Source organism: Diadema setosum, chromosome 12, assembly GCF_964275005.1.
Source record: "Diadema setosum chromosome 12, eeDiaSeto1, whole genome shotgun sequence".
In the NCBI taxonomy this organism is placed as follows: domain Eukaryota; kingdom Metazoa; phylum Echinodermata; class Echinoidea; order Diadematoida; family Diadematidae; genus Diadema; species Diadema setosum.
This window is the reverse complement of record NC_092696.1, coordinates 10,659,342-10,947,699: the sequence shown is the minus strand read 5'-3', so window position 1 is coordinate 10,947,699 and position 288,358 is coordinate 10,659,342. Positions and strand designations below refer to the sequence as shown.

Below are 288,358 nucleotides of genomic sequence, written 5' to 3'. Positions count from 1 at the left end.
CTAAATGTAAGGGTATCATTTCTTTGGAATTGCTGAGACAATATCTTGGCACGAGGGCTTCCACTTCTAATAACTGATCCCTTTGAAGATGTGTAGGTCACGGGTGATCGTCATGATTCATCTTTCACGTAGAAGCTTCCGTTCCACACTCTTCGTTCGAGAAGACTTACCATCATACTTCAAATTGTGATTAAAGGTAAAGACTCAAAATCAGACAAGTTGACGTGTTATGTCTATGGGAGGTGATTTTTTTTTAACCATGCATTGACTTGACAACGTTTAAGCACCTTTATCTCAGCTGATTTTGCTCCATTTCCTCTGAAACTTATGTATGTGGTAGCTGAGACAATAAGCTGCAGTGATCATGCATTTTATTTTTTTCAAATCTCCTCGTCAGGTTGATAATTTTGCAGCTAAAAACTGAAAATGAGAATGGAATGTGGACCAAACGATTCCTGAATCATCTATCACATATAAGCTTACGTTCCTCATATTTCTCGTCAAGACGTTCATGGCCGAGAGGATAAAGGCGACGTCACAAGAGACGTGAGGTTGCACACGTACGGGTTCGAACCCCATAAGAGCACGAAACAAAATACGTATATCTTTTTTTTTTATGGAGTATTCACCTTCGTCCATGTAGAAAGCACGTTTTCATGTAAACGTACACACACACACAGGCACACACACACACACACACACACACACAATATCCCTTTGTTTTGTGTTGGAGACCACATTGCTTTGACTGGCAACTTGGACTTGAAATTACAAAGTGAAGATGACTCTTAAAAGACAGCATGGCCATGCTTGATTTTTTTTTAACAATATGAAGACCTATTGGTAAATATTCATTCACATATCCTTTCCAATCAACTTACTTGGACACGGTGACACCACACGAAATTTTCAATAGGTTGCATGACAGAAACAATTTCATCTGAATTATGTAGGACTGTATAAAGAATTGGACTTCACGAATATTTCTCAATATTACTTCAAGTCGCAACTTAACATTATTTTCGTTGTCGATCACTGAAAATGAGAATGGAATCTGGTCGAAACGATTCCCGATTTATCTTTGCAACTGTATATTGATCGAATCCTCGCGGCCACTCGTGGGAAGTTGAATAGCGCTATCAGTCACTTTACGTATATCGCCAAAAAACTGAATATCAATGTAAATTTGTGTTGTGTATAGCATACATAGATAGATTTAAGTTTCGAACAGGATCTTCGGATCTTCCGTGTGGCAGAATCGCTTAGCACGCTGCGTGTTTATAATGCCCGACCGGAAGGAGAGAAGTTAATCGAGTCCCGCAGGACTTTTTCCTTTTATTTCTTTTTTCTTTTTTTTCAGCAGTTCAGCTTCACACTGATGTCATGAACACAGCTACTCTATTTCCCTTGTTTTGTATTGGAGTTTGGAGGTTGGGTTTGCTTCATTAATTTTGTCACACGTAATGTTGTAAATTGCCCCTTGAAACAGTGCCCCGCTTGCCACCATTCGTTTTCTCTTTCCTTTTCTCTTCATTTGTTCTTGTTATACTGTGGCAGGATATTTAGGAACGTGTACGTTTACATAACTAACAGGAATGGGAACTGAATTAATTAACTCTAGTCCAGGTGCATGGCGTCTCGCTGATCTCTTTGGAATTCCAGGTTGTTATTGTTTGACCAAATAACGGAGTTAAAGACAGGCAGGGAAGGAAGTGACTTGATATTGCTTCATAATGAGGAATTTTGGGCAACACCTTTCCAAGCGTAGTGATTATGACGGGGTTCTCTGTCGTTTATTTTCGTCATGGCTGTTTCACTAGTTTAGCCATAGGTGACATATGTTGTTGGCATTTGGGAGAATAGAACAGATCAGTACCAAACTGGAATAGCCCTATAAGTAATGTGGTAAGCGTTCAATTTTTTTGCATTATCTTTCTTCTTCAAAGTCAGTCACTACTGATCGAAATACACAATAATATGACACGTTCCATTGGTAGTTTAGGAAAAGGGAGTTAATGCACGATGCAATGATAAATGTGCTACCATTGATTTTAGAGACGTCGTTGTGGTGTGGTACTGGTGATGGTAAGGGAACCATAGATTGCTTTTAAAGTAATGAGACAATCATTGGACCTTTGCATCAAGACCGTATTCCCATCTAGAATATAATGCATGTTCGTGCGGAGTTTTTTTTTTTTTTTTTTAATCCTGACGTGGACATTTTCTTTTCCTTGTTTTTAATTTAAGAATGTTATATCTTATCTAAATTTGTTTCTTTCCCCTAACATTTTTTTTTTGTTGGATATAAAGTTGGACGTTCCGTGACCGAGTAAAAGAGCAGCGATTTAGTTACAGTTTCAATGCATCTTGTTTACCATCTTCTCTGACATTAAATTGATTGTTTTTAAATTTGACATTGTCTGTCTATAAAGCAATTTGCCTGTTTATGCTCATAAAACACTGCTATAACAACTAATACATTTGCTTCACTTGTCACACGCAATGATGTGGATTGCAGTTGTGCATGCATTTTTTCTTTTGCCACCTCTCGTTTTTCTCTCCCCTTTTCCCTCATTTTGGTTTTGTTATACTGCAGATGGGAATGATTACAATGACATAACCCAACTTGAAGTAGGAATGAGAACTGAATAAATTAACTCTAGGCCAGGTGTATATAGCGTCTCGCTCATCTCTTTGAAATTTCAGGTTGTCATTGTTCGATCAACGGAGTTGAAGACAGGCTTTATGTTGCTATAGAGGTATCTCGCTCCACATGAATGGAATGCATACGCTGTTTAGTATTAGTAATGAACTTTTTCATGTCCATCCCTGCCAATAAAAGTGTGTTTGATGGGGTTTTGTGTCATTGTGCCTATGAGAAAGCAAAGTTTTATTTTCGCCATGGCTGTTTTTTTATGCGTAGCCGTGGGTGATGGGTGTTGTTGGCATCTGGCCAGTAAAGAACCGAGTATTATGCTATAATACCCCCCTCCCCCGGTTAGGTTCTAAGCGTTCAATACGGTGATATATCTTTCTTCTTTATTATGTCAATCACTGCTGATGGAATTACAGAATTATGTTATGACACGTTTCACTCAAAGCTTAAAAAACAAAGTATATGCACGATACAAGTAATGGTGCATGAGTCCTATAGGCCATTGATTTTAGATGAGAAATTATGACATGCCTATAGTAGGATTGTCATTGATTAGGAATTAATGAAACGATTAAGCACACCTTCCACTTCTAACTGTCCCCTATGAATGTGTGTCGATCATGTGAGATCGTCATAAATTATCATTCACGTATAAGCTTACGTTCGAAGTGTACTCTTAGTTGGAGGAGACCTATAGTTACATGGTTAAAGGCGATGTCTCTTTCGCTGGAGCCGTACGTTTGGCCCGTTTTTCTTTTGCCCTTTTCTCTTTAATTGAGATATCACTTTCGTCCAGGTATAAATCACATTCTCATGTAAACAGACTCACTTGCTCTATATCCCTTGTTTTGTATCGGAGGCTTCATTGGATTTACTGCTTGTAAATCTCACAGGCTTGTATAAAGCTGTAAGAGCTTTTTGAACTGATCACTATGATAGCAAGATTAGAGGGAGTCATATTGGTTATGTAAATAATGGTCAAAGGTCATATTTTAAAAGGCCACTGTTAAAGCCAGGATGGTTATAAACACTTAATTGTCATGTTTTATTTGTACGTGCCGAGGATCACTTGGATCCCGTTTACAGTGCGAGGTTCGGCCGCGGCTCGGCCGCGCCGAGACCGCCTTCATTTCGGTGTAAACGCGCAAAAGGCCAAATGCGGGGCCAAAATGGCCTCGCATTAGGCCACGCTAATGTGGTCTCGGCCGCGGCTGAGCCGCGGTCGCGCCCGGCCTTTTTCTCAGTGTAAACGCAAACTGGGCTAAATGCGCGGCCAATTTTATTGTGGCTTCCAAACACTCGCCTGTACTATTTCGCTATTCAGGATATTAACCACTTCAACGTCGAAAACTAGTATAGTTTAAGGTGGTTTTGTCCTGCAAAGGATTTTCTCCTTCGGCAAAGGCCTTTGCCCGAACGGCGACTTCGTCGCCACGGAATTCAGTTGCCAAAGGATCTGAAAACCAGACAATACCAAATTGCGTTTGTTTACAAGTAGAGCGCCACTTCGACAAAATATTGAAAGGTTTGAATCAAAAGCGCGGCCGAGCCCGGCAGTGTAAATGGACTAAATTGCGGGGCTCGGCCGCGCAATTGAGGTTGGCCGCGGCCGCGGCTCGGCCGCGGCTCGGCCCAGCCCCGCACCGTAAACAGGGTCTAAGTTTATCCACTGTACGTACTCAAAAAGTCCGTAAATTGACTTAGTCGTACACGCACAGAATTTCCACATAGTTTGTGTGACAGAAAAACAAATGTGATCTGAATAATAAATGTAGGCCCCCCAAAAAGTTCAACTAAGTATCTCATTATAACTTCAAGGTGCTATATTACATTCTTTTCTTTGTCGATTACGGATGACCGACATCTGATGACCCCAAGCGTATCACCTAACTCGTCTTCAGTGTGACGAGTTTCATATCTCGTTTTTTATTCTTCTTTCTTTCTGGACAATTTTGTGTCGTCAATATCTCAACAATGACATTACGAAACAACATGACATTTTCAGCCAACATGTCTCATGACAAAATCTAGCCACAATAAGGTTTTCATGACAGTAACATATCTATGACGTCATCTAGGCGCCATTTTGTGATTTTCGGACCTTGTCACATGATCGATCATAACTTCATAACTAGATGTCATTTCTGTATCATTTTCGGTGGACATGAAGTTCAGGTCACGCTCTATCTTACTTTTTAACGCTAGTTACACAGGTTATCATTACGCGCGCGTAAGCGCGCGTCAAAATTTTAAAAGACTCAAAACGACTTCCCAATGGGAAATCTCGAAGTTTCAGACAATTTTAAGCGTTTCAAACATTTTCTCGCGTGCGCGTCCGTCCGCGCAATTTCGCGCGCAGAGCCCGTAAGCAACACGAAAATGCATTTTTTTTTACTGATTTGGATTCCTGATACTTTGAGTAACAATATCCATTGATTTCCGATCGATTTCAACCTATAACAAAGGAATGCACTGGCGTCAAAGTTGAAATTCCGCGTGCGCGTCTTTCTGCAAATATAGTGAAAAAACATGTCTTTGTTTATTTCGCCATAGCTTTTTAAATCGTCCGTTGACCCTATATTTCTATTGCATATTACAAAAGTATATGAATTGTAAATAACATTCCAAGTATCAATATTGCCAGGAAAACGCGATGACGTCATCATATCGTCATTTTGAATAAAAAAAGTGGAATTGATTTTTTTGAGGTACTGTTTCTGACATTCATTTGCTCGTATCTCTGTTGTTGAAGCTCAATATTATCCCAAATTCAGATATGTTGTACTTTGAACATTTGCCTCTCAAGTCCATGTGATGGTTTTGAAATATGATGACGTCATCATACTAGAAATTGTGATTAAAGGTAAAGACTCAAAATCAGACAAGTTTACGTGTTATGTCTATGGGAGGTGATTTTTTTTTAAACCATGCACTGACTTGACAACGTTTAAGCACCTTTACCTCATCTGATTTTGCTCCATTTCCTCTGAAACATACGTATGTTGTAGCTGAGACAATAAGCTTTAGTAATCATGCATTTTATGTTTTCAAATCTCCTCATCAGGTTGATAATTGTGTAGTTTAAAACTGAAAATGAGAATGCAATCTGTACAGAACGATTCCCAATTTTTCTTTGCAACTGTATATTGATCGAATCCACGCTGCCACTTGTGAGAAGTTGAATAGCGCCATCACAAGTCAACATATTCAAGACAGTATTTAGATTTCAGTTTCGCACTCAATCTTCAGGACAGCCGTGTGGCATAATCGCTTAGCGCGCTGGGTGCTCATAACGCCTTACCGGAAGGTGAGAAGTTCGACTCCGGCAGGACTTTTTTTTCCGTTTTTTCTTTTTCTCTTTTTTTTTTTTTTTTTTTTTTGGCAGTTCAGCTTTACTCCGATGTCATTTTTCGTATTATTTCATCAAGTTTACGTAACTCGTGAACACGGCTGCTCTATTTCCCTTGTTTTGTATTGGAGTTTGGAGTTTGGGTTTGCTTCATTAATTTTGTCACACTCAATGTTGTAAATTGCCCCTTGTTACAGTGTCCCGCTTGCCACATTTGGTTTGCTCTTTCCTTTTCTCTTCATTGGTTATTGTTATACTGTAACAGGTTAGGTAGGAACATGTACGTTTAAATAACTTGCAGGAATGGGAGCTGAAATGAATAACTCTAGTCCAGGTGTATGGCGTCTCGCTCATCTCTTTGAAATTCCAGGTTGTTAATGTTTGAGCCAATAACGAAGTTGTAGACAGATTTTATGTTGCTATAGAGGTATCTTGTGCCACATGAGTGGAGGGCATCACTGTTTAGTAGTAGTAATGAACTTTTTCATGTAATAAATGGTATAAAGATATAAATTTCACACCCAATCTTCGGGACAGCCGTGTGGCTTTATAGTCGCTTAGCGCGCTGCATGGTCATTATGCACTACCTTAGGACGAGATGTTCGAGACCCGCAGGACGCTATCATTTTTTCTCTCTCTCTTTCTTTGTTTTTCTTTTGGCAGTTCAGCTTTATTCCGATCGGCGATGTCATTTATCGTATTATCTTATCAAGTATACTACCCCACGACACACAGTCACTCAAGTTCCCTTTTTTTTTTGTCGGAGGCTGGAGGTTGGATTTGCTTCATTTATCATACGTATTGTTTAAATTGCCCTTGGTGCAGTGCCCCGCTTGCCACCTTTCCTTTTCTCTACGTTTGTTCCTGTTACACTGTCACAAGACAGGTCGGAAAATAACTTACATAACTCAACTGGAGCAGGAATGGCAACTGAATGAATTAACTCTAGGCCAGGTGTATGGCGTCTCGCTCATCTCTTTGAAATTCCAGGTTGTTATTGTTTGACCCAATAACGGAGTTGTAGACAGGTTTTATGTTGCCATAGAGGTATCTTGTGCCACATGAGTAGAAGGCATCACTGTTTAGTAGTAGTAATGAACTTTTTCATGTCCCTCCATGTCAATTATAGTGTGTTTAAAGGGGTTGTGTGTCTATCTGCCAAAGAAAAGGAAAAACTTTTATTTTCGTCATGGCTGTTTCTCTATACGTAGCCGTAGGTGATGAGTGTTGTTGGTATCTGAGCAGTGAAGAACAGAGCATCAGGCTAAAATCCCCCTTAGTTATACGCGCTAAGCGTTCAATTTGATATAATCTTTATTTATGTAGTCAGTCACTGCTAATGGAGTCACAGAATTATGTTATGACACGTTTCACTGAAAGTTTGTAAAGCAAAGTTTATGGACAAGGCAAGCAATTGTACATGAATAATACCATTGATTTCAGAGGGAAATTATGCTTTGCCTAAATGTAAGGGTATCATTGCTTTGGAATTGCTGAGACTATATGCTTGGCACGAGGGCTTCCACTTCTAATAACTGATCCCTTTGAAGATGTGTCGGTCACTGGTGATCGTCATGATTCATCTTTCACGTAGAAGCTTACGTTCCACACTCTTAGTTCGAGAAGACTTACCATCATACTTCAAATTGTGATTAAAGGATTAAAGACTCAAAATCAGACAAGTTGACGTGTTATGTCTATGGGAGGTGATTTTTTTAAAACCATGCATTGACTTGACAACGTTTAAGCACCTTTTTCTCAGCTGATTTTGCTCCATTTCCTCTGTAACTTAAGTATGTGGTAACTGAGACAATAAGCTGCAGTAATCATGCATTTTATTTTTTTCAAATCTCCTCATCAGGTTGATAATTTTGCAGCTAAAAACTGAAAATGAGAATGGAATGTGGACCAAACGATTCTTGAATCATCTTTCACATATAAGCTCACGTTCCTCATATTTTCTCGTCAAGACGTACATGGCCGAGAGTATAAAGGCGACGTCACCAGAGACGTGAGGTTGCACACGTACGGGTTCGAACCCCATAAGAGCACGAAACAAAATACTTATATCTTTAACTTTTTTTCTATATCTTTTCACTCCGTTTGTTTTTGTTATACTGCAGATGGGAATGATAACATTAGCATAATCCAACTTCAAGTAGGAATGAAAATTGAATTAATTAACTCTAGGCCAGGTGTATAGCGTCTCGCTCATCTCTTTGAAATTTTAGGTTGTCATTGTTCGACCAACGGAGTTGTAGACAGGCTTTATGTTGCTATAGGGTATCTCGCGCCATATGAGTGGAATGCATATGCTGCTTAGTATTAGTAATGAACTTTTTCTTGTCACTCCCTGCCAATATTATAGTGTGTTTGAAGGGGTTGTGTGTCGTTCTGCCAAAGAAAAGGCAAAACTTTTATTTTCAGCATGGCTGTTTCTCTATACGTAGCCGTAGGTGATGAATGCTGTTGGCATCTGGGCAGTGAAGAACAGAATATCAGGCTAAAAGCTCCCTGGGTTATACGTGCTAAACGTTCAATTTGATATATCTTTCTTTACGTAGTCAATCACTGCAAACGGAGTTGCAGAATAATTTTTTGAATCGTCTCACTGAAAGTTTGTAAAGCAAAATTTATGGAATATGAAGCAATGGTGCATGATTAATACCATTGATTTCAGAGGCGATATTATGATATGCCTCAGGGGCTAATCCAGGTAAGACCGCAACCGGCGCACGCCCCCCCCCCCCCTTTATTTTTTGTTGAAACAAAAGAAATGAAAAGGAAAAAATGGGGGAGGGGTGCGTGCGCCCCCCTTTCATTTTGTAAACGCGCCCCCTCTTTACGGAATTCCTGGATCCGCCCCTGTGCCTAAATGTAAGGGTGACATTGCTTTCGAATTGCTGAGACAATGTGCTTGGCACTCCTTCCACTTCTAATTATCCCTTTTGAAGATGTGTCGGTCACGGTTGATCGTCATGATTCATCATTTACGTAGAAGCGTGCGTTCCACAATCTTGGTTCGAGGAGACTTACCGTTTAGTTACGTGGTTAGAAGCGATGTCTCTTTCTTTATTTTGATAGAGGTAATACCGCTTTCGTCAAGGTACAATTCACATTGTCATGTAAACAAACACACACTCTACTTATTTTTGTTTTGTATTGGACGCTTCATCGCTTTTACTGCTGGAAAATTTCACAGGCTTGTCGTTGTAAGGGCTTTCATTATATTTCTTTTTTCTTAGGCAGTTCAGCTTCACTCCGATGTCATTTATTTTACTATTTCATCAAGTATACACACCCCACCAACATAAACACGCAATTTCCCTTGTTTTGTATCAGAGGTTAGAGTGTTTCTATTGCTCATGGGAATTTTTGGCTATCGCCAAATAATAATTCATTTAGCTGAACATAGATACTCAAGCAGCAGAGCCCTTAAAATGGGTCAGTAAGTAGTTACAATATGTATAGCACCATATTTCGTCCCAACCTCATTGTCATGTAAAGACACACATACTGTACTGTAATATGATGTAACAGGATAGGTAGGAATGAGGACGTTTACATAACTAGCAGGAATCGGTACTGAATTGTTGAACTCTATAGTTCAGGTGTATGGCGTCTCGCTCATGTCTTTGAAATTCCAAGTTGTTATTGTTTGACATAATAACGGAGTTGTAGACAGGTAGGAAAGGAATGGGCTTTAGGTTATGGCTTCAGTACGAGGTATTTCGTGCTACAAGTACAATATACCAAGTTTGGTGCTTATGACGGGGTTCTATGTCCTTTGTTTTCGTCATGGCTCTTTCATTAGTATCCGTAGGTGATAATTATGTATTGTTGGCATCTGGGGCAGTAGAACAGATCAGCATCAAACTGGAATCACCCTGAGTAATGAGGTAAGCATTCAATTTGATACATTATAATTTCTTCTTTAAAGTCAATCACTATTGATCGAAATACACAATATTATGATATGGCACGTTCGACTGGTAGTTTAGGAAAACGGAAGTCAATGCACCATGAAATCACATGTGCATGAGCGCTGCCATTGATTTCAGAGACGTCATTGTTGCGTGGTAATGGTGGTGGTGGTAAAGGAATCATTGCTTTTAAATCAATGAGACAATCATCAATACCATGCGTGTTCTTGCGGACACGTTTGTTATCCCGATGCGAACATTTTTCCTTTTTCTTTTCCTTTTATCGAAAAATGGTTATATCTAAAGTTGTTTCTTTCCCTTAACATGTGTGTGTGTGTGTGTGTGTGTGTGTCTGTGTGTGTTGTGCGTGTGTTTGTGTGGCTGTTCCTAGGCAGAGTGGTAGACCAGCGATTTACGCTACGGTTTACTGCATTTTTAATTGTAAGTTAGTTTCTTCTCTGACATTAAGTTGATGGTTTTTAAATTAGACATTGCCTATTTGTCAGTCTATGCTTAAGACTATGCTATGACATCTGAAACATTTCCTTCACTTGTATCATGCAAGGATATAAATTGCAGTTGCGCAGTTTTGCTCTTCCCACTTCTTTTTTCCCTTTCCTCTACTTTTGTTTAAGTTATACTGCAGATGTGAATGTTTCTACTAACATAATCCAACTTGAGTATTTGGAATGAAAACTGAATTAATTAACTCTAGGCCAGGTGTATAGCGTCTCGCTCATCTCTTTGAAATTTCAGGTTGTTATTGCTCGTCTATCGGAGTTGTAGACTGGCTATCTGTTGCTGTATTAGAGGCATCTCGTGCCACATGAGTGGAAGGTATACACTGTTTAGTATTAGTTAAGAGCTCTTTCATGACACACACAGCCAAGTACAATGTGTTTGAAGGGGTTGTGTGTCATTCTGCCTATAAAAAAGCAAATCTTTATTTTCACCATGGCTGCTTCTCTATTCGTAGCCATGGGTGATGGGTGTTGTTGGCATCTTGGCAGTAAAGAATCGAGTATAATGCTATAATCCCCCTGGTTAGGTTCTAGGCGTTCAATTTGATATATCTTTCTTCTTTACTATGTTAATCACTGCTGATGGTATTACAGAATTATGTTACGACACGTTTTACTCATAGCTTACAAAGCAAAGTTTATGCACTATACAAGTAATGGTGCATGAGTCCTATACCGTTGATTTTAGATGCGAAATTATGGTATGCCTGTCTGTAGGGGTGTCATTGATTAGGAATTAATGAGACGATTAAGCACTCCTTCCACTTCTAATTGTCCCCTTTGAATGTGTGTCTATCACGTGGGATCGTCAAATAAATTATCATTAACGTATGAGCTTACGTTCACTACTCTTGGTTGGAGGAGACCTACAGTTACATGGTTAAAGACGCCGTCTCTTTCGCAGGAGCCGTACGTTTTGGCACGTGAAATTTTAGAATAACCTTATAGGATGATAAGCAAGAATAGTTGAAGAGTTTGTTTGCAAAAACCGATAAGACCATATTTGCCAAATGGAGATATTTGCGATTAAAGGTAAAGAAAAATAAGGAGGATAATAAAGTTTTTACTTCTTCTGACCATTACTTCAAAAATGTACCTTTACTATGTAGTGACCAATATATCATTTAAAAGGTATTATTTTGTACTCTATTACAGAGACCGTACTTCAAAGTCGTCAAAAATAGACTTATCGTTTTTTTTTTTCAGTTTTTCTTTTGCCCTTATTTCTTCAATTGAGGTAATGCCATTTGATATTCGTCCAGGTATAAATCACATTCTCATGTAAACAGACACACTTGCTCTATATGCCTTTGTTTTGTATGGGAGGCTTCAATGCTTGTACTGCTGGTAAATCTCACAGGCTTGTATATAGCTGTAAGAGCTCTCTGAACTGACCAATTATGTTAACAAGATTAGAGGGAATCATATTGGTTATGTGAATAAGTGTCAAAGGTGATGTTTTAAAAGGCCAATGTTAATACCAAGATGATTATTAAAACACTCGTCATGTTTAATTTGTTCGTGTCGAGGATCACTGGGTGAATACACTGTAGCCCTATGTACTCAAAAGCCTGTAAATCGACTTCGTCGCACACGCACAGAATTTCCACTTAGTTTGTGTGACAGAAAAAAAAATGATCTGAATAATGTAGGTCCAAAAAAAGTTCAACTAAATATCTCAATATAACTTCAAGGTGCTATATCACATTCTTTTCTTTGTCGATCACAGATGACCGACATCTGATGACCCCAGCGTATCACCTAACTCGTCCTCACGGTGACGAGTTTCATATCTCGTTTATTTTGACTTTGATGTTATTGCAATCGTGGTTGCTCTGTGAAGTATGCTGATTAATTTCTGCTTGCAATTAACTAATAATTCATCAGTGCATGATAGCCGTGTCTTGTCCTTCCTATAGTACGGTCGGTCTCTACACCATTTGCGGATATCCGATCACCTGTAACACTCTAACGCTGCACCTTACTGATATCAAGTTTGGATAAGATACTCAGTAAATATCTTCGGAGTTGTCAGAATTTTAAGTTTTTGCGCGTGTTTCAAAGTTCTGGCGACTATCCAATATCTTTAAAACGTTGCGCAATTGCCTTTATGATAATTAATATCCTTGATATTATTGACATCATTGTTGTAAGTATTGTTATTATTATTATCATTAGTAGTAGTAGTAGTAGTAGTAGCAGCAGCAGTAGTCATAAGAAATAATATGATATAGGCAAACTCGATCGAAAGTCCAAAATCTAATTTTCTGAAGTATGCTGATTCTATGTCTGATTGGAATCATTGGTGCATGATGGTCGTGTCCATGAAAAATATATAGATGAATTGATAACAACACTCCTGTGTCCACTTCGCTACAATGGCTATCAATAGCCCGCCAGTATTTGCCTTCACGTACTCTTATTTTGACTACAGTGTATTGCAACTCACTTTTGTTTTGATTTTTTCCCGTATGCTGATTCTACCTCTGTTTGCAATTACTTTATAAAACGCACCGATGCATGTTTGCCGTTTCCATGTCACGTTGTTAGTATAATAGGTAAAGTAATAACAACACTCCAAGTCCACTTCGACACATTGCTCAACAATAGCCCGCAAGCTCTAACAAAGTACTAAATACACAGGCACACACACCACATTAAACCACATTACTATAATTAATCAATTGGATTCCACTGCAACTATTATTTTTGTCCTCTCTACCCTGCTTGTTAAACGACCTTGGGCGTGGCTTGTCTTTCCAGATGCATCTTTTACGAGTATGTATAATTATCCAGATTTGAACCCAACGAATATCTCCTGCGATAGCCTTTGGCTGCTGGTTTTTCAAGTTCCGGCGACAAGACTGAATCTTAGCTATCCTCGGTCATCAGGTGCATGATATGACAAAGGCAACTTAAGGACTGAAAGCCAAAATGGTAAGTAAAATGCATATTAAATGGTATGCATGTTTATGCCTCCGCCTGAAGGGTGCCGGAGCAGGGACGGATCCAGAAATTCCGTCAAGGGGAGGCGTCTTCGCAAAATTATAGGAGGGGAGGGGTGCACACACCCTCCCCTATTTTTTCTCATTTCTTTTGTTTTAGCTAAAAATGAAGAGGGGCGGGCGCCCTCTCGATCCACCACTGTCGGAAGATGGATGAAGCAAATTTTTGCAAGACTTGGTCCAAGGGTGACGTTTGATGGGGCAATTTATCGAGTATTTTTTGAGTTAAATCGGCAAGAGGTCAATGATCAAAAGGTCAAGGTCAAAGGCTCAAAATTTCACTATTTTCCACACATCTATGCAAAGCCTTTTGGTACTTTCTCGAAAAGTATTGTATACGTGTACTACTAAATAAAAGTTCTCCAGAGAGAAATTCAGGTCATCAGGTCGAATGGCAAACGTCAGGTGAAAATGCTAAAATTTATTTTTCCTTCATATCTCGCAAATGGTTCAAGGTATCTTCAATTTGGTACTGATAGACAGGAATTTTCAAGGTAACGTAGGGACCAAGGGTCAAAGGTCAAATGTCAAGGTAAAGTCCTTAAAATCGTCCCTCGTGACTATGTAATGCTTGGAGGATTTTTCTTAAAACTTTATGAATACATGTATTACCTATAATGGGAATTCTCTGGGAAACTTTATGCGTAAATATCAAAGGTCAAAATGTCAAAGTTCAAGTGAAAGTTCTAAATGTCGTTTTTTCCTCCATATCCTGAAAGTGACTCAACATATCATGAAGCGTAGTAGATATCTATGCATGACCGTGACTCTCTTTGGAATTGTAGTGTCATAGGACCAAAGGCCAAGGGACAAAGGCCAGGCTAAAACTGCATTTTTTTTTTTATTACTGAAATTCCACTTTCTCTTCATACCTTTTCAATGCATAAACTAATAAAAGGGTCAAGAATCAAGGAAAAATATTCAAGTACCCCAAAGGCATGTACCTATACTTACGCCCTTAAACAATATACCAACCCTAGTTAGGCAGGTGAACAATTATCACATTTGTGACAAACCTGTCATTTCATTATGTCATGTTATGTAAAACTGTCATCACACATACGTGTCAAGACATTTTACTGTAGACCTATTACGAGAACCACGCATTATGGCGAAGGCACACCTGTCGCCATAGCGACATTTCTAGTCTATTTCTACAAAATATTTAAAGAAGGAGACTATCATGTGTGCGCAACTTCAGTGTAACTCTTTGGTAATTGATATATTATACAATTAACACCTTTGTTATCGTAATATCTTTTCTGTACGTAAGACTTTCATGGAAATGAAATAAGCTATATCCTAGGTCCTTGCTGTGATAGTCATATTTTGATGCACCATTGACAGGGAATGCATTACATTCATCTCAAAAAGAACTTAATGTAAATGTCTTTGTAATCGCATGTACCTTGTCAAAGACATTAAAGCACAGGAAAAAGGAACGTCAGCTATTTCTAAAAAAGTAAAGACAGATTTAGAGGGTGTACCCGCAAAGTTCCCTTCATTCAAGGGCATTCCTTCTAGTTACCTCCGAAAGTCTTGAGAAAGAGTCGTAAAAGATTGTAAAAGAGTGACTATTGAGAACGAGTAGTAATATTTAGTGTTCGATTTCGATCTTCATCTGGTGATCTTTATCTGGAACAGTAAGATAGTCTATTTAGGTTATTGCCATCATCACTGTTATTCTTTTCGTCGGGATTACCCTAGATTTTTTAGTTCTTGATTTGTTTATTGGATAAGAGATGCATCGGATTACAAGAACTTCTCTTTCCACAGACCAAGCCGCAGCTTTATCCGTGTCATCTCGGTTCGTCGAAGACGATCATACATGCAACACTACTGATGTTTACAGGCAAGGGAATAATTCTATTCATCCTGAATAATCTGCATACACCGTGTTCAAACTCTTTTTTCTTGTGTCTTCTCGTAATTGTCATTAAATGCATATTTTGCGGAGGGGAAAAAAAAAACATAAATTGAGAGCGATTTCATGGTGATCCATGAAAAAAGATAATAACGTTTCCTTCTGGTGCCCAACACCTTCAAAAAGTAGTAGTGGTTATGTTAATGATATCAATAATCAGTAAACTACTACTCATTCTTGCATTACCAGGATACCTCGAGTAGGCCCTTCGTAAAATGTTTCTTACAGTATCAAAATTTGAAGGGAGTTGATTGAGGAAAGGTTGGCCACATTTCATTCATCTCCATTCCTTGACAAGGGGGCTGCATTTTATAATGAAACGACACGTACACCGAATTACATTAATATACACTAGTATTTCTCAGAGCAAATGTATTGATTATTATGTATTCCACTCCACGCATATAGGTATTATGAAGATGCTACAACGCATTCAACGGCCAATCTATTTACTTTCACTATCCTTTACCCCGATGTTTCTAACGGCATTCATTTGAAAGTAGATGAATCACATATTTCTGCAAAGGTTTTCTTCTCATTGCTCAGTTCTGTAAATCCATTTAGTTTATTTGGGTTTATTATGTGCGAGTAAGAGTTGTACTTAGAACATTCGAATGTTTAGTGACAAATTCATTCAACACGTTTATTGCAACGTTGCCTTTAATTTTCAATAGCGCATAAAAAACAACCCAGAACTGTGGACTGAATTTCTTATTGCAGTCTAATCTCATACTAACTGTCTCTCGATTTCTCTGAAGCTTATTTATCCTTAGTGGTTCACACTCTGCTAAACCTTATCATCCTTGTGACCACTGACATCAGGCATGATTTTGGGAAACTCATCGGCCACTGCACGGCCTCGCCAGGAGAAACCAGTCCCGATATCAGACGTCCTGGATTTCGGCATCAAGAACCCTTGTCGGGATGTGATTGGACAGAAAAGAGAGATCATAGAAACCTTTCCATACGAGATTACTCTACCCGTAAAACTTCCCGTTATGCATCGACATACCGCATGTTTTCCTAAAGATTTCGATGGTAAGTGAAAAAAAAGAAAGAACATTAACATGTCGTTGCCTAGTATGTCTTCGAGGGATTGGGTAATATCAGTAAATGATGCACTTTAAAATTGTGTAAAAGTGCATTGACATATCTTTTTAATTCAGTTTATTTTGGGCACACAAAAAGTCTCATATTATGCAAATACCCCCCCCCCAAAAAAAAAAAAAATAATAATAAATCACAATTAACGTCTCTCCTGTGTAGCAGTATTGTTCCCTTAAATTATTGGGTTAACTAGACATTACTTGCGGTCATCAAGTGTAGGTTTTCTTATTCTTTTATTGGTTGAGACAGCGACCAAGAGCAACCATTATTGAAGCATTTTGTTTTTTTTTTCAATATTGATATTCGCGTCAGAATTTAGTAAATCTTGATCTTTCCACACCTGGCCTACCACAATATCAATTGGCATTAAAATCGCAGAATCGCATTCTACTCATCAGTTTTAGATAGTTTATGTCCTGAAAATATTTGGTATTACCAAAGCCCAGGATGTTTGTTTTATGTATTTGTTTGAGAAATAATATGCTGCCACGCTCTTTATACTCTGATTTCCATCCAACAAAAAACAAACAAACAAACAAACAAACAAAAAATGAAATGAAACAAAACACAACACACACACACACACACACACAAATGATGTAAATACATGCTGTACAAGCCAGGCAAAAGATTAAAATGTACCCATATTTCAGGACTGTAAGGTATTTCGGCCCTAAGATGTGGAATTTGTGCTTCTATGTCCTCATTCAAAAGAAAACTTCAAGAGTTCATTGTTATTGTTTATGTTTTATAGAAGTGCCCTCCTGCAAAAAACACATTTTTTTTTTTAATGGCACTATAATTATTATTATTTGTTGTTTTGATTTCGTTTCGATGTGCTTTCTTTTATTTTGTTTTTTTTTTCTGTTTCTTATTGTTTTGTCTTGGTGTTGATTATAATCGTTATTTTTCACCAGTCAATGTCCTTTGCCTCTTTTTTCCACACTCTGATATGTATGTAGGCCTTTTTCATAAGGTTGCCATGCTATTTTTGTGCTTTTCTTTCTCTTTTAAATCGACCTTTTCAAGTTGTAGAAATAAAAGAAATGACGTATGAAATGAAATGAAGTACCCGAATGAGAACCTAAGTCTTCGAAGGGCAAGAAGTGAAGGAAAACTACAAGAGAAGAAGAATTGAAGCACTAAATCAGTATATTGTTTGCGAAGACTTTCAGGGCTCTTTGAACCTTTCATCAATTGTGTGTATTAAAGATTGCTCTTAGAAAAATTAAACATTCGAAGACAGATTTTTGCGGATCATCTTATTATCTAAAATCAAAATTTTCCCGCTGCTTCCCAGAAAATGTTCATCGCCACCAACAACGGGCATATTCTGACAGCAGAACTTGACACGCTCAAATTTACGGTGTTTTGGACTTTGGTGGAAATTCCGCAAGACGTAGCGTATGACATGAAGGCGAGGAAGCTGTATTGGTCCACCTACGAGTCGGGCGTTTGGCGCTCCGATCTTCTGCACAAGGTTCCGGAACAAGTTACCACTACTGGCAGTAAGCAGATTACCACCCTGTATCCGCTCAAATGCATACACATACAAACGGAAAGAACGTTCCTGAAAATGAGTCTTTTTTCTTTTGCAGAATAACGAACCTTTTTATAAACGACCTGTAGCTGTAATTGTAATTGTAGCTGGATGATGGATGAACATTTTTTGGGGGTATTCTTTCTATTTTTTCCTTGTGGACATGGGAAAAGGAACTGTATTTGATTTGTACCATTTTATCTCATTGAAGAAAAAATTTTTTCATTATTTTCAAATATTAGAAATATTTTGAAAATCATTTTGCATAGAGTGAAAAAAAATGGTATCTCCATTTAAAAGAACATGACACATATGTTGAAATAATAATGATTTTATTATAATTATATGATTTCTGCTTACCCTCTTTACTTCTAGTCCCCCAAGCAATTGCTATAGCGCAGTTACCAAGGGCACTTTACGTGATGTATGACAAAAAGCTCACCAACATGTCAATTGACCCGGACGGGGAGGAGACGGACGTAGTTGACATCTCGTATGGTGGCCTTGCATTCGTACTTTACAACGGGTGAGATATGGTTACCATAAAAAAAAAAATAACTCTATGTTACCACTAATGAACAACTAAGAATATTCCCATCTAACGAACAAGTCCAAAGGACTGTCCAAATTTCACATCATGTTGCAAATAATTCGACTATTCTAAATTAATATATGGATTAATGTAGTCATTTAACCGGGAAATCAATACTCTGAGAATACAGTAGACACTCTCAGATTTCAGAAACGTAGCAATATAAGTCCATCACAATACGACTTAATTAAAAAGTTCACATGCTTAGAATTTTCTTTCCTTTTCTTTTGGTCTGTCTTTTTTCACCCCTATGCATGCAATATTACGGCGAAACTGCAATGTCAGTATGTTCGTTTATAGTGAATTGTTCTAACTTTTGAAAACACTCTCATTCCTCTTCCCAATCACTATAAATTTTGAAACTCTGTACAAAGTGATATCGATTTAAGATGTTTGTTATGTCAGAAAATCACCGGGAGGTCTCCTTTAATGCAGTTTAAGCAGAAGAATGTGGCATCGCATACATATTCAATAATGATCTTAACTTACATATTGCGGATCATTTGACGACGCCGTTCTTGTCCAAAATTTAAGTTTTGAATGCTACGCATGCTAAATCTGTCATTTGCTATCATACATTGACTGTTTACTTCGGTGTACTTGGCTGAGTAATGGCTATTCCGTAAAAGGGACGCTACTTCAGTTTGGGTATTGACGTATAAAAGAAAGTAGGAGCTATTACCACTCTGCATAGACAGATATTATCAAATGTGTTATATGGTCTGCAGGAGTGCGTGACATGCATGTGAGCATGAAAAAAAATGGTAAGCGTCACGTTATTTGAAAATAAATGCATGAAGAATATGCCATATGCACACAAGAACAAAAAAGTGTGGAAAATGCTCCTTAATTGCTGCCATCTTTCAATCAGATCATACACAGGTTGAATACACACCCTACCTGCAAACACACACAAAACACACACACACACACACAAATGTATCATTCTTGCTTATTATTACCTTTATACGGTATAGTGCATGCTATTTCTCCTCTTCCTCTTTCTCATTCTCTTCTCTTGTTGCGTGTGTGTGTGTGTGTGTGTGTGTGTGAGTGCTGTGTCGAGTTTCTCTCGTGGAACCTACTCCTACAAGCATCTGCTTCTATGTAGGTTCCCTCCACACAAAATTTTAATTATCCGGTATGAATGTACCCTTGAGAATAATTTCAATTGATTTTGTACTATGTGAGTGATTTTGTATAATACCGAACTTATGATTTTATGTGTCACTTACAACAACATAATTCCACGTTGCTTTTTTGATAGTAATGTCTACTTCACGAGAGGTTTTGGAGAGGGCATATACTGTAAAAGTCTCCAAGACGGAGGTGATTGTGGAACATTCAGCACGGATAAGTTCAACCATATATTCGGCTTGACTGTAGACACAAATTGTGAGTAAGATATAAAACTGATTATATTTGTCATGTTGATATAAACAGAAATTACCCATTAATATATACATATTAACTATAATTATTACTTTTTTCTTTAATTGGGATACACAAATAATAGAAACGTACTTTTTAACGTACTTTTGCAACAAATACTGCACTAAATACGCTGTAGTCATAAAGGCCACAGTAGGTGATTATAATTCTAAACCCAAGCTCCGCCTTTTGAGAAATAACTGATAAAAATGATAATAATAATGGTTATGCTTAAAAGTAATAATTATAACCATAATGATAATGGTTAAAATAATAATATTTATAATACTACTACTATTACCACTACTCCTGATAATCATAATAACAATCTGAAACTGGTAAACAGGAGCAACCCTAATCGGTAAGAGATTTTTCCTTTTTTTGTCAATTGTCTGGATTAAGGCGTTTTCCCATCGATATTATATATCAAACATTTTTTTTTTTTCATAGCGCAGCTTACCTATTATGCATGGTACTAAGATAATGCTCACATGGACGTGGCTATGCTAACGTTCCTGGACATAATCCTGACAATAATAATAGTAAAATAACTAAATAATAATAGTTATAATTGTCATTATCATTATTAATGTTATTATTTAATTACGAAAGAAATATGGCTGTTGGGTGCCGAATGTTAGAGGCGGTTTCCGATTTTGGTTCTGAATCTCAATTTGGCTAAATTCTTGCATCATTTAGAAGGCTTTCAGATATTCAAGATGGCAACGATTTTGGCCGCCAGAAACTGATACTTCTTGTTATTTCCTCATAAACTGGGAAAACTGAAAATAGAAAATATGATTTTATTTTATTTTAAGGATGCTTAATATGACATGGCTGATTATAGCTTTTGCGTCCCTTTGCGTTTGGAGATATTGAAGATGAAAAAAAAAAAAAAATCTCACACATCTCCTTATAAACTGTTAAATGATACCAGATTTGACACTAGTACTTCCTATTTCGAGGATGCCGGATCCGAATGTGGGTGCTGCAACTATTACACTCCTGTTGGTTTTGAGGAAAAAAGATAGGAATGAAATTTTATTCCCTCAATAATGATACAAATTTTAAGACAAATTGATGGACTTGTCGTACGTCGAAGGATGCTGAATATGGATCTGGTTGAACCCTTCGAATCTCGAGGGTTTAACGTTATCCAAGATGACAGCTAAAATTTGAAATGCGCTAAAGTATAAACGTTCTAATATTATGAATAAATCATAGTTCAATTCAATTTCATTGAATTTCCAAATTAATGTTTGCTATATGTTTCAACCATACGAAATTTGATATGCGGGTTGTTGAGCATGTACACAGCGAGGAATAACATGTTCATGTCTATATGGTCAGTACAATACAAACATACAATCGTGTTATTTCATGCACTCTACCAAATAAAAAAAAAACAAACAAACCAAAAAACGTGGAGGTCAAAAGTCTGTGCTTGTATTATACATGTACCTCAATGGGAGGGTGGAAAGAGAGGTTCCTATTGGTATCGCGTCTATTAGTCTGACCAGCTTAGTCTAAGCTCAAAAGGGTTCACATACAATTGTCGGTTACTACGTAATAGGCGGTCTAATTTATAGAAATTTACACGAAGAGGAAAATGTGAAAGTTTGTACCCTTCAATGTGTTTTGTGGCAAAAACCGATAAGTCCACTTCTCGTTTTGTTGCAAAAGCCTATAAGCCCACAGAGTTCGGTATAAAATCGGTGCATTGTGCAATGCTCTTGAAGTATAGGACACACATACTGGTTTTTGAACGAAGTTAAACAAGACATTTTATTTTTTTCGAATGTATTGGTAACTGTGTTGCCATGGTGACAGCATATTAAAGCCATAAATCACGGAATTGCTATTGGTAATTTGAGTCGAGGTACTTCCGCATTTTTGAGCAGTGATCATGATGCATCTAAGATATTAAGAATCGAAAAAGTTCCTCATTTTTCAAGCAAAATACTTACGAAGCTTGACACACACATACTACCACGATTAGTGTCGGGTGAAGTGCGCAAGACATTTTTCGAATGTTTTCGAAACTGCGTTGCCATTGTAACAATTCATTACGGTAACATGTAAACAGCATAGCATTATGGCAATAAATCGGGAAAATATTGTAGCTCGCAGAATTTCCTCATTCTTTGTTTTCCAAGCAAAATTGCCACGAACAATAGTACACACATATTGGTGTGGTGGTGAAGACTTTTTTTGTGTGTGTTGGAAACTGCTTTGCTATGGTAACCACATATCATGAAAACAAATCAGAGCAAAATATTTGGATCAAACTACTTCCTCATGTTTTGAAGAGAGTTTCATGCAATTCGGCACATATGCTCTTCTTTGGAACAAGGGAAGCAGTACTCACGCTTCGAATGTGTGAAAACTGCGCTGCCATAGTAACTGTATCTATTATTTCTTGCGCTCCCGTTTTCGTCCCGGTTGGACGAAAGCTGGCAAGCCTCTATAGAAGATCACTGTCATACACCATTATTTCGATCTTCACGCTGTAGTTGCGACGCTGGCGCTGCAGCAGCCTGCAATGGCCTTATAGCGAAGTCCGTATCGCGTTACTAGTCTTTCATATTTACTTTGTAGCATGCATTTAACACAGCGAAATCAATGAAGTCACCTGACGCATATACGACATGCTATTTGGTTAATGTGGACTTATCGGCCTTTGCAACAAAATGATAATTTCCTTAAATCACAGTATATGTCGATTGATTTTCATATAAAAAAAGACTTATCGGTTTTTGCGAACAAACTCTTAAGAAACGGTCCATAGGGGAATATAGGCCTGCATCTAAAAAATTAGGTATCTTATTAAAGCGGAATTCCCTGCAAAGGGGAAATTTTTGATTCTCCTTAGTTTTGAAAATGATTTTCAATGCATTATCAGTGATCTTTGGCATAGGCACTACTCCACACTAGGTCACAGATATATATGTATATATATATATATATATATATATATATATATATATATGTGTGTGTGTGTGTGTGTGTGTGTGTGTGTGTGTGTGTGTGTGACCCTGCACCATAGCTTGTTTCATTAAAAAGTATGTACTCATTTGAAATGGGAATTTCCTCGAAAAAAATAAAGAGAACGTCAAATTATATGAACGTAATTTTGAAAATACACTTTCCATAAACAACTATATAAGAATAATCACAGTTTCACAAAACGTTTTATTATTTTATCTCTCTCTCACAGCTGACCGACTGCTCTATTGTTTCTTTCGTGAAACAGAACCGACTTTCTATACCAATCTACCTCCAGGTAGCCCAGAGCAGACTAAGATAAGCGGAGTAGACATACAAAGTGGAGCCAGTTTCAGAAAGTTGAGAGATGTGGTTAAATTCAGAGATACCGTGTACTGGCTGCGGGAGGACGGTCTGGTGATCACCAGGGACTACGCTTCGGACAATCCAACTTCCGTGATGGCTATTACATGGGATGAAATTGGTTATACACACCTTAAAGCTAATAGTATGGTTGTTGCTTATGATGAAACCATATAAACCCACATGCTCTTCATGTCAAAGATAACCTGTGTTAATGCTGTGTAATAGGTGACGATTTCATTTTGTGTGTTGTTTTCAGCTAAAGTCTAGAAAGAAAATGATCATACTAAAAAGGATGCAAATAAATCCGAGGATGTTTTGATATAATATTGTAAATGTAATACCAAAAGAAGGACCCGCGAGATATTAATTATGAGTCTTTTTAGATTCGAAGGGCATTTACAGGTATATTTATAATTTCATAGCTTTTCCGCGGTATTTCATGACAAAAAGGAAAAATGAGATTAATGGACAAGTTCACCTTCATAGACATGTGGTTTGAGTCAATGCAGCAATTAGTAGAAAACATCAGTGAGAGTTTAAGGAACATCGGACAATCCGTTCAAACGTTATGAATGTTTGAAGTTTCTGCTCAGTCACGGCTGGATGAAAAGACTAAGTAAGCTTGTGATGTCACATGAATACAACGATATAAAGAAAGAATCAAGAAAATTCAACATATTTCCATTTTTCTCGCATAATAAAAGAACACTCGACTTCTCTCTTTCAGAAGGCAGGGAGGAATAATATTACCCTTGACATACGTCAGGTAGCAAGTCGAAGAAATGTGCACTTTATTCAAAAAGTAAAGTTTTGCGAAATTCTCTTTTTATTTTCCTTATATGTTTGCACGCATGTGACATCATACACTGTAGTAGTCTTCTCATCCAGCAGTGACTGCGCAGATACTTAAAATATTCATAACTTTTGAACGGATTGTCCGATTTTCCTCAACTTTTCACTGATGTGTTCTACCAATATTGATGCATTCTCTCAATCCTAGTGTATATGAAGGTGGGCTTGTCCTTTAAACACCTTATCAAACATAATCTTATGAATCTTATAAAACACATTATCAATACACTTGTATTCAACTATAACTATTAACTACATTAATTGTAGATATGATATCATGTAATTATTTTTTCTCACTTGCATTAATTCTGCTCTTTTTAATATGAGAGAAAAAAAGTAGACAGTCGCACGATTCGATGTTATCTGCTGACAATCTCCAAGGTTCCCTGAACACTGCGTAATACATTATTTCCTGTCAATAGATATAAGTGTGTATTCGACTTATCGGCACAAAGAAATTAATGAATTAATTAGACTATGTTTCCTCGATTCAAATCAATCGCTAAACACACACACACACAAAAAAAAAACAACTTTGAGCCCAAGCCACTGGCACAGTTATTTATTTTCGAATTCAAATATGATGTGCTCTAGAATAATATTTCTGTAAATATATTTAATGTTAGAAAATATTAGTTAATATTAGATGGCTTAGACAATTTCTAGTATGTGATTGGTCGAGAGCTCGTCACATGATACTGTTTGCGAGGATCGCAAATGTTATATTTTCCCAGCTTGTTATATGGCACCAACTGGTCAAATGAATGTATTTTTCCATGTGTGTCGCCCTCTTAAGGTTGAAATACGAACAATTACACCAATATAAGTGTGTGGGACTACATCGGTAACTGGGAGGAGCAAACGATTACTATCGATAACTGCAGTCTGGATCGATATAATCTGTTCCCACCCCCACCCAACGATCCGCGATACGTGAGAGAGTAGACGGCACGGCGCGGCGCGGATCATGCGCTAGGCCTGCCTGGGTGGAATTCGGGTAGCTAAACGTTATCGTACAGATTCTAACTCCACTAAACATGTCCTAAAACAAGCGAGTTAATAGTCCATTGACTAGAGACATTTTGTTTGGTTCAGTTCTTAGAACGAGGGCAATTCATTCATCTCCAATGTACATTGACGTAACTTAGACTGGTTTAGATCTAATGATACATTGAACAATTTGAGGACTACGACACCGAGCAGACTGGTTTGCAAATGTGTTTGTGAATAGTTTCTACAAAGTACAATATTCATCTCTGCAAAAGAGGGAAAAGAAGACTGATTTTGAAATTGCTGCAGATTCCTGACGACAGAAGGTACGTCTATAACTGTCCTGGCACAAGACAAATTGACTAAAAATCACAGGGTAGAAAACGATGATGCACTGGGGAGTCAATTTGGACGTCGGATGCACGTGATGTAGACACTAACTTAGGTCCTACGTAACGTTAGACCGTGTAGATTCTAGATCTAGAGTTACCAGCTCTAGGCCTAACGGTTAGGCCCTACTATAAAAGCTGATTCTACTTCGAAACAAATGTCAAATGATGATAATTGCTCGGTGTAACGTTAGGCCATAACGTTAGGCCTAAGACTCGGGTAAGAGTAAAGTTAGAATTGTTTTGTGAGTAGACCCTATAACATCTGCTGATCTTTTGGACCTGAGCCTAATTTAACTTTAAAGCGTCGTTACCGGTACTGGACTTGAGCCTAACGTTAGTAGGCCTACTGTCGTTAGAGGACATGAGCCTAATTAACTAACGTTACTCAGCCCAGTCTAACTTTAGTCGCAGTACAAAATCGCGACAGCGCGCACACAGCGTCTGGTGTATGGTCGGGCTAACATGAGCGTATAAACGGTTATGCATCGTTAATGTAGGCCTAACAGTAGGCCTATTTATTATACGGTACTCTTTTGTAAAGCGTAATCAAGGGCAAGGCCATCTAATATAACAAATATTGCCTGGCAGGGGTTGGAATGTAACAATCTTTGGACCACCAGGGAGTTACATTTTCCCTCGTGATCATAATTATTAGATATAATCCCTTGGGAAATGTAACTCCCTGGCGGTCCAACGTATGTTATATTCCACCCCTACCAGTCAATATCTGTATACTGCTTGAGGTGGTAGACAGTTCCATATACGAATGGCTCGAGGATAAAAAGAAAACTTGTAGGGGTCTATGGTGGCCACAGGTACTGTAAGCTTGAGGCTGTGGTAGGTTCTGCTGGTGTGTGGGGCAGGTGTTCTGAAAGCTGGGAAGGAGATATTTACTAGTTGCCATATTTTGAAGAACATTGTGGATTGTGCAAGGAGGCGACGTATGTACAGATTGAAGATCCCATCTAAGCTGTCTTACGAGACTCGAGGATGATGTGGTTGTTCGGTAGTCCCGGGTGACAAAACGTACTTGTCAGCTGCTGTCTGGATTCATTTACAAAGTTTATCTACACACTGTGAGGTTTTAGGGATTCCAAGCTTCTGAGCTGTATTCACGTTTGGGCTTTGTGGGCAATTTCATTCTTTTACCATCTTTGGACATGGTGCATTACTTCTGCGCAGTAGGCCAAGCGTCTTGCTGGCATTATTGGCCTTTCACTGGCAGTGTTCATTTCATCGGAGGTCTTTGATGACTGTAATTCCAAGGAAGCTGTAGCTGTCAAACCTAGAAATGGATTGATTGCAGAGGGTATAGTTGTACAATTGGGTCTACGTTTTTGAAATGGTAAGCACTGCACATTTCTTCACATGGAAAAACTTTGGCCAAACTTTGGACAAGGTGGATAAGACCTCAAGATCACGTTAAAGGGAGTTGTCATCTTCTGAGTTGATGTCCCTATATTGTTGTGTAATGATACAGTAAGTTATCACTTCCCCTTCCCATTCCACAATGATGACTGGATACTAAGTATACCAGTTCACCTTCTCCAGTCAATGACCCCTACCAATACTCTCCACCTCATCCAGTGAGTAATCGACCTTCATCATCCCTCGAGTATCCATTGTACACCTAGCCCCATCTAATTTACGACCAGGTTCAGTCAAACCCAAACATTCTGCCCTTCCCCCATTCCCCCACTTAGAATTGTTGTTATATCCAAATCCAAGAATACTACTTCCTTCATAAAACTAGTCCCGCCTTTGTTCCTGTAACAACTGAAGTTTTGTCCAATTAAAACCTCTCTTTTGGAACATGAAGACTCCACCCAAATTCATCCATTCATAGTATGTTACAACCGTGTAACCAATGTGTATGATTGAATGTATGAAGAGAATTATAACATGCAGAGAAGAAGACTTGCATTCTGAAGCTCGAAGAGAGAAGATCGCTCCCAAACACCTCTCGAATAAAGTGCTCGCCAAAATATACTCAACTGTGAGCCACGATACCTCATTGAACGTACCTCTTGCTCTTTCAGAATCTGCCCTTAACTAAAAATCCTCGTCTGGCGACTTTTTGTTGGTTTTGTGATGCAGGGTCACATATTCTATAAAAATGGATTTTAATGGATAAGTTTACTATCAATATTGATATCAACGAACCGCCTGAAAACTCATTCATCGCTGTTGCTGTTTTAGTTTTGTATAGGATCATTAGTTTGCAGTGTGACTGTGGTCGTACCAGTTACAACTTGTGCGAAGATTTAGGGTTTTTCTTCTATCTCCTCGTGTTTTCTATTTTTTCCCTAAAGGGAATAAGATTGGTTATTCCAAAACACACCAATTCAATGTACATAGATGTCACAACATATTAGATAAATCGTTGTACTGTTTTAGACTATAAGATTATTTCGAAGTACACTAATGTAAAATCGTCAAATTGATTGATACGAGAAGAGATAATACATAAACCTTTCATAGCAAAGAGGGATAGTGAAACACAGCCGATTTTCAATGGATGGACTTTAAGTTTCTCTCCTATTTCTCATCTCACAATTAAGTCATGTGAAACATCCTACAAATATGTTATGATACACTTTCTGCAATCTCTCCCCCCCCCCCCGATTTTGAAAGCGATAATGATGGCGGTAACTGTACTCCCGATGTATGTTTTGTGTTTGAACGGGTGTTCAATTGTGTGTGGGGGGGGGGGGGTCGAGGGGGGAGGGCTGAGGTTTGATATGGGGGGATGGATAGACTGTTGTTGTTTTTTTAGGGGGGGGGGATGAAGAGGGGGAAAGGAATAACGGAAGGATTGGGAAATTGGTGAGTCATGGGAGCATAGAAAAAGGAGTGTAATGAAGGGGCGTACAGTAATAGTCCGGCAGCCAAACCCTGATTTGGGGGCTAAGGTTGCATTGGAATGTTATAGTTTGGTTTTTTTTAAGTGATATTGAATGTTTAGACCTTCTATTTTATCAATCCACATGCTGGAGCTCTGTCAGCATTGAGCAATTTGAGATATACGCGGAAATCCAAAATGGCCGCCGGCGGCCATCTTGAAAATGCTATTTACTTACTTTTAACCCCCCTAGCACATCCAAAATGGGCATTAAAGGTTTTTAGGGATGGAGAATTCAAATCTGAGGTTAGTTTCAGGATATTACTATGTTTTGATGTCTTAAAATAAAATGGCGTCCATTTTTCAAGATGGCCGCCATCAACATGCTGTAGTGTAGACTTTATATGTAGAATCGCGCAAAGACCTGACTTATCATTTAAGTTTTCCCCTTTTTTGGACAAGGGAGGTGCATAATGTAAAAAAAAAAATATGAAGATTAAGGCCTAAAGCTTAGATTCATTGATAAAAACAATACAGGTTAATCCTGTTATAACATATTCGCTTATAACGAATGACCGCTTACAACGAAGCAATGCTAGCTGAGTCCCGATTCTCTGTAAATACAACCGATTCGCATACAATGAAATTCGCTTATATCGAAGTATTTTATGTGATCCCAAGCATTTCGTTATAACAGGATTCGACTGTAGTATTATCAGAAGTATTTCAAAATAGTCATGTTGCTTTTCTGTATACATTGGTATACACATAATTTCAAGGTATCTTTTTGATATGATTTTTTTGAATACTTCTGCTCTGTAACGGCTCATTATTCTTGTCACAATGACCAAACGAGAGAGACAAGAGATATTACCAGCCATCCAGAAGAAACAGATGAAATAGATGCATAAACAATATCTTCAGGAAAAAGACTGATATTCAGGAACATGATCCATACATCTGAACCAAATAAAGTAGTAGACAAACTTAAATATTTGGTTCTTGCTAGAACAGAAGATCTGTTTTATCACCTCTGCCTGTAGCAGTATAACCAATGGTGACACTACAAGTTAACAAGCACTTCATTCAGGTAGGATTGTTGAATTGTTTCACACTACTCTTCAGCAAGGACAGATCCTCCAACAGCAGGGTGATGTAAAAAAAAAAAAAAAATCTTCAACCGTCATTAGGGTTCCAGTTTGATCATTATATTGTATCACTCAAAAGAGATCACTTTCAAAACAATCAAAAAGTATTTAAAAAAATCATATCAAAAAGATACCTTGAGAACGTTTTCCAGTTTGGGGGGGGGGGGGCTGTATTATGAGGGAGCGAAGCGACCGAGCCGAGCGAGCCGAGCGAAAAGAGGGGGGAGGGTGTGTCCCCCTCCCAGGGTGAGAAATTTTTGCATTTTTATGTTGTAAATGGCACAATTTGATGCGTGTTTTTGCGCGTCTTATGGACTTGAAACGGCCACACTTGTTTAATTAAGGTAGCAGGATATGTAGATGTCGATTATTATTGAACAACTTGCCTATAAAGACATTAGTGGTAGCATTTGAATAAACTTCTTGTATTAATTAATGAATTTCATGAACGCTGTCTCTTGTAAAGCAATCAAACAGAAAGGCATGCACACGTCGAGGGTGTACATAAGGGATATTTCTCCTTCCACACTGCTAGGTGATTTTACATTTTCAGACCTGAAATTCAGCGATCTGGTGCAAACTTTTGTTGCAATACTTGGAGTTTTTTCTAGCTCCCCCCCCCCAAAAAAAAAAATAATGGAAACAATTAGGGCTTTTTTCAGGGAAGTGTTAATAGCAAAATCACGGGATTTAGCTATTATTCCGCATGTGCATCACCTGTGTGTATGTACAAAGTCTAGAGGGGGAGGGTGTGGGAAGGGGATGCCCCCTCCCACTCGACGGAGCTATTGAGTTTTTAAAACTGAATTAACGCGATCTGAAGCACACTTTTTGTGGGAAATTCGGAAATTGCCATTCCCCAAAGTGTACTTAGTCTATAAAGGGGACCAATCAACGGGAGGGTGGCAAGATACCTCTCCCATATTCGAGGGAGGTTTTGTTTGTTTTTTTATTTTTTATTTTTAGAACTGAAATTCAACAATCTGGCACACACTTCTGTTGGGATATATGAAAATTTGTCAAATAGAGAAGTGCAAGTCTGCAGAAGGACGTTTTTGTGTACACATTTTGTGGTACACGTATATGTTTGGAAAACTCGAAGTGTAGCCATAGTCTACTTGTTTGCACGGGAGGGGGGGGGGGGGGGAGATGGGGAGAAAGCGTGGGAGAGTGCTATCCTCATCCTCCCCGTACAGGGAGCTTTTGCCTTTTTAAAATTGAAATTGAGATCTATATTTCGTATACGCATATGATGGAATATTTGGGAAAGTATTTAAAAAAAAATCATCGGGGGAACCGAGAGAGGAAAGGGTTGATTAAAAGGGGATATTCCCCTTGTACATGACGGAACTTTTGATTTTCTTCGGAATGTAAGTGATAAGTCTTGTGCACTCAGAATCATTCAGAATCTTAAGGGGGGCGACTGCCACATCCCCCCCCCCCATCCCCCTCCCCCTGCTTTTGCTATGCTGGTGCTTAGACGGGAACTTTATGTAAGGGCGGAAAGTTGGGATATTCATATTCATGGGTATTTTGATTTTTCCCCGATTTTTTTTCTTTTTTTTTTCACGAACCAAAAGTATGTGTGTGTGTGTGTGGGGGGGGGGGGAGGGCTGCAGCCCCCCCCCCCCCGCGGTTCCGCGGCCCCTGTAATACTACAGTCGAATCCTGTTACAAGAAAATGCTTGGGATCACATAAAATACTTCGTTATAAGCGAATTTCGTTGTATGCGAATCGCTGTGCTATAGGTTTGTATGTACAGAGAATCGGGACTTCAGCTAGCATTGCTTTGTTGTAAGCGGTCATTCGTTATAAGCGACTTCGTTATAACAGGTAACCTGTATCATTTTTATCAATGAATCTAAGCTTTACAGGCCTTAATCTTCATAAATTTGTTACATTATGCACCTCCCTTGTCCAAAAAAAAAAAGAAAAAGGGAAAACTTAAGTGATAAGTCAGGTCTTTGCGCGATTCTACGTAGTCTACATTACAGTATGTTTATATGGCAGCCATCTTGAAAAATGGCCGCCATTTTATTTCAAGACATCAAAACATAGTAATATCCTGAAACTAACCTCAGATTTGAATTCTCCATCCCTAAAAACCTTTAATGCCCATTTTGGATGTGCTAGGGGGGTTAAAAGTAAGTAAATAGCATTTTCAAGATGGCCGCCGGCGGCCATTTTGGATTTCCGCGTATATCTCAAATTGCTCAATGCTGACAGAGCTCCAGCATGTGGATTATTAAAAGAGAAGGTCTTAACATTCAATATCAATTAAAAAAAAACTATAACATTCCAATGCAACCTTACCCCCTTGGCTGCCGGACTATAAAGGTAGATTGATTAATCAATGGTAAGGAGAGAGAGTTTTGTACGTATTATGGTGGTTGGGAAATTGGGGATTTATTTATTTTTGTTCTTTTCAGGAGATTTCACTTTTTATGTTCCTTGTGTACTTATAGGGTGGAGATTTTGTGTTTTGTGCACTTGGACACTTAAAGCTACTGTGACAGGAGGTATTATAATGTGTATACACTGTATGTATTATATGTATTATATATGTTATATGTATACAGCTTTATATATATCTTAACATGTAACATCTATACATATAAATGTATGAAACTGTCAATATATGAAGAGTTTGTTTGCAAAAACCGATAAGTCCATATTTGTCAAATGGAGATATTTGCGATTAAAGGTCAAGAAAAATAAAGAGAATAATAAGAAATTTTTTGCTTCTTTTGACCATAACTTCAAAAATGTACCTTTATATGTGGTGACCAATATATCATTTTAAAGGTATTATTTTGTACTTTTTGATAGAGACCCTACTTCAAAATCTTCAAAAATGGACTTATCTGTTTTTGCAAACAAACTCTTCATATACATGTACATCGAATTTTGAAGTATGATAGATGTATGTTGATATATATTTAATGTAAATATGTGCATGTGTTATTGAATAGTTACTAAAGTAAATGTTGGTGTATGTATACATATACAGCGTGTCCCAGAAAAAAACGAAACCGAGTTTCATTGCAATTCTTTGCGATCATAATCATATATTTGCTATATGAGATGTACATGAATTGAAAGATACACTTCTCTTCTTTCATTTGATGCACAGCACGTTGTTCATAATTCATGCATGACTGAGTTAGAACAATAGACAGTGGTGCTACTAAATTTTCATTTGCACGGACAAATGGGGACTTTGAATGACTTTTTTAAGCTTGTTTCAGCAATTGTTTGCAAAAATAAAATCATAGGTTTAATATCCATCCTTTTTCCTTTCATATGATATCCCATGCGTAAAAAATGATCAACGTCTGCTCGAGAAAACTTAATTTGAAAATATCCTTACATTTTACCCAGATAGATAGATAGTAAAAAAGGAACAGCTAGCTTTCTCGACGCCTGCCCGACTTGGCAAATAACAATGGCCTTCATGCTTCAATGAATTTACACAAACATGAAGGGAGGGGTATAAGGGAATGTTACAGACGGTTCGGTTGTGAATAGGGTCGTAAATTAGCACGTGATTATGAGCTTGCCTGACCATGCAGCTAACTACAGAGCAAAGGGTGTTCATCAGCGGAATGTTTGGGAAGGTGGGGTGGGAGTAAAGGACCGAAAAAAAAAAACCTTCCGAGCCCCCTCCCCCCCCCCCCAAAAAAAAGAGACGAATTTCTGCCCTGCAATTGCACCTTTGAAATGGTAGAAGCGCAAGTTCAGTGATAAATAAAGTGATGTACCCTCTCTTTCTGCTTCGCCTCCCCCTTCAAAAACTTTAAAACCCTGTCAGTGATGAAGGATGAACCACGCGTGAGGGAAATGTAGAGAGGAATAAAAACAGTGAAATAAATTTGAGGTATAAAAATCATCAAAATGTGTATCATTGTTGTATGTTGATTTCCCGTAGCCATTGGACTGCGTGCAGCCTGAGAATACTCACGATATTAATCTTCAATTATTGGTTATGTCTCATAGCTTATTCTAAATAAATGACAACAAAGGGCTGTCCGCCTCATACAGCATTCTCTGTAAATAGGCCTAACCCCCCCCCCCCCCCCAACAACATTCACTGTAGCACTGCGGTTGTTTTGTGTGAATTCAATGGTGCAGATGAGCCCATTGTCTCATGCTAAGTCGGGAGAGCTGAATGCTTGTTTTCTTCGACTATCCGTAGAATTGGTAGAAATGAAGCATGCTTTCATACAAATTTTTCTCAAGCATGCGTTATTCATATTTGACGCGTAAGGTCTCATATGAAAGAAGAAAATATGAATATTTGGGTTATGAACTTTGTTTTTCGAAAACGTAATGTTAAAAGTCTGAAAAATTAACTTAAAGTCACCATTTGCGCGTTCAAATGAAAATTTGGTAGCACCACTTTCCATTGTTCTAACTCAGTCATGCATGAACAATGAACATTAAGTTGTACATCAAATGAAAGAAGAAAAGTTTATCTTTCCATTGATGTATATCTCATAAAGAAAATATATGATTTTGATAGTAAAAAGTTGCATGGCAACCCGGTTTCGTTTTTTTCTGGGACACGCTGTATAGGCATGTGAGCAAATAAAAATATGCATGTGTATAGTGTACACGGAAGTGATGTGTAAAAATACGTATAACAGGAAATGTGTTAATTTGTAGTTATCATAAAAAAAAAATGTTTTATGTCGTTGGATTTCTAAATAGTTGAATATTTGTAATTTGTAGTAGTTTAATACTTTAAGCCCGAAAGCTTAATAAAGGGGTTGCAACTCGTATATCGCAGCCAAGTCCCTGGTGCAAGATGTTGTTGTCTATATAGTTATATACAAACGCAATTATTTATATAAATTTGTCACATTTTTAATGTCATACTCATGAATTTATTTCAAGGTATTTTATAAAAATTATTTGAAATAAACTTTCACTAACAGAGTGGAAAATCAATGTGACGTTAATTATCTTTTTGACAAATTATTGTTCATACCCTTAATTATGATGTTCTTAGCTGTTTCTCCCTGTTTTTTTTTTCTCGATATATCAAATGAAATAAAGTCCCTCGAAGGAAGATAAAGAAATACAAGAAGAAGAAGAAGAAGAAGATAATTATGTATATAAATGTACATATTTGTAAACAGTATGTCCATATTGACGTGTACATGCGTTCTACCTGGGCCCCGTTTTATCAAGAATTATAATTGATTATAAATGTCCTTACCACACAGGCTGCCATAGACGTACCAAAGAAATCAATTATGACTCTTCGTAAAATAGGGCCCTGAACATTCAAGTAGAATTATTCAGGAGGGGGGGGGAGGCAGTTTGCCTCAATAATCCATGATTAACGCCAGCCAGATTTGAAAATATCGCCCAGCGCGGGTTGCGGGAAGATGTGCGCTTTGACTTTTTCCATCGACTGGGGGAAGGGGACTGTGCCGATTCCCCTCCCCTCCCTCTCCCCTCCCTCTCCCCTCCCTACCCCTAAGTCATCCCAAAAACAGATAAATAAAACAAAAATTTATCAGCATTATACCTTTACAGAGATAATCAGAAATTGTATCTAATCTTCTCTGTTCAGAATAAACTGATGCATTGCAATTTACAGTCTGAGAAATTCCGGTTCCGAAAACTATGACACACCGTTTCGGTCCCGGAAGGAACTACATCCAGATGAATAAATAATTGATAAACTGGTTGTAAATAAATCTTTGAACCTAGATTTTTCTTTTTAAGAGCGGTCTTACGTTTTATCATACGGGGGAACAATCAGTGAAAGGGTCCTTCCAAACTGACGTCGCTATCTATGCTAATATACCAAAAAGGACGTATTCTAAGAAAATATGTGACCGTGCATCACAAAAGCACCTCAGTTACACGGCCTGATTTTATGTTAGGACTCAAAATAGGTGCAACGGGTCAAACCTGTATTCAATCTGGAGGTGTTCATATTTTCTTATAAAGAGCAATTCTTCTTCTAAATCACCTACTGTTTATTGCTCAATCTCAACATTGCGTATTTCAGTGACATTCCTTCGTTGAAACATTGCGCTATCAATAGAAGAATTGTTGCCAATTTGACTTTTGATCTGTCCCCATACTCGGCTGTATTACACATACTAGCAGAATTAACCAATCATAGCAAGTAAGGTGTCATTAAAAAAACGATCAATCGGGCTTTCTTATGATGTCATTTTTCTTTTTTATTTTAATGAATATGATGCCGATACAAGAGGAATATGATGTGTCAAATCATTTATTGCAGAACTTATTTTGAGGGGAATACATATCATTATTATCCTGAAGACAATATTTGTCGCACGATGCCCGCAAATAGTCTAGAAGCTTTCTACCAGAGGTCTTCCTCAGCTTTTAATAGGGAGCTTTAGATTTTAGACGCGCGGACGTTCAAAGGGGAAAAAACATGGTCTGAGCGTGCGCAGTAGCGCACGTCAAGTTACTGCGCACGCTCAGACCATGTTTTTTTTTCCCTTTGAACGTCCGCGCGTCTAAAATCTAAAGCTCCCTATTGTCTGTTTATACGAACTTTGGATGGACGTGTCAACCATAACAAACTATAAGTTGGAGTAATGAAATAATAAATTGAGTGTGATTCAATTATGTTCATTGTCACGATTCGGACAGCAAAAGATGACAAAAGCCTTTACAAGCAAGATATTTGATTATATACACATATGTATATATATGTGTGTGTGTGTGTTTAATTGTATATATATATATATATATATATATATATATATATATATATACATATATATATATGATATAGTATATTATATATATATATATATATATATATATATAAACATTCAAATTCAAATTGAAATTCAAGATTAATTTTCACTCTTTTTTTCCCAACAGAATGTACAAGAAACAATATTATAGATTTGACTTGCGAGTAATAAAATATACATAACCAGACAGGATTAACAACATGTTCATGTCTACATGATCAGTACAAAAAAGATACATACACTCTATATACACTCTGCGAGAAAAAAAAAAGTGGAGGTACCTACTCAAAAGACTATGCTTGTATCATGTGGATACCTCTGAGGGAAAGGGGGAAATAAGGGGGGGTGAAAAGTTTACAACTATAAGAGTGCGTTAAAGTGGGAAAGTCGGGAATAGAAAAAAGAAAGAAGCAAAAATGTGAAAAAGGGGAACAAAAAACAGGGAAAAGAAGAAGAGAGAGAGAGAAAAAAAAGCCTAATTATCCTGATGTAATCACCAAGGGCGAAAGCCCATAGAGACAATTACTAAAGTAGTCACGCGACTTCGAAAGTGGAGGATTGTCGAGCTGCTTTCCAGCGAGAGAGATTGTAACTGTGAGTACGAGAGCACGTATGGAATACTAGCACGCAGTAAAAATCATCGATGCCTCAAGAGAACGCAGCCTATAGTGAAAGAAGAGGAGAAGATGTCGTGCTTACGAAATACCTTATAAAATTAAATTCATTCAGTTACATTATAATAGTTCAAAAGAAACATTTTCAATCTCTTTTTAAAAGAATTCAATGAAGGTGCAATTTTTATATCCATAGGAAGGGAGTAAGTTGTCCACGTGTTGGTGTAATAAAAACATCAAAAATAAAACTGAAACTCTTAAGAAAGATCGAATCGCTCGAAAAATCGTGTGCTGAAATTAACCATTTGAGATTACACGATAAACCTGGTTCCAGTTTTATTTTTGATGTTGTATAATACGTAATATATATATATATATATATATATATATATATATATATATATATATATGTGCGTGTGTAATACATACATACACAAAACCAACAAAAATTCACACGCCTAAATTTTACGTGAGGACTTAAATTAAGTGCAAGGGCTGAACCTTGTCAATCTTGATTTGTCATTTTTTCTGAACGAGCAATACAATTCTTCTTTGACGTTATACATGTATAGGTCTACTAAAGTTTGGGATCATAAAACATATCGGAAATCGCACGTGATCAGCACTTTTTTCTGAAACACTTTTTTTTTTCGTTGTACCATGTGATTAGGTATACTAGAGGGCCTGTCTATTTCTTACAAATCCTATCAACACTCTTTGCTTTCCACTCATAATTCAACTTTTGAACGGATGATGACAATGCTTTGAAAGTTTATAGTAATATTCACTGATAGAGACTGTTAACGAAGAATGTATAATTTCAGCTTACTCCAATAGTATTCCTTCATTTTGGTTGCTATGGTGATTTATATACCTTTTTTATGTCCTATCCCTTGCACAGCTAGTATGATTCTGTAAGATTAAACGCTTGAATAGACCATCTTTTTCGAAGACCATCTTTTTCGAAGTGTCTTATCAGTATAGGTTTTATATAATTATATATATATATTCACATATATATACATATATATACATATATATACATATATATATATACATATATATATACATATATATATATATATACATATATATATACATATATATATTATATACAATATTACAATAACTGTTAGTACATACATATATCATATATATTCATACATACATTTTCATATATACATTTTGTGTGTATGTTATGTGCGCTTGAATTCATGTATATTACACCCTTAAAAGATTTTAACGTGCCATGATACTTTTAAAGGCTTGAAAATTAATAAGAAATTACAAAAAAAAAACATACACACACAAAGTCCTTTAACATGTTATCTAAATCTAGTATGATGACAATTTGTGTAGATTACTTGGAACTCCACACGCTCTCTTTTTGTCTGGCGTATACTCCGGTATAATACAGCATATCATCATCTATAAGTGTGAATGGACTGTTATAATACAAACCTTGTGATGGTTGCTATCTGCTGACGTAAGTGGGTTTTTCTTTTCAGTTTTGATTTATTGAGCCATCTGCCATTAAAAAGGGGAGGGGGAGGAGGGGCGATAAAAGGAAAAAAAAAAACATGGTCTATTTGTCACCTTCCCTGACGGACAATTTGATTATTGGAAAGCCATTACATTATACCAATCACCTGGTTTTTTAGTATGCTGTACCCAATTTCAAGTGGTGTTTTCTTCATTAAATCAATTTCATTACCATGGCAACCAAAGTCAATTAATTCAAGTCTATGTATTTTTCATGTTTTAAGCTATATTTAAGTTGCCCAACTAAGCCGCTCTGAACCTTTCATTTATCCGCAGTTTGTAATGCCTCTTCAGGATAATGAGGATAATCATGATATTGGCTTCTGCATTTAGAAGTGCCTATTAAGTAAATGAGGTCAGATGCTTTCGAAGCAGAAAACCCATGAAACAGATAACTTTCAACGTCATTTCAATCGAGTTCGATACCTATTACTTTCCCATCTGCTACCCCCCCCCCCCCCCCATCGCCCCAATGCACAGTTGTTGCTTCTGTGTGAAAATAACGTCAGAAATAAACAAAGGACATGGGATCAAAATATATAGTAAGTGTACGTAAATACACACACCACTATTTTTTTCCTACTCTATAGGTTTTCAAAGGTTCCCATCAGGTGAACATAGTAGGCATTTTTTTTTTTTGGTAATCTTTTTAAAGCTTGAGCCCTCTTAGAGACTTATATTGCAGGGCTGCCAACACTGGAAACTAGTTGAGTGTGAGACTCCTATAGGCCAATGCTATAATTTAGGAGTCAAAATGTGTGAGATCAATAGAAATGCATGCAAATGAAATAAAGTTTTAGAATAAGAAAGGACCAAAATGAGTGAGTCTCCCTCTCAATGAGTGGGCGCTGGCAGCCCTGATATTGGGTGGAGGTATGAACATCAGTTGGAGTATTGTGCACTTGATGTAGACGCGACTTCACTCACGTCATCTTTCATTGCACTGGTATGAGCATCCTTAACTTCGAAATAACTGGTAACTCGCTCCCAATCACTTTAAACATTTCCAAAGTACAACATAAGCTAAACAGATCCTTTAACCATGCATACTTAATGTTCCTAAAGTATATCAAATGGTCCTCTTAAGTTAACAACAGAAGAAATATCCAATGTATAAAAACTGGCGAAGGTGTAAAATGGTATATACCAAGGTATACTATGAAAGGTGGTTACAAAATTGGTACATATAAACACACACAATCACACACACACACACACACACACAAACTCATATATATATAAATATATATATATGAAGAGCTTGCAACCAAAAGGCGCTAAATCCATTGAAAAATGGTGGATTTAGCGCCTTTTGGAAGCAAGCTCTTCATTCATATATATATATGAAGAGTTTGTTTGCAAAAACCGATAAGTCCATTTTTGAAGATTTTGAAGTACGGTCCCTGCCATAAAGTACAAAATAATACCTTTTAAATGATATATTGGTCACTATATATAAAGGTACATTTTTGAAGTTATGATCAAAAGAAGCAAACATTTTCTTATTATTCTTTTTATTTTTCTTGACCTTTAATCACAAATATCTCCATTTGGCAAATATGGACTTATCGGTTTTTACGATCAAACTCTTCATATATGTACATATATATATATATATATATATATATATATATATATATATATATAATATATCATCAAGGTCAAGTAGTATACTAAAAGTTATATTTTGGCAAGGAAATTTCGGCCCTTTTTGTATAAAGTTGGATCTACCTTCTTTTCCCCGCTCATATTACACATGTCCTTCGAAGCGACCATTATGCTATATAAACTTTGCCACTCCTTGACATCTTCCAACATGTTTATTTATTTTGACTTTGATGTTATTGCAATCGTGGTTACTCTGTGAAGTATGCTGATTAATTTCTGTTTGCAATTAACTAATAAATCATCAGTGCATGATAGCCGTGTCTTTGTCCTTCCTAGAGTACGGTCGATCTCTACACCATTTACGGATATCCGATCATCTGTAACACTCTAACGCTGCACCTTACGGATATCAGGTTTGGATTAGATACTCAGTAGATATCTTCGGAGTTGTCAGAATTTTAAGTTTTTGCGTGTGTTTCAAAATTCTGGTGACTATTTGATATCTTTAAAACGTTGCGCAATTGCCTTTATGATTATTAATGTCCTTGATAATATTGTCATCATTATTGTAAGTAGTATAATTAGTAGTAGTAGTAGCAGCAGCAGTCGTAATTAGAAATAATATGATAGAGGCAAAATCGATCGAAAGTCCAAAATGTAAATTTTTTAAGTATGCTAATTATATATCTCTTTGGAATCATTGGTGCATGATGGTCGTGTCCATGAAAAATATAGATGAATTGATAACGACACTTCTGTGTCCACTTCGCTAAATTGGCCATCAATAGCCCGCCAGTATTTGCCTTCACCTACGCTTATTTTGACTACAGTATATTGCAACTCACTTTTGTTTTGATTTTTTCCCGTATGCTGATTCTACCTCTGTTTGCAATCACTTTATAAAAAGCATCGATGCATGTTCACCGTTTCCAGGAGTAAAATAGATAAAGTAATAACAACACTCCAAGTCCACTTCGACACATTGCTCAACAATAGCCCGAAAGCTCTAATAAAGTATTAGATACACAGGCACACACACTACTTTACTATAACTAATCAATTGGATTCCACTGCAACTATTATTTTTGTCCTCTCTACCCTGCTTGTTAAACGCCCTTGGCCGTGGCTTGTCCTTCCAGGTGCATCTTTTACGAGTATGTATTATCCAGATTTGAACCTAACGAATATCTCCTGCGATAGCCTTTGGCTGCTGGTGTTTCAAGTTCCGGCGACAAGACTGAATCTTAGCTATCCTCGGTCATCAGGTGCATGATATGACAAAGGCAACTTAAAGACTGAAAGGCAAAATGGTAAGTAAAATGCATATTCCGTGGTATGCATGTTTATGCCTCCGCCTGAAGGGTGCCGGAGCAGGGACGGATCCAGGAATTCCGTCAAGGGGAGGCGTCTTTGCAAAATTACAGGAGGGGAGGGGTGCACACACCCTCCCCTATTTTTTCTCATTTCTTTTGTGTTAGCTAAAAATGAAGAGGGGCGCGCGCCCTCTCGATCCGCCAATGTCGGAAGATGGATGAAGCAAATTTTTGCAAGACTTGGTCCAAGGATGACGTTTGATGGGGCAATTCATCGAGTATTTTTTGAGTTAAATCGGCAAGAGGTCAATGATCAAAAGGTCAAGGTCAAAGGCTCAAAATTTCACTTTTTTCCCCATATCTATGCAAAGCCTTTGTACTTTCTCGAAAAGTATTGTATACGTGTACTACTTAATAAAAGAGTTCTCCAGAGAGAAATTGAGGTCATGAGGTCGAATGGCAAAGGTCAGGTGAAAATGCTAAAATTTCTTTTTTCTTCATATCTCGCAAATGGTTCAAGGTATCTTCAATTTGGTACTGATAGGCAGGAATTATCTAGGTAATGTACGGGCCAAGGGTCAAAGGTCAAATGTCAAGGTAAACTCCTTAGAATTTCACTCTTTCCCTCATGACTATGTAATGCTTGGAGGATTTTTCTTGAAACTTTATGAATACATGTATTATCTATAATGGGAATTCTCTGGGAAACTTTATGCTTAAATATCAAAGATCAAAATGTCAAAGCTCAAGTGAAAGTTCTAAATGTCGTTTTTTTCCTCCATATCCTGAAAGTGACTCAACATAAGACATGAAGCGTAGTAGATATCTATGCATGACCGTGACTTTCTTTGGAATTGTATGGTCATAGGACCACAGGCCAAGGGACAAAGACCATGCTAAAACTGCATTTTTTCTGTTTATTACTGAAATTCCACTTTCTCTTCATACCTATTCAATGCATAAACTTATGAAATAACAAGATGGCGTCTCGTCATTGGTAGACACGCGAATCGTCCTCTCCACTTTTAGATTCCATTTCCTGGATTTAGCCTAATTTCTCGGAATACTTACCTGGATTTATTATCATATCATCATTTGCTAATTCCACCATGAGCAAGGACGGACGCAAAAGGTATCCAAAACGTGGGAAACTGCTGGATTTGGAAGATGGCGGCACCTGTAGCGACGACAGTTCGTCTGGGACAGGATTTGGCGCCACTGCTGTCGGGGAAGCTGCCCGTTCTGACGTTGATGAGATCCCCGATACGCCTGAACAGCAGAAAGCACCTGAACTCTCTACACAGTCTATTAACGACTACTTTAAAGCTGCAACCGCCGATTTCGAACGAATGATCAAGAGAGCGGTCGACTCACTCATTGATCGCATACAGAATGTGGAAAAGGCTGTGGAATATCAGAGTGCTAGAGCCGACGAACTGGAAAAGAGAAACAAACACCTGGAGGAAAGGGTAGCAGCAATGGAAAAGGAAGTTTCATCCATGAAGGATCAGCTCAGCCGCCATGCAGTTGAAGTAAACAAGGCCGAACGCTTCTCTAGGAGGAACAACCTCCGCATCGTCGGCGTCCCTGAAGCCAAGGATAACGCCCGGGAGGATTGCCCTAAGATTGTGGAGAAAATCATGAAGGAGAAGTTTGGCATGGATACGAAAGTTGAGCGAGCTCATCGCGACGGCAGGAAAGCTAATGATCGACCAAGGCACATCCTGGTGAAAATGTTGTCGTATCGTGAGAAAGTTGAGATCATGAAAAATGCACGGAAAAATCTCGCAAGGGAGTCGTTTTACGTCATCGACGATCTCACGAAGCCTGACCTGGAGGAGAAGAAAAAGTGGGGGAGAGAAGTGAAGGAGTTGTACGCGAAAGGGACCAAATTACGTTTCTTTGCAGGGAAATGGCGCACCTACAACGGTATCCCCTATGACTTTTGACTCATTAGTGCAATGTAGCTTTAAGCCACCTCAATTTCCCAATGCTTTTGTTATGCATTATTGAGTAGAACGTAAATTCCTTCATAACATCTGTATGCTTGTCTGCCCTCCTTTGCCTGTGTCTTGCATTACACACTGTTGCTCTTCTCAGCCCCTTTGCATTCTTTGTACGCTTTACTCTGAATTGCTTCTATTCTGCATAACCCAACATGGAGTAGCCACACAGTCCTTGTACTTGTCTTTACGCTGTTTCTGTACAAAGTGGAGAGGAACAATTCATTCTATCATACTTTATAACTACATGTTGACGATATATTCTGTTTCTATTTGTATTGTAAGTCTAGTTCATGTGCCTTGTGATGCATCCTTCTCCTATCCCTCTTACTTCCTCCTCGTTCGATTCTCTGTAGCAAAGCCATGCTTTCGTTACATCTGTACTTCGATAACTGATAAGTCATTGATATCCCATGTTCACTATGTTTAATGATAACACAAATGATCAACAATTTGATATAGATGGCAACTGCAAATATTTTCTACCACACGAATTTTATCATCAAATGTCAGATTATAGTGTATCTGCCGATTTAAGCTTATTACATGTTAATACTCGTAGCATAGTAAAAAACTTTGATGATTTTTCTCATTTTCTGTCCTCCATACAGTTAAATTTTTCTATCATTGGGGTAACAGAAACGTGGTTGAATGATACATCTCCTGATCTTGTAAACCTTGATGGTTATAAATTTATTCGTGCTGACAGGAAATGTGGTAGAGGTGGAGGTGTTGGTTTTTATGTTACCCATTCATTGGTCCCCAAAATTAGAAATGATTTGACATTTTCTTTATCCAGTGCTGAAATACTCTCTATTCAAGTTGATGTAACACCTGGTAACTCTTTTATCATATGTGTAATTTACAGACCCCAAATACAAACCTGGAATTATTTTTTGAGGACTTAGAAACCCTGCTTAGGAAAATTAACTCTTCCAATAAGATGTGCTGTTTAATGGGTGATTTCAATATTGATCTTGCAACTGAAAATGACTCAACTTCAACCTTTCTTAATATTTTATTATCACATTCATTTTATAATACAATTGATAAACCGACAAGAATTACATCTCAGTCAGCTTCTCTGATAGACAACATTTTTATTAATATGCAACGAGATACTTTAAAGTCAGGTATATTTTATGCTGATATATCTGATCATCTTCCAATCTTTTTGATCTTTACCAATTTGATTTCAAAAAGATTTTCTCAGTCTGCCAAATATGTTAAACGTAAAATAACTTGTGATTCAATTAATAGATTGAAAAATGATTTGGCAGTAGAAACTTGGAGAGACGTTTTTGTATGCGAGGAAGTTAATTCTGCCTATGATTGTTTTCTGAATAAATTTGTATATTATTTTGATAAGAATAGGCCTTTAAAAGAAATGAATGTTAAACAGAAGAAAAAACACCCGTGGATCACGAATGGTATTCTGAGGTCAATTAAGAGACGGAATATGTTATATAAATTGCATATAGATAATAGATTTGATTTAGAATGTTTTGATAGATATAAGAAATATAGAAATAAATTGACAGAAATAATAAGGGCATCTCGCAAATCATATTTTCATAATAGACTTGTAAAAGTTAGAAATAATTGTGATTCTACTTGGAAAGTAATCAAAGAAATTTTGAATAAAGGTCGTGTTAATAAGATTGATACGTTATTTTTTGAAGAAGTGTCATATGACACACCATTAACAATTGCAAATAAATTTAATGAGTATTTTACCGGAATTGGTCAAAATCAAGCTAAGAAAATTGATAGGAATGGAATTGATTTTCGAGATTTTTTGAATAGAAGTTTTTACAAAACGTTATTTTTTTATCCTGTAAGTGATAGTGAGATATTAGAAATCACTAAATCATTGAAAAATAGTTATGCAACTGGTCATGATGAAATCAGCTCATATTTATTGAAGAAAATAATACGATATGTTTTGACGCCACTGGTATATATTTTCAACCTTTCATTATCTACAGGTGTATATCCACAGTCATTTAAAGTAGCTAAGGTGGTACCAATCCATAAAAAGGATGATCCTTCAAATATATCGAATTACCGCCCCATTTCTATTCTGCCTGCTTTTTCAAAGATTCTTGAAAAAATTGTGTATAACAGAGTAGATAATTTTATCACACGCAATAATTTGCTTAATCCTGATCAGTATGGTTTCCGTAAAGCCCATTCCACTGATGCTGCACTCTTGAAACTATACGACAGAGTATCGAGCGCCTTGGCGGACCATAAGCACGTGATAGGCGTGTTTATGGACCTCAGCAAGGCGTTCGATACTCTAGATCATGGTATCTTACTTTCCAAATTGCAGTATTATGGTGTACGGGGCGTCGCCCTTGATTGGTTTCTTAGTTACTTATCAAATAGATATCAATATACTGTTCATGATTCTCATTCATCTACTTTGCTTCCGTTAACATGTGGTGTCCCCCAAGGATCCATTTTAGGTCCGCTTTTATTCCTGATATATGTAAATGATTTGGTTAATGTGTCAGATTCATTGCAATATATTCTCTTTGCCGATGATACCAACGTATTCTTTTCCCATGCTGATTACAATAGTCTTATTTCGAAACTGAATACTGAACTACCGAAATTGTCACGTTGGTTCCGGAGCAACGTGTTATCTCTCAACTTGTCGAAAACGAGTTTTATTCATTTTAAAGGTTATAGAAGAACAAATCATGATCCAGAAAATAATGTGTTACTCATAGATGATATTGCAATTGAACAAAAATCATGTATAAAATTTTTGGGTGTTGTTATTAATGAATATTTAAATTGGTCTGATCATGTCAGACATATATCAAATCCTATTGCACGCAATATTGGTGTTCTACGTACATTACGGTATTTTCTTCCGGTAGAAACTCTTTTTGTATTGTATAACTCACTCGTTTTGCCATATATAAATTATTGCAACATTGTCTGGGCAACTTCATACAGTAGTACAAATTCAATATTTTTGCTCCAAAAGAAAGCCATGCGTATTTGTGCTGGGACTGATTATAGAGCTCACACAGACCCAATATTTCAAAAGCATAAAATTCTGAAAATTGATGACATTAATTTTTTACAGACTGCTACCTTCATGTTTCGCTACAACATTCAGTGTTACCTTCTTATTTCATGAATATTTTCCAACTCAATAAACAAATCCACTCCTACCCTACAAGAAATGCCTCCAATATTCATCTTATAAATCCCAGAACTTGTTTAGCTAAAAAATCAATCCGGCACACTGGCCCAGACGTATGGAATTCTTTACCATCTCAGTCCCGTGCAATTCGCACGATTGGTTCCTTTAAAAGATGTGTTAAACATATGCTTGTTGCTAAATATCAGTGACTTAATTAACATATCCAGAACATGAATTTCTTTTGTTACTTGAAGCATCTTCATTCTATGTTGTACTCTGCCTTCTGTTGCAGGCATGTCATGGAATGTTTCTCTATTTTTATATACAGATGTAACTGGTCCGTACGTTGCTACACCCAGCCGTTACCTGGCAACAGGGTGTATGCACCTGCAATAGTGTTGTATTTGCACAGTGTGTTATTGTACAGTGAACGAGGAGTCTTTCTATTTCTCTCTCTCTCTCTCTCTCTCCTGTTCTTTCTCACCATCTTTCATTATCGCTGTCCCCTTCTTCTTTGTTTTTCTTTCTTAGCATCACCTGCGTACATGTCCGTGTATGTTTTGTTGTGTAACTGTTTTTGTTGTGTAAAACTAGTTTGTCTTGTTGTAGTTAAGTAAACCGACAGCTGGTTGAAACTGTTTATTCATTTATCTGTGTATGAGGCCCCAATATCAAGCTCGGCTTACTGGGGATCCTCCTGTATGGTACCTTGACTTTTTGTTTATTATCATTATGTCTTCGCTCTTTGTCACTAAGATCTAATTACCTGTCATGTGCAAAATCAGCCATGAATTATTATGAATCATATGTTTATTTCTGAAAGTGATCAGAGTTGATTATATTGTGCCATACAGAAACAATAAAAATGAAAAATGAAAGGGTCAAGAATCAAGTAAAAATACTCAAGTACCCCAAAGGCATGTACCTATACTTACGCCCTTAAACAATATACCAACCCTAGTTAGGCAGGTGAACATTTATCACATTTGTGACAAACCTGTAATTTCTTTATGTCATGTTATGTAAAACTGTCATCACACATTGTCAAGACATTTTACTACAGACCTATTACGAGAACCACGCATTATGGCGAAGGCACACCTGTCGTCATAGCGACATTTCTAGTCTATTCCTACAAAATATTTAAAGAAGGAGACTATCATGTGTGCGCAACTTCAGTGTAACTCTTTGGTAATTGATATATTATACAGTTAACACCTTTGTTATCGTTATATCTTTTCTGTACTTAAGACTTTCATGAAAATGAAATAAGCTATATTCTAAGTCCTTGTTGTTAGTCATATTTTGATGCACCATTGACAGGGAATGTATTCCATGCATCTCAAAAAGAACTTAATGTAAATGTCTTTGTAATCGCATTTACCTTGTCAAAGACATTAAAGCACAGGAAAAAGGAACGTCAGCTATTTAAAAAGTAAAGACAGATTTAGAGGGTGTACCCGCAAAGTTCCCTTCGTTCAAGGGTATTCCTTCTAGTTACCTCCGAAAGTCTTGAAAAATAGTCGTAAAAGAGTGTAAAAGAGTGACTATTGAGAACGAGTAGTAATATTTAGTGTTCGATTTCGATCTTCGTCTGGTGATCTTTATCTGGAACAGTAAGATAGTCTATTTAGGTTATTGCCATCATCACTATTATTCTCTTCTTCAGGATTACCCTAGATGTTTGAGTTGTTGATTTTTTTATTGGACAAGAGATGCATTGGATTACAAAGATCTTCTCTTTCCACAGACCAAGCCGCAGCTTTATACGTGTCATCTCGGTTCGTCGAAGACGATCATACATGTAACACTACTGATATTTACAGGCAAGGGAATAATTATATTCATCCTGAATAATCTGCATACACCGTGTTCAAAACTGTTTTCCTTGTGTCTTCTCGTATTTGTCATTAAATGCATATTCTGCGGGGGAGGGGGGAAATCATATGACGTTATTGAGAGCGATTTCATGGTCATCCATGAAAAAAAAAATAACAATAACGTATCCTTACTGGTGCCCAACACCTTCAAAAAGTAGTAGTGGTTATGTTAATGATATCAGTAATCAGTAAACTACTACTCATTCTTGCATTACCAGGATACATCGAGTAGGCCCTTCGTAAAATGTTTCTTACAGTATCAAAATTTGAAGGGAGTTGATTGAGGAAAGGTTGGCCACATTTCATTGATCTCCATTCCTTGACAAGGGGGCTGCATTCTATAATGAAACGACACGTACACCGAATTACAATATAATATACTATTTCTCAGAGCAATTGTATTAATTATTATGTATTCCACTCCACTCATATAATATTATAAAGATGCTACAACGCATTCAACGACTAATCTATTTACCTTTACTATCCTTTACCCCGACGTTTCTAACGGCATTCATTTGGACCTTTTGATAAGAAAGTAGATGAATCACATATTTCTGCAAAGGTTTTCATCTCATTGCTCAGTTCTGTAAATCCATTTGATTTATTTGGGTTTATTATGTGCGAGTAAGAGTTGTACTTAGAACATTCGAATGTTTAATGACAAATTCATTCAACACGTAATTGCAACCATTGCTTTTAATTTTCAATAGCGCATAAAAAACAATCCAGAATTTCTTATTGCAGTCTAATCTCATTCTAACTGTCTCTCGATTTCTCTGAAGCTTTTATTTATCCTTAGTGGTTCACACTCTGCTAAACCTTATTATCCTTGTGACCACTGACATTAGGCATGATTTTGGGAAACTCATCGGCCACTGCACGGCCTCGCCAGGAGAAACTAGTCCCGATATCAGACGTCCTGGATTTCGGCATCAAGAACCCTTGTCGGGATGTGATTGGACAGAATGGAGAGATCATAGAAACCTATCCATACGAGATTACTCTACCCGTAAAACTTCCCGTTATGCATCGACATACCGCATGTTTTCCTAAAGATTCCGATGGTAAGTGAAAAAAAAAAACATTAACATGTCTTTGCCTAGTATGTCTTCGAGGGATTGGGTAATATCAGTAAATGATGCACTTTAAAATTGTGTAAAAGTGCACTGACATATCTTTTTAATTCAGTATATTTTGAGCACACAAAAAGTCTCATATTATGCAAATACCCCCACACACACACAAAAAAAAAGAATAAATCACGATTAACGTCTCTCCTGTGTAGCAGTATTGTTCCCTTAAATTATTTGGTTAACTAAACATTACTTGCGGTCATTGAGTGTAGGTTTTCTTATTCTTTTTGTTGTTGAGACAGCGACCAAGAGCAACCATTATTGAAGTATTTTTTTTTTTTTTCAATATTGATGTTCGCGTCAGAATTGAGTAAATCTTGATCTTGCCACACCTGGCCTACCACAATATCAATTGGCATTACATTCGCATAATCGCATTCTACTCACCAGTTTAAATAGTTTATGTCCTGAAAATATTTGATATTATCAAAGCCCAGGATGTTTATTTCATGTATTTGTTTGAGAAATAATATGCTGCCACGCTCTTTATACTCCGATATCCATCCAAGAAAAAACAAACAAACAAACAAACAAAACAAAATGATATGAAACAAAACACAACACAACACACAACCACACACACACACACACACACACACACACACACACACACACACACAAATGATGTAAATACATGCTGTACAAGCCAGGCAAAAGATTAAAATGTACCCATATTTCAGGACTGTAAGGTATTTCGGCCCTAAGATGTGGAATTTGTGCTTCTATGTCCTCATTCAAAGGAAAACTTTAAGAGTTCATTGTAAATTGTTTATGTAGAAGTGCCCTCCTGCAAAAGACACATTTTTTTTTAATGGCACTATAATTATTATTATTTGTTGTTTTGATTTCGTTTCGATGTGCTTTCTTTTATTTTGTTTTGTTTTTTCTGTTTCTTATTGTTTTGTCTTTGTGTTGATTATAATCGTTATTTTTCACCAGTCAATGTCCTTTGCCTCTCTTTACCACACTCTGATATGTATGTAGGCCTTTTTCATAAGGTTGCCATGCTATTTTTGTGCTTTTCTTTCTCTTTTAAATCGACCTTTTCAAGTTGTAGAAATAAAAGAAATGACGTATGAAATGAAATGAAATACCCGAATGAGAACCTAAGTCTTCGAAGGGCAAGAAGTGAAGGAAAACTACAAGAGAAGAAGAATTGAAGCACTAATCAGTACATTGTTTGCGAAGACTTTCAGGGCTCTTTGAACCTTTCATCAGTTGTGTGTATTAAAGCTTGCTCTTAGAAAAATTAAACATTCGAAGACAGATTTTTTTGCGGATCATCTTAATATCTAAAATCAAAATTTTCCCAGCTGCTTCCCAGAAAATGTTCATCGCCACCAACAACGGGCATATTCTGACGGCAGACCTTGACACGCTCAAATTTACGGTGTTTTGGACTTTGGTGGAAATTCCGCAAGACGTAGCGTATGACATGAAGGCGAGGAAACTGTATTGGTCAACCTACGAGTCGGGCGTTTGGCGCTCCAATCTTCTGCACAAGGTTCCGGAACAAGTTACAACTACTGGCAGTAAGCAGATTACCACCCTGTATTCGCTCAAATGCATACACATACAAACGGAAAGAACGTTCCTAAAAATGAGTCTTTTTTTTCTTTTGCAGAATAACGAACCTTTTTATAAACGATCTGTAGCTGTAATTGTAATTGTAGCTGGATGATGGATGAACATTTTTCGGGGTATTCTTTCTTTTTTTTCCCTTGTGAACATGGGAAAAGGAACTGTATTTGATTTGTACCATTTTATCTCATTGAAGAAAAACATTTTTCATTATTATCAAATATTAGAAATATTTTGAAAATCATTTTGCATAGAGTGAAAGAATGGTATCTCCATTTAAAAGAACCATGACACTTATGTTGAAATAATAATGATTTTATTATAATTATATGATTTCTGCTTACCCTCTTTACTTCTAGTCCCCCAAGCAATTGCTATAGCGCAGTTACCAAGGGCACTTTACGTGATGTATGACAACAAGCTCACCAACATGTCAATTGACCCGGACGGGGAGGAGACGGACGTAGTTGACATCTCGTATGGTGGCCTTGCATTCGTACTTTACAACGGGTGAAATATGGTTACCATAAAAACTTTTAACTCTATGTTACCATTAATGAAACAGCTAAGAATATTCCCATCTAACGAACAAGTCCAAAGGACTGTCCAAATTTCACATCATGTTGCAAATAATTCGACTATTCTAAATTAGTATATGGATTAATGTAGTCATTCAGCCGGGAAATAAATACTCTGAGAATACAGTAGACACTCTCATATTTCAGAAACGTAGCAATATAAGTCCATCACAATACGACTTAATTAAAAAGTTCACATGTTTAGAATTTTCTTTCCTTTTCTTTTGGTCTGTCTGTTTTCATCCCCATGCATGCAATATTACGGCAAAACTGCAATGTCAATATGTTCGTTTATAGTGAATTGTTCTAACTTTTGAAAACACTCTCATTCCTCTTCCCGATCACTATAAATTTTGAAACTCTGTACAAAGTGATATCGATTTAAGATGTTTGTTATGTCAGAAAATCACCGGGAGGTCTCCTTTAATGCAGTTTAAGCAGTGGAATGTGGCATCGCATACATATTCAATAATGATCTTAACTTACATATTGCGGATCATTTGACGACGCCGTTCTTGTCCAAAATTAAAGTTTTGAATGCTACGCATGCTAAATCTGTCATTTGCTATCATACATTGACTGTTTACTTCGATGTACTTGGCTGAGTAATGGCTATTCCGTAAAAGGGACGCTACTTCAGTTTGGGTATTGACGTATAAAAGAAAGTAGGAGCTATTACCACTCTGCATAGACAGATATTATCAAATGTGTTATATGGTCTGCAGGAGTGCGTGACATGCATGTGAGCATGAAAAAAAAATGGTAAGCGTCAACGTTATTTGAAAATAAATGCATGAAGAATATGTCATATGCACACAAGAACAAAAAAGTGTGGAAAATGCTCCTTAATTGCTGCCATCTTTCAATCAGATCATACACAGGTTGAATACACACCCTACCTGCAAACACACACAAAAAACACACACACACACAAATGTATCATTCTTGCTTATTATTACCTTTATACGGTATAGTGCATGCTATTTCTCCTCTTCCTCTTTCTCATTCTCTTCTCTTGTTGCGTGCGTGTGTGTGTGTGTGTGTGTGTGTGTGTGTGTGTGTGAGTGCTGTGTCGAGTTTCTCTCGAGGAACCTACTCCTACAAGCATCTGCTTCTATGTAGGTTCCCTCCACACAAAATTTTAATTATCCGGTATGAATGTACCCTTGAGAATAATTTCAATTGATTTTGTACTATGTGAGTGATTTTGTATAATACCGAACTTTTATTATGATTTATGTGTCACTTACAACAACATAATTCCACGTTGCTTTTTTGATAGTAATGTCTACTTCACGAGAGGTTTTGGAGAGGGCATATACTGTAAAAGTCTCCAAGACGGAGGTGATTGTGGAACATTCAGCACGGATAAGTTCAACCATATATTCGGCTTGACTGTAGACACAAATTGTGAGTAAGATATAAAACTGATTATATTTGTCATGTTGATATAAACAGAAATTACCCATTAATATATACATATTAACTATAATTATTACTTTTTTCTTTAATTGGGATACACAAATAATAGAAACGTACTTCTTAACGTACTTTTGCAACAAATACTGCACTAAATACGCTGTAGTCATAAAGGCCACAGTGGGTGATTATAATTCTAAACCCAAGCTCCGCCTTTTGAGAAATAACTGATAAAAATGATAATAATAATGGTTATGCTTAAAAGTAATAATTATAACCATAATGATAATGGTTAAAATAATAATATCTATAATACTACTACTATTACCACTACTCCTGATAATCATAATAACAATCTGAAACTGGTAAACAGGAGCAACCCTAATCGGTAAGAGATTTTTCCTTTTTTTTTTTGTCAATTGTCTGGATTAAGGCGTTTTCCCATCGATATTATATATCAAACATCTTTTTTTTTTTCATAGCGCAGCTTACCTATTATGAATGGTACTAAGATAATGCTCACATGGACGTTGCTATGCTAACGTTCCTGATAATAATAATAATCCTGACAATATTAATAAAAAAATAATTAAATAATAATAGTTATAATTATCATTATCATTATTAATGTTATTATTGTAATTACGAAAGAAATATGGCAGTTGGGTGCCGAATGTTAGAGGCGGTTTCCGATTTTGGTTCTGAATCTCAATTTGGCTAAATTCTTGCATCATTTAGAAGGCTTTCAGATATTCAAGATGGCAACGATTTTGGCCGCCAGAAACTGATACTTCTTGTTATTTCCTCATAAACTGGGAAAACTGAAAAGAGAAAATATGATTTTATTCTATTTTAAGGATGCTTAATATGACATGGCTGATTATAGCTTTTGTGTCCCTTTGCGTTTGGAGATATTGAAGATGAAAAAAAAAAAATCTCACACATCTCCTTATAAACTGTTAAATAATACCAGATTTGACACTAGTACTTCCTATTTCGAGGATGCCGGATCCGAATGTGGGTGCTGCAACTATTACACTCCTGTTGGTTTTGAGGAAAAAAGATAGGAATGAAATTTTAATGTATTCCCTCAATAATGATACAAATTTTAAGACAAATTGATGGACTTGTCGTACGTCAAGGATGCTGAATATGGATCTGGTTGAAGAAACCCTTCGAATCTCGAGGGTCTAACGTTATCCAAGATGACAGCTAAAATTTGAAATGCGCTAAAGCATAAACGTTCTAACATTATAAATAAATCATAGTTCAATTCAATTTCATTCAATTTCCAAATTAATGTTTGCTATATGTTTCAACCATACGAAATTTGATATGCGGGTTGTTGAACATGTACACAGCGAGGAATAACATGTTCATGTCTAAATGGTCAGTACAATACAAACATACAATCGTGTTATTTCATGCATTCTACCAAAAACAAAACAAAACGTGGAGGTCAAAAGTCTGTGCTTGTATTATACATGTACCTCAATGGGAGGGTGGAAAGAGAGGTTCCTATTGGTATCGCGTCTATTAGTCTGACCAGCTTAGTCTGAGCTCAAAAGGGATCACATATAATTGTCGGTTACTACGTAATAGGCGGTCTAATTTATAGAAATTTACACGAAGAGGAAAATGTGAAATTTTGTACCCTTCAATGTGTTTTGTGGCAAAAACCGATAAGTCCACTTCTCGTTTTGTTGCAAAAGCCTATAAGACCACAGAGTTCGGTATAAAATCGATGCGTTGTGCAATGCTCTTGAAGTATAGGACACACATACTGGTTTTTGAACGAAGTTAAACACGACATTTTATTTTTTTCGAATGTATTGGTAACTGCGTTGCCATAGTGACAGCATATTAAAGCCATAAATCACGGAATTGCTATTGGTAATTTGAGTCGAGGTACTTCCGCATTTTTGAGCAGTGATCATGATGCATCTAAGATATTAAGAATCGAAAAAGTTCCTCATTTTTCAAGCAAAATACTTACGAAGCTTGACACACACATACTACCACGATTAGTGTCGGGTGAAGTGCGCAAGACATTTTTCGAATGTTTTCGAAACTGCGTTGCCATTGTAACAATTCATTACGGTAACATGTAAACAGCATAGCATTATGGCAATAAATCGGGAAATATTATAGATCGCATAATTTCCTCATTCTTTGTTTTTCTAGCAAAATTGCCACGAACAATAGTACACACATATTGGTGTGGTGATGAAGACTTTTTTGTGTGTGTTGGAAACTGCTTTGCTATGGTAACCACATATCATGAAAACAAATCAGGGCAAAATATTTGGATCAAACTACTTCCTCATGTTTTGTAGAGAGTTTCATGCAATTCGGCACATATGCTCTTCTTTGGAACAATGGAAGCAGGACTCACGCTTCGAATGTGTGAAAACTGCGCTGCCATAGTAACTGTATCTATTATTTCTTGCGCTCCCGTTTTCGTCCCGGTTGGACGAAAGCTGGCAAGCCTCTATAGAAGATCACTGTCATACACAATTATTTCGATCTGCACGCAGTAGTCGCGACACTGGCGCTGCAGCAGCCTGCAAATGCCTTATAGCGAAGTCCGTATCGCGTTACTAGTCTTTCATATTTACTTTGTAGCATGCATTTAACACAGCGAAATCAATGAAGTCACCTGACGCATATACGACATGCTATTTGGTTAATGTGGACTTATTGGCCTTTGCAACAAAATGAGAAATTCCTTAAATCACAGTATATGTCGATTGATTTTCATGTAAAAAAAAAAAGGCTTATCGGTTTTTGCGAACAAACTCTTAAGAAACGGTCCATAGGGGAATATAGGCCTGCGTCTAAAAATTAGGTATCTTATTAAAGCGGAATTCCCTGCAAAGGGGAAATTTTTGATTCTCCTTAGTTTTGAAAATGATTTTCAATGCATTATCAGTGATCTTGGGCATAGGCACTACTCCACACTAGGTCACAGATATATATATATATATATATATATATATATATATATATATATATGTGTGTGTGTGTGTGTGTGTGTGTGTGTGTGTGTGTGTGTGTGACCCTGCACCATAGCTTGTTTCATTAAAAAGTGTGTACTCATTTGAAATGGGAATTTCCTCGAAAAAAAAAATAAAGAGAACGTCAAATTATATGAACGTAATTTTGAAAATACACTTTCCATAAACAACTATGTAAGAATAATCACAGTTTCACAAAACGTTTTATTATTTTATCTCTCTCTCACAGCTGACCGACTGCTCTATTGTTTCTTTCGTGAAACAGAACCGACTTTCTATACCAATCTACCTCCAGGGAGCCCAGAGCAGACTAAGATAAGCGGAGTAGACATACAAAGTGGAGCCAGTTTCAGAAAGTTGAGAGATGTGGTTAAATTCAAAGATACAGTGTACGGGCTGCGGGAGGACGGTCTGGTGATCACCAGGGACTACGCTTCGGACAATCCAACTTCCGTGATGGCTATTACATGGGGATGAAATTGGTTATACACATCTTAAAGCTAATAGTATGGTTGTTGCTTATGATGAAACCATATAAACCCACATTCTCTTCATGTCAAAGATAACCTGTGTTAATGCTGTGTAATAGGTGACGATTTCATTTTGTGTGTTGTTTTCACCTAAAGTCTAGAAAGAAAATGATCATACTAAAAAGGATGCAAATAAATCCGAGGATGTTTTGATATAATATTGTAAATGTAATACCAAAAGACGGACCCGCGAGATATTAATTATGAGGGCTTTTAGATTCGAAGGGCATTTACAGGTATATTTATAATTTCATAGCTTTTCCGCGATATTTCATGACAAAAAGGAAAAATGAGATTAATGTACAAGTTCACCTTCATAGACATGTGGTTTGAGTGAATGCAGCAATTAGTAGAAAACATCAGTGAGAGTTTAAGGAACATCGGACAATCCGTTCAAACGTTATGAATGTTTGAAGTTTCTGCTCAGTCACGGCTGGATGAAAAGACTGAGTGAGCTTGTGATGTCACATGAATACAACGATATAAAGAAAGAATAAGGAAAATTCAACATATTTCCATTTTTCTCGCATAATAAAAGAACACTCGACTTCTCTCTTTCAGAAGGCAGGGGGCAATAATATTAACCTTGACATACGTCAGGTAGCAAGTCGAAGAAATGTGCACTTTATTCAAAAAGTAAAGTTTTGCGAAATTCTCTTTTTATTTTCCTTATATGTTTGCACGCATGTGACATCATACACTGTAGTAGTCTTCTCATCCAGCAGTGACTGCGCAGATACTTAAAATATTCATAACTTTTAAACGGATTGTCCGATTTTCCTCAACTTTTCACTAATGTGTTCTACCAATATTGATGCATTATCTCAATCCTAGTGTATATGAAGGTGGGCTTGTCCTTTAAACACCTTATCAAACATAATCTTATGAATCTTATAAAACACATTATCAATACACTTGTATTCAACTATAACTATTAACTACATTAATTGTAGATATGATATCATGTAATTATTTTTTCTCACTTGCATTAATTCTGCTCTTTCTAATATGAGAGAAAAAAAAAGTAGACAGTCGCACGATTCGATGTTCTTTGCTGACAATCTCCAAGGTTCCCTGAACACTGCGTAATACATTATTTCCTGTTAATAGACATAACTGTGTATTCGACTTATCGGCACAAAGAAATTAATGAATTAATTAGACTATGTTTCCTCGATTCAAATCAATCGCTAAACACACACACACACACACAAAAAAAAAAAAAACTTTGAGCCCAAGCCATGGGCACAGTTATTTATTTTCCAATTCAAATATGATGTGCTCTAGAATAATATTTCTGTAAATATATTTTATGTTAAAAAATATTAGTTAATATTAGATGGCTTAGACAATTTCTAGTATGTGATTGGTCGAGAGCTCGTCACATGATACTGTTTGCGAGGATCGCAAATGTTATATTTTCCCAGCTTGTTATATTGCACCAACTGGTCAAATGAATGTATTTTTCCATGTGTGTCGCCCTCTTAAGGTTGAAATACGAACAATTACACCAATATAAGTGTGTGGGACTACGTCGGTAACTGGGAGGAGCAAACGATTACTATCGATAACTGCAGTCTGGATCGATATAATCTGTTCCCACCCCCCCCCCCCCCCACCCACCCAACGATCCGCGATACGTGAGAGAGTAGACGGCACGGCGCGGCGCGGATCATGCGCTAGGCCTGCCTGGGTGGAATTCGGGTAGCTAAACGTTATCGTACAGATTCTAACTCCACTAAACATGTCCTAAAACAAGCGAGTTAATAGTCCATTGACTAGAGACATTTTGTTTGGTTCAGTTCTTAGAACGAGGGCAATTCATTCATCTCCAATGTACACTGACGTAACTTAGACTGGTTTAGATCTAATGATACATTGAACAATTTGAGGACTACAACACCAAGCAGACTGGTTTGCAAATGTGTTTGTGAATAGTTTCTACAACGTACAATATTCATCTATGCAACAGAGGGAAAAGAAGACTGATTTTGAAATTGCTGCAGATTCCTGACGACAGAAGGTACGTCTATACCTGTCCTGGCACAAGACAAATTCACTAAAAATCACAGGGTAGAAAACGATGATGCACTGGGGAGTCAATTTGGACGTCGGACGCACGTGATGTAGACACTAACTTAGGTCCTACGTAACGTTAGACCGTGTAGATTCTAGATCTAGAGTTACCAGCTCTAGGCCTAATGGTTAGGCCCTACTATAAAAGCAGATTCTACTACGAAACAAATGTCAAATGATGAAAATTGCCCGGTGTAACGTTAGGCCATAACGTTGGGCCTAAGACTCGGGTAAGAGTAAAGTTACAATTGTTTTGTGAGTAGACCCTAGAACATCTGCTGATCTTTTGGACCTGAGCCTAATTTAAGTTTAAAGCGTCGTTACCGGTACTGGACTTGAGCCTAACGTTAGTAGGCCTACTGTCGTTAGAGGACATGAGCCTAATTAACTAACGTTACACAGCCCAGTCTAACTTTAGTCGCAGTACAAAATCGCGACAGCGCGCACACAGCGTCTGGTATATGGTCGGGCTAACATGAGCGTATAAACGATTATGCATCGTTAATGTAGGCCTAACAGTAGGCCTGTTTATTATACGGTACTCTTTTGAAAAGCGTAATCAAGGGCAAGGCCATCTAATATAACAAATATTGACTGGCAGGGGTTGGAATGTAACAATCTTTGGACCACCAGGGAGTTATATTTTCCCTCGTGATCATAATTATTAGATATAATCCCTTGGGAAATGTAACTCCCTGGCGGTCCAACGTATGTTATATTCCACCCCTACCAGTCAATATCTGTATACTGCTTGAGGTGGTAGACAGTTCCATATACGAATGGCTCGAGGATAAAAAGAAAACTTGTAGGGGTCTATGGTGGCCACAGGTACTGTAAGCTTGAGGCTGTGGTAGGTTCTGGTGGTGTGTGGGGCAGGTGTTCTGAAAGCTGGGAAGGAGATATTTACTAGTTGCCATATTTTGAAGAACATTGTGGATTGTGCAAGGAGGTGACGTATGTACAGATTGAAGATCCCATCTAAGCTGTCTTACGAGACTTGAGGATGATGTGGTTGTTCGGTAGTCCCGGGTGATAAAACGTACTTGTTAGCTGCTGTCTGGATTCATTTACAAAGTTTATCTACACACTGTGAGGTTTTAGGGATTCCAAGCTTCTGAGCTGTATTCACGTTTGGGCTTTGTGGGCAATTTCATTCTTTTACCATCTTTGGACACGGTGCATTACTTCTGCGCAGTAGGCCAAGCGTCTTGCTGGCATTATTGGCCTTTCACTGGCAGTGTTCATTTCATCGGAGGTCTTTGATGACTGTAATTCCAAGGAAGCTGTAGCTGTCAAACCTAGAAGTGGATTGATTGCAGAGGGTATAGTTGTACAATTGGGTCTACGTTTTTGAAATGGTAAGCACTGCACATTTCTTCACATGGAAAAACTTTGGCCAAACTTTGGACAAAGTGGATAAGACCTCAAGATCACGTTAAAGGGAGTTGCTATCTTCTGAGTTGATGTCCCTATATTGTTGTGTAATGATACAGTAAGTTATCACTTCCCCTTCCCATTCCACAATGATGACTGGATACTAAGTACACCAGTTCACCTTCTCCAGTCAATGACCCCTACCAATACTCTCCACCTCATCCAGTGAGTAATCGACCTTCATCGTCCCTCGAGTATCCATTGTACACCTAGCCCCATCTATACGACCAGGTTCAGTCAAACCCAAACATCCTGCCCTTCCCCCATTGATTACTTAGAATTGTTGTTATATCCAAATCCAAGAATACTACTTCCTTTATAAAACTAGTCCCGCCTTTGTTCCTGTAACAACTGAAGTTTTGTCCAATTAAAACCTCTCTTTTGGAACATGAAGACTCCACCAAAATTCATTCATTCATAGTATGTTACAACCGTGTAACCAATGTGTATGATTGAATGTGTGAAGAGAATTATAACATGCAGAGAAGAAGACTTGCATTCTGAAGCTCGAAGAGAGAATATCGCTCCCAAACACCTCTCGAATAAAGTGCTCGCCGAAATATACTCAACCGTGAGCCACGATACCTCATTGAACGTACCTCTTGCTCTTTCAGAATCTGCCCTTAACTAAAAATCCTCGTCTGGCGACTTTTTGTTGGTTTTGTGATGCAGGGTCACATATTCTATTAAAATAGATTTTAATGGATAAGTTTACTATCAATATTGATATCAACGAACCGCCTGAACACTCATTCATCGCTGTTGCTGTTTTAGTTTTGTATAGGATCATTTGTTTGCAGTGTGACTGTGGTCGTACCAGTTACAACTTGTGCGAAGATTTAGGGTTTTTCTTCTATCTCCTCGTGTTTTCTATTTTTTCCCTAAAGGGAATAAGATTGGTTATTCCAAAACACACCAATTCAATGTACATAGATGTCACAACATATTAGATAAATCGTTGTACTGTTTTAGACTATAAGATTATTTCGAAGTACACTAATGTAAGATCGTCAAATTGATTGATACGAGAAGAGATAATACATAAACCTTTCATAGCAAAGAGGGATAGTGAAACACAGCCGATTTTCAATGGATGGACTTTAAGTTTCTCTCCTATTTCTCATCTCACAATTAAGTCATGTGAAACATCCTACAAATGTTATAATACACTTTCTGCAATCTCCCCCCCCCCCCCCGATTTTGAAAGCGATAATGATGGCGGTAACTGTACTCCCGATGTATGTTGTGTGTTTGAACTGGTGTTCAATTGTGTGTGTGGGGGGGGGGGAGGGGGGGGGGCTGAGGTTTGATATGGGGGGATGGATAGACTGTTGTGTGCGTGTGTAACTGCACGGGTCGAGGGTTGTTGGTTTTTTTTTTTTTTCTCTCTCTCTTTTTTTGAGGGGGGGGGGATGAAGAGGGGGAAAGGAATAACGGAAGGATTGGGAAATTGGTGAGTCATGGGAGCATAGAATAAAGAGTGTAATGAAGGGGCGTACAGTAAAGGTAGACTGATTAATCAATGGTAAGGAGAGAGAGTTTTGTACGTATTATGGTGGTTGGGAAATTGGGGATTTATTTATTTTTGTTCTTTTCAGGAGATTTCACTCTTTATATTCCTTGTGTACTTATAGGGTGGAGATTTTGTGTTTTTTGCACTTGGACATTTAAAGCTACTGTGACAGGAGGTATTATAATGTGTATATACTGTATGTATTATATGTATTATATATATATTATATGTATACAGCTTTATATATATTTTAACATGTAACATCTATACATATAAATGTATGAAACTATATATACATCGAATTTTGAAGTATGATAGATGTATGTTGATATATTTGTAATGTAAATATGTGCATGTGTTATTGAATAGCTACTAAAGTAAATGTTGGTGTATGTATGTAGGCATGTGAGCAAATAAAAATATGCATGTGTATAGTGTACACGGAAGTGATGTGTAAAAATACGTATAACAGGAAATGTGTTAATTTGTAGTTATCATTAAAAAAAAATTGTTTTATGTCGTTGGATTTCTAAATAGTTGAATATTTGTAATTTGTAGTAGTTTAAGACTTTAAGCCCGAAAGCTTAATAAAGGGGTTGCAACTCGTATATCGCAGCTAAGTCCCTGGTGCAAGATGTTGTTGTCTATAGTTATATACAAACGCAATTATCTATATAAATTTGTCACATTTTTAATGTCATACTCATGAATTGATTTCAAGGTATTTTATAGAAATTATTTGAAATAAACTTTCACTAACAGAGTGGAAAATCAATGTCACGATAATTATCTTTTTGACAAATAATTGTTCATACCCTTAATTATGATGTTCTTAGCTGTTTCTCCCTGTTTTTTTTTTCTCGATATATCAAATGAAATAAAGTCCCTCGAAGGAAGATAAAGAAATACAAGAAGAAGAAGAAGAAGAAGAAGATAATAATGTGTATAAATGTACATATTTGTAAACAGTATGTCCTTATTGACTTGTACATGCGTTCTACCTGGGCCCCGTTTTATCAAAAATTATAATTGATTATAAATGTCCTTACCACACAGGCTGCCATAGACATACCAAAGAAATCAATTATGACTCTTCGTAAAACAGGGTCCTGAACATTCAAGTAGAATTATTCAGGAGGGGGGGGGGGGGCAATTTGCCTCAATAATCCATGATTATAACGCCAGCCAGCCTTGAAAATCTCGCCCAGCGCGGGTTGCGGGGAGATGTGCGCTTTGACTTTTTCCATCGACTGGGGGAAGGGGACTGTGCCGATTCCCCTCCCCTCCCTCTCCCCTCCCTACCCCTAAGTCATCCCAAAAACAGATACTAAGTAAATAAAACAAAAATTTATCAGCATTATACCTTTACAGAGATAATCAGAAATTGTATCTAATCTTCTCTGTTCAGAATAAACTGATGCATTGCAATTTACAGTCTGAGAAATTCCGGTTCCGAAAACTATGACACACCGTTTCGGTCCCGGAAGGAACTACATCCAGATGAATAAATAATTGATAAACTGGTTGAAAATAAATCTTTGAACCTAGATTTTTCTTTTTAAGAGCGGTCTTACGTTTTATCATACGGGGGAACAATCAGTGAAAGGGTCCTTCCAAACTGACGTCGCTATCTAATATGCTAATATACCAAAAAGGACGTATTCTAAGAAAATAGGGAGTTTTCGATTGGGTGAACGAGAAGGACGTGCCGCCGAGCGCAACCGTACGTCAAGGCGTCACGTCTGTACGTTGACCCGCTGCTAAAACACGTTTCGATTTCGGGCGCCGGCGTCACGTCTCGTGGCGTGTGCTGGCCCTGTGCCTTGCGTGCATATAAGCGGAATTTGTGACTCGTTTCTGTACTTGTCATATTTATTTTGTCTTTGACTAGATGCGTATCCTGGGAGGAATTATGTGGATTTTAAAACATAATGCATGGTAAGACTACTAGGCAAATGCACTGCTGCACTAGCTAGGCCAAGCACCAAAATCTGTTTGCGTACAGCATTACGTGTAAATGCATGTGTGGGACTACGGTAGGCAGTTGCACAGAGCGAAACAGTGAAAACGGGCAAATAAAGTAGGTACCAGAGGCTGTAGTTTGTATGTCAGCGCTGCTGCTGTGACGTATCAAGATCATAAGCTTTCATGCAATTAGAATATAAATATTCTCTCGAAAGAAAAAGGAAAACAGGTGAACTGAGCACGGATTTCCCGAGAGTCATCGTGCTCTTTCGCACCAACCCGAGAGGAGTGTGACGTCATAGCAAAGGTGGGTTGAGGGCGGCGCAACCGATTTGGGTGGACGGTGATAACCGGGGTTAACGCGTTCGAAATTTGTGCGATGAGCCGAGGGTCGACACTCGCGCATGCGCAGTACGTAAAAACTACGTCATAACAGGGTGACGCCTGGCTCAACGTGCAAATCGAAAAGTCCCTAATATGTGACCGTGCATCACAAAAGCACCTCAGTTACACGGCCTGATTTTATGTTAGGACTCAAAATAGGTGCAACGGGTCAAACCTGTATTCAATCTGGAAGTGTTCATATTTTCTTATAAAGAGCAATTCTTCTTCTAAATCACCTACTGTTTATTGCTCAATCTCAACATTGCGTATTTCAGTGACATTCCTTCGTTGAAACAGTGCGCTATCAATAGAAGAATTGTTGCCAATTTGACTTTTGATCTGTCCCCATACTCGGCTGTATTACACATAGTAGCAGAATTAACCAATCATTGCAAGTAAGGTGTCATTAAAAAAACGATCAATCGGGCTTTCTTATGATGTCATTTTTCTTTTTTATTTAATGAATATGATGCCGATACAAGAGGAATATGATGTGTCAAATCATTTATTGCAGAACTTATTTTGAGGGGAATACATATCATTATGCTTCTTCCCTTTCCCCTTTTCCACTTTTTTTTTTTCATCCCGCACATATGTAGTTAAGTTTTCACTTTTTTTTTTCCTCCTGTGAGGTGCCCACGTTGTACAAGCATAGTCTTTTGAGTGGGTACCTCCACTTTTTTTCGCAGAATGTATGTCTGTATGAAAGATACCTAACTTTGTAATGATTATTGACAAATGTTATTCTTTGCTATGTATCATTCCTTATCAAACGCATATCGAATCTATATTTTTTGTACATTCTGTTGAAAGAAGTGAAAATAAAACCTTTGAATTTGAATTTGAATTATTATCCTGAAGACAATATTTGTCGCACGATGCCCGCAAATAGTCTAGAAGCTTTCTACCAGAGGTCTTCCTCAGCTTTTAATAGGGAGCTTTAGATTTTAGACGCGCGGACGTTCAAAGGGGGAAAAAACATGGTCTGAGCGTGCGCAGTAGCGCACGTCAAGTTACTGCGCACGCTCAGACCATGATTTTTTTTCCCTTTGAACGTCCGCGCGTCTAAAATCTAAAGCTCCCTATTGTCTGTTTATACGAACTTTGGATGGACGTGTCAACCATAACAAACTATAAGTTGGAGTAATGAAATAATAAATTGAGTGTGATTCAATTATGTTCATTGTCACGATTCGGACAGCAAAAGATGACAAAAGCCTTTACAAGCAAGATATATATATACACATATGTGTATATATGTGTGTGTGTGTGTTTAATTGTATATATATATATATATATATATATATATATATATATACATATATATATATATGATATAGTATATTATATATATATATATATGAATATATATATATATATATATATATATATATATATATATATATATAAAAACATTCAAATTCAAATTGAAATTCAAGATTAATTTTCACTTTTTTTTCCCAACAGAATGTACAAGAAACAATATTATAGATTTGACTTGCGAGTAATAAAATATACATAACCAGACAGGATTAACAACATGTTCATGTCTACATGATTAGTACAAAAAAGATACATACACTCTATATACACTCTGCGAGAAAAAAAAAAGTGGAGGTACCTACTCAAAAGACTATGCTTGTATCATGTGGGTACCTCTGAGGGAAAGGGGGAAATAAGGGGGGTGAAAAGCTTACAACTATAAGAGTGCGGGAAAGTGGGAAAGTCGGGAATAGAAAAAAGAAAGAAAGCAAAAGTGTGAAAAAGGGAACAAAAAACGGAAAAGAAGAAGAGAGAGAGAAAAAAAAAAAGCCTAATCATCCTGATGTAATCACCAAGGGCGAAAGCCCATAGAGACAATTACTAAAGTAGTCACGCGACTTCGAAAGTGGAGGATTGTCGAGCTGCTTTCCAGCGAGAGAGATTGTAACTGTGAGTACGAGAGCACGTATGGAATACTAGCACGCAGTAAAAATCATCGATGCCTCAAGAGAACGCAGCCTATAGTGAAAGAAGAGGAGAAGATGTCGTGCTAACGAAATACCTTACAAAATTAAATTCATTCAGTTACATTATAATAGTTCAAAAGAAACATTTTCAATCTCTTTTTAAAAGAATTCAATGAAGGTGCATTTTTTATATCCATAGGAAGGGAGTAAGTTGTCCACGTGTTGGTGTAATAAAAACATCAAAAATAAAACTGAAACTCTTAAGAAAGATCGAATCGCTCGAAAAATCGTGTGCTGAAATTAACCATTTGAGATTACACGATAAACCTGGTTCCAGTTTTATTTTTGATGTTGTATAATACGTAATATATATATATATGTGTGTGTGTAATACACACATACACAAAACCAACAAAAATTCACACGCCTAAAGTTTACGTGAGGACTTAGATTAAGTGCAAGGGCTGATCCTTGTCAATCTTGATTTTTCATTTTTTCTGAACGAGCAATACAATTCTTCTTTGACGTTATACATGTATAGGTCTACTAAAGTTTGGGATCATAAAACATATCGGAAATCGCACGTGATCAGCACTTTTTTCTGAAACACTTTTTTTTCGTTGTACCATGTGATTAGGTATACTAGAGGGCCTGTCTATTTCTTACAAATCCTATCAACACTCTTTGCTTTCCACTCATAATTCAACTTTTGAACGGATGATGACAATGCTTTGAAAGTTAGTAATATTCACTGATAGAGACTGTTAACGAAGAATGTATAATTTCAGCTTACTCCAATAGTATTCCTTCATTTTGGTTGCTATGGTGATTTATATACTTTTTTTTATGTCCAATCCCTTGCACAGCTAGTATGATTCTGTAAGATTAAACGCTTGAATAGACCATCTTTTTCGAAGACCATCTTTTTCGAAGTGTCTTATCAGTAAAGGTTTTATATAATTATATATATATATATATTCACATATATATATACATATATATATATACATATATATACATATATATATATTATATACAATATTACAATAACTGTTAGTACATGCATATATCATATATATTCACACATACATTTTGATATATACATTTTGTGTACGTGTGTATGTTATGTGCGCTTGAATTCATGTATATTACACCCTTAAAAGATTACTAGTATAACGTGCCGTGATACTTTTAAAGGCGTGAAAATTAATAAGAAATTACAAAAAAAAAAAAACATACACACACAAAGTCCTTTAACATGTTATCTAAATCTAGTATGATGACAATTTGTGTAGATTACTTGGAACTCCACATGCTCTCTTTTTGTCTGGCGTATACTCCGATATAATACAATACAGTATATGTATATCATCATCTGTAAGTGTGAATGGACTGTTATAATACAAACCTTGTGATGGTTGCTATCTGCTGACGTGAGTGGGTTTTTCTTTTCAGTTTTGATTTATTGAGCCATCTGCCATTAAAAAGGGAAGGGGGAGGAGGGGCGATAAAAGGAAAAAAAGCATGGTCTATTTGTCACCTTCCCTGACAGACAATTTGATGATTGGAAAGCCATTACATTATACCAATCACCTTGTTTTTTTAGTATGCTGTACCCAATTTCAAGTGGTGTTTTCTTGATTAAATCAATTTCATTACCATGGCAACCAAAGTCAATTAATTCAAGTCTATGTATTTTTCATGTTTTAAGCTACATTTAAGTTGCCCAAGTGAGCCGCTCTGAACCTTTCATTTATCCGCAGTTTGTAATGCCTCTTCAGGATAATCAGGATAGTCATGATATTGGCTTCTACATTTAGAAGTGCCTATTAAGTAAATGAGGTCAGATGCTTTCGAAGCAGAAAACCCATGAAATAGATAACTTTCAACGTCGTTTTAATCGAGTACGATACCTATTACTTTCCCATCTGCTACCTCCCCCCCCCCCCCATCGCCCCAACGCACAGTTGTTGCTTCTGTGTGAAAATAACGCCAGAAATATACAAAGGACATGGGATCAAAATATATAGTAAGTGTACGCAAATACACACACCACTATTTTTTTCCTACTCTATAGGTTTTCAAAGGTTCCCATCAGGTGAACATGGTAGGCATTTTTTTTTTTTGTAATCTTTTTGAAGCTTGAGCCCTCTTAGAGACTTATATTGCAGGGCTGCCAACACTGGAAACTAGTTGAGAGTGAGACTCCCATAGGCCAATGATATAATTTAGGAGTCAAAATGTGTGAGATCAGTAAAAATGCATGCAAATGAAATAAAGTTTTAGAATAAGAAAGGATCAAAATGAGTGAGTCTCCCTCTCAATGAGTGAGAGTTGGCAGCCCTGATATTGGGTGGAGGTATGAACATCAGTTGGAGTATTGTGCACTTGATGTAGACGCGACTTCATTCACGTCATCTTTCATTGCACTGGTATGAGCATCTGAACTTCGAAATAACTGGTAACTCGCTCCCAATCACTTTAAAAATTTCCAATGTACAACATAAGCTAAACAGATCCTTTAACCATGCATACTTAATGTTCCTAAAGTATATCAAATGGTCCCCTTAAGTTAACAACAGAAGAAATATCCAGTGTATAAAAACTGGCGAAGGTGAAAATGGTATATACCAAGGTATACTATGTAAGGTGGTTACAAAATTGGTACATATAAACACACACAATCACACACACATACAAACTCATATATATAAAAATATATGTATATGAAGAGCTTGCAACCAAAAGGCGCTAAATCCATTGAAAAATGGTGGATTTAGCGCCTTTTGGAAGCAAACTCTTCATTCATATATATATATATATATATATATACGTAACAAAGCTGCAACAAAGTTCATGCTGTATTCACCAACGGTTTATTTCTTCACACAAATTTTCGAGCGTCTCGCCGCCCTTTCTCAAGTGTTGATACTGAGAGAACTGAGAGAACTGTTCTCTCAGTATCAACACTTGAGAAAAGGCGGCGAGACGCTCGAAAATTTGTGTGAAGAAATAAACCGTTGGTGAATACAGCATGAACTTTGTTGCAGCTTTGTTACTTATCTTTTCATCTTGCCAACACGTGGACTACCTTATCAACACACACATATATATATATATATCATCAGGGTCAAGTAGTATACTAAAAGTTATATTTTGGCAAGGAAATTTGGGCCCTTTTTGTATAAAGTTGGATCTACCTTCTTTTCCCCGCTCATGTATATTACACATGTCCTTCGAAGCGACCATTATGCTATATAAACTTTGCCATTCCTTGACATCTTCCAACATGTTTATTTATTTTGATTTTCATGTTATTGCAATCGTGGTTACTCTGTGAAGTATGCTGATTAATTTCTGTTTGCAATTAACTAATAAATCATCAGTGCATGATAGCCGTGTCTTTGTCCTTCCTAGAGTACGGTCGATCTCTACACCATTTACGGATATCCGATCATCTGTAACACTCTAACGCTGCACCTTACGGATATCAGGTTTGTCAGAATTTTAAGTTTTTGCGTGTGTTTCAAAATTCTGGCGACTATTTGATATCTTTAAAACGTTGCGCAATTGCCTTTATGATTATTAATGTCCTTGATACTATTGTCATCATGATTGTAAGTAGTATAATTATTATTAGTAGTAGCAGCAGCAGTCGTAATTAGAAATGATATGATAGAGGCAAAATCGATCGAAAGTCCAAAATGTAATTTTCTGAAGTATGCTGATTATATATCTCTTTGGAATCATTGGTGCATGATGGTCGTGTCCATGAAAAATATAGATGAATTGATAACAACACTCCTGTGTCCACTTCGCTACATTGGCTGTCAATAGCCCGCCAGTATTTGCCTTCACCTACGCTTATTTTGACTACAGTATATTGCAACTCACTTTTGTTTTGATTTTTTTTTCCCGTATGCTGATTCTACCTCTGTTTGCAATCACTTTATGAAAAGCATCGATGCACGTTCGCCGTTTCCATGAGTAAAATAGATAAAGTAATAACAACACTCCAAGTCCACTTCGACACACTGCTCAACAATAGCCCGAAAGCTCTAATAAAGTATTAGATACACAGCCACACACATTACTTTACTATAATTAATCAATTGGATTCCACTGCAACTATTATTTTTGTCCTCTCTACCCTGCTTGTTAAACGCCCTTGGCCGTGGCTTGTCCTTCCAGGTGCATCTTTTACGAGTATGTATTATCCAGATTTGAACCTAACGAATATCTCCTGCGATATCCTTTGGCTGCTGGTGTTTCAAGTTCCGGCGACAAGACTGAATCTTAGCTATCCTCGGTCATCAGGTGCATGATATGACAAAGGCAACTTAAAGACTGAAAGGCAGAATGGTAAGTAAAATGCATATTCCATGGTATGCATGTTTATGCCTCCGCCTGAAGGGTGCCGGAGCAGGGACGGATCCAGGAATTCCGTCAAGGGGAGGCGTCTTTGCAAAATTACAGGAGGGGAGGGGTGCACACACCCTCCCCTATTTTTTCTCATTTCTTTTGTGTTAGCTAAAAATGAAGAGGGGCTCGATCCGCCAATGTGGGAAGATGGATGAAGCAAATTTTTGCAAGACTTGGTCAAAGGATGACGTTTGATGGGGCAATTTATCGAGTATTTTTTGAGTTAAATCGACAAGAGGTCAATGATCAAAAGGTCAAGGTCAAAGGCTCAAAATTTCACTATTTTCCCCATATCTATGCAAAGCCATTGTACTTTCTCGAAAAGTATTGTATACGTGTACTACTATAAATAAAAGAGTTCTCCAGAGAGAAATTGAGGTCATGAGGTCGAATGGCAAAGGTTAGGTGAAAATGCTAAAATTTCTTTTTTTCTTCATATCTCGCAAATGGTTCAAGGTATCTTCAATTTGGTACTGATAGGCAGGAATTATCTAGGTAATGTACGGGCCAAGGATCAAAGGTCAAATGTCAAGGTAACTCCTTAAAATGTCACTCTTTCCCTCGTGACTATGTAATGCTTGGAGGATTTTTCTTGAAACTTTATGAATACATGTATTATCTATAATGGGAATTCTCTTGGAAACTTTATGCTTAAATATCAAAGATCAAAATGTCAAAGCTCACGTGAAAGTTCTAAATATCGTTTTTTCCTCCATATCCTGAAAGTGACTCAACATAAGACATGAAGCGTAGTAGATATCTATGCATGACCGTGACTTTCTTTGGAATTGTAGGGTCATAGGACCAAAGGCCAAGGGACAAAGGCCAGGCTAAAACTGCATTTTTTCTGTTTATTACTAAAATTTCACTTTCTCTTCATACCTATTCAATGCATAAACTTAGAAAAGGGTCAAGAATCAAGTAAAAATACTCAAGTACCCCAAAGGCATGTACCTATACTTACGCCCTTAAACAATATACCAACCCTAGTTAGGCAGGTGAACATTTATCACATTTGTGACAAACCTGTAATTTCTTTGTGTCATGTTATGTAAAACTGTCATCACACATTGTCAAGACATTTTACTATAGACTTATTACGAGAACCACGCATTATGGCAAAGGTACACCTGTCGCCATAGCGACATTTCTAGTCTATTCCTACAAAATATTTAAAGAAGGAGACTGTCATGTGTGCGCAACTTCAGTGTAACTCTTTGGTAATTGATATATTATACAGTTAACACCTTTGTTATCGTTATATCTTTTCTTTACGTAAGACTTTCATGAAAAATAAAATAAGCTATATTCTAAGTCCTTGTTGCTAGCCATATTTTGATGCACCATTGACAGGGAATGTATTCCATGCATCTCAAAAAGAACTTAATGTAAATGTCTTTGTAATCGCATTTACCTTGTCAAAGACATTAAAGCACAGGAAAAAGGAACGTCAGCTATTTCTAAAAAAGTAAAGACAGATTTAGAGGGTGTATCCGCAAAGTTTCCTTCGTTCAAGGGTATTCCTTCTAGTTGCCTCCGAAAGTCTTGAAAAATAGTCGTAAAAGAGTGTAAAAGAGTGACTATTGAGAACAAGTAGTAATATTTAGTGTTCGATTTCGATCTTCGTCTGGTGATCTTTATCTGGAACAGTAAGATAGTCTATTTAGGTTATTGCCATCATCACTGTTATTCTCTTCTTCAGGATTACCCTAGATGTTTGAGTTCTTGATTTGTTTACTGGACAAGAGATGCATTGGATTACAAAGATCTTCTCTTTCCACAGACCAAGCCGCAGCTTTATACGTGTCATATCGGTTCGTCGAAGACGATCATACATGTAACACTACTGATATTTACAGGCAAGGGAATAATTCTATTCATCCTGAATAATCAGCATACACCGTGTTCAAAACTGTTTTCCTTGTGTCTTCTCGTATTTGTCATTAAGTGCATATTCTGCCGGAGGAAAATCATATGACGTTATTGAGAGCGATTACATGGTCATCCATGAAAAAAAAAAATAATAACGTATCCTTACTGGTGCCCAACACCTTCAAAAAGTAGTAGTGGTTATGTTAATGATATCAGTAATCACTAAACTACTACTCATTCTTGCATTACCAGGATACCTCGAGTAGGCCCTTCGTAAAATGTTTCTTACAGTATCAAAATTCGAAGGGAGTTGATTGAGGAAAGGTTACCCACATTTCATTGATCTCCATTCCTTGACAAGGGGGCTGCATTCTATAATGAAACGACACGTACACCGAATTACAATATAATATACTATTTCTCAGAGCAATTGTATTAATTATTATGTATTCCACTCCACTCATATATTATAAAGATGCTACAACGCATTCAACGACTAATCTATTTACCTTTACTATTCTTTACCCCGTCGTTTCTAACGGCATTCATTTGGACCTTTTGATAAGAAAGTAGATAAATCACATATTTCTGCAAAGGTTTTCATCTCATTGCTCAGTTCTGTAAATCCATTTAATTTATTTGGGTTTATTATGTGCGAGTAAGAGTTGTACTTAGAACATTCGAATGTTTAATGACAAATTCATTCAACACGTAATTGCAACGTTGCTTTTAATTTTCAATAGCGCATAAAAAACAATCCAGAATTTCTTATTGTAGTCTAATCTCATTCTAACTGTCTCTCGATTTCTCTGAAGCTTTTATTTATCCTTAGTGGTTCACACTCTGCTAAACCTTATTATCCTTGTGACCACTGACATTAGGCATGATTTTGGGAAACTCATCGGCCACTGCACGGCTTCGCCAGGAGAAACTAGTCCCGATATCAGACGTCCTGGATTTCGGCATCAGGAACCCTTGTCGGAATGTGATTGGACAGGATGAGGAGATCATAGAAACCTTTCGATACGAGATTACTCTACCCGTAAAACTTCCCGGTATGCATCGACATACCGCGTGTTTTCCTAAAGATTCCGATGGTAAGTGAAAAAAAAAAACGAAAGAACATTACCATGTCTTTGCCTAGTATGTCTTCGAGGGATTGGGTTATGTCAGTAAATGATGCACTTTAAAATTGTGTAAAAGTGCATTGACATATCAGTTTATTTTGGGCACGCAGAAAAGTCTCATATTATGCAAATACCCCCCCCCCCCCAAAAAAAAAAAAAAATAATAATAATAAATCACAATTAACGTCTCTCCTGTGTAGCAGTATTGTTCCCTTAAATTATTGGGTTAACTAGACATTACTTGCGGTCATCAAGTGTAGGTTTTCTTATTCTTTTGGTGGTTGAGACAGCGACCAAGAGCAACCATTATTGCAGCATTTTTTTCAATATTGATATTCGCGTCAGAATTTAGTAAATCTTGATCTTTCCACACCTGTCCTACCACAATATCAATTGGCATTAAAATCGCATAATCGCATTCTACTCATTAGTTTTAAATAGTTTATGTCCTGAAAATATTTGGTATTACCAAAGCCCAGGATGTTTGTTTTATGTATTTGTTTGAGAAATAATATGCTGCCACGCTCTTTATACTCCGATTTCCATCCAACAAAGAACAAACAAACAAACAAACAAAAAATGAAATGAAACAAAACACAACACAACACACGCACACACACACACACACACACACACACACACACAAATTATGTAAATACATGCTGTACAAGCCAGGCAAAAGATTAAAATGTACCCATATTTCAGGACTGTAAGGTATTTCGGCCCTAAGATGTGGAATTTGTGCTTCTATCAAAAGACACATTTTTTTTTTATGGCAGTATAATTATTATTATTTGTTGTTTTGATTTCGTTTCGATGTGCTTTCTTTTATTTTGTTTTGTTTTGTTCTGTTTCTTATTGTTTTGTCTTGGTGTTGATTATAATCGTTATTTTTCACTAGTCAATGTTTGCCTCTTTTTTCCACACTCTGATATTTAAGTATGCCTTTTTTATAAAGTGGCCATGCTGTTGTTTGTGTTTTTCATTCTCTTTTAACTCGAACTTTTTTCAAGTTGTAGAAATAAAAGAAATGATGTTTGAAATGACATGAAATGAGGTAGCCAATTGAGAACTCAAGTCTTCAAAGGGGGGGGGGGCAAGAAATGAAGGAAAAAGTACGAGAGAAGAAGAATTGAAGTACTAATCAGTCGATTGTTTGCAATGATTTTCAGGGCTCTTTGAACCACGCATTAATTTTGTTTAAAAAATGTCACATAACTTTATACCTCTATGTATAAGAGCTTGCTCTTAGAAAAATTGAACATTTCGAAGACAGTGTTTGCGGATCATCTTAATAAATCAAAATTTTCCCAGCTACTTCCCAGAAAATATTCGTCACCACGAACAACAAGCAAATTCTGACGGCAGACCTTGAGACGCTCAAATTTACGGTGTTTATTACTTTGGCGGAAAATCCGCAAGACGTAGCGTATGACATGAAGGCGATGAAGCTGTATTGGTCCACCTACGAGTCGGGCGTTTGGCGCTCCGATCTTCTGCACAGGGATCCGGAACAAGTTATCACTTCTGTTTCTATCAGCTGTAAGCAGATTACCACCCTGTATTCGCTCTAATGCATACACAAACAAACGAATTAGATGAACCTCCGGGAAAACAAGTGTTTTCCTTTTCTTTTCTTTTCTTGTTTTTATTTTTTTTTGAAATAACAAACCCTTTGAAAGAGGATCTGTAGCTGTAACTGTCATTGTGTATGGCTCATGGATAAACAAAATATACATTTTTTTTTTGGGGGGGGGGGGGGTATTCTTTCGTATTTTTTTTCCTTGTAAACATGAAAAAGGGACTATATTAGATATAAGTACCATTTTATCTCATTGCAGAAAATATTCATTTATTTATTATTTTCGAATATGAGAAATATTTTGAAAACCATTGGCAAAAAAGAACGATTTTGCATAGAATGAAGACAATTTGTTATTGTCATGTAAAAGAACCCTGATATGTTGAAATTATGATGATATTATAATTTTTTGCTCACCCTACTTTACTTCTAGACATCAGAGCAATTGCTATAATGCAGTTACCAAGCGCACTTTACGTGATGTATGACAACAAGCTCACCAACATGTCAATTAACCCGGATGGGGAGGAGACGGACGTATTGGACATCCCGTATACTGGCCTTGCATTCGTACTTTACAACGGGTAAGACATGGTTACCATAGATATGTTTAACCCTATGTTACCACTAATGAAACAACTAAGAATATTCCCATCTAACGAACAAGTCCAAAGGACTTACAAAATTTCACATCATGTTGCAAATAATTAGACTATTCTAAATTAATTAATGAATTAATGTATAGTGATTGAGCACGGAAATCAATACTCTGAGAATACAATAGACAGTCGTAGATTTCAAAAACGTCGCAATGTAATTCTATCACAATACGACTTAATTAAAAAGTTCACATGTTTAGAATTTGTTCATTCTTACCTTTTCTTTTGGTCGTCTTTTTCACCCCTATGCATGGAATCTTATGGCGAAACTGCAAATGTCAATATGTTCGTTCATAGTGAATTGTTCTAATTTTTGAAAACACTCTCATTCCTCATCCCAATCACTATAAATTTTGAAACTCTGTACAAAGTGATATCGATTTAAGATGTTTGTTTTGTCAGAAAAATCACCGGGAGGTCTCCTTCAATGCAGTTTAAGCAGCAGAATGTGGCATCGGATACATATTCAATAATGATCTTAACTTACATACCACAGATCACTTGACGACGCGTTCTTTGAATGCGGTTTTGAATGCTTGTACTTGAGAAATCCGTAATCCATGCGAAGAGATGCTTTCTTAAATTCAAGGCAAACTATGCGTGCAAGATCCGTCATTTGCTATCATACATTGACTATTTACTTCGGTGTACTTTGCTAAGTAATGGCTATTCCGTAAAAGGGACGCTACTTCAGTTTGGGTATAAAAGAAAGTAGGAGCTATTACCACTCTGCATAGACAGATATTATCAAATGTGTTATATGGTCTGCAGAAATGCGTAACATGCATGTGAGTATGAAAAAAAAAAATGGTAAGCATGCACGTTATCTGAAAATAAGTGCATGAAGAATATGCCATATGCACACAAGAACAAAAAAGTGTGGAAAATGCTCCTTAATTACTGCCATCTTTCAATCAGATCATACACTGGTTGAATACACACCCTACCTGCAAACACACACAAAAACACACACACACACAAATGTATCATTCTTGCTTATTATTACCTTTATACGGTATAGTGCATGCTATTTCTCCTCTTCCTCTTTCTCATTCTCTTCTCTTGTTGCGTGTGTGTGTGTGTGTGTGTGTATGTGTGTGAGTGCTGTGTCGAGTTTCTCTCGGGGAACCTACTCCTATAAGCATCTGCTTCTATGTAGGTTCCCTCCACACACAATTTTAATTATCCGGCATGAATATACCCTTGAGAATAATTTCAATTGATTTTGTACTATGTGAATGATTTTGTATAATACCGAACTTATGATTTATGTGTCACTTACAACATAATTCCACGTTGCTTTTTTGATAGTAATGTCTACTTCACGAGAAATTTCGGAGAGGGCATATACTGTAAAAGTCTCCAAGACGGAGGTGATTGTGGAACATTCAGCACGAGTCGTTACAGCGATATATTCGGCTTGACTGTAGACACAAAGTGTGAGTAAGATATAAAATTGATTATATTTGTCATATTGATATAAACAGAAATTAACCATTACTATACATATTAACAATAATTATTACTTTTGTCTTTAATTGGGATACACAAATAATAGAGACGTACTTTTTAACATACCTTTGCAACAAATACTGCACTAAATACGCTGTAGTCATAAAGGCCACAGTGGGTGATTATAATTCTAAACCCAAACTCTCTCTTTTGAGAAATAACTGATAAAATGATAATAGTAATGGTTATGCTTAAAAGTAATAATGATAACCATAATGATAATGGTTAAAATAATAATATTTATAATACTACTACTATTACCACTACTCCTGATAATCATAATAACAATCTGAAACTGGTAAACAGGAGCAATCCTAATCGGTAAGAGATTTTTTTTTTTTTTTTTTTGGTCAATTGTCTGGATTACGGTGTTTTCCCATCGATACAATCAAACATCTTTTTTTTTTCATAGCGCAGCTTACCTATTATGCATGGTACTAAGATAATGCTCACATGGACGTGGCTATGCTAACGTTCCTGAACATTATCCTGACAATAATACTTGTAAAATGACTAAATGATAATAGTTATAATTACCATTATCATTATTAATGTTATTATTGTAATTACGAAAGAAATATGGCAGTTGGGTGCAGAATGTTAGAGGCGGTTTCCCATTTTGGTTCTGAATCTCAATTTGGCTAAACTGATGAAATTCTTGCTGAAACTGATACTTCTTGTTATTTCCTCATAAACTGGGAAAATTGAAAGAGAAAATAAGATTTTGTTCTGTTTTGAGGATGCTTAATATGACATGGCGGATTATAGCTTTTGCGTCCATTTGCGTTTCGAGATATTGAAGATGAAAAAAAAAAAAAAAAATCTCACACATTTCCTTATAAACTGTTAAATAATACCAGATTTGACACTAGTACTTCCTATTTCGAGGATGCCGGATCCGAATGTGGGTGCTGCAACTATTACACTCCTGTTGGTTTTGAGGGAAAAAAAAATTTTAATGTATTCCCTCAATAATGATACAAATTTTAAGACAAATTGATGGACTTGTCGTACGTTAAGGATGCCGAATATGGATGACAGCTAAAATTTGAAATGCGTTAAAGTATAAACGTTCTAATATTATAAATAAATCTATAGTTCAATTCAATTTAATTCAATTTCTAACTTAATATTTGCTTTATGTTTCAACCATGCGAAATTTGATATGCGGGTTTTTGAACATGTACAAAGCGAGGAATAACATGTTCATGTCTACATGGTCAGTACAATAAAACAACCATACAATCGTGTTATTGCATGCATTCTACAAAAGAAACTAGAAATGTCGCTTTGGCGACTGGTATGCCTCCGCCAGAATGCATGATTTTCCCAATAGGTCTAGATAGTACATGTGGACAATGTGTGATTACATTTTCACAAAATTGGCAAAATATTGAAATGACAAGTTTGTCACAAATGTGTTGAATGTTCACCTTCCTTGACCTAGGTTTAATTGTATGAATAGGAGAGCATGTACAATCTAGGGATTTAAGGACTTTAACTCGACTTTGACCCATTCATACATTTAGGCATTGAGTAATTTTCAAGGTACAGGTGTGGAGAAAAAGTGCAATTTCTGAATTGAATAGTAAATTGTTACCGTTTTCATCTGGCCCTTGACCCTAAAATTCATAAGATAATCACTTTCAGGTAGAACATGCATAATATGGACTAAGTTTCAAGATAACTTGAGCCACTTCCGAGATATGGGGGAAAAAGTTAGTTCAGCACTTTCACTTGATCTTTGACCTTTTGACCTTTGAGGCAAAAAAAGAAGAAAAAAAAAACTTTCCAGAGAATTGCTATTAGGTTACACATGTATGCATACACCAAGTGTAAACAAAAAAAAAAAATAACCCTGCTGGCATTGCATGATAGGAGGGAAATAGTAAAATTTTGAAGTGTTGCACTTGACCTTTGACCCCCTGACCTTTGACCCCATGAACCCTACATTCTCTAGATAATGACTTCCAGTCAGTATATGTATATACTATGTTCCATGAAGATACCTTGAACAATTCTCCAAGGTATGGAGAAAAAAAAGAAGTTTTAATATTTTTACTTGACCTTTTGACCTTTGACCTTTGACCTCATGACCCAAACTTCCACCAGAGAATCTTAATTGGGTAATACATATATACACTAATTTTCAAGAAAATATCTTTAGGCATTCAATAGATATGGTGGAAATAGTGAAATTTTATGTATTTGACCTTGACCTTTTGACCTTTGACCTTGAGCATGTGCACCCAAAAGTTGATAGGCACAACTTCACCCCCTAATACACATACATGCCAAGTTTCATTAGGATACCTCAACAGGTTTTGATAGTTACCTTGTCCACAAAATTCATTACGGACGGACGGAAGGACGGACGGACGAACGGACGGACGGACGGACAACCCCATAACATAATGCCTCCGGCACCACTTCATGGCGGAGGCATAAAAAACGAAAAAAAAAAAAAAAACCGTGGAGGTCAACAGACTGTGCTTGTATTATACATGTACCTCTTAAGGGAAGGTTGAAAGAGAGGTTCCTATTGGTATCGCGTCTATTAGTCTGACCAGCTTTGTCTGAGCTAAAAAGGGATCACATATATTGTCGGTTACTACGTAATAGGCGGACTAATTTATAGAAATTTACACAAAGAGGAAAATGTTAAATTTTGTACCCTTCAATGTGTTTTGTGGCAAAAACCGATAAGTCCACTTCTCGTTTTGTTGCAAAAGCCTATAAGCCCACAGAGTTCGGTATATAATCGGTGTGATGTGCAATGCTCTTGAAGTATAGGACACACATACTGGTTTTTTAATGAAGTTGAACAAGACATTGTATTTTTTTTTTTCGAATGTATTGGTAACTGCGTTGCCATGGTGACATCATATTAAAGCCATAAATCACGGAATCGCTTTTGGTAATTTGAGTCGAGGTACTTCCGCATTTTTACGCAGTGATCACGATGCATCTAAGATATTAAGAATCGAAAAAGTTCCTCATTTTTCAAGCAAACCATTTACGAAGCTTGACACACGCATATTACCACGATTAGTGTCGGGTGAAGTGCGCAAGACATTTTTCGAATGTTTTCGAAACTGCGTTGCCATTGTAACAATTCATTACGGTAACATGTAAACAGCATAGCATTATGGCAATAAATCGGAAAAATATTGTGATCGCAGAATTTCCTCATTCTTTTTTTTTTTTTCAAGCAAAATTGCCACGAACATTAGAACACACATATTGGTGTTGTGGTGAAGACTTTTTTTTTTCTTAATCTGTTGGAAACTGCTCTGCTATGGTAACCAAATATCATGAAAACAAATCAGGGCAAAATATTTGGATCAAACTACTTCCTCATGTTTTGAAGAGCGTTTCAGGCAATTCTTTGGAACAATGGAAGCAGGACTCACCCTTCGAATGTGTGAAAACTGCGCTGCCATTGTAACTGTATCTATTATTTCTTGCGCTCCCGTTTTCGTCCCGGTTGGACGAAAGCTGGCAAGCCTCTATAGAAGATCACTGTCATACACAATTATTTCGATCTGCACGCAGTAGTCGCGACGCTGGCGCTGCAGCAGCCTACAAATGCCGTATAGCGAAGTCCGTATCGCGTTACTAGTCTTTCATATTTACTTTGTAGCATGCATTTAACAGAGCGAAATCAATGAAGTCTCCTGACGCATATACGACATGCTATTTGGTTAATGAGGACTTATCGGCTTTTGCAACAAAATGAGAAATTCCTTAAATCACTGTATATGTCGATTGATTTTCATATAAAAAAAAAGACTTATCGGTTTTTGCGAACAAACTCTATAGAAACGGTCCATAGGGGAATATAGGCCTACGTTTAAAAATTGGGTATCTTAAGCGGAATTCCCTGCAAAGGGGAAATTTTTTATTCCCCTTATTAGTTTTGAAAATGATTTTCAATGCATTATCAGTGATCTTGGGCATAGGCACTACTTCACACTAGGCCATATATATATATATATATATATATATATATATATATATATATATATATATATGTGTGTGTGTGTGTGTGTGTGTGTGTGACCTTGCACCATTCATAGTTTGTTTCATTAAAAATTATGTACTTATTTGAAATGGGAATTTCCTCGAAAAAAAATAAAGAGAACGTCAAATTATATGAACATAATTTTGAAAATACACTTTTCATAAACAACTATGTAAGAATAATCACAGTTTCACAAAACGTTTTATTTTTTTCTCTCTCACACAGCTGACCGACTGCTCTATTGTTTCTTTCGTGGAACAGAACCGACTTTCTATACTAATCTACCTCCAGGGAGCTCAGAGCAGACTAAGATAACCGGAGTAGACATACAAAGTGGAGCCAGTTTCAGAGGGTTCAGAGATGTGGTTAAATTCAAAGATACAGTGTACTGGCTGCGGGAGGACGGTCTGGTGATCACCAGGGACTACGCTTCGGACAATCCAACTTCCGTGATGGCTATTACATGGGATGAAATTGGTTATACACACCTTAAAGCTAATAGTATGGTTGTTGTTTATGATAAAACCATATAAACCCACATTCTCTTCATGTCAAAGATAACCTGTGTTAATGCTGTGTAATAGGTGACGATTTCATTTTGTGTGTTGTTTTCAGCTAAAGTCTAGAAAGAAAATGATCATACTAAAAAGGATGCAAATAAATCCGAGGATGTTTTGATATAATATTGTAAATGTAATACCAAAAGACGGACCCGCGAGATATTAATTATGAGTCTTTTTAGATTCGAAGGGCATTTACAGGTATATTTATAATTTCATAGCTTTTCCGCGATATTTCATGACAAAAAGGAAAAATGAGATTAATGGACAAGTTCACCTTCATAGACATGTGGTTTGAGTGAATGCAGCAATTAGTAGAAAACATCAGTGAGAGTTTAAGGAACATCGGACAATCCGTTCAAACGTTATGAATGTTTGAAGTTTCTGCTCAGTCACGGCTGGATGAAAAGACTAAGTAAGCTTGTGATGTCACATGAATACAACGATATAAAGAAAGAATCAAGAAAATTCAACATATTTCCATTTTTCTCGCATAATAAAAGAACACTCGACTTCTCTCTTTCAGAAGGCAGGGGGGAATAATATTACCCTTGACATACGTCAGGTAGCAAGTCGAAGAAATGTGCACTTTATTCAAAAAGTAAAGTTTTGCGAAATTCTCTTTTTATTTTCCTTATATGTTAGCACGCATGTGACATCATACACTGTAGTAGTCTTCTCATCCAGCAGTGACTACGCAGATACTTAAAATATTCATAACTTTTGAACGGATTGTCCGATTTTCCTCAACTTTTCACTGATGTGTTCTACCAATATTGATGCATTATCTCAATCCTAGTGTATATGAAGGTGGGCTTGTCCTTTAAACACCTTATCAAACATAATCTTATGAATCTTATAAAACACATAATCAATACACTTGTATTCAACTATAACTATTAACTACATTAATTGTAGATATGATATCATGTAATTATTTTTTCTCACTTGCATTAATTCTGCTCTTTCTAATATGAGAGAAAAAAAAAGTAGACAGTCGCACGATTCGATGTTATTTGCTGACAATCTCCAAGGTTCCCTGAACACTGCGTAATACATTATTTCCTGTCAATAGACATAAGGTATTCGACTTATCGGCACAAAGAAATTAATGAATTAATTAGACTATGTTTCCTCGATTCAAATCAATCGCAAAACACACACACACAAAAAAAAAAAAACAAACTTTGAGCCCTAGCCATGGGCACGGTTATTTATTTTCCAATTCAAATATGATGTGCTCTAGAATAATATTTCTGTAAATATATTTTATGTTAGAAAATATAAGTTAATATTAGATGGCTTAGACAATTTCTAGTATGTGATTGGTCGAGAGCTCGTCACATGATACTGTTTGCGAGGATCGCAAATGTTATATTTTCCCAGCTTGTTATATTGCACCAACTGGTCAAATGAATGTATTTTTCCATGTGTGTCGCCCTCTTAAGGTTGAAATACGAACAATTACACCAATATAAATGTGTGGGACTACGTCGGTAACTGGGAGGAGCAAACGATTACTATCGATAACTGCAGTCTGGATCGATATAATCTGTTCCCATCCCCCCCCCCCCCCCCCCCCACCCAACGATCCGCGATACGTGAGAGAGTAGACGGCACGGCGCGGCGCGGATCATGCGCTAGGCCTGCCTGGGTGGAATTCGGGTAGCTAAACGTTATCGTACAGATTCTAACTCCACTAAACATGTCCTAAAACAAGCGAGTTAATAGTCCATTGACTAGAGACATTTTGTTTGGTTCAGTTCTTAGAACGAGGGCAATTCATTCATCTCCAATGTACATTGACGTAACTTAGACTGGTTTAGATCTAATGATACATTGAACAATTTGAGGACTACGACACCGAGCAGACTGGTTTGCAAATGTGTTTGTGAATATTTTCTACAAAGTACAATATTCATCTCTGCAACAGAGGGAAAAGAAGACTGATTTTGAAATTGCTGCAGATTCCTGACGACAGAAGGTACGTCTATACCTGTCCTGGCACAAGACAAATTGACTAAAAATCACAGGGTAGAAAACAATGATGCACTGGGGAGTCAATTTGGACGTCGGACGCACGTGATGTAGACACTAACTTAGGTTCTACGTAACGTTAGACCGTGTAGATTCTAGATCTAGAGTTACCAGCTCTAGGCCTAACGGTTAGGCCCTACTATAAAAGCAGATTCTACTTCGAAACAAATGTCAAATGATGAAAATTGCCCGGTGTAACGTTAGGCCATAACGTTAGGCCTAAGACTCGGGTAAGAGTAAAGTTAGAATTGTTTTGTGAGTAGACCCTAGAACATCTGCTGATCTTTTGGACCTGAGCCTAATTTAACTTTAAAGCGTCGTTACCGGTACTGGACTTGAGCCTAAAGTTAGTAGGCCTACTGTCATTAGAGGACATGAGCCTAATTAACTAACGTTACACAGCCCAGTCTAACTTTAGTCGCAGTACAAAATCGCGACAGCGCGCATACAGCGTCTGGTATATGGTCGGGCTAACATGAGCGTATAAACAGTTATGCATCGTTAATATACATTGTTGGCCTAACAGTAGGCCTATTTATTATACGGTACTCTTTTGTAAAGCGTAATCAAGGGCAAGGCCATCTAATATAACAAATATTGACTAGCAGGGGTTGGAATGTAACAATCTTTGGACCACCAGGGAGTTATATTTTCCCTCGTGATCATAATTATTAGATATAATCCCTTGGGAAATGTAACTCCCTGGCGGTCCAACGTATGTTATATTCCACCCATACCAGTCAATATCTGTATACTGCTTGAGGTGGTAGACAGTTCTATATACGAATGGCTCGAGGATAAAGAGAAAACTTGTAGGGGTCTATGGTGGCCACAGGTACTGTAAGCTTGAGGCTGTGGTAGGTTCTGCTGGTGTGTGGGGCAGGTGTTCTGAAAGCTGGGAAGGAGATATTTTTTTTTACTAGTTGCCATATTTTGAAGAACATTGTGGATTGTGCAAGGAGGCGACGTATGTACAGATTGAAGATCCCATCTAAGCTGTCTTACGAGACTCGAGGATGATGTGGTTGTTCGGTAGTCCCGGGTGACAAAACGTACTTGTCAGCTGCTGTCTGGATTCATTTACAAAGTTTATCTACACACTGTGAGGTTTTAGGGATTCCAAGCTTCTGAGCTGTATTCACGCTTGGGTTTTATGGGCAATTTCATTCTTTTACCATCTTTGGACATGGTGCATTACTTGTGCGCAGTAGGCCAAGCGTCTTGCTGGCATTATTGGCCTTTCACTGGCAGTGTTCATTTCATCGGAGGTCTTTGATGACTGTAATTCCAAGGAAGCTGGAGTTATAGCTGTCAAACCTAGAAATGGATTGATTGCAGAGGGTATAGTTGTACAATTGGGTCTACGTTTTTGAAATGGTAAGCACTGCACATTTCTTCACATGGAAAAACTTTGGCCAAACTTTGGACAAGGTGGATAAGACCTCAAGATCACGTTAAAGGGAGTTGTCATCTTCTGAGTTGATGTCCCTATATTGTGTAATGATACAGTAAGTTATCACTTCCCCTTCCCATTCCACAATGATGACTGGATACTAAGTATAGGCCTACCAGTTCACCTTCTCCAGTCAATGACCCCTACCAATACTCTCCACCTCATCCAGTGAGTCATCGACTATCATCATCACTCGAGTATCCATTGTACACCTAGCCCCATCTAATTTACGACCAGGTTCAGTCAAACCCAAACATCCTGCCCTTCCCCCATTGATTACTTAGTATTGTTGTTATATCCAAATCCAAGAATACTACTTCCTTTATAAAACTAGTCCCGCCTTTGTTCCTGTAACAACTAAAGTTTTGTACAATTAAAACCTCTCTTTTTGAACATGAAGACTCCACCCAAATTCATCCATTCATAGTATGTTACAACCGTGTAACCAATGTGTATGATTGAATGTATGAAGAGAACTATAACATGCAGAGAAGAAGACTTGCATTCTGAAGCTCGAAGAGAGAAGATCGCTCCCAAACACCTCTCGAATAAAGTGCTCGCCAAAATATACTCAACTGTGAGCCACGATACCTCATTGAACGTACCTCTTGCTCTTTCAGAATCTGCCCTTAACTAAAAATCCTCGTCTGGCGACTTTTTGTTGGTTTTGTGATGCAGGGTCACATATTCTATAAAAATAGATTTTAATGGATAAGTTTACTATCAATATTGATATTAACGAACCGCCTGAACACTCATTCATCGCTGTTGCTGTTTTAGTTTTGTATAGGATCATTAGTTTGCAGTGTGACTGTGGTCGTACCAGTTACAACTTGTGCGAAGATTTAGGGTTTTTCTTCTATCTCCTCGTGTTTTCTACTTTTCCCCTAAAGGGAATAAGATTGGTTATTCCGAAACACACCAATTCAATGTACATAGATGTCACAACATATTAGATTAATCGTTGTACTGTTTTAGACTATAAGATTATTTCGAAGTATACTAATGTAAAATCGTCAAATCGATTGATACGAGAAGAGATAATACATAAACCTTTCATAGCAAAGATGGCTAGTGAAACACAGCCGATTTTCAATGGATAGACTTTAAGTTTCTCTCCTATTTCTCATCTCACAATTCGTGTGAAACATCTTACAAATATGTTATACTACACTTCATTCCATCTCCCCCCCCCCCCGATTTTGAAAGCGATAATGATGGCGGTAACTGTATTCCCGATGTATGTTGTGTGTTTGAACGGGTGTTCGATTGTGTGTATGTGTGTGGGGGGGGGGGAGGGGAGGGCTGAGGTTTGATATGGGGGATGGATGGACTGTTGTGTGCATGTGTAACTGCACGGGTCGAGGGTTGTTGTTGTTGTTGTTTTCTCTTTTTTTTTTGGGGGGGGAGGGGGAATGAAGAGGGGGAAAGTAATAACGGTAGGATTGGGAAATTGGTGAGTCATGGGAGGATAGGCTAAGGAGTGTTATGAAGGGGCGTACAGTAAAGGTATACAGATTGATTAATCAATGGTAAGGAGAGAGAATTTTGTATGTATTATGGTTGATGGGATTTTGGGGATTTATTAATTTTTGTTCTTTTCGGGAGATTTCATTCTTTATGTTTCTTGGGTACTTGTAGGGTGGAGATTTTGTGTTTTGTGCACCTGGAAATTTAAAGCTACTGTGACAGGAGGTATCATGTTGTGGATATACTGTATGTAGGATATGTATTATATATATTATGTGGGTACAGCTTTATTATATTTTAATGTGTAACATCTATACATATAAATGTATGGAGCTTATTTGTATGTATGTATATGTATATATATATATATATATATATATATATATTATATATTTGAAGAGTTTGTTTGAAAAAAACGATAAGTCCATTTTTGAAGATTTTGAAGTACGGTCTTTGTCATAAAGTACAAAATAATACCTTTTAAATGATATATTGGTCACTACATAATAAAGGTACATTTTTGAAGTTATGGTAAAAAGAAGCAAACATTTTCTTATTATTCTCTTTATCTTTCTTGACCTTTAATCGCAAATATCTCCATTTGGCAAATATGGACTTATCGGTTTTTGAAAACAAACTCTTCAATATATCGAATTTTGAAGTATGATAGATGTATGTTGATGTATATGTAATTTAAATATGTGTATGTGTTATTGAATATTTGCTGAAGTAAATGTTGGTGTATGTATACAAAAATAGGCATGTGAGCAAATGAAAATATGCATGTGTATAGTGTACACGGAAGTGATGTGTAAACATACGTATAACAGGAAATGTGTTAATTTGTAGATATCATTTAAAAAATTGTTTTATGTCGTTGGATTTCTAAATAGTTGAATATTTGTAATTTGTAGTAGTTTAATACTTTAAGCCCGAAAGCTTAATAAAGAGGTTGCAACTCGAATATCGCAGCTAAGTCCCTGGTGCAAGATATGTTGTTGTCAATATAATTATATACAAACAGATATTTATATGAATTTGTCACATTATGTATGTGACACTCGTGAATTGATTTCATGGTATTTTGTAGAAATTATTAGTAATAAACTTTCACTAACAGAGTGGAAAATTAATGTCATGATAATTATCATATTTGTATACAGTATGTCCATATTGATTTGTACATGCGTTCTACCTAAACATTAAAGTAGAATTATTTATGGGGGGGGGGGGGACAATTTGCCTCAATAGTTCATGAAAATCTCGCCCAGCGCGGGTTGCGGGGAAATGTGCGCTTTGACTTTTTCCACCGACTGGGGAAAGGGGACTGTGCCGATTCCCCTCCCCTCCCTCTCCCCTCCCTCTCCCCTCCCTACCCCTAAGTCATCCCCAAAACGGATAAATAAAACAAACATTTATCAGCATTATACCTTTACAAAGATAATCAGAAATTGTATCTAATCTTCTCTGAACACTATCAGAATAAACTGATGCATTGTAATATACAGTCTGAGAAATTGCGATTCCGAAAAGTATGACACACCGTTTCGGTTCCGGAAGGTACTACATCCAGATGAATAAATAATTGATTAAAGGGACATTCCAGGCGATTTTCATAATTTCACATCATGTAGTACATAAATCGACAACTCAATGTATAGATTTGTGGAATTTACTGTGGTTCTTGAGCAGAGAAACAATACTTTGAAAAACCTTAAACAAATTACACTGAACAAGGATGATGACATAGGAGGTTCACATATTTCAGACATGTAGCAGTGTAATTCCATTACAATACCGCTTGCTTGCGAGTTCACCTTTGTATAATCTATGCATGCCTTCTTCTTTTGCTTTGCTTCCTTGAGCCCCAACTCATGCATTCTTATGGTGACTCTGCCATGTCATCATCCTTGTTCATTGCAATTTATTCTAAATTTTGAAAATATTCTTATTCTTCAATCCAATCATTACAAATTCTGAAACTCTGTCCTCAGTATAACTAATTTATAGTTCAAATGTAAAAATCTGAAAATCATCCGGAGGTCTCCTTTAACTGGTTGTAAATAAATTTTTGAACCTAGATTTTCCTTTTTAAGAGCGGTCTTACGTTTTATCATACGGGGGAACAATCAGTGAGAGGGTCCTTCCAAAATGACGTCGCTATCTATGCTAATATACCAAAAAGGACGTATTCTAAGAAACTATGTGACCGTGTATCACAAAAGCACCTCAGTCATACCGCCTGATATTATGTTAGGACTCAAAATAGGTGAAACGGGTCAAACCTTTATTCAATCTGGAGGTGTTCATATTTTCTTATAAAGAGCAATTCTTCTTCTAAATCACCTACTGTTTATTGCTCAATCTCAACGTTGCATTTTTCAGTGACATTCCTTTGTTGAAACAGTACGTTTTCAATAGAAGAATAGTTGCGAATTTGACTTTTGATCTGTCCCCATACTCGGCTGTATTGCACATACCAGCAGAATCAACCAATCATAGCAAGTAAGGTGTCATTAAAAAGACGATCAATCGGGCTTTCTTATGATGTCATTTTTCTTTTTTATTCAATGAATATCATGCCGATACAAGAGGAATATGATGTGTCAAATCATTTATTGCAGAACTTATGTTGAGGGGAATACATATCATTATTATCCTGAAGACAATATTTGTCGCACGATGCCCGAAAATAGCCTAGAAGCTTTCTGCCAGAGGTCTTCCTCAGCTTTTATTGTCTGTTTATACGAACTTTGGATGGACGTGTCAACCATAACAAACTATAAGTTGGAGTAATGAAATAATAAATTGAGTGTGATTCAATTATGTTCATTACTCCATTATCATGAATATTTGATATGGCACCGTGTGACACCTATTATCTTCATTGTCACGATTCGGACAGCAAAAGATACAAAAGCCTTTACAAGCAAGATATATATATATATATATATATATATATATATATATATATATATATATATATATAAGCATTCAAATTCAAATTGAAATTCAAGATTCATTTTCACTTTTTTTTCCAACAGAATGTACAAGAAACAATATTATAGATTTGACTTGCGAGTAATAAAATATACATAACATGTCTACATGCCTACATGATCAGTACAAAAAAAAAAAAAAGATACATACACTCTATATACACTCTGCGAGAAAAAAAAAGTGGAGGTACCCACTCAAAAGACTATGCTTGTATCATGTGGGTACCTCTGAGGGAAAGGGGGAAATAAGGGGGGTAAAAGCTTACAACTATAAGAGTGCGGGAAAGTGGGAAAGTCGGGAATAGAAAAAAGAAAGAAAGCAAAAGTGTGAAAAAGGGGAACAAAAAACGGGGAAAAGAAGAAGAGAGAGAGAAATAAAAAAGCCTAATTATTTTGATGTAATCACCAAGGGCGAAAGCCCATAGAGACAATTACTAAAGTAGTCACGGGTCTTCGAAAGTAGAGGATTGTCGAGCTGCTTTCCAGCGAGAGAGATTGTAACTGTGAGTACGAGAGCACGTATGGAATACTAGCACGCAGTAAAAATCACCGATGCCTCAAGAGAACTCAGCCTATAGTGAAAGAAGAGGAGAAGATGTCGTGCTTACGAAATACCTTACAAAGTTAAATTCATTCAGTGACATTATTATAGTTCAAAAGAAACATTTTCAATCTCTTTTTAAAAGAATTCAATGAAGGTGCAATTTTTATATCCATATGAAGGGAGTAAGTTGTCCACGTGTTGGTGTAATAAAAACATCAAAAATAAAACTGAAACTCTTAAGAAAGATCGAATCCCTCGAAAAATCGTGTGCTGAAATTAACCATTTGAGATTAAACGATAAACTTGGTTCCAGTTTTATTTTTGATGTTGTATAATACGTACAGTGTAATATAATTGTGTGTGTGTGATACACACATACACAAAACCAACAAAAATTCACACGCCTAAGTTTTACGTGAGGACTTAAATTAAGTGCAAGGGCTGAACCTTGTCAATCTTGATTTTTCATTTTTTTTTTCTGAACGAGCAATACAATTCTTCTTTGACGTTATACATGTATAGGTCTACTAAAGTTTGGGATCACAAAACATATCGGAAATCGCACGTGATCAGCACTTTTTTTTCTGAAACACTTTTTTTTTTCGTTGTACCATGTGATAAGGTATACTAGAGGGCCTGTCTATTTCTTACAAATCCTATCAACACTCTTTGCTTTCCACTCATAATTCAACTTTTGAACGGATGATGACAATGCTTTGAAAGTTAGTAATATTCACTGATAGAGACTGTTAACGAAGAATGTATAATTTCAGCTTACTCCAATAGTATTCCTTCATTTTGGTTGCTATGTGATTTATATACCTTTTTTATGTCCAATCCCTTGCACAGCTAGTATGATTCTGTAAGATTAAACGCTTGAATAGACCATCTTTTTCGAAGACCATCTTTTTCGAAGTGTCTTATCAGTAAAGGTTGTACATAATTATATATATATATATATATATATATATATATATATATATATATATATATATATATATTCACATATATATATATTCATATATATCCATATATATATATATATTATATACAATATTACAATGTCTGTTAGTACATACATATGTCATATATATTCATACATACATTTTCATATACATTTTGTGTGCGTGTGTATGTTATGTGCGCTTGAATTCATGTATATTACACCCTTAAAAGATTATAACGTGCCGTGATACTGTTAAAGGCGTGAAAATTAATAAGAAATTACAAAAAAAAAAAACATACACACACAAAGTCCTTTAACATGTTATCTAAATCTAGTATGATGACAATTTGTGTAGATTACTTGGAACTCCACACGCTCTCTTTTTGTCTGGCGTATACTCCGGTATAATACAATATATCATCATCTATAAGTGTGAATGGACTATTATAATACAAACCTTGTGATGGCTGCTATCTGCTGACATGAGTGGGTTTTTCTTTTCAGTTTTGATTTATTGAGCCATCTGCCATTAAAAAAGGGGAGGGGGAGGAGGGGTGATAAAAGGAAAAAAAGCATGGTCTATTTGTCACCTTCCCTGAGAGACAATTTGATGATTGGAGAGCCATTACATTATACCAATCACCTTGTTTTTTAGTATGCTGTACCCAATTTCAAGTGGTGTTTTCTTGATTAAATCAATTTCATTACCATGGCAACCAAAGTCAATTAATTCAAGTCTATGTATTTTTCATGTTTTAAGCTACATTTAAGTTGCCCAATTGAGCCGCTCTGAACCTTTCATTTCTCCGCAGTTTGTAATGCCTCTTCAGGATAATCAGGATAATCATGATATTGGCTTCTGCATTTAGAAGTGCCTATTAAGTAAATGAGGTCAGATGCTTTCGAAGCAGAAAACCCATGAAATAGACAACTTCCAACGACATTTTAATCGAGTACGATACCTATTACTTTTTCATCTGCTACCTCCCCCCCCCCCATCGCCCCAATGCACAGTTGTTGCTTCTGTGTGAAAATAACGCCAGAAATATACAAAGGACATGTTATCAAAATATATAGTAAGTGTACGTAAATACACACACCACTATTTTTTTCCTACTCTATAGGTTTTCAAAGGTTCCCATCAGGTGAACATGGTAGGCATTTTTTTTTTTTTTTTATTGCAGGGCTGTCAACACTGGAAACTAGTTGAGAGTGAGACTCCCATAGGCCAATGCTATAATTTAGGAGTCAAAATGTGTGAGATCAGTAGAAATGCATGCAAATGAAATAAAGTTTTAGAATAAGAAAGGACAAAAATGAGTGAGTCTCCCTCTCAATGAGTGAGAGTTGGCAGCCCTGATATTGGGTGGAGGTATGAACATCAGTTGGAGTATTGTGCACTTGATGTAGACGCGACTTCATTCACGTCATCTTTCATTGCACTGGTATGAGCATCTGAACTTCGAAATAACTGGTAACTCGCTCCCAATCACTTTAAAAAGATTCCAAAGTACAACATAAGCTAAACAGATCTTTTAACCATGCATGCTTAATTTTCCTAAAGTATATCAAATGGTCCTCTTAAGTTAACAACAGAAGAAATATCCAGTGTATAAAACTGGCGAAGGTGAAAAAGGGTATATACTATGAAAGACGGTTACAAAATTGATACATATAAACACACACAAACACACACACACTCACACACACACAAATAACTCATATATATATGTACATTTGTATATATATATATATATATATATATATATATATATATATATATCATATCATATCATCATCATCAAGGTCAAGTAGTATACAGTAACTAAAAGTTATATTTTGGCAAGGAAATTTTGGCCCTTTTTGAATAAAGTCGGATCTACCTTCTTCTCCCCCCCCCCCCTCATGTATATTACAGATGTCCTTCGAAGCGATCATTATGCTGTATAAATTTTGCCACTCCTTGACATCTTCCATCATGTTTATTTATTTTGACTTTGATGTTATTGCAATCGTGGTTACTCTGTGATGTATGCTGATTAATTTCTGTTTCCAGTTAACTAATAAATCATCAGTGCATGATAGCCGTGTCTTGTCCTTCGTATAGTACGGTCGGTCTCTACACCATTTACGGATATCCGATCATCTGTAACACTCTAACGCTGCACCTTACGGATATCAGGTTTGGATAAGATACTCAGTAGATATCTTCGGAGTTGTCAGAAATTTAAGTTTTTGCGTGTGTTTCAAAATTCTGGCGACTATCTGATATTTTTAAAACATTGCGCAATTGTCTTTATGATTATTAATGTCCTTGATATTATTGACATCATTATTGTAAGTATTTTCATTATTATTATCATTAGTAGTAGTGTAGTAATTAGAAATAATATGATAGGGGCAAACTCGATCGAAAGTCCAAAATGTAATTTTCTGAAGTATACTGATTATATGTCTGCTTGGAATCATTGGTGCATGATGGTCGTGTCCATGAAAAACATAAATGAATTGATAACAACAGTCCTGTGTCCACTTCGCTACATTGGCCATCAATAGCCCGCCAGTATTTGCCTTAACATACGCTTATTTTGACTACAGTGTATTGCAACTCACTTTTGTTTTGAATTTTTTCCCGTATGCTGATTCTACCTCTGTTTGCAATTACTTTATAAAACGCATCGATGCATGTTTGCCTTTTCCATGAGTATAATAGGTAAAGGAATAACAACACACCAAGTCCACTTCGACACATTGCTCAACAATAGCCCGCAAGCTGTAACAAAGTATTAAATACACAGGCACACACACCACATTACTATAATTAATCAATTGGATTCCACTGCAACTATTATTTTTGTCCTCTCTACCCTGCTTGTTAAACGCCCTTGGGCGTGGCTTGTCCTTCCAGATGCATCTTTTACGAGTATGTATTATCCAGATTTAAACCTAACGAATATCTCCTGCGATAGCCTTTGGCTGCTGGTGTTTCAAGTTCCGGCGACAAGACTGAATCTTAGCTATCCTCGGTCATCAGGTGCATGATATGAGAAAGGCAACTTAAAGACTGAAAGCCAAAATGGTAAGTAGAATGCATATTATAAAATGGTATGCATGTTTATGCCTCCGCCTGAAGGGTGCCGGAGCAGGGACGGATCCAGAAATTCCGTCAAGGGGAGGCGTCTTTGCAAAATTATAGGAGGGGAAGGATGCACACACCCTCCCCTATTTTTTTTCATTTCTTTTGTTTTAGCTGAAAATGAAGAGGGACGAGCGCCCTCTCGATCCGTCACTGTCGGAAGATGGATGAAGCAAATTTTTGCAAAACTTGTTCCAAGGATGACGTTTGATGGGGCAATTTATCGAGTATTTTTTTAGTTAAATCGGCAAATCTTCAAATGTTCTTTCTTTTATATTATTTGCAGATGATTCTAATCTTTTCTTTTCTCATTCAAATCCTCATACATTAGTTGATGTCATGAATATAGAATTGAACAAGATAATGCAATGGCTAAGAGCAAATAGATTATCGCTTAATTTGCAGAAAACAGATGTGATGTTGTTTAGTAATACCATTGATAAATTGCCACATGATATAATTTTTGAAAATGAAGTGATAAAACAGGTTTATTCTGTCAGATTTCTTGGTGTAACTGTAGACAGTAAGCTTTCTTGGAAACAGCATATAGATTGTATATGCCGCACTATTTCCAGTAACATAGGTGTAATTAATAAAGTAAAGTTTTGTTTTTCTGTTAAAAAGTTGCTAATGTTATGTTCAACGTTAATTTTACCTTATTTAACGTGTCGAATTATAATATGGGGAAATACACATTCAACTTATTTGGATAGATTATTTTTGTTACAAAAAAAAAAAGCACTTCGAGTAATATGTAATACCTCTAAATATTCCCATACTGATGGATTATTTGTGGAGAATAAGGTTTTAAAAGTAAGGGATTTGTATTATTATTACCTTGGTCAATTTATGTACAGTTTGTATAATAAGTCACTTCCTTCAGTTTTTGAAAATATGTTTAATAAGAATAAAAATATTCATAAATACCCCACTCGTCAAACAGATGAATATCATTTGCCCCTTACCCAAACTCTATTTACAAAATCCACGTTTATCTACAGTGGCCCAAAATTTTGGAATTCCCTTGAGAAAAATATAAAAGATTCCATTAGTTTGAAATCATTCTCTAGTAGTTTAAAGAAATATTTGATTAGCTCATATGTACCCCATGATTAGTTTGACTGTTTGGAATTGTTGTTCTTTTTTCTTCACCCTGGGAATCGAGAATGTTGACCTGCCCTTCGCTCTCTCTACTCCCCCTCTCCCCCTCCCGCCCTCTCTTTCCCTACTCTCTTCTGTGTGTGCACAATGTATGTGGATGCATACATGTGTGTGTACGTGCGTGTGTGTGCTTATGTGTATGTGGGTACGTGTGTGTGCTTGTGTGTATGTGTATGTGTATGTCTATGTGTATGTGTGTATGTGTATGTCTATGTCTATGTGTATGTGTATGTGTATGTCTATGTCTATGTGTATGTGTATACATGTGAAAGCGTATACACTGTACTTCATGTAACCATCCGATTTGATTGAATGAAAACTGTATACTTTCAATGATTAGCTTGTACGGTACATGTATCGTTGTATTGTGTTATAAAGTCATATACAAAGTGTATAATTAATGTATTGTAGTAATGTAACGTAAGTGAGGGGACTGCAATCTACAAGTTCGCTTTTTAGCAGCCCCTCAATTTCCATTTCCATGAAGTTCTTTTAAGAACCAATATGTATTAATATATGTTCCAATATATGTAATCATGTCAAAGTGTATTACTTATGTTTGATTGGAAATGAAAATAAAAAAACATGCATGTGAACATACATGTGTGAAATGAAAAAAAAAGAGGTCAATCATCAAAAGGTCAAGGACAAAGGCTCAAAATTTCACTATTTTCCCCACATCTATGCAAAGCTTTTAGGTACTTTCTTGCAAAGTATTGTATACGTGTAATACTAAATAAAAGTTCTCCAGAGAGAAATTCAGGTCATGAGGTCGAATGGCAAAGGTCAGGTGAAAATGCTAAAATGTCTTTTTCCTTCATATCTCGCAAATGGTTCAAGGTATCTTCAATTTGGTACTGATAGACAGGAATTATCTAGGTAATGTAGGGGCCAAGGGTCAAAGGTCAAATGTCAAGGTAAAGTCCTTAAGATCTCACTCTTTCCCTCGTGACTATGTAATGCTTGGAAGAATTTTCTTGAAACTTTATGAACACATGTATTACCTATAATGGGAATTCTCTGGGAAACTTTATGCTTAAATATCAAAGGTCAAATTTGTCAAAGTTCAAGTGAAAGTTCTAAATGTCGTGTGTTTTTTTTTTCCATATCCTGAAAGTGACTCAACATATCATGAAGCGAGATCAGAAGAGATCAGACTGAAAGAACACAAAACATGCTACAGACGTTCGGAATGGGAAAAGTCAGCCATCGTGAAACACGCTCAACAGTCGGAACATCGCATCAACTGGGAAGACAGCAAACTCATCACATCCATCAAAAACTGGAACACACGACGCATCAGAGAAGCCATAGAAATTCACACACACGACACTGTTACACAGGATACTGGACTCCAAATCAACAACATCTGGCTTCCTCTCATCAACAAACAATCAAACAGCAACAATGACAACAACAACACACTCTCTCCACAGCACATTCCCCCTTCTACTTCTTCCTCTCATATCTCTTCCCCCACCTTTTCACAACAGCGCCCACGACGTCAACCGCGCCTTCCACTCACGACCACACCCATCGCTGGTTCCAGAAGGCGCCCTCACCGACACAATTCATCCACACCACCGGCTCCCACCCCATCTACTAACCCGGACTCCAATCTCCAGCCACGACCTACTAACAGCCAAGTTCGCCCTCACAGATGTACTCCGCCATCAACACACTCCAAGAACAATAGAACGCATCAACGACCGCAACACTCCACCAACAGCCGACGCTCAGCCCGCCTGCGAGCCCGCCTCGACCGACCTCTTCCATCTAGGTCCGCATTCTCCATACATAGCCCGCCTCTTCTCCGATCACGCCTCACTTCTGACGAAGGACAGTCAACCTGCCCGAAACGTCAAGTTCCTCGGTTCTCCTAGTTATTCTTATAACTAGACTTCTTGCTCTACTATTACTAGCGCCTTTACTCATTGTTTCATTTCTCTTTCCTCTCTCTCTCTCTCTTACACTTTTGTCTGTTTCTACACTACTTATCTTTTCTTTTCTGTTCTCTTCTTTTTTCTTCTTTTCTTTTTATTTCTTCCTTCCATACAACCCAACGGTCCTTTTCAGGACCACTAGTTTTAATTTACACATTTCTTTACAGGTTATTTCTCTTGCCTTCTCTCCTCAGGTCTACACTTTAACTTTATTTTAATTTCTTATTTTTGCATTTCTCCCACAGGAACCTTTTCAGGATTTAACTGTCATCGATTTCGTCTCCAATTTTTTTTTTCTTCTCCTCCGCAGCATTTAATTCTAGGATCCACACTAGCTGTTCGCCGACTTCGTTCTCCTCTTGGTTTCATAAATCTTCACTGCTCTCCCCTATCTCCATGATTCTCCAGCATTCAACTCCTTCCTCTTCCTCTTCCCCTCTATCTCATCTTTCCTCTTCTAACGATGTCCGAACATCTTACTTGATTCTCACACTATTCTTCCTTACCACTCTCTGTGTTCCTTTCTCTACTGTCTCCACTAGTGCAACTTCAACTTCTAGCCCATTACTGTCTCCCACTCTTCACTTTTTGCCCTCCTCACAACCCCCATATGTCGCTTCCCTCTTCGTTTCTCCTCTTTCTAGGCTCTTCTGCCAAATAACGATCCGGTTAAGGACTACATACACATGGTGTCACCGCAAATCTTTCTTCCTAATATCATGAAGCGTAGTAGATATCTATGCATGACCGTGACTCTCTTTGGAATTGTAGGGTCATAGGACCAAAGGCCAAGGGACAAGGCCAGGCTAAAACTGCATTTTTTTCTGTTTATTACTGAAATTCCACTTTCTCTTCATACATATTCAATGCATAAACTAATAAAAGGGTCAAGAATCAAGTAAAAATACTCAAGTACCCCAAAGGCATGTACCTATACTTACGCCCTTAAACAATATACCAACCCTAGTTAGGCAGGTGAACAATTATCACATTTGTGACAAACCTGTCATTTCATTATGTCATGTTATGTAAAACTGTAATCACACATACGTGTCAACACATTTTACTGTAGACCTACTACGAGAACAACGCATTATGGCGAAGGCACACCTGTTGCTATAGCGACATTTCAAGTCTATTTCTACAAAATATTTAAAGAAGGAGACTATCATGTGTGCGCAACTTCAGTGTAACTGTTTGGTAATTAATATATTATACAGTTAACACCTTTGTTATCGTTATATCTTTTCTGTACGTAAGACTTTCATGGAAATGAAATAAGCTATATTCTAAGTCCTTGCTGTGATAGTCATATTTTGATGCACCATTGACAGGGAATGCATTACATCCGTCTCAAAAAGAACTTAATGTAAATGTCTGTGTAAATGTCTATTGACCTTGTCAAAGACATTAAAGCACAGGAAAAAGGAACGTCAGCTATTTCTACACTCTTAAAACATCCGAGTCAGAACTGACCCGGAACTGGGTCCGTTGGGGTCATACACCGTTCCGGGTCAGAAATGACAAGTTGCGTGGTCAAATATGACCCATTCAGAGTCATGAATCGGGTAAGGATGACCCCATTCGGGGTATTTATGACCAAATTCCAAGTCATTTCTGACCCGGAACGGTGTATGACCCCAACGGACCCAGTTCCGGGTCAGTTCTGACTCGGGTCTTTTTAGAGTGTAAAGAAGTAAAGACAGATTTAGAGGGTGTACCCGCAAAGTTCCCTTCGTTCAAGGGTATTCCTTCTCGTTACCTCCGAAAGTCTTGAAAAATAGTCGTAAAAGAGTGTAAAAGAGTGACTTTTGGAACGAGTAGTAATATTTAGTGTTCGATTTTGATCTTCATCTGGTGATCTTTATCTGGAAAAGTAAGATAGTCTATTTAGGTTATTGCCATCATCACTGTTATTCTCTTCGTCAGGATTACCCTAGATGTTTTAGTTCTTGATTTGTTTATTGGATAAGAGATGCATTGGATTACAAAGATCTTCTCTTTCCACAGACCAAGCCGCAGCTTTATAAGTGTCATCTCGGTTCGTCGAAGACGATCATACATGTAACACTACTGATATTTACAGGCAAGGGAATAATTCTATTCATCCTGAATAATCAGCATACACCGTGTTCAAAACTGTTTTCCTTGTGTCTTCTCGTATTTGTCATTAAGTGCATATTCTGCCGGGGGAAAATCATATGACGTTATTGAGAGCGATTTCATGGTCATCCATGAAAAAAATAATAATAACGTATCCTTACTGGTGCCCAACACCTTCAAAAAGTAGTAGTGGTTATGTTAATGATATCAGTAATCACTAAACTACTACTCATTCTTGCATTACCAGGATACCTCGAGTAGGCCCTTCGTAAAATGTTTCTTACAGTATCAAAATTTGAAGGGAGTTGATTGAGGAAAGGTTGGCCACATTTCATTGATCTCCATTCCTTGACAAGGGGGCTGCATTCTATAATGAAACGACACGTACACCGAATAACAATATAATATACTATTTCTCAGAGCAATTGTATTAATTATTATGTATTCCACTCCACTCATATATTATAAAGATGCTACAACGCATTCAACGACTAATCTATTTACCTTTACTATCCTTTACCCCGTCGTTTCTAACGGCATTCATTTGGACCTTTTGATAAGAAAGTAGATAAATCACATATTTCTGCAAAGGTTTTCATCTCATTGCTCAGTTCTGTAAATCCATTTAATTATTTGGGTTTATTATGTGCGAGTAAGAGTTGTACTTAAAACATTCAAATGTTTAATGACAAATTCATTCAACACGTAATTGCAACGTTGCTTTTAATTTTCAATAGCGCATAAAAAAAATCCAGAATTTCTTATTGCAGTCTAATCTCATTCTAACTGTCTCTCGATTTCTCTGAAGCTTTTATTTATCCTTAGTGGTTCACACTCTGCTAAACCTTATTATCCTTGCGACCACTGACATCAGGCATGATTTTGGGAAACTCATCGGCCACTGCACTGCCTCGCCAGGAGAAACTAGTCCCGATATCAGACGTCCTGGATTTCGGCATCAAGAACACTTGTCGGAATGTGATTGGACAGGATGAAGAGATCATAGAAACCTTTCGATACGAGATTACTCTACCCGTAAAACTTCCCGGTATGCATCGACATACCGCGTGTTTTCCTAAAGATTCCGATGGTAAGTGAAAAAAAAAGAAGAAAGAACATTAACATGTCTTTGCCTAGTGTGTCTTCGAGGGATTGGGTAATGTCAGTAAATGATGCACTTTAAAATTGTATAAAAGTGCATTGACATATCAGTTTATTTTGAGCACACAAAAAAGTCTCATATTATGCAAATCCCCCCCCCCCAAAAAAAAAAAAAAATAATAATAAATCACAATTAACGTCTCTCCTGTGTAGCAGTATTGTTCCCTTAAATTATTGGGTTAACTAGACATTACTTGCGGTCATCAAGTGTAGGTTTTCTTATTCTTTTAGTGGTTGAGACAGCGACCAAGAGCAACCATTATTGAAGCACTTTTTTGTTTCAATATTGATATTCGCGTCAGAATTTAGTAAATCTTGATCTTTCCACACCTGGCCTACCACAATATCAATTGGCATTAAAATCGCATAATCGCATTCTACTCATCAGTTTTAGATAGTTATGTCCTGAAAATATTTGGTATTACCAAAGCCCAGGATGTTTGCTTTATGTATTTGTTTGAGAAATAATATGCTGCCACGCTCTTTATACTCCGATTTCCATCCAACAAAAAACAAACAAACAAACAAACAAACAAAAAATGAAATGAAACAAAACACAACACAACACACACACACACACACACACACATAAATGATATAAATACATGCTGTACAAGCCAGGCAAAAGATTAAAATGTACCCATATTTCAGGACTGTAAGGTATTTCGGCCCTAAGATGTGGAATATGTGCTTATATGTCCTCATTCAAAGGAAAACTTCAAGAGTTCACTGTAAATTGTTTATGTAGTAGTGCCCTCCTGCAAAAGACACATTTTTTTTTTTTGATGGCAGTATAATCATTACTACTTATTGTTTTGGTTCGTTTCGATGTGCTTTCTTTCATTTTGTTTTATTTTGTTCTGTTTCTTATTGTTTTGTCTTTACCTATAATTATAATCGTTAACTTTCACCAGTCCTTTGTCCTCTTTTTTCCACACTCTGATATGTAAGTATGCCTTTTTTTATAAGGTGGCCATGCTGTCGTTTGTGTTTTTCATTCTCTTTTAACTCGAACTTTTCAAGTTGTAGAAATAAAAGAAATGATGTATGAAATGAAATTAAATGAAGTACCCAATTGAGAACCTAAGTCTTCAAAGGGCAAGAAATGAAGGAAAAATACGAGAAAAGAAGAATTGAAGTACTAATCAGTCGATTGTTTGCAATGATTTTCAGGGCTCTTTGAACCACTCATTAATTTTGTGTAAAAAATGTCACATAACTTTATACCTCTATGTATAAGAGCTTGCTCTTAGAAAAATTGAACATTTCGAAGACAGTGTTTGCGGATCATCTTAAGAAATCAAAATTTTCCCAGCTGCTTCCCAGAAAATATTCGTCACCACGAACAACAAGCAAATTCTGACAGCAGACCTTGAGACGCTCAAATTTACGGTGTTTATGACTTTGGCGGAAAACCCGGTTGACGTAGCGTATGACATGAAGGCGAGGAAGCTGTATTGGTCCACCTACGAGTCGGGCGTTTGGCGCTCCGATCTTCTGCACAGGGATCCGGAACAAGTTATCACTTCTGTTTCTATCAGCTGTAAGCAGATTACCACCCTGTATTCGCTCTAATGCATACACAAACAAACGAATTAAATGAACCTCCGGGAAAACAAGTGTTTTCCTTTTCTTTTTTTGAAATAACAAACCCTTTGAAAGAGGATCTGTAGCTGTAATTGTCATTGTGTGTGGCTCATGGATAAACAGAATATACATCATTTTTTGGTGTTCTTTCGTATTTTTTCCTTGTAAACATGGAAAAGGGACTATATTAGATAGAAGTACCATTTTATGTCATTGCAGAAATTTATCATGTATTTATTATTTTCGAATATGAGAAATGTTTTGAAAACCATTGGCAAAAAAAGGAACGATATTGCATAGAATGAAGACAATTTGTTATTGTCATGTAAAAGAACCCTGATATGTTGAAATTATGATGATGTTATCATTTTTTGCTCACCCTACTTTACTTCTAGACATCAGAGCAATTGCTATAATGCAGTTACCAAGCGCACTTTACATGATGTATGACACCAAGCTCACCAACATGTCAGTTAACCCGGATGGGGAGGAGACAGACGTATTGGACATCTCGTATACCGGGAATATTGGCCTTGAATTCGCACTTTACAACGGGTAAGATATGGTTACCATTTTAATCATAGGCGCCGGGAGTGGGGGGGCGGCCGCCCCCCCCCCCCTTTTCCGGCGCCTATGATTAGACTGCCCCCCCCCCCCCTCCAAAAAGGGGGGGGGGGCAAAAAGCATTTTTGCCCCCCCCCCCCAAAAAAAAGGAAAGAAACGAAAAATAAATTAATTAATAGAGAGAAATGAATAAAATAAAACAAATATATCATATGAATGAAATACAAACAGGGAAATTTATTAGCTAAGACTAGTAATTCTAACTCTTATAAATGTTTAGACATTCATTTTTCGTTGCGTGTGTGCAGATTATCTCAACCGCATATATATGTATATATATATGTGTGTGTGTGTGCGTGTGTGTGTTTGTGTGTGTATGTGTGTGTATGTGTGTTTATGTGTATATTGTGTAACATACATTGTATGTATGGTCTATCGTGAGCCCCCTCCAATATTTGTCCCCCCCCCCCCCCATCCAAAACTGCTTCCGGCGCGCCTGATTTTAATGTTATGTTACCACTAATGAAACAACTATTCCAGTATACCCTTCTAACGGACAAGGCCAAAAGATTTTCAAATTGTCACATCATGTTGCAAATTAATCCACTATTCCATGTAATCATGGATTAATGTAGTTATTGAGCAGAGAAATCAATACTCTGAGAATACAATAGAGGCTCTCATATTTCACATGTTTAGAAATTTGTCATTCTTTCTTTTTCTTTTGATGTGTATTTTTTTTTTACCCCCACGCATGTAATCTTACGTTGAAACTGCAATGTCATTATGTTTGTAAAATTAATTGTGAATTGTTCTAACTTTTGAAAACACTCCAATCCCTGATCCCAATCACCATAAATTTTGAAACTCTGTACAAAGTAATTTCGATTTAATATGTTTAATATGTCAGAAAATCACCGGGAGGTCTCCTTTAATGCAGTTTAAGCTGCAGAATGTGGAATTGCATACATATTCAATAACGGTGTTACGACACAAATTGTCACCTGCCGACAATTTGTGCTGATTGTGCAGTTCCTCATTTTTGACACAATTTGTGCTGGCAAAATGAAACGAAGCTGGACAATCGGCCGTGCACTGAATTGTGTGGTTGGGGTAGTTGCTCCGGTGTTATGCTTTGTGGGGTGGGTATGACTAGTAAGTTATTCGTATGTGTGTGTGTGGAGGGGGGGGGGCGGTATGTGCCGTGTATGATTTGTAGGTGCGTATCATGTGACTTGTGTATGCTGTTCATAGCTCATAGCTGTTTGTGTGTGTGTGTGTGTGCGTGTGTGTTTGGATTATAATAATAAAATAATAATAATAATATAATAAAAATGGAAACTGTGCATTTCAGGGCTGACAACATTGGAAACTAGTTGAGAGTGAGACTCCCATTAGCCAATGCTATAATTTAGGAGTCAAAATGAGTGAGATCAATAGAAATGCATGCAAATGAAATAAAGTTTTATACTGAGAAAGGACCAAAATGAGTGAGTCTCACTCTCAGTGAGTGAGAGTTGGCAGCCCTGGCATCTGTGGTGTTTGTATAGTGGTAGTGGGTTGTTTATCTGTGAGTGTACGTGCGCCGGTGTGCGTACGTGTGTCTGTTTTTGTTTGTGTTTTTTTATGTTTGTCCGAACGAACTTTTTAGGACTTTTTTAGATTTCAAAATAGTATGGGTATGTCAATTTCAGCGGTGAGGCGGGCCAGGAGAGAGAGAGAGGCACCCTCACTAATTGTATCCCCCGGACAAAGTTTGGAGGATATTATAGATTTGGCCTCGTCGCGCCGCGTCCGCCGCCGCCGCCGCCGCCGCCGCCGCAGAGATTTCCTTGTGAGCGCTCTACCTACTGCGTTTCTTCTCCGATCATCTTCAAATTTGGCATGAATGTGTATTATGGTCAGACAAAGACGCCTATTGTTTTTGGTGATGGCGCACTCGCTTGTTCCGTCTTTATACATGATAAGGTAAATTCAATAGGGTCTGCTAGTGAGCGCTCTACTGGCTGCAGTTCTTCTTCGATCATCTTCAAATTTGGCATAAAGGTGTATTATGGTTAGACAAAGACGCCTATTGTTTTTGGTGACGGCGCCCTCGCTTGTTCCGTCTTTATACATGAAAAGGTAATATAGGGTCTGCTTGTGAGTGCTCTACTGGCTGCAGTTCTTCTTCGATCATCTTCAAATTTGGCATGAAGATGTGTATTATGATAAGATGAAGAGGCCTATTGTTTTTGGTGATGGCGCCCTCGCTTGTTCCGTCTTTATACATGAAAAGGTAAATTCAATGGGGTCTGCTTGTGAGCGCTCTACTGGCTGCAGTTTTTCTTCGATCATCTTCAAATTTGGCATGAAGGTGTATTTTGGTAAGACAAAGACACTTATTGTTTTTGGTGACGGCGCCCTCGCTTGTTCCATCTTTATACATGAAGAGGTAAATTCTAAAGGGTCTGCTTGTGTGTGTGACGCTGGCCTTGTTTCTCGAGCAATCTTTTTTCTTTTTTTTTTTTAATTTGGTATGTTGATATATCATAGTCAAATCTATACCCCTATACGTAAATTCAATATGGTCTGCTTGTGAGCGCTCTACTGGCTGCAGTTTTTCTTCGATCATCTTCAAATATGGCATGAATGTATATTATGATAAGATGAAGAGGCCTATTGTTTTTGGTGATGGCGCCCTCACTTGTTCCATCTTTATACATGAAAAGGTAAATTCAATAGGGTCTGCTTGTGAGCATTCTACTGGCTGCAGTTTTTCTTCGATCATCTTCAAATTTGGCATAAATGTGTATTATGGTAAGACAAAGACGCCTATTGTTTGTGATGATGGCGCACTCGCTTTTTCCGTCTTTATACATGAAAAGGTAAATTTAATAGGGTCTACTTGTGAGCACTCTACTGGCTGCAGTTCTTCTTCGATCGTCTTCAAATTTGGCAATAAGGTGTATTATAATAAGATGAAGAGGCCTATTTTTTTTTGGTGATGGCGCCCTCGCTTGTTCCGTCTTTACACATGAAAAGGTAAATTCAATAGGGTCTGCTTGTGAGCGCTCTACTGGCTGCAGTTCTTCTTCGATCATCTTCAAATTTGGCATGAAGGTGTATTTTGGTAAGACAAAGACACTTATTGTTTTTGGTGACGGCGCCCTCGCTTGTTCCATCTTTATACATGAAGAGGTAAATTCTAAAGGGTCTGCTTGTGTGTGACGCTGGCCTTGTTTCTCGGCCAATCTTTTTTTTTTTTTTAATTTGGTATGTTGATATATCATAGTCAAATCTATACCCCTATACCTATTGATAATGCTGCCCTCACTATTCCACCTTTTACATGGTCAAAGGTCACCTTGATCATGTCAAAACTTGCAAAAGTGCTTGTTTATATAATAATTTGATTGATACTCAACAGATTTTATTCAGACTTGCTAGGGAAGAGAGTGGGTGATCATTCTACATGAAGGACACAACAGTTTGTGGTGACGGCGCCCTCAGTGTTCCGACTTTGGATGCAAATGCACATTTCTTGTGTGTGTTCCATCAGCCACATTTGATTAGATTTTCTTCAAATTTGGAAAAAAAAGGTGCATTATAGTGAAATGAAGATGCCCATATTGTTTTGGGTGGTGGCGCCCTCGCTTGTTCCGTCTTTATACATGAAAAGGTAAATTTTACGGGGTCTGCTTGTGTGTGCGACGCTGCCTTGTTTCTTGACAGATTTTTTTTTTTTTCGAATTTGGTATGTAAATGTATCATAGTCAAATCTATACACCTACACCTATTTGGATGTTATCGTATCCTGCAACATTTGCCATATCCAATACAAAATTCTGGCCTAAAAAGTAATCCAGATGGAGTATGGGAGACGGGTTCGGGATACATGTGCTCGATTGCGAGTGCTCTAGTTGTTATCTGTCTTTGTTCCTTTTTGTCACTACATTCATATTCTTCCATCAGTCCTAACGTCAACTTCCATATCACTGTTCTTCGTCCCGGAAAAAGTTTGGCATGCCTTATGCATGAGCGAATAGTTTCGACACGCTGTAAATAATTTCTCAATCGTTAGTTGATTTTGGCACATATGAAGTGCCATATACACACCGCAAATACATACGTATTTATAAACAAACACTCAAACAAATCCTCTTGATGCATACAAACCACCTCAACACACTTTCTTCCATAATATGCAATAACAAACACACACACACACACACACACACACACACACACACACACACACACGCAAGAACGGACACTCAATTATCATGTGCGCGCGCACATACACACTGCCTTGAAACCTCACCGTAACTTTTTACATGGCTTGTTTTCATGGATGTAGCCATGTAAGTTATGTGTTCGTATCACAATAAATATGCAAAGAATGATATTCCCCCCCCCCAAAAAAAAAAAAAAAAAAAAAAAAAATGTGCTTCGAGGACGGGCGACAATTTGTGCCGTCATATCCTGCACAAATGCACTTATTGATAACATTTTTTTTTTTTTTTTGTAAATGCTTCATTTTCTTACATCACATCTGGCATAATAGTTTCTGACGTCACTGATCTTTTTCCAATCTATGCCCTCGTGTCCAATGTTATTATTGCTCATATTTTTCACACCCACAATCCTGGCATTCGTGTAATATATGAATCTAACCTTAATAAACTTAGGAAGAAATTAAGTTCCGAAGATTGGTCCGCGGTATACAGTCAAAGCCATATTGATTTATCCTTGGAAAGTTTCATGAATATTTTAGTTACTAATTATGATTCTAGTGTTCCTCTCCAAAGACCTCGCCATTCTAATTATGAAAAAATACCACAACAACCATGGGTTACAAATTTTCTTCTCAGGTCTATTCACCGCAAGAACAATATTTGAATATCGCAAAGACCCATGTCCTTTAAACAGATTAAGATATACTCGTTATTGGAACATATTGACATCCTTAATACGTGTAGCCAAGCGAAATTATTTTTCGCGGCAGTTTGCGTAATATCAATCTGATGTGAAGAGTACGTAGAAGGTGATTGACGAGGCGCTCAAACACACACACACAAAAAAAAAATAATGCCGATCCTCCAAAAAAATATTTTAGCGGACGGCCGCCAGATTGACGACCAGGTCATTATGGTGGAATCTTTTAATGATTAGTTTGCAAGTCTTGGTCCACATATTGCCAGTGAAATCCCCAAACCACCAACTGAATATCATGGATATTTAAATAATAGGAATCCTCATTCAATATTTTTTGACGCTATTGTTGAAAAACAAATTGTAGATGTCAAGAATTCGAATGATAAAAAAAAAAAGTTCAGGAGGATTTATTTCGATGGATTTACAAATTTTCTTTTGAAAAATGTATTAAATGAAATCACTTTTCCTTTTACATGCAATCTTAATCAATCTTTATCTAATGGTAAGGTCCCCAATAAGATGAAAGTTGCAAAAGTTGTCCCTATCTTTACGAAGGAACAGAAAGATTTGGTAAAATAACTATCGACCAATTTCTTTATTGACTTCAATCTCTAAAATCCTTGAAAGGTAAGTTTACACGCAATTACTAAAATTTCTCACATATCACAACATTTTATCAGATTTTCAGTTGGGTTTCAGAAAACATCACAATACGACCCATGCTTTACTTACTTTTGTAGACAAGGTAGCTCATGCTATATATAATTTTGAGCATAATTGGAGTTTTTCTTGACTTTTCTAAAGCCTTCGATACGATAGATCACGAAATTTTATGTTACAAACTGTGTCATTATGGAATCCGCGGGACGCCTTTAGAATGGTTTTAGAGTTATTTAACAGATAGAAAGCAATTTGTTAACATTAATGGCTGTGATTCGAAGTTAAAACCTATTTCACATGGAGACCCACAGGGCTCCCTCTATGGCCCAATTTTATTTATCTTATACACAAATGATGTTCAAAAATCATCGCAAGTTTTATCTTTCATTTGTTTTGCAGATGACACGAGTTTGTTTTATCCACATCGAGACCATTATACATTAATCAATATGATGAATACTGAGCTCAGGTCTGTGCCATTCTGGATCTATGCGAACAAATTATCCCTGAATATGGAAAAGACTCATTATATGGTATTTAGTAATTCTTTGAATGTTGTCTCCACATGATATCAAAATAAAGGATAGTGTGTTTAACGTAGGTTAATAAAACAACGTTTTTAGGGCTTTGGATTTACCGAGAATTATCCTGGAAAAATCGTATTAGTTTTGTAAGTAAAATTTTGTCAATTAGATTTGGGAATAAATTAGCTTAAGCATTACTGTTTATATTTTGCAAAGCATATATTCTTCTTTAATATCTCCACATTTTATGTATGGAATTTTGGCGTGGGGAAATGCAATTAATTCATTTTTAGAATCTGATTCTCTTTTTCGTATTCAAAAGCGTGCAATGAGAATCATAAACCATGCCGGATATTTTGCTCATACCAACTGCTTTTTTCACCAAAACTGAATTCTGAAAATTCCAGACATATTTCATAAGTTTTCCCTTCCATTTTCGCACTTTTGTCATTCATTTTCAAAGATTTGTTATTCAATTTCGTCCCGAGAAGCACGTGGAACACAAATTTTAACTTCAATTTCGTCCATCGTTATTGTAATTCATTTTTTCGTCAAACATTTTCGAAGATAGCATTCAGAATCGTCAATTGTCATTCAAATTCATCCCTCCCGCTGACGGATCGCAGAATGTGAAGATCAAATTCGTCTTTGTTCACACAATTTCATGAATTTTTCATTCAAATTAGTCAGATGTTGTCGATTCTTTATTTTGATGGTGAACCAACTTTAAGCCAACATATTTTTACTTCAAATTCATGAAATTCTTCCGTCGAGATGTTTTCATTGCAACTGATTGACAAATTGCCCTACATCGACGTAAATAAGCACTGAATTGATCAGTGTTTTAGTAGTAGCCATGATAAAAAATCATGGGCGTACATACTCGAGCAGGATTCGAACCTACGACCTCCTGATCACCGGACAGGCGTCATCTCCACTAGACCACCGAGCTTTCGCCCGACAGCAAGTGTTGGTTCTAATCCTTATAGCATGCAGCGGGTACTGCTTTGTTATTCAAATTCATGAAATTCTTCCGTCGAGATGTTTTCATTGCAACTGATTGACAAATTGCCCTACATCGACGTAAATAAGCACTGAATTGATCAGTGTTTTAGTAGTAGCCATGACGTCGATTATTTACGTCGATGTAGGGCAATTTGTCAATCAGTTACAATGAAAACATCTCGACGGAAGAATTTCATGAATTTGAATAACAAAGCAGTACCCGCTGCGTGCTATAAGGATTAGAACCAACACTTGCTGTCGGGCGAAAGCTCGGTGGTCTAGTGGAGATGACGCCTGTCCGGTGATCAGGAGGTCGTAGGTTCGAATCCTGCTCGAGTATGTACGCCCATGATTTTTTATCATGGCTACTACTAAAACACTGATCAATTCAGTGCTTATTTACGTCGATGTAGGGCAATTTGTCAATCAGTTGCAATGAAAACATCTCGACGGAAGAATTTCATGAATTTGAATAACAAAGCAGTACCCGCTGCATGCTATAAGGATTAGAACCAACACTTGCTGTCGGGCGAAAGCTCGGTGGTCTAGTGGAGATGACGCCTGTCCGGTGATCAGGAGGTCGTAGGTTCGAATCCTGCTCGAGTATGTACGCCCATGATTTTTTATCATGGCTACTACTAAAACACTGATCAATTCAGTACTTATTTACGTCGATGTAGGGCAATTTGGCAATCAGTTGCAATGAAAACATCTCGACGGAAGAATTTCATGAATTTGAATAACAAAGCAGTACCCGCTGCATGCTATAAGGATTAGAACCAACACTTGCTGTCGGGCGAAAGCTCGGTGGTCTAGTGGAGATGACGCCTGTCCGGTGATCAGGAGGTCGTAGGTTCGAATCCTGCTCGAGTATGTACGCCCATGATTTTTTATCATGGCTACTACTAAAACACTGATCAATTCAGTACTTATTTACGTCGATGTAGGGCAATTTGGCAATCAGTTGCAATGAAAACATCTCGACGGAAGAATTTCATGAATTTGAATAACAAAGCAGTACCCGCTGCATGCTATAAGGATTAGAACCAACACTTGCTGTCGGGCGAAAGCTCGGTGGTCTAGTGGAGATGACGCCTGTCCGGTGATCAGGAGGTCGTAGGTTCGAATCCTGCTCGAGTATGTACGCCCATGATTTTTTATCATGGCTACTACTAAAACACTGATCAATTCAGTGCTTATTTACGTCGATGTAGGGCAATTTGTCAATCAGTTGCAATGAAAACATCTCGACGGAAGAATTTCATGAATTTGAATAACAAAGCAGTACCCGCTGCATGCTATAAGGATTAGAACCAACACTTGCTGTCGGGCGAAAGCTCGGTGGTCTAGTGGAGATGACGCCTGTCCGGTGATCAGGAGGTCGTAGGTTCGAATCCTGCTCGAGTATGTACGCCCATGATTTTTTATCATGGCTACTACTAAAACACTGATCAATTCAGTGCTTATTTACGTCGATGTAGGGCAATTTGTCAATCAGTTGCAATGAAAACATCTCGACGGAAGAATTTCATGAATTTGAATAACAAAGCAGTACCCGCTGCATGCTATAGGGATTAGAACCAACACTTGCTGTCGGGCGAAAGCTCGGTGGTCTAGTGGAGATGACGCCTGTCCGGTGATCAGGAGGTCGTAGGTTCGAATCCTGCTCGAGTATGTACGCCCATGATTTTTTATCATGGCTACTACTAAAACACTGATCAATTCAGTACTTATTTACGTCGATGTAGGGCAATTTGTCAATCAGTTGCAATGTTTTTACTTTCTCTCGTAAATTGTATCGTTACGCATTATTCCCTTACCATTTGCTTAGACAAAACACACGAAAAACATAACTGCCAACCAAATTGATTGAAGGATAAACGCCAGTCAAAAGACATAACTCAGGACAGTATGTCAGTGTTACCTTTTAAACTTTTAGTCGTAAAGTTCAGGTTTTGCATCATAATGCATGTAGCAAACTTAAATTTTTGTACCCTCGAAAGCAGTAAACATAATTATGTTATCCATTCTTTGACATTAAACGGGCTACAATTCTACACTTAAATTTTGTATTTGATCATGTTTGCCTAGAAATCGTTTGTCAGTGTTTTCGTTTGCGAGACGGTACGTCTGTTTGTATCAGTGTGTACTCGGATTGCTTGTGTGTGTGTGTCTGTATCTGTGGTTCTGTGTGTGTGTTGGGGGGGCACTTGTGTGTATGTTAACTCCTGAATGTAAAATATGAACGGTTACAGAAAAAAAAAATCATGAATGACTGGAAAATCACACCGGATAGAGATATTAGACGAATATGAATGAAAATTTAACGAAAATGATTGACAAAAGACGAAATCGATCCTGCAGTTTTGAGTGCTGCGATTGAGACTGACGAATTTGAACTGTAAATGACGAAAATGTATGCCAAATAACTAAATTGAATGGACTTTATTTGAAAATGAACGACGAAAGACGAATTTGAGAGTAAGATTGGCCTATTCTCGACATCCTGCGACGAAATGGAAGTAAAAATTTGTGAAATTGAATGAAAAAAGTTTGAAAATGAATGGGAAATTAACCTATATTATAATCTCGGAATGTTCATGTGTAAACTAACAAATAATGAATTACCATCTGTTTTTATCCACATGTTTAAAAGAAATCGCCTTTCCATTGTTATCCCACTCGACAGAGTGACGCCCATCACCTTCCAAATACTCGCATTATTTTTTAAAAGAAAACAATTATATTTACTAGACCCAGATATTGGAAGGAGCTCCCTCAAGATATTATTTCCTCCTTAACCCTATTCACCTTCAAACGCAAATTAAAATAGCTGTTACTTATTAGATACACTCTACCAGGCTTTTAGCAACTTTTTTTAATACGCTTATATGCAGTCTTTTGTTATTTATTATGTTATATTATATTATATCTATATTATTAAGTTATTTAATGGTACCGTTATATTACATCTATAGCACTCTTTTCCAAACACGGCGTGATTTGCACAGTCTGGTTTGCGCATTGGGGGGGGGGGGGGGCAGCAATATTCATGTGGTTCATTAGTTCATTCTTCATATTGATTTTTGTACTGGCACAATTTTAGTTGGTCAAGATAACAAAGTAAAAATATCCGTTCAATTTCCGTGTAATTTAACGCCTATGAATTCGGGAACCCTAAAAATACTATGGAAGAAGAAGAATTTGAGAGAAGCATGAAATGTTAAAAGTGTTTTATTTTTTGATCAATTTATTAAAACGTCTCTGATTTATTCAATCCTGTATATTCATCATTGCCTGTCCGCATGTCCCCCATGCTCTGCACATTTTCATCATAATAGACACGTAGACCATCATAACAGAAATCCATGTTGTTGTTTTTTTTTATAGTAATGTCTACTTCACGAAAACATTTCAAGCGGGCATACACTGTAAAAGTCTTCAAGACGGAGTTGATTGCGGAATATTCAACACTGCTGGTATCAACGGCATATTGGGCTTGACTGTAGACACAAATTGTGAGTAAGATTTACAATTGATTATATATAAAGAGGGATTCGCCCTGTTATCTCGTCTGATTATCTGAAGAGCTTTATCTGAGCTCAAAAGGGATCACATGTGCATGTCTGTAACCTACGTAATAGGAGGTTGAATTTATGGAAATCTACACTGAGAGGAAAATATGAAATTTAGTACCTTCCGATGTGTTTTCGGTTAAAACCGAAAGTCCACTTCTGGTTTTGTTGCAAGAGCCTATAATGTAATAGCCCACTGCGCGCGGTATAAAATCGGGGCGTTGTATGTCTTCTCAAGTTCTTAGCGATGCTCATGAAGTTTAGGACACACACATTGGTTTTGCGATGAAATTGTTAAAGACATTTTATTTTTTTTTTTCGAATGTATTCTAAATTGCGGTGTCATAGTGACGGCATATTATGGCCATAAATCACAACATCGCTTTTGTCAATTCAAGTCGAGGTACTTCCTCATTTTTGGAGCAAAGATCATGATGGATCTAAAATACTAGGGATCTAAAAAGTTCATCAGTTTTCAACCAAACTGATTACGAAGCTTGGCACACACATATTAGTGTCCGGAAGAAGATGTCCAAAACATTCTTGTAGTAGCACATTATGGTACTAATGTAAACAGAATACCATTATGGCAATAAATCGGGAAAATATGGTGGATTGCAGAATTGCCTCATTTTTTTTTCAAGCAAAATGCCCACGGACATTCGTACACACATTCGTGTAGTGGTGGTGACATTCTTTTAAGGTGTTGGAAACTTCTCTGCTATCGTAACCACATATCCTGAAAACAAATCAGGACAAAACATTTGGATCTAACTACTTCTTCATGTTTTAAAGCAATGTTCGGCACACACGCCTTTTTTTTTTTCTCATGCTTCGAATGTGTGAAAACTGCGCCGCCATAGTAACGTATTTCGTGCGCAGCTTCCGTTTTCGTTCCGGGTATGACGAAAGCTGGTAAGCCTCTGTAGAAGATCACTGTCATAACACAATTATTTACATCAGCATGCAGTAGTCGCGACGGTGGCGCTGTATGCTTATAGCGAAGTCCGTATCGCGTTACTAGTTTTACATAAAATTACTGTCCAGCATGCATTGAACACAGCCTAGTCAATGAAGTCACCTGACACATATACGACATGCTGTTTGGTTAACGTGGACCTATCAGCTTTTGAAACCATTAGATGAGAAATTCCTTAAATTACAGTATACGTCGATTGATTTTCATTAAATAAAGGACTTATCGGTTTTTGCGAACAAACTTTTCATAAGTGGTCCATAGGGCGAATATACGTCTAAAAATTAGGTATATTAAGGGGTATTGAGGGGAATTCCCTGCAAAGGGGAACATTTTGATTCACCTTATTAGTTCTGAAAATGATTTTCAATGCATTATCAGTGATCTTGGAAGGAAGTACTCCACGGTAGGCCACAGATGGCGTAGTGTTAAATGTTATATATATATATATATATATATATATATATATATATATATATATTTATTTATTTATTTATTTATATATATAATACATATAACATTTAGTACTGTGTGGTAGAAAACACCTGCACCAACACAAGAACCAAACTTCAAAATTTGAAGTTAGACGATTTAATCGTCTGTCGCCTCTCTTCTTTGTCGCAGTATGTTCTTCTCTGAAACATGGAATTTTGTTTTGTTTCATAGTTTGTTTCATTAAAAAATATGTACTTATTTAGATATGAAATGGGAATGTCCTCGAAAAAAACGAACAAAAGAACGTCAAATTATTAGAACATACTTTTGAAAATTCACTTTTCATAAACAAATATGTAAGAATAATCACATTTTCACAAAACGTTTTATTTTGTTTTCTCTCTCACAGCTGACTGACTGCTCTATTGTTTCTTTCGTGGAACCGACACGGCTTTCTACACTAACCTACCTCCAGGGAGCCCAGGGCAGACTGTTATAACAGGAGTTGACAGACAAAGCGGAGCCAGTTCCAGAAATTTGAGAGATGTGGCTATATTCAAAGATATAGTGTACTGGCTACGGGAGGACGGTGTGGTGATCACCACGGACTACGCCTCGGACAATCCGAATTCCGTGATGGCTATTACATGGGATGAAATAGGTTATACGTACCTTGACGTTAATCGTATAGCTATTGCTTATGATGAAAAGATATAAACCCGCAATCTCTTCATGTCAAAGATTACTTGTATTATTGCTGTTGAATAGATGACGGTTTTCTTTTTGTGTGTTATATGATGATCCTACTAAAACGAATGTAAACAAATCGGAGGACGGTTTAATGTATGTAACTGATACACCAAAAGACGGACACAGAAGATATTGATTGTGATTCATATTAGATTCGAAGGGCATTTACATGCATATTTATAATTTCATAGTTTTTCTTCGATATTTAATAACAAAAAAGTGAGATTAAACGCCTCATTATCAACACAATTGCATTCAGTCATATAATTTTGTATCGTTATTAGGAAAAGCTATTATTAATATTCACTACAATTTGTTTATTTTGTCATTCCTATATATTCGTATGCCACGTTATAAATATGTTCCTTACGTTGTAGTTATGATATCATACAATTATGACTTCTCACTTGCCTTCATTCTACTCTTTCTAATATGAGAGAATTAAGTAGATATTCGAACACTTCGATGTTTTCTGCTGACGATCTCCAAGGTTCCCTGAACACTGTGTAATACATTATTTCCTGTCCATAGACATAATAAGTGTGAAATTCGACTTATCGGCACAAAGAATTTAACGCCAACCTTTTGACTACGTTTCATTACTTCAAATCAAACGGTAAAGACATAGAACTTTGAGCCTTAGCCATGGGTACAGTCATTCATTTTCCAATTCGAATGTGCTGTGCTCTAGAATAATGTTGTAAATATATTCTTTGTCATGACATATTAGTTCAAGCTCAATCACTGTTAATCAAATGTTAAAAAATGTGTTCCTTATGATTAATCCTGAGATGTGTGTCGAAAAGGTCTTGAGTCTTGATGAAATAATCCCTATAGCAGCTTCAACTCAACTAGACTGGGATGGGTTGGTGCAGTGGCAGGATGTGTTAGGGCACGTGTTTATACCAAGACATGTACAATTAAAACTTGATGCATGTGCAAGTAAAATATAATTCTGGATTACAGCATCCTGCCACCAACGGGAGGTTTCATCCTTCTAATGGCTAGAAGGGCAGCCTTCTGGAAAGCAGCAAGGGATACTGTCGTTACTGCTTGAGGTGGTAGACAGTTCCATATACGGATGGCTCGGGGATAAAAAAAGAAACCTTGTAGGGATCTATGGTGGCCACAGGTACTGTAACCTTGAGACTGTGGTAGGTTCTGCTGATGTATGGGACTGGTGTTCCGAAAGCTGGGAGGGAGATATAAAAATTACAAGTTGTTGCCGTATTTTGAAGAACATTGTGGATTGCGCAAGGAGGCGACGTGTGTGCAAAAGATCCCATCTATAACAGGGCCGGCGCAGAGGTTTCTTCAGCTGACAAGCAAAAAGAAAAAGAAAAACAAAAACAAAACAAAACAAACAAACAAACAAACAAACAAACAAGGGGGGGGGGTCTTCATCGAAGAAAAAAAAACACAACCTAACCGCTCTCATACTTTAAGATCTCTATCTAATTCTTTTTAGTGCCACTTACGTACTTCCGGGTTTAAAAAAAAAGTTGGGGGGGGGGGAGCAAAGTGATGACACCTTATGAATTCCTATGTATGGTGCACAAAAAGTGGGGACCAGGGGGCATGAGCCCCCCTGGCCGGTTCCTTCGGCCATGTATAAAAAAGATGTCTCACGAGACTAGAGGATAATGTGGTTGTTCGGTAGTACCCGGAAAAAAAAGCATGCATCTGCTCTATGGATTCATTCAAGGTTATCTATACACTGTGATGTGTTGGGATTCCAAGCTTCTGAGGTGTATTCAAGTTTGGGGAGAACAAGGGGTTTGTATGCAATTTCTTTTACGGTCTTTGGACATCACCATGATGGTGCATGAGTACGTTCTGCGCAGCAGGCCAAGAGTCGTGTTGGCATTGTTGGTCTTTCACTGGCAGTGTCTATTCCCTCGGTGGTCTTTGGTGACTGTAATTCCTATGTATTTGTAGCTGCCAACCACAGGAATGGATTCATTGCACGGTGAATAGAAGCACAAGACACTTCTTCATGCAAAAGGTGGATGAGACCTCAGGATCACGTTAAAACAAGATATGTTGTCTTCTTGTGAGTGGATGTCCATATAGATAACACTATTATCAGCAAAAAGGAGCATAGAAGACCGAATGTTAATGGCAATGTCGTAAATGTACAGCAAGGAAAGAGCTGGTCCTATTACGGATCCCTAGGGCACTCCTTATGTCACTGGCAGCCATATGACCTGGAGCCGTTGACAATTACTGCCTGTTGCCTATCAGATAACAGTCCCATATTGTCCAACGGAGCGTATCCCATGTGATTCAGTAGAATTTCAGTTAGGTTTCCTTCCAAATGGCAGTGGGCGATATGATCAAATGCCTTCTGGAAGTCCAGAAAAGCCAAATCTGTCTGTCCCCTGCATTGGAGTGTGTGTGTGTGTCCAATCCTGTGTTGCTGAGATAAGTTGTGTGTTGGTGGCAGCTTCTGGCGAAATCCATGTTGCTACTTCACTGAAGATGTTGCACCTACAAACATGTTTAGAGATGTTACTGAGCACCACATCATGACCTTGCAACAGAAACATGTTAATGATATGGGTCGGTAATTCCAAGGGGTGCACGTATCACCAGATTTATGGAAAGGTGTTACAATGGCGTACTTCCAATCAGATGGGACCTTTCCAGTGTTGATGCTCTGCTGGAAAAAAAAAATGCTAATGCCAGTGCGATCTCTTCAGCTACAAGCTTGAGTAATCTTGGAGAAAGTTGGTCAGGGCCATGCACAAGCTTTGGATGGGTTGAGATTCTGTAGTTGTTTAGCCACATCAGGTCTATGAATGTGAAGATGGCCTATAGCGGGGAAAGGGGAAGTGTCCTTGGAATCAAAATGGCAGGATCGATCTTCGGTACGTACTGAGTGGAAGAATCTGTTTAGAGACACTCAGCTTTTGCTTTGTCAGTTGTAAACAGGCCACTATCAGTATGAATAATGATGAAATTCCAACACTCGCAGATCTGCACTGCTTGACATGACTCCAATAGCTTTAGGGGGTTTTATTGGAGACTGCCTCCTATGGAATTGACATAATTATGCTTGGTGAGCCTGGCAAACAAGTTTAGTAACCTTGCTTTGATGTTGACGATATCATTTTCATTTTGAAGTACTTGGATCTGTCCACGTTTCGTAAACGGTCTATCCCTCTTTGTCATTTGTCATGAATAAGTGAATGAATAAATGAATGAATGAATGAATGATTGATTAATTGATTGATTGATTGATTGATTGATTGATTGATTGATCGGATGAATGAATGAAAAGAAGCATTTCGTAAAATTATGTAGTCGTTGCAAATGCAGTATAAAATGTTGATTAAGGGCATAAACGCTCGACATGAACCCCTGCATACTCTACTGAGAAATATAAGCTATCCCACTATTTGCATCCGCGCATTAGGAAGTTTTCCAAATTATTCTATCACGCCCGTGTGCTTTGTGAAATTATGGCTTGATTTTCAATACCAGTGCCTTGCAGAGGTATTTTTTTTAATTATTCAAGTTTTGTGCTGGCAGAGGACACATTGACTATTGATTTATACAGTCAAATCTCTCTATAGCGGCCACCCAAGGGTGACAAGGAGATGGCTACTACAGGCAGGTTCTTTAGCATGATTTTTTTTTTTTCGGAGGGAATTGCTTTCAGTGGTCGCTCTAGACAGGTTGTCACTAAAACAGATTTGAGTTTGTGAAATTATTTGAGATGTTCTCTAGATGACATTACTATGATGATTTTCTCGGACGAATTCATTACATAATTGTGATGAGTGCGATGTTAAATGTTGGGAAATTTCACGATGAATAAAGTCATCTATATGTAGTTATATTAAACTTCTTTAATTGGTCTTTGTTTTTCTTCATTCCATATACGTATAGTGAATATGAGGAGGCCCTTTCTAAAAGGGGATTAATCCACATTTGGTGGTTAGGAGACATATTTTTTTTTTTTTACGTATTTGTGTTTTCATGTATCATGTTTATGTCCAATGATATTACACCATATTTGGTAAAGAAAATGTATCACGGGAAAATGTAATGGTGTCTAGATTGATTTATAAAGATTATATAATGTCGATCTGTCATGGTGATGTGCAACACAAACAAGCACACACACTAAAAAACAAACATAAATTTGACGAAGTCCAACATAATAAGAAATATGTATATATTTATCTACTCGTAATATGTCTTTAGCTGCATGTATGCATATGTATAGAGATATACAAATACATATTTATCTATATCTATATCTATACATATGAATATTAATATTTATATATATTATATATAGACATTGTATATAATCGTATTATTAAAATAAATGATGACTTAGAAAGCAATCAATTTTATGAATTTTCCTGATGCGGTAGTAATTTAGTCTGATTTCAAGGTGTTCTGTATGCTCCGTAGAGCGAGATGGTGATCGCTAATCCGCGACTGACACCAGTCCAATAGCACTAATAATAATTATGAAATGGATTGTATAACTATTTTTTATATATATTGACCTTCTCTTTCGGACATGATATACTAAACCGTAGACGATTACTTCCAAATATACTCCTGCAGGTGTCTTTCTGAAGAACTTGTTAAAGCAGAATCATATAGCACCAAATATGACACTTTTTCATGCGAAAATTCATATCATTGTCATGAAGGGTAATATTGCGAAGATAATTATTATATTTAAAACACTTCATTAGCCTAACAGACTCAATTAAAGCGGAGCTTGCTATGATAAAGAAGAAAATTGTATTAACTTAATTGGTCAATGGTAGCCATGACAATTTCATGAATTTGATTAAAAGAGCGCCGTTTGAACTTGCGCTAAGGGAAAACTAGAAAAGGAAGAAGACAGAAAAAAAAAGAAAGAAGGAACAGTTTCAGAGATGGTTAGAAATGACATGAATGAGGCATAAAACTACTCAATAAACCAAAAATTATGCATTCAGGTAAACTGTTCCAAAGTTGAGGGGATGCTGACTGAAATGATCGTGAACCGTAAGATTGAGTATTGACAGGAGGAGTAATTAAAAGTGATTTGTCTGAAGCACAGGGTCTATTCAAGCGTAATAATCTTCACCAAGCCGTGCTACCTGTGCAATGAATGGGATAAAAAACAGGATGAAAACTACCAAAGGAATTATTAGATTAACTTGAAATTAAACATGTTTTATCAACACATTCTGTCCATGATAGCTGCCAACTTTCAAAGCAGTAGCATCATCCTTTCAAAAGTTATTAGAGCTGAAAGTGAAGAGTATGTACAGGGTTTTTTCAAGAAATGAAAGGGGGACTCTAAAGACACCCAATCACACTATTCTAATAAAAGTGCTCGAGATAAACTACTAAAAACACACTTTTCTGTTCATTTTATGATACCAAATTTTAGCATAATGTAGAAGAAGACTTGGTCTTTCAGAAAATATAGAAAGTCAAGACTGACCAATTTGACCCTATTCACCTATTTTCAGTCCTCACACAAAATCAGTGCATGCGACGTTTTGTTCGTTTTGTGATGCACGGTCACATAATGTAAATACCATGCATAAACACCTTACATATAGATGAGTGTGTGTGTGTGTGTGTGTGTGTATGTGATATGACGAAAGAGAAACTGTGCGTAGCTTGAAATTATTATACATCTTACTGTTCCTCCTCTTTTGGAAGAAGAGCAAGAGCTAAAAAAAAAAAAAAAATCGAACCCGGGTCTTTGGCATAGAACGCCAACATCCTGACCGCTCGCCCACAGAGACTTCATAGACAATGCCTTTAGCACGAGAGGCTAGGAAGGATCTTGGGTCATGACTGGTTAAGGATGATGAATGCGGGGCATATGTAGTATTGCACGATACTATTGCATGGTAAGAAGACCATCGTCAACCTGAGATAGTCCCTCCTCTAAATTAACCTAAAAAGTTGAATAAGATAGTAGGCCTACATTTTTTTTTATTCATTTTTATAATGATGATATTGCAATCGCCGTTACTTTCTGAAGTATATATGCTGATTCTATCTCCGTTTGCGTTGAGCTTGTAATCATCGATGCATGAATGCCGTGTCCGTGAATAGAATATGTAAAGTTAAAACAACACAACGCGACGTGTCCACTTTGGCACATCCGTCAACAAAGCCTCAAGGTCTAATGGAGTAATACTCAGGCACAAAATATGTTCATTAGTCAATGGCATCCCACTCCATTTTTCATTTAGATCCTCTCCAGCCTGTCAAGGACATTGGCCGTGCCTTGTCCTTCTAAGTACGACCTACATTTTTCTATGGGTATTTGATATTGACAGACAGAAAGGACGCCATCCAGGTTTGGATAGGACAGATATCGTTGGAGTTGTAATAGAGTCTTGAGTGCCCTCTTGTGTTTCAAATTTCGGGCGACAATTCCATAACTTAAACAAATAGCGGGTTTTTTCTTTCATTTTTAGTCATCAGAAATGATATGATGAATTCAAAGCGGACTGAAAGTAAAATAAGTAATTAGCAAGTTTGTTAATTCGACATCTGTTTGCAATGACCTTATATTCATTGGTGCATGATGGTCGTGACCATGACAAAAAAAAAAAGCATGTAAGGCAATATCAACACTACGTGTCCACTTCGTCACACCTCTCCCCAAAAGCCGGCGAGCTTTAATTATGTGATACACAGGTGCGAATACCACTTTACTCAATCCATGGGATAGTGGCTCCCCTATCATTGATTTTCTGTATCCCGCGTATTAAAGACATTAGGTGGGGTTTGTCATTCCAGGTAATTCACTTACTGTTATCTGTTCGGCATTCCTTATGTTGTATTTTGAAGGACCTTTATTATACATCATCCAGATTTTGATTGGGCTGAAACCTTCGGATATCTTTTAGTCAAAGTATCTGCTTGGGATTCAAGTTCCAACGAGAGTTCGACAGCTTAACAGCAATAGGTTGATTGTCTTTTACTAAAATTTATCAGAAATTATATCTATGATCAAGGCAGTAACAAGACTAAAAGTCAAAATGGTAAGTACAATAATCATATACTCCATAGTGTACTTTCTATAGTGTACTTTTTATTTTCTTTTTGCACAATACTTGCAGCACTTTTCTGGGTATTCATTTATATTTGATAGGACGTAAAGTGGAGACGATAGCATGTGTGCACACTTTTATTGTAATATCTGGGAATGAATATACGGTACATTTTAAAGTCATTGCAAACTTTTCTGCATGAGACTTTAAAAACCATATACCAATTCGTTCTTGTTGTTAGTCATTTATTGATTTACCATTGACAGGGAATATTATAGTCCACCCGTTTCGGAAAGAACCTTCTAAAGTAGCGGAGTATTAATTCGGATATTACCGATTATTATTATTAGCAGTAGTAGTAGTAGTAGTAGTAGTAGTATCATCATCATTATTATCATTATTATTGTTATTTGCTCTAAGAAATTGCTTACCTTGTCCAAAACAAGCACGGGAAAAATGAAAGACGGCCATTTAGTAAATACAGATTTTGAGGATATGTCTTGTATATTCCACTACTTTCAGGCATAATCTTGACAGTGCTTGTAGAATATGCAAATAATTAACAGTGTCAAATATAATGACACTGAGAACATCAAGCACAATCTTATCACTAGACAGTGCAGACCAATGATTATGAAGTCGCACACACAATGGTCTATCAATTTTACTTAATAAGTTTCCTTTTTTTTCCCTTATGCAATTAGTATCATCAAGACAATTTAGTATGCCCCATATATTAACAGTAGGATGCTTCTATTGCAACTGATTGACACATTGCATGACGAAAGTACATAGATGTCCTGCTCGAGTATGTAGGCCTATACCCATGATTTCCTTTGTCATGAAATCTACCAAAACACTGATTAAGTTAGTGCTTATTTGTATCGATGTAGGGCAATATAGCAATCACTTGCAATAGAAAACAACACCCCGCAAAAATTCTATCGGAGATCAAAGATATTGCTTTCCATTAATAATTAACTTTTGTACGCAAAGTCGTACGTTTATCTAGTGTTCCATTTCTATCTTCATCTGAACAATAAGATTGTAATTTCAACTAATTTACTGCCACCATTATGCAGCAGTTCTCTTTGTCAGAATTACCCAAAATGTTCTATTCCTTTATGTGAAGAGTTTATTTGCAAAAACCGATAAGTCCATATTTGCCAAATGGAGATATTTGCGATTAAAGGTCAAGAAAAATAAAGAGAATAATAAGAAAAATTTTGCTTCATTTGACCATAACTTTAAAAATATACCTTTTTATGTAGTCACCAATATATCATTTAAAAGGTATTATTTTGTACATTATGACAGAGATCGTACATCACAATCTTCAAAAATGGACTTATCAGTTTTTGCAAACAAACCCTTCATGTATTTATTGGACAAGGGATATACTAATACCAATGATCTCCACTTTTTACAGACCGAGCAACAGCTTTCCCCGTGTTCTCTCGGTACGTTGAAGATGATCATGACACTGGGGATAATGACAGGCAAGAAAATCTTTCATTTAACAGTGGATAATCTTTAACAGTGTTTAAATTGTTTTGATTTGTCATTTCAGACATGATAGTAAGTCAACATATCATAATTATGACGTTATTGAAAGCGATTTAACAGTGATCTTAATATGATCAACACAAATGATAATGTTTCTTTTCGACCCCATGACACCTACAAATGTTTGGTGTGGTTATGACAATGGTAAGGCATTAGAAGGATACGTAAGCTCAACGTAATATATGTCTTACTTCGTAGAGTATCAAAATTTAGAGAGAGTTAAGCGAGGAAAGACCATGGAAATGGGAAGGTTGGTCCGACTGAATGGAGCTCCATTGCTTGTCAACAAGAATACATTCTGAAAACACGACGGGTGGACGCCTGCTATCCTAGAGCTGCCCGTGGGCGAATTGTTTGATTTGATTATTTCTGCATTTTTCACAAAGTGGATACATGGTAACAAACTGGGAGGAAATGTCTCCTATGTTAAATTTCAACTCCAAAACATTCAAATGAGAGTGTAACGTGATTTTATCATTAGATTCTTTGACAGTGTAATAGCGAGCTGTTAATTACATATAATTGTAACATGTAATTATACAAATAACAATTAACAACCGATAAGGCCGTTCAAACATGTTTTTGATGCACAACAGTGAAAGTGTGTGTACTAAACGTAAACACCAGGGCCGGCGGAGCGTTTTCAAAATTTTGGGGGCCCACTTCCGGGTTTCTTGAGCTAACAAGCAAAAAAAAAAAAGACCTCGGCTCACCAGATCTCTCCCCTTCCACTTCTGGGTTTCTTCAGCTGACAAGAAAAAAACAAACAAACAAACAAATAAATAAAGGTCTTCAGTGGAAAAATATAACCCTTACCGCGCTCACACTTCAAGATCTCTATCTATTTCTATTTAGTGCCACTTACGTACTTCCGGGTTTAAAGAAAGTATGGGGGCTCAAAGTGATGACACCTTATGTATTCCTTTTTATGGTGCACAAAAAGTGTGGGAGCCCGAGCCCCACGGCTCCCCACGGCCCCTACGGTTCTGCCGGCCATGCATACGCCCTCCGCCAGCTCGGTTTTGTAAATACTTTTTCTTCACTTCGTTATAGGTTGCGAATTCGCGTTGCACAAATTCTCAAAACCTAGTTAGAATTCACTCAAAATACAATATAACGTTGATTTTGAATCCCGATGACACAAATATATATATATATATATATATATATATATATATATATATATATATATGACGACTGAAAATCTATACAGCCGTCTTGTCTCATTTTCTGTGAATCAAATTTATCCTTAGTGCGTTTCTGACACCTTCTACCAAACCTTATTATATTTTGTTACCGCTAACATCAGGCATGATTTGGGGAAACTCGCCAGCCACTGCACAACCTCTCCAGGGGAAGCTAGTTCCCATATCAGACATCCTAGATTTTGGCTTCAAGAACCCTTGTAGGAATATCCCCGGAGAGAACGGAGAGGTCATCACAACCTTTCCATACGACATTTTTCAACCCCTGAAAGTTCCGAACACGCATCGACATACCGCATACTTTCCCGCAGGTAAGCGAAGAAAATTGAGAGGTCTTGTTTATGATGTTGTATTTGAAATATGCGAGAATATCATTCATTCTAGCACATTGGTATCTCATTTAAATTCAGGTATCGTGGGCCTTGTTAGCTTAGTGTCGAACTAATGAGCTGTATAACTCATGGGCTGTAAGACTCGTGGGTGTTGGTTTCGTGACGTCCACGCGATTCTTTGGATAACCGATCATGTTTCTATATTCAATATGCTGTTCCATTTCAATGCAATGTTATATGTCCTGTTACGGTAGTTTTAAAACTTAACTTAAAACCTGGTTATTTACAGTGTAAGCAAGAAATTTTGTAAACATCTTCCGCATCTGTTTGGGTCATATCTCTCCTCATAGATTCATTTATTATCTGACTCTCTGTGCAATGAGCTTCTATTCACAATGGATACCACCGCATTTCAAGTCTGTCTTATGTGGAAGAGTCTACCGCATTATCAGACAGAACATGGTATTTCTATCGTTGATTGATTGGACCTCAATACCATACTAACAAGTAACATCTACAAGTTACAGAGTTGTTATTTGGTGCAATTATTCTACATTCTTACTCTATATCATGTATAACACTCTATCTATTCAACTCCTGAACATGACCATTCTAGGTATTAACGTGAGATAAAACTTGAGGTTAACATTCAGGGCTTGTAAGAATGTATTCTGATTTCGATTTTTGTGTTTTCACTTTTATCATAGTTCGTGGAAAGAACAAACTCACCATTACCCTAATGTTTACTCTAACCTTACCACTAACCAGTATTTATCCGGGGGTAATCGTTCGCCGGGGGGGGGGGGGGGGAGGGGAGGAGGAGGGGGAAGGGGGAGGGGGAGGGGTAATTGCTCTGATACGTAGATATAACATTTCGAGAACATTGTGTACATGTATTCTGATTAACTTCGAATGCATAGAGAAGTGCTGAAGGACATGGTTATGTGTATAATCTATCTGCGTTTTACTATAAAACAAATCATTGATGTCAGTGTCAATTGGCTTCATTTTCGAAGTTGCTCTCCCGAGGATGTTCGTCACCGACAAAAACAGCGGACAGATTTTCGTGGCTGACCTTGAGACGCTCAAGTTCACCCTGTTTCTCACTCTAGGGGAATATAACGCGAAAGACGTGGCGTTTGACGTGAAGAAGAGGAAACTGTATTGGTCCGGCGAGTCGGGCGTTTGGCGCTCCGATCTTCTGCACAAGTCTCCAGAACAAGTTATCTCCACTGGCGGTAAGCAGAGTATCCCAAATGCATACACAAACATGACAAATTCACAAAGGCACACACACACACACAACACACACACACACCCATGCAATCTAACACAAGAAAAACACATTACATTTCTTTTCTTTTCAATAACTAACGTCAATTTTTAAATTTCATTTTAGGCAAACAAAGGTTTGTGATTTTGACGCATTGGGACACGAAATTCTATACCTCAAAGTAACGAAATGTTGAAAAGCGTTTGCGGTCAAAGTGGTTGTCTCATTGGGCTGGAGACTAGTTGGAAACGTCTTCCCGAATGTAACCGAGTCTCTGAGGAATAGCGACGGAATCGAACGTGTTCGGTATTAATCGGAGACTCTTTCCAGTGTCCTGCTGGTCTCCTGCCAAGACACAGAGACTATATTTTTTTGAGACGTTTCCGAGACATCTCCGTGATATTGCGGAAACCTATCGGAAAACTTACCGGAGACGACGAGACATTCAACGGAGATGTGTCCGCGAGTTACACACGAATAAAATATTACTTTATTAAAAAAAAAACGGCCCTGGATTCCCTGTGTAGTCTTCTTTCTGTTGAGAGTGCTTTAGGGGTATTTCATATGGTTATAATGGTCAGATGCTTCAGTCTCGACAAAGATTCCTGATTTGAGATACGCTCGATAACATTTTAATTGAATGTTCCATATGTAAATTGTAGCAGGCCTAATAATTAAGAACCATACTCTATCTGAAGGTTGACAAATTTTCTCAATAAAACAACAAAGATGCATCAGGTCATTGAATAACGATCATTAGAATACATAAAGTCCGTGGCGTGGGAAGGGATTCCCACACCCTCACGTTCAAGTTCAAAATTCAAAATGCTCCCCTGCGTGGAAAAGCAAGCCCTCTCCCTGTTCAAATAAGTTTGAGCTTCATACATTCTTTGATTACTATTTATTATTTATTTATATCTACATGAAATGAATAAAATAACCTAACAATAATTCATATTTTTAAGGTGAAATGGCTATACTCCAGAGAAATGTCATGCGATATTACACATTACTTTGTAACATACAATTATGTAGACAGTAATTCTGACCATGTATACAGTATGGATACCATAAAGAGTAGATTTTGCTTCCAATGTGATAATTCAAACTTTTATATTGAACTCAACTCATGGTAGACACATTATGTTGGGTAAAAGAGAGGCTAGAATTAAAAACTTCTTTTCATATATGTGATTGATGTGACGAACATAGACCATTTGGTAAAAAAACAAAACAAAACAAAAAATGCTGTATTGAAATTCCAAGCAGTGTTCAAATACATCAAGAAATAACTACCATTTTCCCCCCGAAGTACAGGTTTTCTCTTTCATTTCAACTGTTGTTTTTTTTTTCATTCAATCAAGTAGGTTCGTATTTCAATTTCGTCCGGGGAATCTGGAATGTGATTATGATAATTGTAGTTTAAAATTCGTGTTTTGTCAATCATTTTCGAACAAAGTCTTTTCAATAACAGTCATTTGTTACAATGCTATTGTTCATTTTCCCTTCATTTACGAGTAACAAACACACATGTGCATACCACAGCCCCTAAACACACACAAGAAACCCGAAGGTGCATACACACACACATACACACACACACACACACACATAAAACACACAAATACATATAGTCAAACATACTCTACTGAGAGTACAGAGACAAACATGTGTCCTTTCACACAAACGAAAAAAAAAAAACCAGTGATGATCTACGATTTCTAGGCACGTATGATTATCAAACATCAAACAATTTTACATTTATTTTGTAGAGTTTAAGCGTGTTTTAACTTATTAAAAGTTTGCTCCAAACGTATAATGCAATAATACTCTTCAGGAGTAAAATATTTTGTTGTTGTTGTTGTTGTATATTACATTCAAGCTTCCGTATGGTTTATTGTATTACTGTTTAGGATAATCATCATGAAACAAAGTTGGATGTTTTATTACATAAATTGCAGAAATCATTACGTGTATGCACAGGAAGTCATTACCTTGTTTATTCGGCTCCTCTTTTGCCTACATTTTATGCTTTAAATGTATTTTATTAGTATACTTATGATATTTCTGTTCATGGACTTTATTATTTCAAAGATATGTTGCCTCATAATATTTCATCTATGACTTGCACTTATACAGAAATTCATGAATACAACACACAAAATTGAACGTCACCAATTTCAATGAATCTGGTATTCGATTCCTAAAAAAAAAAAAAATGCTCACGCAATAGCCTGTCTTCATTTAAGAGATTTTTGAAAACATACCTTTCAGGAAATCACATGTCAATAGTCAATTTATTATATTACATGTCGTAGGTGTCACAATGAAAGTGACAATTTTGAAATCCACACTGCTCTATTTTGCTTATCTTTAATAAATTGACAAGATTAGTATGTCAAACACATGTTTATGGGATTGCAACCAGGAGTAAACACCTGTATTTTGTATGAGTAGTGCCATTGATGGTGAACATGCTCAAGTGCCATTAATGGTGAAACTAATTAACATGATAATGATGGAAATCTGTATGTCAGTGTAGTGAAGTACACACTACACAGTATAGAGATTTGGCAATGTAGGTGTATTGAGAACTGGTTTTGGCTGGTTTCAGGTTGGCCCTTTGGTTGTACCTTGGTAGATAGTCCATGGGCCAAGACCCGAAAAATGGGTTGTTGGTACCATCTGAGGTGGCACAACCTTTTTGGTGTCAGTTTGTTTGTCGGGCATAGATATGCTTATCAAGCTATGATAGCATTTCCAAATGAGTAGCTTAGTCATAATAAATGAATTTTTAACCAATTTGGTCTCGTTTTTATATCCCTATACTTCTGAATCGAAACTAAACCGCTATACAAAGAAGAGCACTGCCTTCTGCGTGTCTACAGGTGTTCTGTTGTAAACGCGGTGCGCTTAGTCTTTATTCAAGGCAGCGAAGGGAATATCCAAAGGGTTATGATGTCCACAGCTGCCACGCGGTGCGCTTAGTCTTTATCTAAACCAATGTACCGTTATCATATCTAAAGTTCCTCATAAAAGGGATTATCTATACTGTTTTTATACTACCCTTTCAACAAATACATCAGTTTTAAACAAAAATCACTCTGTTCATTTACAATATCATTCATTATAATGTATCGTAGTGTACCGGTACATTGTTTTTGCATTATCGTATATTGTTGGAGGGAAATAAAGCGACATTGGCGTGGTATCAGCGATTTCACCGTAGCGTTTTCGCGGGAAAATGATAAATAATTGAAAGATACGGTAAAATTCACGAGGGAATTGATTTTGTTGTTGTTGTTGTTTTTAGATAGAAGGATATACACTGTATCATACGCTTTGGATATTCCCTTCGCCGTCTAGAATAAAGACTAAGCGCTGTGGACATCATAACCTTTGGATATTCCCTTCGCTGCCTTGAGTAAAGACTAAGCGCACCGCGTTTACAATAGAACACCTGTGAACATACCATAGAGCTGCATTTTACAGCTCTATGGAACATACAGAAGACATTGCTCTTCTTTGTATAGCGGTTAGTTTCGATTCAGAAGTATAGGGATATAACAACGAGACCAAATTGGTTAAAAATTCATTTACTATGACTAAGCTACTCATTTGGAAATGCTATCATAGCTTGATAAGCATATCTATGCCCGACAAACAAAATGACACCAAAAAGGTTTTGCCACCTCAGATGGTACCAATATCTGGCCTGGCCCATGGACTAAGAGGAGTGTATTAGAAGGAGTGAGACACACCCTAGCTGCCATGTTGAGTGGACAGAGTTCTCTAGAGCTGTCACACGGTACAGTCTACTTTGCAACATGCAGTAATTTGTCTGAGAAGTTTAATTTAAGCAGCTGTAAACTACTGCACTGAGTTGAGGAAGGCTGCTAACCTGCCAGCAGAGTTGGAGCTGGCTTTGCAGTTTGTAAGCTGTATTCGAGCAAATTTTGGTCACCATCGGTGAGTTTTATCTTGACTTTGTTCTTCACTAGAAAAAATGGAGGTTAAGGTGAAAAACAATGAATTTATAAGTGAACTTACAAGTGACAAATATTAAAGGTCTTATATGAAAGGTGAAGACTGTTGTGAAGAGCACCTATGTAACTACAAAGTAAATTGAGAAAACTGGAGTTCAGCTTTTCAGTAATTACAGCTATTCACATCACGTTGACAAGGTCAGATGAAGCATTTAATATCTTTGGACAAACCTCATGTTAGTAGAACTTATGAATAAGTGTAATTTTGCTGTGCACTTTGTATGTCAGATATAAATGTGAAAATGTGAGGTATCAAAAATTATTGGTTGGTCAAAAAATTTAACTTCCATGTCGCACTACGGACTGGACTGGAGTTTGGGTGATGCACTTAAGCTGGGACTCCATGGCCTAGAGTCTCCATGTTGCTGAGACAACGTGCATGTGAGGTCAGACGAGTTATCGCGATAGCCACCTCGCGTTGGTAGTGAGAGTCGCGTGGTTATATCGTCAGTTAGCGAGACAAGTGGACACGTCCATAGACTTACAGAGGCCGGATCATGGTGATGTATACATTCGATACACATTCGCATTTGAGAGCAGAAGGAGTTTCAATAGTCTGATGAACTTTCAAAGACTAGTAGAGGGATGAGACACACTTAAATACACTGAGCTATATTTGGTTTGTACCTATTGAGACCCAGGTTGTTGTGAAATTTTCAGGTGGTTTATAAGTATGCAATACCAAATTTCACAGATGTAACATTGGTTATCATTGAGTTGAATCATAATGTTATTATGCATAATGCATTCAGGTCAAGTCTGTTTCAGGTAAATCAATCGAGAATGTGGTTTGAAGTGTGATGATTGGGTTTAAGACTTAAACGAGATTATGAAGTAAGATGTGACAGTGATTCTGAGCCAGAATTAGCAAATTTTCAGGACAAGTCAATTCAGGACTGTCAAGTGAGTTGTGGTAGCCCTGTTAGGTGGGCACGGTATAGATAGTGGACGTGAAGAGATAGAGTTTTATATGTCAGGTGAGATTAGGACCTGGACATCTTGGTAAATTTGGATCGACTCAGAATCAGAGAGGTCGCACAGAGTCAAGTCAGCTCAGGACTTGCTGTGGACCAGAGGTAAAGCCAAACTTATTCGTTTAACAGAAACAGCATCGCATATGACCTGTATACATGAGACGGAATTTAAGCAAAGGGAAGTTAATTTGTGAATTAAGTTTGAATTTCTTTAAGTGAGGGTAATTGAGGTTAGGTCAGTTACCTCTGAGTGGAATGGTTTGAGGTCAAGACAGTGTCAACTGACGTTTTTATTTTCTAAGGGGTTGATGCCGTTTTAAACAGTAAAAGTGCGATTTTGATATTGACACTTACATTGGGTCAATTTTTGGAAATTAGAGATTTGACCGGACGAGTTTGTTATAGAAATGGATTGACTGGTCAAATAATCTTTTGTATGTGAATCGAATTTTATTGGAAATGAACCTTGAGAGGTAACTGTACATGGCATGTGTGAAGTTATCCTTATTTGAGTAAACCCACGTGACAGTAGGTCTTGTTTTGTTTTGTTTGTTTTGTCGTGTTTGTTTGTTTTCTGTCTATGTCTACACTTTGTACTTACTTCAATTATTACGTGCTTACTCGTATAGAATGGAACTTATTTTACAAGGCCTTGACTTTATTCAATTTCTCTTTTTTATATCAGATATAAATGATTGTTCACATGTTTGTATCGTATGGAAACATTCAACACTGTTGTATTGTTTTATCAGGAAATCAAATGAATGAACGACTTAATTTGAATTTGATTAAATAACATTAAGTGTACTTCAAAAAAAAATAAGATTATAAATCTTGTGCTGGAATTGTTGGAAACATCAATTTGTGTATGTTAACCATGATCATCATCAAATAGACATTATTAATTTTGTTCACTCTCTAGACCCTATGGCAATCGCTATAATGCAGTCACCAAGGGCACTATACATCCTGTATGCTGGCAAGCTCACTCAGATGTCAATTGACCCAGATGGGGCAGAGACAGACGTAATCTCCTTCTCTGGTTGGGAAGGCCTTGCTTTTGTCATTTACCACGAGTAAGAACTGCTTTTGTCGCTTTTAACGTTTGACGAAAATTATAAGTCACGGATGGACCTTTAAATGGATCCTTATGCCTCCTCTAAAAAGAAATAAGTCTCATTTGCTTCACTGTTTTTGTTTTTGTTTGTTTTTGTTTGTTGTTGTTGGCTTTTTTTGTTAACAAAAATGAAACATGTAATAATGGTCGACTAAGTACTCGAAAGTGTAGACTTGATGTAAATGGTAGAATCGAATGAGTTTAGAATACATTTGGAGTGAATTTTGAGTGAAAATGTTTATTTTCACTAATTTTGGAGTGGTCCCTGAGGTCACTCCAAATAAGTGAAAGAGCAATATTTATTCTTCACTCGAAATGTATTGCGATATCACTCTATATTCACTAGTTTCTAAAAAATTGCCCCTTCATGATTGAGCGTTTTCACTCGTTTTGTTTTGTTTGTTTGTTTGTTTGTTTTTTGGGGGTGGGGCATTAAAGTGTTAAAGGGGAAGGGGAGCGATTTTCATAATTTCACTATATGTAAACAATTGAGAGTTGAGATATACACTGGGGAAAAAAATGCAATGCGCAAGGATGAGGACATAGGCAGATAGGACACTTTCGTTTAATAAAAAATGTAGCAATATAATGTTATTACACTGCTTGAAAAGTTCACCTGTGTAAATTCCATTCATGCATTTTTTTTCTTCTTTTGTTACGCTTCCCTCAAATCCCAAACATGCATTTTTTTTATGGTGAATCTGCCATGCCTTCATCTTTATTCATTGTAATTTGTCATAACCTTTTAGAACGTTCTTATCCTCCTAACTCAATCACTCAAAATTCTGTAAGTCTGTATCCAGTAAATCGATTTGTAATTATTATCTAAGTGTAAAGTCTGAAAGTCAACAGGATTTCGCCTTTTATGCAGTTCAAACGGAAGAGATGTGACATCGCATACACATTTATTAATGACCTTTAACCTTAATATTACAGAACACTTTCATAGTGCCACGTGTTGACAGAAGGTGAACAATCTTTGAAAATTGCCAGAGTTGATGGTTCATGAATGTGATATCATAATTCACATTTTATCTTCCCAACCTAATTTCTTACATCCTTTCGCTGACTCTTCAAGATACAAGTCAAAAAATTAAAACAATTGGCAGAAAAGACAGGTTTGGGAATAATCGAATTGGTTGTGAAATTCAAATGTAGCAGAGTGTGCGGTATTAAAGTGAGGCCTGTCATCACGATGGGGAGACAAAACAGTATAGGGACAGGCTGAATTAATGTCCACGATTCAACATTCAAGACATAATTCTAAACTAAACTGAAAAAGATCAAGTAGCTTATCCTGGACTCAAGAAAAAAGGCCAAACATATTCCCTATTTACGCAGTCTTCGCGGCATTGGTTTCAGCGATTTTGTAGATTTAAGTTATGACAGGTGATGGTTATCAGATACAAACGTCCCTCTTGTCCAGCATGTAAGTAAAACCTGGATTGAGATAAAACGAAATGCTTACTTGAAATAATATTATAGACACATTAGGCGCGCGACATCCGCCATTGTCTTCTATGCATTGATGATTCACTTTTTGTTACTTGTTGAGTAATGGCTACTGCGTGTTAAAAAATGGCTACTGCGTAATCAGCGATCCTGTGCAATGGACACCAATTCAGTTTGGGTAAAGGCAAGCAGGTCTATTACCATTTTGTAAAGTCAAACATTGTTAAATGGGATATTCTTCCGTCCATTGGGGTGAGTTCACGAATGCATGCGAGTATGAAGCAAATGGTAACGCTTGTAAGTTATGTATGACACAAAGGAACTGGCATACCACAATCAAATGACATTTTGAGAGCAGCATTAATTGCTAAAAGTGATTATTTTGTATTTATCAATCTGTCTGTCTTTTCCTATCTTCAATATTCGACATTAGTATTACATTCTAATCTGATATTGTATGATATGTTTGTCATTACACGTGATGACCGTAATTTTACGTTACCTCGGTTTTTTGTTGGTGGTGTTGCTGTTGTTGTTTTTTTAGTAATGTGTACTTCACCAGAGAGTTTACCGAGAACATAACATGCAAGAGTCTTCAAAACAGAACTGATTGTACTCCTCTCAGTACTGGTGGTTACGACCTCATTACCGGCTTGGCTGTTGACACAAGTTGTGAGTAAGATGAATCGTATAATTCCTAATTGTATTTTATATTTTCATCAGAAATTATGTTAAAATGAATTGGATTTGGAATAATATTTGAAGATAGTTTTAGGGAACACGTCAAAGTATGTAATCATAATGTTACCATACAACTTTTATAACACCCAAGTATTAAAAACACCTAAGTATAAAAGAAAAGACTTGATTTCATCATTAAAAAATCGGTGTGTTGTCTCACAGCTGGCCGACTGCTCTACTGTGACTACCATGGAACCGACAGAGCCTTCTACACTAATCTACCCACGGGAAGCCCAGGGCCGACTAAGATACCAGGAGTTGACATCCGAAGTGTGGAAGAGTTCAGTGACCTGGCAGATGTGGCTATATTAAAAAATACAGTGTACTGGCTGCGACAGAACGGTGTGTTGGTCGTCACCAGAGACTATGCTTCTAATAATTCGACGTCTGTGCTGGTTCCTATTGCAAAGGATGAAATCGATAATACACCCTCTGACTCTGAATTCCTGAATATGGTCATTGCTTCAGATGACTCCATATAGTCCACATTGCAATCATATTACACATACTTTGGCATTCCCCACACCATGCACGGAATGCTGGTAATATTTAGTGATAATTATAGTCCAGGATAAAATATCCTTTTCATTTAAAGACAAAAAAAAAAATACTTCATGGAGTTAAGGCAGATATTTGATTATAATCTATAACTGCTAGACAAACAAAAAAAATATGGACACACAGGCTGTTTATTATGAGGCACGTAGTGATTAGAAGGCTTTCTATCTTCTTAAACTTACTCAACATTTAATGTTTAAAAGGAAAAAGAGGATAAGAATCTTATTGTACAAACAAATACTTTTGAATTTCACATTAATATTGGAAATATCAGGAATACAGTAATTGATGATCACAACATCTCTTTCTATTCGTAACATTTTCTTCATTATTATAATATTGCCATCGCATATCATGTTATAACGATCTTCTCCAGTTGCAGACATATTATATTACATAAGAAAGATTTGTTATTTCCATTCATTCTGCTCTTTCTGATTAGAGAGAATTGAGTATCTGAATATAAGAACGACCCAAGTCCATGGAAGACCATTTCGAGTAAACTTGAAAAACTTCATATTTCTTTTATTTGTCCAATAATATTCTATTTAAGTGTGATGGGAATGCAACATTGTATATATACAAATTAGAACATATATTATTATGACAATCAACGTTTACATTAATTGTGGAGAGGCCATTTTGTGTGATGGACTTGGGTCGTTCTTTGATTCATATACATGATATTCTGCTATAGAGATGAGAGGATGATAGGGGGCGCTATAATATGAATGTAAGAATGACCCAAGTCCTTCATTCTTACATTAGTATAAGATTTAACTCATTCATTTCAGGCACTTCCGGAGTTAATTACTGTAGTATATTATGTAATCAGGCTAGACTCGGACCAGACAGGGTGTCTGAGCTCTGTCGGCCAGAGGGCTTGATATCACATCACTCGTATATCGGAGGGATTAAAGAGACAGGTGTCCTCACATCATGGTGGACCACCATACTGGTAGTAGCAATGTACCGATGTATTTATGACCAGGCAGTCTCAGTGTTTTGGGCAGTCTGTCTCGAGCGTTGGCTGAATGCATCTCTTCCAATAAAGTCAATCTCTCTCTTAACTCCGAGTGTGTCGATCGTGTTATATTTGATTGTGCTCATAGCAGGTCACTTCACTGGCGACGAGGATATTTTTTCGAATGCTCCTATACATGTACTATATAGGATGGCTCTCATCGGGAAAATTGAGGAGTTTCTGGAGGGGAGAGAGGAATGGTCGCAGTACGTCGAACGGCTGGACCTCTATTTTAAAGCCAATGACATTACATCTGAGGGAAAAAAGCAGGCGACACTGCTCACAGTCATTGGGCCTTCGTCATACAAATTGCTACGGAACCTGGTGGCCCCAACCAAGCCCTCTGCCATGAAGTATGACGATCTCGTGGCAGCGATGAACGCACATCATTGCCCGATTCCAAGCGAAATAGTGCAAAGATGTAAAACAGCCGGTTTCGCATGGATAATGAAACGATAGCGGGATACATGGCGTCACTTCGTTCTCTAGCAGAGTTTTGCAATTTCGGGACGTCGCTTGATGTAATGCTACGTGATCGCCTGGTATGCGGCGTGCGGGATGACCGCATCCAACGTCGGCTTCTTGCTGAGAAGAGTTAAATCTCGGGAAGGCGGTGGAAATCGCCACCAGCATCGAAATGGCTGCCAATAATGTTCGGGACCTCCAGACGGCGCAAGCTCCAAGGGAGGAAGTACACCAAATGGCTTCCTCGCCCCAGCCGAAACAAGCCAGGGCCAGAACGTGCTTCCGGTGTGGAAAGGGCGGACACACATCTGACAAGTGCAGGTTCAAGGACAGCAATTGCCATCATTGCCAAAAAAGGGGACACATTAGCAGCGTGTGTCTAAGCAAAAGACGCGGAATACCGCCCAAGAGCAGTGGCCAGGTGAAAGCGTTAAAAGCGGACGACGATGACGCCGGCACGGAATCGGCGGACGAGAGTTCAGCTCCACCACCAGCGGAGTACCGCAATCTCAGGCTGTATCGAGTGGACGGCAAGTCAAATGTGCCCCCACTGAAAGTAAAAGTCAATATTGACAGCCAAGATGTCGGAATGGAAATCGACACCGGTGCATCTATTTCGCTCATGTCGGAGACGACATTCCGGACATATTGGCCTAAACGACGACTAAGCCCAACAACTATGAAGCTGCGGATTTATACCAACCACGAATTGGAAGTCGTGGGCGTGGTCGAGATGCACGTCGCTCACAATGGCCAGGTGAAAACGCTCCCGCTCATCGTGGTCAAAGAAGATGGTCCCAGCCTCCTTGGTAGAAGTTGGCTGCATGAGCTGAGGCTGGATTGGGCAAGTGTGCATAACATGAACGCCGCAGCCACAACCGACGTCAATGACATCCTGCAACGTCACGACGCGGTATTTCGTGAGGAATTGGGCAAGTTCACAAGTCTGCAAGCCACGATTCACGTGAACAAGGATGCAGCGCCCCGCTTTTGCAAAGCACGGGTGGTGCCGTATGCGATGCGGGACCTGGTGGAGAAGGAGTTGGAGAAATTGCAGCACGACGGGGTAATCGAACCAGTCCAGTTTTCGGAATGGGCGGCACCCATAGTGCCCGTGATGAAAGCTGATAAGCAGTCAGTTCGTATCTGTGGCGACTTTAAAATGACAGTCAATCGCGTAGCGAAGTTAGACAAGTACCCACTCCCGAGAATTGAGGACCTATTCGCATCACTTGCAGGGGGACAAAAGTTCTCGAAGCTGGATTTGTCCCAAGCGTATCAGCAGATCGAGCCCGACGATGACTCACGCCAGTACGTAGTGATCAACACACATAAGGGGCTATATCGCTACAACAGGCTCCCGTTTGGGGTGTCGTCCGCCCCAGCCATATTTCAACGGTTAATGGAGAATTTGCTACGCGATATTCCCCACGTCACGGTATATAGTCCGGGAGCCAGCGGGGGTCAGCCTAGCTGAAAAGGTTACCAATTTTTATGTATATAGCAATTTAGTACATATGCCCCTAAGTATGGAAATGCACGTCTGGCTGGTCATCGGTGGTGGGTGTGGCCAGGAGGGCCAAAAAAAAAGGACCCCTCAAAATTAGGCTAGCCTAGCTGGAAAAGTAACCCCATGAAAACAACTGGAACTTGTTCGTTACACTTACAGGATAAATGAATGACCATTGCCAGACGTTTTAAGTGGTGGGGGTAGCCGCCAGACGCTCTTAAAGGCCCAACTCCAGCTAGGCTAGCCTAGCTGAAAAAATAACCTCATGAAAACCACTGGAACTTGTTCGTTACACTTACAGGATAAATGAATGACCATTGCCAGACGTTTTAAGTGGTGGGGGTAGCCGCCAGACGCCCTTAAAGACCCAAATTTTTCCAGCTAGGCTAGCCTAGCTGATAAAGTAACCTAATGAAACCCACTGGAACTTGTTCGTTACACTTACAGGATAAATGAATGACCATTGCCAGACGTTTTAAGTGGTGGGGGTAGCCGCCAGACGCCCTTAAAGACCCAACTTTTTTCCAGCTAGGCTAGCCTAGCTGAAAATATAACTTAATGAAACCCACTGGAACTTGTTATTTACACTTACAGGATATATTATGCATGGCCGTTGCCAGACGTTTTAAGAAGTGGGGGGGGGGGGGTAGCCGCCAGATGCCCTCAAAGACCCAATTTTACCAGCTAGACTATAGCCCTGATGGCTGGAAAAGTAACCTCCTGAAACCCACTGGAACTTGTTCTATGTTTGTATCTCACCTGATAAACACTGTCGACATAGCATTCTGGTGTTCGTTCAATAACTTTCCACACTTTTGAGCTATATGACCACCAAATTCACTCCTCAGATCATCTAATGATTGCTGTCAAGTGTTAATATTGGTGAAGTCCGACTACGTAAACAGTCAAAAAGTCAATGAACTAGGCCTATGCCATTTGAAAATCTCTGTAATCACAAAGTCGATACGTGGACGAGACATCACTTCGCTTTTGCCTTGTTAGATGGTGAATATTTGTAAGCTTCCGTTTCTAATTCATACAGCACCAGCATCATGTCTGGGAATAGCGGTAAAGAAGATTAGAGTCTTTGGCAACAAGTGCAAAATTAAATTCTGTGCCTTATTTGCTAAACAAACGTGGTATAGTGATAGGAGGACAACGACCTGTTAGGCAATATGGCGGACCAATAGCTCTATATTATTAGTGTTATAGAATAAATGACAATGATGTAGTTCTGAAGCATACTTTTCATTAGATGCAGAGAAGAAGAGTCATTTTGCAATGACTCAATGTATACTTTTAATCGAACTAAGTATATATCCATGACTTGCTCATGAATTACGGCAGAACGATTGGGTGAGGAAAGTTTTCTGTCATGTCATTACGGAAGAAGTGAACGTGTCAATATTTTGCTATTTGTTCCATAATTATTTCTGAAGTGGTTAGATGTATTTTCCTAAAACATTTTTTCTTTTGTATAATACCTACGTTGCATCCAAATGCGGCCGACTGCCGACTGCGGCACTGTACAACCAAACCCAAGTAAGAAGGAATTTCTTTCACACTGATGATTACTAGCTGTACCTCCTCTGCCTTAGTACAGTTTGATGCACATTCTCTCATTCAGTGTTTCAATCACCGGTATCCCTCCGTATCATGTCACCGCGGACCGCGACTCTCACATAGCTTATCATGCAGACTGTATCAGGGTACAGGGGCATGCACATATATGACTAGTGACAGTGCGCGATCGAGTCTTAGTCCCATACACAGTTGTAAAAGAGCCCGAACGCTTCGAGTTCGGGCAGGTCGCAACAGTTAGCTTACTGACTCTGTAGACTGTACAGTATAAGTCAGTCTCGACTGTCTCATAAGCACATGCAATAGAAGACAAAACAGTAAATCACTATACATTAAACTACCATTAGATTAAACAATGCAAACTGGTTTGCCTTATTTCTTGTCGATCCCTAAATGGCAGTAGTATAGTAACCGTAAAAAGGCCCGTATTACTCCCCATTACTGCATTAGGTCATGTGATTTTACATACAGTGTATTAATACACGCGTGAACGTGGTAACAAAGAACGGCACGACAAACGATTGAAATTATTACCGAAGAAATGAAAGATCTAGCCGCACAGAAGCGCAACCCAAATAAGTCATGATTTGTGATCATTTACTCACCTTAATCTTGTATAAATCAGCAAGTCTTGCAACGAGAAAGCCCCGCTTCAATGCAATTGCATGGGAGTTCTAGAACGAATGGAAGTGAACTGTCGCGACGCTTTGCTTTGTGACACGTATGTACACATAGCTAGCTCGCTGTATGCGGTGGCGATGCGAGCTTACAAAAAAAACGGAGCCTCGATCGTCTTCTCTGATGTGATTGGTTAATTTCCGGGATTGGCGTGTTAGTCTTTGCTCACGTACTGTTTATGAAACTGGCACGAACAAAAAATGCTATATCATTTTATCAAACACCAACAAACATCTTTATATTGATTGATTTGCAATCTTAAAGATGAACATCATCCACAATTCAAATCACTACTGATACTGCATTACAAATCCTAACATGTTTGAACGCAACAGTATGATCTAGATTTTTGTAGCAGACTAACTCTTCTATTTGGAGGTTCAAAAATTAATCTTTCTCAAAAGTGAACCCCTTTCGGAGTAAATAGCACCCATAGAAGTTAAATATTCAACCCTAGTCCACGCAAGGGTGCATTGGGTCAAACTCAACCCCAAATTGAACCCTGATTTCTTAGTGTGTAGACACGTGTCATAGTGGTTACAAACACTAAGTTTCCTTTGCTTTCATCGTTATCAAGAAGCGATTTTGAACAATTTCAGATGTTCTGTTTTTTTTTTTCTATTTCGTTACGAAAAGGCAATAATGATTTCATGTAAAATATGTTAAGGAAAGTTGATAGTTTGGTTATTTTATCATTACTCATCTTCGTCTTCTCAACAAGAAGATGATACACATGAGCTCATTTGCTAAAGAAGTTGAAGGATGTTTAATTGCTGGTAGCCACGTAGGGGCTTTTGTCATAACATTTTGCATCTTAATCCCTCGAAACTAAGTACATGCAGTATTAGTTTATAGATAACATAGTATTTTTGTTGTTGCTGTGAGCTTATTCATATGAATTTTAGACATATTTCTCATATGTTTCTGTCATATGCTTTACTGAAGAACAGCAAATGTTGAGTTTATTGGCAAGAGAGGTTGATCATTACTTTACATTTAAGTTCATTGAAGTGCCGGAGCATAAACTTGTCTTGAAATATTAGCATCCAAAACCCTCCAAACCAAAAAACGTGCAATACTAGACACGACAGGAATTCCTTGTTGTTGTGAGTTATGTTTCTTAAAAAACACTGATTTTTTCTGCTTTTGCAATGTACTATGTTCAAAAACACTCTTGAACAATTTTCAGATTTCGTTTCTTTCTTAAGAGAAGAAAACGGTGAGGTCATGTGAAGCATGTTCCTATAAGTTTTATTTCGTTAATAATTTTTTCTTTACCCATCTCCTCAACCGTAAGGTGATACGGTATCTAAAAAAGTCATAGGCCAAAGGTGTTGAGCTTTACTTCCCCTTTTTAAAGTAAATTTAAGAGCTGGGGCATTATTTCTAAAAAGTTGGCATTTTAAGATATGTACACCGAGGACGAGTCTTACTGAATGGATTTCTTGTTGCAGTAGAATTGTATTTTTTATGAGCTTGATGGAGTATTAGACAATTGTATAAAGTGTTTGCAAAAAACTGTTAATGTATTCCCTTTTGCTAATGTCCAAAGAGTTCATTTGCCACGTTTTGATTGTCTTTTGTTTTAATCATCAGGGGTTTGTTTTATCATGGTCATAGAGGAAAGAAACTTAATTATAAAAAAAAAGCCTTCATAATATAAGAAGAGATACTGTACTGAAGAGATACTGTAGGAGACAATTTCATCAAAAGTTGTGATTTCCAACATTTCCAAAATGCACTTGATGAATATTTCTCCCCAGGGCACAGAAAGAAAGTAGTTTTTGGTCTTGTTTTTTTTTTTTTTTTCACGTCAGTATGTTATAATACCCGCGGGTTTACGCCCATCCCACCAATTTCCATCCGGATACTGTACCCGGCCCTGGTTTTTTTTTTTTTGTGCTTTTTATTTTTGTTTTACACTGCAAAGAAAATGAGAACACTGATGTTTGAGAAAAATCCCGACATATTTGATTGGGCAATTCTTTTTTGATGTCTATTATTCTTTCCAAATAAGTTTTTTGGTTATCACTGAGGACAAATACAGATACCCTATTTCTTCTACCAAAACCACAGCACTGTATATTCTCATATTTCTACAGTATTTCGTCTAAACACTTGCCCTATTGATATTTCAAAGCATGTTTACCTGTGAGCTCAAGAAACTCCCCCATTAAAGGAGACCTCCGGGTGATTCTCAGATTTTTACATTTGTACAACTATGAATTAGTTATACTGAGGACAGAGTTTCAGAATTTGTGATAATTGGGATGAAGAATAAGAATATTTTCAAAAAATAGAACAAATTGCAATGAACAAGGATGATGACATGGGAGAGTCACCATAAGAATGCATGAGTTGGGGCTCAAGGAAGCAGAACAAAAGAATAAGGCATGCGTAGACAGGTGAACTCGCAAGCAAGCGGTATAGTTATGGAATTACACTGCTATCATTTCTGAAATATGTGAACCTTATAGCTGGTAAAATTGGGTCTTTGAGAGCGTCTGGGGGCTACGCCCCACCACTTAAAGCGTCTGGCAACGGTCATGCATTTATTCTGTAAGTGTAAGAACAAGTTCCAGTGGGTTTCACGGGGTTACTTTCCTAATTTTCAGCTAGGCTAGCCTAGCTGGTAAGAGTTTGGTCTTTGGGGCGTCTGGCGGCTATTGTCTGGCAACAATCATTCAATTATCCTTTGAGTGTATCACAAGAACAAGTTCCAGTGGGTTTCAGGAGGTTATTTTTCCAGCTATATATAGGCTAGTCTAGCTGGTAAAATTGGGTCTTTGAGGGCGTCTGGCGGCTATCACCCCCCCCCCCCCCACCACCACCACCACCACCATTTAAAACGTCTGGCAACGGTCATGCATAATATCCTGTAAGTGTAAAGAACAAGTTCCAGTGGGTTTCACAAGGTTACTTGTTCAGCTAGGCAAGCCTAGCTGGAAAAAGTTGGGTCTTTAAGGGCGTCTGGCGGCTACCCCCACCACTTAAAACGTCTGGCAATGGTCATTCATTTATCCTGTAAGTGTAACGAACAAGTTCCAGTGGGTTACATTAGGTTACTTTTTCAGCTAGGCTAGCCTAGCTGGAAAAATTTGGGTCTTTAAGGGCGTCTGGCGGCTACCCCCCCCCCCCCACCACTTAAAACGTCTGGCAATGGTCATTCATTTATCCTGTAAGTGTAACGAACAAGTTCCAGTGGGTTTCATGAGGTTACTTTTTCAGCTAGGCTAGCCTAGCTGGAAAAATTTGGGTCTTTAAGGGCGTCTGGCGGCTACCCCCACCACTTAAAACGTCTGGCAATGGTCATTCATTTATCCTGTAAGTGTAACGAACAAGTTCCAGTGGGTTTCATGAGGTTACTTTTTCAGCTAGGCTAGCCTAGCTGGAAAATTTGGGGTCTTTAAGGGCGTCTGGCGGCTATCCCCCACCACTTAAAACGTCTGGCAATGGTCATTCATTTATCCTGTAAGTGTAACGAACAAGTTCCAGTGGTTTTCATGAGGTTACTTTTTCAGCTAGGCTAGCCTAGCTGAAGTTGGGCTTTTAAGAGCGTCTGGCGGCTACCCCCCACCACTTAAAACGTCTGGCAATGGTCATTCATTTATCCTGTAAGTGTAACGAACAAGTTCCAGTTGTTTTCATGGGGTTACTTTTCCAGCTAGGCTAGCCTAATTTTGGGGTGTCCTTTTTGTGGCCCTCCTGGCCACACCCACCACCGATGACCAGCCAGACGTGCATTTCCATACTCGGGGGCATATGTACTAAATTGCTATACACATAAAAATTGGTAACCTTTTCAGCTAGGCTGACCCCCGCTGGCTCCCGGACTAATACCTCGATGACATCCTCATCACCGGGGTCAATGACCACGACCATCTTTCGACAATCGACATGGTGCTCGGGCGGCTGGAGGAGTCTGGGCTGCGCTTGAAGCGAAGCAAGTGCAAGTTCATGCAGCCGTCGGTTGAGTATTTGGGTCACACCATCGACGAGCAAGGCCTGCATCCGACTTCGGGTAAAGTTACAGCGATCACGAATGCCCCTGCACCCCGCAACGTCACTGAACTGCGAGCCTATCTGGGGCTGCTCACATACTACGGCAAATTTCTTCCGAATTTGTCGACCACGCTAGCACCTGTGTACGCCCTCCTCAAGAAAGGGACACCGTGGAAATGGGGCTCAGCTCAGCAAACGGCATTCGACTCGTCCAAGAAGCTGCTGTTATCCTCACAAGTTTTGGTACATTATGATCCAAGCCGAGAGCTGGTCGCGTCCTGTGATGCCTCGCAATACGGCATCGGCGCGGTGATCGCGCATCGCATGGAAGACGGGTCAGAAAAGCCGATTGCGTTCGCCTCGCGAACACTTGCGGACGCCGAGAAGAAATATTCGCAAATCGAGAAGGAAGGTTTAGCTTGTGTGTTTGGTGTAACACGCTTCCATTCTTACCTGCATGGGCGCCACTTCACGCTCGTCACCGATCACAAGCCCCTTCTCGGCCTGTTCAACGAGGACCGCCCTATCCCTGCTCAGGCATCAGCTCGCATTCACCGTTGGGCCCTCACTCTCGCGAGCTATGAGTATACACTCCGTTTCAAACCGACAGGATTACACGCTAATGCCGATGCTCTCAGTCGTCTACCACTCGCCGACGTGCCGCCCACGGTGCCGTTGCCGGCGGAAACAGTGCTCCTCCTCGACACGCTTGAATCATCGCCCATCACTAAAGCCGACATTCGGAAGTGGACGCGCCGTGACCCGGTCTTGTCTCGCGTGTTAACCTACGTAGAGCGCGGTTGGCCTGAGCAGCGAGAGGAAGTCGATGTCGACATGAAGCCATATCATGTGCGCCGCGATGAGCTATCAATGCTAGATGAGTGTGTGCTCTGGGGAAATCGTGTGATCGTTCCTAGGCAGGGGAGGAAGCAAGTGTTGGAGACGCTCCACGCGGGACATCCAGGCGTGTCTCGGATGAAAAGTTTCGCGAGAGCGTTTGCGTGGTGGCCTAAAATGGATCACGACATCGAAAGTACGTCGAAATCGTGTAGCAAGTGCCAGGAAAATCAGCCAATGCCGGCACCCACACCGCTTCATCCATGGCAGTGGCCAAATCGTCCATGGTCACGCCTGCACATTGACCACGCTGGGCCGTTCATGGGGAAATATTTCCTCATCGTTGTCGACGCGTACTCCAAATGGCTTGAAGTGATCCCAGTTGGTTCGACGACGACAGCGTCGACAATCGCGAAGTTACGGCTACTTTTCGCAACGCACGGATTGCCAGATAAAGTAGTCTCCGACAATGGTCCCGCCTTCGCTGGCGCGGAGTTCAGCGTCTTCTTGAAGAAAAATGGAATCGCACACGCGAAGTCGGCCCCATATCACCCAGCGTCTAATGGCCTAGCAGAACGTGCCGTTCGCACATTCAAAGACGCGATGAAGCGCACGGGAGATAGTTCGTTGGAAACAAATATCGCGAGATTTCTTCTGCAATATCGCACAACTCCACACTCGACGACAGGAATCTCGCCCTCGGAAATGCTAATGGGTCGTCGTCTGACGACCGCACTCGATCGTTTGAGACCGGATATCGCGTCACGCGTGCATGATCGTCAGGAAAAGCAAAAGCTAACGCATGACAGCAGCTCGAAGTCGCGGAACTTTGCTGTGGGAGACAAAGTGTATGCCAAAAACTTCACCTCGAAATCTCCCAAGTGGTGGAGTGGAGAAATCGTTTCGCAGAATGGGCCGGTTTCATTCGAAATCGCTATCGCCGACAACAGCGGTCGGGCAATTAAACGTCACGCGGACCACATTCGCAAGCGTTACAATTCTACGATATCGCCCTCGAGTGGCGGTACATCTCGACTGACGGATACCGCACGCGACATCACCAGCGATGAAGGACTAGATATCCAAGGAAGTGTAGACGCGACCGCGACGACCGACCCACCAGCGGAGCTACCACCCCCGGTCATGTCGCACAACGACAGCGAGCTCCAACGGCAAGACCAGTTAGCGCCGAACCGTAAAACCTACCCAATCAAGCAGCGGAATCCACCTGATCGATATGGATTTCCATAATGCCGACAAACTTTGTAGGTGACACTGTGTGATATCAGTTGAGTTGTTTGTTTGTTTGTTTTTTCTTTCCTTATGTGCCTTTTGTTGTCTGTATTCCTACACAGAAACGAAGATAATATCTAGGCATGCCTTCATACTGTAAAAGTTCGGGGTAGTATAATCCCAAATGCAGCGAGTATGTTGAAAAATTTACTTGAAAATCGGCATTTCCTGCCAAGTTCATGTTTGTTTAACTTGTTCGTCCATAGTCACGAACATTGAAACATTAGAACAATGCCTTCAACCCCACTCCTTCGTTCTGTAATTCTGGGCGAGTTTATTGTAAGATGTACTTAATGGGAAACTAAATTTTTGTACACAGTTTGGGGTTTTAGTTTCGTTGTGTGTATACATGTCGTGAGTATGATGGTTTGGAAGTTATATTCTCTCCCTCATCATCTCTTCAAATGCTATGATTATTATTATTATTATTATTTGGTTTGTTTGGACAAATGTCAGATTTTTTGTTTTGACTTTCTTCCGTGTACTAATTTTGGCATTGTTAATTCCTGGTCAGTTATAAAGGGTGACCATATTTTGCATAATACATGTATTTTAATTCCAGGGTTATGCTGACCAAACTTTCTGTGTTTGTGAGTGTCGCAATGGTCACCATTGTTTGACGACAGAGTAGCTATTCAGTGAACATGTGTCTCAAAGGACGCTAACTCCATTGTACATTATGTAAGTGTTAGTAACAAGCGTAGTCAATTTTTTTTTATTCCATGTGTTGTCATACTCTTATTCACAACAACGACAATAAGGCCGCTTACACCCTATAAGCGAATAGTCCGTACATGGCTGCTCATGTAGAATGTCGTCCTAGGAAACTTTGTTCATGTACTATCTGTTAATATGTTCTGAATTTTTCTTTTGTTTATTTTTGTTTTGTTTCATGTTTGTAATGTCTAGGATATGTACCCCATATTCTTTACCTGGTCGAATGATAAGATATATAATGATAATATTTTGTGGGTTTTGTGTGTTTTCATTTAGTACTTTATTCAGGTTATTTGGCTATGTGAAGGCAGTGTTAATGATATAACTGTTGAAGACTGTCATGACGTTTTCCAAGTTTTGCTAGCTCCTAAAAACTCGTTCTATTTTGATGCAGTTGCAAGTTATCCCTTTAATGGAGGTTGTAATCTAAGGGGGGAGGAATGTAGTATATTATGTAATCAGGCTAGACTCGGACCAGACAGGGTGTCTGAGCTCTGTCGGCCAGAGGGCTTAATATCACATCACTCGTATATCGGAGGGATTAAAGAGACAGGTGTCCTCACATCATGGTGGACCACCATACTGGTAGTAGCAATGTACCGATGTATTTATGACCAGGCAGTCTCAGTGTTTTGGGCAGTCTGTCTCGAGCGTTGGCTGAATGCATCTCTTCCAATAAAGTCAATCTCTCTCTTAACTCCGAGTGTGTCGATCGTGTTATATTTGATTGTGCTCATAGCAGGTCACTTCAATTACGATTTATCATTTATACACAAGATGAGTCCATGCATAAGCTACAATTTCCCATGTCAAACTGAATTTGGCCAAAAATTGGACTTGGGTCGTTCTTATATTCAGGTCTTCAATTAAGTAGACAGTCGAACGTTTCAATGTTATCTAGTTACAATCTCTCCGGCTTCGTGGACCCTCATTTAATACATAAATTCCCTGTCCATACCACATACATGTAAGTGTGAAATTTGTGCACATTCGGCTCATTGGGACAAAAAAGGGTTTAGCCGTGCTGTTCTCTGATAGAAAGATCACAGTGTCTCACAATGTAAGACACATGAGCCGCAATGTGAACACAGTATATACACATCCAGAAATCTCTTCACATTGTTAAATTCGACCCTTTTAAAACTGTGAGCCCGTTGTGGATTATCAATCCACAGTTTGAAACTGAACATTGCTTTGTGTATACACTCTGTGAAAGACAACACGACTGTGTAAAATTGTCTTCACACTGAAAGATTTGAGAGTTTCCACATTGCCGACGTTGTGAACACATTAGAACACAGTGCATTGTGGGACACTGTGTCCTTTCCAGCAGGGTTGACTACATTTCATTAATTCGAATCAACCGGTAAAGACCTGCAACTTTGAGCCTATTTTCATGAACACAGTTCTTGATTTTCCATTTTGAATATGATATACTCTAGAATAATGTTGTAAATCATTCTATATTTGGAAATATTAGTTTAAGCTTAGTCTGTGCATAATGCATGTTCAATAATGTTTATTACTTATCGATACCTAGATGTGTGTCCCAAATGTATTTTTGGCTCAAACTTAATGAATAATTGTATTGATGAATGAAAGGATGGCCGCTGTTAAGTACAATGATATATTTCATAATTGTTTGTGGCATGAATATAGCTACCGAGCAATGATTTATAGAATGTTGTCCGAAGGCTTGACGTACATTAGTCAGTGTTAGTACATACTTGTAATCTGTACTGTACCATGTACCACGCTCATGTGAAAGCGACGAGTTTGATACTCGCGTCTGCTTTCAAATCATGATTGATTTGACTTATGAGCACCTTTTTCGTCTTTTATTTTGTTCATCGAAATGTAAACACAGCCCCTTTTCTAACTGCATACAAATAGCAAATCTATCGTTGTCCTTTATTTACATTCTGAAGTATGATTTACTCAGTGTATGGTTATGTCGTATATTTAAAAATGTGATAAATTAGATTAGAAAAATGTATCATTAAAATATCACAAAGGTCGACAAAGGTCGGAAATTCATCGCAAGCAATGCAAAAAGATGACTAGTTATTTTAGTCAACTCAATTACTTTCATCAATTTTTCGGTGTTGCCGTAGCTGGATGGGAAAGCCCCAATTTGTGTAATCGCTCTAATTGCTAAATACAAAGGTCCACTGGAAAGCAAATACTGCATAATTATCATTTTCATTTCATAGTGGGAATGGTACCAAACGTAGCATTTTTAAAGCAGCAAGTCGAAAAATATAGAGTTTTCACAAATAAATGCCCTTGCATCTTCTTTGCATATCTTCCTAGTGCCACAACCATACGAACGGAAGAACACCACTCTTAGCGGTACTTTCATATTCTATGTATATATATATATATATATATATATATATATATATATATATGCATATTATATACAGGGTGTCCAAAAAAAAACTATACACTTTTGAAATGGCTGCCGAATAAGAAATACATGTATATGATTCTGGGGGAAAGGTTTACATGTATGGATAGCTTATGGTCTCATCTTTCATATGACACCAAAAAGTCTGCAAATAACTGGAATGAGCACTGCTTACTTTATAAAGGGTATGAAAATTAGGCTGCGCAGGAATTAGTCTTTTAAATTTGCGACAGGTGAGTCCGTTAGAGCTTACAAAAATGAAGTTGATATCATAAATTTATGATCAATTGCGATCAGTTTGGGTTTGCTGAGTGAATGTTATGGTTTATTGAACCAAAGTTTTATGCATGATGATGTATATTATATGTCTATGTCAATCTACATACATATACATATGAGTCAATTGTAGTCTACGTGTTGGCACTATAATATAAAAAATAAACAAAATCAACTCATGCTGTCAATAACAGATACGTTTAAGCACGCATCGTCCGTTGGTAACGATGTTGTAAATATGATAACCTCCTATTGTTTTCTCACAAAAAAGAGCACCTGATAAAGTGCGAGGAGCCCAAATATTTGTGTAAAAAATAAACTGTTGGTTTTGACAGGAGCGCACACACACATACACACACACAAACACACACACACATACATATATATATATATATATATATATATATATATATATATATATATACATATATAAATAAATAAATATATATATATATATATATATATATATATATATACAGGAAGCAAATTGTTGGAAATATTAAAAGACATAAGAGAACGCGCGATACGACATAATGTAGAGTATAGTTGATACTTACACCCTTTATTCCTGTTGCCCAATATCATGATTTCGAGTTAAACAATAACCAGAAAATCTGGTGGATACATACGCATGTGTATAAGCATATCATATTCAAGCAAAAAAAAAAAAGTTATCTTCGATTTCATCCCAAAACAACCAACTGTTATCCTGTAAAACAAATGGGATTTTTAAGCCTGCATCGAAGACCAAGAAATTGCAACCGTGATATCGTAGTGACACTTTATCTACCTTCCTCCCAATATATCACCATATAAATCTGTCTGCCCTTTCTTGATATAGAATTAATAACAACTCACAATTCACAAATTTCAACTGGATTCCAAACAAGAACATACTAAGACACATGTACTACTTAAAGAAAAATGATTTTTGCAGTCAATATTTCAAGCTACAGTACCAATTGAAAAGATTTGACGCCTATTCTTTACAATAGACTTTTATTTGCCATGGACCGCACGGCAGATGACAGTGAATAAGCCAGTTCGGAGATAGCTCTTGTGCACATGGGTAATAATGACCTCAGTTGATTAGGCCCTTCACTCAATTCAAAGTGACATAATGCAGCAGCTTGCCCAACATAGCAATTTATGGAACTCGTATTCTAACAACGAATGAACCTGTGTAGATAAAGTGACCAGAATGGTTCGTCAACACTTTGGGGAGCAATTATTTCATTGTGCTGTTTTGAATACATTAACCATTTTTTTTTTTCCTGTTAACATTGCCAAATACCAGGCTTGCTGTCAGGTGGATGTACTGGCTGGCACCATTTATAAGGATCCCATGAATAATCATAGCATTATAGATGCTTATCTCAGTGAAATTAAAAACCAACCTTTCCCTCGGTACAAATTACCTTTTTCTGCCCATGCACAAACTGGAACCCGGAACTGGCTTATTCTTTCCTTGCACCGTCTTCTAATTCGGTAACCAGCTGGTAACTCGTAATGTACTCGATGAAAATGTGTCACTCTCCCTTGTTATTAGGCTTCTTTTTGGTATTCTGTGGTCTGTGAATAGCATCAACTGAGACCATTTGCAGTAATGGCACATGAAAATACTGTGTAGGCTTTTAGCAGGATAGTAGTAAATGCAATTATTTGAAATGTCATACTTGAATTGATTTGACATGCTATTAAATTGTGTTCACAAAACAGCGAACCAAGCACAAATGAGTTACCGTGATAATAATAACACAGAAACGCGTATACATTTCATTTTATCTTTCATAATCAAAGCGTAAATTCTAATAACGTAATACCATTTGTAATAGACGGTAAATAAGTCGCAATCATACCACTCAAAGCGGGGAAAATATAAATTAAAAGCACAGCTTTTATTACTCGGGCCCCGAGAATCAAATCACAACGCAGTGAGACAAATGAACGCATACCACTCACAGAATATATACCGAAAGAAATAATGTAATATGACGTTGGAAGTATGTAACGAAATGACATCGGCAGATTTTGAAGTTCTAAATTTGTGAGAAAAACAAGCTAACACAAGGACAAAGACGAATCTAACATTTCAAGAAACAATGAGCAAGATCTAACATGTACTTCCGGCCATATCATTTCTCGACAAGATATACTGAGAAAGAGGGGACCGCATCAATCGCCTGGTGTATTACAGACCTATAGAATGACTCGCTGGGAGTGCCAATGGACGGAGAATTTAAAATGTTGTGACTTTTTCAATTCCAGTATGATATTTTATCGGTACCATTCGTACTCAAGATGTTAGCTTAATACCCCATTCTTGTGAAACCACATCACTTTACGCAAGATTGCAGATCCATATCGAGAGTCCTGACGTGGTACCCTGACTACCATGTTGTGAAAGCATGGTTACTTTTACCGTCTGTGGCTTGAGAAAAAGAAAAATTCAATGACAAAAATAGAAATATGCTTGTGATGTATTTTGAAACTTCACCGCTGACCGCGGTTAATAGCATTCGGTTTCCTGAAGAATTCCAAAGCAAGGTGATAAAATACACATGCAAGTAAAAGTGCTGATAACACGTTTTCACAAAAACAGTTATTTTTTTCTCTATTCTGCTCTGTTTTTCTACTCTAAATTTTGTTCACAGTGAAGATACCTGGAATTTCACTTCAGTATTTTGAAGTCACTTCAAAGAACCGTTATCATATTTCTGATGCAAAATAACACTGTATTTTAGAATAATATAGAAAGAACACAAACGCATGCTTGTAGAGCTTTATCACTTAGATCTATCTAGTCACAACACGCCACACCGGCGTCTTCCGCGTGAACGCAGTCGTGCGATAGGAAATCTGTGTGTGAACATTCGGCAAGACTCTCTTCACTTCCTACGCACTCGACGTTATCAAAGATGATAGGACCTTGTCCTTCACCGAACATCGCCAAGCCGTACGCGTGGCGCACCCCGGAGAAGCCCAGCATTCTGCAGACGACGTCCGCATCACGGATGTCCCAGAGGTCGTCACACACCGTACCCCACATGCCATCGTAGTACACCTCCACTCGCCCCTCCTCCTCATTCTGACCCCCGGTGAGTCGAACCTGTAGCGGGATTCTTGTCTGATTGCCGGGTAGCGCGTTATCTGACATAAAGAATGTGAGGTCTGGTTATTAGGGCTTATGACTATAGAATAGGGATCCATAAAATTCCATATGACTCAGACTTGAAAAACAACAACTACTTTATACAAATGGAACTTTGTTTGCACTTACCTTCCGTATATTTAGAAAGCTCCGCTCCTATAAGATCAATCCATGTATTATTGTTACAGCTGTCTAGTTATAGTCCATTAATGTTTTCCTCCTTGGTTTAGTGTCCTTGAATATCAAAATGTTTTAAAATATTATTTTTTTTATGGTATGTTTGTATGTGTTTCTTTCGCATAGAAGAAAGGAATAACAGTAATAATATGTATAATCATAATAATGATGATAATAATAATAATAATAATAATAATAATAATAATAATATTCATTTGACCATAATATTAAATATTGCAATAAACTTGTAATGATTAATGATTAATGATTTCATTCGTACAAACTGAACTAAAACTAGAAACTAAGTTTTCGGCTTACCGCGACAGCGAACTCCAGCATCCTCTTCGTGCAAACAGTCATTCTGGAAGAACCCGCTATGTGAGCATTGTGCCAGGCTTTCCTCGTCCCCATGACAGGCCACGTCATCAAGAATGATGGGTCCCTGGCCCGGCCCGAAATGCGCTCGACTGTAGGCCTGCTCTGCCCCAGGGTAGCCCAGCATTCTGCACACTACATTGGCATTGATGAGTTCCCATCTATCGTCACAGACCGTTCCCCACTCGCGGTCGTAGTGAACCTCAACCCGCCCCTCTCGGTCACTAGAACCATCGACGAGTCGAACCTGGATCTGAGGATGGGGCAGACCCGGTGGTGGCAATATGCTGGGAGCAGCTTGCTCCTCTGTGAGGTTGATAAAAGAAAATTATCTCATGATTTGTTTTACGCGATCGTTTCGAGGGCGATGAATACTTTTAAGCAGGCATGAATGATGGGATGCATTGCAAAGGAGTGCATAATCGCAACAAGATAACTAAAACCAATGAAAGAAATGCATTATTCAGAGGGGTGAAGGTTCAGGTGTGAGTTTCTTCAACATGTCTCCCTCTACAAATGAAATCTGTTAATATCGCCACTGCTAATCTGTTGCGATCCAAATTTTATTTGTAGAGGAAGACAAATTGAACAAACTCGCAACTAGAATCCATGACGTCAGATTGACAGTTATGTATATCCGGCTGATAAGGGTTGGTGTTCAGTCTGTCGACAAATTACTTATTCCTATCAAGTACATGTTAGAAATAGGTACTCTGAGGCAGTGTACACCTACCACTATGTTTTGAAAAGCCCTTCTTCAAAATTGCGTCTTTCATAAAGACGTATAAAATTTACCTCGACAAACTACGCCCGCGTCCTCGTGGTGCTCACAGTCGTGCCGAAAAAATCCATTGTGACTACAATCTGCCAGATTCATTTCATTCCCTCGGCACTGCAGATTGTCTAGGACTATGCGACCTTGCCCTTGACCGAAGTGACCGATGACCTGCTCGGCAGCCGGATAGCCCAGCATCCTACACACAACTTCGCCGTCTCTGATATCCCACAGGTCATCGCAGACAGTGCCCCAGGCGCCGTTGTAGTAGACCTCCACACGCCCCTCGCTGTCGCGAGAACCAGCGGCAAGCCGAACCCGAAGACCTTGACTTGGCTGTAAATCGATTGCTGACGCCATATCTGTGACATGACCGACAAGTAAATTTCTTGGAAACTATATATTCACTGGAAAACAGTTTTCATAATAAGGTAACATTACAGAATTAACATGTTGCTTAATCTCTTCTAGACTTGTTTGAAAAAAAAAAGAGATAAAAATCAAGTCATGTTTTTGTTTTTTGTTTTCTTTCCCTAGAAACCAGCTCGGAATAAAGGAGACACCCGGACCAGTTGATATTCATTCAGAAAAGAAAGACTAAAATCCGACAAGAATAACAGTCAAAATTTCACCAGCATGGAATAAAGATGATGGAAGTTGTAAAGATATGATATTTCTCTAATTCAAATAAAACTAATTTTTAAATTTCTAAACAGTCGGTATGAGTATGCACATGAGTGACATGGTAATGTCATCACCTTACAGCTTGACATGCCATTTGGACACAAACTTTTGAAATTCCTGTTTCAATCAAGTATGCTCTACGATTTAAGCCTACACATAGAAAACAATACAACAATATACCACATCAGCATTTCAAGAAATAACCGATATCTATCCCAATCAAGCTTATTGAAACAACTTGATTTTATTTTTCTATGGCGAGTGAAACATTTCCCTCTTCAGCACACTAATGTATATTTAAGTCAGGGCTCTTCGATTTTCCCAACCCCCAAAAATTTCTACTTGTCTCATTTTCTGTTTGTCCAGCTTTGAATATTGTCTGTCAGTTATACTCCCCTTGCTTCAGTTTCAATGCCCAGCTCTGAATTAACATGGGGTTGTTCCCCTTCAGACTTACTGGTGCAGCGAACACTTGCATCTTCCTGATGTAAACAGTCGTGTTGAAGGAATCCTGCATGTGAACACTCTTCAACGGTTCCTTCACTCCCGCGGCAATTCACGTTGTCAAGGACAATAGGTCCGCTTCCTCTACCGAAGTGCGCCCGTCCCATTGCCTCCTCCGCCCCGGGGTAACCCAACATTCTGCACACCACATTGGCATCCTGGTCGTCCCATTCGTCGTCGCAGATGGTTCCCCAGACACCATTGTGGCTGAACTCCACCCGGCCCTCTCGGCTGCTTGAGCCACCGACGAGCCGAATACGATGCCGGCTACTCGGCAGGACAAAGGACGGTACTTCTGCATAGATTGAATTTTTTTGTGCAAACTCTTTCTGTAAATAACAATTTATCAGCTTTTGTCCGGGCAAATAGCCTGTTAATAGAAAGCATTACATTTCTGGCTAATTGAGATTAATTGAGGTTAATTGATATCAATGTTCTCCTGCATGTTGTGTTTGTGAAAGCACGGGCTAAACTGTAATATTAACGTCAAGATCAACTGTAAAGGACTTTATGCTTCCTTCTAGGAAAACGAGTATATGATTTGAAATTGAGGGAGCGAGCTTTCCCGTAACAACGTATGTACGTAGTCACTAACAGGACTGAAGTCTTGGCAAAACACACACACACACAAAAAAAAAAAAAAAAAACCACTGTATAAGGATGAGGGGTGGCGACATTGCGAGAGTGTAAGAAAGGCAGGGGGTGATATTCTAAGGGCGACCGTAAGATTTGAAGGACGTTATGCAATTTTTTTTTCGTGAAATACACAAAGTTAAATAAAGAATCTGTTGTTACGTTAGTGCACATAGTAAACGCATTGCACGCTATTTCATGACTGATATACAAACAAAAATAAACTTGACGTACATGTTATCTGTCGACTAAATATGAAAATACAATATTCACAAAATAGCACTCACCTTGGCACCGTACACCGGCATCTTCTAAATGCACGCAATCATTGGTGAGGAAGCCACTGTGTGGGCAGTCCGCTATGTTTTCTTCGCCTCCAATGCACTCCACATCATCGAGGACAATAGGCCCTTCTCCTTTTCCGAACTCTGCCTCCCCCAAAGCCTCCTCGGCTCCAGGGTATCCCAGCATCATGCACACGACATACGCATCTCGCATGTCCCAGGAATCATCACAGACGGTTCCCCACGCACCGTTAAAGTACACCTCCACACGCCCCTCTCTGCTAATGGAACCACCTGCAAGGCGGACCGGAACAGGACTCGTAGGCTCGCTAGTGGCGTCCAGCGATACACCTGTAGGTTTAAAAGATGCACACGCTCATGATACAACACTCTTCGCCACCCTTTGAAGCCATGATATCCTTGAGTAATTTCAATAAAGAAAACTATCATTTTCTCCCAACTGAACTGACAACTGCGAATCTTAATGCATATTTTTTTTTCAATTAAGAAAGACCAAGATGGGACTTTTTACATTTGTTTCATCGGAACAAATCAGAAAAAAATCACCATCCGCTATGAAAGTTTTTTATCACTTGAATTACTTGAATATCGCTGCCTACTCCAGCGTATGTAAGTGTTGTTGTTGTTGTTATTGTACTCATAAGTCTCTTTACACTACTTAAAGCTAAATACTTACCTACTTTAGACAAATATGATGTTTATTCTAGAAAAAAAAAGTGTTTGGTTATTACAGGAAAAGACTATTAGAGCATTTAAATGAAAATGACTGAAAACGCATAGACAGATTTCTCAAATTGATCACAAAATAATAAAACACGATTGCGGGTTTCTATTTCAAATTAGCTGGCTAAGGAGTTTGAGAAACAGATGTCCAACGGAGGAGATCAACAACAATTCATGAGCAGTCCATAGCTCTACAAACGTTTAGAGCTATACATTTACCAGGCATTTGAATGCAGGGCCTGTTGTTGCAATGCAATGTAAAGTCTTTTGGGACACTGGGTTTTTTACCTCGACATACGACACCAGCGTCCTCATGATGAAAGCAATTGTGTTGAAAGAATCCATTGTGTGGGCAATCTACCAGTCTCTCTTCGCTTCCCTGGCACTGCACATTGTCAAGGACTATTCGACCTTCACCTTGACCGAAGCTAGCCTGACCAATGGCCCGTTCTGCAGCTGGATAGCCCAGCATCCTACAAACCACCTCGGCGTCATTGCTGTCCCACTGGTCATCACAGATTGTCCCCCAGGCACCCTCGTAATAAACCTCTACCCGTCCCTCTCGGCAATTAGAACCACCGACAAGCCGAACCTGGAATTGGGCCCCTGGCAGACCAGTGCCTGGCGTCTCTGCAGTGATAAAAGAACATTTGTGTAGGCGTTTAAACACGCAATTTTCCCCTTTCTATTAACACGAATTACTTTTCCAAGGATACCAAACTCTTTTCCTTTTCCATCAAATCCAGGTCAACTATCTGTCGTGATTTCATTTATTCTGTTTTGATATATTTTGTTTGTTTGTTTTTTGTTTGTTTTTTGGTTTTCAAGCTTTTTTTTTTTTAGTTCAAGATTTAATCAGGCCTACATCACGCAGTAGTCTTTTCATCCACGATCTGTGTCATTGATTAGGCTGTCTACGTGGTCTTCTTATAGCACCTTTTAATGCCAATTTCCAACCTACCTGCACATATCACGCCAGCATCTTCCGAATGTCGACAATTATGTTGAAAAAACCCATTATGTGGGCAATCTGCCAATCCGTCTTCAGTTCCCTGGCACTGCACATTGTCAAGGACTATTCGACCTTCACCTTGACCGAAGCTAGCCTGACCAATGGCCCGTGCTGCAGCTGGATAGCCCAGCATCCTACAAACCACCTCGGCGTCATTGCTGTCCCATAGGTCATCACAGATTGTCCCCCAGGCACCCTGGTAATAAACCTCCACCCGGCCCTCTCTGTTATTGGAACCACTGACAAGCCGAACCCTGAAAGCCTCGCCTGGTTGGTCTGTGACTGCTAGCTCTGGTAAGATGATGAAAAAGAATGATGGTTATCATATTGCTTTTAAACGTTTGTTGAAAACATATCTTTTTAACATGTCCGTGGACCAGGTTTAAAACTAAGCAATGTTTGTCACAGCTCTGTCACTCTTCATCTTGTTCTGCCTCCTCTCTCTCTCTCACACATGTCTATTTTCCTTATTTCTATTTATTAGTTCCTTTTTCCTTCAATGCGCATAGAGACATTAATCTATTTTTGTGATATGCGCCATATAAATATGGTTTATTATTATTATTATTTTATTTTATATCATATAAACCCTCTTCGCTACGTATATGAAGGTTATTACTAAAATAAATTTTAACGCACTTTTCCACATAACTTCAAGCCATTCAGGAGTCGACTTCTCTATATCCGTTACCTCTTGAATTTCAACTTTTCTGGCCTGATTGATGGTGCTTTCCAACCTACCTTCACATATCACGCCAGCATCTTCTGAATGTTGACAATTGTGTTGAAAAATTCCATTGTGTGTACAATCTTCAAGTCTGTGTTCACTTCCGTGGCACCGCACATTGTCAAGGACTATGCGACCTTCGCCTGGACCGAAGCGAGCTCGACCGATGGCCTGTTGTGCAGCTGGATAGCCCAGCATCCTACAAACCACCTCGGCATCATTCCTGTCCCAGTAGTCATCACAGACTGTTCCCCAGGCACCGTCGTAGTAGACTTCAACACGTCCCTCTCTGGAACTAGACCCATCGACAAGCCGAATTTGGAACATGGCACCTGGCCAGCCAGTACCAGGTGTCTCTGCAATTATAACAAGTTATTTCTTAATTGCGCTAAATCTGTCCTTTCCGTTTTTTTTTTCTCCAGCTTACACAATGATAATGAAAAGTATACGTTGCAGATTTAACTACTTTCTTTAACAATAATTCAAAGAGTTTAGTGTGCTAGAAATTAGAAAAACAAAACATTTTGAACAACTTTTTCAGTCCTCGATGAAGGGAACTAAGATTCATCAGATCTAAGTTGAATATATGAATGTTATTTGTTTGTTTGTTCATTTTTCAATCTGAGAGATGGCTGGATAGCCCATATTCAGCTACGTTAAGCTGGTCTTCCATGGGATCCAGTTGGATGTGAGGTGGGACCACTTCACCGGGTTAAACACCCTGCTCTTTGCGATGAATAAATGAAGCGGGATCTTTTACGTGCATGAGTTGTTACTCTCTCATACACGGCACCTCCATTTTATGTCCTATCCGAGGGACAGAGTGTTTTGCCTCTTGCCAGAGGGGACGGTATGCTTACACACAACATTGCTCAGTCCAGACTCGGGTTCGAACCCAGGCCGCGTGATCGTGAGACAGACGCGCTACCGACTGAGCCAACTCACCGCCCTCTAATAGCTCTGTTTTCAGTCGTACATTTATCAAATGTGTTTGTATGGTGTAAATGGAATTGTTCTTTGTGTGTTTGTGTGTGTATGTGTGAAAGTACAAATATAAATGATCTTTGATAGAGTTATTCGTGTGTGCGTAGGGCGGATGGGTATAGAGCTTGTGATTTGTTTCCTGTGAACTCAAGTATTAATGTTGCCTTTCTTGATGTTGTCTTGTGTTTTTATTTTTCATAATTATAATCTGTGCATATATTACTGTATGTTCATGTATCCTGTTAGTAATGTAACTGTTTTTAAGGCTTTAAGATGCATGGATTTGTGAATGAGCAGCCAGTGTCTGAGGGAATTGGAGCCAGTGTGGAAATAAAATCAATGTATAAAGGAAAATGAGCTTCACACTATTTCCCTATGAATTTCTATCTGTGTAATACTATAATATCATGATTTCACCCTCTATGAATATATCGCAGTCTTTGACTATCTTATCTTTCAGGCTCTCGGGTCGTCAAATTATACTACACAACAGTCTTCATTTTCAGCATTAGAAATGTTTGCTGACTTTCGATTTTGTTAAGACAAACTTTTTTAAGCTTTTGAACTTACCTGCACATATAAAACCAGCATCTTGTAAATGTCGACAATTTATTGTGATGAAAAAAAAAAAATCTATTGTGCCAGATCTTCAGTAATACCATTTTATTGTCTTTCTGTTGTGTCAGAGCAAATTTCGAATTAAAGTTTTGGCTTTGATATCCTTGATATAGTATACAACCCACCTGCACATACCACACCAGCATCTTCACTATGTCGACAGTTGTGTTGAAAGAATCCGTTGTGCCTACAATCTGCCAAATTCTGTTCTCTTCCCTGACATTGCACATTGTCCAAGATTATGCGACCTTGGCCTCGACCAAAGCGAGCCTCATCAACGGCTCTTATTGCAGCGGGAAAACCGAGCATCCTGCACACAACCGCTGCATCTCTGCGGTCCCACTGGTCATCACAGACTGTTCCCCAACGGCCACGGTAGAAAACCTCCACACGCCCAATTCGATTACTTGGACCACCGACAAGTCGAACCCTTAACGGGGTGCTTGGAATGGGAGATGTTGGTACCTCTCTACGGGTGCTTGCTGAACTGGTTTCAAGTGTCTCTGTCGGGATGACTGGCGGGCGAGTGATACGTCGGGCTGTGCATGAAATGCAGGTATTTTGTAAACTTAGTCAGAATGCACTATCGAATCTTAAGTAAAGCAGAAAATAATCTCCCTCCAAAGGATATCACATGGAGTGGGCTGCGTTCTTATGATCACATTGGGTTGGAAATCATGTATCGATTAAATTATCTACCAAGGTATCTACATTCTCATGATAGAGAACTTAACTATGTAACGTGCCATGTCGGAAAACTTCTATCTGTCACATTATTATGAGACAACAACGTAGTCATTTTTTCACAAAACATTTTTTTCCCCCAAACCTATGTTCTGTCTGTAGATTTCTGAATTTGGACATGTAGTGTGTAAAAAGGGAGGTAAAATGCCAAGCTTTGCTTTCATGGAAATTGTATGATCAATGAAATAAATGATCATTATCTCTTTTAAATGACCATTAGCTGTATTACTAAAAAGGCAGGAGTTTTGCACACATGACATAGACAGAAAGTTAGACGTTACACGCAAGTACATTAGAAAACACGTCAGCTTGATATTCAATAACTAGATAAAGTGGAAACCATATCTTAGACCGCGGAAAAGGGCGAGAAAAGCTTTCATTGTATTGGGAGGTTCACGAACAGTTTGGGTGGTTTTCTGGGTATGACCACAATATAAGACGCGTTCACGCAGTAAAGGACCTCGGCCTCATTACTGTCCCACTGGTCATCACAGATTGTGCCCCAGGCACCCTGGTAATAAACCTCTGCCCGGCCCTCTCTGTTATTGGAACCACTGACAAGCCGAAGCTGGAATGGGGCGCTCGACGGACTAGGTGACGGTAATGCTGTTGAGATGATAGCCCAATAATACTCATCTCATCACGTCTTGGATACGCATTATTTAATCCAAGGAAAGAAACAGCTTCAAGATACAGCAAATTCAAGCACAAATCAGACTCTTCCTGCAATTTTCACAAGTTCATCAAAGTTTTCTGACACTGTCAATTCAAGATCATGACAGGAGTAATGACTGCCTAATTTCCACTTATCACTGACATCACATTTGCAAGCTTTTCCATGTATTCAAACATGAGCTCTTCCACAATCTCACAAAACCCTTTCTCTCTCTACAAGGTCAAATCAAGCCAGCAAATATATTGGATAACGGGGTTGCTCCCCTAATTACACAAGCTTCTTTAGCTACGTAAGAGCCAGAAAGCTTGCTGGAAGCTTTGCACCTTACCTCGACATGAGACGCCAGCATCCTCGTGATGTCCACAGTTGTGTTGAAAGAATCCATTGTGTGGGCAATCTACCAGTCTCTCTTCACTTCCCTGGCACTGCACATTGTCAAGGACTATTCGACCTACACCTTGACCGAAGCTAGCCTGACCAATGGCCCGTTCTGCAGCTGGATAGCCCAGCATCCTACAAACCACCTCGGCGTCATTGCTGTCCCACTGGTCATCACAGATTGTCCCCCAGGCACCCTGGTAATAAACCTCCACCCGGCCCTCTCTGTCATTGGAACCACCGACAAGCCGAAGCTGGAATGGGGCGCTCGACGGACTTGGTGACGGTAATGCTGTGGAGATGATAGCCCAATAATACTCATCTCATCACGTCTTGGATACGCATTCTTTAATCCAAGGAAAGAAACAGCTTCAAGATACAGCAAATTCAAGCACAGATCAGACTCATCCTGCAATTTTCACAAGTTCATCAAAGTTTTCTGACACTGTCAATTCAAGATCATGACAGGAGTAATGACTACCTAATTTCCACTTATCACTGACATCACATTTGCAAGCTTTTCCATGTATTCAAACATGAGCTCTTCCACAAAATCACAAAACCCTTTCTCTCTCTACAAGGTCAAATCAAGCCAGCAAATATATTGGATAACGGGGTTGCTCCCCTAATTACACAAGCTTCTTTAGCTACGTAAGAGCCAGAAAGCTTGCTGGAAGCTTTGCACCTTACCTCGACATGAGACGCCAGCATCCTCGTGATGTCCACAGTTGTGTTGAAAGAATCCATTGTGTGGGCAATCTACCAGTCTCTCTTCACTTCCCTGGCACTGCACATTGTCAAGGACTATTCGACCTTCACCTTGACCGAAGCTAGCCTGACCAATGGCCCGTTCTGCAGCTGGATAGCCCAGCATCCTACAAACCACCTCGGCGTCATTGCTGTCCCACTGGTCATCACAGATTGTTCCCCAGGCACCCTGGTAATAAACCTCCACCCGGCCCTCTCTGTCATTGGAACCACCGACAAGCCGAAGCTGGAATGGGGCGCTCGACGGACTTGGTGACGGTAAGGCTGTGGAGATGATAGCCCAATAATACTCATCTCATCACGTCTTGGATACGCATTCTTTAATCCAAGGAAAGAAACAGCTTCAAGATACAGCAAATTCAAGCACAGATCAGACTCTTCCTGCAATTTTCACAAGTTCATCAAAGTTTTCTGACACTGTCAATTCAAGATCATGACAGGAGTAATGACTGCCTAATTTCCACTTATCACTGACATCACATTTGCAAGCTTTTCCATGTATTCAAACATGAGCTCTTCCACAATCTCACAAAACCCTTTCTCTCTCTACAAGGTCAAATCAAGCCAGCAAATATATTGGATAACGGGGTTGCTCCCCTAATTATACAAGCTTCTTTAGCTACGTAAGAGCCAAAAAGCTTGCTGGAAGCTTTGCACCTTACCTCGACATGAGACGCCAGCATCCTCGTGATGTCCACAGTTGTGTTGAAAGAATCCATTGTGTGGGCAATCTACCAGTCTCTCTTCACTTCCCTGGCACTGCACATTGTCAAGGACTATTCGACCTACACCTTGACCGAAGCTAGCCTGACCAATGGCCCGTTCTGCAGCTGGATAGCCCAGCATCCTACAAACCACCTCGGCGTCATTGCTGTCCCACTGGTCATCACAGATTGTCCCCCAGGCACCCTGGTAATAAACCTCCACCCGGCCCTCTCTGTCATTGGAACCACCGACAAGCCGAAGCTGGGATGGGGCGCTCGACGGACTAGGTGACGGTAATGCTGTGGAGATAATAGCCCAATTATTCTCACTTTTTTGCCGTCTTTGTGACAAATTATATTTAATACACTAATTTACCTTTAGGATAATTCAAATTGCCGTGTTTAGTTTAATATGCTACATATTAGACAGTCTCGGATTGTATAAGAAGTAGTCTTCCTGCAGGGATCATCACTGTCATATGTGCTGTTGCATTGTATTGACTAGGTTGCGCAGGTATAAATATTTTGCGTTCGAGGTATCTATCAAGATCTGTCTTCTCTTATAAAAAGTCTTTGCGATTTTATATATTCATCTTTCTTTTTCGATATTTTCACCTTCTGGTCACCTAAAAATATCGCCTATGCAGGAAATCATAAACTGAAGCAACGCCATTACTTTTGACTTTCTAGTTTATCAGAGTAATTAGATTTCGAATTGAAGGTTTATCGTTGATATCCTTTATATCAAATACAGTATAAAAACCCACCTGCACATACCACACCAGCATCCTCGGTATGTCGACAGTTGTGTTGAAAGAATCCGTTGTGCCTACAATCTGCCAAATTCTGTTCTCTTCCCTGACATTGCACATTGTCCAGGACTATGCGACCTTGGCCTCGACCAAAGCGAGCGCCACTAACTGCTCTTGTTGCAGCGGGAAAACCAAGCATCCTGCACACAACCGCTGCATCTCTGCGGTCCCACTGGTCATCACAGACTGTTCCCCAACGGCCCCGATAGAGAACCTCCACACGCCCAATTCTGTTACTTGGACCACCGACAAGTCGAACCCTCAACGGGGTACTTGGCGGAGGAGATTCTGGTGCCTCTGTCGGGGTGACTGGCTGCACAGTGATAGGTTGGCCTGTACATGAAGTCCAGGTATTTCGGAAACTTATTTAACCTCCAGTTTTCAATTCCTCGATACAAACATTTTTAAAAATGACAGAAATTTTAAGGAAAGTTCATATACCTACTTTTCTTATCAAATACGTTGAACAGAACGGTTTATGTACTGTTAACTTCAGAACTTTTCATTTTTAAAACTGTCTGTACGAATAAATTTACAACTGATTATAAAGGTCCTTAAAATATCTTCTACAGTTTCTTGAATTCATATATCATTCTACAGGTTTAAAAACACCATCAAATGTACAAAGGTGTTAACTATTGACAAAAGCTTCTTTAGCTAGGAAAGAGGTTGAAAGATTGATGGAATCTTGCACCTTACCTCGACATGAGACGCCAGCGTCCTCGTGATGTCCACAGTTGTGTTGAAAGAATCCATTGTGTGGGCAATCTACCAGTCTCTCTTCACTTCCCTGGCACTGCACATTGTCAAGGACTATTCGACCTTCACCTTGACCGAAGCTAGCCTGACCAATGGCCCGTTCTGCAGCTGGATAGCCCAGCATCCTACAAACCACCTCGGCGTCATTGCTGTCCCACTGGTCATCACAGATTGTCCCCCAGGCACCCTGGTAATAAACCTCCACCCGGCCCTCTCTGTCATTGGAACCACCGACAAGCCGAAGCTGGAATGGGGCGCTCGACGGACTTGGTGACGGTAATGCTGTGGAGATGATAGCCCAATAATACTCATCTCATCACGTCTTGGATACGCATTCTTTAATCCAAGGAAAGAAACAGCTTCAAGATACAGCAAATTCAAGCACAGATCAGACTCTTCCTGCAATTTTCACAAGTTCATCAAAGTTTTCTGACACTGTCAATTCAAGATCATGACAGGAGTAATGACTGCCTAATTTCCACTTATCACTGACATCACATTTGCAAGCTTTTCCATGTATTCAAACATGAGCTCTTCCACAATCTCACAGAACCCTTTCTCTCTCTACAAGGTCAAATCAAGCCAGCAAATATATTGGATAACGGGGTTGCTCCCCTAATTATACAAGCTTCTTTAGCTAAGTAAGAGCTAGAAAGCTTGCTGGAAGCTTTGCACCTTACCTCGACATGAGACGCCAGCATCCTCGTGATGTCCACAGTTGTGTTGTAAGAATCCATTGTGTGGGCAATCTACCAGTCTCTCTTCACTTCCCTGGCATTGCACATTGTCAAGGACTATTCGACCTTCACCTTGACCGAAGCTAGCCTGACCAATGGCCCGTTCTGCAGCTGGATAGCCCAGCATCCTACAAACCACCTCGGCGTCATTGCTGTCCCACTGGTCATCACAGATTGTCCCCCAGGCACCCTGGTAATAAACCTCCACCCGGCCCTCTCTGTTATTGGAACCACCGACAAGCCGAAGCTGGAATGGGGCGCTCGACGGACTAGGTGACGGTAATGCTGTGGAGATAATAGCCCAATTATTCTCACTTTTTTGCCGTCTTTGTGACAAATTATATTTAATACACTAATTTACCTTTAGGATAATTCAAATTGCCGTGTTTAGTTTAATATGCTATATATTAGACAGTCTCGGATTGTATAAGAAGTAATCTTCCTGCAGGGATCATCACTGTCATATGTGCTGCTGCATTGTATTGACTAGGTTGTGCAGGTATAAATATCTTGCGTTCGAGGTATCTATCAAGATCTGTCTTCTCTTATAAAAAGTCTTTGCGATTTTATATATTCATCTTTCTTTTTCGATATTTTCACCTTCTGGTCACCTAAAAATATCGCCTATGCAGGAAATCATAAACTGAAGCAACGCCATTACTTTTGACTTTCTAGTTTATCAGAGTAATTAGATTTCGAATTGAAGGTTTATCGTTGATATCCTTTATATCAAATACAGTATAAAAACCCACCTGCACATACCACACCAGCATCCTCGGTATGTCGACAGTTGTGTTGAAAGAATCCGTTGTGCCTACAATCTGCCAAATTCTGTTCTCTTCCCTGACATTGCACATTGTCCAGGACTATGCGACCTTGGCCTCGACCAAAGCGAGCGCCACTAACTGCTCTTGTTGCAGCGGGAAAACCAAGCATCCTGCACACAACCGCTGCATCTCTGCGGTCCCACTGGTCATCACAGACTGTTCCCCAACGGCCCCGATAGAGAACCTCCACACGCCCAATTCTGTTACTTGGACCACCGACAAGTCGAACCCTCAACGGGGTACTTGGCGGAGGAGATTCTGGTGCCTCTGTCGGGGTGACTGGCTGCACAGTGATAGGTTGGCCTGTACATGAAGTCCAGGTATTTCGGAAACTTATCTAACCTCCAGTTTTCAATTCCTCGATACAAACATTTTAAAAATGACAGAAATTTTAAGGAAAGTTCATATACCTACTTTTCTTATCAAATACGTTGAACAGAACGGTTTATGTACTGTTAACTTCAGAACTTTTCATTTTTAAAACTGTCTGTACGAATAAATTTACAACTGATTATAAAGGTCCTTAAAATATCTTCTACAGTTTCTTGAATTCATATATCATTCTACAGGTTTAAAAACACCATCAAATGTACAAAGGTGTTAACTATTGACAAAAACTTCTTTAGCTAGGAAAGAGGTTGAAAGATTGATGGAATCTTGCACCTTACCTCGACATGAGACGCCAGCGTCCTCGTGATGTCCACAGTTGTGTTGAAAGAATCCATTGTGTGGGCAATCTACCAGTCTCTCTTCACTTCCCTGGCACTGCACATTGTCAAGGACTATTCGACCTTCACCTTGACCGAAGCTAGCCTGACCAATGGCCCGTTCTGCAGCTGGATAGCCCAGCATCCTACAAACCACCTCGGCGTCATTGCTGTCCCACTGGTCATCACAGATTGTCCCCCAGGCACCCTGGTAATAAACCTCCACCCGGCCCTCTCTGTCATTGGAACCACCGACAAGCCGAAGCTGGAATGGGGCGCTCGACGGACTTGGTGACGGTAATGCTGTGGAGATGATAGCCCAATAATACTCATCTCATCACGTCTTGGATACGCATTCTTTAATCCAAGGAAAGAAACAGCTTCAAGATACAGCAAATTCAAGCACAGATCAGACTCTTCCTGCAATTTTCACAAGTTCATCAAAGTTTTCTGACACTGTCAATTCAAGATCATGACAGGAGTAATGACTGCCTAATTTCCACTTATCACTGACATCACATTTGCAAGCTTTTCCATGTATTCAAACATGAGCTCTTCCACAATCTCACAGAACCCTTTCTCTCTCTACAAGGTCAAATCAAGCCAGCAAATATATTGGATAACGGGGTTGCTCCCCTAATTATACAAGCTTCTTTAGCTAAGTAAGAGCTAGAAAGCTTGCTGGAAGCTTTGCACCTTACCTCGACATGAGACGCCAGCATCCTCGTGATGTCCACAGTTGTGTTGTAAGAATCCATTGTGTGGGCAATCTACCAGTCTCTCTTCACTTCCCTGGCATTGCACATTGTCAAGGACTATTCGACCTTCACCTTGACCGAAGCTAGCCTGACCAATGGCCCGTTCTGCAGCTGGATAGCCCAGCATCCTACAAACCACCTCGGCGTCATTGCTGTCCCACTGGTCATCACAGATTGTCCCCCAGGCACCCTGGTGATAAACCTCCACCCGGCCCTCTCTGTTATTGGAACCACCGACAAGCCGAAGCTGGAATGGGGCGCTCGACGGACTAGGTGACGGTAATGCTGTGGAGATAATAGCCCAATTATTCTCACTTTTTTGCCGTCTTTGTGACAAATTATATTTAATACACTAATTTACCTTGAGGATAATTCAAATTGCCGTGTTTAGTTTAATATGCTATATATTAGACAGTCTCGGATTGTATAAGAAGTAATCTTCCTGCAGGGATCATCACTGTCATATGTGCTGCTGCATTGTATTGACTAGGTTGCGCAGGTATAAATATTTTGCGTTCGAGGTATCTATCAAGATCTGTCTTCTCTTATAAAAAGTCTTTGCGATTTTATATATTCATCTTTCTTTTTCGATATATTCACCTTCTGGTTACCTAAAAATATCGCCTATGCAGGAAATCATAAACTGAAGCAACGCCATTACTTTTGACTTTCTAGTTTATCAGAGTAATTAGATTTCGAATTGAAGGTTTATCGTTGATATCCTTTATATCAAATACAGTATAAAAACCCACCTGCACATACCACACCAGCATCCTCGGTATGTCGACAGTTGTGTTGAAAGAATCCGTTGTGCCTACAATCTGCCAAATTCTGTTCTCTTCCCTGACATTGCACATTGTCCAGGACTATGCGACCTTGGCCTCGACCAAAGCGAGCGCCACTAACTGCTCTTGTTGCAGCGGGAAAACCAAGCATCCTGCACACAACCGCTGCATCTCTGCGGTCCCACTGGTCATCACAGACTGTTCCCCAACGGCCCCGATAGAGAACCTCCACACGCCCAATTCTGTTACTTGGACCACCGACAAGTCGAACCCTCAACGGGGTACTTGGCGGAGGAGATTCTGGTGCCTCTGTCGGGGTGACTGGCTGCACAGTGATAGGTTGGCCTGTACATGAAGTCCAGGTATTTCGGAAACTTATTTAACCTCCAGTTTTCAATTCCTCGATACAAACATTTTAAAAATGACAGAAATTTTAAGGAAAGTTCATATACCTACTTTTCTTATCAAATACGTTGAACAGAACGGTTTATGTACTGTTAACTTCAGAACTTTTCATTTTTAAAACTGTACGAATAAATTTACAACTGATTATAAAGGTCCTTAAAATATCTTCTACGGTTTCTTGAATTCATATATCATTCTACAGGTTTAAAAACCCCATCAAATGTACAAAGGTGTTAACTATTGACAAAAGCTTCTTTAGCTAGGAAAGAGGTTGAAAGATTGATGGAATCTTGCACCTTACCTCGACATGATACGCCAGCGTCCTCGTGATGTCCACAGTTGTGTTGAAAGAATCCATTGTGTGGGCAATCTACCAGTCTCTCTTCACTTCCCTGGCACTGCACATTGTCAAGGACTATTCGACCTTCACCTTGACCGAAGCTAGCCTGACCAATGGCCCGTTCTGCAGCTGGATAGCCCAGCATCCTACAAACCACCTCGGCGTCATTGCTGTCCCACTGGTCATCACAGATTGTCCCCCAGGCACCCTGGTGATAAACCTCCACCCGACCCTCTCTGTCATTGGAACCACCGACAAGCCGAAGCTGGAATGGGGCGCTCGACGGACTTGGTGACGGTAATGCTGTGGAGATGATAGCCCAATAATACTCATCTCATCACGTCTTGGATACGCATTCTTTAATCCAAGGAAAGAAACAGCTTCAAGATACAGCAAATTCAAGCACAGATCAGACTCTTTCTGCAATTTTCACAAGTTCATCAAAGTTTTCTGACACTGTCAATTCAAGATCATGACAGGAGTAATGACTGCCTAATTTCCACTTATCACTGACATCACATTTGCAAGCTTTTCCATGTATTCAAACATGAGCTCTTCCACAATCTCACAAAACCCTTTCTCTCTCTACAAGGTCAAATCAAGCCAGCAAATATATTGGATGACGGGGTTGCTCCCCTAATTACACAAGCTTCTTTAGCTACGTAAGAGCCAGAAAGCTTGCTGGAAGCTTTGCACCTTACCTCGACATGAGACGCCAGCATCCTCGTGATGTCCACAGTTGTGTTCAAAGAATCCATTGTGTGGGCAATCTACCAGTCTCTCTTCACTTCCCTGGCACTGCACATTGTCAAGGACTATTCGACCTTCACCTTGACCGAAGCTAGCCTGACCAATGGCCCGTTCTGCAGCTGGATAGCCCAGCATCCTACAAACCACCTCGGCGTCATTGCTGTCCCACTGGTCATCACAGATTGTCCCCCAGGCACCCTGGTGATAAACCTCCACCCGACCCTCTCTGTCATTGGAACCACCGACAAGCCGAAGCTGGAGTGGGGCGCTCGACGGACTTGGTGACGGTAATGCTGTGGAGATGATAGCCCAATAATACTCATCTCATCACGTCTTGGATACGCATTCTTTAATCCAAGGAAAGAAACAGCTTCAAGATACAGCAAATTCAAGCACAGATCAGACTCTTCCTGCAATTTTCACAAGTTCATCAAAGTTTTCTGACACTGTCAATTCAAGATCATGACAGGAGTAATGACTGCCTAATTTCCACTTATCACTGACATCACATTTGCAAGCTTTTCCATGTATTCAAACATGAGCTTTCCCACAATCTCACAAAACGCTTTCTCTCTCTACAAGGTCAAATCAAGCCAGCAAATATATTGGATAACGGGGTTGCTCCCCTAATTACACAAGCTTCTTTAGCTACGTAAGAGCCAGAAAGCTTGCTGGAAGCTTTGCACCTTACCTCGACATGAGACGCCAGCATCCTCGTGATGTCCACAGTTGTGTTGAAAGAATCCATTGTGGGGGCAATCTACCAGTCTCTCTTCACTTCCCTGGCACTGCACATTGTCAAGGACTATTCGACCTACACCTTGACCGAAGCTAGCCTGACCAATGGCCCGTTCTGCAGCTGGATAGCCCAGCATCCTACAAACCACCTCGGCGTCATTGCTGTCCCACTGGTCATCACAGATTGTCCCCCAGGCACCCTGGTAATAAACCTCCACCCGGCCCTCTCTGTTATTGGAACCACCGACAAGCCGAAGCTGGAATGGGGCGCTCGACGGACTAGGTGACGGTAATGCTGTGGAGATAATAGCCCAATTATTCTCACTTTTTTGCCGTCTTTGTGACAAATTATATGTAATACACTAATTTACCTTTAGGATAATTCAAATTGCCTTTTTTAGGTTAACATGCTACATATTAGACAGTCTCGGATTGTATAAGAAGTAATCTTCCTGCAGGGATCATCACTGTCATACGTGCTGCTGCATTGTATTGACTAGGTTGCGCAGGTATAAATATTTTGCGTTCGAGGTATCTATCAAGATATGTCTTCTCTTATAAAAAGTCTTTGCGATTTTATATATTCATCTTTCTTTTTCGATATTTTCACCTTCTCGTCACCTAAAAATATCGCCTATGCAGGAAATCATAAACTGAAGCAACGCCATTACTTTTGACATTCTAGTTTATCAGAGTAATTAGATTTCGAATTGAAGGTTTATCGTTGATATCCTTTATATCAAATACAGTATAAAAACCCACCTGCACATACCACACCAGCATCCTCGGTATGTCGACAGTTGTGTTGAAAGAATCCGTTGTGCCTACAATCTGCCAAATTCTGTTCTCTTCCCTGACATTGCACATTGTCCAGGACTATGCGACCTTGGCCTCGACCAAAGCGAGCGCCACTAACTGCTCTTGTTGCAGCGGGAAAACCAAGCATCCTGCACACAACCGCTGCATCTCTGCGGTCCCACTGGTCATCACAGACTGTTCCCCAACGGCCCCGATAGAGAACCTCCACACGCCCAATTCTGTTACTTGGACCACCGACAAGTCGAACCCTCAACGGGGTACTTGGCGGAGGAGATTCTGGTGCCTCTGTCGGGGTGACTGGCTGCACAGTGATAGGTTGGCCTGTACATGAAGTCCAGGTATTTCGGAAACTTATTTAACCTCCAGTTTTCAATTCCTCGATACAAACATTTTAAAAATGACAGAAATTTTAAGGAAAGTTCATATACCTACTTTTCTTATCAAATACGTTGAACAGAACGGTTTATGTACTGTTAACTTCAGAACTTTTCATTTTTAAAACTGTACGAATAAATTTACAACTGATTATAAAGGTCCTTAAAATATCTTCTACGGTTTCTTGAATTCATATATCATTCTACAGGTTTAAAAACCCCATCAAATGTACAAAGGTGTTAACTATTGACAAAAGCTTCTTTAGCTAGGAAAGAGGTTGAAAGATTGATGGAATCTTGCACCTTACCTCGACATGAGACGCCAGCGTCCTCGTGATGTCCACAGTTGTGTTGAAAGAATCCATTGTGTGGGCAATCTACCAGTCTCTCTTCACTTCCCTGGCACTGCACATTGTCAAGGACTATTCGACCTTCACCTTGACCGAAGCTAGCCTGACCAATGGCCCGTTCTGCAGCTGGATAGCCCAGCATCCTACAAACCACCTCGGCGTCATTGCTGTCCCACTGGTCATCACAGATTGTCCCCCAGGCACCCTGGTAATAAACCTCCACCCGGCCCTCTCTGTCATTGGAACCACCGACGAGCCGAAGCTGGAGTGGGGCGCTCGACGGACTTGGTGACGGTAATGCTGTGGAGATGATAGCCCAATAATACTCATCTCATCACGTCTTGGATACGCATTCTTTAATCCAAGGAAAGAAACAGCTTCAAGATACAGCAAATTCAAGCACAGATCAGACTCTTCCTGCAATTTTCACAAGTTCATCAAAGTTTTCTGACACTGTCAATTCAAGATCATGACAGGAGTAATGACTGCCTAATTTCCACTTGTCACTGACATCACATTTGCAAGCTTTTCCATGTATTCAAACATGAGCTCTTCCACAATCTCACAAAACCCTTTCTCTCTCTACAAGGTCAAATCAAGCCAGCAAATATATCGCATAACGGGGTTGCTCCCCTAATTACACAAGCTTCTTTAGCTACGTAAGAGCCAGAAAGCTTGCTGGAAGCTTTGCACCTTACCTCGACATGAGACGCCAGCATCCTCGTGATGTCCACAGTTGTGTTGAAAGAATCCATTGTGTGGGCAATCTACCAGTCTCTCTTCACTTCCCTGGCACTGCACATTGTCAAGGACTATTCGACCTACACCTTGACCGAAGCTAGCCTGACCAATGGCCCGTTCTGCAGCTGGATAGCCCAGCATCCTACAAACCACTTCGGCGTCATTGCTGTCCCACTGGTCATCACAGATTGTCCCCCAGGCACCCTGGTAATAAACCTCCACCCGGCCCTCTCTGTTATTGGAACCACCGACAAGCCGAAGCTGGAATGGGGCGCTCGACGGACTAGGTGACGGTAATGCTGTGGAGATAATAGCCCAATTATTCTCACTTTTTTGCCGTCTTTGTGACAAATTATATGTAATACACTAATTTACCTTTAGGATAATTCAAATTGCCTTTTTTAGGTTAACATGCTACATATTAGACAGTCTCGGATTGTATAAGAAGTAATCTTCCTGCAGGGATCATCACTGTCATACGTGCTGCTGCATTGTATTGACTAGGTTGCGCAGGTATAAATGTTTTGCGTTCGAGGTATCTATCAAGATATGTCTTCTCTTATAAAAAGTCTTTGCGATTTTATATATTCATCTTTCTTTTTCGATATTTTCACCTTCTCGTCACCTAAAAATATCGCCTATGCAGGAAATCATAAACTGAAGCAACGCCATTACTTTTGACATTCTAGTTTATCAGAGTAATTAGATTTCGAATTGAAGGTTTATCGTTGATATCCTTTATATCAAATACAGTATAAAAACCCACCTGCACATACCACACCAGCATCCTCGGTATGTCGACAGTTGTGTTGAAAGAATCCGTTGTGCCTACAATCTGCCAAATTCTGTTCTCTTCCCTGACATTGCACATTGTCCAGGACTATGCGACCTTGGCCTCGACCAAAGCGAGCGCCACTAACTGCTCTTGTTGCAGCGGGAAAACCAAGCATCCTGCACACAACCGCTGCATCTCTGCGGTCCCACTGGTCATCACAGACTGTTCCCCAACGGCCCCGATAGAGAACCTCCACACGCCCAATTCTGTTACTTGGACCACCGACAAGTCGAACCCTCAACGGGGTACTTGGCGGAGGAGATTCTGGTGCCTCTGTCGGGGTGACTGGCTGCACAGTGATAGGTTGGCCTGTACATGAAGTCCAGGTATTTCGGAAACTTATTTAACCTCCAGTTTTCAATTCCTCGATACAAACATTTTAAAAATGACAGAAATTTTAAGGAAAGTTCATATACCTACTTTTCTTATCAAATACGTTGAACAGAACGGTTTATGTACTGTTAACTTCAGAACTTTTCATTTTTAAAACTGTACGAATAAATTTACAACTGATTATAAAGGTCCTTAAAATATCTTCTACGGTTTCTTGAATTCATATATCATTCTACAGGTTTAAAAACCCCATCAAATGTACAAAGGTGTTAACTATTGACAAAAGCTTCTTTAGCTAGGAAAGAGGTTGAAAGATTGATGGAATCTTGCACCTTACCTCGACATGAGACGCCAGCGTCCTCGTGATGTCCACAGTTGTGTTGAAAGAATCCATTGTGTGGGCAATCTACCAGTCTCTCTTCACTTCCCTGGCACTGCACATTGTCAAGGACTATTCGACCTTCACCTTGACCGAAGCTAGCCTGACCAATGGCCCGTTCTGCAGCTGGATAGCCCAGCATCCTACAAACCACCTGGGCGTCATTGCTGTCCCACTGGTCATCACAGATTGTCCCCCAGGCACCCTGGTAATAAACCTCCACCCGGCCCTCTCTGTCATTGGAACCACCGACGAGCCGAAGCTGGAGTGGGGCGCTCGACGGACTTGGTGACGGTAATGCTGTGGAGATGATAGCCCAATAATACTCATCTCATCACGTCTTGGATACGCATTCTTTAATCCAAGGAAAGAAACAGCTTCAAGATACAGCAAATTCAAGCACAGATCAGACTCTTCCTGCAATTTTCACAAGTTCATCAAAGTTTTCTGACACTGTCAATTCAAGATCATGACAGGAGTAATGACTGCCTAATTTCCACTTATCACTGACATCACATTTGCAAGCTTTTCCATGTATTCAAACATGAGCTCTTCCACAATCTCACAAAACGCTTTCTCTCTCTACAAGGTCAAATCAAGCCAGCAAATATATTGGATAACGGGGTTGCTCCCCTAATTACACAAGCTTCTTTAGCTACGTAAGAGCCAGAAAGCTTGCTGGAAGCTTTGCACCTTACCTCGACATGAGACGCCAGCATCCTCGTGATGTCCACAGTTGTGTTGAAAGAATCCATTGTGTGGGCAATCTACCAGTCTCTCTTCACTTCCCTGGCACTGCACATTGTCAAGGACTATTCGACCTTCACCTTGACCGAAGCTAGCCTGACCAATGGCCCGTTCTGCAGCTGGATAGCCCAGCATCCTACAAACCACCTCGGCGTCATTGCTGTCCCACTGGTCATCACAGATTGTCCCCCAGGCACCCTGGTAATAAACCTCCACCCGGCCCTCTCTGTCATTGGAACCACCGACAAGCCGAAGCTGGAGTGGGGCGCTCGACGGACTTGGTGACGGTAATACTGTGGAGATGATAGCCCAATAATACTCATCTCATCACGTCTTGGATACGCATTCTTTAATCCAAGGAAAGAAACAGCTTCAAGATACAGCAAATTCAAGCACAGATCAGACTCTTCCTGCAATTTTCACAAGTTCATCAAAGTTTTCTGACACTGTCAATTCAAGATCATGACAGGAGTAATGACTGCCTAATTTCCACTTATCACTGACATCACATTTGCAAGCTTTTCCATGTATTCAAACATGAGCTCTTCCACAATCTCAAAAAACGCTTTCTCTCTCTACAAGGTCAAATCAAGCCAGCAAATATATTGGATAACGGGGTTGCTCCCCTAATTACACAAGCTTCTTTAGCTACGTAAGAGCCAGAAAGCTTGCTGGAAGCTTTGCACCTTACCTCGACATGAGACGCCAGCATCCTCGTGATGTCCACAGTTGTGTTCAAAGAATCCATTGTGTGGGCAATCTACCAGTCTCTCTTCACTTCCCTGGCACTGCACATTGTCAAGGACTATTCGACCTACACCTTGACCGAAGCTAGCCTGACCAATGGCCCGTTCTGCAGCTGGATAGCCCAGCATCCTACAAACCACCTCGGCGTCATTGCTGTCCCACTGGTCATCACAGATTGTCCCCCAGGCACCCTGGTAATAAACCTCCACCCGGCCCTCTCTGTTATTGAAACCACCGACAAGCCGAAGCTGGAATGGGGCGCTCGACGGACTAGGTGACGGTAATGCTGTGGAGATAATAGCCCAATTATTCTCACTTTTTTGCCGTCTTTGTGATAAGTTATATGTAATACACTAATTTACCTTTAGGATAATTCAAATTGCCGTGTTTAGGTTAATATGCTACATATTAGACAGTCTCGGATTGTATAAGAAGTAATCTTCCTGCAGGGATCATCACTGTCATATGTGCTGCTGCATTGTATTGACTAGGTTGCGCAGGTATAAATATTTTGCGTTCGAAGTATCTATCAAGATATGTCTTCTCTTATAAAAAGTCTTTGCGATTTTATATATTCATCTTTCTTTTTCGATATTTTCACCTTCTCGTCATCTAAAAATATCGCCTATGCAGGAAATCATAAACTGAAGCAACGCCATTACTTTTGACTTTCTAGTTTATCAGAGTAATTAGATTTCGAATTGAAGGTTTATCGTTGATATCCTTTATATCAAATACAGTATAAAAACCCACCTGCACATACCACACCAGCATCCTCGGTATGTCGACAGTTGTGTTGAAAGAATCCGTTGTGCCTACAATCTGCCAAATTCTGTTCTCTTCCCTGACATTGCACATTGTCCAGGACTATGCGACCTTGGCCTCGACCAAAGCGAGCGCCACTAACTGCTCTTGTTGCAGCGGGAAAACCAAGCATCCTGCACACAACCGCTGCATCTCTGCGGTCCCACTGGTCATCACAGACTGTTCCCCAACGGCCCCGATAGAGAACCTCCACACGCCCAATTCTGTTACTTGGACCACCGACAAGTCGAACCCTCAACGGGGTACTTGGCGGAGGAGATTCTGGTGCCTCTGTCGGGGTGACTGGCTGCACAGTGATAGGTTGGCCTGTACATGAAGTCCAGGTATTTCGGAAACTTATTTAACCTCCAGTTTTCAATTCCTCGATACAAACATTTTAAAAATGACAGAAATTTTAAGGAAAGTTCATATACCTACTTTTCTTATCAAATACGTTGAACAGAACGGTTTATGTACTGTTAACTTCAGAACTTTTCATTTTTAAAACTGTACGAATAAATTTACAACTGATTATAAAGGTCCTTAAAATATCTTCTACGGTTTCTTGAATTCATATATCATTCTACAGGTTTAAAAACCCCATCAAATGTACAAAGGTGTTAACTATTGACAAAAGCTTCTTTAGCTAGGAAAGAGGTTGAAAGATTGATGGAATCTTGCACCTTACCTCGACATGAGACGCCAGCGTCCTCGTGATGTCCACAGTTGTGTTGAAAGAATCCATTGTGTGGGCAATCTACCAGTCTCTCTTCACTTCCCTGGCACTGCACATTGTCAAGGACTATTCGACCTTCACCTTGACCGAAGCTAGCCTGACCAATGGCCCGTTCTGCAGCTGGATAGCCCAGCATCCTACAAACCACCTCGGCGTCATTGCTGTCCCACTGGTCATCACAGATTGTCCCCCAGGCACCCTGGTAATAAACCTCCACCCGGCCCTCTCTGTCATTGGAACCACCGACGAGCCGAAGCTGGAGTGGGGCGATCGACGGACTTGGTGACGGTAATGCTGTGGAGATGATAGCCCAATAATACTCATCTCATCACGTCTTGGATACGCATTCTTTAATCCAAGGAAAGAAACAGCTTCAAGATACAGCAAATTCAAGCACAGATCAGACTCTTCCTGCAATTTTCACAAGTTCATCAAAGTTTTCTGACACTGTCAATTCAAGATCATGACAGGAGTAATGACTGCCTAATTTCCACTTATCACTGACATCACATTTGCAAGCTTTTCCATGTATTCAAACATGAGCTCTTCCACAATCTCACAAAACCCTTTCTCTCTCTACAAGGTCAAATCAAGCCAGCAAATATATTAGATAACGGGGTTGCTCCCCTAATTACACAAGCTTCTTTAGCTACGTAAGAGCCAGAAAGCTTGCTGGAAGCTTTGCACCTTACCTCGACATGAGACGCCAGCATCCTCGTGATGTCCACAGTTGTGTTCAAAAAATCCACTGTGTGGGCAATCTACCAGTCTCTCTTCACTTCCCTGGCACTGCACATTGTCAAGGACTATTCGACCTTCACCTTGACCGAAGCTAGCCTGACCAATGGCCCGTTCTGCAGCTGGATATCCCAGCATCCTACAAACCACCTCGGCGTCATTGCTGTCCCACTGGTCATCACAGATTGTTCCCCAGGCACCCTGGTAATAAACCTCCACCCGGCCCTCTCTGTCATTGGAACCACCGACAAGCCGAAGCTGGAATGGGGCGCTCGACGGACTTGGTGACGGTAAGGCTGTGGAGATGATAGCCCAATAATACTCATCTCATCACGTCTTGGATACGCATTCTTTAATCCAAGGAAAGAAACAGCTTCAAGATACAGCAAATTCAAGCACAGATCAGACTCTTCCTGCAATTTTCACAAGTTCATCAAAGTTTTCTGACACTGTCAATTCAAGATCATGACAGGAGTAATGACTGCCTAATTTCCACTTATCACTGACATCACATTTGCAAGCTTTTCCATGTATTCAAACATGAGCTCTTCCACAATCTCACAAAACCCTTTCTCTCTCTACAAGGTCAAATCAAGCCAGCAAATATATTGGATAACGGGGTTGCTCCCCTAATTACACAAGCTTCTTTAGCTACGTAAGAGCCAGAAAGCTTGCTGGAAGCTTTGCACCTTACCTCGACATGAGACGCCAGCATCCTCGTGATGTCCACAGTTGTGTTGAAAGAATCCATTGTGTGGGCAATCTACCAGTCTCTCTTCACTTCCCTGGCACTGCACATTGTCAAGGACTATTCGACCTACACCTTGACCAAAGCTAGCCTGACCAATGGCCCGTTCTGCAGCTGGATAGCCCAGCATCCTACAAACCACCTCGGCGTCATTGCTGTCCCACTGGTCATCACAGATTGTCCCCCAGGCACCCTGGTAATAAACCTCCACCCGGCCCTCTCTGTTATTGGAACCACCGACAAGCCGAAGCTGGAATGGGGCGCTCGACGGACTAGGTGACGGTAATGCTGTGGAGATAATAGCCCAATTATTCTCACTTTTTTGCCGTCTTTGTGACAAATTATATGTAATACACTATTTTACCTTTAGGATAATTCAAATTCCCGTGTTTAGGTTAATATGCTACATATTAGACAGTCTCGGATTGTATAAGAAGTAATCTTCCTGCAGGGATCATCACTGTCATATGTTCTGCTGCATTGTATTGACTAGGTTGCGCAGGTATAAATATTTTGCGTTCGAGGTATCTATCAAGATCTGTCTTCTCTTATAAAAAGTCTTTGCGATTTTATATATTCATCTTTCTTTTTCGATATTTTCACCTTCTCGTCACCTAAAAATATCGCCTATGCAGGAAATCATAAACTGAAGCAACGCCATTACTTTTGACTTTCTAGTTTATCAGAGTAATTAGATTTCGAATTGAAGGTTTATCGTTGATATCCTTTATATCAAATACAGTATAAAAACCCACCTGCACATACCACACCAGCATCCTCGGTATGTCGACAGTTGTGTTGAAAGAATCCGTTGTGCCTACAATCTGCCAAATTCTGTTCTCTTCCCTGACATTGCACATTGTCCAGGACTATGCGACCTTGGCCTCGACCAAAGCGAGCGCCACTAACTGCTCTTGTTGCAGCGGGAAAACCAAGCATCCTGCACACAACCGCTGCATCTCTGCGGTCCCACTGGTCATCACAGACTGTTCCCCAACGGCCCCGATAGAGAACCTCCACACGCCCAATTCTGTTACTTGGACCACCGACAAGTCGAACCCTCAACGGGGTACTTGGCGGAGGAGATTCTGGTGCCTCTGTCGGGGTGACTGGCTGCACAGTGATAGGTTGGCCTGTACATGAAGTCCAGGTATTTCGGAAACTTATCTAACCTCCAGTTTTCAATTCCTCGATACAAACATTTTAAAAATGACAGAAATTTTAAGGAAAGTTCATATACCTACTTTTCTTATCAAATACGTTGAACAGAACGGTTTATGTACTGTTAACTTCAGAACTTTTCATTTTTAAAACTGTCTGTACGAATAAATTTACAACTGATTATAAAGGTCCTTAAAATATCTTCTACAGTTTCTTGAATTCATATATCATTCTACAGGTTTAAAAACACCATCAAATGTACAAAGGTGTTAACTATTGACAAAAGCTTCTTTAGCTAGGAAAGAGGTTGAAAGATTGATGGAATCTTGCACCTTACCTCGACATGAGACGCCAGCGTCCTCGTGATGTCCACAGTTGTGTTGAAAGAATCCATTGTGTGGGCAATCTACCAGTCTCTCTTCACTTCCCTGGCACTGCACATTGTCAAGGACTATTCGACCTTCACCTTGACCGAAGCTAGCCTGACCAATGGCCCGTTCTGCAGCTGGATAGCCCAGCATCCTACAAACCACCTCGGCGTCATTGCTGTCCCACTGGTCATCACAGATTGTCCCCCAGGCACCCTGGTAATAAACCTCCACCCGGCCCTCTCTGTCATTGGAACCACCGACAAGCCGAAGCTGGAATGGGGCGCTCGACGGACTTGGTGACGGTAATGCTGTGGAGATGATAGCCCAATAATACTCATCTCATCACGTCTTGGATACGCATTCTTTAATCCAAGGAAAGAAACAGCTTCAAGATACAGCAAATTCAAGCACAGATCAGACTCTTCCTGCAATTTTCACAAGTTCATCAAAGTTTTCTGACACTGTCAATTCAAGATCATGACAGGAGTAATGACTGCCTAATTTCCACTTATCACTGACATCACATTTGCAAGCTTTTCCATGTATTCAAACATGAGCTCTTCCACAATCTCACAGAACCCTTTCTCTCTCTACAAGGTCAAATCAAGCCAGCAAATATATTGGATAACGGGGTTGCTCCCCTAATTATACAAGCTTCTTTAGCTAAGTAAGAGCTAGAAAGCTTGCTGGAAGCTTTGCACCTTACCTCGACATGAGACGCCAGCATCCTCGTGATGTCCACAGTTGTGTTGTAAGAATCCATTGTGTGGGCAATCTACCAGTCTCTCTTCACTTCCCTGGCATTGCACATTGTCAAGGACTATTCGACCTTCACCTTGACCGAAGCTAGCCTGACCAATGGCCCGTTCTGCAGCTGGATAGCCCAGCATCCTACAAACCACCTCGGCGTCATTGCTGTCCCACTGGTCATCACAGATTGTCCCCCAGGCACCCTGGTAATAAACCTCCACCCGGCCCTCTCTGTTATTGGAACCACCGACAAGCCGAAGCTGGAATGGGGCGCTCGACGGACTAGGTGACGGTAATGCTGTGGAGATAATAGCCCAATTATTCTCACTTTTTTGCCGTCTTTGTGACAAATTATATTTAATACACTAATTTACCTTTAGGATAATTCAAATTGCCGTGTTTAGTTTAATATGCTATATATTAGACAGTCTCGGATTGTATAAGAAGTAATCTTCCTGCAGGGATCATCACTGTCATATGTGCTGCTGCATTGTATTGACTAGGTTGTGCAGGTATAAATATTTTGCGTTCGAGGTATCTATCAAGATCTGTCTTCTCTTATAAAAAGTCTTTGCGATTTTATATATTCATCTTTCTTTTTCGATATTTTCACCTTCTGGTCACCTAAAAATATCGCCTATGCAGGAAATCATAAACTGAAGCAACGCCATTACTTTTGACTTTCTAGTTTATCAGAGTAATTAGATTTCGAATTGAAGGTTTATCGTTGATATCCTTTATATCAAATACAGTATAAAAACCCACCTGCACATACCACACCAGCATCCTCGGTATGTCGACAGTTGTGTTGAAAGAATCCGTTGTGCCTACAATCTGCCAAATTCTGTTCTCTTCCCTGACATTGCACATTGTCCAGGACTATGCGACCTTGGCCTCGACCAAAGCGAGCGCCACTAACTGCTCTTGTTGCAGCGGGAAAACCAAGCATCCTGCACACAACCGCTGCATCTCTGCGGTCCCACTGGTCATCACAGACTGTTCCCCAACGGCCCCGATAGAGAACCTCCACACGCCCAATTCTGTTACTTGGACCACCGACAAGTCGAACCCTCAACGGGGTACTTGGCGGAGGAGATTCTGGTGCCTCTGTCGGGGTGACTGGCTGCACAGTGATAGGTTGGCCTGTACATGAAGTCCAGGTATTTCGGAAACTTATTTAACCTCCAGTTTTCAATTCCTCGATACAAACATTTTAAAAATGACAGAAATTTTAAGGAAAGTTCATATACCTACTTTTCTTATCAAATACGTTGAACAGAACGGTTTATGTACTGTTAACTTCAGAACTTTTCATTTTTAAAACTGTCTGTACGAATAAATTTACAACTGATTATAAAGGTCCTTAAAATATCTTCTACAGTTTCTTGAATTCATATATCATTCTACAGGTTTAAAAACCCCATCAAATGTACAAAGGTGTTAACTATTGACAAAAGCTTCTTTAGCTAGGAAAGAGGTTGAAAGATTGATGGAATCTTGCACCTTACCTCGACATGAGACGCCAGCGTCCTCGTGATGTCCACAGTTGTGTTGAAAGAATCCATTGTGTGGGCAATCTACCAGTCTCTCTTCACTTCCCTGGCACTGCACATTGTCAAGGACTATTCGACCTTCACCTTGACCGAAGCTAGCCTGACCAATGGCCCGTTCTGCAGCTGGATAGCCCAGCATCCTACAAACCACCTCGGCGTCATTGCTGTCCCACTGGTCATCACAGATTGTCCCCCAGGCACCCTGGTAATAAACCTCCACCCGGCCCTCTCTGTCATTGGAACCACCGACAAGCCGAAGCTGGAATGGGGCGCTCGACGGACTTGGTGACGGTAATGCTGTGGAGATGATAGCCCAATAATACTCATCTCATCACGTCTTGGATACGCATTCTTTAATCCAAGGAAAGAAACAGCTTCAAGATACAGCAAATTCAAGCACAGATCAGACTCTTCCTGCAATTTTCACAAGTTTATCAAAGTTTTCTGACACTGTCAAATCAAGATCATGACAGGAGTAATGACTGCCTAATTTCCACTTATCACTGACATCACATTTGCAAGCTTTTCCATGTATTCAAACATGAGCTCTTCCACAATCTCACAAAACCCTTTCTCTCTCTACAAGGTCAAATCAAGCCAGCAAATATATTGGATAACGGGGTTGCTCCCCTAATTACACAATCTTCTTTAGCTACGTAAGAGCCAGAAAGCTTGCTGGAAGCTTTGCACCTTACCTCGACATGAGACGCCAGCATCCTCGTGATGTCCACAGTTGTGTTGAAAGAATCCATTGTGTGGGCAATCTACCAGTCTCTCTTCACTTCCCTGGCACTGCACATTGTCAAGGACTATTCGACCTACACCTTGACCGAAGCTAGCCTGACCAATGGCCCGTTCTGCAGCTGGATAGCCCAGCATCCTACAAACCACCTCGGCGTCATTGCTGTCCCACTGGTCATCACAGATTGTCCCCCAGGCACCCTGGTAATAAACCTCCACCCGGCCCTCTCTGTTATTGGAACCACCGACAAGCCGAAGCTGGAATGGGGCGCTCGACGGACTAGGTGACGGTAATGCTGTGGAGATAATAGCCCAATTATTCTCACTTTTTTGCCGTCTTTGTGACAAATTATATGTAATACACTATTTTACCTTTAGGATAATTCAAATTCCCGTGTTTAGGTTAATATGCTACATATTAGACAGTCTCGGATTGTATAAGAAGTAATCTTCCTGCAGGGATCATCACTGTCATATGTGCTGCTGCATTGTATTGACTAGGTTGCGCAGGTATAAATATTTTGCGTTCGAGGTATCTATCAAGATCTGTCTTCTCTTATAAAAAGTCTTTGCGATTTTATATATTCATCTTTCTTTTTCGATATATTCACCTTCTGGTTACCTAAAAATATCGCCTATGCAGGAAATCATAAACTGAAGCAACGCCATTACTTTTGACTTTCTAGTTTATCAGAGTAATTAGATTTCGAATTGAAGGTTTATCGTTGATATCCTTTATATCAAATACAGTATAAAAACCCACCTGCACATACCACACCAGCATCCTCGGTATGTCGACAGTTGTGTTGAAAGAATCCGTTGTGCCTACAATCTGCCAAATTCTGTTCTCTTCCCTGACATTGCACATTGTCCAGGACTATGCGACCTTGGCCTCGACCAAAGCGAGCGCCACTAACTGCTCTTGTTGCAGCGGGAAAACCAAGCATCCTGCACACAACCGCTGCATCTCTGCGGTCCCACTGGTCATCACAGACTGTTCCCCAACGGCCCCGATAGAGAACCTCCACACGCCCAATTCTGTTACTTGGACCACCGACAAGTCGAACCCTCAACGGGGTACTTGGCGGAGGAGATTCTGGTGCCTCTGTCGGGGTGACTGGCTGCACAGTGATAGGTTGGCCTGTACATGAAGTCCAGGTATTTCGGAAACTTATTTAACCTCCAGTTTTCAATTCCTCGATACAAACATTTCAAAAATGACAGAAATTTTAAGGAAAGTTCATATACCTACTTTTCTTATCAAATACGTTGAACAGAACGGTTTATGTACTGTTAACTTCAGAACTTTTCATTTTTAAAACTGTACGAATAAATTTACAACTGATTATAAAGGTCCTTAAAATATCTTCTACGGTTTCTTGAATTCATATATCATTCTACAGGTTTAAAAACCCCATCAAATGTACAAAGGTGTTAACTATTGAGAAAAGCTTCTTTAGCTAGGAAAGAGGTTGAAAGATTGATGGAATCTTGCACCTTACCTCGACATGAGACGCCAGCGTCCTCGTGATGTCCACAGTTGTGTTGAAAGAATCCATTGTGTGGGCAATCTACCAGTCTCTCTTCACTTCCCTGGCACTGCACATTGTCAAGGACTATTCGACCTTCACCTTGACCGAAGCTAGCCTGACCAATGGCCCGTTCTGCAGCTGGATAGCCCAGCATCCTACAAACCACCTCGGCGTCATTGCTGTCCCACTGGTCATCACAGATTGTCCCCCAGGCACCCTGGTGATAAACCTCCACCCGACCCTCTCTGTCATTGGAACCACCGACAAGCCGAAGCTGGAATGGGGCGCTCGACGGACTTGGTGACGGTAATGCTGTGGAGATGATAGCCCAATAATACTCATCTCATCACGTCTTGGATACGCATTCTTTAATCCAAGGAAAGAAACAGCTTCAAGATACAGCAAATTCAAGCACAGATCAGACTCTTCCTGCAATTTTCACAAGTTCATCAAAGTTTTCTGACACTGTCAATTCAAGATCATGACAGGAGTAATGACTGCCTAATTTCCACTTATCACTGACATCACATTTGCAAGCTTTTCCATGTATTCAAACATGAGCTCTTCCACAATCTCACAAAACCCTTTCTCTCTCTACAAGGTCAAATCAAGCCAGCAAATATATTGGATGACGGGGTTGCTCCCCTAATTACACAAGCTTCTTTAGCTACGTAAGAGCCAGAAAGCTTGCTGGAAGCTTTGCACCTTACCTCGACATGAGACGCCAGCATCCTCGTGATGTCCACAGTTGTGTTCAAAGAATCCATTGTGTGGGCAATCTACCAGTCTCTCTTCACTTCCCTGGCACTGCACATTGTCAAGGACTATTCGACCTTCACCTTGACCGAAGCTAGCCTGACCAATGGCCCGTTCTGCAGCTGGATAGCCCAGCATCCTACAAACCACCTCGGCGTCATTGCTGTCCCACTGGTCATCACAGATTGTCCCCCAGGCACCCTGGTAATAAACCTCCACCCGGCCCTCTCTGTCATTGGAACCACCGACAAGCCGAAGCTGGAGTGGGGCGCTCGACGGACTTGGTGACGGTAATGCTGTGGAGATGATAGCCCAATAATACTCATCTCATCACGTCTTGGATACGCATTCTTTAATCCAAGGAAAGAAACAGCTTCAAGATACAGCAAATTCAAGCACAGATCAGACTCTTCCTGCAATTTTCACAAGTTCATCAAAGTTTTCTGACACTGTCAATTCAAGATCATGACAGGAGTAATGACTGCCTAATTTCCACTTATCACTGACATCACATTTGCAAGCTTTTCCATGTATTCAAACATGAGCTTTCCCACAATCTCACAAAACGCTTTCTCTCTCTACAAGGTCAAATCAAGCCAGCAAATATATTGGATAACGGGGTTGCTCCCCTAATTACACAAGCTTCTTTAGCTACGTAACAGCCAGAAAGCTTGCTGGAAGCTTTGCACCTTACCTCGACATGAGACGCCAGCATCCTCGTGATGTCCACAGTTGTGTTGAAAGAATCCATTGTGGGGGCAATCTACCAGTCTCTCTTCACTTCCCTGGCACTGCACATTGTCAAGGACTATTCGACCTACACCTTGACCGAAGCTAGCCTGACCAATGGCCCGTTCTGCAGCTGGATAGCCCAGCATCCTACAAACCACCTCGGCGTCATTGCTGTCCCACTGGTCATCACAGATTGTCCCCCAGGCACCCTGGTAATAAACCTCCACCCGGCCCTCTCTGTTATTGGAACCACCGACAAGCCGAAGCTGGAATGGGGCGCTCGACGGACTAGGTGACGGTAATGCTGTGGAGATAATAGCCCAATTATTCTCACTTTTTTGCCGTCTTTGTGACAAATTATATGTAATACACTAATTTACCTTTAGGATAATTCAAATTGCCGTGTTTAGGTTAATATGCTACATATTAGACAGTCTCGGATTGTATAAGAAGTAATCTTCCTGCAGGGATCATCACTGTCATATGTGCTGCTGCATTGTATTGACTAGGTTGCGCAGGTATAAATATTTTGCGTTCGAGGTATCTATCAAGATCTGTCTTCTCTTATAAAAAGTCTTTGCGATTTTATATATTCATCTTTCTTTTTCGATATTTTCACCTTCTCGTCACCTAAAAATATCGCCTATGCAGGAAATCATAAACTGAAGCAACGCCATTACTTTTGACTTTCTAGTTTATCAGAGTAATTAGATTTCGAATTGAAGGTTTATCGTTGATATCCTTTATATCAAATACAGTATAAAAACCCACCTGCACATACCACACCAGCATCCTCGGTATGTCGACAGTTGTGTTGAAAGAATCCGTTGTGCCTACAATCTGCCAAATTCTGTTCTCTTCCCTGACATTGCACATTGTCCAGGACTATGCGACCTTGGCCTCGACCAAAGCGAGCGCCACTAACTGCTCTTGTTGCAGCGGGAAAACCAAGCATCCTGCACACAACCGCTGCATCTCTGCGGTCCCACTGGTCATCACAGACTGTTCCCCAACGGCCCCGATAGAGAACCTCCACACGCCCAATTCTGTTACTTGGACCACCGACAAGTCGAACCCTCAACGGGGTACTTGGCGGAGGAGATTCTGGTGCCTCTGTCGGGGTGACTGGCTGCACAGTGATAGGTTGGCCTGTACATGAAGTCCAGGTATTTCGGAAACTTATTTAACCTCCAGTTTTCAATTCCTCGATACAAACATTTTAAAAATGACAGAAATTTTAAGGAAAGTTCATATACCTACTTTTCTTATCAAATACGTTGAACAGAAAAGTTTATGTACTGTTAACTTCAGAACTTTTCATTTTTAAAACTGTACGAATAAATTTACAACTGATTATAAAGGTCCTTAAAATATCTACGGTTTCTTGAATTCATATATCATTCTACAGGTTTAAAAACCCCATCAAATGTACAAAGGTGTTAACTATTGACAAAAGCTTCTTTAGCTAGGAAAGAGGTTGAAAGATTGATGGAATCTTGCACCTTACCTCGACATGAGACGCCAGCGTCCTCGTGATGTCCACAGTTGTGTTGAAAGAATCCATTGTGTGGGCAATCTACCAGTCTCTCTTCACTTCCCTGGCACTGCACATTGTCAAGGACTATTCGACCTTCACCTTGACCGAAGCTAGCCTGACCAATGGCCCGTTCTGCAGCTGGATAGCCCAGCATCCTACAAACCACCTCGGCGTCATTGCTGTCCCACTGGTCATCACAGATTGTTCCCCAGGCACCCTGGTAATAAACCTCCACCCGGCCCTCTCTGTCATTGGAACCACCGACAAGCCGAAGCTGGAATGGGGCGCTCGACGGACTTGGTGACGGTAAGGCTGTGGAGATGATAGCCCAATAATACTCATCTCATCACGTCTTGGATACGCATTCTTTAATCCAAGGAAAGAAACAGCTTCAAGATACAGCAAATTCAAGCACAGATCAGACTCTTCCTGCAATTTTCACAAGTTCATCAAAGTTTTCTGACACTGTCAATTCAAGATCATGACAGGAGTAATGACTGCCTAATTTCCACTTATCACTGACATCACATTTGCAAGCTTTTCCATGTATTCAAACATGAGCTCTTCCACAATCTCAAAAAACGCTTTCTCTCTCTACAAGGTCAAATCAAGCCAGCAAATATATTGGATAACGGGGTTGCTCCCCTAATTACACAAGCTTCTTTAGCTACGTAAGAGCCAGAAAGCTTGCTGGAAGCTTTGCACCTTACCTCGACATGAGACGCCAGCATCCTCGTGATGTCCACAGTTGTGTTGAAAGAATCCATTGTGTGGGCAATCTACCAGTCTCTCTTCACTTCCCTGGCACTGCACATTGTCAAGGACTATTCGACCTTCACCTTGACCGAAGCTAGCCTGACCAATGGCCCGTTCTGCAGCTGGATAGCCCAGCATCCTACAAACCACCTCGGCGTCATTGCTGTCCCACTGGTCATCGCAGATTGTCCCCCAGGCACCCTGGTAATAAACCTCCACCCGGCCCTCTCTGTCATTGGAACCACCGACAAGCCGAAGCTGGAGTGGGGCGCTCGACGGACTTGGTGACGGTAATACTGTGGAGATGATAGCCCAATAATACTCATCTCATCACGTCTTGGATACGCATTCTTTAATCCAAGGAAAGAAACAGCTTCAAGATACAGCAAATTCAAGCACAGATCAGACTCTTCCTGCAATTTTCACAAGTTCATCAAAGTTTTCTGACACTGTCAATTCAAGATCATGACAGGAGTAATGACTGCCTAATTTCCACTTATCACTGACATCACATTTGCAAGCTTTTCCATGTATTCAAACATGAGCTCTTCCACAATCTCAAAAAACGCTTTCTCTCTCTACAAGGTCAAATCAAGCCAGCAAATATATTGGATAACGGGGTTGCTCCCCTAATTACACAAGCTTCTTTAGCTACGTAAGAGCCAGAAAGCTTGCTGGAAGCTTTGCACCTTACCTCGACATGAGACGCCAGCATCCTCGTGATGTCCACAGTTGTGTTGAAAGAATCCATTGTGTGGGCAATCTACCAGTCTCTCTTCACTTCCCTGGCACTGCACATTGTCAAGGACTATTCGACCTTCACCTTGACCGAAGCTAGCCTGACCAATGGCCCGTTCTGCAGCTGGATAGCCCAGCATCCTACAAACCACCTCGGCGTCATTGCTGTCCCACTGGTCATCACAGATTGTCCCCCAGGCACCCTGGTAATAAACCTCCACCCGGCCCTCTCTGTCATTGGAACCACCGACAAGCCGAAGCTGGAGTGGGGCGCTCGACGGACTTGGTGACGGTAATGCTGTGGAGATGATAGCCCAATAATACTCATCTCATCACGTCTTGGATACGCATTCTTTAATCCAAGGAAAGAAACAGCTTCAAGATACAGCAAATTCAAGCACAGATCAGACTCTTCCTGCAATTTTCACAAGTTCATCAAAGTTTTCTGACACTGTCAATTCAAGATCATGACAGGAGTAATGACTGCCTAATTTCCACTTATCACTGACATCACATTTGCAAGCTTTCCATGTATTCAAACATGAGCTCTCCCACAATCTCACAAAACGCTTTCTCTCTCTACAAGGTCAAATCAAGCCAGCAAAAATATTGGATAACGGGGTTGCTCCCCTAATTACACAAGCTTCTTTAGCTACGTAAGAGCCAGAAAGCTTGCTGGAAGCTTTGCACCTTACCTCGACATGAGACGCCAGCATCCTCGTGATGTCCACAGTTGTGTTCAAAGAATCCATTGTGTGGGCAATCTACCAGTCTCTCTTCACTTCCCTGGCACTGCACATTGTCAAGGACTATTCGACCTTCACCTTGACCGAAGCTAGCCTGACCAATGGCCCGTTCTGCAGCTGGATAGCCCAGCATCCTACAAACCACCTCGGCGTCATTGCTGTCCCACTGGTCATCACAGATTGTTCCCCAGGCACCCTGGTAATAAACCTCCACCCGGCCCTCTCTGTCATTGGAACCACCGACAAGCCGAAGCTGGAATGGGGCGCTCGACGGACTTGGTGACGGTAAGGCTGTGGAGATGATAGCCCAATAATACTCATCTCATTACGTCTTGGATACGCATTCTTTAATCCAAGGAAAGAAACAGCTTCAAGATACAGCAAATTCAAGCACAGATCAGACTCTTCCTGCAATTTTCACAAGTTCATCAAAGTTTTCTGACACTGTCAATTCAAGATCATGACAGGAGTAATGACTGCCTAATTTCCACTTATCAGTGACATCACATTTGCAAGCTTTTCCATGTATTCAAACATAAGCTCTTCCACAATCTCACAAAACCCTTTCTCTCTCTACAAGGTCAAATCAAGCCAGCAAATATATTGGATAACGGGGTTGCTCCCCTAATTACACAAGCTTCTCTAGCTACGTAAGAGCCAGAAAGCTTGCTGGAAGCTTTGCACCTTACCTCGACATGAGACGCCAGCATCCTCGTGATGTCCACAGTTGTGTTGAAAGAATCCATTGTGGGGGCAATCTACCAGTCTCTCTTCACTTCCCTGGCACTGCACATTGTCAAGGACTATTCGACCTTCACCTTGACCGAAGCTAGCCTGACCAATGGCCCGTTCTGCAGCTGGATAGCCCAGCATCCTACAAACCACCTCGGCGTCATTGCTGTCCCACTGGTCATCACAGATTGTCCCCCAGGCACCCTGGTAATAAACCTCCACCCGGCCCTCTCTGTCATTGGAACCACCGACAAGCCGAAGCTGGAGTGGGGCGCTCGACGGACTTGGTGACGGTAATGCTGTGGAGATGATAGCCCAATAATACTCATCTCATCACGTCTTGGATACGCATTCTTTAATCCAAGGAAAGAAACAGCTTCAAGATACAGCAAATTCAAGCACAGATCAGACTCTTCCTGCAATTTTCACAAGTTCATCAAAGTTTTCTGACACTGTCAATTCAAGATCATGACAGGAGTAATGACTGCCTAATTTCCACTTATCACTGACATCACATTTGCAAGCTTTCCATGTATTCAAACATGAGCTCTCCCACAATCTCACAAAACGCTTTCTCTCTCTACAAGGTCAAATCAAGCCAGCAAAAATATTGGATAACGGGGTTGCTCCCCTAATTACACAAGCTTCTTTAGCTACGTAAGAGCCAGAAAGCTTGCTGGAAGCTTTGCACCTTACCTCGACATGAGACGCCAGCATCCTCGTGATGTCCACAGTTGTGTTCAAAGAATCCATTGTGTGGGCAATCTACCAGTCTCTCTTCACTTCCCTGGCACTGCACATTGTCAAGGACTATTCGACCTTCACCTTGACCGAAGCTAGCCTGACCAATGGCCCGTTCTGCAGCTGGATAGCCCAGCATCCTACAAACCACCTCGGCGTCATTGCTGTCCCACTGGTCATCACAGATTGTTCCCCAGGCACCCTGGTAATAAACCTCCACCCGGCCCTCTCTGTCATTGGAACCACCGACAAGCCGAAGCTGGAATGGGGCGCTCGACGGACTTGGTGACGGTAAGGCTGTGGAGATGATAGCCCAATAATACTCATCTCATCACGTCTTGGATACGCATTCTTTAATCCAAGGAAAGAAACAGCTTCAAGATACAGCAAATTCAAGCACAGATCAGACTCTTCCTGCAATTTTCACAAGTTCATCAAAGTTTTCTGACACTGTCAATTCAAGATCATGACAGGAGTAATGACTGCCTAATTTCCACTTATCAGTGACATCACATTTGCAAGCTTTTCCATGTATTCAAACATGAGCTCTTCCACAATCTCACAAAACCCTTTCTCTCTCTACAAGGTCAAATCAAGCCAGCAAATATATTGGATAACGGGGTTGCTCCCCTAATTACACAAGCTTCTCTAGCTACGTAAGAGCCAGAAAGCTTGCTGGAAGCTTTGCACCTTACCTCGACATGAGACGCCAGCATCCTCGTGATGTCCACAGTTGTGTTGAAAGAATCCATTGTGGGGGCAATCTACCAGTCTCTCTTCACTTACCTGGCACTGCACATTGTCAAGGACTATTCGACCTACACCTTGACCGAAGCTAGCCTGACCAATGGCCCGTTCTGCAGCTGGATAGCCCAGCATCCTACAAACCACCTCGGCGTCATTGCTGTCCCACTGGTCATCACAGATTGTCCCCCAGGCACCCTGGTAATAAACCTCCACCCGGCCCTCTCTGTTATTGGAACCACCGACAAGCCGAAGCTGGAATGGGGCGCTCGACGGACTAGGTGACGGTAATGCTGTGGAGATAATAGCCCAATTATTCTCACTTTTTTGCCGTCTTTGTGACAAATTATATGTAATACACTAATTTACCTTTAGGATAATTCAAATTGCCGTGTTTAGGTTAATATGCTACATATTAGACAGTCTCGGATTGTATAAGAAGTAATCTTCCTGCAGGGATCATCACTGTCATATGTGCTGCTGCATTGTATTGACTAGGTTGCGCAGGTATAAATATTTTGCGTTCGAGGTATCTATCAAGATCTGTCTTCTCTTATAAAAAGTCTTTGCGATTTTATATATTCATCTTTCTTTTTCGATATTTTCACCTTCTCGTCACCTAAGAATATCGCCTATGCAGGAAATCATAAACTGAAGCAACGCCATTACTTTTGACTTTCTAGTTTATCAGAGTAATTAGATTTCGAATTGAAGGTTTATCGTTGATATCCTTTATATCAAATACAGTATAAAAACCCACCTGCACATACCACACCAGCATCCTCGGTATGTCGACAGTTGTGTTGAAAGAATCCGTTGTGCCTACAATCTGCCAAATTCTGTTCTCTTCCCTGACATTGCACATTGTCCAGGACTATGCGACCTTGGCCTCGACCAAAGCGAGCGCCACTAACTGCTCTTGTTGCAGCGGGAAAACCAAGCATCCTGCACACAACCGCTGCATCTCTGCGGTCCCACTGGTCATCACAGACTGTTCCCCAACGGCCCCGATAGAGAACCTCCACACGCCCAATTCTGTTACTTGGACCACCGACAAGTCGAACCCTCAACGGGGTACTTGGCGGAGGAGATTCTGGTGCCTCTGTCGGGGTGACTGGCTGCACAGTGATAGGTTGGCCTGTACATGAAGTCCAGGTATTTCGGAAACTTATTTAACCTCCAGTTTTCAATTCCTCGATACAAACATTTTAAAAATGACAGAAATTTTAAGGAAAGTTCATATACCTACTTTTCTTATCAAATACGTTGAACAGAACGGTTTATGTACTGTTAACTTCAGAACTTTTCATTTTTAAAACTGTACGAATAAATTTACAACTGATTATAAAGGTCCTTAAAATATCTTCTACGGTTTCTTGAATTCATATATCATTCTACAGGTTTAAAAACCCCATCAAATGTACAAAGGTGTTAACTATTGACAAAAGCTTCTTTAGCTAGGAAAGAGGTTGAAAGATTGATGGAATCTTGCACCTTACCTCGACATGAGACGCCAGCGTCCTCGTGATGTCCACAGTTGTGTTGAAAGAATCCATTGTGTGGGCAATCTACCAGTCTCTCTTCACTTCCCTGGCACTGCACATTGTCAAGGACTATTCGACCTTCACCTTGACCGAAGCTAGCCTGACCAATGGCCCGTTCTGCAGCTGGATAGCCCAGCATCCTACAAACCACCTCGGCGTCATTGCTGTCCCACTGGTCATCACAGATTGTCCCCCATGCACCCTGGTAATAAACCTCCACCCGGCCCTCTCTGTCATTGGAACCACCGACAAGCCGAAGCTGGAATGGGGCGCTCGACGGACTTGGTGACGGTAAGGCTGTGGAGATGATAGCCCAATAATACTCATCTCATCACGTCTTGGATACGCATTCTTTAATCCAAGGAAAGAAACAGCTTCAAGATACAGCAAATTCAAGCACAGATCAGACTCTTCCTGCAATTTTCACAAGTTCATCAAAGTTTTCTGACACTGTCAATTCAAGATCATGACAGGAGTAATGACTGCCTAATTTCCACTTATCACTGACATCACATTTGCAAGCTTTTCCATGTATTCAAACATGAGCTCTTCCACAATCTCACAAAACGCTTTCTCTCTCTACAAGGTCAAATCAAGCCAGCAAATATATTGGATAACGGGGTTGCTCCCCTAATTACACAAGCTTCTTTAGCTACGTAAGAGCCAGAAAGCTTGCTGGAAGCTTTGCACCTTACCTCGACATGAGACGCCAGCATCCTCGTGATGTCCACAGTTGTGTTGAAAGAATCCATTGTGTGGGCAATCTACCAGTCTCTCTTCACTTCCCTGGCACTGCACATTGTCAAGGACTATTCGACCTTCACCTTGACCGAAGCTAGCCTGACCAATGGCCCGTTCTGCAGCTGGATAGCCCAGCATCCTACAAACCACCTCGGCGTCATTGCTGTCCCACTGGTCATCACAGATTGTTCCCCAGGCACCCTGGTAATAAACCTCCACCCGGCCCTCTCTGTCATTGGAACCACCGACAAGCCGAAGCTGGAATGGGGCGCTCGACGGACTTGGTGACGGTAAGGCTGTGGAGATGATAGCCCAATAATACTCATCTCATCACGTCTTGGATACGCATTCTTTAATCCAAGGAAAGAAACAGCTTCAAGATACAGCAAATTGAAGCACAGATCAGACTCTTCCTGCAATTTTCACAAGTTCATCAAAGTTTTCTGACACTGTCAATTCAAGATCATGACAGGAGTAATGACTGCCTAATTTCCACTTATCACTGACATCACATTTGCAAGCTTTTCCATGTATTCAAACATGAGCTCTTCCACAATCTCAAAAGACGCTTTCTCTCTCTACAAGGTCAAATCAAGCCAGCAAATATATTGGATAACGGGGTTGCTCCCCTAATTACACAAGCTTCTTTAGCTACGTAAGAGCCAGAAAGCTTGCTGGAAGCTTTGCACCTTACCTCGACATGAGACGCCAGCATCCTCGTGATGTCCACAGTTGTGTTGAAAGAATCCATTGTGTGGGCAATCTACCAGTCTCTCTTCACTTCCCTGGCACTGCACATTGTCAAGGACTATTCGACCTACACCTTGACCAAAGCTAGCCTGACCAATGGCCCGTTCTGCAGCTGGATAGCCCAGCATCCTACAAACCACCTCGGCGTCATTGCTGTCCCACTGGTCATCACAGATTGTCCCCCAGGCACCCTGGTAATAAACCTCCACCCGGCCCTCTCTGTTATTGGAACCACCGACAAGCCGAAGCTGGAATGGGGCGCTCGACGGACTAGGTGACGGTAATGCTGTGGAGATAATAGCCCAATTATTCTCACTTTTTTGCCGTCTTTGTGACAAATTATATGTAATACACTATTTTACCTTTAGGATAATTCAAATTCCCGTGTTTAGGTTAATATGCTACATATTAGACAGTCTCGGATTGTATAAGAAGTAATCTTCCTGCAGGGATCATCACTGTCATATGTTCTGCTGCATTGTATTGACTAGGTTGCGCAGGTATAAATATTTTGCGTTCGAGGTATCTATCAAGATCTGTCTTCTCTTATAAAAAGTCTTTGCGATTTTATATATTCATCTTTCTTTTTCGATATTTTCACCTTCTCGTCACCTAAAAATATCGCCTATGCAGGAAATCATAAACTGAAGCAACGCCATTACTTTTGACTTTCTAGTTTATCAGAGTAATTAGATTTCGAATTGAAGGTTTATCGTTGATATCCTTTATATCAAATACAGTATAAAAACCCACCTGCACATACCACACCAGCATCCTCGGTATGTCGACAGTTGTGTTGAAAGAATCCGTTGTGCCTACAATCTGCCAAATTCTGTTCTCTTCCCTGACATTGCACATTGTCCAGGACTATGCGACCTTGGCCTCGACCAAAGCGAGCGCCACTAACTGCTCTTGTTGCAGCGGGAAAACCAAGCATCCTGCACACAACCGCTGCATCTCTGCGGTCCCACTGGTCATCACAGACTGTTCCCCAACGGCCCCGATAGAGAACCTCCACACGCCCAATTCTGTTACTTGGACCACCGACAAGTCGAACCCTCAACGGGGTACTTGGCGGAGGAGATTCTGGTGCCTCTGTCGGGGTGACTGGCTGCACAGTGATAGGTTGGCCTGTACATGAAGTCCAGGTATTTCGGAAACTTATTTAACCTCCAGTTTTCAATTCCTCGATACAAACATTTTAAAAATGACAGAAATTTTAAGGAAAGTTCATATACCTACTTTTCTTATCAAATACGTTGAACAGAACGGTTTATGTACTGTTAACTTCAGAACTTTTCATTTTTAAAACTGTACGAATAAATTTACAACTGATTATAAAGGTCCTTAAAATATCTTCTACGGTTTCTTGAATTCATATATCATTCTACAGGTTTAAAAACCCCATCAAATGTACAAAGGTGTTAACTATTGAGAAAAGCTTCTTTAGGTAGGAAAGAGGTTGAAAGATTGATGGAATCTTGCACCTTACCTCGACATGAGACGCCAGCGTCCTCGTGATGTCCACAGTTGTGTTGAAAGAATCCATTGTGTGGGCAATCTACCAGTCTCTCTTCACTTCCCTGGCACTGCACATTGTCAAGGACTATTCGACCTTCACCTTGACCGAAGCTAGCCTGACCAATGGCCCGTTCTGCAGCTGGATAGCCCAGCATCCTACAAACCACCTCGGCGTCATTGCTGTCCCACTGGTCATCACAGATTGTCCCCCAGGCACCCTGGTAATAAACCTCCACCCGGCCCTCTCTGTCATTGGAACCACCGACGAGCCGAAGCTGGAGTGGGGCGCTCGACGGACTTGGTGACGGTAATGCTGTGGAGATGATAGCCCAATAATACTCATCTCATCACGTCTTGGATACGCATTCTTTAATCCAAGGAAAGAAACAGCTTCAAGATACAGCAAATTCAAGCACAGATCAGACTCTTCCTGCAATTTTCACAAGTTCATCAAAGTTTTCTGACACTGTCAATTCAAGATCATGACAGGAGTACTGACTGCCTAATTTCCACTTGTCACTGACATCACATTTGCAAGCTTTTCCATGTATTCAAACATGAGCTCTTCCACAATCTCACAAAACCCTTTCTCTCTCTACAAGGTCAAATCAAGCCAGCAAATATATCGCATAACGGGGTTGCTCCCCTAATTACACAAGCTTCTTTAGCTACGTAAGAGCCAGAAAGCTTGCTGGAAGCTTTGCACCTTACCTCGACATGAGACGCCAGCATCCTCGTGATGTCCACAGTTGTGTTGAAAGAATCCATTGTGGGGGCAATCTACCAGTCTCTCTTCACTTCCCTGGCACTGCACATTGTCAAGGACTATTCGACCTACACCTTGACCGAAGCTAGCCTGACCAATGGCCCGTTCTGCAGCTGGATAGCCCAGCATCCTACAAACCACTTCGGCGTCATTGCTGTCCCACTGGTCATCACAGATTGTCCCCCAGGTACCCTGGTAATAAACCTCCACCCGGCCCTCTCTGTTATTGGAACCACCGACAAGCCGAAGCTGGAATGGGGCGCTCGACGGACTAGGTGACGGTAATGCTGTGGAGATAATAGCCCAATTATTCTCACTTTTTTGCCGTCTTTGTGACAAATTATATGTAATACACTAATTTACCTTTAGGATAATTCAAATTGCCCTTTTTAGGTTAACATGCTACATATTAGACAGTCTCGGATTGTATAAGAAGTAATCTTCCTGCAGGGATCATCACTGTCATACGTGCTGCTGCATTGTATTGACTAGGTTGCGCAGGTATAAATATTTTGCGTTCGAGGTATCTATCAAGATATGTCTTCTCTTATAAAAAGTCTTTGCGATTTTATATATTCATCTTTCTTTTTCGATATTTTCACCTTCTCGTCACCTAAAAATATCGCCTATGCAGGAAATCATAAACTGAAGCAACGCCATTACTTTTGACATTCTAGTTTATCAGAGTAATTAGATTTCGAATTGAAGGTTTATCGTTGATATCCTTTATATCAAATACAGTATAAAAACCCACCTGCACATACCACACCAGCATCCTCGGTATGTCGACAGTTGTGTTGAAAGAATCCGTTGTGCCTACAATCTGCCAAATTCTGTTCTCTTCCCTGACATTGCACATTGTCCAGGACTATGCGACCTTGGCCTCGACCAAAGCGAGCGCCACTAACTGCTCTTGTTGCAGCGGGAAAACCAAGCATCCTGCACACAACCGCTGCATCTCTGCGGTCCCACTGGTCATCACAGACTGTTCCCCAACGGCCCCGATAGAGAACCTCCACACGCCCAATTCTGTTACTTGGACCACCGACAAGTCGAACCCTCAACGGGGTACTTGGCGGAGGAGATTCTGGTGCCTCTGTCGGGGTGACTGGCTGCACAGTGATAGGTTGGCCTGTACATGAAGTCCAGGTATTTCGGAAACTTATTTAACCTCCAGTTTTCAATTCCTCGATACAAACATTTTAAAAATGACAGAAATTTTAAGGAAAGTTCATATACCTACTTTTCTTATCAAATACGTTGAACAGAACGGTTTATGTACTGTTAACTTCAGAACTTTTCATTTTTAAAACTGTACGAATAAATTTACAACTGATTATAAAGGTCCTTAAAATATCTTCTACGGTTTCTTGAATTCATATATCATTCTACAGGTTTAAAAACCCCATCAAATGTACAAAGGTGTTAACTATTGACAAAAGCTTCTTTAGCTAGGAAAGAGGTTGAAAGATTGATGGAATCTTGCACCTTACCTCGACATGAGACGCCAGCGTCCTCGTGATGTCCACAGTTGTGTTGAAAGAATCCATTGTGTGGGCAATCTACCAGTCTCTCTTCACTTCCCTGGCACTGCACATTGTCAAGGACTATTCGACCTTCACCTTGACCGAAGCTAGCCTGACCAATGGCCCGTTCTGCAGCTGGATAGCCCAGCATCCTACAAACCACCTGGGCGTCATTGCTGTCCCACTGGTCATCACAGATTGTCCCCCAGGCACCCTGGTAATAAACCTCCACCCGGCCCTCTCTGTCATTGGAACCACCGACGAGCCGAAGCTGGAGTGGGGCGCTCGACTGACTTGGTGACGGTAATGCTGTGGAGATGATAGCCCAATAATACTCATCTCATCACGTCTTGGATACGCATTCTTTAATCCAAGGAAAGAAACAGCTTCAAGATACAGCAAATTCAAGCACAGATCAGACTCTTCCTGCAATTTTCACAAGTTCATCAAAGTTTTCTGACACTGTCAATTCAAGATCATGACAGGAGTAATGACTGCCTAATTTCCACTTATCACTGACATCACATTTGCAAGCTTTTCCATGTATTCAAACATGAGCTCTTCCACAATCTCACAAAACCCTTTCTCTCTCTACAAGGTCAAATCAAGCCAGCAAATATATTGGATAACGGGGTTGCTCCCCTAATTACACAAGCTTCTTTAGCTACGTAAGAGCCAGAAAGCTTGCTGGAAGCTTTGCACCTTACCTCGACATGAGACGCCAGCATCCTCGTGATGTCCACAGTTGTGTTGAAAGAATCCACTGTGTGGGCAATCTACCAGTCTCTCTTCACTTCCCTGGCACTGCACATTGTCAAGGACTATTCGACCTTCACCTTGACCGAAGCTAGCCTGACCAATGGCCCGTTCTGCAGCTGGATATCCCAGCATCCTACAAACCACCTCGGCGTCATTGCTGTCCCACTGGTCATCACAGATTGTTCCCCAGGCACCCTGGTAATAAACCTCCACCCGGCCCTCTCTGTCATTGGAACCACCGACAAGCCGAAGCTGGAATGGGGCGCTCGACGGACTTGGTGACGGTAAGGCTGTGGAGATGATAGCCCAATAATACTCATGTCATCACGTCTTGGATACGCATTCTTTAATCCAAGGAAAGAAACAGATTCAAGATACAGCAAATTCAAGCACAGATCAGACTCTTCCTGCAATTTTCACAAGTTCATCAAAGTTTTCTGACACTGTCAATTCAAGATCATGACAGGAGTAATGACTGCCTAATTTCCACTTATCACTGACATCACATTTGCAAGCTTTTCCATGTATTCAAACATGAGCTCTTCCACAATCTCACAAAACCCTTTCTCTCTCTACAAGGTCAAATCAAGCCAGCAAATATATTGGATAACGGGGTTGCTCCCCTAATTACACAAGCTTCTTTAGCTACGTAAGAGCCAGAAAGCTTGCTGGAAGCTTTGCACCTTACCTCGACATGAGACGCCAGCATCCTCGTGATGTCCACAGTTGTGTTGAAAGAATCCATTGTGGGGGCAATCTACCAGTCTCTCTTCACTTCCCTGGCACTGCACATTGTCAAGGACTATTCGACCTACACCTTGACCGAAGCTAGCCTGACCAATGGCCCGTTCTGCAGCTGGATAGCCCAGCATCCTACAAACCACTTCGGCGTCATTGCTGTCCCACTGGTCATCACAGATTGTCCCCCAGGCACCCTGGTAATAAACCTCCACCCGGCCCTCTCTGTTATTGGAACCACCGACAAGCCGAAGCTGGAATGGGGCGCTCGACGGACTAGGTGACGGTAATGCTGTGGAGATAATAGCCCAATTATTCTCACTTTTTTGCCGTCTTTGTGACAAATTATATGTAATACACTAATTTACCTTTAGGATAATTCAAATTGCCCTTTTTAGGTTAACATGCTACATATTAGACAGTCTCGGATTGTATAAGAAGTAATCTTCCTGCAGGGATCATCACTGTCATACGTGCTGCTGCATTGTATTGACTAGGTTGCGCAGGTATAAATATTTTGCGTTCGAGGTATCTATCAAGATATGTCTTCTCTTATAAAAAGTCTTTGCGATTTTATATATTCATCTTTCTTTTTCGATATTTTCACCTTCTCGTCACCTAAAAATATCGCCTATGCAGGAAATCATAAACTGAAGCAACGCCATTACTTTTGACATTCTAGTTTATCAGAGTAATTAGATTTCGAATTGAAGGTTTATCGTTGATATCCTTTATATCAAATACAGTATAAAAACCCACCTGCACATACCACACCAGCATCCTCGGTATGTCGACAGTTGTGTTGAAAGAATCCGTTGTGCCTACAATCTGCCAAATTCTGTTCTCTTCCCTGACATTGCACATTGTCCAGGACTATGCGACCTTGGCCTCGACCAAAGCGAGCGCCACTAACTGCTCTTGTTGCAGCGGGAAAACCAAGCATCCTGCACACAACCGCTGCATCTCTGCGGTCCCACTGGTCATCACAGACTGTTCCCCAACGGCCCCGATAGAGAACCTCCACACGCCCAATTCTGTTACTTGGACCACCGACAAGTCGAACCCTCAACGGGGTACTTGGCGGAGGAGATTCTGGTGCCTCTGTCGGGGTGACTGGCTGCACAGTGATAGGTTGGCCTGTACATGAAGTCCAGGTATTTCGGAAACTTATTTAACCTCCAGTTTTCAATTCCTCGATACAAACATTTTAAAAATGACAGAAATTTTAAGGAAAGTTCATATACCTACTTTTCTTATCAAATACGTTGAACAGAACGGTTTATGTACTGTTAACTTCAGAACTTTTCATTTTTAAAACTGTACGAATAAATTTACAACTGATTATAAAGGTCCTTAAAATATCTTCTACGGTTTCTTGAATTCATATATCATTCTACAGGTTTAAAAACCCCATCAAATGTACAAAGGTGTTAACTATTGACAAAAGCTTCTTTAGCTAGGAAAGAGGTTGAAAGATTGATGGAATCTTGCACCTTACCTCGACATGAGACGCCAGCGTCCTCGTGATGTCCACAGTTGTGTTGAAAGAATCCATTGTGTGGGCAATCTACCAGTCTCTCTTCACTTCCCTGGCACTGCACATTGTCAAGGACTATTCGACCTTCACCTTGACCGAAGCTAGCCTGACCAATGGCCCGTTCTGCAGCTGGATAGCCCAGCATCCTACAAACCACCTGGGCGTCATTGCTGTCCCACTGGTCATCACAGATTGTCCCCCAGGCACCCTGGTAATAAACCTCCACCCGGCCCTCTCTGTCATTGGAACCACCGACGAGCCGAAGCTGGAGTGGGGCGCTCGACGGACTTGGTGACGGTAATGCTGTGGAGATGATAGCCCAATAATACTCATCTCATCACGTCTTGGATACGCATTCTTTAATCCAAGGAAAGAAACAGCTTCAAGATACAGCAAATTCAAGCACAGATCAGACTCTTCCTGCAATTTTCACAAGTTCATCAAAGTTTTCTGACACTGTCAATTCAAGATCATGACAGGAGTAATGACTGCCTAATTTCCACTTATCACTGACATCACATTTGCAAGCTTTTCCATGTATTCAAACATGAGCTCTTCCACAATCTCACAAAACCCTTTCTCTCTCTACAAGGTCAAATCAAGCCAGCAAATATATTGGATAACGGGGTTGCTCCCCTAATTACACAAGCTTCTTTAGCTACGTAAGAGCCAGAAAGCTTGCTGCAAGCTTTGCACCTTACCTCGACATGAGACGCCAGCATCCTCGTGATGTCCACAGTTGTGTTGAAAGAATCCACTGTGTGGGCAATCTACCAGTCTCTCTTCACTTCCCTGGCACTGCACATTGTCAAGGACTATTCGACCTTCACCTTGACCGAAGCTAGCCTGACCAATGGCCCGTTCTGCAGCTGGATATCCCAGCATCCTACAAACCACCTCGGCGTCATTGCTGTCCCACTGGTCATCACAGATTGTTCCCCAGGCACCCTGGTAATAAACCTCCACCCGGCCCTCTCTGTCATTGGAACCACCGACAAGCCGAAGCTGGAATGGGGCGCTCGACGGACTTGGTGACGGTAAGGCTGTGGAGATGATAGCCCAATAATACTCATGTCATCACGTCTTGGATACGCATTCTTTAATCCAAGGAAAGAAACAGATTCAAGATACAGCAAATTCAAGCACAGATCAGACTCTTCCTGCAATTTTCACAAGTTCATCAAAGTTTTCTGACACTGTCAATTCAAGATCATGACAGGAGTAATGACTGCCTAATTTCCACTTATCACTGACATCACATTTGCAAGCTTTTCCATGTATTCAAACATGAGCTCTTCCACAATCTCACAAAACCCTTTCTCTCTCTACAAGGTCAAATCAAGCCAGCAAATATATTGGATAACGGGGTTGCTCCCCTAATTACACAAGCTTCTTTAGCTACGTAAGAGCCAGAAAGCTTGCTGGAAGCTTTGCACCTTACCTCGACATGAGACGCCAGCATCCTCGTGATGTCCACAGTTGTGTTGAAAGAATCCATTGTGGGGGCAATCTACCAGTCTCTCTTCACTTCCCTGGCACTGCACATTGTCAAGGACTATTCGACCTACACCTTGACCGAAGCTAGCCTGACCAATGGCCCGTTCTGCAGCTGGATAGCCCAGCATCCTACAAACCACTTCGGCGTCATTGCTGTCCCACTGGTCATCACAGATTGTCCCCCAGGCACCCTGGTAATAAACCTCCACCCGGCCCTCTCTGTTATTGGAACCACCGACAAGCCGAAGCTGGAATGGGGCGCTCGACGGACTAGGTGACGGTAATGCTGTGGAGATAATAGCCCAATTATTCTCACTTTTTTGCCGTCTTTGTGACAAATTATATGTAATACACTAATTTACCTTTAGGATAATTCAAATTGCCCTTTTTAGGTTAACATGCTACATATTAGACAGTCTCGGATTGTATAAGAAGTAATCTTCCTGCAGGGATCATCACTGTCATACGTGCTGCTGCATTGTATTGACTAGGTTGCGCAGGTATAAATATTTTGCGTTCGAGGTATCTATCAAGATATGTCTTCTCTTATAAAAAGTCTTTGCGATTTTATATATTCATCTTTCTTTTTCGATATTTTCACCTTCTCGTCACCTAAAAATATCGCCTATGCAGGAAATCATAAACTGAAGCAACGCCATTACTTTTGACATTCTAGTTTATCAGAGTAATTAGATTTCGAATTGAAGGTTTATCGTTGATATCCTTTATATCAAATACAGTATAAAAACCCACCTGCACATACCACACCAGCATCCTCGGTATGTCGACAGTTGTGTTGAAAGAATCCGTTGTGCCTACAATCTGCCAAATTCTGTTCTCTTCCCTGACATTGCACATTGTCCAGGACTATGCGACCTTGGCCTCGACCAAAGCGAGCGCCACTAACTGCTCTTGTTGCAGCGGGAAAACCAAGCATCCTGCACACAACCGCTGCATCTCTGCGGTCCCACTGGTCATCACAGACTGTTCCCCAACGGCCCCGATAGAGAACCTCCACACGCCCAATTCTGTTACTTGGACCACCGACAAGTCGAACCCTCAACGGGGTACTTGGCGGAGGAGATTCTGGTGCCTCTGTCGGGGTGACTGGCTGCACAGTGATAGGTTGGCCTGTACATGAAGTCCAGGTATTTCGGAAACTTATTTAACCTCCAGTTTTCAATTCCTCGATACAAACATTTTAAAAATGACAGAAATTTTAAGGAAAGTTCATATACCTACTTTTCTTATCAAATACGTTGAACAGAACGGTTTATGTACTGTTAACTTCAGAACTTTTCATTTTTAAAACTGTACGAATAAATTTACAACTGATTATAAAGGTCCTTAAAATATCTTCTACGGTTTCTTGAATTCATATATCATTCTACAGGTTTAAAAACCCCATCAAATGTACAAAGGTGTTAACTATTGAGAAAAGCTTCTTTAGCTAGGAAAGAGGTTGAAAGATTGATGGAATCTTGCACCTTACCTCGACATGAGACGCCAGCGTCCTCGTGATGTCCACAGTTGTGTTGAAAGAATCCATTGTGTGGGCAATCTACCAGTCTCTCTTCACTTCCCTGGCACTGCACATTGTCAAGGACTATTCGACCTTCACCTTGACCGAAGCTAGCCTGACCAATGGCCCGTTCTGCAGCTGGATAGCCCAGCATCCTACAAACCACCTCGGCGTCATTGCTGTCCCACTGGTCATCACAGATTGTCCCCCAGGCACCCTGGTAATAAACCTCCACCCGGCCCTCTCTGTCATTGGAACCACCGACGAGCCGAAGCTGGAGTGGGGCGCTCGACGGACTTGGTGACGGTAATGCTGTGGAGATGATAGCCCAATAATACTCATCTCATCACGTCTTGGATACGCATTCTTTAATCCAAGGAAAGAAACAGCTTCAAGATACAGCAAATTCAAGCACAGATCAGACTCTTCCTGCAATTTTCACAAGTTCATCAAAGTTTTCTGACACTGTCAATTCAAGATCATGACAGGAGTACTGACTGCCTAATTTCCACTTGTCACTGACATCACATTTGCAAGCTTTTCCATGTATTCAAACATGAGCTCTTCCACAATCTCACAAAACCCTTTCTCTCTCTACAAGGTCAAATCAAGCCAGCAAATATATCGCATAACGGGGTTGCTCCCCTAATTACACAAGCTTCTTTAGCTACGTAAGAGCCAGAAAGCTTGCTGGAAGCTTTGCACCTTACCTCGACATGAGACGCCAGCATCCTCGTGATGTCCACAGTTGTGTTGAAAGAATCCATTGTGGGGGCAATCTACCAGTCTCTCTTCACTTCCCTGGCACTGCACATTGTCAAGGACTATTCGACCTACACCTTGACCGAAGCTAGCCTGACCAATGGCCCGTTCTGCAGCTGGATAGCCCAGCATCCTACAAACCACTTCGGCGTCATTGCTGTCCCACTGGTCATCACAGATTGTCCCCCAGGCACCCTGGTAATAAACCTCCACCCGGCCCTCTCTGTTATTGGAACCACCGACAAGCCGAAGCTGGAATGGGGCGCTCGACGGACTAGGTGACGGTAATGCTGTGGAGATAATAGCCCAATTATTCTCACTTTTTTGCCGTCTTTGTGACAAATTATATGTAATACACTAATTTACCTTTAGGATAATTCAAATTGCCCTTTTTAGGTTAACATGCTACATATTAGACAGTCTCGGATTGTATAAGAAGTAATCTTCCTGCAGGGATCATCACTGTCATACGTGCTGCTGCATTGTATTGACTAGGTTGCGCAGGTATAAATATTTTGCGTTCGAGGTATCTATCAAGATATGTCTTCTCTTATAAAAAGTCTTTGCGATTTTATATATTCATCTTTCTTTTTCGATATTTTCACCTTCTCGTCACCTAAAAATATCGCCTATGCAGGAAATCATAAACTGAAGCAACGCCATTACTTTTGACATTCTAGTTTATCAGAGTAATTAGATTTCGAATTGAAGGTTTATCGTTGATATCCTTTATATCAAATACAGTATAAAAACCCACCTGCACATACCACACCAGCATCCTCGGTATGTCGACAGTTGTGTTGAAAGAATCCGTTGTGCCTACAATCTGCCAAATTCTGTTCTCTTCCCTGACATTGCACATTGTCCAGGACTATGCGACCTTGGCCTCGACCAAAGCGAGCGCCACTAACTGCTCTTGTTGCAGCGGGAAAACCAAGCATCCTGCACACAACCGCTGCATCTCTGCGGTCCCACTGGTCATCACAGACTGTTCCCCAACGGCCCCGATAGAGAACCTCCACACGCCCAATTCTGTTACTTGGACCACCGACAAGTCGAACCCTCAACGGGGTACTTGGCGGAGGAGATTCTGGTGCCTCTGTCGGGGTGACTGGCTGCACAGTGATAGGTTGGCCTGTACATGAAGTCCAGGTATTTCGGAAACTTATTTAACCTCCAGTTTTCAATTCCTCGATACAAACATTTTAAAAATGACAGAAATTTTAAGGAAAGTTCATATACCTACTTTTCTTATCAAATACGTTGAACAGAACGGTTTATGTACTGTTAACTTCAGAATTTTTCATTTTTAAAACTGTACGAATAAATTTACAACTGATTATAAAGGTCCTTAAAATATCTTCTACGGTTTCTTGAATTCATATATCATTCTACAGGTTTAAAAACCCCATCAAATGTACAAAGGTGTTAACTATTGACAAAAGCTTCTTTAGCTAGGAAAGAGGTTGAAAGATTGATGGAATCTTGCACCTTACCTCGACATGAGACGCCAGCGTCCTCGTGATGTCCACAGTTGTGTTGAAAGAATCCATTGTGTGGGCAATCTACCAGTCTCTCTTCACTTCCCTGGCACTGCACATTGTCAAGGACTATTCGACCTTCACCTTGACCGAAGCTAGCCTGACCAATGGCCCGTTCTGCAGCTGGATAGCCCAGCATCCTACAAACCACCTCGGCGTCATTGCTGTCCCACTGGTCATCACAGATTGTCCCCCAGGCACCCTGGTAATAAACCTCCACCCGGCCCTCTCTGTCATTGGAACCACCGACGAGCCGAAGCTGGAGTGGGGCGCTCGACGGACTTGGTGACGGTAATGCTGTGGAGATGATAGCCCAATAATACTCATCTCATCACGTCTTGGATACGCATTCTTTAATCCAAGGAAAGAAACAGCTTCAAGATACAGCAAATTCAAGCACAGATCAGACTCTTCCTGCAATTTTCACAAGTTCATCAAAGTTTTCTGACACTGTCAATTCAAGATCATGACAGGAGTACTGACTGCCTAATTTCCACTTGTCACTGACATCACATTTGCAAGCTTTTCCATGTATTCAAACATGAGCTCTTCCACAATCTCACAAAACCCTTTCTCTCTCTACAAGGTCAAATCAAGCCAGCAAATATATCGCATAACGGGGTTGCTCCCCTAATTACACAAGCTTCTTTAGCTACGTAAGAGCCAGAAAGCTTGCTGGAAGCTTTGCACCTTACCTCGACATGAGACGCCAGCATCCTCGTGATGTCCACAGTTGTGTTGAAAGAATCCATTGTGGGGGCAATCTACCAGTCTCTCTTCACTTCCCTGGCACTGCACATTGTCAAGGACTATTCGACCTACACCTTGACCGAAGCTAGCCTGACCAATGGCCCGTTCTGCAGCTGGATAGCCCAGCATCCTACAAACCACTTCGGCGTCATTGCTGTCCCACTGGTCATCACAGATTGTCCCCCAGGTACCCTGGTAATAAACCTCCACCCGGCCCTCTCTGTTATTGGAACCACCGACAAGCCGAAGCTGGAATGGGGCGCTCGACGGACTAGGTGACGGTAATGCTGTGGAGATAATAGCCCAATTATTCTCACTTTTTTGCCGTCTTTGTGACAAATTATATGTAATACACTAATTTACCTTTAGGATAATTCAAATTGCCCTTTTTAGGTTAACATGCTACATATTAGACAGTCTCGGATTGTATAAGAAGTAATCTTCCTGCAGGGATCATCACTGTCATACGTGCTGCTGCATTGTATTGACTAGGTTGCGCAGGTATAAATATTTTGCGTTCGAGGTATCTATCAAGATATGTCTTCTCTTATAAAAAGTCTTTGCGATTTTATATATTCATCTTTCTTTTTCGATATTTTCACCTTCTCGTCACCTAAAAATATCGCCTATGCAGGAAATCATAAACTGAAGCAACGCCATTACTTTTGACATTCTAGTTTATCAGAGTAATTAGATTTCGAATTGAAGGTTTATCGTTGATATCCTTTATATCAAATACAGTATAAAAACCCACCTGCACATACCACACCAGCATCCTCGGTATGTCGACAGTTGTGTTGAAAGAATCCGTTGTGCCTACAATCTGCCAAATTCTGTTCTCTTCCCTGACATTGCACATTGTCCAGGACTATGCGACCTTGGCCTCGACCAAAGCGAGCGCCACTAACTGCTCTTGTTGCAGCGGGAAAACCAAGCATCCTGCACACAACCGCTGCATCTCTGCGGTCCCACTGGTCATCACAGACTGTTCCCCAACGGCCCCGATAGAGAACCTCCACACGCCCAATTCTGTTACTTGGACCACCGACAAGTCGAACCCTCAACGGGGTACTTGGCGGAGGAGATTCTGGTGCCTCTGTCGGGGTGACTGGCTGCACAGTGATAGGTTGGCCTGTACATGAAGTCCAGGTATTTCGGAAACTTATTTAACCTCCAGTTTTCAATTCCTCGATACAAACATTTTAAAAATGACAGAAATTTTAAGGAAAGTTCATATACCTACTTTTCTTATCAAATACGTTGAACAGAACGGTTTATGTACTGTTAACTTCAGACCTTTTCATTTTTAAAACTGTCTGTACGAATAAATTTACAACTGATTATAAAGGTCCTTAAAATATCTTCTACATTGTGTTGAATTCATATATCATTCTACAGGTTTAAAAACCCCATCAAATGTACAAAGGTGTTAACTATTGACAAAAGCTTCTTTAGCTAGGAAAGAGGTTGAAAGATTGATGGAATCTTGCACCTTACCTCGACATGAGACGCCAGCGTCCTCGTGATGTCCACAGTTGTGTTGAAAGAATCCATTGTGTGGGCAATCTACCAGTCTCTCTTCACTTCCCTGGCACTGCACATTGTCAAGGACTATTCGACCTTCACCTTGACCGAAGCTAGCCTGACCAATGGCCCGTTCTGCAGCTGGATAGCCCAGCATCCTACAAACCACCTCGGCGTCATTGCTGTCCCACTGGTCATCACAGATTGTCCCCCAGGCACCCTGGTAATAAACCTCCACCCGGCCCTCTCTGTCATTGGAACCACCGACGAGCCGAAGCTGGAGTGGGGCGATCGACGGACTTGGTGACGGTAATGCTGTGGAGATGATAGCCCAATAATACTCATCTCATCACGTCTTGGATACGCATTCTTTAATCCAAGGAAAGAAACAGCTTCAAGATACAGCAAATTCAAGCACAGATCAGACTCTTCCTGCAATTTTCACAAGTTCATCAAAGTTTTCTGACACTGTCAATTCAAGATCATGACAGGAGTAATGACTGCCTAATTTCCACTTATCACTGACATCACATTTCCAAGCTTTTCCATGTATTCAAACATGAGCTCTTCCACTATCTCACAAAACGCTTTCTCTCTCTACAAGGTCAAATCAAGCCAGCAAATATATTGGATAACGGGGTTGCTCCCCTAATTACACAAGCTTCTTTAGCTACGTAAGAGCCAGAAAGCTTGCTGGAAGCTTTGCACCTTACCTCGACATGAGACGCCAGCATCCTCGTGATGTCCACAGTTGTGTTGAAAGAATCCATTGTGTGGGCAATCTACCAGTCTCTCTTCACTTCCCTGGCACTGCACATTGTCAAGGACTATTCGACCTTCACCTTGACCGAAGCTAGCCTGACCAATGGCCCGTTCTGCAGCTGGATAGCCCAGCATCCTACAAACCACCTCGGCGTCATTGCTGTCCCACTGGTCATCACAGATTGTTCCCCAGGCACCCTGGTAATAAACCTCCACCCGGCCCTCTCTGTCATTGGAACCACCGACAAGCCGAAGCTGGAATGGGGCGCTCGACGGACTTGGTGACGGTAAGACTGTGGAGATGATAGCCCAATAATACTCATCTCATCACGTCTTGGATACGCATTCTTTAATCCAAGGAAAGAAACAGCTTCAAGATACAGCAAATTCAAGCACAGATCAGACTCTTCCTGCAATTTTCACAAGTTCATCAAAGTTTTCTGACACTGTCAATTCAAGATCATGACAGGAGTAATGACTGCCTAATTTCCACTTATCACTGACATCACATTTGCAAGCTTTTCCATGTATTCAAACATGAGCTCTTCCACAATCTCACAAAACCCTTTCTCTCTCTACAAGGTCAAATCAAGCCAGCAAATATGTTGGATAACGGGGTTGCTCCCCTCATTACACAAGCTTCTTTAGCTACGTAAGAGCCAGAAAGCTTGCTGGAAGCTTTGCACCTTACCTCGACATGAGACGCCAGCATCCTCGTGATGTCCACAGTTGTGTTGAAAGAATCCATTGTGTGGGCAATCTACCAGTCTCTCTTCACTTCCCTGGCACTGCACATTGTCAAGGACTATTCGACCTACACCTTGACCGAAGCTAGCCTGACCAATGGCCCGTTCTGCAGCTGGATAGCCCAGCATCCTACAAACCACCTTGGCGTCATTGCTGTCCCACTGGTCATCACAGATTGTTCCCCAGGCACCCTGGTAATAAACCTCCACCCGGCCCTCTCTGTTATTGGAACCACCGACAAGCCGAAGCTGGAATGGGGCGCTCGGCGGACTAGGTGACGGTAATGCTGTGGAGATAATAGCCCAATTATTCTCACTTTTTTGCCGTCTTTGTGACAAATTATGTTTAATACACTAATTTACCTTTAGGATAATTCAAATTGCCGTGTTTAGTTTAATATGCTATATATTAGACAGTCTCGGATTGTATAAGAAGTAATCTTCCTGCAGAGATCATCACTGTCATATGTGCTGCTGCATTGTATTGACTAGGTTGCGCAGGTATAAATATTTTGCGTTCGAGGTATCTATCAAGATCTGTCTTCTCTTATAAAAAGTCTTTGCGATTTTATATATTCATCTTTCTTTTTCGATATTTTCACCTTCTCGTCACCTAAAAATATCGCCTATGCAGGAAATCATAAACTGAAGCAACGCCATTACTTTTGACTTTCTAGTTTATCAGAGTAATTAGATTTCGAATTGAAGGTTTATCGTTGATATCCTTTCTATCAAATGCAGTATAAAAACCCACCTGCACATACCACACCAGCATCCTCGGTATGTCGACAGTTGTGTTGAAAGAATCCGTTGTGCCTACAATCTGCCAAATTCTGTTCTCTTCCCTGACATTGCACATTGTCCAGGACTATGCGACCTTGGCCTCGACCAAAGCGAGCGCCACTAACGGCTCTTGTTGCAGCGGGAAAACCAAGCATCCTGCACACAACCGCTGCATCTCTGCGGTCCCACTGGTCATCACAGACTGTTCCCCAACGGCCCCGATAGAGAACCTCCACACGCCCAATTCTGTTACTTGGACCACCGACAAGTCGAACCCTCAACGGGGTACTTGGCGGAGGAGATTCTGGTGCCTCTGTCGGGGTGACTGGCTGCACAGTGATAGGTTGGCCTGTACATGAAGTCCAGGTATTTCGGAAATTTATTTAAACTCGTTTTCAATTCCTCGATACAAACATTTTAAAAATGACAAATATTTTAAGGTAAGTTCATATACCTACTTTTCTTATCAAGTACGTTGAACAGAACGGTTTATGTACTGTTAACTTCAGACCTTTTCATTTTTAAAACTGTCTGTACGAATAAATTTACAACTGATTATAAAGGTCCTTAAAATATCTTCTACATTGTCTTGAATTCATATATCATTCTACAGGTTTAAAAACCCCATCAAATGTACAAAGGTGTTAACTATTGACAAAAGCTTCTTTAGCTAGGAAAGAGGTTGAAAGATTGATGGAATCTTGCACCTTACCTCGACATGAGACGCCAGCGTCCTCGTGATGTCCACAGTTGTGTTGAAAGAATCCATTGTGTGGGCAATCTACCAGTCTCTCTTCACTTCCCTGGCACTGCACATTGTCAAGGACTATTCGACCTTCACCTTGACCGAAGCTAGCCTGACCAATGGCCCGTTCTGCAGCTGGATAGCCCAGCATCCTACAAACCACCTCGGCGTCATTGCTGTCCCACTGGTCATCACAGATTGTCCCCCAGGCACCCTGGTAATAAACTTCCACCCGGCCCTCTCTGTCATTGGAACCACCGACGAGCCGAAGCTGGAGTGGGGCGCTCGACGGACTTGGTGACGGTAATGCTGTGGAGATGATAGCCCAATAATACTCATCTCATCACGTCTTGGATACGCATTCTTTAATCCAAGGAAAGAAACAGCTTCAAGATACAGCAAATTCAAGCACAGATCAGACCCTTCCTGCAATTTTCACGAGTTCATCAAAGTTTTCTGACACTGTCAATTCAAGATCATGACAGGAGTAATGACTGCCTAATTTCCACTTATCACTGACATCACATTTGCAAGCTTTTCCATGTATTCAAACATGAGCTCTTCCACAATCTCACAAAACGCTTTCTCTCTCTACAAGGTCAAATCAAGCCAGCAAATATATTGGATAACGGGGTTGCTCCCCTAATTACACAAGCTTCTTTAGCTACGTAAGAGCCAGAAAGCTTGCTGGAAGCTTTGCACCTTACCTCGACATGAGACGCCAGCATCCTCGTGATGTCCACAGTTGTGTTGAAAGAATCCATTGTGTGGGCAATCTACCAGTCTCTCTTCACTTCCCTGGCACTGCACATTGTCAAGGACTATTCGACCTTCACCTTGACCGAAGCTAGCCTGACCAATGGCCCGTTCTGCAGCTGGATAGCCCAGCATCCTACAAACCACCTCGGCGTCATTGCTGTCCCACTGGTCATCACAGATTGTCCCCCAGGCACCCTGGTAATAAACCTCCACCCGGCCCTCTCTGTCATTGGAACCACCGACGAGCCGAAGCTGGAGTGGGGCGCTCGACGGACTTGGTGACGGTAATGCTGTGGAGATGATAGCCCAATAATACTCATCTCATCACGTCTTGAATACGCATTCTTTAATCCAAGGAAAGAAACAGCTTCAAGATACAGCAAAATCAAGCACAGATCAGACTCTTCCTGCAATTTTCACGAGTTCATCAAAGTTTTCTGACACTGTCAATTCAAGATCATGACAGGAGTAATGACTGCCTAATTTCCACTTATCACTGACATCACATTTGCAAGCTTTTCCATGTATTCAAACATGAGCTCTTCCACAATCTCACAAAACGCTTTCTTTCTCTACAAGGTCAAATCAAGCCAGCAAATATATTGGATAACGGGGTTGCTCCCCTAATTACACAAGCTTCTTTAGCTACGTAAGAGCCAGAAAGCTTGCTGGAAGCTTTGCACCTTACCTCGACATGAGACGCCAGCATCCTCGTGATGTCCACAGTTGTGTTGAAAGAATCCATTGTGTGGGCAATCTACCAGTCTCTCTTCACTTCCCTGGCACTGCACATTGTCAAGGACTATTCGACCTTCACCTTGACCGAAGCTAGCCTGACCAATGGCCCGTTCTGCAGCTGGATAGCCCAGCATCCTACAAACCACCTCGGCGTCATTGCTGTCCCACTGGTCATCACAGATTGTCCCCCAGGCACCCTGGTAATAAACCTCCACCCGGCCCTCTCTGTTATTGGAACCACCGACAAGCCGAAGCTGGAATGGGGCGCTCGACGGACTAGGTGACGGTAATGCTGTGGAGATAATAGCCCAATTATTCTCACTTTTTTGCCGTCTTTGTGACAAATTATATTTAATACACTAATTTACCTTTAGGATAATTCAAATTGCCGTGTTTAGTTTAATATGCTATATATTAGACAGTCTCGGATTGTATAAGAAGTAATCTTCCTGCAGAGATCATCACTGTCATATGTGCTGCTGCATTGTATTGACTAGGTTGCGCAGGTATAAATATTTTGCGTTCGAGGTATCTATCAAGATCTGTCTTCTCTTATAAAAAGTCTTTGCGATTTTATATATTCATCTTTCTTTTTCGATATTTTCACCTTCTCGTCACCTAAAAATATCGCCTATGCAGGAAATCATAAACTGAAGCAACGCCATTACTTTTGACTTTCTAGTTTATCAGAGTAATTAGATTTCGAATTGAAGGTTTATCGTTGATATCCTTTATATCAAATACAGTATAAAAACCCACCTGCACATACCACACCAGCATCCTCGGTATGTCGACAGTTGTGTTGAAAGAATCCGTTGTGCCTACAATCTGCCAAATTCTGTTCTCTTCCCTGACATTGCACATTGTCCAGGACTATGCGACCTTGGCCTCGACCAAAGCGAGCGCCACTAACGGCTCTTGTTGCAGCGGGAAAACCAAGCATCCTGCACACAACCGCTGCATCTCTGCGGTCCCACTGGTCATCACAGACTGTTCCCCAACGGCCCCGATAGAAAACCTCCACACGCCCAATTCTGTTACTTGGACCACCGACAAGTCGAACCCTCAACGGGGTACTTGGCGGAGGAGATTCTGGTGCCTCTGTCGGGGTGACTGGCTGCACAGTGATAGGTTGGCCTGTACATGAAGTCCAGGTATTTCGGAAATTTATTTAAACTCGTTTTCAATTCCTCGATACAAACATTTTAAAAATGACAAATATTTTAAGGTAAGTTCATATACCTACTTTTCTTATCAAGTACGTTGAACAGAACTGTTTATGTACTGTTAACTTCAGACCTTTTCATTTTTAAAACTGTCTGTACGAATAAATTTACAACTGATTATAAAGGTCCTTAAAATATCTTCTACATTGTCTTGAATTCATATATCATTCTACAGGTTTAAAAACCCCATCAAATGTACAAAGGTGTTAACTATTGACAAAAGCTTCTTTAGCTAGGAAAGAGGTTGAAAGATTGATGGAATCTTGCACCTTACCTCGACATGAGACGCCAGCGTCCTCGTGATGTCCACAGTTGTGTTGAAAGAATCCATTGTGTGGGCAATCTACCAGTCTCTCTTCACTTCCCTGGCACTGCACATTGTCAAGGACTATTCGACCTTCACCTTGACCGAAGCTAGCCTGACCAATGGCCCGTTCTGCAGCTGGATAGCCCAGCATCCTACAAACCACCTCGGCGTCATTGCTGTCCCACTGGTCATCACAGATTGTCCCCCAGGCACCCTGGTAATAAACCTCCACCCGGCCCTCTCTGTCATTGGATCCACCGACAAGCCGAAGCTGGAATGGGGCGCTCGACGGACTTGGTGACGGTAAGGCTGTGGAGATGATAGCCCAATAATACTCATCTCATCACGTCTTGGATACGCATTCTTTAATCCAAGGAAAGAAACAGCTTCAAGATACAGCAAATTCAAGCACAAATCAGACTCTTCCTGCAATTTTCACAAGTTCATCAAAGTTTTCTGACACTGTCAATTCAAGATCATGACAGGAGTAATGACTGCCTAATTTCCACTTATCACTGACATCACATTTGCAAGCTTTTCCATGTATTCAAACATGAGCTATTCCACAATCTCACAAAACCCTTTCTCTCTCGACAAGGTCAAATCAAGCCAGCAAATATGTTGGATAACGGGGTTGCTCCCCTAATTACACAAGCTTCTTTAGCTACGTAAGAGCCAGAAAGCTTGCTGGAAGCTTTGCACCTTACCTCGACATGAGACGCCAGCATCCTCGTGGTGTCCACAGTTGTGTTGAAAGAATCCATTGTGTGGGCAATCTACCAGTCTCTCTTCACTTCCCTGGCACTGCACATTGTCAAGGACTATTCGACCTTCACCTTGACCGAAGCTAGCCTGACCAATGGCCCGTTCTGCAGCTGGATAGCCCAGCATCCTACAAACCACCTGGGCGTCATTGCTGTCCCACTGGTCATCACAGATTGTCCCCCAGGCACCCTGGTAATAAACCTCCACCCGGCCCTCTCTGTTATTGGAACCACCGACAAGCCGAAGCTGGAATGGGGCGCTCGACGGACTAGGTGACGGTAATGCTGTAGAGATGATGGCCCAATAATACTCACTTTTTCCGTCTATGTTACGAATTACGCTGTTGACTACACAAATTCACCTTCAGGATAAAGGAAATTTCCGTTCTTAATTCAATATCCCATTTAATGGACAGTCTCGGATTGTATAAGAATTAATCTTCCTGCGGGATTTATCAGTATCATACGTTGCGCAGGTTAATATCTTGCGTTCAAGGTATCTCCTAATCAAGATCTGCCCTGTCATATGAAAGCCTTTGCGACATTATATATGCTTCTTTCTTTTTCAATATTTTCAGCGTCATCACCTGCAAATGAAGAGTTTGTTTGCAAAAACCGATAAGTCCATTTTTGAATATTTTGAAGTACGGTCTCCGTCATAAAGTACAAAATAATACCTTTTAAATGATAATATTGGTCACTACATATAAAGGTATATTTTTGAAGTTATGGTCAAAAGAAGCAAACATTTTCTTATTATTCCCTTTATTTTTCTTGACCTTTAATCGCAAATATCTCCATTTGACGAATATGGACTTATCGGTTTTTGCAAACAAACTCTTCAAATGTTGCCTACACAGGAACTCATAAACTGAAGTAAACCTTGACCGAAGCTAGCCTGACCAATGGCCCGTTCTGCAGCTGGATAGCCCAGCATCCTACAAACCACCTCGGCGTCATTGCTGTCCCACTGGTCATCACAGATTGTCCCCCAGGCACCCTGGTAATAAACCTCCACCCGGCCCTCTCTGTTATTGGAACCACAGACAAGCCGAAGCTGGAATGGGGCGCTCGACGGACTTGGTGACGGTAATGCTATGGAGATTATCGCCCAATAATACTCATCTCATCACGTCTTGGACATGCATTCTTTTAAATCCAAGGAAAGAAACAGCTTCAAGATACAGCAAATTCAAGCACAGATCAGACTTTTTATGCAATCTTCACAAGTTCGTCAAAGTTTTCTCTCAGTATTAATCAGGATCATGTCAGGAGAATTAAAGACTGCCTTTGCATTCATCAATTTACATGAGAATTACAAGGTTTTGCCTGTACTTGAATAGAATTATCTCTTATCTTCTAGTTTATACTGCTTTACTTAAATAAGGCGATTGATGTTTGCGATTCGAAGTGAATGAATAATTATTTGGTTTGTGTGTGTGTGTGTGTGTGTGTGTGTGTTTCTTTGTGTCTTGTTTTGTGATATGATATATGTCTGGCTAACTGGCAGCAGAATTCCTTGGCTATCTATAGGAAGCAAAGGAAGCTTGTACATGTGCTCTATATCACCTTCCTAAGGTTCTTTCATAGCTTTACAAGAAGGCAAGGATCAGAAAGAAACAAAAGTGAAGCAGAAAAACTGTTGTTGTTGTTGTTGTTGTGGTGGTTTTTCTTTTACTGAAATTGCTAAAAGAAATAAAGTGATCAATTTTCATTTTAACGCATTATGTTGAATTGAATTATTGAAACTATACACCGGTCCTACTCGAGACTCTTTGGACAGTTCCAGCACAAAAGAATAAACAATATTGGGCCCGAAAGAGATCTATAAGGTAACCGCTAGACGATGTTTTAAGCTAAAGCCGTTAATGTTAACATATTGTTTCCTGATGACTAGATAGCACCTGAATCAGTCTTAAGGCCTTTCCACGTATGCCATGTACTGTGTGAGAGTCAACAATGATAACAAAATATCCATATGTCAAGGACCTTTGACCGGTACAGGAATATCCTATATGTGTGTGAGGAATCGTTAGTAGCGTGTGTTACTTTATTGATAAAAGCAAGCAGAGCACGGGTAGTAGAGTGTCTTTTTTTAAACCAAAATAAGAATCACAGAAAGTATTACATTCGTTTGAAACCTTATTATACGAGAGAATATCAAATGTTCGAGAATTTTAGAAATATTATTCAAATGAGAAATCTGACGATAATTTCAAACGTCTTCTTTATTACCTTTTTTTAGAAATTGGAGCAACTTTAGCAATTTTCGTTTGATTGGGCACTGCGGGTAGCTAAGAACATATTCAGTAAGCAGGTTAAAGGAGACAAACTTGCGGATATAACATTATTTTTTTCAGTAAAAAAGAAAGGACCAAAAAAGTGCAATGTCATCATGTCCAGCACCTTCCTTTGTGTGTGTGTGTGTGTGTATGTGTGTGTGTGTGTGTGTGCTTTTAACATTTTGAGTATGTCCTGGATCGCGTGTTGTTGGATTGGAGTAAAACACAGATTGAGAATTTGGATTCATTAGAAAATATTGAAATTCTTTATCAGTTACTGGGTTATTACTTGCAAGACTGGGGGCGAAATCAAAATAAAGTCATTAAACGCAGTAGCCACATACACATGAGTTTGAATCAAGATACCATTCTGAGAGATTTCTTTAAATTCCGACCTGATTGATATTGATCTGATTCATGATTCCGATCTATCTCTAAATGGGAGTTATTCATTCATCGCCTTCAATGTACACTTGGTGTCATTTTCATAAGGATCGAACTGTCTGATGAAATAATTCTTCTTGGCAAGTTATAAAGAAATGGCAACAACGAACATAATACTTTTATTACTTTCATTTGGATTAATTTTATATGTACAAGATAAATTATTCTAGTAATAAATTCACTTAAAGAGAGCCATTTTGGTGATCCAAGACACTCTTTGTCTTCTTTTATAGGTAGAAGGAGGGGATTGCAGTAAAGGAATGATTTCATCATATTGCGTAGAAAATACTTTACAAAATAAATTTAAAAGCAGTATGTGATAGTTGTTACAAAAGAAGTCAGTGTGCTTATAGCTGTGCCTTGGTGCATAGTGCTTAGTTAAAAGGATGGGAATTTAGATGCCAAATCTTATCTTTGATGAATATTAAGACATAGCCACCTGAATATTGCTCGAGAATGAAACTAAGATTATCCTATACAATGAACTGGAAAAAAAAAGAGTGTCGCCAGCAACGTCTTTTCACAAAATTAAACGACTGATGGCTATACTATTCAAAATATAACTTTGCTTTATTATGCGGAAGTGATATTTTTTTACCTGACATTTCATCGCAGGTATGTTCCAAGCTTATAACTTTAGGAAACCACAGGACTTCTGTGCCGTCTCCCCCCCCCCCCTCTCTCTCTCTCTGTGTGTGTGTGTGTGTGTGTGTGTGTGTCTTTTTACACACATACCAACACCCACACACACACACACACACACACACACATGGCCTGCAGGTCGCTGGGCTATATAGGTGGCTTGGAGAAACTGACACTGATACTCTCACACCCTTATTTTTTTTTTTTTACATTCTTTTTCTCTTTTCTTTTTTTTTCTTTTTTTTTTTTTAAATCAGCGTACAGCCCACCCGAGGAGCACACTCCGGATTTCGATCAAAAGCGTAACATGGTTCTTAAATGTTATATTTGTTTGTTAGTCGGTGTTGTCAACCGTCTTGACAAAACGCAAAAAAAAAATTGTATGTTTTTTTTCTCTCTCTCCCTCTCTCTCTCTTTCTCTCTGAAAAAAAGAAAAAAAATATCGATTACCTCTGTCAGTAAACCATGTTCTGTTTGAGAACAGCACAAGGTTGAGAGCATTCCAATGTGATCATCCTCAGAAAATAAACAGCATGCTGCTCAGAGATACAGTTTCACTCACTGTAAACGCCTACTCAAAGACTTCCCGCTCCTTCTCTCGGATAAAATGTAATCTTCTTTATCAAAAATGTCATTAATGCTCAGAAAAACATGAGTTAAATCTCTCTCTCTCTCTCTCTCTCTAAGAAAAGGGGAGTGGTGAGGGATTTTTACCGTTGAGCCTTTACCCAACCAATATGCCATCACCCCTTACCCCCTCACGCACATAAATACGCGCACATACATTAAAAATGTATATAAAAGTTAACACACACACACACACACAAACTTTCCCCGGTACTTATAACGCAAATCAATGTAAAGAATTGGTGTTATCGATGTATGAATCGCATAATCGATCAATGACAGTGCATAACCACACATAAATACATGTGAGAAGAATCTTCTGTACCCCCGAGTATTAAGTCATTCTCTTTTGTTTATCCTACTTTTGGAATTGTACCCGTGCTCCTCATCCTGGTCCCCACGCTAGGCTTTTGTGGAGACCTACACTCAACAAGCTTTGCTTTTTAGTAGGTTCCATCGTATTTCTCTTTGCATCCTTACTTTGATTGAAAATAACACATCGACGGCTATGTATGTTTGTATTGCTATTTAGTTATGTACATAATATTATCCAAGCTGGACATTCTGTATTATTATATTTTGTTATATATCATGTGTTTTCCATCGAGAAATACGAAATAAAATTGAAAATTGAAATTGAAATGTATAACCAGGATAATGAATACTCCGGCTGCGACGCTTTCACACACCAACTAAATGTTGTTAATGTTTCCTTGAAACTGTAGAAGATACCACATATAAATTCAAGCAGCTTAAAATGACAAAATGCTACTCAAGAGTACGCATGCCATCTATACCTGGATGTAACATAATTTGTAAATTTCCTCCTTTGGTCACAGTATATTGTTTTCTTCATTCATTGTTATATAGGACCTGATAACCTAACAGTTTTGAGTCTTTTCTATTGTTTTTGAGAGGATTTTTAGTTGTGAAATTATTGAGAAAAAAACACGATTTTCATATATAAATCGGCACAAAATAATCGGATTTCTATCTAAAAACCAAGTGAAGAGTGGTGTGTGGATGGCTGCGTTACCTCATCTGACTTGCATACGCGGCTGCGTATTCAATGAAAACTTTTGCAACTTTAGATTTCGTATATCATGGTGTCATTAATAATTAAAATCATGCATTTACATGATTTACATAAGTGATTTTCGAAAAATAAAAACAGCTTCCATTCTCTTTGTGTCCTTTTTATTTATGAACAGAAAGCTGTCATGAACGCTGCTTAGCATTGCACTTGGAAGAAGAAGAGTGTCAAAGTTATACCTTCATAATACACCTCTCTCAAACAGACCGTATACAATGTTGGTATAGCAATGCTATACGCATTTTAAAAAATATGCAAATGAAAGGGCCTTATCATCTGCTCTAATAGATTCGTGTGTACCCTGCCACACTACCAGAGCAAAACTGCAGCAGCGGCGTATGTTTTTCACAACCTTAAAGCCCGTCTAAATTTTCGAATGTGAATGTTCCAAATGTCACATTTCACTTCCCTGCTATAAGACACATAGCCTTGAAATGTTCCAAGGAAAACAAAAGAGACGGGATCAATGAATTTTTAATTTGTGTCATGAACGTAAAGTTAAATATATTCCACAAACATGACAAAGTCTGACTTTGTCTCAGTCATTTTGTCAATCAGATGTAAAGCCTGACCGTGGGCCGGTCGAGGGGGGTGGAGGGGGGACGAAAACTATAACTATATAATTATGCACGTATCATGTTTCACTCCCTCGTGAATCTGAAATAGGCGTAAGAATCAATAAGGGCCACCGACAACAACGTGTGGACAACGATTATGAAAACAATATTAACTACCATACTTCACCTGGAATTGCTGACAGAAGACAGATAAGTACGTGGAATTTGATTCCGGAACGCATGGCTGCCTGCCTCCTTCCGCGGTCTCGAGCTAGGAGCTGATGCGATCGGGACCCTCGAAGAACGGACGGCCCAGTGTTTGGGGACCGTTACTGGTAGGACACGGTTGCTCTCCAGTAATTCCAGAGAACACGGAATGCTCCAAATGCATGCTATGAGAACATATACCTTGCTGAGAACGTTCTGTGCATCCGCGGATACACGAAAGTTCAATGAGCTAAGGCCCGAGTCGCAAAGCCCTTAATATTAGACCCAGAACTCCCCTCGTACTCATCAATCAATAAAAGAAAAACAATTGACAATCACGTTATTACATTAGGTTACATGATGAATCTACATCTGTTTTATGTTTTCTTTTTGCTGATACTGCGACTGATGGTGTCTGACGAGTGGCAAAATAATGTTGTCTCCAAAATGACATGTTATGACGGCTTGAGGCTGTAGAACCGCCCATCGTTGTAAAATGATAATAAAATGATAATGATGATTAAACAAATACTAATTAATGTCTACAGATGGAGTGCTTTGTCTGAAATAAAGATAATTTGCTGTTTGATAGAACATCAAAGTTGTCTTATCTTCGTATCACCTGATTTGCGAGAGACAGAGGGAGAGAGGGGGGAGCAGGGAGAGAAAGTGAGACAATAAGACAGATAGGGAAAGAGAGGGAGAATAGAAAGGTATAGAAAAATCACTCTCTAATGACGTAACAGTTAACCTTCGTGCACGGAACTCTGCTCGCAGCATACCAAAGAGATATTATGCACTTTCTTGAGCAGGGTATACCCTTCCATTTATTCTTGTTTGCATGATGGTGTGTGCAGGCGTATGCCTCATGTTATCATCGATATAATAAGTATATGGGTGAGAAGTTTAAACGATGTACAATTGCCAATTTTCGCACCTTATGACACTCTTTCCCTAAGAACACACCAGGATGATGTAAGAAACCAGATTCTTTCATGTCATCTCAAAGCCTGGTAAATTTCCTTTCGGGAAATGTATGGTTTGGTCGACTTTTGACTGATGTTTTGCATTTGACAAGGACTTAAAGCGTAAAAATACGGTAAAAACGCTATTTTTACAATTTTTGTTTTTCAAACCAATGATGTGCCTTTTTTTATGGTACGTGGCATCTAATATCTGACCATGTTCTGGATCTGACATGTCATGGGTATGTACCACAAAATTATAAGAACTTTATGAGCACGTATAAAATTACAGAGAACAATTGAAATGTCAAAGCCCTAAACAGACGAACGTCCATGCATGATGATTTTATTTCTATCGCTGCTGCAAATTCTACTTTGTTGTCCCAACTGTAGTGTATACGACAATTTGGTGTTCTACCTAATGAACATATCCTGCAAAAATTGTACGTCTGCTGGCTGTACATGGGACGTAACATTCTTTTATGCAAAATTATACTCGGTTTTCGTCACGGACGTGCTTCTGCTATTTAGTAATAAAGATCGTAGCCCATTAAACGCTATTGGCGATATTGTTCTGAGTCCTAATCAACTAAGATCAAGCCACACGATAATATGTTTGTTTTGAGTTTCTCTCCATCCCTTGTCAAATGCGAACCGAAATTACATTTTTAGACGAACCTCCGAGAAAAAAAGAACGTCCGTGATGATTAAAATGTTATCGAGTGGGACTCCATCTTGCTTCGATGGCGAAGGTAGATTTTACCTTTGGCTCTCTAGTCGAGGAGCTGCATGTCATGTTTGGAGCGGACTGAGGCTCGTCCGCAGTTTTTTTTTTTTTTTTTTGACAATGCAATTCATCGAAAACCAAGCAAATGATTAATATTTTCTTTGAAAATTCACCTCCTGATCCCCCTCTGAGCAATATATATGTTGAAATGATGTCAAATTTCTTATAATTTGATTTGACAATACCTTTTCAAATTTTTGAAAGAGTTAAGAAGGCTATTAAAGTACTCTCTGTCGATTAGTTACCTGTCCTGGAACATGACTCTAGTAGTAGAACGAACGTCTGTGACGTATGCAATCCGACCGATAGGGATAACTTGTCCCGAAAGCGTCCTGTATTCTTTAAAACTTTTAGCTCCAATAGCGACAAATAAAGTTTTACAAAGTAAACAATTAGTTTAGAGCAGTAGTTTCAGAATTCTTAAGGCGGAATATGATCATGATGAACAAACAGTTTAAAATTTACTCGCAATTTTACGTTTGTTTTCCCTCTAATTATATAAAAACAGCTTAACACAGAAAACCAAGTTATAGGAAAATGAAATTTTGCGTATTCTGTAATTTCTGTGCATTTACATTTCTTTGTAATGAGGTTTTGGAGACAATTTGCCCTGTCACAGGTTCTGAAAATTTGGCTCACGGACGTTCGGTCCGAGAAAGGAAATTTCTGATAATTACAAATATTTGTTTAATAGATACTTTATTTTCTGCAAATCAACAAATCAATCAGCAAATCAATATACATAAGGCACATGATCATGAATATGTGGAAAATATACAAAATAGATTCAAAACAGAGTCGTTTGACTTGCGTAAACAAAGATATAAAAGGTAATTAATGATACAATATACAGTATGCATGTCTATGCAGCGGGGATTACAACAATTATAATTATGGAGCGATAATGCAGAGGGCCGCCATTGTAAGCATAGCTTGAAAAGATGGCCGGCCAGAGGAAAAGGTAGGGGCGTATACTGGTAATACTACAATACAATACAAATTCTGCTGCGAAGATAGCAGGGGAAAAACGTGATGGTGGTGGATGTGCGTGCAAGTGCTAGAAAGTGCAGAAGGGCAGATATGCTGGAATGTAGAATAGTCGAATTGGTTTGCTGAAAAAGGGAACGGTATGCGATGTTGCTATTTGGGAGACCAACATTAATCATATGAATTATTTGTTTTTAATTTGTATTTGAAGTATACTGTAATAAAATGTGCTTCTTTAAGTTTGCTTTAAATGAAAACAAGGAGGCACATTGTTTCAACTCCTCAGGAAGAGTGTTCCATGTATCCGGACCGTGATGTCTAATCGATTTTTGAGCAAGTAAAAGCTTTGGATTACTTAAATGAAAATCATGGGAACGACGGGTTGGGTATGAATGAATATGGTCATTGGTTACTAAGGCATTATGAAAAAATGGTAATAAATTTCGAGTGTGTTTATACATGAATATAGCAGTTAGATATATATGTATGTCATGGGCTTTTAAAGTTTTTAGGCGATGAAATATAGGATCGGTGTGAGCCAAAAAATTTGAGTGTGTGCATATACGAAGAGCCTTTTTCTGAAGAATAAAAATTGTATTTAATTTACTTTTGCTACAGTTGCCCCATACAATATTGCAATACATTACATATGGTAAAAATAAAGTGTTATATAACATTATTAAAGTTTGATCATTAATCAAATACTTTATTCTCCTTAAAACACCAGTTGTTTTAGATATTGCTGTAGTAATATTCTGCGCATGAGTATTCCAAGTTAAATTGCTATCTAGGGTCACTCCTAGAAACTTGGTTGAGTGTTTCTCAGCAATGTTTATACCATCAATATAAATACTTTTGGGAAGGGTGGGTTGGGATTGAAGAGTATGAAAATGTATAAAACATGTCTTATCAATATATCATTGTTACTTGAAAATATTACCAAATCACTGAGTCTCTCATACCCAAAAGTGAATAACGTTCAGCACTCAATTTACCTGTAATAACAAAAGGAAAACGTTTTGCTCACGGATGTACGTTGGTAGCAATAAGTCCATGGATTACATAATAGGAAATAGAGGAACAGTGTCACTTTTTAGTGACAGATGCTCCCCGTGTTTATCTTTTGAGTATGGTAGCTGCCATCTCAAACAGAACACATCCAGTTTTGGTCTCTATAACGGACGTTCGCTGTAATTGTCATGACATTTTATGCCTTAATACAATCTCATTTTTCTCTTCACAACGAGTAGCCTGAACATGCTGCGACCAAACAGAAAAACAAAAACAAAAGCAAAACCCAAATCCGAAAAGTGCTTCGCAGTCACATTCAGGATATATTGAAACAAAAAGGATGAAATGACGGAAGAAGTCTGTAATGGGCATGTGTTAAGAAGAAACGGAAAAGTTTCAAAAGGAAGTGGAAGCAGTTGCATGAAAATGAGAAGAAACAGAGAAGGGATCAAACTCCAACACACAGAGAAAAGAATTGCCAGTGCACTCCCGTTATACCGAATTCCTCTGGAGAAGTTTTTTTTTTTTTGTTTTTTCATTCATCGAAATGTCGTCACAAGCGAACAAAAATAATGCAGTATACAATTATTGTCTGATGAAAACACGCAAATCCTCCGTTTATCATGACATGGTGTATTTTTATACTCATCAATGAAAAGCAATGTAAATTTGCAATTCTCTCCTAGATGTTGTTTTTTTATTTTACATTTAAGAAACAGAGAGATCGTCAAGTTGTTTGTGCTTTCTTTGAAAACACATGTTAAAAAAAGTAATGATTTAGAATAGGTTTAAGGTTGCACTTTGATACGTTCGCTCTTCCAAAGATTCGTTACTCCGAATGCCCAAAGGTTTGTTATTCTGAAAATGAAAAAAAAAATGTTCGTAGTTAATTCAGGAGGTTTCTTATTAAAAATGTTCTTATTCCGAAAGTTTGTTAATCAGAAAATCAAATATTAAGGTTCACTATTTTTAGGTCCGTTCTTCTAAAAGTGGAATGGGCCTGATATTCGTTTAGGTGAAAACGATTATTATGAGGTTTTGAAATCTGGAGGATTTGGTTGTTATTGTTTCTCCACATTTGGATAAACGAACCTGATTTTTTATGTTCCAATTAACAAACCTTTCGATTAACATTCGGAGATTCCTATCATTTACCGAATTAAAAAGCTTCATGATTATACGAACCTTTATCAATTTTCGGATTGACAAAATGCATGAATAACGAGCTTCCGAAATGACACGCTACAAAATGTTTGTTATAACGAACCATATTGTATAATATCGATGTCACAAACATCCATCCAAGTTATATGGACTTACTGTGTCTTGTTATGACGAAACTTCGGAGCATCGAACCTAATATAATTTCTGACTAATATAATAACACAAATTCTCCTCGGTAACAGTGTGTAACACAAGGAGCAAACGCAGAGGGATTTCTTCCTACCGTATTCGTTTGCCCTCCCAATCTAAACTTCGTATTTCGATAACGGAGCACATTTCTTTTGTTTTTCTATGTCAATTCTTTGTCATATTTAGCTGTGACCATGTTCGTTATAAGCAAATTTTGCATTGTAGACTTTAGATAACAAATTTAGGACCTGAATCTTTACTTCGTGATAACGAAATTTTGATAAATATATTCGTTCTCAAGGATGGACTACATCACTGAGATTACACGTACGTTTGTACGTTCATTTACGAGAGATGGAAAATTGTTTTCTTTGATTCCTCAGCATGAGAAGATAAACAAGCTTTTACAATTGAGAATTGGTAATATCTATTCAGGATTTTGCAGAGGAGTTTGTTCTCGACATGAAATCGCTGTTTGTTGTGAATAGAATGCGTTTCCAATTCAAGAGAGCTGCATTGTTCAGTATCTTGTTTGTTCCGAACGTCCGTGAGCTATATGCGAACCTCCGTGATGAAAACTATGTTATGTTTGTTGGGTTATAGAGACTGCCTAGATCAGATACATTTTAAAAAAGTATGTTATTATTTGGGAGTAAGAATTAGAGCATGGGATAGTGAAATAAGAGGTCAAAATATCGAGTTTCTGTAAAATGCGCGTAAAGTGGAGAAAGTGATTAGCGGAAGAGCAATATTTCAACAGAAATGAAGAATTTGGTTAAATCATCAGTTGTCTACTATTACGTACAGGTTAAGAGTACAAGTTTAATATTCTGTCAACACATACACATGTCCCTTAAGATATTCCGTTACGATTTTGAACTGAATCAGATCGTTGCAAGCTATGTTAAATGGTATTCAAATGTATGTGCAGTAATTCCTCACGGACTTTCGCTGCTCTGGACATGGTAAACTTCCGTGGTGAATAAAAACTTGTTCCTCTGGGAAAATCCTAGTATAATTTGGTTCATATTAAAGCATATACATACAAATCAAGAGAACACTTTTTTTTAATACTTCGATTCACTTCCATTCAAACAAATAATAATAATAATATCAGTCCTTAGAACGCATAATACCATAAGATAGTCTCTATGCGTGTACAAAATTAATGAAAACATCTATATCACATTTTTCTCTATTCAAACGTGTAATCAACAATTATCAAAAAGGTAAATTTTTTTAACACAGATTTGAATTTATCAAAATCTGTAATGCATCATTCTTATACTGAGAGGGAAATTATTCCATAATGAGGGTGCCATTTTTCCAAAAGCCCTATCACCAAATGTCTTGGATTTGACACTTATTTCAGAGAGGAGATCTTTTTTTTTTGAGCGCAGATTACGACCAGGATGATAGACACAAAATACTCAATTTAGTATAATTCAATTTAGTGTAACTGTACATCGTAACAAAAAACAAAAAACGAAAAGGTTACATTAGTGTGAAACAACAAAGAATCCACTACTGGAAGCAAACACGCACGCACACATTACGCAGACAATATCATTTTGGCTTTTACCAATGAAACCTTTCTTAACTTCTCAACAGTCTTCCTTTTGCACCCGTTTGATGTGAGAAAAAATATCGGCATGGAAAAAAATAAAAATAACGACAAAAAACAACAGCAAAAAAAAATCTATACAAACGCATGTCATGTTGATAATCCTTATTCAAACTTTTCCACCTCACGACTCTTTAGCAGCTCCATATAAAACGTTGCAACTTTTTTCACATTGCATGGGTGTACTTTCGCTTCAGACTGCAATCAAAGCGAATTAAGTACAGTTATCCCAAGTGTTTTATGTACACCTTAGATTCAATGTATTGCACATGACGTACAGGGGAAAAGATTGATTAATCATCATAGGTGCGTATGGTGCACACGACAACATACTGAAAGCAAGCTTAACTCTTGCACCTTGAAGTAGGGTGAAGTGTTAAGATAAATGTCTTCACTTATAATGCGGTTAGCGACCTTGTGCATGCACTCAACACGGGACAGGTGGCACTTTACTTTCCATCAATTAAGGAAAAGAGTGCAAATTTAAAAAAAAAAAAATGTTCATGTTTAACAACCAACCACGTTGGAGCAAATGAATGAGAGACGCACTCTGGCTGATAAAGTGTCAAAAGGTGCATTTCATGTCCAAAAGAGCAACCAAGCCTAACCCAGCCCAACTCTTTCTATCTTTCTGCAGAATCCTCGCCGGGATATCCCTTGTTACCAGTAAATTTGTATTTTGTCAGCAGGGGCCTACACAGATATCATAGGTATCATTAATTATTTATTATAATTATGTTATCATATTTGAATGCATATTATTGCTGTATCTTAGTCTTCATCACAAATCACGATTATAATAAAACAAAATAGTAATTTGTTGATAACATTACTAAATATCGTCTAAAGGTTATTCTGTTATATCTTAAATTGTGATTTAAATTGGTAGAACTTTTTTTCTATCGCCATTCTGATGAATTCATTAGTATGGCGAATTAATATTTGTTTTTTGATACTTTCTAAGGGATACTAGATAGTATAATTATCTCTGTCTTCTGTATAGACGTTTTGCTATTTGATGTTCAAGAAGGACTTTATACACGTATATCTTTGTGAAACATCCCTGTTGACCCCAAAATGTAGAAACGACACTAATGTAACTATACATAGTAGAAATTGGACATTGCCCAGCAGGAATGTAGAAACCGCACACTAATGTACAGATTCCAAAACGTCGCTCACAATGTACGAACGACAAATTGGTTGATACAGCTATAGGGCTGCGCTTCTAGTACAATAATGTCTGTACAATTGTGTTCGTGGGTAACCGTGTACGTATGCATCCCTCTATGTTAACGTGTTGCGGTGCTCTGCGTGGGGTAATCCAAGGAGACCGACACCCACGAGTCATACAGCCCAATGAAAACAGGTCCATGAGTCATACACTTTACAAGTCATAGGGCCTACAGCCCATGATTCCGACACTATTAAAGGAAAAATAGCCCCGAGTTCGACAAGTAAAACACGGGGGGCTTAATTTGTCGGTCTCGTTGGGCCTTGTTTGCTTAGTGTCGAACTCAAGGGGTGTATAATATGACTCGTGAGCTGTATAACTCGTGGGCTATTAACTCATATCGGCTGTATGACTCGTGGGCTGTATGACTCGTGGGTGTCGGTCTCGTGACGTGCACCCTTCTGTGTGACCGCGTAGAGCCTCATCACGTGCGTATGGGTGTGGCTCAATTTTGGCTGTTTTCATGCATTTAAATGAAAATGTCATTTTTCTTAATAACGAATTGTTAATATGGCAACCATCATTGATATGAGGTAGCCATGATATAGAAAAATTTGTGTATTATGAAATATTTTGGCCCCTCCAGCATGGTCTTTGAAAAAAAAAAAAAAAAAAAAAACGACATTTACAAAAATGGATGCATTCGTGTTCACCCCCCCCCCCCACCAAAAAAAAAAAAAAAAAAAAATGAGAATAGAAATAAAAACCTACAAAAAATAAGAAAAAATGGGACTCGCGGTTGACAAGTACTAAAGCCGAAATAAATCACACAAACTATAGAGTCCAGTCTACATAATTTCTATATCAAAACAAAATGTCAATAACAGTAGGCCTATGGTAAATGTTGTTCGGACTCGTGTTCCAGTGGCGGATCCAGGCGGGGGCTCACCGGCCGCCCCACATCCCTCCCCCTTCATTTTTTTTTTCTTAACAACATTAAAAAAAAAATGAGGGAGACGTGCAATCCCTTTAATTTCATAAAGGCGCCTTACCCCTCCCCCTTTACAAAATTCCTGGATCTGCCCCTGTGTTCACGGCCGCGACACTTGTGCACAGCGACAGGGTTGTGTATAGTTAACTACGGCAGAAATAACGGTCAACGTAAACGCCCACTAATGTAGAAATACATCAACCACATCAAAGGACAAGCTCACCTTCATTAACATAAGAATTGAGAGAATGTAGCAATATTAGTAGAACACATCATTGAACGTTTGAGGAAAATCGGACAATCCGTTCAAAAGTTATGAATTTTTGAAGTTTTTGTGCAGTCACCGCTGGATGAGAAGACTACTGCAGTGTATGATGTCACATGCGTTCAACAATAAAATAAGGAAAATATAAAGAGAATTTCACGAAATTTCATCTTTTGAAAAAAGTACAAATTCCCTTGACTCGTTACTGACATATGTTTATTATGGGTAATATTTTTCCCATTGCCTTTAGAAAGAGGCAAGTCAAGTGCTCTTTTATTATGCGAAAAAAGTGAAAATATGTTGAATTTTCTTTACATTTTCTTTATACTGTTGTACTCATATGACATCACGAGCCTTAGTAGTCTCCACATCCAGCGGTTCCCACACAAAAATATTAAAAATTCATAACTTTTGCATCGATTGTCCAATTTTCCTCAAACTTTCACTGATGTGTTCTACTAATATTGCTGCATTCTCTCAATCCTTATGTTTTTGAAGGTGACTTTTTAAAAAAAATAATTTACATTTGTGGTTGTACATTGTTGACAAGGTAAAAGAACATGTGCTATTATTTCTGACGCGATAGTCAAAAATGAGAAGTATGAAATAAATGAATTGAGACCCTCGACGAGGGAGAGAAGCGACCGAGCGCTGGGGGAGGGTGTTGGAGGCTGGGGGTATCTCCCCTCCCACGGTAAGGACTTTTTTTTTTTTTGTAAAACGAGAGTATAAAAGTCGTGTTTTATAGCATCTTAAAAACAAACATTTAGGGAATTAAAAATAGTAAAAACAAAATCACTGCGAAGGACTTTGATTGTATAACTTACGGGGTACAGGCGTCACAAAAGTTTTGTGACGGTGTGAGATCCTCGGAGAGGGAGCGAAGCTACAGGAGGCGGAGGATGTGGGAGGAGGGGGAAAAAAATCACCTCATTCAAGGGACTATGATTATAACTTTCCGGGAGGCATTATGTGGCGGTGTGAAATCCTCGGCGAGGGAGCAAAGAAACGGAGGTGGAGGGGGAAGGGGGGTGGGAGGGGGATATACCGCCCTCCCACGGTAGGGACTTTTTTTTTTTTTTTTTTTTTTGGTAAAAACGGAGTATAAAAGTTGCGTTTAAGAGCATTTAAAACCAATTTTCTTTGAAATTAAACATATTAAAAAAAAACACAACACTTTCACTTATTTGCCATTCGGTTTTAGTCTGAAATGTATTCACTCATTGTTAGAGCAATGAAAAATATTCTTAGGCCAATATTGAAATTATATATTAGTGAATTATATATCATACTAAAATGAAAGGGTTTTCTAAAGTTACGTTTCAGGGGCACACTTGTCGAAAGACGCGGGGCTACCATCAATGATACACTACATTTTACAGTGTACGGTCCCTCATAAAAATTATATCCTAGGTGGGAAAATTTGTATGTATTTCTACATTGAATGGACGTACAAGTATTTTGTGGGCGTTTCTACGTGGATTCAACAATCCCCCCCCCCCCCCCATGTATCACATGCATACGGTCACACGGTAGGTCAGAGTGTTCGATCGTACGCACAGTACGCTATGTGTATGTGTGTGTGTGTGTGTGTGCGTGTGTGTGTGTGTGTGTGTGTGTATGTGTATGTGTATGCAGCCTAACAGACCAACATACTGCTTTGGACTTGCAAAGAAAAACATGTAGAAATCTACATCCATTATCAAACTTCGTGATCAGTTTGCAAAGATACTGTCGTCAAATCATGGCTCTACCAGACATTGAATTTGATCACTTGAATCTCCTTCTGAAGGTAACCTCAAAGATCCAGGCCGGCCCAGGGCTTTTATCGTGCTGTAGTTTTGCCGAAGTGTCTCTGTACAGTCCCACACGTTCAATTATGTGTTGCTACTGTAACGTTAACATACTTGTATGGTTGGGGCACCACCTATCGACAGCCTGGCACCTTCCCATCGACACCCTGCGTATCATGGGTGTTTGCGTATAGAACGAAAAAGTACGCGCGGGATTAAGTGTCATTAGTTATAAAAACAATAAAAACGAAGAAACGAAAATCAAACTCAAACAAACCAAGCTAAAAATTACACATCCGATCAGTAACGACGCATGGCTGTGAAATTCACGTGTATTACCTATGGCCTGTGAAATTCACGTGTATTACCTATGCTGTGAAATTCACGTGTATACCTATGGAGGAGAGGGGGTGCCGATCGCAAGGTTCCCTTTTTAGCTGCGCGAAGAAAACGGAACGCACGCACTAAAATTGCGCTATTTTAGAACGGAGATTCATAATCAACGAGACGGTCACGACATTCAAAACTGCAGTATTTATGGCATATTTGAGGTAAGAATTAGGCGGATTTGTATTATATTTTTAGAATAAACAAGCTAAATTTACAGATCCTTAGGGTGACGATACGTGGTACCCCCAACCCTACATAACCGGTTGTGGACATTTAGGTCCTACTAACGTTAAAGTTCAAACTTATTTGCCCCTCTGCCGCTCCATGATCTGGATACGGTAACTAACAAACTTTTGTTTTCTGTGCTGTGCGGTTTTACTTCTACGAAGCTACTCAGCAGGATCCATAAGTCAGGATGTGATGTAGTGCTAAGGAGTTGAACTAGGTGCTCATTTGCAGTCCATGCTTGTTTTTGAATGTATTGTTGGTGCATTAAAAATATAGGCCCTATGGTGCAAGTAAAAATCCAGTTCCTCAGTCTAGATGCTGAGTGGAAGAGCTCCCTTGAAGGCCTCCAATGAAGTGGCTTCAAGGGCGTTTTTAGGAAGCCTATTCCAAGCAGTTACTGTGCGTGGAAAAAATGAGTTCCGGATAGAGTTGGGTTCGCGTAGGAATTGCCAGCAACTTGTTTGGTAGCCCGACCAGACGCTGTTAATACGCTACGCGAATACAGCGTCTGACCAGCGAGCGGGCGCCTTCAAAGTGGGGAACCACAACACAACTACAAAACTTATGAAAATTTATACGTTCTTTATATACGTACAATGTACACGTTACCAAACGTTACTCACCTTAAGTGCATGCTTGTATTACAGAAGGTTCGTAAGTCCATTGAGAGCCCTCGTGATAGGTCCGTGGAACCAAAAAAAATGATACTTTCTGGCGGATTCCCTAACACCGTCGGGGTTTATCGTTGCAGAATTCAAAATGGCGCCTTGATCTCTGCGGAAATCTTTTGCGTGCGTGCGATGCGCTGCTTGAGTGTTGGTGTAGCAGCACGGTCGACAGCGCGACCTTTTGAAAGGGCATTCAGATCATGTGACCTCCCGGATATTGGAAATGGCCTGGCGTGAAAGACGATGTACCGTTCGTGAACCGTTCACACATGCTGCATATAGCCATCATTTTAGGTAAGTTATTAAATCTAAATTTCAATATTCATAGCATAGATATGAAGTCTCATTATCATTTTGTTCGTCAGATGAGTTTGAAGTGACAAAAAAATAATCTAAAGTATCAAAATTCAATCCGATCGCATGCGATCGTTGGACCCTCTTCGTGTTTGGAGCTTCGTTGGTGCAGCCCTGTCGCGCTACGTATGTACAGCGGCGACTGGGCTGTGTATAGTTACTTGTTTGGATGGTACTGTCGTGTGTTGCTAATCAATCATGGGTGATGTGTAGTGCTGTGCATTGATGGCTGCCATGTTGTGCTGAATTTTGTAGATGAGGAAGAGGCTAGCAGCATTTCTTCTCCTCTCCAGACTTTCCCATTTAAGTTGTTCAATCATGGCAGAAACACTGTCTGGATGGTATTACCTCTGGAGGGTGAATCTTGCTGCTCGCCTTTGGATGGCTTCTCTATTTGGGCAATGTGTTTGTATGTGGGTTCCAGACTGAGCTACAGTATTCTAGGTGTGGTCTCACTAGGGAGAAGTATGCTTGTTGGCAGATCCTTTGCGAGGTCTTTCGTAGGTTTCTGCTGACGAGTCCTAGCATCCGATTGGCCCGGGATGTGATGTTTTAGTGAGAACATGGACATAAAAATTGTTGTTCGGGGTTGTATTTGTCCTTTTTTGACTTCCATGCTTTCTCCAAGTTGGATTTGAAAGAGTTGAGTGATGTGCTGTTTACCACATAATCCGGGAGATTATCCATTCCGTGATGATGCGCTGTGAGAAGACGTTTGACCGCTTTTGAGTTTTACATCTGTTTTTCGTCACCTTGTACTTGTGCCCTCTAGTTCTGTTGTCAGTTCTCAAGTTCAAAAACTTGCTTAGTCTAATGTATATCTAGCCCATTCATAATCTTGAACGTTTGGATAAGAAAGATTTGTTCTCTGTGTCTGCGGTAACTTAATGAAGATAATTTCAGTTCTGCTAGTCTCTCCGGATATGTGAGATTCCCGAGGTTTATAGGTATTGACTTGGTTGCTCGTCTTTCGACTTGTCTCTATCTTCTGTGTATCCCTTTTCAAGCAAGGGTGCCATATCTGGGAGCAATACTCAAGTGATGGGCGTATTATAGATTTGTAGAGTTGAGTGAATGATCGTTTGTCTAGTGAAGAAAATGATCGTTTGATAATTCCCATCTTACGATTTGAACTTGCTGTGATGTTGTCTACATGAGTTGAGAATTTCAGCTGATTGTCGAACGTGACACCTAGATCCCTCTCAGTGAGAGCTTGAGATGTAAGACTGAAGTCAAAGCATGGGTTATTCCTCCCATAATGAACCACATTGCATTTGTCTGTATTGAAAGGTAACTTCCATGTGTCTGCCCGTTTGCTCAGGTTTTCAAGATCTCTTTGCAATTAAAGAAAAATTAACTGCACCATTAATTTACCAGCAACCCCAACCTGTACCGAGTCGGGTTACAGCACCCCGCGCCGGGGTTAAAGATAAATAGACTGTATTCAGTAAATTTAACCTTGTCTCTACTAGACTCTATTCTAGATCGTCTAGAATAGTCTAGTTCTACACATGAAATCTAGGTGTAGACTAGATCTAGGTCTAGATCGCTTTGTTGTTGTCGTTTTTTTTTCCTTTCTTTTGCGAGATAGACAGATCCTAATCATAATGATGAGAAATAATCTCCTTCTCCTCCTCCTCCTTCTTCTTCCTCTGGTAGTCCTACGTCCTTAGGGCTTGAAGATTATTACAGCCGTGATTTAAAGGGGATAGCTAGTAACTGATCAGTGGGAATCAATGGGAATGCTGGGGGATGATTGTTCCAATCCTTGTGGGATTCAATTAAGAGTACATTATATATCTATTGTTGTGTGAAAATTATTTGCTTCAGAATGGTCTCATGAACAAGTAATGTGCAGTTTAATGTTTCCAGGTTAGCGTGCCTGGTCAGTGACGGGGCATTAATCTGCACATTATTTGAATATGAGACTGTTCTAAAGGGCAAGTCCAAGCTATTTTGCACCAGTAACGCGTGGGACATCACAAGAAGATTTAGCCCTATATTGCACTGTTAAGATTGAAACTTCATATGTTGGGTTGCTTTTGATAGCTAGTAGGTATCTTCATTCAAAACAATAGAAATAATGAGAATCACGCGTTCAGTATTTAATTTATGCAAATTTATTCTCCAGTAACGCGTGGGACCACAAAAATTGTCCTTTTTTTCTTCTTTTACTTTTATCTCAATTATTGTGAAAATACTTGGTATACTATAAAATCATTACAAACATCTTTTCGTACAACAATTACTGTACCTGAAACAAAACATTTCAGAAAAAATCATGAAACTGTTTTCTCTCAAGGTCAATTATAGAAAGATAGGTATAGTAACGCGTGGGACAAGTAACGCGTGGGACATTTTTGTCACTATGAATATTGTGATGTGAATTGCACATTTGCTCAGAGAAACTTTAATATGGGGTACTAATTATCTAAATAGATGTATTTCTAATAAATTTTTGCAAATTCAAATGATTTAAACCCACCAAAACAATAGATATAATAAAAAATATGAAATGCCTGTGTTATCCTTTATTTTTTAACATTTGACCTTGAATGTGACCTTGAAAATAGCATGTAATGATCTTTTGTGAATTATTTATCCAAAGTGGAGTTTTTCACAAAATTTCAAGTCAGAATTCAGATAATTACAAAAAATCCCTCAATAATGTACACATTTCCCATAGAAGACTAAGATTTAGTACACTTCCATTGACTTGTACACAAATCGTCCCACGCATTACTAAAATGTCCCACGCGTTACTAAATCTAATTGAAAATTGCAAGTATGAGATTTATCAGACTAACTTTTTATCTCTTGGATATGATTAGGTCCATTGTGAATTTGGTCTTTTGAAAGTTTCAGGTCAATTAAATCATTAACTTTTATGCAAATGAGAAATAATGACCTAAAAAAGTAACGCGTGGGACATGCTAATTTTGGCCCATCCCTCATTTGCATATTTAATCAGTTGAGAAACTGAAAATCACAGTCATGATAACTTGTTAGTCAGACGTAAGGTCACCATACTTATTTTCGTAAAAACTTGTAAAAATTAAAAGATATATTTTAAAATGCAGAATTTTTGAATGTCCCACGCGTTACTCTAAATTTTAATTTGTGCAGATTAATTAATTTATTGCTGCTTATGCGGAAGGATTTTTACTTTTTCTTCTTGAAATTCATGTATTTTAACTTCTTAGCTTTAAAATGATACCAAGTTTATGTAGATTGACCCATTTTGAATTTTCAGTCTTGTGTGATCAAATAGCTTGGACTTGCCCTAAAGCAAATAATTTTCACACAATCGTAGATATACAATGTACTCTTAAATGAATCCCACAAGGATTGGAACAATCATCCCTCTGAATCATTCCCACTGATTCCCACTGATTCCCACTGATCGGTTACTAGCCATCCCCTTTAAATGTTGTGGGTGCTGTGCTTGTGTGAATGTGCAGTTGTAGAAATATAAATTTATATATAAATTATAGGGTCTATGTACATCTGAGGTGCAAGTCACATATCATTGACATTGTCTCATACTAAACACAGTTTTGAAGATTTTGAGAGAAAATTGGGTGACAAAAGAAACATTAGAAATATGACCAACTCACAACTGTAATTTTCACAGATGGCTTTGGTGTCCTGCGAAATATTATTTTGGGCATATAGTGATAGCTCATTGTTTGTGTCTTTTTACATTAGGGGCTTCTACAATAATTGCACTTCATCTGCATATACTAATGTAGACATCTAGGTATCAAACACTGCACTGACCATTGTTACTAATGTTAGTGTTTAATTTGTATTTTAAAAAAAAGGCAGACTGAATGTTTGGTGTCCCCCTTACATGAGGAACCTTGGTGAATCTGTTTTCCTGACCGTAAATTGAGTCTGTGTGATTCTTTGTAATTTGTATTTATAGCATAAAGTTGATTTTTTATTTGAAAATGATTACTTATATCGAAGCAAACATTTACTAGGGTAAAACAGGTATTGAGACGCCAGAATGGAAGGTTCCTTATGTGATGGGACACCATGCATGGTTTCCCACTTACATGCGGAACAATGTTTTTTCCCCATACGCTGCTATTTTGTATGCAGACTTGCTTCATTTATAGTTTAGAATTTTTGTTTTCATTCTCTTTTGAAGGGACAATTGTGTGCTAAATATGACCGTTTTTTATCTATGTTCAACAAAAAGCTGATTCATTTATTTTGAAATTTTGTCAAAATTTAAGCATGTCACAAGTTGGGTACCTTATTTATGGAATTAGCCTTGTGTGATATTTGTCTCAACTGGAAACACTCTTGTGTCATATTTGTCATGAATGCTCATCTTAGAGGGAGTGGCTTCTTGCAAACATAACATCTATAGTGTTTGATTTCATCCAGCGATTTTGTCACCACTGTAACGTTTACTACAAAACAATTGATAATGATACACTTTATCTACCACTGAGTGCCAATGACCAGTGTCAAGCTGATGTGTTCACATTGACAGAAGGTATGGTACGCTCTCTCTCTGTTCCCCAGGCAACGGGCAGGGAGTTCGTCCAGCGGGCATGTGATCACGCTTTCCTATACCTCAACGCCGGCAACATCCCCCTGGAAGTGTTGGGGAAGATGGCTGATAGTCTGGCAGTGGGTACCAATGATGCGGAAAAGGTATTTTTCAGAATGAACTCTTGTACCATGATGATGATAATAATGATGATGATGATGATGATGGTGATGATTACTTAGTGATGATGATAGTACCACATCTGAAACCAGAGTTTTATATTTTTACAGGCGACTCCCGTAAAACCGAAGTCCTCGGGACTGGCAGTTTTCCTTTTGGTATATTAAAATTTTGTTATCACAGAAGGGAACTTTTGAAAAAGAATTCATATGTGGTTGTTATGATTTTTTCTTTAAATTACCACGTCCATTGTAATGGGAGCACCCTATATCATTATTAACTTCATTAGTAATTGTAATTGTTATTAAAAGTATAATATCAACTCAGCTTCTCTTGTTGAATACCAAAAGGTAGATCGCTTCATCTTAAAATTGCCTCGTGCGAAATATTGCACCTTCCCACTTTGCTATGTGTATACTACATGTACAGTACATGTACATCTTCTGTATGGCTGAGGGAAATTAACCCATTGAGGACGGGCTGATTTTGCTCCAACACGCATTTCCCATAGACGCCTGCCCGAGTATACTTGGGACTCATCCTCAACAGGTTAACGACTAGACTTTCAATCTTTGGTGCTCATCCACTAGATTCCACCAACCGCCAACATTCACTGCCTAACCATTGCCTCGTACACCTTTTTTGGGGGGAGGAGTGCTGAGCATTAAATGCCGTGGTCTATATCCATAGAGAAAATGAGTTGGGGAAATTAATACCAAAATGATGTCATGACATGCATTCAAATAGATTTTAGACACTGGAAAGACTCATTCTCTGCTTTTCAGTGAAGGGAGAAAAAAATATTTGTCTATCTTTTTCTGTCTTTCATCCCGAGGTGCAGTTCCATTCATGTCACCTGTGCTGAGTATTATTATTTGATCTTCAAATCGATCTGTCACAATAGTTTGTTTATAGGGATGGTACAGTATTGGTGGAGATGAAAATTGGGCTTTAACTTTTTTGCGAGATACCAAGAAAACACTTATGAAATAGTACAGAGCATACCATTTTAAGAGGAATTCAAAGTTTATTTGATAAAAATCGGGTTTGGAATAGCTGAAACATCCAAAAACAAAGTAAAACAAAACGATCGTAATAAAGTGTGGGTCCCACACTTTATTAGAATCACTCTGTTTTGGATATCTCGGCCATTTCAAAACCAATTTTCAGCAAATGAACATTGAATCCCTCTTGGAATTACATGCTCTGTCATATTTCATTAGAGGTTTCTCACTATCTCACCAAAAAATGATAAAAACCTGAAGTTAAGTCTCAACCAAAACTGTACGATCCCTTTTTAAATCCCATCATCCCGATTCGAAGTTGAATTTCATATGAAAGTCATCCTTGTCATGTCAATATTAGCCCACATTCCCACAATGTAGAGTTTGTCGTGAAGTTCAGATTAAAGTTGTGCTTGTATGGCTTTGCAGCCGTGTTGATTAGATTACCTGTCTTGTTCTGCCCAGCTACTGTCTTCTCTTAGGAGCCTCGTGAAGCATGCCCTGTTTGTTGGCTGTTCTGATGCTGCCTCCGTTCATTCACTTTTCCCAGGTCAGTATCAATTTTGATATGTTGCAGGTGTGGTTGAATGGAACAGCTCACTTGATATGTCAGCATTTTAGGGAGACTGTATCCCCATATTTCCTCATGTAACCTGATGATTTGATGATTTGGGGGGAATGTATCACAAACAATTGAAGTTGATTGTAAAAGTTAAGATCAACTTAAACTCAAAGCATACCTTTGGTTCCCCTGTTCAGATAGATATAAATGCTTTCATATTTCACTTTTGGTTGCTTTCCAAATTTACAGAAAAAAAAATCTTTGTCCTTTTATTTTGTATGTTACTGGCTGCATGTAAAAGTTTGGAGACATGATATTATGCACAGTGTACCATGATTTTAAGTTTGTCTTTACTGATGATGCTATTGAAGTTGAGCAGACCCCTGAAGGCAGCTAAGGGTCAGCCCCAGCAGCAGTTGTCAACCTAGCAGACAGTCATCTATGCAGAGTCCGAAAGTTGAATCCCTCAGTTGCATCATGGGTTGATGCATTAATTGTCTAGCAGTGAATTGCATTGGCTTCTCCTTTCTTCTGTTTTATTTTTTGTTTGTCTTTTGTGTGTGTGTTTGTTTGTTGTTGTTGTTGTTTGTTTGTTTGTTTGTTTGTTTTGTTTTGTTTTGTTTTTTGCGGGGGTGCATTGGAGCGAATGCACAGAAGACCCCCACAAAAAAAAGATATGAAATAAAATAAAATAAATTTACTTATCAAGCTTATCAAGTATGCATGTACAGTTTAAATTGCCATGGTCTCGGAGGTAGGACACCCCTCTCCCAGACCCTCCCTGCATGCTCATACAGGCTCTCCATTCAAGACTTCAACTAAAATGCCTTGTTTGAAGTGTGCATAGTAATAAAGAAAACTGTTATTTTACTGAGCTGTAAGCAATGATACTTTTTAGAGTTGACAGGTTTTGAGTTGTAGAATGATATTTCACAAAATGCATGTGACAATGTCATTCCCTTTTTAGCGTACAAATCAGTGATATGTTATGAGTTTGGCATGTCTACAGTAAGTCTCACCCACTCTGCTATCATGTTTAATGATTAAATATACAGGGTAATGTATGATTTCAGCGAATCCTTTTAAATAACCACACCCATGAAACCTTTATGACTGTTTTGTTTTGTGGTTTGTTTGGTTTACAGCTGATTTCCACAAGAACCTGAAGGAGCTTCTATCCAGAATACTTGGTGACAAGCTGTGAGTATTAGAGCCATAGTTCTCAGAAGGGCTGAAAATTCACCTTCCGCCATTTTTACTGTGGTTACAATACAATGTACATCGAAGGGGTCTGCCAAGAAACTTGTCAGGCTGAAATGATTTGCCAGGATAATGAGTTCTTATCATTTCTGAAATATTTTGGGATCAAAAGTAAAAGCAATTTTGGTCATATATATACGACTTTTACTCCTGAAATGTCCAACACCATTCTGTAGCAGTGAGTAAAAAATGTTATTTGATGATTAAAGGGGATGGCGAGTAACTGATCAGTGGGAATCAGTGGGCATGCTGGAGGATGATTGTTCCAATCCTTGTGAGATTCATGTAAGAGTACATTATATATCTATTGTTGTGTGAAAATTATTTGCTTCAGAATGGTCTCATATTCAAGTAGTGTGCAGTTTAATGTTTCCAGGTTAGCGTGCCTGGTCAGTGACGGGGCATTAATCTGCACATTACTTGAATATGAGACCGTTCTGAAGCAAATAATTTTCACACAACAGTAGATACAGTGCCGACCGCGGGAAACGTCACGAAAACCCCTAGGGCAAATGCGGGAAGCCCTTTCGTCCGGGCGTACTAGGTAATACGCGGGCGTTTGGACGCGTACAGACGAGGGAAGTCGCCCGCACTTTCACGCTCGTCTAAACACCCGCATTTGCCCGAGCGCTCCAGCGCGGAATTAATGATATGAAAATCAAACTCTCCCGTCAACCATCGGCTACATGAAGGAAATTAGCTGAAATCGATCCGCGAAAATCTTTTGAAAAGTATCAGTAATTTGCCGGATGTTTGCTTTTACGTTCGAAAGTAAAATAATAACCATAACATTCAGCTCCCGAATATGCTAAAGCAAATGTCCAATGATCCCTTTGACGTTTGGAAATGAATAACAATAATACTCCGTACGATGATTAAATAAATGTCGGATGTTTGCTTTTACTTTCGGAAGTAAATAGCAATAATATTCATCTCCGGAAGATGCTAAAATAAATGTCGGATCTTTGCTTTGACGTTCGGAAATGAATAACAATAATATTCAACTCTGTACGATGATAAAAATAAATGCCGGATGTTTGCTTTTACGTTCAAAAGTAAATAACAATAACATTCAGCTCCGGAAGATGCTAAAATAAATGTCGAATGATCCCTTTGATGTTCGGAAATTAATAACACTGATATTCAACTCCGTATGATGATTAAACAGATGTCGGGTGTTTGCTTTTACTTTCGAAAGTAAATAGCAATAACATTTGGCTCCGGAAGATGCCCAGAAAATGGCAGATGATTGCTTTTTACGTTTGGAGGTGAATAGCAGTAACAGTCTGCTCCATATAATAAAATAAATGTCGGATATTTGCTATTACATTTCGAAATGACGAACAGTAACATTCAGCTGCGTTTGATGGTAAAGTAAATGTCTGATGTCTGCCTTGACGTTCATAATGAAAAACAGTAACATTCGGCTCCGTACGATGCTAAAATGATTGTCGGATGTTTGCTTTTAAATTTGGAAATGAATAACGGTAATGTTCTGCTCCGAACGATGCTAAGATAAATAACAGATTGTTGCTTTTACATTTGGAAATGATTAACGGTATCAATCGGCTCAGTTAGATGCTAAAATAAATAGCGGATGTTTGCTTTCACGTTTGGAAATGAAAAAGGATAACATTCAGCTCCGTAAGATGCTAAAATGAATGTCGGTTGTTTGCTTTAACATTTGAAAATGATTAACTGTAACATTCGGCTCCGTAAGGTGTCAAAATACTAGTAAATGTTGGATGATTGCTTTTGCGATCAGAAATGAATAACGGTAACTTTAGCCTCTTTACAATGCTAAAACAAATGTCGGATAAATCAGATAATTTTGCTTAACATTCGACGTCGTGCGATACCAAGTTGATTACATAAACCTTCGACACTTCGTTGCTGCTCAATTTTATTTGATCTCGACATTATGGACGCTATACCTATTTGATTTAATTGTCCTTATTTTATCAACCTTCGACATCAGCCGCTACTTTATAGTTTTCTCGATCACTAACGTCGGACGGTATGACCTAATCAACTTTGGACATTGGTCGCTATTTAATAATTTCATCAACCTTACACATCGGTAGCTATTATTCCGATGTTCGTTATTCCGAAGGCTCTCTAGTCCGAAGATTCGTTATTCAGAAGGTATATTGTTCCGTTAATTTCATTTTCGGATTCATGAATCTTCAGAATAACGAACCTTCGGAATAACGCCACAAACGTTCGAATTAACGAACCTGTAGGTTTAGGGAATTTGTGTGTTTCGAATTTAACGACCCTTCGGAATTACGAACCTTCGGAATATTACGAACAGCACCCATCCGATTATCAACCTTCGACATCGATCGCTGCTTACTGATTTTATCAACCTTCGACGTCGACCGTAAATAACGTATTTGATTGACACTTTCGACGTCGATCGCTGCACATTAGATTGGCAAACCGTCGAAGTGTCGATCGCTGCCTATTCATTTACTGGTTCCCCAATTTCTGACTTAGTTACTGATTTAATCTACCTTCAACATCGGTCGGTCATTATATTGTAAGTGGCCACTTATTGTCTCGAGCTTGATATTTCCCAATGGCGTCCACGTCTACACACACACACACATAAAAAGAAAGAAAAAGATCTGAGTCTTAAAGGTCTAACGAGGCGTGAAAGTCCTTGTGTGATGCTTTTAATTGTGTCATTCACAATAGTGTCACGGTCCCTAAGATGGATGAAAGAGGCGCAGATCTTAAGAAGCCACTTGAGTTGAAGTTTAACACCGTCTGTCTATTCTTAAAGTACACGATTTGTAGGGAAAAAAGAAAAAGACAAAGAGAGGGAGAAAACAAAGAAAACGTAGGAGAGAGAGAAGGGTATGGCGAAACCACCAGAGTGGCATTATGTAATCAACAAAGCTGCGTTTAACTTCACTCGAGTCCCCGAGAAGTGGTACTACACGTGCATGCATAATGTTTATCTTGGATACATGTACTGTAGGTACCCTTCTCTCCTTTCATGATAAATTGTTTATACGTATCACATAACTATGTCAATGCATGTTTACGTCGCAATTTGTCCAATCGGGGTTTTCCCTCTTTAAGGAGTGCTTGCTTTCCAAGAAAAAAAAAAAAAGAAGGATGAAATCAATGATTATGAGCAAAACTGAATGCATTTAAGCAGCGGAATCGCGCTACATCAATAGCACTCCAAAATCTTCGAGTGATCCCGGAGGTCACTCCGAGTGAAAATGAACATTTTCACTCAAAATTCACTCCAAATTCACTCTAAATTGACTCCGTTTTAAATGTATCCACCCCTTCAAGTGTGAATGTTTTCATTTGGTTTTTTTTTAGAGAGAGAGAGAGAGAGAGAGAGAGAGAGAGTAGGCCTACTGTGCATTGGAATACGAATCTCTGCTGTGCAGCGATATTATGATCGCTATAAAAACGATCAGTTCGATGAGCAAAGCACGTGCTTGCCCTGCCAGCAGTGAGTGCGCCATGTGGTTCCAACATACTCATCTTGTGTGCCCAGCGTGTTTTTATCACAGAACTCGTGTGTGTAGAGTTCTGTCGTTTTTACGTTATGGTCAATTCATGACGTGTGAGTGCTTCGACTTGACGCCTGTGAGATTGACAGGTGCCGTTTACGAGAATAAAAACTGTCAGTAGTGACTATCAATCCCAAAATCAGTTTCTATATAATAATCAGACTAATTACTTAAATGTAGAGTTACATGTAGTTACATGTATTTCGAATGACAATGCGCACATCCCCTTTATCATCACACTTTTGATACGGCGGACAGAAGGCCGTTAAATTTCATTGCTCTCAATGATTCGATACAGTCATAGCTTTTAAAAGGTCCAATTAAACAAATTGGATATGAAATCACGGTTACAGCTCGTTATTCCGAAGGTTCGTTAGTAAGGTTCTTTAGTCCGAAGGTTTGTTAATCCGAAAATGAAATAAGGTTCGTTATTCCGAAGGTTCGTTAATCCGAAAATGAAACAAAGCTCGACTTACTTCGAAGGTTCGTTACGGACCCTATATCATTTCGGATCCTATATCATTTCGGATCAACGAACCTTCGAGATAACGAACCCTATTTCATTTTCGGATAAACGAACCTTCGGAATGACGAACCCTATGTCATTTTTGGATTAACGAACCTTCGAAATAACGCCGCAAATGTTCGAATTAACGAACCTTTTTTCGTTTTCGGATTAACGAACCTCTATGGTTTAGGGAATTTGTGTGTTTCGGATAAACGAACCTTCGGAATAACGAACCTTCGGAATAACGAACAGCACCCGAAATCACGTCTTTATCTTGTTAAGATATAAGACAAAAAAGGGTCCCTCAGTTCACGAACTTGCGATGTTTCTTTATTGCGTGTGTTTCTAGCTTGTGTTTGGCACTCACGGAATGAATGCGCGTGCAGTATATGGTAGGCTACATACTCGTGCTCTTGTTGTTGCTGAACATTTCCCCTTCACAGTGATTGTGTGGCATGATCGTTGAGTATGTTCAGATGGTGTTAGTGCGTTGATTAAAATGTTACCACAATAGATGCACGTGTGCTATAACAACGATCTGAGGTCTTTGCTCCGCGCTGCTTTCTTGTTTACAAACATTGAATCTTGGTGAACTTAATTCACTATCGTCCCCATGCTAACATGCAAAAGAAGAAAACGCTTTTGTTCTTGTTTATGTGTACCATGCAGTGAACAGAAGGTAGACCTGTAAACTGTGCCGCTAGGCCCTAGCTGTAGTTAGCACTTTGACGGATTGTCACTGCTCGTCTACTATTCGAAGCGAAATGAAAATCAAACTAGAGATCTCGTGCTGTATACTTTCTCGTACTGTGTACTATGCAATTTGTGGTAGTACTTGTCAACGCTGTGTTTTTGGCTCAAACTTTTCTCTCTCAAACTTACTTGGTTACGCAGGGGCGGATCCAGGGAGGACCGCAACCGGCGCCCGCCCTCCCCCTTTATTTTTATTTTTTTTTTTGTTGAAACAAAAGAAATGTAAAAAAAAAAAAAAAAAAATGGGGGAGGGGTGCGTGCGCCCCCCTTTAATTTTGTAAACGCGCCCCCACTTTACGGAATTCCTGGATCCGCCCATGTTACGGGATAATACCTATCAGAATCTGTGCACGTGAAAAGCATTCAAACTTTCCCATGTTTTTGCTCTTGCATTAAAGGCGTATTAATTCACCACGTCCATGAAACAAAACCCCCATAAATCTGAAATGTGAGTTATAGGGATAGAAACAACTGCTGGAAAAAAAAATTGAATCCGTATGATCGAAAATACAGTACACTATGTGAACGGTTACAGTTCGCTATTCCGAAGGTCCGTTAATCCGAAAATATGAGGTTTGTAACTTGTTATTCCAAAGGTTCATTTATCAAAAAATGAAATAAGGTTCGTTATGCCGAAGGTTCGTTAATCCGAAAATGAAACAAAGGTCCTAATTCCGAAGGTTCTTTACAATCTATAAGAGAAATACTGATATCTCCTTATATTCTAGGCTTTATTACAAAAAATTATGTAGGATGCTTTGCACAACGGACCTATTATGCATCACATGTGATATCTAAAACATCTTTTAAATCACTGCTCCCAAAGGTAAACATATGACCTTTGTGTATCTACTCGTTTGTGTGTATGTGTGTGCGTGTGTGTGTGTGTGGGGGGGGGGGAATAGTTTCCTCCTTCTTCTTCTTTTTTGTTAGAGTTTATCTTAGTTGATCTTGATACAGTGTACCTCTTTCGGTGCGCCCTTTCTCTCGTTATGTCACTTCATCTGTTTCTACATTTTGAAGCAAAGTAATTTGTTCAAGCATTGTGTATGTCCTCGTAACCGTAATGTGTCATTTTGCTGCGATGAGTTGGTTCTATAATATAGTAGGCCCTATTATTGCTGTGAGATGTAATTTTTGTAATAACGTGTTGAGAATAACAGATTTTTGTTTCTGAACGAAAGGAAAAATGACGGAATTGTTTTGATAACCAATGTGGATGACGTGTTGAGAATTCTGATTCCTGTTTCTGAACGAAAGGAAAATGACGGAATTATCATTTTGATAACCAATGTGGATGACTACCTTCTATAAGTGATTTTGGTGTGAAAAGAGAGTTTGCTCAAAGAAACGCTTCTCATGAATGGTCAACGAAACAAAATACATCATACAATGCAACGTGACTCGCGTGCATTTAGCAAACGAAATGTCTAGACCTTTAAGTTCAAGTAAAATGCATAAACACAGAATAAGAAAGCAGACAAACTAACAAATATGGAATTAATGACCGCAGACGTAACGTAGGAAAACCTGACACCTATGCTTGAAGAAATTCCCACAAAAGCAGAGCGCAAGATAAAAGAATACATGTGCGTAGTCCATACAGGTCGTGATGCGCTCGGTCGAAATGCGTATGTCGCAGTAAACGAAATTTTAGGCATGTCTACACATGTATATATAAATACTTGAATTCTACATACATTGTATAGTTTTATCTTTACAATAATACATAAAACAACCCCTTTCCGCATCCCTAGAAGTCATAAAAGAAGAAGAAAAAAAAAGAAAATCGCCCTTAAAGTTCAGGTTATGTTCAAGCTCACAACCCTTCCCCCCCCCCCCCCATGATGCAACAGTCCTGCTTTATAGCGACGGCGTTAACGCTTCATCGCACACACATAAATGGCGACAGCTTGGGTGTGTGAGAAAATTCATTCTTAAATGGATGCACCCCCATGGCACTCAGGATTATCACTGACCCTCCTATGCCTTTTGTCTATCCACCCTCCTGCTTTAATCCCCCTCCCTTCACCTGTTGGCCTCCTTGCCCATGACCTCCCATCCTCTCCTTTTGTTTTCTTTGTTCCGTGTCCCTAGCCTGTCCCTGACTGTTCGTGTTGTGTGAACTTCTTTATAATGTGATTGCTTTCCCTGCCTGATTATCATTTTGCCTCTGACGAAGATTCTTTTGGAATCAAAAGCTCAGGCCCCTTTAGAGTATAGACTCCATTTTACTCCCTTGGCACGCCACTGATATTCGATAAGCAGTTTTCAGCATTTTTGTGTTTGTTTGTTTTTGTTTTTGTTTTGTTTTGTTTTGTTTTGTTTTTGCTACAGATAATTAGCCAATCACAAGACAGATATAATTCGATTCTAACCAATACCAAAATACGGTTGCCTGAATGTAAACTTTGGTGTGTTTGTGTTGTGTGTCGGCTGCAGTGTAGTTTGAAACAACAGAAACAGAAAAAAGAAAGAGGCACGCAATGCGTGCTATATACGAAAAGCCTCATTTACCGAGAAAGTTGATCGCTTCCATTCTCCTCCCATGTTGTTGTCAATGGAAGCTAAAGAGAATGCTTTTAGCAAGTATACCAGAACCTAAAGAGGACCTGAGGAACCCGTTGTTTTGAATGCTGTGCTCGGTACGACTTCAAAACGCAGTCGAAGTTATCAGAATGCCATTATAATAGAACTGATAGCTCTATAGAAAACTTGTTTAGGTCAGTAAAGGTTGCCGTAATGCAATCTTTGTGGAATTGACTCACTACATCTGAGCATTTTGAAAAACGTGTAGAGTACTTTCGTTTTGCATATAAATGTTAAGAAATAGTTTGAACTATGAAAATAAAAAAGTATGGTTACTTCAACGATGTTGAATAGTTCGATTAGCCGTGATGCATAAAGTGAATTCATGAATTCATCTGACTAATCCTTACCGATTGATGATCACTTCTATAAGCCAACATTTAAGCTGAACTGCTTTGGAGTGATAAGACAGGTAAACGATGAAAACTTGGTACATGTTGTATGCTATTATAATTATTATAAAATCCTGTAGCCAGAACTGATTTTACGATCATCTTTAACCTTTCAGAAAGTTCCAGTTTTCAACTTAAATAGTAGCGATAGCTTGTAAGAGTAAATTAGCATCCCTCTGACTATTTTTGGTCAATATGCATACTCTTAACCCTATTCTAACTGGGGGGGGGGGGGGTCAAATTGACCCCCCCCCCACGTTTCGCGTCACGATTCTGCAACGAGCAAAGATTTTGCCGCGTCGTTTCACAACTTTTTTCATTGAAGTCTTCCGCATATTTTGAGACCAAATTTGCGACGTCTGAGTACACCGTTCTGAAGTTACGTAATGTTATGCAAATGCATGTCAACCGGAAAACAGCTCAAATTCATGATATCGTGTGCAAATTGAATGTAAATTGTGTTTTGGGGGTTAAATTGATATAAATTATAGTATTTCATCTTTGAACCATTGAAATTAATCAATTCTATATAGTGTAGATAAGCCTGAAAAAGTGCCTGCAACAAATTTTGAAAAACAACAGAAAACACAAGGTCGAAAAAACAATAAAATACATAAGAAATTAACAAAACAATAAAAAACAAAAGAAATTGGTTTTGACTGTGCTTTATTTTTAAATGAAAATTGGTTTATATGTCTTGAGGAATTTTGACACAAAAATTTAGCAATACTTCAGTCTTTTTTATGGAGTTATAGGTGAAAATATGATTTCATGCACAACTTTGCATCAATTTATTAAAAATAGAAAGGCAATATTTTTCTATTGTATGACCATGTAATCTTGTAGTTGACATCCAGCTCTATCTTCAGGAAAAATTTCGCAGCGATCGCGCGATCGGTGGCCGAGATCTGAAGGGGGGGGGGGGGGTCACCCCAGTAAAAACTCCTCCCAGTTAGAATAGGGTTAAGCCAGCTGGACAGAGCGATCAATGGGCGCGATTATCACCACGCGTGGTTAACCTAAACAATGCTCGGCCGGCCTGTTCGGTTTCAGTGTTGTTTTTTGTTTCTATTTCCCCCTTTTAAAAACGAAGGTTCCTTAGTCCAGCCATTGTTTTCGCTTCCTGCTCAAGACATTGAACAGTTCAGCAAAGCTGAAGTTTAGATCACTAAACGGCGACATCGATAATAGGACTTAGATCACAGCCGAAAGTGCGCTCCTTCATTACTCTAGAATGAGAAAGAACACCCTGTCTGTGTTCAAAGTTGGGTTACGGACGATGAAAAAAAAAAAAGGTTTTAATCATGAATTGTCGGATGACGTCGGCAGATTGATGATATAAATATTAGCGTATCATGGGAAAGATTAAGTAATGATGAGCCCAATGATATCGCAGGGCTCCAAACTAATTTTTATTTTTGACCACCAAAATCATTGATTTCTATTTTTTTTTTTTTTGGTGGCCAAAAAAATCAAGAAAAACATAGGAAAAACTAAATCGGTCCTACTAAAAACAATTATTAAGCATTACTGACGTGACAGGTACCCATGTCTAAAATAAATGAATACAAAAGTAGATCATCTTATCACCATTATTCTGAATTCTAAGATTTAGCAAATAGGCTTATAGATAATTATAAAAGTTGATGCCTATATAGGTGGTCATAGCTTACTTTTGGGATGAGAAAGTGGGAGCATTTCCAGATTGTTTGTTTTAGCATTGTAAAGAGCCGAAAGTTACCGCTATTCATTTCTGATTGTAAAAGCAATCATCCAACATTTACTATAGTATGTTAGAACCTTACGGAGCCGAATATTACCGTTAATCATTTTCAAATACACTGTATAAAAGCAAACAACCGACATTCATTTTAGCATCTTATGGAGCTGAATGTTACCCTTATTGATTTCCGAATGTGAAGCAAACATCCTCTATTTATTTAAGCATCATACTGAGCCTATGTATACCATTAATCATTTTCAAATGTGAAAGCAATAATCTGTTATTTATGTTAGCATTGTACCAGAGCTGCCAACCGTTCCGAAAAATTCGTATACGAAAAATCGAAGGGAATACGACAATATGAAAACGTCCTTAGAAAGTACGAATTCACAGTGGGGAAAAATAATGGGTAAAAATATCGCAAACGCACGTCGCATGTGCCATGTTATCTGTATTCAGCTGGGATATCGATGCATTGCGTACGCACCGTATGTGGAAAGCGCTGCATATAAAAATGTGCGCACACGCATATCGCTGCTTGCGTACTGTGTACACCGAACAGAACTTCGCGCGCGTGAATCCCTGTCGCCTACGGACCCTGGATGTTTACATGGATCGCCGTGGTATCCCAATGTGTGGCCGGCCGGCTGGGGAGTGTCTACACACTGTAGCCAGCTGCCACTACAGTACCGTATGAGGCGGGGTGAAAGCGTCCCGTTGTGCAATGTCTGCTTCTTTTTCTCTTCTTTTCATCCTCTTGTCCCTTGCCTCACAAGTACGAAATGATTTTTAGAGTGTTGTGTGTTTTTTTTTTATAACGCTATTGCATCATTTTCTGCGAGGAAGTTGTAGAGGTGAGTTTCTGTTCGTGTATTGATGACTGATGTGCACTGCCCTCTGCAGTATATGTGCAGGTGAAAAGCGTTCGAACTTTCTTTCCAGAGTATCGTGGAAACTCGATTATTTCTAGGCCTATTAAAGGAGATTTCATATAACAGAATACTTATAACAAACTATTTTCCCGTCAAAATGAATCAATTTCCTTTGTTTTGTATCGTTTATTGACTTGATCCCATAGGATCTCGTCGCAATACCGAGTTTTATATGTGTGTTTATTTTCGCGTAGCTTTTCGGTGCTGCAAAACTTTTGCTAGGGCCTAAGCTTACTACTAAACTTCGTTTTATTTCCGTCGTTTCTCACACCTCGTTTAGTACGATTTCTTACATTTTATATCACTTTATCTGTTCCCTTTATACTTTGAAGTATTTAAACGTTATTCTCTTAGTGTCTCGCACTGTTATTTTCGTAACGGCGATTTCTCCGCTTCGCTGCAATCGAAGCGACGGAGTTTGATCCCAGCCGCTTCGATGTGCTATTTGTTGTCTTTTCTAAATGTTTGTGTTGTTGGGAAGTGTTGATACTTTGTATTTGTTTCCTAACCTCGAGGTTAGGGCCTGCCGTCTGAACGTAACTATGAGTTTCCTAGGTATTTATCTCGAGGGATTATGCGTGTTTCTTAATGTTGATCATAGGAAAAGGCTAAAATGATCTTGAGTGATGTCTGATAGTGATGATAACTATGCTGGTGACTGGTGTAAAAAGACGGCTTCCTGTGAATGCTTAGCGTACGTGACGTTTGTTTTATTTCCCTTTCCCTCTAGTCTTCTTTCCCCCTTACTCTTCTTTCCCCTCTCAAGAATGATAAAAAAAAAGAAATTACGTACACCTCACAACAAAACGAACCATGTGCTATAGCAACTTTCGTAAAGTTAAATCTAAATGTTCAATATCAGCAAAGAATAAGGCGAAAACACGAATGACAATAAATAAAAGCGAAGAGATTGTGTATGCAGTCTCTTCGGCTCGAAGAAACTTGACACCCCACCCCTCTCCCTTGTGGAAATTTCCACAAAAGCAGGTGCCACACCCAGGTGCGTGCCAGACGAAAGAATGCGCGCATTGGAATAAACAGCGTGTAAGTATCCTGGAAATATCGAAGAACCAGCTCATTAGTTGAATTAAAGGAATAATTCCAAAGATATCATGATTCTATGTCTATAGCCTTTCTTTTGGCGCATAGTAGGGAACATCGAAGAGTCGATTATAGTGTACTTGATCGAATATCTAATGTTCCCTGAACAATAACAAAAGGATTGATTATTAGTCAATTAAAAATGCAATCACAGAAATACATGAAAGGTCTCGTATGCCCAGACAAATTCACTACGAGAAGGTCCAATGAGATGCAGTCATCACCTGGTTAGACAGCAAAATACAACGTGTAAGGACAATTAATTTCAGTTCACGCGCATCAAAACTGCTTATTACTTTTCAAAGTTTTGGCTATCAACATTCGTTCGTGGGTGTATTTTGTTTGTTTGTTTGTTTTGTGTGTTTTTCCCTCGTGAAAGACGTAATGATTTCTTCATATCGAACGTAAATTGCATGTTTACCGTAAACAAGCCATTCAGCTCAGCTCAGCTATGGCGCATTCGATCCATCGAACTTGCAGTAACCTCTTATAGGCAGGAGCACATGGCGCATTCATTTAAACTTGAAAATGAAGCCACGTGTTTGCACCACATCGGCGCTTCCACACACAGCGCGGCATTTTGCGATCATCGTTATAGCAGACTTTCCGATTCCAGTCAGGGGAAAAGGAATTGGAATACTTCGAAGAATACTGATGTTTAAAATCCAATAAAATGAAAAAAGCCTGAAAACAACGCATGATTATGTTTTGATAGTACATAATTGGAAACACAGAACAGAGTTTTGCATCCGCTCACACAGAAGCTCTCTTGAGAAGATCAAGCATTCCCCGTCACCTGCTAGAAAATGGAAGCTTCATAATCAGCCCAGAAAGATTTTGGAGGTACAAACTTGCACTTGTACACATTGCGAGAAAGCAATCAATCAACGCTGAACATTGCGTAGTTTAGAATCTTTATCGTGCTGGTGACCAGCTGGATGCTTCGGCATGTGTCATAACGTTATGTTTAGAGCCTGTAGGCCTCATAGCAAAAAGAGGGAGATTGAAAAAAAATACGAATTCTGGTGGAAAACACGAATTTTGGAGCTGCTGAGTACTAATTTGTGCTTCGAAAGGTTGGCAGCTCTGTCGTATACGGAGCAGAATTTAACAGTTAGTCATTTCCAAATATAAAAGCAAACATCCGACATCTATTTTATCATCGTACGGAGCCGAATGTCACTGTTGTCCACTTGCGAAAGTGAAATGAGTCATCTGACAATTATTTCATCATATCGTATGGGGCCGAATTTTGAACGTCAAGGCAGACATCAGACAGTTTTTTTGTGTGTGTGTGTGTTTTGTTTTGTTTTGTTTTTGTTTTGTTTTTTACCATCAAACGCAGCCGAATGTTACTATTCATTTCGAAATGTAATACACATGTAGCAAATATCCGACATTTATTTTAGCATAGTACGGAGCAGAATGTAACTGCTATTCACTTCCAAACGTAAAAGCAATCATGTGACATTAATCATTTTGGCATCTTCCGGAGCCGAATGTTATTGCTATTTATTTGCGAAAGTACATAGCAATATAAATTATAAGCAAGCATCCGACATTTATTTAAACATCGTACGGAGTTGAATATTATTATCATTCATTTCCGAAAGTCGAAGGGAGCTGATTGTTATTGTTATATTTCGAACGTAAAACCGAATATCAGACATTTATTTTATCATCGTATATACGGAGTTATTTTGGTTATTCATTTCCGAACGTCACAACAAACATGCGTTATTTATTTTAGCATCTTCCGGAGCTGAATGTTATTGCTATTTACTCTTGAACATAAAAGCAAACATCAGACATTTATGTTATCATATACACGGAGTTGAATATTATTGTGTTCATTTCCGAACCATCGAACGCAGCTGAATGTATACTGTTATTCATTTCGAAATTTAAAAGCGAACATCCGCCAGTTATTTTAGCATCGTATGGAGCAGAACATTACTGCTATTCACTTCCGAACGCAAAATCGTATACTCAGTATACGGAGTTGAATATTTTTGTTATTAATTTCCGAACGTCACAGCAAACATTCGACATTTATTTTAGCATCTTCCGGAGCTGAATGTTATTGCCATTTACTCTTGAACATAAAGGCAAACATCAGACATTTATGTTATCGTATACACGGAGTTGAATATTATTGTGTTCATTTCCGAACCATCGAACGCACGTGAATGTTACTGTTATTCATTTCGAAATTTAAAAGCGAACATCCGACAGTTATTTTAGCATCGTATGGAGCAGAATATTACTGCTATTCACTTCCGAACGTAAAAGCAATCATCTGACATCTATTTTGTCATCTTCCGGAGCCGAATGCTATTGCTATTTACTTTCGAAAGTACAGGCAATCATCCGTCATTCATTTTATTATCGTAAGAAGTTGAATATTTTTGTTATTTATTTCCGAACGTCAAAGGGATCATTTGACATTTACTTTAGCATCTTCGGGAGCTGAATGTTATTGCTATTTACTTCCGAACGTAAAAGCAAACATCAGATATACATTGTATATTTTATAAACGTATATACGGAGTTGAATGTCATTGTTATTCATTTCCGAACATCAAAGCAATCATTGAACATTAATTTTACCACCGAACGCACCTGAATGTTACTGTTATTTATTTCGAAATCTAAAAACAAACATCCAACAGTTATTTTAGCATCGTATGGAGCAGAATATTACTGCTATTCACTTCCGAACGTAAAAGCAATCATCTGACATTTATGTTAGCATTTTCCGAAGCCGAATGTTATTGCTATTTATTTTCGAAAGTAAAAGCAAATATCCGTCTTTTATTTTATCATCGTACGGAGTTGAATATTTTGGTTATTCATTTCCGAACGTCAAAGGGATCATTCGACATAAATAGCCTACTCAAGCATCTTCCGGAGCTGAATGTTATTGCTATTTACTTTCGAACGTAAGAGCAAACATCCGGCATTTATCTTATCGTCTTACGGAGTTGAATATTATCATTCACTTCCGAACGCCAAAGCAAACATTCGGTATTTATTCCAGTATCATACGGAGTCAAATGTCACCGTGATTCATTTCTAAAATCAAAAGTAAACATGCGACATTCATTTTTGGGGCTTACGGAGCCGACTGTTACCGCTGTTCATTTTCAAAAGTAAAGGCAAACATCCGACTTTTTTTGTAGCCCGATTGGGCCACCGAATTTTCAGCAAATGAAATTTTGGTGGCGCAGGTCGTTAAAAGTCGTGAATAGCGAGATGATCGTAACCGATGTCGATATGTTCTAATAATTATTGATACTTGAGTGATGAACGCATGTGCACAACTTCCGCAGGTGTACTTCTTTAGAAAGTAGCGAACAATCAAGGCAGTGGACATCAGAGTGTGATTAAATCGAAAAGAAGCCCCTGAAATCGGAATTTGATGAAAATGGGCAAAGTCGGAACTCCATGAAATGTATTTTGATTGAGCGGTCAAAATAAAGCTTAACGGGAATGTGCCCTTGAATACCCTCGTCCACCCTCGTCCACCCTCGTCCAACCCGCGTCAATCGAGACGCAAATTCCCGAGGATGGATTATCCGTGCGGGCGGATGGACTCGTCCACTGAACGCGTATACCCGCGGGTACCCGCGGGGATACGCGTCAGTGGCCTCGTCCAGATCTCGGAAAAGTGTGACGTTTCCCGCGGTCGGCACTGTATATAATGTACTCTTAAATGAATCCCACAAGGATTGGAACAATCATCCCTCAGCATTCCCACTGATTCCCACTGATCGGTTACTAGCCATCCCCTTTAATAGTGCCCTAGTGATCATATTTTCTAACAAGCTGTATGTGATTCATTCTAGAGGGAAAGATTGGTGGGTACTGTTGTGGCCTGACTTGTCGAGTATCAGTAATCACTGAAGAAAAAAAAAAGAAAATATGTAGCAACCACTATCAGGTATGCCCTCAGACTTACGTACTTCTAGCACACCCTTTTGGCTAATACATGTGTTTCACATTTTTGTCATTACCCAACTGAGCTCATATCACTACAGCATTATTTCGCACATTTCTTATGGATGTACATTTTAGAGCAAAAATCAACAGTTCTTTAAGAACTTTAAGCAAGAATTAAGATGTGTTTGGTACGATCCAATCCATGAGATACAGCTATTCAGTTTGGCATTTGGCATTTTGAGAGTAAAGATACCTTTAAGAAATTTCTCAGAATAAGTATACTCCATGTCTCGGTTCAGCATTATATGCACATTGTACATTATTGGCAAAAAGAAGCTGGGTTGGTTGGTTGGTTTGTTTGTTTGTTTGTTTGTTCGTTCCATTTTTCCATCTGAGAAGATTGCTGGATATCTCATAATATTTGGCTGCACTATTGTACATGTAGCTTGTCTTCCATGAGGTCCAGTTGAGTGTGAACCACTTCCCTTGGTTTATGCACCATGCTCTTTTTGATGAATGAATGAAGTGGGATCTTTTACATGCATGAGTTGTGACTCTCTCACACATGGCACCTCTATTTCATGTCCTATCTGAGGGATAGATTGTTTTGCCTCTTACTAGAGGGGACGGTATGATTACACACATTTTCTCCACACATTACACATTTATATGGTGGAGAAATGAGAGAGTGTCTTCATATTCCACATAAAAGTCAATTGAAAAGGGCAAATAATCACACACATTATGTATATGAAGAGTTTGTTCGCAAAAACCGATAAGTCCATATTTGCCAAATGGAGATATTTGTGATTAAAGGTCAAGAAAAATAAAGAGAATAATAAGAAAAATTTTGCTTCTTTTGACCATAACTTCAAAAATATACCTTTATATGTAGTGACCAATATATCATTTAAAAGGTATTATTTTCTACTTTATGACAGAGACCGTACTTCAAAATCTTCAAAAATGGACTTATCGGTTTTTGCGAACAAACTCTTCGTATACAGCTTGAAGAAAAAGGGGGAATTGCAATGCTGCAAATTTACACTTTAATTTTACACAGATGGTGCATAGACAGGGAAGAATGTGTTGAGACAAGGTTACAATGTTCATGGTTTGTGCCGCATGCACTTTTTGCACTTGTTGTCAATGAGGCTGGCTCATAATTCAAACCCCTTCATTTGCTTTTGTAGTTTCTTGTCTGTTCCATGCTGCTCAAGTATTTTCCCAAGCCTATCAATGTTGGAAATAAGACACACAAGCATAGCTGTTAAAAACTTATGATAGTTATGACAGCTATGTCACATGCTGTTTTATAATTATTGACATTTTTGTTGTTGTTTTTCTCCTACTCTTTCCCCCTCCCCCCTCTCTTTTTCCAGAGACAACTGGAGAAAGTCATCTATAGAAAATACAGGTATGCAATATGCAGGTGTCTAAACATACCATTCCTTGTATGTGATGATATTAATCTTGCCATTATGCCTATTGATGAATGTCCCTGTGTGGAATGTGAGGGTTGCTTTATCATCAAGTATATTCAGTTAGTAATTGTGATAAATTGTCATTTTGTGGCTTACCTTGATCTCCCTCCCTCTCTCTCTCTCTCTCTCTCTCTCTGTTTCTTGTACACGTATATATGTATGAGCATGAAAAGCACTGTTTATGTATCATATCACTTTTCTGCCTCATCACGTTGCTAAGAGTGCGTGGCAATCTATCACTTCTTGGGTTTACTGGATGGCATTACAGCTGAACATGCATACTCCATTCCCTGGGAAACATTCTAGACATGAATGTATATGTATCGTGTATGCATACATGTATATACTGTACACTTGGTATTTATATGCACTTTTTTTCATTTTCCAGAATTTGCAAGTCATTGAAATGTGTGAAATTTACAACAAGTTAAATTTGTCCTCCATTACGGGGTGCTTCATAACTTTTTTATCACTTGCCTGGTCAGGAAAGCAGATTTTCAAATTGTTGCAGAACACTTGCCCGAACATGAATTTTGCCTGCCTGAAAAGAAAGCCTAGAAATATAGGAAAACTAGAAAAGCACTCCAAGAGCGCAGACCTCTGTCAAGGAGGTCATTTCCACCCATACATGTATCTTAAAAATCATCCCATTTCACAATGATAGCTTTAAAAAAAGCTAAGAATGTTTACCTCATCAACTTCCTGCTAACTGCATGGCTTCTCAAACAGAGCACACGCTTTGGTATGTGTATGCATGCCTCAAATACATGTAGCTTGATAGCTAATTGATCCTATTTGCCAAAATATATATTTTTTTTAAATCCTTCAGAATTCATAAACATTCCTGGATCACTACCAAAATGTAATCATCTGTTCCTGTTGTCATTATCAGCTTTTCCTGCAAGTTTCATCCAAGTCTATTTGCAACGTTTTGAGTTCTTTTGCACACAGACAGACCAATGCCAACAAAAACATAACCTCATTCCTTGGTGGAGGTGATGATATAGAAAATCACATGCAAGTCAAGAGCTTCATACAAAACAGTTATTTGAATAAACAGCACATGTTGCTTCACATGCTCAAACATATTGGAGTAAGAAACTTGGTTCGATCAAGGAGGTTGAAGAGATGAAGTAACAACAGAGTTATTCCCTTTGATCTTTGTTCGAAGCTGCCGCTCAAAAAATATTTGAAGCATGTGCCAAACAGGATCTGCCGCGCCGATACGAAGACAATTGACTCTTGTCTCATTGCGTAATCACCAGCCACTTTCAAAGGAAGATATGTCTTTGTGATGGTAATTACTTTTCGCTATCCTTTCTTATAAAAGGTAGGTAGTACAGACACGAGAATGCGCGAACAGTAATTGAGGAAAAAATGCTGAAATGAAGATGAAAATTACTCGACTGGGCATACGCGGGCACTAATCTGATATATCTATAAATAAAGAATTATACTTGAAGATTATTACATATTAGTTTCATTTGGGCAAATTAAGTGGAAAAGTGATAAAACCAGCTTTCCAGGATGGTACAGTTTTAAACATTTTCACATGATACAGCTCTGATTTACACTTTTGCACAAATTTCTGAACGGAATTGACTTTTGTTTTACATGCTTTATTATTAACCCTAACTTACCTGGGGGGGCCATAATGCCCCCCCCCCCTCGACGAATTCCGCGACCATTCCGGCGCGCAAAATTTTTTGACCTCGCCGCTCGCTGACTTTTTACTTTCAAGTCTTGCGCAACTTTTGAGACCAAATTAGTCGTGCCCGGGCGTACCGTTCCGAAACCACGCCCCTTCAAAAAATTTTTGTCAACCCCAAAACTGCTCAAAAATGTGATTTTGTGTACAAAGTCAATACAAATTGTGTTTTTTCAATTAATTCATATAAAGATTCATATTTTTAATTTTAATGGCTGAAATCAATTTATTTTAGTATAATTATGCCTCAAAAAATGTGTATGACAAATTCTGCTGAAAAAAAACAACAAAAACAAAAGTTCGAAAAAGCAAGGAAATACATTAAAAATTGATAAAGCAATACAAAACATTAGAAATTAATTTTGATACTGAATTTTTTTTACGCACAAATATTTGGAATGTCACTAGGAATATTTACACCAAAAATCTACATTCCATAAGCTTTTATAAGCCAATTTCAGACGAAAATGAGGTTTTTTGCATATATTTGAATAATTAATTAATTTAAAATAGAAAGTGCAAGTTTTTTGAAAATTTAACCTAACAGTCTTGTAGATTACATCCGGCTTTATGTTCATGCAAAAATTTTGCGGCGATCGCGCGATCAACAGCCGAGATCTGAAGGGGGGGGGGGGCCATAATGGCTCCCCCCCAAGGAATTTAAGCTCGCTAAATAGCCCAGGTAAGTTAGTGTTAAGTGAAATTTCATTTAATAAAGAAATGAGCAAAATATGGCCAATATTATGATAACATTCAAAATGAATCTTCAGATTGCTCAGCAAGACGGCGGCTTGGAACATCGATCATCAAAGGCACAAGTGCACCTGTGGAATTCTTTTGTACGTCAATAGAAATCTGACAACTATTTGAATAATTACAGCCAGTTGGAACTCCATATATACAACCTCCTTGGTTCAGTTGAGTGTTGGTGTTGCATTCAATTTGGCCTTCTTTATGTAAGTGTTGGAAAGTTGCTGCAATGGAATTTGAAAGTGTGTTACATCACTTATAGTCGGGTACCTAAGGGGGGGTCACCGTGCACCCCCCAGGACTCCTCGTAACTTACATTTTTAGGATCCTCATGACATACCAAAACATAATCAAGATGTTAACAGGAACGAAAAGTGGCTGTTCTAGGTGAAATTTAATGTATTCTATTGTTTTTCATAATTTCTTATGTATTTCTTTGTTTTTCAACTTTTTCAACTTTTGTTTTTTCTTTGTTTTTCTATTGGAAATTGTCACTAATCACTTTTCTACCATAATTAGCACAAAACTAATCAATGAAAGTGATTAATTGTAAAAATAATCAGGTTTTCATGAATTTCATGACAGAGCACCTGTTTTCCATAGGAAATGTACACAAAAGCACAAAATTGTGCCCGTTTTGGGACGACATTCCGTTACAAAAATGGGCGTGACTTCGCAAAAGTAGCGGGGAAATTGCAAATTTGGTCTCAAAAGTTGCGTGAGACTTGAACAAAACAAAGTCAAGTAAGTTTTGAGGAGTCCTGGGGGGTGCATGGTGACCCCCCCCCCCCCTTAGGTACCCTACTATGTAGGCCCTACATGTAAGCACATATATATTACATCCGCGTATACTTTTGCGAAGTCACGCCCATTATTGTAATGGTATGTCTCCCCAAAACGGGCACAATTTTGTGATTTTGTGTACATTTCCTATCGAAAACAGGTGCTCTGTCATGAAGGTCATGAAAACCTGATTATTTTTACAATTAATCACTCTCATTGATTAGTTTTGTGCTAATTATGGTAGAAAAGTGGTCAGTGACAATTTCCAATAGAAAAACAAAGAAAAAACAAAAGTTGAAAAACAAAGAAATACATAAGAAATTATGAAAAACAATAGAATACATTAAATTTCACCTAGAACAGCCACTTTTCGTTCCTGTTAACATCTTGATTATGTTTTGGTATGTCATGAGGATCCTGAAAATGTTAAGTTTCGAGGAGTCCTGGGGGGGGGGGGGGTGCACGGTGACCCCCCCCCCCCCCCCCTTAGGTACCCAAGTATTAAGTAAACAGTCATCTGTGAGTTTCTGTATGGTTGACTTTGTAGGGTTGTAGGGGAGAAAAGTTGAAAAAAAAAGGCTTCAAAACTTTATACTTGCTCAATTCGGGCAAGCATTTTTCTCAGTGTTCCATAGCACATGCCCAACTTTGATTTTCACTTACACCGGACAACCGAGCAGGTGCTTATGTAGCACTATGCATTCTTACTCATTTATTGTATTGTCTCCATGGTGGAAAATCACAAACTTTTCGCTGAAAAAGGCTAATGCTCATTTCTTGTTACATCACTTTGGTTTCTGATGTGTGAATTCAACCACTCAGGAAATTGTGTTACATCTCCCATTTCTCAGAATGTTATACCCACAAAATATGTGGCACATGCAATATATTAAGTTTGTAAATAGTAGAGTACCGGTAATCAAATTCTTACAATAAGCAAATAAGCAAGGCTGCACACTAACCCATTTTTTCAACTGGTCCGACCTGTCTGTCGGACAAGTAAGTAACCAGTTTTTCCATTTCTTTACTGTTCCTTTCCTGAAAAAGTTACTGGTCCAACAGTGATTTTTACTGGTCCTGGACCATCGGACCAGTGCCAGTGTGCAGTGTTGCAATAAGTTTCAACCTTGAATTAGTAAAGTGAGCATTTGAACTGAAAAGGTAGAACAAAATATTCTCTTTCATTCAAGACTTATTTTTGTTTATCTGTAATTAACTTTGTTTGGTTGGAGAATTTAAAATACCCCATAATTGCTAAAATTTTATGGGATTCCTAAATTGGCAACTTATTTTAAAATATTAGAGTTTCTTTTTTCTTCTCAAATTGGCAATGTCTTGTAATTTTCTAATTCATGACAGATATACACGTAGTGTGCTTAACCAGCTCCATCTGATCTCACTCCAATATCAGATATGTAGTGAAATGCAGGAGTGTCACAATAACTTGAAAGTGATTTCTACTTCTGCAAAGTTTTCCCCAGGGTATAGATTGGACAGTGGATGCTCATTCATTTTAAAGTCAGCCTGTGTAGCCATTTTGTACAACGCCTCTTGACCTCTTCTCATCCTTTACCCTCTACTGTATCTCCTTCATTCTTTGTTCCTGTCTCCTGTGCCAGTGTGCCTTCCCAAGCTGGCCGAGTTTGACTGGAGAGTTGACATCCGGACCTCCTCAGACACACTGGCCAGGATGTCCGTTCCCACCTGCATCTTACAACTCAAGGTTAGTATTTATACATGTATCTCTCTTCAACGTATCCGGGCAATTACCCCCAGAGGGCAATTACCCCCCGGCCAAATACTGGTTGGTGGTAAGGTTAGAGTAAAAATTAGGGTTAGGGTTAGGTTTAGGGTTAGGGGTTTAGGTTAGGGTTAGGGTTAGGTTCAGGATTAGGATTAGGATTAGGGCTAGGGGAAGGGTGCGGGGTAATTGCCCAGGGGGTAATTGCCCTAGACCCTTCCTTACCACACAGGTTGCCATAGACTTACTATCGAAATCAACTATATGTGACCCTGCATCACAAAACCAACAAAAAGTCGCCAGACATGGATTTTCAGTTAAGAGCAGATTCTGAAAGAGCAGCCTTTAAGCTTTAAAATGATGTATAACTCAATGCAAATACACTCCCAATCTATCCTAATATTAGAAAGAAAGCACACACTCTAAAAAGTGTGAAATGAGAAAAGAGGCTCTGAAGTACACGGTCTATTCAAGCGCTTTACCAAGTTGTGCTAGCTGAGTGATGAATGGAACAAAAAGCAGGATGTTAACCACTGGAGCAACAACAATGAAGGGATTATCAGATTAAGCTGAGATTGAGAATGCTTTATTAACGTATTCTGTAGATGATTAATGCCAACTTTCAAAGCTGTAGCGTCATCCTTTCCAAAGTTATTAAGAGTTGAAAGTGTTGAAAGAGTCTTTAAGAAATGAAAAGGGGACTTTATAAGACACACATAATCACACCATTCTAGCAAAAAGGGTTTGAGAAAAACTGCTAAAAACACAGTTTCCTGTTCGTTTTATGATCCCAAACTTCACCGTAATGTGGAAGGAGACTTGCTCTTTCAGAAAATATGAAAAACTGAAGTTTGGCTGGGTTGACCCATTTCACTTATTTTCAGTCATACAAAATCAGTGCATGCGACTTTTTGGTTTTGTGAAGCACAGTCACATACATATATAATCAATTATAACTCTTCATGTAAAACAGGGCCAAGGTCAAGTGTCAAATTGGTACAGTGTACTCCAGTTAACTAAATCCATAGGACTGGCGTTTTTCTTTCATTATATCAAAATTTTGTTTAATATTGCTTAACAGTAAAATATGTGAAGATATATAGATAGCCATTTTGGGACCTGAATTTTTACTTCATTGTAATGAGATGTTTTGTTAAGGGCTAACCTACCTTGTTATTCAATGGGAGTGCACTGTACAATGTATCTCTCTTCAAACACATACATTTGCAGATATATAGATTCCTTTTAGTCCGGGTCAAGGGTCAAATGAATAGAGTCCTTAGTTTCTGAGGAGATAGAACGTAACTTTGTCAATATCAGTTTTTGTAGATTTAGGTAGTGGTGTATCTTTATCTTTTTATGTGCCAAGGCACTCACCTTAAAGGTAGGGGATACCTTTTACAGAACTCCCAAAATGCAGCAAAACATTATATATGAACCTCAGGGGACTTGTTTAGGCCACTGCTTAGAAATTTGGAAGTCAACAGTTATCTACAATTTGAATAATGCACAAAACTCAACTACTCATTAGTTCTGTGTGTCAGCCACACTTAAGCCTTTTTGTTGCAGTCTTCTGTATTTTTTATCTATAAACACAAATCTAAAAGTATAAGAGCTGATGTAATAACATATAGAGTGTGTGGCAAGAATGTATATAGAAATGTTTGTAAGTTTTGATGAACTTTATTCACAAAATATACATGATGGACACACATGCAGTGCATGGGTCTACAAAGGTAGCCTAGTAATGTACTGGAATTCACGGTGAGCCCCGAAAAGAATTCAATTCAAAATCTAACGGTCAATAAAAATGTACTAAATGTTACCTTCCACTTTCAATACTTTATGGGAGTTTCTAAAATGATACTCTCTTCAACATACCACTGTGTTTATACAACTCTTCATTTAAAGCATGCAAATGGGATTCCCTACCTTTAACTTGCCAAGCAATCAATGACATGGGTATATACATAGTACTTTTTACATTGTCATTATAATTGTTATCTTCATGCTGTTGATGATTTTCTTGTAAACAAAAGAGGCTACCTTGTGTAGATCAATAGACCTTGTTACATTTTCGTTATCATTGGGTGCGTTCGAGCGCTCTAAAGCGAACCAAAGCGAACTGAACTAAAGCGTACCGTACCGTACTGTGCTAGTTTGGGAGCGTTCGAATGCTCTGTTGAGAAAGCGTACCTCTCGAGTTATTTTTAGAAAAGGTCACGCTTGTTTGTAGCAAGAAGGTCATACACCTTGCGCTTGACCTACTTACAGCTGTCCCGAACAAAGAGAATGATGTTTTTGCATTGTGACGTATGCGCATACTACGCGCATGCTTTACAACGAACTTTTGGTACGCTTTGGTACGCTTTTGGAGCACATCGGGAAGTGGTCCACTTTTGGCTCGGTACAGTACGGTACGGTACACTTTAGGAGCGTTCGAACGCTCCCCTGGCGCAGTACGGTACGGTACAGTTCACTTTAGGAGAGCGCTCGAACGCACCCATTGTTCATGATATTACTGATTTGCTTCTAGATCAAAGATGCTACCATGTATAGATAGATTATCTTCATGCTGTTTTTATTAACTTGTAGACCAGAGAGGCTACACGGGATAGATATATGAGGCCTTGTTACATTGTCATTGTTATCATTGTTATCTTCGTGCTGTCCGTGATATTTCTGCTAGATCGAAGAGCCAGCCTCCCAGTCGCGTCTCATGCCAGGGCTGTCCACGTTGAACGTGGAGCTGAGTAAGGAGACACTGGACACCATGCTTGACGGCCTTGGAAAGATCCGAGACCAGCTCAACTCCGTCGCCTCCAGGAAATGAGGCCATAGACACTTGCAACACAGAAGAGAGAAACTTGACTCCAAGTCCTAGTCCAGTGGCGGATCTGGGGGAGGGGGGGGGGGCGCACCGTGCGTGCTCCCTCTTTATTTTTTTGTAAAATAAATTAATAAAAAGGAAAAATGGGGGGCATGTGCACCCCCCTTAAATTTTGTAAAGGCACCTCCCCTTAAATACAGAATTCCTGGATCCGCCTGTGTAGTCACTTTTTGAAAGAATAGAGTCACTTCAAATGGACAGGTTTTTCATAGGTTGGATGCAATCAGGAGAAAGCAGATTATTCTCTGGCAATTTAAAGCTGCATTTGCTCTAGACTTGCTAACATTGATGCGAGTCACACCGGCATTTGTGATTTATATGACACGACAATGCCCCTGTAATCATGTCTCACATTATATATTTCAATCTTCCTTGATTTTCACTGTATTGTAACAATTATGAAGAGAATAGCATTATTATAGAGTTTGTACTTATTTAGCAATGAAAAAAAATTATCGAAGGAAAAGTTGCGGATGTCAAATGACAAATATCATAAAACCCCTTTACACACTAGTGCATGTATGTACAAACTAATGAGACAGATCTAAGATGTCATCTTTGACTTACTGTATACGCTGTTATTTTCGCGCACAGATATTTTCGCGAATGACGAGGTCATAGACATTTTCGTGAGATGTTGTTTTCGCGAATCGATGCCGACGCTTACATTAATGCTCTATAAACACAGCGCATGGAGTCATTTTCGCGTGTTGTTAAATTCGCGATCCAGCTGTGATTAGCGAAATTCGCGAAAATTAAACCCTCCCAAAAATAACAGCTGATACAGTATTTGCTTTGCACATTGTGATTGTGACTGATACAATTTTGTAAGTGTGAGGTTTTGTTAGGGCCATGGGCTCATTTGGAGTTTTGAATTTGGCTGGACTTGAAGTTGAGGTACACCACGTGAGGAGCTCTTGTGGCTCACTGGGTAACACCACAGTGTACCTTTTTCAGTAAATATAGTATTTCATATGCTTCCCTTTTCTGCTGTTATCTATGAGACTGATATTCTGCAGTTGTTCTGGCATCTGATGCCTTTCCACTTGTCCTAATGCTTAACAGCACATCCTCGCCCCTGAAGCCGGCATCAAACCAACGTTTGCTCCACTCCCCTCTCCCATGGGAGGCTTTCAGCCAGGCTCCCAGTTTCTGCTGCCCGATATATACAGTACTTGAAGTACAACCACAAGGACTTCCTACTGTCTACCCAGGCCTTTATCATTGCTTGGGCGACAAGACCTCGTATCTACAAAATGTCAAATGTTCAGGAGAGCCAAAAAACATGGCAGCCAAAGCTCTATAGCGAATGGGAAAGCCTTTCCTTTGACATGCCGTGGTGGCTTCATTTTTGGGGTAAGACAGTTGGGTTTTGGCCAGGACATCACTTAAGCCATTATTTGACCATTAATCCAAAAAAGTAATTTTCACCAAAATTTTAGATACAAGGTCTTGTCACCCCAGCGAGACGTTATGCCCTCCTGATGGAGAGATGCATAGTGAATGGAGTATTTTGCTCTGATGTTACTAGAGTGGACTCCCATTATAACAAAGTCCTCAGGACCGGCAGTTTTCTTTCGGTATATTGAACTTTTGTTATAACTGAACAAATAAACAATAAAAAAAAAAATAGAGCAGTTAGTGTTGGGGCCTGAATTTTTACTTTGTTGTAAACGGAAATTTGTTATAACTGTGTTTTTTAAATCGGGATTGCACTGTTAGACATGGCACTCTACAAGATTTGACAGGAATTGCGTGAAAACCAAACTTCTGGTGATCACATGTGAAATAGAAAAAAAATAATAATTTGCAGCACACATACCTCATATGTTAGGATACTCATGTGTCAATATTTTTCACCAGTTTATTTTACTTAGTGGAACATTTCAGAATTGTGAATGTGTCAACAGTTTTGTTGGGACTTTGTGTGGTAAATTCCCTCTAAATGCATATGAATCGCTGCTTTATCAATGTCACTTTGGGTCCAGTTTATACCACACATTCCCAGAATAATGTCCATTCGTTTATCTGGTTACAAACTAAAATGGAAATAAAATGGAAATAATTGTACAGTGCTTATTTACGTCGATGTAGGGCAATTTGTCAATCAGTTGCAATGAAAACATCTCGACGGAAGAACTTCATAAATTTGAATAACAAAGCAGTACCCGCTGCATGCTATAAGGATTAGAACCAACACTTGCTGTCGGGCGAAAGCTCGGTGGTCTAGTGGAGATGACGCCTGTCCGGTGATCAGGAGGTCGTGGGTTCGAATCCTGCTCGAGTATGTACGCCCATGATTTTTTATCATGGCTACTACTAAAACACTGATCAATTCAGTGCTTATTTACGTCGATGTAGGGCAATTTGTCAATCAGTTGCAATGAAAACATCTCGACGGAAGAACTTCATAAATTTGAATAACAAAGCAGTACCCGCTGCATGCTATAAGGATTAGAACCAACACTTGCTGTCGGGCGAAAGCTCGGTGGTCTAGTGGAGATGACGCCTGTCCGGTGATCAGGAGGTCGTGGGTTCGAATCCTGCTCGAGTATGTACGCCCATGATTTTTTATCATGGCTACTACTAAAACACTGATCAATTCAGTGCTTATTTACGTCGATGTAGGGCAATTTGTCAATCAGTTGCAATTGTACACCGGTTCAACACATATGTGTGATCAAAATATTGGATGATGTTTAATAGTGGAACTAGCTTCACCTTTAAGGTCAAAGGTAATCGAACATACCACTAAGTGTAATAAATATAAGCTTGTGTGATGCATCTGGGGGGGCATTTCCTGAAGCATTTTGACAGACAAAGTTGTCGGACAAATTTGCTCTCAGCCAATCAGATGCAAGGATTTCAGTAGTGTGTAACAGTTTGTCAGAAAAATGTCCGACCAAAGTGCTTCATGGAATGCCGCCCTGATTCGACATTCGCATACCAGTAATTCGACAGATGTTTTAGGTGTCCCTTGAAATGCTGAATAATCTTCACCAGACTGTGTTCTGGACAGACTTTGATGACCCACTGACAGAAATCACAGGTACGTTTAATTGCAATCTAAGTGCGTTTATAGTATACCTGTAATTTGATATTAAATATAAAGTCATGTATACATAAACAATGTATGAATTATGTTTTATGATATTCTTCAATATGTCGACGGATGCCGCCAATGACTGCAGACATGCGTCAGAATTTCCGTCATCAAATATCGCAAGCCTCTACTTATGTAATTAAACAGAGGTTAATTGTAAAAAGAGAGATTATACACTGTTATGTACAGATGTATTATGTTCTTCATGACGCCTATAGTTTTGGTTGCTTTTTCAATAAAGTACATGCATTATTTTTAATGTATACACTGTATCTCTGTCCTGTGCATCCATACTGACTTCCGTGCGATCTCTTTTGACAAGTTTAATCTTAATCATCTCAAGTTTACAGTAAACAGTGCGTCACACAGTACTTCTTTTCCCCCCGTATACATGACCTGCTGCAACGTAATGACATAGACAAGTATATCAGTGAAAGAGCTTAGAAACGTAAAGACGAATTATATTGATATGAGTGTATGTAAGGGAGTTGTGGAATTACACTTCTTCTTTTTTTTTTCTTCTTTTTTTTTTTGCATGTTTTCGCAAAAATATATTGCTACAGGCGACTCCCACCCGTTATAACGAATTCATCGGGACGGGCAGTTTTCTTTCTTTCAAAATTTTGTTACATTGTACATGTTGTACGTGTATAATCGAACAGAAAAAATACAGTGTATGTGGAGATATGCAGATATAATAATATGGAACCAGAGTTAATTTGGAATTATAATTTGGAACCAGAGTTTGTACCTTTTTGGTAACATGAATTTCGTTATAACCATGTTCGTTATAACGGGAGTAGTAAGAGTCTTGTAGTAGAGTCTTGTTGCCCAAGTCTTATTTTGAGCCTAACCTTGTTTTTCCATCTGCCCAATGTGTTATCAACGGGTTTTCCTTATTTTAGAGGGTGCTGAATCCGAATCTAGATGATGCAACTATTCAAATACATCCTAGAGGGTTTTGAGATATGTAAGATGACCACCATGATAGCCGCCCAAATCATCATTGTCTTTATGGTGAAATAAATTGGAAACAAAAATGTAATGAAGGTCTTATCTTACTTTGAGTGTGTTGAATCCGAATCTAGATGCTGCAACTTTTGTATACTTGGGATTTTGAGATTGTCAAGATGGCCGCGCAACATTGAAACTCCCATATATTTCCTTACAAATGGTGAAAAATTGAAAAGATTTGATGATTGACTCTATTTTGAGGGTGCGGGATCCGAATCTGTGTCTCGCAGCTCTTGAACCCCTTAGGGTTTTGAGATATTCAAAATAAGTATTTTTTGCATAAGATACTTTTTTTATTTGTTTTCTCAAAGTAAGATGAAAACCCTCACTTTTCTTTCCAGTTTTTTTTAACCCTTATTTTTGAGCGAAAACTAGAGAAATATCAGATTTTGGCAGCCATCGTGTATATCTCAAAACCCTCGAGGAAGCAAATGTTGCATCATCCAGATTCGGATTCAACACCCTCAATATAGGGCATATAATGATAATAGTAATAATGATAAACATGATGATGATAATAATAATAATGATGTGCTGACGGTAAACAAGTTTTAGCCTCTTGCACCCAGACTCAGGTCTACTTAGTTACTTCCAGTACCTTTGTGACTTGAAGAGTTTTATTGCAAAATGAGCTAAGCACCATTTCAAATCATGTCCATTATCAGAGCAAAGTTAAGCCTTTCCAGTAATACCTCACTTGTAACATAACAAGAAATATTCTAGAAGTTATGATTAAAAAATATCCTTCCTTTTCTTATTATTTTCTTCGTTTTTTGTTTTTGTTTTTGTTTTTTTTTAAATAGCAGCTTTAATCACAAATATCTCAACATTACAAAAATGGATTTAGCTCGTTTCGGGATAAAACTCTTCACTTCTAGACATAGACACGGCGGAGGTGACCTGGGACCAGAGCTGGACGCATCCCTCGGTAGCTGCAGTTGTGTCTTTTGAAGCATGATTGGAGTTTCATCATCATTGTGCCTATGCTGTTTTACCCTCCGTTCTCTGATTGTCTGCTTTATATACAAGCATTCGTCACTTTTCAGCAGCCACTTGCAAGAAATCAGAATTCAATTTCAACCAAAACCTGATCGGCAAGTGTGAATTTATTTAACCATATATACATGTAGTATAATTTTTATCATATACATGCCATATTATAATTATATTTTGTTGTTGTTGTTGTTGTTGTTGTTGTTGTTCTTTATCAATGACAAAAACACAGATTTAAAAGCTAACATTAGAGTTAAAGTATTTACAGTGTTGGCAGTGTACGCAAACAAACGAATACATTTCCACAGTGGAGAAGAGAAATACTGGTCAAAATGAGCAGAAAAGATAAAGAAAGTTGGAAGGGTTGATAATGAGTAATACGACAAAATAGTGAGATAATGCTAGTGCAGAGTAATAGAAAATGTGATCGAAATGAAAGCAGTTTAGTAAAAATAGACACAAGAATGATTATTCACACCTTGTAGAAATGCATTTGCAAAAAAAAAATGTATGAACCCTTTGTTCAATGTTAATTCAAGTATTTTTCCTATATACAACACAATAATCATGCTCTAACTGGACCATGACATCATGATAGTTTGACAAGTTCATATAGAATTTATTTTCAGGCCTCTCAGCAAAGTACACTTTAAATCAGTCAATTTTGACGAGTTTGGAATTGTATAATTACATCCGTAATGTTTGGGTTTTGCTTTGTTTTTGTTTTTTAAATTTTGGTTGGCGGAGGCACTCGTGTAAAAGGTCCGTTTTCATCGCAGAGACAAATTGACACCGGAGTATACTAGATACACGTGTACTAAAATTTCTGCAAGACATAAATCAATCAACATTTTGTTTTCCTTTGGAGGAAAAGGGATAATGAAACAGTTCAACACAGTGCAACAATAACAAGAAGAAGAAGCAATGAAGTTGTTAATTCTTTATTCATATTCTCATTTCTTTCAAGTCTATTAAGTAGTTTTTAAAAGTCGGACGAGATGAAAGGATAAAAAGTCAGCATTTCCACCTTTTTTCTCCCCCCCCCCCAAGTTTTTATAATTTTGACGCGTTAAAGTTTTTTGTGATAAAATGCAATAGTAATATCATGAGCTGGCTTTCTTCCTATGAGCAAGCGGCGTGGTGCTAATGCTTACATCATTGTGCTGACATTATATCGCTCTGCTCTCTATCAGAACCCCAGACGCAATTAGAAGGTAAAGCAACCTATCTGCCTCTTACTCGAAAAGATATAACTCATTCGGGGGGGGGGGGGGGAGGAGGAGGTGTTAGGTGAATATATCATAATCATCTGGCTTTATGTAGTAAACGTGTTCTCTCCGGAAAACCGACAAATCACCCGTCAAATAAATTAATGATATGATAAAGAAATAGATTTGTCACTGCACAAGATTAAACTCATCATTGTTTCTGAAGGGGTATCCGGGCATTTGCTTAATGAGCTCTACCCATCTTAGTCAAGACAAAATGTACGTGTTCCATGCGCCATGTGATCAAAGGCAAAGCAAAACTTTTAAATACAGTGAAAACGTTGATAACTGTACAAGATGCAATTGCAAGAACTGCAGCGGGAGTGGAAAAAAGGCAAATTGAAGCATTGTTTTGAAATGACCGATCGTCCAATGACAGTTGACACGTCATCCTTAAATAATGACTTGGAGAATGATGGACAACAATTCGATGCTTGCAGGCTGGGGGAAATGGGCGTCAATGGAAACGTTTTTGATCTCTGTCACGTGCTGATGTTCCATGTCGGCCAACCGCTCCAGATGGATGAGCAATTCGCTATGTCTGACGAACACCCCCGAACGAGAGTGGTTGCGTCCTTTGTTGCGATACGTCCCTGTGTCATATCAGTGATGATTTGGACCGCACCAACCTGGAATCGTGAAACACATCGTCCTCCGAGAGGAGAGGGATTGTACCTCCTAAAGCCCCTCCCACTCTTAGAATGGACCGGTCGAGGTCGATCACACACTGCCCCAGAAAAAAGCAAACAGGAGGGGAATAAAACACGTAACGTTTCATTTCAGAGCAAAACTGATCATCATTGCTAAAGTAAATTGCTGAAGTAAAGGAGTGGTTCATAACATATAAGCTCGCTTTTTAGTGCACCTCTCAGTTCTTTCTTTTTTCTCAACTGAAGCATAACTTTGTACTTTTTTGCCAGTATGCAATCTTTTGTTCATCTGTTTCATTCATCTTTTGCAAAGTCGAATGTTTATGTTTATGATGTAATTCAAGATTTATTATGTGTTATGTTTTATTGGAAAAAGAAGAATGAAAATAAATGAATTGAATTGAATGAATTGAATTGAAAACAAGCTGAAATGAGATTACGCATATTTTTAATACAAAATTGTCAATCCTTTTGGTGAATCTAATTATGATTGCGATCACAATAATCGGCACTTGCACTTTCCCATATATGTCGTCACGCTTGGCATCATTTTTTTTTTATGGTTTCCTTTTCCTATTTCTGAGTATTCTTTTTTTTTTTCACTTTGCGTTAAAACAAAGACGAAAAGAGAACGGGAAGAAGATGGTATTTCTGGTCAAATACTTACTCGACATTTTCGCAAGACATCCATTCCTATGACTGGCAAACCTTTTCCATCACCTGCTGCTGGAAAGACGTAAAAAAGACAAAAATCACCTTCTATCCTCTCCACACCCCATCAATCCCCAGATGATGTCTCATGCTGGTTTTTTTTTTTATGAGAAGTTTTGACGTTCATCACTTGTCATGTAAATGGCAGAATACTTTTTTTTTCTTAATCTTTTCATATGAATTCTGAACATTTGGTCATGTATAGTATGAGGGATGTTTCGGCTGCACAATTATCAAAAACCTCTTCATGCCTTAATTTACTGATCCATAAATTTGCGACACACTTTAAAAGATTACAGTTAATGTTTCTGCGTCAGGTTGGTAATCTTAAGGTGATTCTGATTTTGTAGAGATTCAATGAATATCAGCACCTCCATCTAATTTTTCTCCAATATGATATACCGAGTTCGCATTCAAATCCAGCATTGCCAATTTGCTGATAACAGAAAGATCATTCAATTCTGCAGCGAAATTACCTCAAGACTCGGACGAGACTAATATCCAAGGTATTCACAATGTGAATGTCGCATCAACTCGGTCTAAATAATCGAACGGCTAGATCATTTTTGTATAGAGCATTACATGGTCACTGACACTCAAATTATCCTGCTTTGTTTTTAAGCGACAGTCCTTACTGTACATCATTGCTTGTATGATATCAAGGGGTAGTACTGACATCGTTTGACTACTTTTACTAAAGCAATCCCATGTCACCTACTTGCAAATGTACTTTCCATTGATAGTAAACGCTGTCGGTATTTTTCAGTCCTGTGAGTCTCTTTACCTTCGTCGGCGAGAATTTCAAACGGCGTCTGAAGCAGCATCGTACCGAGGCGCAGCGCGGCTGTCTGCCGACCGTTATCTCTGGCTTGGGCGGAGCGAGAGACGCTGCAGTAATCAAGGGCAAGAATACGAACATGTCATTTTCTCCTTTTCAACTTAGAATTACATATATACTGCATATGTATATAATTATATGTTGTAAAGTGTTTATAGGACTGCTGGAATGAGATCGGTTATGTGAATGTTGAAAGTTAGATTCCAACTTTCTCATATTTAAAGGGATGGCATAGTTTTAGCTGAGATGGGGATTCAGGTTTTAACTTATTGTGGGATAATCAGAAACCACTTTCCAAGTACATGAGTATTGTGAGCATACGATTCTAAGAATCTAAGAAATCTCAGCATCTTGAAATGGCTGAGATATCCGAAAATAAAGAGGTTCTAATGAAAGGTTATTAAAACCACTTTAATTGTTCTGCTTTTTTTTGGGGGGGGGGGGGAGATATCTCACTCACTTCAAAACCAAATTCCACCAATTAGAATCGTTTGCTGTTTAACTTTATAAGAGGTTTCTAATTATCTCGTGAAAAGTTAAAACCTGAATCCCCATCTCAAACCAAAACTATACCATCCCTCTCATGAAGAGAAATATTCTACTTGCTTGTCTAGTACACACGAATCGTTTATGTAGCCTAAAGATGATATCAAAATTTATGCCAGGAAGCCAAATGCTGTACCCATGAAGTTTGGCGGTTTCTGTTGGAACTCCAGAACGGGAAGCAGCTGTACTCAGCTGTGCAAACGTGTCCATGTCGTTTAGCTGGGCAAGAAAGAAAACAAATAAACAAATAAACTCAAAGAAAAGAGTGGAATTGCATTTTCTAGCTCATCAATGCAGATACAGCAGAATAATAATTGCAAACAGTTATTTGTATATTTGCAGAGCCAAGGGTTTTATTTTCCGGTAGAGTTTGTAAACCTCCATTGGCCATTTCGTTTCCATGAATTTCACTTTAGTCAACATTACCATTATTAGGCCCACGCTTGAAATATGCCACCATTTTCACAGCTGATTAAAACAAACTTCAGACAACGTTGATTTTAATGAGAAATCAGAAACTAACTTGATTTCTGTTCACAACCTGAAAATTCAAAGTCATCATTCCCTTGTGTACGAATTTCAAGCCTATGACTGAATTGCAATTGAAAGTTTACTCTCGATAGCTTTAAATGAACCAAACTGTTAACTGCTCTTTCAACGGATCCAACGTGTGTTACGGTCTTAAAATGTATTTGGTCTAAAAGTGTAACTCGGTGCCTAAGCTTCTAAAAATGTGTCAGTTGCATATCGAGCGCCACCTGTGGTTTTGGATAGTAATTTATGGGCCCAATCTTTCTGTCGCCTGCTCCCTAACCACCCGTGGTTTTGAGCACGTTATCAGCCAGTTCTCTCTGTCGTCTGCTCGCTTAAAATACTCACAAATTTTATACGACATATTTTGGTAATAGAATTAATATGCAGATTTATTAATCTCCTTTAAATCATATTTATTATAATTTCATTTTTTTCTAAGATATTGCTGAAAGGCATTTTGATTCATGTAAAGAATTATGTTGAAAAAAATAAATCAGACAAACAAACGACCAAATTATGAAAAGTCGTAATAGCTTGGTTCTCTTTATTGTCGTTTTTGCTCTTGTTGTTCTTCTTCTTGTTTTCCTTCTTTTTATGTATTGAACGTATTGCCCAGTCTGCATCCCTCTCCCTATATCTTTAATACATTGATTCTGAAGTCAACAATAATTACGGTATGTTAGCATTGTATCGCCTGCATATTTTTTTTTACGCTTCCTTGTTGTTGTTGTTTTCTCTCTCTTTCTTTCCTTATTCTTTTTCCTTTTTTTCTACACTGTAAAAACATCGGTGTTAGATTTAACACCATGGGTGTTAAATCTAACACCGATCAAGCTTCAAAAGAGGACCACACCCACAGGTGTAGAAAATGTATTGTGACGGTGTTAAAAAGTGTTCGCCTGGCACTTCGTGGTGTTAATTTGACACTGTGGCTGGTGATATTTTTGACACTGCGCTAGAGTTAATTCAATAATGACACCGCACGGTGTTGATTTGATATTGGTGGTGTTAATTTCAATGGTATAAGACCCGTCCAGCTTCAATAGGGGACCACACCAACTGGTGTTACTGTGGTGTAAATGTATTCACATATTTTTTTCAAAGATCAAGTACTTTATCGGAAAATTCTTTATCGTCTTGTTGAAGTTCAAAATTAACAAGAAGTGCAGTAACTAAGAAACTATTCAAAAAACAATTTTAAATTTTGAAATGACACCCGGAAGTGTTAATCTAACACCATGAATGAGTACCGGAAATTTAACACCAGCTCGGTGTTTCATATTTAACACCGGACTTTTTGCACTGTAACTGTACCTTCCTGTGTGTTTTTCTTTTATCCCCTTTACTTCTGTTTTTATTTCTTTCCCCTGAGATTACCGCCGCGGTACGTGTGCCAACACAGAGGACTATGTGTGCGCGACCGCATCACCGGCGCTTGATAAATTTTCATATAGCCTAGGCATTGAGTTACACTTTAAGACCGAGTTACACTTTATGACCGTAACAAACGTGCTCAAAATCCGCTAGCTTATTTTCATGTAAACTTTAAATCTGACCCTTCTGATGAAATAAATGTTGATGGCCCGCTTTCTTAACATTTATAGGCTTTTGAAATTTGGTTTATTAGCTAAATGGATATAAAATATCGTAGATGATTGGAAAGTTTAGAATCAGGACAATGAGCAGAATATTCATAATCGAGATGTAACATTATTATTGACTTATCGATGTTCTGAAACTTTATCAGCAATTTACATGTGGCAGACTTTACAATAGTGTGGTGACGTTGGCTTGATCAATAGGACCATGTATTTTTGTAACTTCATAAATTCATGTGTTTTTATCATGACTTTCAGCATACAACATAGAATACAGTGCATTTGCAGTGGTTTGGGATTTTTTTTAAAGGGGCGGGTGATTCTTATCCATAAGATTTCCAAAAGCTCTCTCTCAAGATGCGGTCAGCCAGTTTGATTTAATTTATTGTTACTGGGAATCCTAACCAAAAACATCAAAATAGGCCTATATCCATTTGTACCTCTTGAGGTGAATGTTATACCTATTAATAATATAATGCATGTTGACGTAAATGCCATCGAACGTTCATTACTAAAGTGTCGTTAAGCCATCAATTTTGCCATGGAATTCGTTGACCTGCTAGTGTACGGTTTGTCAGAAGCAATTGATTTCCTAGACCTGCAGGGGATTATTTTTAACCATTATAATTTTTGTTTATGAAGTTGCTTACCGAGCACCTAATGTATATACCGCCCTCTACGGCGCCGCTCTGCTCGAAGTGATGCTCCGCCGCTCTGCGCTGCTGCTCGATGTCTGTTGATGACTTCCGTCGGGCGGGCTCCCCGGGGACCTCCAGACGTTGCACTTGTCGCTGTTTGACGATGGCGTGTGGTTGCTGGGGAAGAAGAAGGTCAAGTCCTATGTAGTCAGGTTTTCTTGGTTCACGAAAAATTGATTAAATTGCTACAAGACTACCGGCTTAAGGCAATCTACTATTCCCGCTAGAAGTTGAAGTGTGCCGTATTTTCAAGATTCATCGTGTTTGCAAGGGTTCAATCAATACGGAAGATCCGCTTCTTTCTGGAGGTGGGGACGATCAAACCAGCGGAGTTTCGCCCACGCAGAGCTCCATCAGGTGTTTGGACTTTGAGCAAAAGCTTTAAGCTTTGCATCCGAACGAACGCTATCAGCCAAATTCAATCATCAGTGGGCGAAAGAAATCAACAATACAAATCAAATGGTGTCAATTATCATATTCAACGCGAAAATAAGACAACTTCTTTATAAGAAAATTTATTACAATTCTCCTTCTCATAAAGTGAATGAAGATTTATCTTCAAGATTGAATCAACTACTCTAATAATTGCCATCATAGCTTTTATTAATTATAGTCACTGTAACTGCTATTATCATTCTTATAGACCTAATCATCTACAGTATTTTCCTTGATATACTGATATTAACTGGATATTTATGATATATCAGGTATGTATGAGTGTTTCTTATTAGGGTGTGACTATTGTGTGTGTAGATTATGTGTGTAGACATTGTTTCGATTCTGATTCTGCACCATCTTTAATCTGGCATGATTATAAGACACACCACAACTCTTTTTACATTAAAAGTGTGTACGTCAGTAATCTGTACGATCTGGAATTCGTATGACAAGCCTACGTTCATTTACCACACAACAGGCGAAACAACAGGCACAACAGGCGAAAATTCTTACATATTGTGGTTACCATGGCAACCATGGTTGGCCCTACCAATGGTCAGCTTCTGTAAACATTCCTCGTCTCATCTCACCCACCCTCTGCAAATCTATAGATAACACTTATGCATATGTAAAGAAACAAACAACACTCGGACGATAAAGGCAGCATGAACGATTCCAATAACCAAGGGTCATTGTACGTTTAGTGTGAGCGTACTCTGATCATAAATATCCACATTGGTTGTTTGTTGAGGCTTTTTTTTTTACCCTTTTCAAATCTCAGTGTATGGAAAAGCGCATTATGTTACTTGAGTGGCGAGCGAGATCGTTGAACTGACTGGTCGCCATGGTGACCATTGCATCTTGACAACCGTCCATTATTCCGTCACGATTCATTGTGGGCTCAAGAGACCATCTGGCAAAAGATTTTGCCCGCTTTTTCTCTTTCGTCATTGCCTTGTGTTTGTCCATTCCTCCACGAGGAAACGTGAGTCGTCGCCATCTTCTTGGTCAAACATAATACGGGCAAGCACCGTTTCTGGCTCACACAAACGCAGAAACCTCAGGAAAAAACACTCTAAACCTTCCTCTTCAAATAGAATAGCAGTATTAAAGAATTAAATCAAGATTCAATGCAGACGATTTTATACGAAAGAAACAATTCCAGGACGTTTATAATCGTCATCTGTTCTATCCGTGCTTGGTTGTCGCTGATATCCAAAATCAAAAATACATTATTGTTTTCGCATTTGCCTATATGTTGCAAGATAGATAGATAGATAGATAGATAGAGATGGATGGATAGATAGATGGAATAGATAGATGGATGGATAGATGGATGGATGGATAGATATATAAAGAGATACAGACGAAGAGATAGAGAGGAGAGAGAGAAAGAGAGAGATATTTTGATATATTTTAGAAGTGATTTGTCCATTCTTGGACGGGCGTGTTAAGTAGACAATGTGCTACACGACGAAAATCAACGGTGAATAGCGTGTATCATACCTATACTAGTTAATACTTTACCAACGTTCTAGTTGTGAGACATTTATTATAATAGTTGCACAGACTAGGGACTACAGGCTAATGTGATACACGAGTACTAAGAAGCCACGATATCTCTGCCTTTTTCTTGTAGTCGTTGTCTTTTATTATTATCATGAGGTGCACCTCTTTATTGACTGCCTTTCATGTGTTCTTCACAATAGCTCATCTGGAGTGCCCTTATAAGAGATTTTCCTGACAGTAATAAAAGATTGGAGCAGACAGTTTCATAGCATTCCATGCGTTAACTCGTGTGTGATATTTGGAGACGAATCTCCTTCAAGGTAAGCTACCAACAATTTCCAGCCGAAAAATCTGCTATCTTTCATTTTTTTTTTTGTATATTACTCTCGCTATATCTAATGTCGCTTCTAATTTTGAGACCATAAAAGTGTCCGCTACAGTTAATAACTGGATTAAAGTCTTCACGCCATATAGACATCATGTTTGGTGCTGAAACTCACGTTATAATTTTACCATTCATTGTCAATGTTTCATAATTGACAGTGCAGCTTCTCCTTTATTTAGTCCCGTTAATGTTCATAGCTGACCATTATGTATTCATATACAATTGCTCATGTATGTATGATCAAATAAGTAACATTGAAAATAATGACGGCAGGAATGACAAATCAGCAATAATAATTAAAATAACAATAATTGTTTAAGCAGATTTTTGGAAGTCGTTTAATTGAAAAATTTGCAGCTGATTCTGAGAGTGGCAGCATATTTTGGAAAATTACAGTTTTTGGTTCTCTCTCGAAATCGGCATTTTCTTACATACTGGTAGATTCTGTGCAGATTTAGTGAAATGTCCCCATTTCCATCTACTCCTTCTCCAAAGTAAAATATATATCCAGTGAAAATGCAGAGGTGTCTATATTTTGATGAAAAGATGAAGATATTTGAAGAAGAAAAAAAAAATCAATTATTATGAGATAAAATAGAAACCACTACGAGTCCCGCTTAAGGATTCTGAGCAGCACTCCAGTATAGGAACAGTCCTGCGAAATCTGACACTCAACTCATTCGTTAAGGTGAGATGTGGGTTCGGTGCTTGTGAAATATTCATGGCGCGAACCCGATAGTAGGTTTCCGAAAGCGCATTTTAATCGAGTTGTTCATGAGCGCACTCAAACCGGAAAAAGGGAGAGGGAAAAAAAAAAAACAACAACAAGTGCATCTGTTCTCTCTCTCTCTCTCTCTCTCTCTCTCTCTCTCTCTCTCGCTCTCCCTCGATCTCCCTCCCTTTCCATCTCCCCCCCCTCTCTCTCTCTCTCGCTCTCTCTTTCCCCCTTTCTTGATTTTGTTTGTTGAAGAGTTTCATCGCTCTGTGGTCTATCATGCCTGAGATGTTATAAATTTTAAATTCTTTCGGCAAAACGAGATGTTCACATTCAATCACTCATCTTATCGTGAATAATTCATTCCAGCAAGTCGAACTGTTCTGGTGTCTTTGCGACATTGTTATGCACATGAATAATAAAAAAAAAAACCCTCTAAATTCATCCAACGTTCCTTTGTCGACTTACACGAACTTTATAGTGGACTTTCAGAAAGGATTGAGTTGTAGATAATATATCCTACACACTATGTAGCCGCAAAGAAACAAGTATAACGAACTTAAACAATTTAATTTCATTTGATTTCATTTCGTTTCATTTATTTTCATTTATTTTCATTTTCAATAAAGAATATAGGACAGTGTACAAAACATGTCATGCCAAGAAAATCATCATCAGCTAACAACGAAAGGCTTTAAATCCCCTCTGAACAGCTGTGCTACAATTTTCGGGGGCCTATATTAGTAATACAAGCTGCAGGCTCCCCCACTTTGGTGGGTATGATTACTACTTATTTACTCTTTGTTGCAAATGTATATGTCAGTAGAATATACGTTTCAATTATTTTTAAACGTCAAAAAATACAGAATGTAGTTGTATCGTAATAATTATTGTAACACAGTGTTTGGTGGGATTTTTTTAGCACCAAGTGGAAATAAATCCAAATCAATCAATCAATACATGAAGTGCCTTGACTTGCGGTGAACCGGTGCTTTCCATAAATTCGAACTTTATAGGTATACCTCAAGAATGAGGGTCGGTGTCACTAGTCACTGAGCCACTACGTCGCTTGAATAAGTGAATGAAATGTTTGTATGTCACTTCACTTTGTGAGGGTTTGCCATGTCATCTCGGAGGCTACGAGTCGGAAAACTACTGAAGGATTGAAATGCACGCTGCTTCGGCCACTTTAGTCGCGTAAACCTTCTTCAATTATATTAAATATTGATCATTCATCTTTGAGTTTTGTTTTCCAATATTGGCATTTGAGGCTGACTAATGAGATGAAGAATGATATCGTGATATGTTTTGTTGGGTTTTTTTTTTGGGCTTGTTTTTTAGATTCGGTGGGAAAAAAAATGTAAAGAGATGATATCATCACCTGTTTAATTAGCAGAATATGTGATAGCGACTATTATCTATGGTTCATGAAAACGTCGGCGCTCCGTATAACTTTCTAACTTTGTTTCTGTCTGATTTCATTGAAACGGTTACTTCATTGTGCAAACTACTCTAGCTGGGGGGGGGGGGGGAGAGTGGGGGATGATGTCTCTCTCAGAAAAAGAAAATGATCGCTTCAGTTGAAATTGTATTTAAACCCTAAAACTCACCGCTTCCTTACTGGTCCCGAGTCTCATTTCGATGGGAAGCAGGTCTGTGGAGCTTTTTGTGGTGAGCTGGGGGACGCCGTCCCTGGAGTTGGCCCGCTTGCGCCCCATGGGCTGCAAGGGTGGCACCGTTAGCGCTTCCATCATGGAGTCTTCTCGCCAGGACCGGTGAGGGCAAACCAGGTTTTAAGATGATGGGGGACTTCTGCCGTCTTCGTCCCCTGGACTCAGAGCGAACGATCTGATGAAAAATTAAATCATGAAATCCAAGAAGAGAATAAAAAAGCATATAATAAACTTTCATCATATCATGTGTTACGATGCTACAGTGCACTCCCGTTACACGAAAACGGTTATGACGAAATTGTCATTACAATGAAATCAACATTCAGGTCCAAAAATTATCATCTATACAATCATTATACATTATACTATTGAGATATAACAAAATTTCGATAAAACGAAAGAAAACCGCCGGTCCCGAGGAATTCGTAATAACGAGAGTACACTGTATTACCATATTATTATCATTATTATTATCATTATCATTATTATTATTATTATTATTATTATTATTATTATTATTATTATTATTATTATTATCATTATTATTATTATTATTATTATTATCGTTATTATGGGAAGAGTACTCCGTGAAGGATTTATTCCGTCCAATGTACCGGCAATGTACGTTCTAACTATTGTAATTTCAACGTTCCACGATGAAACATAGGACAAAGCAACATACAGGCACGTATAAGGTAAGAATGAAAACTATAGTAGTTCTATAACACGCTTCATGCATTAAAATGAATAATGCTAAGTTTTTTGCCTTTGAGTGATTTTCTACATCTTGATTTAATTCAGTAGAAGAGTATTAAAGGGTGTGTACAGTTCTAGTCAAGGTGAGGATTTAGCGTTTAACGTTTTGCGAGATATTCAGAAACCACTCTATGAGATGTCAAAGAGCATGCAATTCTAAGGGGTATCAAAAGTTTATTTGATGAAAATGGTTTTGAAATGGCTGAGATATCCAAAAACAAGGAGAAACAAAGAGATCCTAATAAAAGGTGTGGCCTGTCGCCTTTTATTATCACTTTTTTGGGGATATCTCAGCCATTTGAAAACCAATATTCATCAAATAAATGTTGAATCCTTAAAATTACACGCTCTTTCATATTTCATAAGAGGTTTCTCCTTATATCACTTAGGAATGTTCAAAACATGAATCCCCACCTCAACCAGTACTGTACAGTCCCTTTAATCTGACTGGGGTGGGATTATAGTCGCATTTATTTTGCCTATAAATTGGTCATCATTACAATGTACACTGCGATGACTTAAATAGTTGTCTTCCGTTTTATTCGCCGGCGAGAATAAAGATAAAAAATTCACAGACGTCGATCTTTCTACAGGAAAAAAAAAATGTGTAATTGCATGATTTTATTTTTTCGTTTCTGTTTGAGCAAACCTTTGTGGCAGTTAAGTTGTCTTTTTTTTTTAATTCACTTTATTTTTACTTCAGTCAATCTTTATCGCCAAAGTATGTGACATTTCAAAAAGATTGCAAATAGAAGAGGAAAGATACAATAACAAGACAGTTGTGAGACAAAAAAAAAAGAAATAATGGAACAGTCATGCGTGTGTACTATGAACTGAAAAAAAGTATACATATAATATCATACCTTATATTGTATTAGATATAACATTATAGATATAATATGTGCTCCTCCTGATGTTAAGCAATAGCGGGGAAAACATGTAAGAAAAAGTACAGGGTTTCAAATTTACAAAGGAGATACGCTTTACAAAAGTAAATCGTTATTCTATAGGTCTTTGAGGGGGAAAGTACTCAAATTTTGACCTGATTTAGATAGCCAGCCTAGTTCTCCTGGATTGCCTGCATCCAAGTGAAACAAAAAAGTTATTGCTTTGCTTTTTACACCTAAGTGAAGAAAAAAAATAATAATACAAAATCCTGAAACCTATCTCTTTCTGAAACGTGGGGCAAACGTGGAGTCGATTCGTCTTCTTGTCATCACATCCTAGCGGGGAAATTCGCCTCGATCTGTGAGTATATCAAAACACCTGTCACGTAAAGCTGGCTTGAAAACAATATAGGAAGTGCAACAATAACAACGAAACAAACCGACCGGTAAGTAAGCAGGACGCATCATTTACCCACATTCGTTCCTCTCTGTCTTTCTTTCTTTCTTTCTTTCTTTCTTTCTTTGATAAATGTAATGATTTACTGGAATGACATTTGGCATTTAT

General features: G+C 39.2%; 4 protein-coding genes across 4 annotated transcripts; 1 reads left to right on the top strand and 3 right to left on the bottom strand.

Moving 5' to 3' along the window:
- Positions 1-153,682: 153,682 nt before the first annotated feature.
- LOC140236355 (scavenger receptor cysteine-rich domain-containing protein DMBT1-like) lies at positions 153,683-160,275 on the bottom strand. The gene is made up of 8 exons (XM_072316311.1): positions 160,050-160,275; positions 159,300-159,512; positions 158,511-158,839; positions 157,465-157,790; positions 156,498-156,818; positions 155,387-155,691; positions 154,529-154,855; positions 153,683-154,032 (listed from the first exon to the last, which is right to left on the bottom strand). Exons 1-8 carry the CDS (start codon positions 160,273-160,275, stop codon positions 153,683-153,685), a joined length of 2,397 nt encoding a protein of 798 aa, XP_072172412.1.
- Positions 160,276-160,439: 164 nt separating this feature from the next.
- On the bottom strand, positions 160,440-226,550 carry LOC140236354 (uncharacterized). Its single transcript, XM_072316310.1, has 77 exons — positions 226,537-226,550; positions 219,591-219,715; positions 218,631-218,972; positions 217,891-218,232; positions 217,150-217,482; positions 216,334-216,682; positions 215,607-215,917; positions 214,861-215,202; positions 214,116-214,497; positions 213,311-213,627; positions 212,571-212,912; positions 211,831-212,172; positions 211,088-211,465; positions 210,279-210,620; positions 209,539-209,880; positions 208,800-209,177; positions 207,986-208,332; positions 207,251-207,554; positions 206,512-206,889; positions 205,703-206,044; positions 204,963-205,304; positions 204,223-204,564; positions 203,480-203,861; positions 202,675-202,991; positions 201,935-202,276; positions 201,188-201,536; positions 200,456-200,772; positions 199,642-199,988; positions 198,907-199,210; positions 198,168-198,545; positions 197,352-197,700; positions 196,614-196,935; positions 195,879-196,182; positions 195,136-195,517; positions 194,331-194,647; positions 193,591-193,932; positions 192,858-193,193; positions 192,105-192,453; positions 191,373-191,698; positions 190,633-190,974; positions 189,893-190,234; positions 189,153-189,534; positions 188,354-188,664; positions 187,601-187,949; positions 186,861-187,193; positions 186,129-186,445; positions 185,315-185,661; positions 184,573-184,883; positions 183,833-184,153; positions 183,023-183,344; positions 182,288-182,591; positions 181,545-181,898; positions 180,736-181,077; positions 179,973-180,337; positions 179,251-179,559; positions 177,703-178,011; positions 176,968-177,271; positions 176,228-176,569; positions 175,489-175,866; positions 174,680-175,021; positions 173,940-174,281; positions 173,201-173,578; positions 172,392-172,733; positions 171,652-171,993; positions 170,912-171,253; positions 170,169-170,550; positions 169,359-169,680; positions 168,624-168,927; positions 167,877-168,234; positions 167,067-167,388; positions 166,325-166,635; positions 165,588-165,904; positions 164,785-165,120; positions 164,034-164,380; positions 163,280-163,602; positions 161,676-161,980; positions 160,440-160,447 (listed from the first exon to the last, which is right to left on the bottom strand). Exons 1-77 carry the CDS (start codon positions 226,548-226,550, stop codon positions 160,440-160,442), a joined length of 25,206 nt encoding a protein of 8,401 aa, XP_072172411.1.
- An 8,789-nt stretch (positions 226,551-235,339) lies between these two features.
- LOC140236025 (COMM domain-containing protein 9-like) lies at positions 235,340-269,462 on the top strand. Its single transcript, XM_072316003.1, has 7 exons — positions 235,340-235,488; positions 241,669-241,800; positions 243,286-243,370; positions 244,528-244,582; positions 261,504-261,538; positions 266,466-266,569; positions 269,277-269,462. Exons 1-7 carry the CDS (start codon positions 235,441-235,443, stop codon positions 269,418-269,420), a joined length of 603 nt encoding a protein of 200 aa, XP_072172104.1. The 5' UTR covers positions 235,340-235,440; the 3' UTR covers positions 269,421-269,462.
- A 6,991-nt stretch (positions 269,463-276,453) lies between these two features.
- LOC140236026 (uncharacterized) lies at positions 276,454-286,228 on the bottom strand. Its single transcript, XM_072316004.1, has 6 exons — positions 286,088-286,228; positions 281,383-281,547; positions 278,737-278,819; positions 278,001-278,104; positions 277,173-277,228; positions 276,454-276,582 (listed from the first exon to the last, which is right to left on the bottom strand). Exons 1-6 carry the CDS (start codon positions 286,226-286,228, stop codon positions 276,454-276,456), a joined length of 678 nt encoding a protein of 225 aa, XP_072172105.1.
- Positions 286,229-288,358: the final 2,130 nt, after the last annotated feature.

Coding starts and splice junctions, on each gene's coding strand:
- LOC140236355 (XM_072316311.1), bottom strand. CDS start 160,275: ATGTTCCAAATTCGGCTTGTCGATGGGTCTAGTTCCAGAGAGGGACGT. Junction 155,692..156,497: donor AGTGTTCGCTGCACCAGTAA/GTCTGAAGGGGA, acceptor TTTACAGCCAAG/TCAAGGTCTTCGGGTTCGGC. Junction 154,856..155,386: donor CGAGGACGCGGGCGTAGTTT/GTCGAGGTAAAT, acceptor TGCCACCACCGG/GTCTGCCCCATCCTCAGATC.
- LOC140236354 (XM_072316310.1), bottom strand. Junction 165,121..165,587: donor TGCTGGTGTGGTATGTGCAG/GTGGGTTTTTAT, acceptor TTATCTCCACAG/CATTACCGTCACCTAGTCCG. Junction 163,603..164,033: donor GCGTCTCATGTCGAGGTAAG/GTGCAAAGCTTC, acceptor GCCCCATTCCAG/CTTCGGCTTGTCGGTGGTTC.
- LOC140236025 (XM_072316003.1), top strand. CDS start 235,441: ATGGCTCTACCAGACATTGAATTTGATCACTTGAATCTCCTTCTGAAG. Junction 243,371..244,527: donor CGTTCATTCACTTTTCCCAG/GTCAGTATCAAT, acceptor TTTGGTTTACAG/CTGATTTCCACAAGAACCTG. Junction 261,539..266,465: donor GTCATCTATAGAAAATACAG/GTATGCAATATG, acceptor CTCCTGTGCCAG/TGTGCCTTCCCAAGCTGGCC.
- LOC140236026 (XM_072316004.1), bottom strand. CDS start 286,228: ATGGAAGCGCTAACGGTGCCACCCTTGCAGCCCATGGGGCGCAAGCGG. Junction 277,229..278,000: donor TGAAATTCTCGCCGACGAAG/GTAAAGAGACTC, acceptor TCTTTCCAGCAG/CAGGTGATGGAAAAGGTTTG. Junction 276,583..277,172: donor ATGTCTTGCGAAAATGTCGA/GTAAGTATTTGA, acceptor TTTCTGGGGCAG/TGTGTGATCGACCTCGACCG.